The sequence below is a fragment of the Hyla sarda genome, chromosome 3 (assembly GCF_029499605.1).
Source record: "Hyla sarda isolate aHylSar1 chromosome 3, aHylSar1.hap1, whole genome shotgun sequence".
In the NCBI taxonomy this organism is placed as follows: Eukaryota; Metazoa; Chordata; class Amphibia; order Anura; family Hylidae; genus Hyla; species Hyla sarda.
The window spans coordinates 348871677-349099890 of record NC_079191.1 but is presented as its reverse complement, the minus strand read 5'-3'; the positions used below and the strand labels follow the sequence as shown (position 1 = coordinate 349099890).

The 228214-nt window shown below is 44.0% G+C and overlaps 2 protein-coding genes across 3 annotated transcripts; one reads left to right on the top strand and one right to left on the bottom strand.

Moving 5' to 3' along the window:
- Positions 1-2137: 2137 nt before the first annotated feature.
- Positions 2138-106321, bottom strand: HEATR1 (HEAT repeat containing 1). Of its 2 annotated transcripts, none has more exons than XM_056567531.1 (45): positions 106258-106321; positions 101594-101754; positions 100364-100580; positions 97026-97167; positions 94356-94457; positions 94122-94262; positions 91885-92096; positions 91193-91326; positions 90853-90955; positions 85065-85175; positions 82909-83026; positions 81671-81778; positions 80645-80740; positions 72631-72719; positions 71998-72209; positions 70878-70999; positions 69043-69228; positions 68052-68235; positions 64618-64766; positions 58550-58742; positions 57351-57523; positions 57092-57241; positions 50668-50910; positions 48045-48173; positions 47757-47863; positions 45336-45473; positions 44195-44313; positions 42326-42447; positions 41646-41774; positions 41057-41287; positions 40399-40528; positions 37992-38158; positions 37846-37892; positions 28611-28734; positions 23572-23712; positions 23053-23345; positions 16596-16746; positions 15771-15929; positions 8626-8763; positions 8415-8519; positions 8036-8204; positions 7168-7322; positions 6893-7051; positions 3013-3121; positions 2138-2585 (listed from the first exon to the last, which is right to left on the bottom strand). In XM_056567531.1, the coding sequence occupies exons 2-45, from the start codon at positions 101733-101735 to the stop codon at positions 2497-2499; spliced, it is 6438 nt and encodes a 2145-aa protein (XP_056423506.1). In that variant the 5' UTR covers positions 101736-101754; positions 106258-106321; the 3' UTR covers positions 2138-2496. The 2 variants fall into 2 exon arrangements, with proteins under 2 accessions (XP_056423506.1, XP_056423507.1); XM_056567532.1 differs by lacking the exon at positions 106258-106321 and adding an exon at positions 106172-106243 and having other exon boundaries at positions 101594-101752.
- Positions 106322-106438: 117 nt separating this feature from the next.
- On the top strand, positions 106439-215029 carry ACTN2 (actinin alpha 2). The gene is made up of 22 exons (XM_056567533.1): positions 106439-106630; positions 122869-123420; positions 150576-150690; positions 152547-152666; positions 154856-154942; positions 156149-156236; positions 161932-162010; positions 170375-170456; positions 172595-172680; positions 174676-174768; positions 175998-176228; positions 176744-176891; positions 179188-179338; positions 182385-182493; positions 188122-188262; positions 188415-188597; positions 190302-190436; positions 191807-191986; positions 195884-196030; positions 206934-206999; positions 210799-210957; positions 212972-215029. Exons 2-22 carry the CDS (start codon positions 123295-123297, stop codon positions 213128-213130), a joined length of 2685 nt encoding a protein of 894 aa, XP_056423508.1. The 5' UTR covers positions 106439-106630; positions 122869-123294; the 3' UTR covers positions 213131-215029.
- The last annotated feature ends 13185 nt before the right edge of the window (positions 215030-228214 follow it).

Below are 228214 nucleotides of genomic sequence, written 5' to 3'. Positions count from 1 at the left end.
TCTACGTATACCGCGCACAGCAGTGGGGTACAAAATTCCGGCCGCAAAAAAACAGTCATGCGGCATATATGCAGACAACTGTCTGGATAATCAGTATGGATCCATAGTGGACCGCGAGACACTCCGTCGGGCACCACACACAGTGGTGAGGTACCGGAACTCCAGCAGCAGACACAATAGCCGTGAGATGTGTGACAGGCAGTGTAGTAAACCATGCAGACCGCTGTCTGGCCTACTGGTATGGAACCAGAATGGAGTCATTCCGTCGAGCACCTCACACAGTAGCGAGGTACCAAAAGTCCAGAGGCAGATAAACCAGCCATGTGATGTATGGTAGGTGGTGTAGGAAACCATGCAGACCACTATATGGTGTACTGGTATGAGTCCATAGATGACAACGAGTCAGTTGGTTGGCACCTCGCACAGAAGTGAGGTACCTAAAGTTCAGCCACAGATACATCAGCCGTTTGTCGTATGACAGGCGGTATAGGAAACCACTGTCTGGCTTAATGGTATGAGTCTATAGTAGACAACGAGTCATTCCATCAGTCACCTCACCCAGTAGAGAGGTACCAGAACTCGAGGAGCAGATACATCAGCCGTGTGATGTGTGACAGGCAGTGTAGTAAACCCTGCAGACCACTGTCTGGCTTACTGGTATGGGTCCATAGTAGACAAAATGCCATACCATCAGACACCTCGCACAGTAGTGAGGTACCGGAACTCCAGCCACAGATACATCAGCCGGGAGAAATGTGACCGGAAGTGTAGGAAACCATGCAGACAACAGTCTGGCTGACTGGTATGGATCCATAGTGGATAGTGAGTTATTCCGTCAGACACCTCGCACAGTAGCGGGGTACTGGAACTCCAGCTGCAGATACCTCAGCCGTTTGAGGTATTACAGGCAGAGTAGGCAACCATGCAAACCACTGTAGCTTACTGGCATGGGTCCATAGTAGACAACAGGTCACTCCGTTAGATATCTCACTCAGTAGTGTGGTACTGGAACTCCAGCCGCAGAGACAGCAGCCGTTTGCTGTATGGCAGGTGGTGTAGGCAACCATGCACACCACTTGTACCGGAGCGTCAGCCGCGGATACGGTATCTGAGAAATGGCGCGTCTACTGTCTGGCATAATGTCAGGTCCAAGCCATACCCCCACAGGAAAGTCCCGCAGAGACTTAGCGCTGGAGATATATACTCGCCTCAGACTCCACATACTCACCCAAGATGTCTTCAGCCAGCTGTTTTGTCACCTGCATCACGTCATGCTTCAACAGACAGGCCAAGCAGAGAAATAGGGGGACCCGGACCCTAGGTGCAACCCTAGGCACTGACCGTTGGCGGGAAGGGGTTAATGGTGCATACTGTCATGACCCGTGCCCCTTTGCCGAATATGGGGGAACAGGTAGCGCCATGCCCCTGAACCCCCACCTGAAGAAAAAAAAAAAAAAGGAAACAAAAGGGAGTAAAGAACCTAACTAAACAGCCCTTACTAGAAAATAATAACATAGACCAGGTCTGGGAAGCTCCCAGACCTGTGTCTTGCCTACTGCTGACACTAGCTAAAACTGATTACTTCACTGCAGATGGGCGGGTATATCCTGCCAGGGAGGAGTAGATATTTTTTCCTAGTGTCAGCGCTAGAGATGAGTGAACTTACAGTAAATTCGATTCATCACGAACTTCTCAGCTCGGCAGTTGATGTATTCCTGCATAAATTAGTTCAGCTTTGCGGTGCTCCGTGGGCTGGAAAAGGTGAATACAGTCCTAGGAGACTCTTTCCTAGGACTGTATCCACCTTTTCCAGCCCACCGGAGCACCGGAAAGCTGAACTAATTTATGCAGGAAAAGTCAGCAACCGCCGAGCTGAGAAGTTCGTGACGAATCAAATTTACTGTAAGTTTGCTCATCTCTAGTCAGCGCCTCCTAGTGGCAAGAGCATATACCCATCAGTTAGGTGTCCCTAAATGAAGAGCGAGCAAGAAATATATATTTTTTTTATAACATTGCTCAAGATAAATTGGAGGTGAACAACATAAAACATAAGGGGTTAAATGTAATGTTTATACCAGGAATACACAACAGTGGTGGCAAGAGATAGGGTAGGGAGATGAAATAGACAAAGATACAATTTTTAGAGGAATGTAAAATATATATTTATTTTCAAATGTTTAGGCAGATTTCTTTACAAAATGTCTGTATACAAAATGCATGCTACAAATGTAACTTCAGTAAAGAGCTGTGGCAGCTACAGCTATAATATCAGGTAGATGCAAGCCTTAAAATCAGCACAATGGCTGATCATATAAAATGACTGGATCAGTGGACCACACTACTGTTTTAAATAAGATGATCTAATTGTGGTTTCTCATATGGGTTTTGAACAAGGTTAGCGCACGTTGAAATAGGAGGTCGCCATTTTAATAAAAGTTCAGTCAGTCTCTTATGTAGTCTTGTGAGGTCTTGCTCAGTCCGGGGCAAAACAGCTTCTTAGAAATAGCTCTGCAGAGATTCACCCAGGAAATTTTCTAGCTGTTTGATTGTCTTCTGACACTGCTGCTCCACCTCTTCACATTCATCTAGATGCAAGAAGAAGCAACTTGTCAACAAGAAGGTATTGCCAACTAATTCTTAGCCAATATAAGAATAATAATGATAAAATATGTATGTGACAACAAAGTATCGAGGACTGGGCTTTAGTATAGGTGAACACTTTTGGGAATACTATGGCTGGTAAAGCAAACCAACAAGTGGATTCCTAACCAAAATTGAACCCTTTGTGAAGTTGATATAATCATGGCACAGGTATTACTGATGGTATAAAGTAGCCCATCATAAATGAATAAATAAATAATTATTACTCTTCTCAAAATCCCGAAAATAGGTAAGTATATCTATTACTACAACATTTCTGGTTACAGGGCGCTCTATATAGACAGATAAATAGATAGAATAGACACAATAGAACAGAATACAAAGATATTTCCACAATAGTGGAGAACATACCTTCCATAAGTTCTGCCAAAAATGGGATGGCCTCTGGCAGCAGGACCATGTAGTTTTCCCTCAGTTTTTCCACCAAATCAACCAGGACAAGCAACGCAGCAAAGCGGACCTAGAAACAGATGATGCACATGTCAGTAATTGACTAAGAAAGACAATAAACAGACTTCCTAGTGTGTCTCAGTGTTATGTTACCACTGAATCAAAAGTGGATTATATTTTCTATCTGTGAAGCAAACCTTGTGTGCTGGAGATACTCGGGAAACACTTTACTCAGAGATCTACCTTAAAAGGAATGGAAGAACAGCACATTTTTTCCAAAAACATCCCCACACCTGTCCTCAAGTAATACACTGCTCAAAAAAATAAAGGGAACACTAAGACAACACATCCTAGATCTCAAAGAATGAACTAATCATATTAAATTCTTTACATAGTTGAATGTGCTGACAACAAAATCACACAAAAATTATCAATGGAAATGAAATTTATCAACCCGTGGAGGTCTGGATATGGAGTCACACTCAAAATCAAAGTGGAAAACCACACTACAGGCTGATCCAACGTTGATGTAATGTCCTTAAAACAAGTCAAAATGAGGCTCAGTAGTGTGTGTTGCCTTCACGTGCCTGTATGACCTCCCTACAATGCCTGGGCATGCTCCTGATGAGGTGGGGGATGGTCTCCTGAGGAATGTCCTCCCAGACCTGGACTAAAGCATCTGCCAACTCCTGGACAGTCTGTGGTGCAGCGTGGCGTTGGTGGATGGAGCGAGATGTCATGATGTCCCAGATGTGCTCAATCGGATTCCGGTCTGGGGAACGGGCGGGCCAGTCTATAGCATCAATGCCTTCCTCTTGCAGGAACTGTTGACACACTCCAACCACATGAGGTCTAGTATGTCTTGTATTAGGAGGAACCCAGGGCCAACCGCACCAGCATATGGTCTCACAAGGGGTCTGAGGATCTCCTCTCGGTATCGAATGGCAGTCAGGCTATTTCTGGCAAGTACATGGAGGGCCACCCCACACGATTACTAACCCACCGCCATATCGGTCATGCTGGAGGATGTTTCAGGCAGCAGAACGTTCTCCACGGCGTCTCCAGACACTGTCACATGTGCTCAGTGTAAACCTGCTTTCATCTGTGAGGAGCACAGGGCGCCAGTGTCAAATTTGCCAATCTTTGGTTTCTCTGGCAAATGCCAAACGTTATTCACGGTATTGGGCTGTAAGCACAACCCCCACCTGTAGATGTCAGACCCTCATACCACCCTAATGGAGTCTGTTTCTGACCGTTTTAGTGGACACATGCACATTTGTGGCCTGCTGGAGGTCATTTTGCAGGGTTCTGGCAGTGCTCCTCCTTGCACAAATAGCAGTCCTGCTGCTGGGTTGTTGCCCTCCTACAACTTCCTCTACATTTCTTGATGTACTGGTCTGTCTCCTGGTAGCACCGCCATGCTCTGGACACTACACTGACAGACACTGCAAACCTTCTTGCCACAGCTCGCATTGATGTGCCATCCTGGATGAGCTGCACTACCTGAGCCTCTTGTGTCGGTTGTACACTCCGTCTCATGCTACAATGCAAACCACAGGCTCAGCACGCAAGCGCCCCATAGACTATAATGAAGAACATCAGTCGGACTGAGTATCAAGCCTGTGAGGGAGATGGACTTCACTTGGCTATAGCTAACAATTGGAAGGGATCTCAGCGCTAAGACCCTTACTGATGTCTGTGTTACATGTCAAAAGTAAATTTTACTGTCAGTAAGGCTATGTTCACATCACCATTAAGAGCTCTGTTTACTTATTCAGCTAAAATGACAGGACTTTAGTGGAAAGAAAATTGACTTAAAATAATTTTTTTCTCTACTAAAGTCCTGCAAAATAACAGGCTTGAACAAAAATCTGACAGACCCCATTTAAAGTTAATGGAACTTGTCAGGATACACTGGTGTCTGTTGCGTCACACTATATCCAACCCCCTTAATCAGCCTCAGTAATGGAGCCTGATAATGGTAATGTGAACGCGGCCTAACACCATACCCTTTAGACACCGTCCACATTGGATCAAGGTTTTACAAGAAAATCTCCCAGTGTATAATTCAAAGGTCCAGACCTGACAAATGCCACAGTATGCCCCACCGATCAGCTATTGGTGGCCCATCCTTCTGAGAATAGGCAATATATGGATTTTTTAAGATGGGCATACCCCTATAAAGGAATTAAAGGAGTACTCCGGTGGAAAACATTTTTTTTAATCAACTGGTGCCGGAAAGTTAAACAGATTTGTAAATTACTTCTATTAAAAAATCTTTATCCTTCCAGTACTTATTAATGGCTGTATATTACAGAGAAAGTTCTCTTGTTTTTGGATTTCTTTTTTTTCTTTTCTTTCCACAGTGCTCTCTGCTGACACCTGTCTGTATCAGGAACTGTCCAGAGCAGGAGCAAATCCCCATAGCAAACCTATGTACCTGGTACAGACAGGGGTGTCAGCAGAGAGCACTGTGGACATAAAAAAAAAAAGAAATCCAAAAACAAAAAGAACTTTCTCTGTAATATACAGCCGCTAATAAGTACTGGAAGAATAAAGATTTTTTTTATAGAAATAATTTACAAATCTGTTTAACTTTCTGGCACCAGTTTCCCACTGGAGTACCCCTTTAAACCAGAAGAGAATGCTGCTAAAAACACAGGGATTTACTTTAGAACCTTTATTTTCTCCATCTGCTACACTATCTATTGTAAACTGCAGACATGGCAGATGTTGTATGTAGTATTCTACAGGGAGATTTCTAGCAAACTGTTAAGAAAAAGTCTTCCCCTTCATTACTTTATATCCTATCTCAGGGAACAGGAACATTTATATACAGATTAGGCTCTGTTAACATTGCATTTGAGCCTTGTGTCAGATGTATCTATTGGCAGTATTCCCAGATGTATATGTCCCATGGAAGGTTCACTGTAGAGCCATGCAATCGCCTACATTACCTATAGAGCACCATTTCCCAACCAGGGTGACTCCAGTTGTTGCAAAACTACAACTCCCAGCATGCCCGGACAGCCAAAGGCTGCAACAGCTGGAGGCACCCTGGTTGGGAAACCATGTTATAGAGGCACTTTTTTTTTTTATGAATAGGTTCAGTGTATGCATCAGGAGTTTTTTGGATTAAATTATTGGATGAAAAACATTTTGCCCGCGGTTTTGCTGGTGTTAAATTTGGGGTAACATAGATCTACTTTTTATGATCCTATAGTAATGAGGCCGCTCTGGGTAAAGTCTACGGGCATCCAAACAACCTGAATTCTTTCAACTTTGATCGCTGCGTCTAAAGAGTTAATGCTGGACATCTGCCGGAACGGTGATGTCCGGCATTAGCCACGGGTCCTGGCTGCTGATAGCAGCCAGGACTGTGCGGGTATGATGCGTGCTCAGCTCCTGAGCTCGCTTCATAACCCTCCCGTGCCGCAGCTGCGGGTATACCCGCCGTTCTGTGGCAAGGGGTTAATTCATACAAACTTTGAACCCCCATTCACCCCTTCAGGGGTGGAATTTTAGAAAACATTAAAACATGTGTTTCTTTGTTTTTAGGCTAACAATTAGAGATAAAGCTTCATGCTTCTAGCTTCAAAAATGACGGACTTCCATAAATACTTCCAACCCCTATTTCACCCCCTTAAGGGTCGAGTTTCGAAAAATCCTTTATTATTCCTTGTCTACGTCTTAAAAACAAAATTCAAAAAATTCAGCTTTCTAGGTCCAAAGGTTTAGGCTGGGCGTTGATGAGTCAGTGAGTCAGGCCTTCTCTTTATATATATTATAGATGATATCACCATAACCTTAAAATACTTTGTATCTTCCCTTTTTCTCTCACCTTAGGAGATGAGTGGCGCATCTTTAGAAGTATCTGGTAGTTGAGCGGTTTCCACAGGGAGTCATCTGCCACAGCAACAGAGAACTGAGCAATGCAAGGACTTAGGCTCTGGCTCACTCTCATGTGATACTTTTCATCTCCTCCAAGTAAATTTTCAATCTAATAAAAGAGAATTATTGAATTGATCAAACAGAAACCATATAACTTGGCACTTCAATGTGTTTTCTGCCAGTGTAAAGAGGAAAACTAGCGGGTGACTATAGATTAGGCTCTACCTGATCCACCAAAGGCATCATCAACGCCTCGGCTCTCTCCTTGCTGACAAAGTGCTGAGTGTCATACAGGAAGATTTTGTGTAGACAGTTGAGTACATACTCCAAGAGGAGGCAGCTCTTTTCGTTGTTGTCGTCCAAGTCAAAAAATGCTTCATCTGTGGGAAATCACAATAGGTGATGTGGGCCACGCACACTGCCAGCAAATAAAAGGCGAGACATAGGCCCCTTTCACACTACAGGCATCATCCTGTAAAAACCTTCGTTATTACTCCCGGCAAAAAGTCCGGAAAACGGCCGGCAAAAAATCCCATTCATGTCAATAGGATTTTTTGAACATCCTTTTGCATCAGGCATGTCCATTTTTACTAATGTCCATTATTTTTGCCGACACAAAAGACAATGCATGCACTCCTTTTTGGTCCGGCAAAAAAAATGGTGAAAAACCGGATGTTAAAATTTTACATTGAAGTCCATGGGAATCGGATGTTCAAAAAAAAGTTATCAGTTATTGCCAGTTTTTTTTAACATCCGTTTTTTTAACTGAGCATGCTCAGTACAGCTTTACAAAAAATGGGTTAAAAACCTGATAAAAAACGCAGATGTAACTGGTAATAACGGATGAACAAAATCAGGTTTTTTAAAAGAAAAAACCCATTGGATAATGGTCATCAGTTATGATTCGTTATTACCAGTTCTTGCATCAGTTTTTTTTTCATCAGTTATTGTAAAATAAGAGCAGTAAAAAAGCAGGATGAAACCTATAGTGTGAAAGGGGCCATAAATTTATAATACTATCTGATCAGTGATTCGCTAACTCTTCCAAGTGACAGAATACAAGCCATGACAAAGTCAAAACAATATAATATACCTGTTTTCATGGCATTGGTCTGATTCAATATCTCAGCAAAAGGCTTAACAAGGTGGCCGGCAAACAGAGTGAAAAGCCCTTTCAGCTTGTCAGCAATACAATCAGACAGGCGGCAGAAGGTGAGGAGTCGGTCCTTGGAGGATCCTTCTGTTTTGGACCAGTCGAAAAGCTGTAAAAATTCAAAAAATACTATTTTTTTTAAAAATCTATTTCTGGTTTCTTTTTTAAAAACCATCACATTCGGAGGCGCTGTAAAGAGATTGTCATAAACCACATCAGTAACTTGCCCCAATGGGACGCATAACTCTACACAACTATTTACACTTATAGGGATGTTTTTTGGAGTTTCAAATACATTTTATATCTTACTTTGACTTACCTTAAAGAAAAGTGGTCTAAAAGTAGCTTCGGAAAGTTTCATGATCATGATGAGGAAACAGTCAATGATATGGCCTTCTGTGCTGCCCACTTCTTTCAGATCACTCTATAAAACAGAAAAAACAATAGTAAGAATACAGCGTACAGACCATCTAGATGTGAGATAGAGAGATTTCTACGTTTCATTCAGGCTCGCTTCATATTATCCTCACCTCAGTATGTTCGGCTCTGTAGTCCAGGGCTTTAAGGAAGAATGTGGTTAGTTCAGACTGATGAGATGACAGCTGCTGTTTCTCCATTGTAGCAATGTGTTCCCTAAGTATGTCCATTAGAGATCCAAGGCACACTTGCTAAAAATAGAACATACTGTATGTTAAATTACAGTTTTTAGATAAACTGCATCCACACAATAGTGCTCTGGAATGACAGGACAGTAAAAGGCAATACCTTAGGTCATATTCTAAAGAAACTGGTTAAATTAATGGGATATTGGTGAACTTTGGCCAAACTATTTATTTTAAATTTTTTTTGCTATTAAACACTCCTTAAGGGCTCATTCACACAGGCGGATCCACAGCATATTTTATGCTGCGAATCTGTCGACGATGGACCCCTACAGTATGACTCAGATGTGCCTGCTCGTAGTGGCGGATTGCTACTCCGAGCAGGCACATGTAAGTCACACTGTAGGGGTCCATCGTCGGCGGATCCGAAGCGTAGATTACACTGTGGATGTGCCCTTGTGAACGAGCCCTAAGGGTAGGGTCACACGTGCTGTATTTCACTGCTGCATATTTTCCAGCACAATGAAGTCAACGGGTAGCAAAATCAGCTAGTGGAAACATGCAGCAAAATACGGCACATAACCCTACCCGAAAGTGGTATCCCATTAACACCAAGTTAATATCTATCCAATTATAAGAGATAACTGTTAGACTGGGGGTAGTCCAACTGCTGGGAACCCACCTATCATTAGAATGGGGAGCCCTTGTCCTCCATTTGAATGGAAGAATGGTCAAGCATGCCCATTTTATTATAGGAATATCCCTTTAAAGGAGAACTATCATGCAGAAAAACTTATCCCCTACCAGCAATCTCTGGCTCTCCCAGAGATACATGGAGGGGGCAAGTTAGCTGCCACTTCGTGTCGTGGTCGACAAACACTGTTCCCAGGGAGAGACTTTTTTTTTTCTACGGGATACTTTAAAAAGAACCTGTCACCTAATACAACTTTTATTATAGTTTTCCCTATGAAATTAGCATGCACTTTCCCATTCACTTACTTTTAAAATGATCAACATGTATGTTGATCATTTTAAAAGTAAGTGAATGGGAAAGTGCATGCTAATTTCATAGGGAAAACTATAATAAAAGTTGTATTAGGTGACAGGTTCTTTTTAAAAATGTAATAGAAAAAATGGCCACTAGATGGCTCGGTCCTGGCCTGGCAGGAGACCAAACTCAGGAAGTGTTTATCTACAATGAGCCTCACTGACAGCTGCACAGAGCCTCACTGACAGCTGCACAGAGCCTCACTGACAGCTGCACAGAGCCTCACTGACAGCTGCACAGAGCCTCACTGACAGCTGCACAGAGCCTCACTGACAGCTGCACAGAGCCTCACTGACAGCTGCACAGAGCCTCACTGACAGCTGCACAGAGCCTCACTGACAGCTGCACAGAGCCTCACTGACAGCTGCACAGAGCCTCACTGACAGCTGCACAGAGCCTCACTGACAGCTGCACAGAGCCTAAGGTCTTCTATCCATCACAGCGCTGCAAAGATGTGAGAGCTGAAGTGGTCCCCCAGCAGGCTTCAGTGATGTCATGTCTGCTGGGAAACGCCAACTTTCTCCTGCTGGGAGAGTGCACAATGTGAGCAAGAAGAACAGTAAGACAGCTTTTTAAAGCTCGGAAATTTTTTAAACCCTTAAGGACTCAGCCCATTTTGGCCTTAAGGACTCAGACAATTAAATTTTTAAATTTTCATTTTTTCCTCCTCGCCTTCTAAAAATCATAACTCTTTTATATTTTCATCCACAGACTAGTATGAGGGCTTGTTTTTTGCGCGACCAGTTGTCCTTTGTAATGACATAACTCATTATATCATAAAATGTATGGCGCAACCAAAAAACACTATTTTTGTGGGGAAATTAAAAAGAAAAACGCAACTTTGCTAATTTTGGAAGGTTTCGTTTTCACGCCGTACAATTTATGGTAAAAATGACGTGTGTTCTTTATTCTGAGGGTCAATACAATTAAAATGATACCCATTATTACATACTTTTCTATTATGGTTGTGCTTAAAAAAAATGAACTTTTTTATTTTTCAGTATAAGCGGCGGTATGGGGGCTCATTTTTTGCGCCATGATCTGTACTTTTTTTTTATACCACATTTGCATATAAAAAACTTTTAATACATTTTTTTATAATTTTTTTTTTAATAAAATGTATTAAAAAAGTAGCAATTTTGGACTTTTTTTTCGTTCACACCGTTCACCGTACGGGATCATTAAAATTTTATTTTAATAGTTCGGACATTTATGCACGCGGTGATACCAAATATGTCTATAAAATTTATTTTTACGCTTTTTGGGGGTAAAATAGGAAAAAACGGGCGTTTTACTTTTTTATTGGGGGAGGGGATTTTTCACTTTTTTTTAACTTTTACTTTTACATTTTTTTTTACACTTGAATAGTCCCCATAGGGGACTATTCATAGCAATACCATGATTGCTAATACTGATCTGTTCTATGTATAGGACATAGAACAGATCAGTGTTATCGGCGATCTTCTTCTCTGGTCTGCTCGATCTCAGACCAGAGCAGAAGACGGAGTCGGAAGAAGGAAGGTGAGGGGACCTCCATGCGGCGTTCTGAATGATCGGATCCCCGCAGCAGCGCTGCGGGCGATCCGATCATTCAAATCGCGCACTGCCGCAGATGCCGGGATCTGTATTTATCCCGGCACCTGAGGGGTTAATAGCGAACGCCCGCGAGATCGCGGGCGTCGGCCATTGCCGGCGGGTCCCTGGCTGCGATCAGCAGCCGGGATCAGCCGCGCATGACACGCTCATCGCTCCGATGCCCTCGGTTATGCACAGGACGTAAATGTACGTCCTGGTGCGTTAAGTACCACCGCACCAGGACATACATTTACGCCCTGCGTCCTTAAGGGGTTAAGGGTGGGAGGAATGTTAGGAGTAGTTAGGGAACACAGCCTGAAGTTGTTGAGATATTTATTTAGTGACAGGTACTTTTTAACCCCTTAAGGACTTAGCCCTTTTTCACCTTAAAGGAGTACTCCGCCCCTGGCATCTTATCCCCTATCTAAAGGATAGGGGATAAGATGTTAGATCGCTGCGGTCCCGCTGCTGGGGACCCCGGGGATCGCCGCTGCGGCACCCCGCCATAATTACTGCACAGAGCGAGTTCGCTCTGTGCGTAATGACGGGCGATACAGGGTCCGGAGCAGCGTGACATCATGGCTCCGCCCCTCATGACATCACGGCCCGTCCCCTTAATGCAAGTCTATGGCAGGGGGCGTGACGACCGCCACGCCCCCTTCCATAGACTTGTATTGACGGGGGCGGGCTGTGACGTCAGGAGGGGCGGAGCCGTGACGTAACGATGCTCCGGCCCCTGTATTGCCAGTCATTACGTGCAGAGCGATCACGCTCTGCGCAGTAATGATAGCGGGGTGCTGCAGCAGCGGGACCCCGTCGATCTGACATCTTATCCCCTATCCTTTGGATAGGGGATAAGATGTCTAGGGGCGGAGTACCCCTTTAAGGACTGAGCCCTTTTTTTCAATTCTGACCACTGTCACTTTAAGCATTAATAACTCTTTCGAGAATGTTTTTTCGTGACATATTCTACATTAACATAGTGGTAAATGTTTGTCGCTACTTGCATCCTATCTTGGTGTAAAATCACAAAATTTCATGAAAATTTAGAACATTTTGCATTTCTTTTTTACTTTGAAACTCTCTGCTTATAAGGAAAATGGATATTCCAAATACATTTTAGAGGGCTTCAAAGCTCAGCAGAAATTTTCATAATTTTCATGAAAATTTCAAAAAATGTAATTTTTCATTTTCACGGATCACTGTTCCAAAAACCTGTCAAACACCTGTGGGGGTAAAAGTTTACTGCACCCCTTATTACATTATGTGAGGGGTGTAGTTTCCAAAATGGGGTCACATGTGGGGGGGGGGTCCATTGTTCTGGCACCATAGGGGCTTTGTAAACACACGTAGCCGTCAATTCCAGACACATCCTCTCTCCAAAATCCCAATGGCGCTCCTCCTCTTCAGAACATTGTAGTTTGCCAGCAGAGCACTTTACATCCATTTATATACTCAGAAAAAATGAGGTTACAAATTTTGGGGTGCTTTTTTCCTATTACCCCTTGCGAAAATGAAAAATTTGGGATAAATAACACCAGAATTTTAGTGACGAAAATAAAAGTTTTCATTTTCACGTCCAACTTTAACGAAAATTTGTCAAACACCTGTGGGGTGTTAAGGCTCACCATAGCCCTACACAACACAAAACTACAAGTCCCAGCATGCTGGGATTGTCCAGGCATGCTGGGAGTTGTAGTAATGCAATATCTGAAGGGACAGATGTTAAAGAACTACAACTCCCAACATGCCTGGGCAGTCTGGGCATACTGAGAGTTGTAGTTTTGCCACATCTGTAGGGCTACAGTTTGGGCACCACTGTATAGTGGTCTCCAAACTGTGGCCCTACAGATGTTGCAAAACTACAACTCCCAGCATGCCCAGACAACCTTTGGCTGTCTGGGCATGCTGGGAGTTGCAGTTTGGCAACCCCTAGAATGCAGCAGTAAAGATCGCTTTACTGCTACCTTCATTGCTGCTCCACGCCGATGCCCCAGATGATCAGCGTGGACCGTCGCAAGTCCCCAGGTACCGGCCGCCATCTTCTCCCCCCCCACCCGCCGGACATCCAGGGGCTGGCAGAGCGGGGGGTTTCCATGGTAACCCCCTGCCTTCAACTGCCATTGGTCAGTAGTCATTACTGACTAATGGCAGGGGAAAGGAGGGGGTGGCATCACTGCCACCTCGCTCCTGTCCCTTAGGACGATCGGGGCTGTCACTGACCGCCTCGTTCATCCCTATTTTCCGGGCGATCGGGTCATCAGAGACCCGATCAGCCCGGAATTGTCGCAAATGGCCGATCAGAATTGATCGGCCATTTGCAGCAATCGCTGACATGGGGGGGGGGGGGGGGGGGGTGTCTCAGGACTCCCCAGGCATTTGCACGGGATGCCTGCTGAATGATTTCAGCAGGCATTCCGGTCCGGTACCAGACCTGCTAGCGGCGGGGACCAAAATTCCCATGGGCGTATCCATACGCCCTCAGTCCTTAAGGTCTTTTAAATGGGGGCATATGGATACGCCCGCCGTCCTTAAGAGGTTAAAGCAAGGAATTGTAGAGTTCTGTTTCCATTAAGAAATATCCATGTAGGCTGCAATTATACTGAGTATATATATAACACTAACTATTCCATATAATTAAGTTATTAACACACAATAGAATGTAATAATAGCCCAGAGCCACACTCTTATGCAGGAGAACCTAACTGTACCACTGAGTTATAGAAGCCCAGTTAACCTGTGTGTTGGAGTTGTATTCACAATTCTGCTAGTTTTCAAGAAAAACTGTTTGTTCTCAGGTTTAAGATTGTAACAAGATGATTCACTCGTTTCTAGTTAAAACACATTTCACTCCTAATAAAAAAAAAATTTCTGATTCATCCAAATCCAATTTTGGATTTTAATAGGCTTTGGGTAAACCTGCTGACAGGAGCAGGGACACCTGTTAAAGACAGACATTCCTGAACCCAGACAATGAGCAGTGTGGTACATTGTTAACATTGGCTAAGCTGGGTGCAGCGAAGATACCCAGAGGTAGGCAGGAGTGCCATATGTATCGTTGCTTACACTTACTACATGTTTGAGGCATTCTTATATGCCTCTCTGCTCAGTGTACAGGAACAGGGACTACAGGCTTTGGATAGAAGTCATTGCTCCTTTATGAATCCATATCGAGCCCAAAATTAATTTGATGACTAATTTAAGGGAAACCTCCTGAAACTAATTTTGTGACATTTGATCATCTCTATAACATGATTATTACTAGTTCAATAATGCTATGTATTTCTAAAGTCACTAAACTTGATAAGAATTTTTTTTTAAAACAGGTAAGATATCTTGTACTGAATAGATAGACCTGGCTGAATGGAGTTGAAAAGTAATCAAAATTCACACAGTTCACATCTGATCTTGTTTGCAAGTCTTACAGTAAGTGCCTCCCAATGACACAGTGTATTTTAGGCTAAACAACACTTGCGGTAACAATAAAACTATAAATCATGTCGTTTTTGGTTAGTATTCATGGATTCCGACAAAAGCCTGCAGCACCCTCATACACAGCGGGCAGTAAAACGGTTCCTTTCTTAATTGCAAATCCCTTTATATAGGGCAGGCTAAGCCTTTTCAATAAAAGATCAGTAAAAGCGCTAAACAGAGAAGAATATACTATGATGAATACAGAATGTTCTGAACCTTAGGGCAGTGGGAGCAGAGAATACATCCCAATAATGTCTCTATTGCAGCAGCCATCCTTCGATAAGTTATCTTCTGCCACTTAGACATGTAGCCGGGTTAAAGGGGTACTCCGCCCCTAGACATCTTATCCCCTATCCAAAGTATAGGGGATAAAATGTCTGATTGCGGGTGTTCTGCCCATGGGGGATCTTCCTGCTGCACCCAGCATTTGTTTAGAGTGTTGGGTGCAGTGCCGGAAGCTGGTGACGTCACGGCCAAGCCTGTTTGTGACGTAATGGCCACGCCCCTCAATGCAAGTCTATTTGGGGTGGCGAGTGACAATGTCACGCCCCCTTCCATAGACTTGGATTGAGGGGGCGTGGCCGTGATGTAACGAGCGGGCGTGATGCCACCAGCCTCCGCCAGTCATCTGAAGTTCTGGATGTCTGGGACTTTTCATCCCAGTATCCTTGATTTTCACTATTGGTTCCATTTTTGTGTTACCCCATATATATGTGTCTTTTAAATGTTTTCTGTATATCAATAAAGATTCATTAATATTTCGACACTATTTATTTTTGTGCCTGTGCACAAATTGCAGGCACTGTGGATGTCTGGGGTGCCGCAGCTTAGATCGCAGTGGTCCCCTTCGGCGGGGCCCCTGCGATCAGACATCTTATCCCCTATCCTTTGGACAGGGGATAAGACGTCTAGGGGTGGAGTACCCCTTTAAGTAAGGATAATCATTTGGCGAAAGAAAAGAGAAAGTCACATTTACCTGCTGGGTCTCCAGAAGATGACAATAGCATTGGGTGACAGCTGGGAGAAGAACTCTGGCTGCGAGTTTTGTTGCCAGAGTTGTTTTTAGTGCTGACACCTTTACAGAGAGTGTTGACGTGGGTCCGACTTTGACAGCAATCTTATCCAGACGTGTAACCTAGGTAACCACAAAAATCACCCATCAGGAGCGGCAGACTGCATGTAGCATTTGTATATTTCCTTAACCCTTTTGCTTCAAGAATTATGTTTGCACTTTTCACAAATAAACCCTGAGCTATATAAAATAAAAATAATATTATACCCCTATACATAAATATTTTATGGAAATATATACCTGGCATATATTGAAAATGCTACCAAGTACTTACTCATGGGCACCTTCATACAATTTTGCACCATATGTGACATTCATAAGGGCGTTTTCATGCATCTTGAATTAAGGCTAATTAAGAGTAACACTTCCACAACAAGTTCAATCTGTCAAAGGTTTCCTATACTGCACTTATGTGTGGGTCTACACGCACCTATTAACATGCAGAAAACAATGTTATGGTGCTATGATAATGGTAATATAATGGTTATCATTAGCACTTATACAATACAAGTCTATAAGGAAAAGGGCAAATAACTATACCAATAAAAAGAGAAAAAAAAAAATACAACAAGCTGCAGTCTGAAGATTCTATCTGAACAGCCTCAGCAAAAAATACATGTAAAAACAGAAGTGAAGCCCTAAAACATTGATCAGAAGGAAAAAAAAAAAACGAAAAGCTAAAGGTTGGTTTTATTGTTTTACTTTTAAATGGAAAACACATGCACTAACCTGGAGCAATGAATCTTGTAGGTAGGGACTTAGGAAGTGCGGGAGAGTCTCCACAACTTTCTGAAGGGCAGTAACTGTGCTTAGAAGGTGAATCTCACTAGTAAGCAGCTCCTTCCGATGTTTTAGGGTAGTGAGGAGAGCTGGCATCAGTCTGGAAATAAGGGTATGCAAAAAAAATAAACAGTCAATAAAAAAAACACAAAACAAATCTCAAATAAATAAAGTACGAAAGAACAAATAAACAGTCGAATGATGCACACACTAGTCACCCGAATGAGAGGAGACAATGGGGGAGATTTATCAAAAGCTTTGCGAAGGAAAAGTTGCCCAGTTGCCCATAGCAACCGATCAGATTGCTTCTTTAATTTTGCACAGGCCCTTTTAAAAATGAAAGCAGCGATCTGATTGGTTGAAATGGGTAGTTGGGCAAGTTTTCCTCTGCACAGGTTTTGATAAATCTCCTCCAGAGATAGAAGGCCTTAGAGGGGTATTCCGGGCAAAAGGAGATTTTTTTAGACTTACCGTAAAATCTCTTTCTCGAAGGATCCATTGGGGGACACAGACTCTGGGTATATGCTGCTGTCTCTAGAAGGCTTGACACTATGGTAACCAAAAAGTCGGCTCCTCCCAGCAGGATATACTCGCCTCCAGGCCACTGAGCAATTTAGTTTCGTCTCAGAGCAATAGGAGGAGACCGACAGGTCAAAAGAAAAAAAAACATGAACTGTCTGAGAACCAGAAGAAAAAATAACTGAACACTCCCTCGGACAGATAACCGAAAAGGAACCCCAGAAAAGGGCGGGAGCTGTGTCCCCCCAATGGATCCTTCGAGATAGATATTTTACGGTAAGTATAAAAAAATCTCCTTTTCTCTATCGGCTCCATTGGGGGACACAGACTCTGGGACGTACCAAAGCCATCCCTTGGGTGGGCAGAGAAAAACAGGTCAGGAATTCGGCTGTACCACCACCACCTGCAACACTTTACGGCCCAGACTAGCATCAGCCGATGCGAAAGTATGAACCTGGTAGAATCTCGAAAAAGTGTGCCGCATTACAGATCTGCAAGGCCGAGGCCTTGTTTCGGAGAGCCCAGGATGCTCTCACAGAGTGGGTGGAATGAGCCAAAACCCTGAAGGGTGGGATCTTCCCCTTGCAGCGGTAAGCTTCCGAAATAGCACATCGGATCCACCTAGAAATGGTGGCCTTGGAAGCAGGCTGTCCCTTCCGACAACCTTCCGTAAGGACGAAAAAAGAATCGCACTGATGAAAGGAAGAGGTGACAGAAAGATCCGAAGTCCGAACAGCCGGTACCACATCCAATTTGAAAACAACCTTGTCCTGATGAATTATCAGGAAAGGAGGACGCCAGGATAGAGCTGCCAGTTCAGATATAGCTATAAGAAAAGCCACTTTCCAGGATAGTAGGCGAAGGGAACCTCCCTAAGGGGCTCAAAGGGTGCGTCCTGAAGAGCGCCTAGAACTAAGTTCAAGTCCCAAGGGGGAGAAGGGGACCGGTAAGGGGGGGCAGCATGTGCCTCGCCCTGAAGGAAGGTCCGGACATGCGAATTGGAAGCCAGAGGACGCTGAAAGAGAATGGAAAGGGCCAAAACCTGACCCTTAATGGAGCTGAGAGCCAGCCCTTGTTCCAACCCCGACTGCCAAAAGGAGAGGAGACAGGGAACGGAAAGGTAACTGGAGAAAAGGTCTGAGCTTCGCACCAACGAAAGTAAGCCCGCCAGGTACGGTGATAAATTTTTGCAGAGGAGGGCTTGCGAGCCCTGAGCATGGTGCGAATTACCCGGAAAGAGAAGCCGCGGGCCCTTAGAACCGCGGTCTCAACTGCCACGCCGTCAAATGCAGCGACTGTAAATTGGGGTGGCAAAGGGGACCCTGTGACAGTAGGTCTGGACGAAGTGGAAGGCGGAAGGGAACATCGTCCAGAAGCAAGACCACGTCGGCGTACCATGCCCTTCGAGGCCAGTCTGGAGCCACCAGAATGGCATGGACTCCTTCCGCCTTGAGCTTCCTCAGAACCCTGGGAAGGAGGGGGAGAGGAGGGAATAGGTGGGGCAGTACAAAGCCCGGCCACGGAATTACTAGGGCATCCACGGCTAGAGCCAGGGGGTCCCTGGACTTTGACACAAATGTCGGAATTTTCCAGTTGTGTCGAGACGCGAAGAGGTCCACGTCTGGGGACCCCCAGAGGTCGCAGATCTGCGCAAACACCTCCGGAAGAAGAGACCACTCTTCGGGGTCGGCTGAGGACCGACTGAGGAAATCCGCTTCCCAGTTGAGCACTTCCCAGTTGAGCACGGAATGTGAATCGCCGAAATGGCTGGAACTACTTGTTCCGCCCAGAGGAGGATCTTTGTCACCTCGGACATGGCCGCTGAGCTGCGAGTGCCGCCCTGCCGATTGATGTACGCCACAGCCGTGGCGTTGTCCGACTGGATACGGTGTCCCTAAAGCAGGGACTCCCAATGCTTCAGACAAAGATAAATTGCTCTCAGTTCCAGGATGTTTATGGAAAGAAGGGCTTCTTCGGGAGGCCAGAGGCCTTGAACAGTCTGATCCCTGAAAACACCACCCCCAGCCCGACAGGCTGGCATCCGTCGTGACCACCTGCCAGTGAAGGGGGAGGAACGAACGTCCCTGAAGAAGAAGGGGGGAGCGGAGCCACCAGCGCAGAGACCAACGGGTCCGGAGAGGGAGAGCAATCTTGCGATCGAGAGAGAGAGAGAGAGAGGACCTGTCCCATCGTGCAAGAATCGCCAGCTGAAGAGGACGGTAATGAAACTGGGCAAAGGGTACGGCCTCCATGGCTGCCACCATCCGACCCAGGACTTCCATGCAAGTACGGATGGTGACCGGGGATGGTATCCGGAGGGAGCAGACTCCCGAGAAGAGGGCCAGACGTTTGTCCGGCGGGAGGCGAATCCGAGCCGAGGCAGAGTCGAACTGAAGCCCCAAGAAGACCAGAGACTGGGTGGGGGAGAGAACTGACTTGTCTCGGTTGACCAACCACCCGAAGCGACATAAGGTCTGAAGAGTGAGGCTCACATTCTCCAGAGCCTGAGGGCTCTGGTGGAGGCCTTAATGAGGAGGTCGTCCAAGTAGGGTATCACTGAGACCCCTCTTGACCGTAACAGAGCTACCACAGGTAAATACTCGTGGCGCTGTGGCCAGACCGAAGGTGAGAGCCACAAATTGATAATGACCTTCCTCAACCGCAAAGCGGAGGTACCGATGGTGTCCGGGAAAAATTGGAACGTGGAGGTAGGCATCCTTGATGTCCATCGAGGAAAGAAACACCCCTTGATCTATAGATGCCACCACCGAACGGAGAGATTCCTTTCGGAAATGGCGGATAAGAAGATGTTGGTTGAGACATTTGAGATCCAGGATTGGCCGCACAGAACCGTTTTTCTTGGGAACCACGAAAAGATTGGAATAAAAACCCCTAAAGCGTTCCCTTGAAGGAACTGGGACAATGACACCCTGGACGAGAAGGGACTGAAGAGCCTCCCGAAATTCCCTCGCAAGCGAGGGAGATCGGGGAGCACATGACTGGAAAAAACTCTCTCGAAAAAAGCAAGAGGCGACCTTCCACCCGAGAAAAAACTGCGGGTGGAGGCGTCCCTTCATGCAGAAGTGGGTTTGCGGTTGCCCAATTGGGCTGCACGACGGCTTGGGACGGTTGGTGTCCAACTTCCACGAGGGACGCGCCTTGAAAAAGGGAACCTTCTTGTCCAGTGGAGGCGCCCGGCTGGACCCTTTAGAGGGGCCAGACGTCCGAAAGGAAGAAGACTTCCTGCGGAAAGAAGTGCTAGACTTGTTTTGAGGTAATAAAGAGCTCTTGCCCCCTGTCGCCTCAGAGATAATCTCATCCAGGCGCTTGCCAAAAAGTCGGGAACCAGTAAAAGGAATCTCGGTGAGAGACTTCTTAGATGCAGCATCCGCGTTCCAAGTTTTAAGCCAAATGGAATGACGGAGGGCCACTAGTAACCGGTGGAAAAGGCAGCGCAGCGAGCTGAGTGCAAGGAAGCAGAACACCGGAAATCTCCAGCTTTGGAACATTGGAGGGCCAGAGCAGACAGTTCTTCCAGGGAATTACCTGAAAGAATGCCCTAACGGAGTTGGGAATGCCAAACCGAGAGGGCCTTAGACACCCAGGTGGAGGCGAAGGCAGGAAGCAGGGAAGAACCCGCTGCTTCAAAGGCATACTTCGCTAACGACTCAACCTTTTTGTCTGCAGGATCCTTGAAGGCAGCTGCATCCGCCAGCGGCAAAGTAGTAGCTTTAGAGAGGCGGGAAACCGGAGGATCCACTGACTGAGAGGAAGTCACTTTGGAGACAAGGTCCTTGGCGAAAGGATATCGCGCTTGGACTTTCTTCAGTCCCTGAGACTTCTTCTCAGGGTGCTTCCAGGCAGATTCTAGAATGGCCTCAAATTCAGCGTGAGAGCTGAACACTTTGGGTGCCGGTCGGGCACGATGAAAAGATACTTCTGGAGCTGCGTCCGAAGTTCCTGGGTCCTCTAGGTTAAAGGTGTCTCTTATGGCCATAACCAATGAGTTCACCGTGTCCACTGAGTCCGAGCGGTCCTCCGAATCGGAACCCTCGACCGCTATCTCTCCAGGAGAGTGCGAACGAGTGGAAGCGGCCCTGGAAGAGGGAGACTCCGACCTGGTACGTGGCTCAGGAGAGCCAGAGCGGTGACCACGGGAACGTCCTCTGGAAGAGTGACGCGTGGGCCTGAAGAAGTGGTCGGGCGAGACCTGCCAGAGGAATGCCCATGTCTACCAGGAGACACCCCTATTAAGCTTATGCGACGCGTAGGGAGAAGGGGAATGGGACCTTCTAGAGGGCCGGTGAAGGGTAGACCTCTCCAAGGCAGTCACCACAGAACGGGAGACCTGTGCAAAGTCGGATATAGACTGGGAAAGGGAGGAAACCCAGGCTGGAGGGGCGGCTGAACTCACCGGGTCAGAAGGGGCACCTGGGTTAGAAATAGCAGGGGGGTCTGGGGGAGCAGTGGAGCAGGCAGAACAAGTGGGTTCAGCAGAACCTGGCATTTTTGCAGAGCAGTTTTTACAAGCGTAATGGGTAACTAATATTCGGCAGCCGAAAGTGAAAGTAAAAAGCGCACCCGCCCGCAGGGAGAAGCCTGCGGCGCGTGCACTATAAAACACAATGCTTCAAATAAAGTGCCCCTTTACTGTGCCCCCTTACTGTTTACTGTGTAGCCACTGCTCCCCCAATAATAAAAAACAATCCTCCAGCAGGGAATAATAAGATATCTCAAGGCCAGCCCCAGCTTCTGCAGGATAGGGCCAAAAACAGGGGTCTCCAGCTGTTGCAAGACCTAGGGAGAGAAAGATACTCACCTCATGCTGAAGAACTTACCTAAAGAAGTCTTCAGACTGTAGTCTTCAGTCAACATTTTCACCTCCGGCAAGCCAAGCTCATAGCGAGGCGAACAGGGAGGTAGGGGGACCCGGACACATGAGGTACAACCCCAAGCGCTGACCGTTGGCGAGAGGGGGTTTAACAGTACATCCAAGATGCCTGCCACCTCTCGCAATGGGGAAACAGTGAACCGTAGTTCCTGAGTCCCCACCTGAAAACAAAAATAAAAGGGAATAAAGAACACATTCCCTAAACCTAAGAAAATAAAAAATATGAGACCTGGTCTGGAGAACACCAGACCAGTGTCCACCTCCTTAAGACCTCCTTAAGACACTAAGCTAAAACTGAATTGCTCAGTGGCCTGGAGGCGGGTATATCCTGCTGGGAGGAGCCAACTTTTTGGTTACCATAGTGTCAAGCCTCCTAGAGACAGCAGCATATACCCAGAGTCTGTGTCCCCAATGGAGCCGATCGAGAAAAACATTTTATCCCCTATCCAAAGGATAGGGGATAAGATGTCTGATCGCAGGGGGCCCGCCGTTGGGACCCCCCGCAATCTCTCTGCAGCGCCCACATTCGGAAACCTCCGGGTTTCTGGGACTGGGGATGTGACATCGCATACGCCCCCTCCATTCATGTCTATGGGAGGGGGCGTGACACCATCACGCCCCCTACCGTAGACATGAATGGAGGGGGAGTGGCGTGACGTCACAGTCCCAGAAACCCGGAGGTGTCCGAAACTGGAGACGCAGCTCCCGCATAGAATGCGGGTGCTGCAGAGAGATTGAGGGGGGTCCCAGCAACGGGCCCCCCGCGATCAGACATCTTATCCCCTATTCTTTGGATAGGGGATAAAGTGTTGTTTCCCGGAATATCCCTTTGACCAGCATAACTTGTCTCAATAAATATATGGAGTGAGTATCAAGAAACTGTTTAAATGTAGGCAGCGTAGTGTGAGGTCTACACAAATACATTTAGAATGATCACTCAGGAAAGTTAATGTTTTCTAGCTTGTCATAATTACATTTTTTGCAATGACAGCCTACCTGGGAAGCTGTGGAATGGCAAGGGCCTTGACGGTGCCGGTAATTTCAGCAATGCACAGTAAAGCACTGCCTACAACATTCTTTTCTTCCGGCTGTTCTGAAGATATAAGATTGACTGCTGCACTCAGAACAGGAAGAAATACTTGCTGCCTATTGGAACCAAAACATTTGCAGAGGAGTTTTAAGCTGTAGAGAGCAGTCTGTCTGTTAATGGCTTGTTCATCGCCTTCTAAGCTTCCTTTCTTTTGCGCGACAGAAAGAAGATCCTTAACAAGTCCCAAAAGCAACTCAATCTAGAGAAGAAAAAAAAAACAGGGAAAAAAAAAACAGGGAAAAAAAAGATGATAAAAGTTTCTACGGAACCAATCATAAAAAGTAAAATTACTTAACAAAAGGAAAAAAATGAAAGCAGAAATACAGTTATAATGATATAACAATATAGTTTATGAATCTCCATTATACTAGAGAGAGGCATGGCTGAGTTAACCAGTTTACACTGAATATTGCTTTGTGTTATACCTGTTGTTCATTCCACTGTGTTCGATGATGTAACTTGTTGTTAAGGAGATCCATTGCTTTCCGTCGCACAGATGGCAAATGATTGGACATGAGGCCACGAATCACAGGGATAAAGGTCTCAGTAGGCAACAGAGAATTAACCTTTAATACAGAAAAGTACATTACACTTAATAGGAAGACCAGCTATTTTACCAAAATGCATTCAGATCCAACCTGCACAAAGAAACTTTTCAGCCCCAGTGTATATAAAATAAGATTTTTTGTACTCAACGTAAAATCTCTTTCTCGTAGCCTTCATTGGAGGACAACAATACTGATGGGTATATGCTCTTGTCAATAGGAGGTGCTGACACTAGGAAAAGAAGTCGGCTCCTCCCTGGCAGGATATACCCACCCACTGGAAGTGAGGTCATCAGTTTTGTCACAAAGCAGTAGGAGAAGCCAACAAAGAAATATGTCAGAAGGACTTAGAAAAGAATCCGGGATAAAAATATTTTTTTAAAATAACCGGAAGAGAATATCTGGACAAAATGAAGAAATGGGTGGGTGCGGTGTCCCCCAATGAAGGCTACAAGAAAGAAATTTTACCGTGAGTACAAAAAAATCTCCTTTTCTCGGTCGCTCTTCACTGGGGGACACAGATACTGATGGGACGTACCAAAGCAGTCCCCTAGGGTGGGAATAACAACCACTAGGAAGCCTGAGGGGCCGGAACATTCCCGGAAGGAGTTAGGAAATCAACTCTAAGGAATACAGAACCAGAAAGAGGGCTAGCCCAGCTGGGAAACAAAAATGGAAAATGGCACAACAAAAGAAAGACGGAAACCGGCTCTAGAGAGGCCTGGAGTGGAAGATCGAAGATCTGAACATCTGCAGACCCAAAACCCCTATCCAGGAGCCCGACATGAGCACCTGGGAGGTGACATAGCTCAACTGGTGTAATCCGGACAACCGGAACACCCTCCATTTCGAGAGAACGTGGACCCCAAAGGAGAAGATGGAAGGGAATAATGGCCTAGAAGAAGCGGAATGTCCAGAAAAGGGGCATCCCGGAACACCAGAGTGACAGACATGGGAAATGGAGGTTCCTGAGTCACCTGAAAGATGGACACAGAAGAATAAACGGCCAAGAAAGGAGCGGAAGACCCTGAAAAGGAGTATCCAGAACACCGGAGTGGCCCACATGGGAATTTGGAGCTTCCCGAGTCTCCCAGAAGACTTCCACCTAAAGGGTAAAGAAACCCAATGTCCACCAAACGCTCCAGGTGACAAAGATCTGTGCCGAGACAGAATAAGTGCGGTATAGAAAGACCGCCTCATAAATGAGATTGCAGAGAAATTTGGGCAGGACCGCTACACATGTGCGAGACCTTAACCATCACTAAGGTCCAAAGAACCAGGAGGGCCGACCTAGAGAAGAAGGCACGCCTCAGCGTCCCAGGATAGAGGCCAAGACAAGGAGACCAATCGGTCCTGGGCCCCAATGGCACGAGCAGACAAGAGCACTCCAAAGCAACAACCCGTCAGGACGGGAACGGAGGGGGAACAAAAGGGAACCCGGAAGGGACTCCCAGGCTCTGGGCACAGAAAGGTAATTCTAGAAAACTGTGGAGTCAGTGTAGCGCTACTGACACAGTCAAGGGAAGGAGGAACACAACCTACCAGGGAGATTGTGCAGAGGGGGAGGAGAGCAATGGCAGGACCCAAACGACAGACAGAGGCTAAACCAGCTGTCACCGAGCCACACATGATAGCAGAAAGCCCTCCGACAGAGGGGAGTGCCAAGGCTGCCTGAGCAGCAGTAGATAACCAAGAAACAAGAAGAGAGCCAGGCTGCAATAGTGGGCAGTAAGCACACAGGCAGAGACAGCGAAAAGCTCTATTGAATGTTCTCAGCGAAAAACAAGGGCCCAGCCAGATATCCCACCTATAAAGTGGGAAGAGAGAGAAGACTCCATCTCGGTAGTAGAAAGCAACCAGTGAAATAGTCCCCCTAGTAGAGGAAAAAACAAGGGGTGGTGGAGATGAAACACAGGCACTGACCATGCCAAGCCCCCTGATTCCTGTACCCCCGTGGAATGAGGATTGTCAAAGTGCACCAGGACTGTAGGAGCACGGACAAGCCTCCCTGTGGCAACGGACAAAGTACTGGGTGTACGAAGCCTCCAGGAACTCTACAAGAACATATTGAGGAACCAATTTGTGTCCCCAGAGGGATAGGAATCCTGGACACTGGAGCTGGGCAAAGATGTGACTACAAATGCAAGGAAGAAGCACACACACACACACACACACACAGCAACCAACAACGTTGAGATACCACTACGGTTTCCCAGCACCCTCCCGGGAATAAAGACCACAAAGCGGACACTTGATGTCTAAAGACACAAGAGAACGAAACGCCTGGGAAAGGCCCTCAGCTAAGGTCAAGGATGCAGAAGCATCTGCAGGGGCATCTCATTGGTGTCTCGCCCTGGGGAAGGGGCTGGAATGCGGCTGTGGGCACGGCAGACATGTTAAGGCAGAAATGCCACGCACAGGGCAGGAAGCAGTGCACTGCCCAGGGACCCAGAGGCCAGAACCCTCCAGAGCCCCAGGAGAGAAAGGCAGAGAACTGCCGACGGAGCGCCCCCGACCCCTGCAGTGTGCCCAGTCACTGCCAAGCAGGGAGCAGCGGATATCACACGCTGCGGGGAGATGCCGAAGCCAAATGGCGGGCCCCCTCGTCCAAGCGCTTGGCCTCCCATTGCCCTGGGAACGAGGTGAGGGAGAGGGGCGGAGCATGAGAGGTGCATAATGGCGCCAATGAAAGGAAAGTGAAAGTGCGGGAAGCGAAAAAAGGCGGCCGGCAGAGGAGCAGAGCTGGTTGTCTATATATATGTACAATGCGAGAGAGTGAGCTGCCGCACAGCCCACCGAGCCCCCACATCCGAGAGCCCCAATCCCCCGATAACGACCCCCAATAATCCTTAGGATGAACCCGTCCGGGTAAAAGCGGGGGACAGGCGGGCGTTGGGGGGGGGCTTGAGGATTGCTGCAGATGGGGCTGCCGGTAGCGTGATCAGGAGGCCGCAAGGTTAGCCCAGCACAGCCACGTGTAATGGCGGCTGAGGAGTTGGTGCTGGGGAAAAGGGACCTCAAGATGGAGTAACCCTAGCGGAGTACAGAAGGGGAGGGGAGAAAGGGGGGGGAGGGATGTCAGACATACTCACCAATAGACTCCATCTTCTCATACTCACCAAGGCATCTTCAACCAGCTTATGGTCACGCGGCATCATACCAGGCCAAGATAGCGAGGCGAGCAGGGGAAATAGGGGACCCGGACCCAGGGTACAACCTCCAGGCGCTGGCCGTTGGCGAGAAGGGGTTGACATTACATGCTGTATGTCTGTGCCCCTTTGTAGCAAATGGGGGAACAGGTAGCGCCAGGCTCCTGAACCCCCACCTGGAAAAGGGAAACAAAGGGAGGAAAAAAGCTAACTAAACAGCCCAAACTAGAAAATAATTTTAATAATTCTTGCCTCCTACTGACACTAGCTAAAACCGATTACCTCACTTCCAGTGGGCGGGTATATCCTGCCAGGGAGGAGCTGACTTCTTTTCCTATTGTCAGCACCTCCTAGTGGCAAGAGCATATACCCATCATTATAGGTGTCCCCCAATGAAGAGCGACAGAGAAAAAAGGGTTTAACCCCTTAAAGACTCTGCCCATTTTGTCCTTAAGGACGTTTTTTCCTCCTCACCTTCAAAAAATCACAACTCTTTTATATTTTGATCCACAGACTAGTATGAGGGCTTGTTTTTTGCGGGACCATTTGTACGTTGTAATGCCATCACTCACTTTACCATAAAATGCATGGCGCAAACAAAAAAATACTATTTGTGTGGGGAAATTAAAAAGAAAACCGCAATTTTGCAAACTTTGGTAGGTTTCGTTTTCACGCCGTACAATTTACGGTAAAAATGACATTTGTTCATTACTCTTTGGGTCAATACAATTAAAATTATACCCATGATTTAAAAAAATCGCAAACTTTTTAACCGAATTAGTACTTTTAAATTCCCTCTATTGTGAAAACCTATAACTTCTTCATTTTTCCGTATAAGCGGCGGTATGAGGGCTCATTTTTTGCGCCGTGATCTGTACTTTTTATTGATACCATATTTGCATATATAAAACTTTTAATACATTTATCAATTTTTTTTAGAATAAAATGGATTTTTTTTTTGGATGTTCACACCGTTCACAGTACGGTATCATTAACATTATATTTTAATAGTTTAGATATGTACGTACGCGGCGATAACAAATATGTTCATAACATTTTTATTTATTTATTTTTTACACTTTTTGGGGATAAAATGGAGAAAATTAGACAATTTACCTTTTTATTGGGGGAGGGGATTTTTCCAATTTATTCATTTATTATTATTATTATTTTTTTTACACTTTAATAGTCCCCATAGGGGACTATTTATAGCAATCATTCAATTGCTCATACTGTTCAGTGCTATGCATAGGGCATAGCACTGATCAGTGTTCTCGGTCATCTTCTCGATCTCAGACCAGAGCAGAAGACCTGTGGAAGGCAACAGAGGCAGGTGAGGAGACCTCCGTCTGCCGTTCTGCATGATCGGATCTCTGCGGCAGCGCTGCTCATCCATTTTAGTGACCGCACTGCTGCAGATGCAGTGATCTGTATTGATCACGGCATATGAAGGGTAATGGCGTGATCGCGGATGTCGACCATTGCCGGCGGGTCCCTGGCTGCTATCAGCAGCCGGGACCTGCCGAGCATGACTCGAGCATCGCTCTGATGCTTGCGGTCACATATAGGACGTAAATGTATGTCCTTGTGTGTTAAGTACCATCCCACCAGGACATACAGTTACATCCTGCGTCATTAAGCGGTTAAACTTCCCTCTATTTTTCCACTGATCCAAAAGGGTTTTTCTGGTTAGCAAACATGCTCTTTGTGAATAATGAAGCATTTCCTATCACGATTAAGTATGCACCAGAAGGTATAAATAGAACTTACTTTGTCCAGCAGTTCATAGGACTTGTTAAGAAGAGCACGCCAAAACTTTGCTGTCGGTTTGTCAGCATTTGCTTCCACAGAGCCAGCTACTAACTTTATATAGCAGAGAACTTCTTCTAATATCCTGCAATCACATAGATTAAGAGATGTAATAAGATATGCATGAAACAGATATTTTATAAATGCATCTGTTTGTTTTATTTAGGTTCAAGATGATTTATAAGAAAATCTACAGTGCTATGAACTTTAGCAGTAAGCTGAACCCCAACTGCTCCATGTATGTAAAACAAATAATATAAAAACATGACACTGTCAAATCTCCCCAACAGAGGCAATAGCTGACATTTATGGATGGAATAAATTATCCTGAATACATTAAAGGAAATCTGTCACCACTGTCACCTGCATTAACCTGTAGGTACCGAACGATAGTGCAGGTGACACTGATGCCAACGGTACTTACCTTGTCCTGTTCCGTGGCGGGGATCCCGGTTACCTTCTCCGTTAAGATTCAGCTCCAGCCCGGCTTGGGGCACGGGCGGAGCTTAGTGACGTCCCCGCTGCTGCAAGACCCAGCAGAGAGCAGCAGCGGCTTGGGGCGGAGCTTAGTGATGACACCGCTGAAGCTTAACGGAGAAGATTAACGGAGATCCCCGCCATGGAACGGGACAAGGTAAGTACCGTTGTCATCAGTGTTACCTGCACAAGTTAGTGCAGGTGACATTGGTGAAAGATTTCATTTAAAGGGTCTCTGTAATTAGAAAAAACTCTACATGTCACAGATAGTCAGACCACCACAGATTAAAAGAACAAACCGGGAGAAATCACAGCTAAGGGTTTCACTCCTCGGCATACAGTATGAGACCTATAGGCTTATAACGGAACTGGTCTCGTGGGAAAAGACATTTGAGAAAGAGGTTTGAGCTAGAGACTGAAACACTTAGCTTATTTTTACAATCCCAACTGATCAAAACTTTAAAAAATGTCTCTGTAACATGTCAAATATATATATATTTTTTTATGACACGGACCCTTTAAGGGTTACCCTCACCCATATACCCTGTTAGGGCATATAGATGTATTAGACAGGGGTCCCATTCTTTGATATAATGGTGAGCAGATATGTAAGCATGAACCTGACATTTCAAAGTATTACATAGTCAGCTGAATAGCTGAATTAGCGGCATGTAATGCTACGTCTTCTCGGCAGTGAAAAGGAGTGCTCAATTTACTGTCTATGGGACTTTAGAACAAAGCAGAGTACAGCGCTTGGCAACATATGTAAGTTCCATGGGGTGTAAATGAGCCAGTAGGGGTTATCCAGGAAAAAACTTTTTTTTATATATCAACTGGTTCCAGAAAGTTAAAAAGATTTGTAAATTACTTGTATAAAAAAAATCTTAGGGGGGCGTGGCTAGCCATGGAGCTGTGAGGACTCACGCACTTGGAGCTCCGAGCCCAGAGCCCTGTATTGCCCTGATCCACCAGCCTTTTCAATGAGGAACAAGCACAAAAAGAGTCTGCAGGGGTCCGGGACCTGTCCCCTGTCCCCCCAGCCGAACATCGCGGGGTATTTCACCCGCTCGCAGCCGCGGAGAAGTTCCTCCCTGCCTCCCTCCAAGATGGCGGCGGCTCATACCTCCTCACCTTCACTACACGCTTGGGAGCCACGACCTGCAGGCGGGTCGCCTCCTACTGCTGCCGGGCTGGTCCCGTCCTGTGGAGCCGCTCCCTCGTCCTCCCGAGAGCCACGGATGACGTCTGTCTCTGCTGCCCTGTCACCACCGGGGATTCCGCCTCCTCCGATGCAGCGGTGGGAAGATGCGGCTGCCCGCGCTGCGCCTGCTGAGAAGGCCCCCACCTCGTTTCCTGTGAAGGCCCCTGCCGCGGACCCAGATGCTAGGCTGGCGGGGGACCGCGGCGCTGCTCCGGTTGCTTCTCCATATCCTGACCGTGAGGTGAGCGTGTCGCGGCCTCTGCCGGCTCTGGGCCTTGTTGAAGAGGGGATGAGGGGCCGGCTAATCTCTTCCTCTGATGGCGGAGGAGCCTCGGGGCGAGTGGTGGTGGACTCCTCTCCCCCCACAAACTCAGGGGAGGGGGCCACTACCTGTACCTCCTGGGGAGCAAGTGTCATTGTGGGGGCCCGCCATCCCCCCAGTGGAGGAGGGGGGGCCATGTGCTCGTTACCCGGTCCGGGGTTCCGTCCCAGCGGGCCCTGTGCTCACCCCTATGGACTGGCCGCCTCTGCCAGTTTCTGGCCCCCCTCCTATGATGGCCTTCTACACCTTGCCCCCCACACCTCAGGGGCCACAGCATGCGGGTGCCCCTCCTTCTCCGCAGTGGCCCTCGGGTTCCTCCTGGGGACCCACAGTGTTGCACACTATTACTGCGCCCAGCCCTGGCGTGAGGCCCTCCTCTCCTGCTCCTCACACGCTGGCTGTTACTCTGGGCAACGGCTCCCCACATTCCCTTCGGGGGGATCCCCCTCCGAGTCTCCAGGGGACTCCACCTGCCTTCCGGACCCCAGTCCTGGACTGTCACTCTCACCTCTCATCTGAGGGTTCCGATCAGGGATCTCCCCGGGGGGCACAGTCTCCTGCAGAGGACGCTGGTAGACCGATAACTCTTGCGGATCTTCGCTCCCTGCTCTCCTCGCTGCCTACTAAGGAGGACTTTTCCACTATGGCTAAACAATTGGTGGCTGAATGTAAGCAGGAGTTTGTACAGCTTCACTCTGAGGTGTCTGTCCTATCATCTAAAGTATTGGAGATTGAGACTGTTCAGGACTCTACCGCCACTGCTGTTAAAACTCTCCAAGATACGGTTCAGAGACATAGTGAGCAGTTGTTTGTGCTTCAACAACATCTGGATGACGTCGAAAATCGTAATAGGCGCAACAATATTAGAATTCGTTGTTTGCCTGAAAAGGTGGGCCCTGATGAACTGTACCTGGCTCTTTTGGCGATATTCAATGATTTACTGGATAGGCCACCGGATGCTCATATTGAATTGGATAGGGCCCACAGAGCCCTACGTCCACCAAACCCTGACGATAACCGCCCCAGGGATGTCATCTGTAGAGTGCACTTCTACGCCATCAAGGAGGACATTCTTCGCTTTGCCAGATCACGGCGACGCATCTTGTACAAAGACGTTGAGATCCAATTGTTTCCTGACCTCTCTCGCCATACCTTGGCCCAACGTGCAGCCCTGAGGCCCCTTCTTGACATCCTCAGAAGTAAAGACCTCCCCTACCGTTGGGGGTTTCCCTTCGCCCTTTTGGTTCGTAAGGAGGGCAGGATGCACACTCTACGTTCGCCAGAAGACCTACCCGGATTCCTGAAAGATTTGGACATTCCCCCCTCTTTCTCTCCCGGACTGGCCCACTCTGACAACCTCGGCACCCAAGAGACAGTTGCCACGGTCCCCTCAACAGTCCCCCAAACAGGCCCGTTCGGGTGCCCCTTCCCGGGGCCGCCGCCGTCAGAGATGGGTCACCCGAGGGGACTCAGTTCCCGCATCTCCTGGAGTTGACCGGGCCCCTGATGGCTGATTAGCTTGATTATTGCTATGTATTTGTTTTGATTGCCTTGACTGTCTTTTCCCTCTCTTGTATTTGCAGATCGATATGGGAATGGACTGTCGCCTTTTCAATCTTGTTTAGCATCTCACTCCCTCACTCTTAGGTCCTGGTTTGTCCCTTCATTTTCTCCGTGCTTCCTTGTTTCCTCTATAACCTGCTCTCTTCATGTATGCTGGTGTCGCCTTTGTACTTCCCTTCTCTGTTGAGCTTTCCTCTGGGGGTGCTAGGCTCGGGCTCTCCCTCTTGCTTCTTCGCTACCCACTTTTCCCCACGTAGGTTGGGGATCTCTCCGGGGGTTCCTCTCGGATTGTGATCCTCCTTGGTTACTTACCACTTCTTCTTTAGTTGGTGCTGCAGCAGTTTCTCTGTTGCTATCCCTTTCTCTTCTCTGGTGAGTGTTGTCTTTGTCTGTCCTGACTTGTTGGTGTTTTCTCCTCTACTTGTCTTCTTTCCTTCCTCGGAGACCGCTGCCTGATCTGTTTACGGTGTCTGTGGCTCACGGAGTGTGATACCCTTCCCCTCATGGCGACTCTTAATGTAGCATCGTTCAACGTGAAGGGGCTCAACACGCCTGCGAAGAGGACCCAGATTCTTCACCATCTCCATAATCGTAAGATACAAATTGCTTGCTTTCAGGAAACTCACTTTAAGACAGGCCATGCGCCGGCGCTTACCAATAATAGACATTACCCACTCTGGTTCTGTGCCAACAACCCAGAGGCGCGTGCTAAGGGGGTTGCCGTAGCTATACATAGGTCCCTGGCCCATCAGGTCCTGGATGTTACACTTGACGCGCATGCAAGGTATGTTATCTTGTCTTTATCGCTTAACGGTAGACCCTTTACTATCATCAATGCATACGCTCCAAACCAGGGCCAAGTGGAATTTTTGATTAACTTGATAGATGTTGCGTTGCCCTTGATTCGGGGGACGGTGGTTCTGTGCGGGGACTTGAACTTGACCCTACTCTGGATAATTCCACGGGTCGATCTAGCTTGTCCTATACGGCTATCAAACGCGTGAAACGGGCCTTGGCTCTACTGCAGTTAGGCGACATATGGCGATTGCAGCATCCCGCGGACAAAGATTATAGTTTCTTCTCTTCCCCGCACGGAACTTACTGTCGATTGGATTATGTGCTAGTCCAACATGCTGCCCTTCCCTGGGTGGTCTCTTCCTCAATTTGCAACATTTTATGGTCCGACCATGCTCCTGTCTATTGCTCTCTCCATCTTCCATTCCTGACTCGGTCGGCCTGGTCGTGGAGATTGAATGAATCCTTATTGCTAGACCCGCCTTGCTTGGCCGATATTTCGGCAACAGTTGCCGGTTTTGTGGCAGATCACGAGGGAGACACTACCAATCCATTTATTCAGTGGGAGGCTCTTAAGTGTGTCCTCCGAGGGTTCCTCATCAAACATGGGTCTCGCCTCAAGCGGAGCAAGGCTCAGGTGCTACGTACCGCATTGGCCACAGTTTCTTCCCTTGAAGTTCTGCACAAGCGCTCACTTTCCCAGACAGTGCTCCGGGACCTGCAGCTCGCTAGGCTTGAGGTGAAACGGCTTTTGGAAGAGTCATGGGGACGTTGGCTTCAGATGGGTCGCAGTAAGTTTTATGAATATGGGAACAAAAGTGGCCGCATGTTGGCTAGGGCATTGCGCTCCAAAATAGCCCAATCACATATCCCTTGCATTCGTACCTCTTCTGGCCGTGTAACTCACGTCACTGACGACATTGCCTCCACCTTTAGGTCCTTTTTTACTGATCTCTATAATCTTCCCTCTCCAACCACCTCTCCGCCCACTCCTGCCCCTCCATTTCCCTCCCTGCCCTTGGAAGTTGTAGAGGGGCTTGAGGCTCCTTTCTCTCCGGAGGAACTGGACCGTGTTGTTCGGGACCTCCCGGGCGGGAAGAGCCCTGGCCCGGACGGCTTCACGTCTAAATTTTATAAGACCCTTTTTGCTAGCTTGTCTCCTCTCATGCTCCGGGCCTTTAACTCAGTCTCCCCTTCATTGCCCATACCGGACTCTTCCACTCTCGCCCACATTGTGGTACTCCCGAAGCCCGGGAAGGACCCTCAGGTCTGCGGTAGCTACCGGCCCATCTCCCTCTTGAATGTAGACCTCAAGATTTACACTAAATTGTTGGCCATTCGCTTAAATTCTATTCTTCCCAGATTAATCCACTTGGACCAGGTGGGGTTTGTGCCGGGGAGGGAAGCCAGGGACAATACCATCAAGACTCTGGATATTATTCACTATGCCAAGTCTTCCAAACTACCTTTAATGATTCTTTCTCTAGACGCCGAAAAGGCATTTGATCGAATCTCCTGGTCCTCCCTGGCGTTTTCACGTCAAAAATTATGGCCCTCTACCGCTCCCCCGCGGCCCGAATTAAAATTAATGGCGTAATGTCCTCTCCCTTCCAGATTAAAAACGGCACTCGACAGGGGTGCCCCCTATCCCCGCTCCTCTATGTTCTGGTGATGGAGCATCTCTTGGCCTCCGTCCGGTCAGACCCCAACATCCATGGTGTCATGGTAGGTGGTCACGAGTACAAGTGCTCTGCGTTTGCCGATGACCTCCTGGTCTACTTGACGGACCCCATAGTGTCCCTGCCTAACCTTATGCACAAGCTCACTGAGTTTGGCTTATGGTCAAACTTTAAAATAAATTTCTCTAAATCGGAGGCTCTGAATGTTTCATTACCAGGGCATGTGGAGGCCTCCCTTCGTTCTGCATTTCCTTTCACTTGGCCGTCTAGTGGGATTTTGTACCTGGGAACTAGGGTTTCTTCCGACCTTTCTCAACTGTTCTCCCTTAACTTTTCCCCACTGCTGGCCCGTTTCCATTCAGACTTGTCAACATGGAATAGGAGGGAGTTTTCTTGGTTTGGTCGAATGAACAGCTTAAAAATGGTACTTATGCCTCGTCTGTTGTATCTCCTACAGACCCTACCTATCCATATCCCTTCTTCTTTTTGGCGTTCGGTACATAAATGTTTTGGCTTGTTCGTCTGGTCCTCGACACGCCCACGTCTGAATTGCAACCTTCTCTCCAGACCTAAGCTGTCAGGAGGGACTGGACTGCCTGACTGCCGCCTATACTACTTGGCGTGTGTGCATGCTCGTGTCCTCGACTGGTCGCACAACCTGGAAACTAAATTGTGGGTTCGCCTGGCCCAGGATCTCTCTCCGAGAACCTTGGCTACATTGCCGTGGACATGGTCCCCCTCCCGACAAGACACGTTCCCCTCCTCCTTTACCACTCGCCACACTCTAGCTTCCCTGTATGCGACGGGTGGCGAGGAGAGTCTAATAGACAGATTGGGCCCTTTCCTCCCGATATCAAGTAACCCATCCTTCCCACCCGGTGACCCCTCGGGAGGTGACTTCTTTGGGGCCACGTTGACACATCCTCTTAGGTTCTTGCACATAGTGAAAGATGGGAGACTTAAAATCCTGGAGGAATTGCTCACTGATAGGCCCCCATCTAGGCGTGCCCCGTTCGCTTATCTTCAATTGCGACATTTCTTTTCTTCGCTCCCATGTCAGGCTAGGGTACACCGCCCACTGTCGCCCTTTGAGCGACTCTGTCTTGCCTCCTCTTACCCTCGGCATGCCATCTCTTTAATGTATGATCTACTGATATCACCCAGATCTCGTTCCCTTCCGGCCTATTGTCGTGCTTGGGAATCTGAATTAGGCAAATCGTTTTCTGAGGAAGAATGGGCGAAATGCTTTTATCTAACTCACAAGGCGGTCATTGCCTCTAAATCCCAAGAAACCTGCTACAAAGTCTTATCCAGATGGTACCGAGTGCCGTCGATGTTACATCGCTGATACCCGTCTGTGCCCAGTGCATGTTGGAGATGTGGTACTGCTGAGGGTACGATGACTCACATTTGGTGGGCGTGTCCACGGCTGCAAGGGTTTTGGGACACTGTACTCCGGGTCATTGGGGAGGTTACGGGCATAAAGGTACCTTGTACCCCGGAAGCCGTGCTTCTCTTCATGTTTCCCATGGCGCAAGCGAAGTTCAAACGTTCCTTAGCGAGACATCTCCTGCAGGCTGCCAAATCAGTCATCCCTCGAAAGTGGAAATCCCCTGACCCTCCTGCCATAGATGAATGGATGGCGGAGGTGGCACAGACGCGTCGTATGGAGGAGTTGTTGGCTGTCCTCCCAACAGACGTTTCAAGAGTGGGTGCCATCTGGCTTCCATGGGGCGAATTCTGCTCCTCTGGCCGATATAGTTCAATGTTGTAGAGTGGGCCTGATTCCTCCCTCGCTCCTCTGTGTCTTTACCTATATGCCATCCACCTCTGCCGTGAGCCCTTGTTCAGTACTCCGTGAGCTCACACTCTCCCCTGGGTGGTTTGGTTTGCGGTCTCTGCCTAGAGGAAATCTTGTCCTTTTTCTTTTCTGTGGTCTATTTCCGTATATTTTCTACGTCCCTCTTCCCCAACCTCTCTCCCCCTGTGTATCTGTGTGTCTGTGAGTGTGCTGTCTTATCTCCCCTTCCTCTCCTTTTTTCGCTTCATTGCACTTCTGCTATTTACATCTTGTGTATCTAGCGAGTCATTCTCGTCTATACTCTCTCTCTCTTTTTTATAGTACTGCAAGCTGAATCTAACTGCACCTTATACAGTATATGCTTCATATGTTCTGTTTCTTGTTTGATGCACTTATATTTTACTGTTAGCGTGTACCAGTTGAACTCTACGCCCTTTGTACTTTTGGTCTCCTTAGACCAATGGGCTCCAAAGTAGTTGCTATGATTTCATGTACACCTGTTATTTCTTTGTTAATAAAATTTCTTTTGAATGTGAAAAAAAAAAAAATCTTAATCCTTTCAGTACTTATGAGCTGCTGAAGTTGAGCTGTTCTTTTCTGTCTAAGTGCTCTCTGAGGACACGTGTCTCAGGAACTGTCCAAGTAGAAACAAATCCCAATAACAAACCTCTTCTACTCTGTGCAGTTCCTGAGACAAGAAGATGTCAGCAGAGAACACTGTTGCCAGACAGAAAAGAACAACTCAAATTCAGCAGTTTATAATCCTTCCAATAATTAAGATTTTTTTTAATAGAAGTAATTTACAAATCTATTTAACTTTCTGGAGCCAGTTGACATAAAAACATTTCCTGGAATACCCCTTTAAGTGTGCTCACTTCTGCTCCATTCACTCAGGTGACAACTGACCTCTGTTCTCATGACTGGTGGGTGTCCCAGTGGTCAGACCCCATAAGTCAACTAGTTATCCCCAACTAGATAACTTCTTAACGGGTACTCCATTGGCCAGCGTTCGGAAATAAATGTCCCGAAAGCCGCTTTCGCGCTGGGGGGGTTGGACACGCCCTCATGATGTCACAGCCACGCCCCCTCAATGTAAGTATATGGGAGAGGGGAGTGACGGTCACCACGCCCCTCCCATACATGTGCATTGAGGGGGCGTGGTCATGACATCACCAGGGGCGTGGCCACGCAGCGCGAAGACATCGTTCGGAACATTTACTTCCAAACACTGGCCAGTGGAGTACCCCTTTAAAGCTTTTCAACCAACGGTAACTAAAAGGAAGTTAAACTAAAATAATCTGTAATAAAAAATGACAATAGCAAACATAACTTATAATAGTACCCATTACATAGCATACCTTTGTTCCAGTTCTTGTAATTCCTCAGCAGCTTCGCACTCTACCACCTGAAAAATACAAAGTTTTTCAAAAATGTTCTATGATACTGACAAAACATGAAAAGGTCCCTATGTAAAAGAAAACAAGATATCAGTATTATTAAATACCTTGCCGACAAAAGTGTGAGAAGCCAAGAGGTTTGCCATGAAAGACACAGCTAAAAATTTAAAGTGACGGAGTTGTTTAGCAGAATGGGTTTCTACATTGAAGAGTTCTGTGTTTTCCTTCTGAACTTTCTGCTTCCGCACTTTGCTTTTCTTCTGTTCAGGATCATCTACAAAGAGAATAAAATAGATTGTATTACGATTACCAAAAAGAGTAATGAGAACCTCACACACCAGACTCTACAGATATCAGGCTCATACATCCTCACACACCAGACCATACAAACATCAGGCTCATACATCCCCACACACCAGACTCTACAGACATGAGGCTCATACATCCCCACACACCAGACTCTACAGACATCACGCTCATACATCCTCACACACCAGACTCTACAGATATCAGGCTCATACATCCCCACACACCAAACTATACAGACATCAGGCTCATACATCCCCACACACCAAACTATACAGACATCAGGCTCATACATCCTCACACACCAGACTCTACAGACATCAGGCTCATACATCCCCACACACCAAACTATACAGACATCAGGCTCATACATCCTCACACACCAGACTCTACAGACATCAGGCTCATACATCCCCACACACCAGACTCTACAGACATCACGCTCATACATCCTCACACACCAGACTCTACAGACATCAGGCTCATACATCCTCACACACCAGACCATACAGACATCACGCTCATACATCCTCACACACCAGACTCTACAGACATCAGGCTCATACATCCTCACACACCAGACCATACAGACATCAGGCTCATACATCCTCACACAACAGACTATACAGACATCAGGCTCATACATCCTCACACAACAGACTATACAGACATCAGGCTCATACATCCTCACACACCAGACTCTACAGACATCAGGCTCATACATTCTCACACACCAGACTCTACAGACATCAGGCTCTTACATTCTCACACACCAGACTCTACAGACATCAGGCTCATACATCCCCACACACCAAACTATACAGACATCAGGCACATACATCCTCACACACCAGACCATACAGACATCAGGCACATACATCCCCACACACCAAACTATACAGACATCAGGCTCATACATTCTCACACTCCAGACCATACAGACATCAGGCTCATACATTCTCACACACCAGACTCTACAGACATCAGGCTCATACATCCCCACACACCAAACTATACAGACATCAGGCACATACATCCTCACACACCAGACCATACAGACATCAGGCACATACATCCCCACACACCAAACTATACAGACATCAGGCTCATACATTCTCACACACCAGACCATACAGACATCAGGCACATACATCCTCGCACACCAGACCATACAGACATCAGGCACATACATCCCCACACACCAAACTGTACAGACATCAGGCTCATACATTCTCACACACCAGACCATACAGACATCAGGCTCATACATTCTCACACACCAGACTATACAGACATCAGGCTCATACATCCCGACACATCAAACTATACAGACATCAGGCTCATACATCCCCACACACCAGACTATACAGACATCAGGCTCATACATCCTCACACACCAGACTCTACAGACATCAGGCTCATACATCCCCACACACCAGACTCTACAGACATCAGGCTCATACATCCTCACACACCAGACCATACAGACATCAGGCTCATACATCCTCACACACCAGACTCTACAGACATCAGGCTCATACATCCTCACACACCAAACTATACAGACATCAGGCTCATACATCCCCACACACCAAACTATACAGACATCAGGCTCATACATCCTCACACACCAGACTCTACAGACATAAGGCTCATACATCCCCACACACCAAACTCTACAGACATCAGGCTCATACATTCTCACACACCAAACTATACAGACATCAGGCTCATACATCCTCACACACCAAACTATACAGACATCAGGCTCATACATCTTCACACACCAAACTATACAGACATCAGGCTCATACATCCTCACACACCAAACTATACAGACATCAGGCTCATACATCTTCACACACCAGACTATACAGACATCAGGCTCATACATCCCCACACACCAAACTATACAGACATCAGGCTCATACATCCTCACACACCAGACTCTACAGACATCAGGCTCATACATTCTCACACACCAAACTATACAGACATCAGGCTCATACATCCTCACACACCAGACTCTACAGACATCTGGCTCATACATTCTCACACACCAAACTATACAGACATCAGGCTCATACATCCTCACACACCAGACTCTATAGATATCAGGCTCATACATCCTCACACACCAGACCATACAGACATCAGGCTCATACAACCTCACACACCAGATTCTGCGAACATCATGCTCCCACTTACCATCCTCTTTATTTTCTGGAAGTTTTGTGAGGAATTTCAGAACACTTATTAAACTTTCCAATTGAATCTGTACACTGAATTCACAGCAGACTGATACCCAAAATTCTGTGTCCCTCTCCAGCACTGCATCCTGGGCAAAAAGGGGAAGAATAAGCATAACTTGATACTACTATGATAACACAAAGGATATTTTTTTTTTTTATAAAAGTTATTTCTGCCACTCTGATTAATACGTTTGTTACAGCAAATGGCCTTAAAAAAAGTGCTGATGTAGCCGATCGGCGCTCATTGATGACGGTGCCGCTCTGGCTGCACAAATGATCACTGGATTGTTCCTGTGGCCCTTCACTCCTATCATTGTCAATCGCACATCCACTGTTTACATGGAGATATGTGTGGCTGGCTGACAATGATTTTAGGGCTGCACAATAACAGCGATCAGTCTTGAACTGATTGCTCAATGCTTGGCTGATCTCTGGGGCAATAACTACCCTATGTAAAAGAAACATTAAAGATTATCAGCAGAAAAAGACCTCCTGTCCATCTTCACATTAGGGCCCTTAGCAATGGCAAATACTACCTTTGACATGCTAGGCAGAGTGTTACAGTTAAACTCTTTATCTCCTGTACAATGTCCCAGAGGAGCGCCTGGTCTCACCTTTTCTCCATTTGTAGCCATAGTGACAGTTTTGGTCACATGTTGTTGGAAAAGAAGAACTAAGAGAACCCAGAGGAATCGTTCTGCTACCACAGTGTCCAGGAGCTGGCATAAGATGGGCAGTCGTCTGTGTTCTGGGACATGAGGCAGAGCATCCACAAACACATGAATGATCTTTTCAACCACCTGCTCAACATTCTCTTTAGTCTCCTTAGACGTTTGCTCTCCTTTCTGCAAGCAAGATAAAAACAGAAAATGATAAGATTTTAAGAAAAGGAAAACATACAAAAGATAATCTAATTCCTGTTGTAATACAAAATATCTTACAGAAAAAATAAACAGCTTATTTGGCTGGACTCCGTTTTTTCCGTATGTAGATTTATTTTTTTTGTTTGTGCTTTTGACTTTAATAAAGGTCTTTCATTCAGATGTATAATGTAGTGTTATTTCCGTTGCTATGCACTCCCTCAATTACATTTTTGATAATTAGAGTGCCCATATATTTCCTTTTAGTCCAGTAATCAAGTGATTAAAAAGTATTGCATATGCACTTTCACCATTTCTATCCATTTGCTGTATTATAATGTACCTCGATCAGTGCAGGGATCACAGTCTGTACAGTCTTACTGATGACTTGGAAGCTATAGCTGTCATCCAGTCGCATAACACTGGCTCCCATAAAGGTAAAGATGGGCATGATGTTGTGAAGTACTTTATCCTGGAAACAGATTCATCAATAAAACCAAAACGTTTAGTTTGAGAAGACAAGGTTTGAAGACAATAAGGATAATATTCGTAAAAGAGAGGAAGCCCCTTAAAGGACAACTGCAGCGCAATATACACTTATCCCCTATCTACAAGATAGGGGATAAGTGTTTGATGACGGGGCGCCGCCATTAGCGATCATGGTGACGTAGCGTCGACCTAGAGGTCGACGGTGACGCCCCGTCTCCTCCCCGTCCCTCCCCGCCTCTCCCATAGAGATGTATGGAGGAGGCGTGTCGGCTGCAACGTCGTGCTGCGGCTGGCACGCCCCCTGCATGGGACAGCCGCGGCCCCGTACAGGAGATCACAGGGGGTCCCAGCGGTCGGACATCCGACGATCAAACACTTATCCCCTATCCTGTGGATAAAGGATAAGTGTTAATCACGCTGCAGATGTCCTTTAAAATATCATTCTCACAATCCTTGCCGATCCCCCAAACCCACAGAAAGGCAAAGGTCATAGTTTTACAGATAATTAACAACGGTACAGCTGTAAGTCCTTACCGGGAAGATTCCAGCAGCAGTTCCCAGGAGAAGAAGAGCATGATGATGAGTCTGTGGCATCTCAGATGTCCGGACACACTGTACAATAAGCTCCACATTGAACTTTTCTTCATCCAGAATTTCTAGAAAATAGTAGTTTATTATGTAGTTGTACATTCAGATTTAATGGCTTGCTCTCATCTGTATAAGAATGTTAAGACACCGGACACTATAGAAACACCTTAGGTTTTACCAAATCAACAAGAAAGATCCTAAAATGGACCATATACATTTGTTTCCATTAATAATTAAAAGTGGAGGTGACTAGCCCAACTATGGAAATAAATATGTATGTTTGTCCAAACTGAGTATGCAAGCGTTCTCCTAACATGTTATATCCTCTGGATAAGGGATCAATATTAGATTGGCTGAGGTTTGACTTCATGCACGCTCATTGATCAGTTGTCTGAAGGGGCCACCATTCAAGTGTCCATGACAACACTGCAGTACCCTGCACCACCCCTACTAATAGTCCAGCAATGGCAAGTTGGAGCACTTGTAAACATAGAAGAGGTTGCGAGAATTCGGACCCCCAATGATCTAATATTGATGCCCTATTCTAAGGACAGGCTGTCAATTTGTAAAATCCAAATAGCACCTTTGAAGGGTACCAGCCACAAAAATAAATAAATATATATTTTATATATATATATATATATATATATATATATATATATATATATATAAAAAAAACTTTTGGCATGTCCTAGAAACATGTCAAAAGTTTTGATCGGTGGAGATCTAAGTGTTCAGATCTCTCCCGCTCTGGAGAATGAGCCAGGAAGAGACAGCCATGTGCGCTCCTTTCCCTACTCTGTGAAGACACGCTCCATAGCCTTACATTGAGAGTGCATCTAGATCATGCGACACGGAGTTGGGAAATAATGTGCTATGCAAAGACTTTAATGTGGATAAGTGCAAGATAATGCACCTGGGGCGTAAAAACCCTCGGGCAGATAATAGACTATTTAAAACAGTCCTGACTTCAGTATCTGAGGAGAGGGATTTAGGAGTAATTATTTCAGAAGACTTAAAGGTAGGAAGACAATGTAATAGAGCAGCAGGAAATGCTAGCAGAATGCTTGGATGTATAGGTAGAGGTATAAGCAGTAGAAAGAGAGAAGTGCTCATGCCGCTGTACAGAACACTGGTGAGACCTCACTTGGAGTATTGTGCGCAGTACTGGGGGCCGTATCTCCAGAAGGATATAGATACTCTAGAGAGAGTTCAGAGAAGATACTAAACTAGTACATGGATTGCAGGATAAAACTTACCAGGAAAGGTTAAAGGACCTTAACATGTATAGCTTGGAAGAAAGAAGAGACAGAGGGGATATGATAGAGACTTTTAAATACATGAAGGGAATCAATACGGTAAAGGAGGAGAGCATATTTAAAAGAAGAAAAACTACCACAAGAGGACATAGTTTTAAATTAGAGGGGCAAAGGTTTATGCAGTAATATCAGGAAGCATTACTTTACTGAGAGAGTAGTCAATGCATGGAATAGCCTTCCTGCAGAAGTGGTCGCTGCAAATACAGTGAAGGAGTTTAAACATGCATGGGATAAGCATAAGGCTATCCTTCATATAAGATAGGGCCAGGGACTATTCATAGTATTCAGATTATTGGGCAGACTAGATGGGCCAAATGGTTCTTATCTGCCGACACATTCTATGTTTCTATGTTTAAGACTTCTCCTGGCTCATTCTCTTGATTGGTGAAGGTCTGATCCTTGCTGATCAAAACTTTTAACATGTTTCTAGGACATGTGCAATGTTTTTTTCAAGTTACAGTGCCCATTTAAATAGATCCCCTATCTGTTCTCTTACCTTTAGCATCCTTCTCATTTTCAAGTAAAACCTTCTGACAGATGTTGAGAAGACAACTGAGGATGAGCTGTTTGGTGTATTCCATGTTTCCCTGCTCTGGATCTGAAGGCTCAAGACACCTATATATTGAAATATAAAAATCAGTAAGAATAAACATTTGTGTTAACCTAAACCGACCCTCATCTTCAGTAAGCCTACATCCGAGTAGGCAATCCCATATGTCAATGGCATTTTTTTTTTTACATGGTCTTAATTGTATCTTTTTTTCAGACAGTAAGATGACCAATATCGGGGTACTTAATGTTCTTAAATGAGTTCCCAAAGTACCAATGAAAAAGGTGTCCTTCCTATATATTGGCTCAAAGAGAGATAGTAATATAGATTTAAAAAAATGGGGGTTCACAAAGAACCAAAACTAACAATAAAACCTAATGGTGTGGAGACCACACCGACATGCAAGACCCCCACAGATCAAGACCACTACAAAAAATGCAGAAGAAATAATTTTATTGTATAAAAATACATATATATGTTGATAAAAACCGAATAGTTATATAGATATGTTTATTAATTAAAATAGATGGGGTACTGGGGTGGAAAGTCCTGTATAGGTCAATATTAGAATACAGTATAAGGGCCACAAACTGCTGCAAGAGAAAGTGCAAGTGCAAAACCAGTGCTATCAAAGAAGCATAATCAAGGTGCAAATAAAGTGCTGAAACAAGTCACTATTAATAAAGTGCACACGTGACGACATCAAGATACAAGTTCATAAATAGTGCAAAGAACAAGTGAAACAAAGGTGTAGCAGCAGGTAGTATAGATAAAAATGGCCCGTATCAAGAAACCAGGACTCACCCCATCCCCACACCACAACTCCGATGCGATTCGCCAGGAGCGGCTTTATCCAGGAGTCCCTGATAAAGCCGTTCATGGCGAAACGTGTCGGAGTTGTAGTGTGATAGCACTGGTTTTGCACTTGCACTGAGTTCCCAAAGTAGCAAATCTGTCTGGTTATACAGACATCCAACCTCAACAATACAGCAAACCATACTGTCTACTACCTTGTAAATACATCTATTCCCATAAACAATTTCTATTCAGCCAGATCCCTAGTCTTTCCGGAAATCCCCCTTCATACCTGGACAACAGATAGAACAGAGTAGGCACCAAGTGTTGTGGTTCCTTCAGCTTCTTCTTGTGTTGAAGCAGCTCTAGGATAATAGTTGTTCGGGACCAGTTCACACTGCCTTCTTCTACTGCATCCGTCTGCTGTTTTCTGAGAAAGCATGTAAAACAAAGACTTATAAAACACATACACAGACCTCATCCAAGTAAATTAGGGCAAATAAAAACGTAACAAAACTTATGAGCTTTACACAACCAAATGTGTCGCATTCTCATTACCATCAATTTAACTTTCCCTGGTAAGAATAGTGTTAGAAAAAATGCTTCAAAGTAGATGTAATAACAGTACAAGCCTCTCTAAGGAGATAAAGAAAAACTCACATGTATAGCTCTTTAAAGGGGTATTCCAGGTTTATACATCTTATCTCCTATCCAAAGGATAGGGGATAAGATGTATGATTGCAGGGTTTCCGCCGCTGGGGACCCCCGTGATCTTGGTGCAGCCCTCGGCATTCTGGGACAGGTGCTGCTTCCGAGACGGGGACGTGAAGTCATGCCACGCCCCCTCCATTCATGTCTATGGGAGGCGGCATGACGGCAGTTACGTCCCCTCCCATACACATGAATGGAGGGGGCATGGCATGACGTTACTAGTGGGCATGACCGTGACTTCACGTCCCAGTCTCGGAAGCAGCACCTGTCCCAGAATGCCGGGAGCTGCACCAAGATCGCGGGGGTCCCCAGCGGCGGAACCCCTGCAATCATACATCTTATCCCCTATCCTTTGGATAGGGGATAAGGTGTATAAACCAAGAATACCCCTTTAACAAAGCAGAAAGAACACAAATATTAATTATTACTAAAAGGCTTTAGTAATAGCTGCAAAACCACACACAAAAGGACAAGAGTGGAGCAGTTTCTGGCAGAAAGCTGGTAATTTTTTTAAATGTTTTTTCTAATTTAGGATAACTCCTTTAACCCTTTAAGGACCAAGCATTTTTCTGTTTTTGTACTTTCATTTTTTCCTCCTTACCTTTTAAAAATCATAACCCTTTAAATTTTGCACCTAAATATCCATATACTGGCTTATTTTTTGCGCCACCAATTCTACTTTGTAATGACATCAGTCATTTTAGCCAAAAAATCTATGGCGAAACAAAAAAAATAATCATTGTGCGTTAAAATTTAAGAAAAAAACGGCATTTTGTAAATATTGGGGGCTTCCGTTTCTACGCAGTACTTTTTCGGTAAAATTGACACCTTATCTTTATTCTGTAGGTCCATACGATTAAAATGCTACCCAACTTATATACGGTAGGTTTGATTTTGTCGTACTTCTGGAAAAAATCGTAACTACATGCAGGACAATTAACATGTTTAAAATTCTTATTTTCTGACCCCTATAAAGTTTTTGTTTTTCCGTGTACGGGGCGGTATGAGGGCTCATTTTTTGCGCCGTTATCTGAAGATTTTATTGGTACCATTTTTGTATTGATCGGACTTTTTGATCGCTTTTTATTCATTTTTTCATGATATGAAAAAAGTGACCAAAAATACGCTATTTTGGACTTTTAGTTATTTTTGCGCGTACACCATTGACCGTGTGTGGTTTAATTAACAATATATTTTCATAGTTCGGACATTTACATACGTGGCGATACCACATATGTTTATTTTTATTTACAGTTTTTTTTTATGGGAAAAGGGGGGTGATTCAAACTTTTATTAGGGAAGGGGTAAAATTATCTTAATTTCCTTTTTTTTTCCCACTTACTTTTTGCAATGTTATAGCTCCCATAGGGGACTATAACATACAGTACATTGATTGCAGACACTGATCAATGCCATTGCATTGCAATGCATTGATCAGTGTTAATTAAGCATGGATTTCAGGCTTGGAGCAATCAATCGCCGATCGGACTCGCAGGAGGCAGGTAAGACACCCTCCTGCAGCGTCCTAGCTGATCGGGACATCGTGGTTTCAGCTAGGACACGATCGTCTCGATCAGCCCGACTGAGCTGCTGGGAAGCTTTCACTTTTAATGGTGCGATCAACTTTGATCGCCACATCTAAAAAGTTAATGACGGACATCAGCCCGATCAGAGATGTCCGACATTAGCAGTGGGTCCCGGTTGCTTATAGCCACCGGGTATGATGCGTGCTCACCTGCTGAGCACGCGTCTTACCTCAGCATCCACAGATGGATGTTAATGAACGTCCATTTGCGGCAAGGGGTTAAGGTATATTAAAAGCAAAGTCTCCATCTAAAGCTGGAAAGATTATCTGCCGCTTTGGCAAACTTGGCACCACTATGTATAACATGGCTACCTATTCATCTAGGGGGTATAAAAGCTGGGAAAACATCATGAGGGTCAGTCCTCTAGGACATATCAATAAAGAAGTTTTGGTAAATTTGTCACATATTTATGGTACCTTTGGGTCTGCATTTTATTCCTTCTGGTTTGTCGCACAGAGGTAACAGCTTTGTCTCTTCCAGAAGGTCCAAGCTCCGCACTGACATGAACGGCATTTACAGAGATCTGTAATAAAGGACAAGTAAGTCCGCGTTGTAGGTTACTATACATAACAGGCTACCAAACTGCTTTAATGGTGGTAGTCCTCTGAAAGATGACAGCTGGTATACATGGTATTTGATGGGGCTTTGGGGAATACAGATGTACACACATTGCAAAATGACGACCGCTAAAACCGCTGACTTACCGATTTAAAGGCGCTACTGACAGCCTGAATACATGCAGAGCTCTTGCTATCTACTAGCAAGTCAAATAGGGCACCAAGCAGCTTCTGCTGGACGGGCCCATCAAGAGAGGAAAAGAAAGTCTTAGTAATCTAAGGGGAAAAAAAAAAAGGAAAAATACCATAAGTAACAATACGAGACTCCATTCACGGGCAATGTGGTTTAATAACTAGAGATGTGATTTAACTTTTTTTTTTTTTTCTTGAATGAGGCCCAAAATGCTATTTGAGTATCTCTCTCCTAAAGCTGGTTTTACACTAGTGTAATTCTAATGCATTTCTCATCCATGTTAGGCTGGGTTCCATGTTAAGCACCAGTTCTAGCTTTCTATTCTGTGGAACATTGTCAGGTCGCAACATTTGCAACATTGTATCCAACAATAACTATTGCAGTGAATAATAACCACTCAAGAACTATCAATGCGCATCTAGGTGGCTGTAATATTAACAAATCGATCCATTTTTTATCTACTATTCTTCAAATTTTTCTATTGAATATGTTCAATACTAGTCCATAGCACGGGCCTAGCTTCTGGCTCCGGTGTGGCGTCTCCTGCGTTGTTGCTATGCGCTGCGAGGCGCAGTGACGAGTGACGTCTTCAATGCGACGTCACTCGTCATTGCGCAGGTCAGCGCATAGCAACAACGCAGGAGATGCCACACCGGAGCCAGAAGCAGCGCGGTCCCGACCCCGGCAACAGGTAATTATAAAACCGGGGATGGGGGGGGGGGGGGGGGCGCCGATAGCCAGGGTGAGAGAAGCGGAGGCAGCAGGGCTCTAGACCCCAGGAAAGTCAGGGGGAGAGAAGTGGGCAGTGACGGCCTCTCTCCCCCTGCCTTTTCTGGGGGCTTCTGCGTGGTCAGAAACAGTGTATCGGGGTGTACACATGCACTCACGCACCCTCATTTTACCAAGGATATTTGGGTAAAAAACTTTTTTTACCCAAAAATCCTTGGTAAAATGAGGGTGCGTGTTATAGGCTGGCGCGTGGTATACCCCAATAAATACGGTATATATAATTGTAAAAATGAAATCAATATTAATATGGATAAAATGTATATAAAAATGGCTGAAATATATATATGAAATATATATAATTATAAAACCGGGGAAGGGGGAGGCAATGGGGCAGCGGCGCCGGCAATGGGGCAGCGGCGCTGACAGCCAGGGGGAGAGAAGCAGCGGCAGCAGGGCTCTAGACCCCAGGATATGCAGGGGTAGAGAATCGGGCAGCGACGGCAGGTCTCTGGACCTGCAAAAGCCGCTGCAGTTCATTGATTTAAAGCGCCCGCTTTAAATCATTGAACTGCAGCGGCTTATCGGCGTATAACACGCAGATAGACTTTAGGCAAAAAAATTTTGCCAAAAAAATGCGTGTTCTACGCCGATAAAAACGGTAAGTATATATATATATATATATATAGATAGATAGATAGATAGATAGATAGAGAGAGATATAGATAGAGAGATATATCTTTATCCCATTTTACTATTTATTGGGTTCCCACCACGTTTTTGCAATACAATTCCCGTATACATTTTCAATGTGAAAACCGTACGGAACCTTATTGAAAACCGTATGCATTGACTCTCCATTGAAAACCGCATGCCAAAAGATGCATTCAGTTGCGTCCGTTTTGCATCCTGTACGGTTTTGTCAGTTTTTTTCCCGTACCCAAAACCGTAGCCTACTACGGTTTTTGGTCCGGGTGCAAAAACCGTATAAAACCGTATACGTTTTCTTTAAACATGGGAGTCAATAGGAACCGTACAGAACCAAATGTGCATACGGTTCCATCCAGTTTTCACCATGCGGTTTTTGACTTTGCCCAGTTTTTTACATGGAATTTCAATCAAACAAGGGGAACTTTATTCATAATGGAGTGAAAAGTTAAAAACGTATCCGTTTTTTTTCTTCTTAAAAAACGGATGCAACCGGACATCATTTTTCAAACCTTATACGGTTTTCAACCGTATACGGATTAAGATTTGTACACACGTTTTGATACAGTTTAGTCAGGTTTTGAGGAATCAGTTTTTATAACAAAAACCTGATACAGGAACTGTATTGCAAAAACGTGGTGTGAACCCAGCCTTACAGTCTCACCCTGACTGTAGGTCTGATGACCGAATAAAAAGCTGTCTAGTAAGGTCATCAGACCCGCAGTTGGAAGAAATGTGTAGTGTAATACAGAAGCCATAAAAAAAAAAAAAAGAAAACATGGCAACAAGCTCTAGTATATTTTTTCCCTGGGCCAGGCAAGGTGCATGGCAAATCTTCAAGTGTTAAATGCAGATATAATACATAATGGTCATCCTGCAGACTATAATCCACAGCATATACCAGTGTTTCCCAACCAGGGTGCCTCCAGCTGTTGCAAAACTACAACTCCCAGCATGCCCGGAAAGCCGATGGCTGTCCGGGCTTTCTGGGAATTGTAGTTTTGCAACAGCTGGAGGCACCCTGGTTGGGAAACACTTGCATATACAAACTCCTCCTACTATAAGCCAAAATATACAGAGGCTGACATGTAATGAAAAAGTCATTACATGCATTCAAAAAGACAAAATAAATAGAAAACATACTTGTCCAATAGCAGTAATCTGGAAGGAGGGCATCCCATCCAACAGGACCTGGGGAGTCCTAAGAGCTTTCATAAAGATGTCTAGGTATTGAGGGTTTTTAGACAAGAGGCCAGCAGAATGCTCATTGAACTTGCCCAGAATGAGGTGAAGCAGGAAGGCCTCATCTGGTAGAACATCAGATGTAGATTGTGTCACCTTCTCCAGTAGACTTATCAAGACTGGGAACAACTGAGTAAGAAGATCCTGCAAGACAGCAGAATGAAAGTCAATGGATAATTCTCAAAAATGCAGTTATACAGTTTATAACAGAAAGATTAGAAATAGTATATTTAAGTGAATATGTTCTTATTGTACTTTTCATTACATTATTACAGGGGCAGCCATCCTTGCCTGAACTGCAACAGCAGCTGCGGAGATCTGTTTTCCAAAGAACCTACTTACTGACTATTCTAGGCATACCCAATGTTATAACTGCTGGGAATTATGAGCATGCTCAATGTTATAACCACTGGGAATTATGAGCATGCTCAGTGTTATAACCACTGGGAATTATGAGCATGCTCAGTGTTATAACCACTGGGAATTATGAGCATGCTCAATGTTATAACCACTGGGAATTATGAGCATGCTCAGTGTTATAACCACTGGGAATTATGAGCATGCTCAGTGTTATAACCACTGGGAATTATGAGCATGCTCAATGTTATAACCATTGGGAATTATGAGCATGCTCAATGTTATAATCGCTGGGAATTATGAGCATGCTCAATGTTATAACCATTGGGAATTATGAGCATGCTCAAGGTTATAACCACTGGGAATTATGAGCATGCTCAATGTTATAACCATTGGGAATTATGGGCATGCCCAATGTTATAACCGCTGGGAATTATGAGCATGCTCAATGTTATAACCACTGGGAATTATGAGCATGCTCAATGTTATAACCGCTGGGAATTATGAGCATGCTCAATGTTATAACCGCTGGGAATTATGAGCATGCTCAATGTTATAACCGCTGGGAATTATGAGCATGCTCAATGTTATAACCACTAGGAATTATGAGCATGCTCAATGTTATAACCACTGGGAATTATGAGCATGCTCAATGTTATAACCGCTGGGAATTATGAGCATGCTCAATGTTATAACCACTGGGAATTATGAGCATGCTCAATGTTATAACCGATGGGAATTATGAGCATGCCCTATGTTATAACCGCAGGGAATTAGGAGCATGCTCAATGTTATAACCACTGGGAATTATGAGCATGCCCAATGTTATAACCGCTGGAAATTAGGAGCATGCTCAATGTTAAAACCACTGGGAATTATGAGCATGCTCAATGTTATAACCACTGGTAATTATGAGCATGTTCAATATTATAACCGTTGAGAATTATGAGCATGCTAAATGTTATAACCGCTGGGAATTATGAGCATGCTCAATGTTATAACCGCTGGGAATTATGAGCATGCTCAATGTTATAACCACTGGGAATTATGAGCATGCTCAATGTTATAACCATTGGGAATTATGAGCATGCTCAATGTTATAACCGCTGAGAATTATGAACATGCTCAATGTTATAACCACTGGTAATTATGAGCATGTTCAATATTATAACCGTTGAGAATTATGAGCATGCTCAATGTTATAACCGCTGGGAATTATGAGCATGCTCAATGTTATAACCGCTGGGAATTATGAGCGTGCTCAATGTTATAACCACTGGGAATTATGAGCATGCTCAATGTTATAACCATTGGGAATTATGAGCATGCTCAATGTTATGACCGCTGGGAATTATGAGCATGCTCATGTTATAACCGCTGGGAATTATGAGCATGCTCAATGTTATAACCATTGGGAATTATGAGCATGCTCAATGTTATAACCGCTGGGAATTATGAGCATGCTCAATGTTATGACCGCTGGGAATTATGAGAATGCTCAATGTTATAACCACTGGGAATTATGAGCATGCCCAATGTTATAACCGCTGGAAATTAGGAGCATGCTCAATGTTATAACCACTGGGAATTAAAAGCATGCTCAATGTTATAACTGCTGAGAAATATGAGCATGCTCAATGTTAAAACCACTGGGAATTATGAGCATGCTCAATGTTATAACCGCTGAGAATTATGAACATGCTCAATGTTATAACCACTGGTAATTATGAGCATGCTCAATGTTATGACTGCTGGGAATTATAAGCATGCTCAATGTTATAACCACTGGGAATTATGAGCATGCTCAATGTTATGACCGCTGGGAATTATGAGCATGCTCAATGTTATGACTGCTGGGAATTATGAGCATGCTCAATGTTATGACCGCTGGGAATTATGAGCATGCTCAATGTTATAACCGCTGGGAATTATGAGCATGCTCAATGTTATAACCGCTGGGAATTATGAGCATGCTCAATGTTATGACCGCTGGGAATTATGAGCATGCTCAATGTTATAACCACTGGGAATTAGGAGCATGCTCAATGTTATAACCACTGGGAATTATGAGCATGCCCAATGTTATAACCGCTGGAAATTAGGAGCATGCTCAATGTTATAACCACTGGGAATTAAAAGCATGCTCAATGTTATAACCGCTGGGAATTATGAGCATGCTCAATGTTATAACCATTGGGAATTATGAGCATGCTCAATGTTATAACCATTGGGAATTATGAGCATGCTCAATGTTATAACCGCTGGGAATTATGAGTATGCTCAATGTTATGACTGCTGGCAATTATGAGCATGCTCAATGTTATAACCACTGGGAATTATGAGCATGCTCAATGTTATGACCATTGGGAATTATGAGCATGCTAAATGTTATAACCACTGGGAATTATGAGCATTCTCAATGTTATGACCATTGGGAATTATGAGCATGCTCAAAGTTATAACCGCTGGGTGTTGTGAGCATGCTCAATGTTATAAACACTGGGTGTTGTGAGCATGCTCAATAACCACAATGCAAATAGTAAATATAAGGACCAGCAGCTGCAAGACTAGGGAACTGCGTGCAGGTAGGAGGGGACCTCTCAACAGGTGCAATCCGAGTACATAAACACTTCAGGCGGTGCTAAGTATGAACAGTCATGGAAACAGCCCCTGAATATTCGTGGCAGATATGATGATCGGAGCTGGCACAGTGTGGCGTCTGGCCTTGGATGCGGTGATTCAACGGTCCCGGCAAGGTGCAGGTGGGCACGGATAGGCATCCCACCTGCACCTTGCAGTCCGCTGAATCACCACATCCAAGGCCGGACGCCACACTGTGCCAGCTCCGATCATCATATCTGCCACGAATATTCAAAAAAGCCGGCTACTGTATCGTGAGTAATCTAACATTGCGGACTGCAGGTATCTCTATCACTCCAGCATCTCTATACTACACCCCCGCTGTGAATGCTCTGGCAACATTGTTTCTTATATTACCAATAAGATACAAAGGGACACATTCTTATAGCATTGGAAATCTATTGCTGCACGAACATCACTTTATCGGAACCATGGACTTTTTCCACCAATAGACTTTATTATTCATCTGCTGATTTTACTATTTTCCATTTTTATCCTACCATTTTATTTTAAATACATATAACATCTTGTGCAAGGGCCCTGCACAGATGTATATTACACTATTGTACTCATCCAATAAATGTCATTATTTTTAGGTATCCTGTATCTATCCTAATTCGGATATTCTAGCATGCATATTTATCTTTTCTCACAACTTACTTTCTTGTTCTTTATTCTCATTTCCAACTCTCTAATTTCTACTTTTTTTTCTCCGTTTTTTTTTTTTTCCTATTCTTTTCTTCCTTATTTCTACTGCCTCTTGAGGACTGGTTTTTATATATATATGTTTTAATATATATAACTTTTTCTTCTCCGTAGTCATGGAAACAGGCAAATGTAGAGAAGGAAAATAGACTGCACTCACCATGCGTATGAAGGATTTTTCTCGGTCGCACTTCATTGGGGACATACTGATGGGTATATGCTCTTGCCACTAGGAGGCGCTGACACTAGGAAAAGAAGTCAGCTCCTCCCTGGCAGGATATACTCGCCCACTCGAAGTGAGGTAATCAGTTTTAGCTAGTGTCAGTAGGAGGCAAGACGTATCTGGGAGCTCCCCAGACCTGGTCTTTTTTTATTTTTTTATTATTATTTTCTAGTAAGGGTTGTTTAGTTAGTTTTTTTTCTCCTTTTTTCTTCCCTTTTTCAGGTGGGAGTTCAGGAGCATGGCGCTACCTGTTCCCCCATATGCGATGAAGGGGCACAGAGTTAACCCTACACCTGACATAGGGTTAACTATTTTAACCCCTTCTCGCCAATGCCCAGTGCCTGGAGGTTGTACCCTGGGTCCGGGTTCCCCACTTGCCCTGCTACCTTAGCCTGGTATGAAGCAGTGTGGCCATAAACTTGTTGAAAACTGAAGATATCAGGGTGAGTATGTCCAGGTTGAGGTAAATATATGGCCTCAACCCCCATCCCCACACCGCTCCTTTTTTCCCCAGCATTCAGGGGTCCCACCGGCATGACTTGCACCCAAGGATTAACCCAACTTTTCCATGGGCTATGGGCTATGTTAATGAAGGGAGTGATCCCACCCTCTGCAGGACTTGAATCACTCAAGTGTGGGGCAAGGGCACTTATTTTATTGTCGGAAGGGTGCCTTCTATAGACACTCCGTATCACTTTCATTCTCATCCGCAGGGTCAGATGAGCTGAGAGTGCGCTCACTGACTTGCGGACAGACTGTAAGGGAGCCGCTCTCAGCTCCATAGTGCAGCAGCCTTGCCTTACCTTCAGCCACCTCACTATTCATTACACCAACAGCGATTTTCATTTGGGCTGCCTCGTGTTTCTCCAGCACCATTAAGCTCTCAGCGGAGTGGTTAGCTCCGCCCACCTTCTCCCTCGCCCCATGCAAAGCGGGGTTAGCTTTCTGCCTCCCCTAATCTTGCAGTGTATGCTGCGGCTTACAGGTGCTCCTATAGCGCGTTGGTCTGAGCCGTTGCCGCTCCAGTGTCTACATTGTCCATATCTATGTTAGTGTCCCTGCAGTAGGGAAATGTGACTCTACTACGGCGGGCACTCAGGGGCTTGTGTGGCGCAGATACATCATATCCCTGTGCCTCCCTTTTCTTGCCATGTTTATTACAAACAAAAGTGCATGTATGATCATCCAACTCTGGTCTCTCAGGCCTCTTGGCAGTGTTAAGCTCCCTCTGTGGCCTCTCTTTCATCCCCTGACTTTCAATTCCTTCTAGTGTGCTCCCTCTAGTGGCCACCAACAGATAACACAACATTTGGTCTGTTTTTTCTGTTTTATTCTGCTTTAGGTCTGCTAAGTTCCCTGTCTCGGGACAATATATTAAATGTATTTTCGTTCTAGGGCCGCTTTGGTTTAAGTGTCCCCTACATGCCTAGCATGACAAACATAGTTTATGCCTCTTGAGGCATGCCTACAGGTTTTTCACCCGATGAGAGAAAATATGTTAATCGTGGTGGCGGGTCGTTGACAGTGCTTTCTCAATCCTTTGGGAAATCCTAGGGATACATTCAGTGACTGATTTTCCCCTACCCTGGGTGTCATGCCATGTCTGCAGCTCCCGCGACAGAATTCCGGTCCCTCCCTCCGGATCATGACGCCAGCGGGGTGCCCCTGCTGGTGCATATGCATTTCTGGCAGAAGCTGGGGGTCCTTCCAGGGTGTCCCTTTTTTCATGCCTAAGCCTTCTTCGGCTGCCCCATGCCTGAACATTCCGCCATGCGGCCCCTTTATTCCCGGGAGGGTACTAGGAAACCTGTAGTGGTCTTTGCCGCCAGTCACCCATCAAGGAGTTATCTTGTAGTGTGCATGCAATCAGCATGACTAGTGGCTGCAAGGTTTCCTCCACCACTGGGCACCAATCACATGCCTGCCGAATCCCTGGCTCCGCCCAGCAATGCAAGCCTACGGGAGGGGGCGTGATAGCTATCACGCCCCCTCCCGTAGGCTTGCATTGCGGGGCGGAGCGTGACGTCACACGCCGGCGCAGGCGTGACATCACACGCCGCCCGCCCTGTAGTCGCCCGTAATAAGACCCGGAGCGAACACGCTCCGGGGACTGATTACTAAAGGGGTGCCGCGTGCATGATCCCGGGGGTCCCCACCGGCGGGACTCCCGCGATCAGGCATCTTATCCCCTATCCTTTGGATAGGGGATAAGATGTTTAAGCACCGGAGAACCCCTTTAACTTAACCAAAAAAACGAAATAAATTTGGAAGATAAATTTACCTCCTGGACATAAAGCAGAATGTTACAATATAAGGCACTTCAAGAAATTCCTGGTTAACAGACGCCTGGGAGACCCAGTGCATCACTTGTGAACAGTGACTGACATTAAGCATACATACCTCGCCATTTACACAATGGAGAACCCTCAGCACAACTTTTCCAACATATGACGGACAGCTGGGGTTCTGCAGGAGACTCAGAAGTTCCTTCAATGGGTTGATCTTTTTAGAGCCTGATGTTTGCATATGGTCAAACACGCTGCCTAAAGTCTGCAGTCAGAAAAGCACAGTAACTGTTATGGTCATATAGACATAGCGGTCTTTAGATATGCCCAAGTCAAAGGCAAAAATTGTGTTTTTAATAACCATGTGGCCATACCTGGGTCACGAAGTTACAATCGGCAACTATCTCTTCGCTGCTTTCTATCACTCCTTCTATGACTGGGTAAAGATTGGATTCCTTCATCGCTTTGAGGGTACTTAAGCAGGCAATGGCTCCTCTACGCACCTCTCTTATAGGATTGCCAAGGTTGATGAGCAAAGACACAACCACTGCAAGACAGAACCATGAAAGTCATAAGGTGAACAGTTACAACTTGCAGAAAAACATCATATCTAATTCTATTGATAAAATAAAGGGGCGTTCTTGGTTATAAAATGTAATCTTACAAAATTCTGAGTTTAAGGGAATCTGTCAGCTCTATATCATGCTCAGCACTGCAAACATGGGCAAACAGCGAATAAGGAGGAAAAACAAATGATACTCTTCTAGTTTTATATGCACAACACAGGGGTGCACACAGGTATTTGGCGACTTCCCCCCATGCACCCTAAGGGGTAAAGACACTAACAACAATGTTTTCATGGGAAGCCATGCCATTTATTATGTTACATGTTTAGTACCTTTAGACTAATTGAAGTTTTGTCATAAACGATCCTAATTTATATAAAATGCAACATTTTACACCACATGCATTATTAATAACATTGCCTTATATGGTCGAATCTATACTAATTTGCTCAATGTTACAATATTCATTGTTGTATTGTTCATATTACTAATTCCCTGAAAAAAAAAACTATAAAAAATTATGTTAAACGGAAGCCATGCTCCTTAACCCCGTCCAATTCCCAACCAAGCGCACCCAGCCTTTACCTTAATGCATACCTGAAATTTTCGGAATAATTACTGTGCACGTTCATTTTTCAAATTGACATGTATTTCAAATTTAATACTTAAACGCTGGACTGAGGCACTGTTCTCCTGACCAGATAACAGTATTCATACTATAGGTACAGAGCGGCATTCTCCGGCTCATATGAATAGCGATATATGGTGGAGAGAACTTTGTTTTAGCGTTTAAGCACCACATGTTTATTACATGGGGACTTGGAGTGGGGGATGAGGGGGTTGGTTAGCAGTCAATGGCACCCGGGGTAAAATGCAAAACCCTCACCTCCCCTCCTCCACAAATGTTATTGTTCCTGTAGTGTTGCTGCCTAAATGCTCTAGAGATAAGTGCAACACCCTATAACCAACTTGTCAAGGTACAAACAAAAGATGAATATTAAATATACCTGGAGATGAAATCAATTCGTACTTTTTCTTGGACGGATCACACTTTGACACTAGTATGGCTTGACCAATATACAAGGCTTGTGTTTGCAATACTGCATTCACTGTGCAGCCCAAAGGACTTGAAAGGTTGTAGGTATATGTCCAAAGAAGACAGAGGAAATTGAACAATTTGATCGGACCTTTAAAACAGTTCTAGAGGGGGGAAAAAAATACAAGTGAGTTTATAACTTGTGTAAAATCTGGGCTTTCTCTGTTAAACCAGAAAATAATGAGCATGATATAACATTGGGGGGGGGGGGATTCTAAGCATAGAGAAAGGCTAATGAGAGATTATAATCTCTACATGGTACATTATAGATATTACTTTTAAATTCATAGCATCCTTATGACTTCAAAAAACTTTTGGCAAGTCCTAGATTGGGGTTGGGGTCCAGTGTTGACCCATCAAGCATTGGCAGTCTGAATGAGTAAATCTACATGAATTCACTCATCTTAGAGTGTACTTGACTTGTGTTCAATTGGGAGACAGTCTTATATTGTTAAACATAACCTTTAGGACTCAGAAACACAATAATACCCATTAAAATGGGGATTTACAGGAATAGGAAAACAGAGCTAATTTCTCCCCAAAACAGCACCACACGTGTCCTCAGGTTGTGTGTGGTATTACAACTTGGCTTCATTCACTTCAATAGAACTGAGCTGCAATACAAGTGCAATACAAGGACAAGTGTGGTGCAGTTTTTGGAAAAATGAAGCTATGTTTTCCCTTATCGTGGATAACCTGCGCAGAGGATTTACTGAAGTCAGAAAGATATTTAGAGCAGACTGTCTCAAGAAGGAAAGCAGCCATACTGGAGTGCTAGAAGGAAAGTAGATTTTTTATGCTTACCATAAAATCCCTCTCTGAGGATCCATTGGGGGGACACAGAGACCGTAGGTTTATGCTGCTGACACTTGGCAACAAAAAGAAAGTCAGCCCCTCCTGGCAGGATATACCCCGCCTACTGACCCTAAGCTAATCAGTTTAGTCCCAAAGCAGTAGGAAGGGCCCGACAGGGAAAGAAAAAACAGCAACTGTCCGAGGGAACAAGAGACAAAAAATAATCAAACCAACCCCCGGATAGACAAATGAACCAAAGACACCAGAACAAATAGGTGGGTGCTGAGTCCCCCAATGGATCCTCCGAGAAAGAGATTTTACGGTAAGCATAAAAAATCTACTTTTCTCGGTCAACTCCTTTGGGGGACACGGAGACCGTAGGACATACCATAGCAGTTCCCGGTGGGAGAGAACCCAAGGAACTCAGGAGACTCAGCAGACGCAAAAGTGTGCACCTAGTAACATTTTGTAAAAGTGTGCAAAGACGACCAAGTGGCCGCCTTACAGACTTGCAATGCCAAAGCCCTATTGCGGAGAGCCCAGGAGGCCCCGACGGATCGAATGGAATGAGCTGAGACACAGAAAGGTGGAGTCTTCCCTTTGCAGTGTTAAGCTTCCGAGATAGCGGAATGGATCCACCACAAGATGGTCGCCTTCGAAGCAGGAAGTCCCTTATGACGACCCTCCAGAAGCACAAAGAAAGAGTCACAATGACGGAAAGTGGAAGTGACCGAAAGGTAGATCCGAACAGCCCAAACTACACCCAGACAATGAAGCAAGCATTCCCTGGGATGGGACGGAGCTGGGCAGAAGGACGATATTCTCATTCAGGTGAAAAGAGGAGACCACCTTAGGTAAAGGTGGGGATCGGTCGGAAAACGACTTTGTCCTGGTGCAGGACCAGGTAGGGGGAACGGCAGGAGAGAGCCGCCAACTCTGAAACCCTCCGGATGGAAGTGACCGCAATGAGGAAGGCCACCTTCCAGGAAAGGACGCGAAGAGAAACATCCCGGAGAGGTTCAAAGGGAGCACCTTGAAATGCACCGAGAACCAGATTCAGATCCCACGGAGGAGTGGGGGATCTGTATGGCAGAGCCGCATGAGCTACGCCCTGAAGAAAAGTGCGGATGTGAGGATCGGACGCCAGGGGGTGCTGAAAGAGAATGGAGAAAGGGATACTGAAAGAGACACCAGACCCTTAAGAGAACTGCGGGTCAAGCATTGCTCCAATCCAGACTGTAAAAAGGAAAGAAGGCGCGGAAAGGGAGAAGACATTTGGAGAAAAAGTCTGAGACTCACAACATCGAAAGTAAGACCGCCAAGTACGGTGATAAATCTTCACAGAGGAAGGCTTACGAGCCCTGATCATTGTGCGGATTCACCTGGGGAGAGAGCCCCCTGGCTGTTAGAACCACGGTTTCAACCGCCACACCGTCAAATGCAGTGACAGTAAATTGGGTTGGCAAAGGGGACCCTGAGAGAGCAGGTCGGGACGAACTGGGAGACGCAGTGGTACATCAGCCACTAGGCAAACGACGTTGGCGTACCACCCATGTCTGGGCCAGTCCACAGCCACGAGAATGGTAGAGACACCCTCCGCTTTGACATTCCTCAGGACCCTGGGTAGGAGAGGAAGAGAAGGGAAGAGATAGGGGAGGGGGGAGGACGAAGTGTGACCAAGGAATCACCAATGCGTCCACGGTCAGAGCATCGCAGGACTTCCCGCAAACACCTCCGGATGAAGAGACCACTCGCCGGGGTTGGCAGAGGAGTGGCTGAGGAAGTCTGCCTCGAAATTGTCCACCCCCGGGATGTGAATCGCCAAGATGGAGGAAACTGAGTTCAGCCCAAAGCAAAATCCTGGAAACCTCGCTCATCGCCGCGGGGCTGCGAGTTCCGCCCTGGTGATTAAAATACGCCACAGCCGTGATGTTCTCCGACTGGACATGAACAGGACGGTCCAGGAGAAGTCGCTCCCAATGGAGGAGGCAAAGGTAAATTGCCCAGAGTTCCAGAATGTTGATGAGAAGAGCTTCCTGAGAGGACCAAAGGCCCTGGACCGTCCAATCCCAGCAGACTCCCCCCCCCCCCCCCCACAACCGCTGAGACGGGCATCCATCGTGATGACCGGCCAGTGAAGAGGCAGGAAAGACTGTCCTTGCTGAAGAAGGGGAGATGGGAGCCACCACAGGAGGGACTGGCGAATCTTGGGGGGGGAAAGAATCCTGCGATCGAGGGAAAGTGGAGACTTGTCCCACCGGGACAGAAGGGCTAGTTGAAGGTGGTAACAATGAAACTGGGTGAAGGGGATGGCTTCCATGGCCGCCACCATACGATTAAGGACTTCCATGCAGAACTGAATGGAAACTGGAACAGGATGACGGAGAAGACGAACGCCTGCTGAGAGAGAGTGGCGCTTGTCCGGCGGGAGCCGAACCAGGGCGGCTGCAGTCTAAAACTGGAGTCGCAAGAAGATTAGGGACTGGGAGGGAGTCAGATTGGACTTTTTCTAGTTGATCACCCAGACGAAATGGGACAAGGTCTATAGAGTGAGAAGGAGACTCTCCTGATTCTGGTCCCTGGTTGGAGCCTTGATCAGGAGGTCATCCAGGTAAGGGATCATGGACACACCCCAGGCTCGAAGGATGGCGATCACCGGCGCCAGGACCTTGGTGAAGACCCTTGGGGCCATGGCCAGGCTGAAGGGAAGGACCAAAAACGGAAAATGGCCCTCCGGAACCGCTGATGAGCCAGAAAAATTGGTATGTCAAGATACGCATCCCGGACATCCACTGAGGAAAGAAACTCTCCTTGATCCATGGAAGCCACCACAGAATGGAGATACTCCATATGGAAATGACGCAGGAGTAGGTGGTGGTTGAGGAGCTTCAGATCCAGGATAGGGCGGACGGAGACCCCTTTTTTGGGGATGAAGAAAGAACCCAGAAAAACACTCCTCGTGAGGAACCAGGACGATCACTCCCTGAGCAAGAAGGGTCTGAAGTTCGACCTGAAAGGCCGCTGGCCTGGCTGCCCAACCCAATCCAAAGGGCCGAATGGAGGTTGACTTCTGGTGGGAATGGGTACGGCGGGACTTGTTTCACGGTAGTAAGGAGGTCTTACCTCCATTAGCTTCAGAGATAATCTCGCCCAGGCGTTTTCCGAAGAGCCGGGCCTTGGAGAAGGGAAGTTCCATGAGAGACTTCTTAGAAGCGGCATCGCCGTCCCAAGTCTTCAGCCAAGGTTACCTGTAGCAAAAGCCGTACAACAGGCAGACTGCAAGGAAGCAGAGCACAAGTAATCCCCAGCACTGGAGAGTTGAAGTGCAAGATCTGCCAAATATTCTGAAGGGGCCTCAGACAAAATGCCTTGGTGGAGTTGGGTAGCCCAAACAGATAGGGCTTTGGACACCAAAGCAGAAACGAAAGTGGGAAGCAAGGATGAACCCACCGCTTCAAAGGCGAACTTGGCCAGATTCTCGATCCTCTTGTCTGCCGGATGAGAGTGAGAGTGTGAGAGTGAGAGAGAGAACAAGATCCAGCCTAATCAGGGAAAGAGGGACCAGTGGATGGAGGATCAATTCAACATACTATTTACAATTTGTCACTAGGGTGAACACTAGAATCCTATTTTTGAACGAGATAATAGAATCTCGGCATGCCGGTAAGGACAGCTGCGCATGTCTGCGCATTCCAGGCTACGCGAGTAGATAGAATATCGGCATTTGCCAATGAAGGCATCTGCAATCTGCAGTACTGCAATGCGAGGACTGTTAGTTTCTTAATGTATTTCTCCATATTACTTATACTGTCATTTGTAATCTGTATTTATTTTATCTGCTCTATGGAGGATTGTGTCAGCAGCTTAAGAACTCATAGATCGACATAGGATATATGGAGATAGATATTTTTGACAACATTTGTATATTCACATTGTATAATTTTTAGTATTCCATATTGGACTTTTCATTGTTACCTCCATTGTATTTCATAATGAAACATTACTGTCTCACACTGTATATCTGTATATTTAGTACAGGAGACTAGACTTCCTGTATGATAGTGACCAATTGTAAATAAGATCCAGCCTGGCCCTCATTGGAGGAAAATGATGGAGGCACCCAGACATGATCCCATGCAGCGTGTGTGCGCTGAACAGTAATAGGCCGGCGGGGAGAAGGGGGCCGGACCCCTGCCGAAATGCCTGGCCGGCGGGGGTGTGGGCGGAGCTAAAGGCGCTCCGGCCGCCTCAAAACGAAAGTAACTGCCAGCCATGCGCATACCGCGCGGCCGACAGGAGAAAAAAAAGGTGCATAAGAGGCTTAAGATAGTGGTGACAAGCACACCACTCGCTGAAAGGGGGAGAACTGCAGGGCTCTGGTAGAATGCACCCGATTTCAGAGTTCTGGCCCCAGAGACTGACAGAGCACCCTGGACCTTCAGGATGGCCGAGCAGGGGAACCTGGTCCCTGTGAACTAGAGGTTTAGAAGAGTGGGCCCAAAACAAAGGGGCTCCAGAGGTTGAGAACTCAGGATAAAAGGTAATCCCCGGGGAAAAGGGGGGGTAAAATACTCACTCTGTCCCTGAGAAACTTACCCGCCAAAGTCTTCAGCCAGCCATTAAACACCTGCATCATGATGGGCTGAGACAGCGACCCAAGGTACAACCCCAGGTGCTGGCCGGTGGTGAGAAGGGGTTGACAGTACATAACTCGATGCCTGTGCCCCTTCTTCGCATATGGGGAAACAGGTAGCGCTATGCTCCTGAACCCCCACCTAAAAAAGAAGGAAATAAAAGTGAGAAAAAAACCTAAATACACGTCCCTGAAGTTATAAAAAAATAAAAAAGTAAAAGACCAGGTCTGGAGAACTCCAGACCTGTGTCTGCCTCCTACGGACACTAAGCTAAAACTGATAGCTCAGAGTCTGTAGGTGGGGTATATCCTGCCAGGAGGGGCAGACTTTCTTTTTGTTGCCTAGTGTCAGCCTTCTAGTGGCAACAGCATATACCCATGGTCTCTGTGTTGCCCAATGGAGACGACCGGGAAAAATCAAGCTCTCGTGTTTAGAAGATCCTAGCATGTCTAGTATCCTATTTGATGCAACACGAGTAAAAATACGAATGTAGTCACAAGATGACCAGCTACTGAGCGAAACATAAAAAGGGGTAGAATAATAAACATACTGAAAATAAGAAGCCCATGAGAAATCGGAAGTTGGCAATGTGCATGCCGTCACTGGCACCCATGACAATCACACTGAACAGGCCAATAAGTAGCTGTAGGTAGTTCTTGCTTAGGGAGTCCATGGTTTCAGGATTCCACCAGGGTACATCTAAAAGGAAAAAGATAAATAAAAATCACACACATGTTGATACTTCTGCCAATTCAACTTTTAACTTCACATATTGTTTTGGGGTGTTTTCACATGCTTAGGTTATTAATAGCAATTACTGAATGCAAAGACAGGGTCAGATCATAAAAGGAAGACATGTAGGGGTACTCCAGTGGAAAAAAAATTTAAAATCAACTGGTGCCAGAAAGTTAAACAGATTTGTAAATTACTTCTATTAAAAATTTTGAATCCTTCCAGTACTTTTCTGTCTGACCACAGTGCTCTCTGCTGACACCTCTGCCCATGTCAGGAACTGTTTGGAGCAGGAGAAGTTTGCTATGGGGATTTGTTCCTGCTCTGGACAGTTCCTGACTTGGACAGAAGTGTCAGCAGAGAGCACTGTGGTCAGACAGAAAAGAACAAATCAACTTCCTCTGGAGCATACAGCAGATGATAAGTACTGGAAGGATTAAGATTTTTAATAGAAGAAATTTACAAATCTGTATAACTTTCTGGAGCCAGTTGATATGAAAAAAATAGTTTTACACTGGAGTGACCCTTTAAAAACATGAATACATAAACACACCCTAAAACATCATAGTGGCACACTGTAGATCCCTGCGTGGGACTGTTTTCTAAATCTGGCTCCCGCAACATCTCCGCAACAGCTGCTGCTTTCGCAAACATTCTGTCAAGAATACCAAGCGAATACCAAGCTAGCTGGGCACTGGGATGAAGTGATAGGATGTGATCACGACGATCACCGCCTCCAAGCGCTCTGTCATATGCGACACAGCTGGGAGGGAGCATCATGTCAGCCCAGGCTGCCCCTGCATAGAGGGGTCTGCTGCCATAGCCAGTGGGCACCTCTGAAAGCCAGTCCTGCTTAGAACTGCACAGAAGAGAAATCTGTCTGAACTTCATGCAGTAGCCTGGTCCTGGGAGCTTTTCACTGCTAAAGATGCAGTGAGCATTTGAGGATTAGCAGGACCCATGGTATATTGTGTGACCACCTGCAACAGACTGAATACCACCAGCATCTGCAAGTATTTATCCGGTTCCCGCAGAATCCCTATCCTGTTGCGGTCCTTCAGCAAAATGACTGCTGGATGACATTTGTGTCCACTGATGTTAACTTGTTACAGAACTAAATTTCCCCACTTTCGGACAGTAGTCTAAGAATAATGTGCAGTTTAATTTTAAAAGAGATTTCTATTAGGGGTCTGAACTATTCTCTGTTCTCCCCAAACTCCAATAGGGGTTTTCCAGGGAACAATAATTGAAATAATATCCACAGTATAGGCCATCAATACCTGATTAGCAGGGGGCAGATATCCGGCACCCTCACCGATCAGCTGTTCTGGACAGCCTCAGAACCTGGATGTAAACAAAGTATGGAACCGGAAAACTTGGCTACATACATAGGGGGGTATTTATCAAAGGATTTATGTGGTTTTTTTCACGTAACCTTGGCGCAGTGTCTTTTTCGCGCCTAAGTTTGGCGCATTTTCTCCACTGTCATTTTTACAACTTTCTCAAAATCACACGGTCCTGTGTGTGATTTTAACTTTAGTCAGTAATTCATCATTTGTGCCAATCGATCTTTGGCGCAATTTTGCACCTTTAGGGTTTTTTTGGGCGCAATTCACCACCAACACATTTTGCACATGGAAAACACACGCAAAGGCGTCAAAATACATTAAAACATTTTTTTGTGAAAGCAGCGACGCCTTCTGGGCTGCGCAATACTATGCTGTGACATAGTTGTCTCTGAGGGACCTTCACCCTCCGTTGAGCCAGCATTGGACATGGCCACACAGGTTCAGGAAAGGTAAGCACTAAAGTAACAAACAAAAAAAGTTTGGAATAAGTTGGAAATAAAATCCATTTCGCATGGTGGCAAAACGGAAAAAATACGGGCAACACTTACAAACAATTGAACAACTTGGTGCTCACTGTAGATGGACTTGGTCCCCGAAGTCCCAAACGAAACAGACAGCACAAAAATAGCAGCACACAGGTGGTTATGGTGAAAAAGATGTGGCTTTTATTCACCAAACAATGGCAACGTTTCAGCCTCCTCTCGCAGCCATTGTCGAGCCATTGCGAGAGGCAGCCGAAATGTCGCCATTGTTTGGTGAATAAAAGCCACAGCTTTTTAACCATAGCCACCTGTGTGCCGCTGTTTTTCTGCTGTCCATTTCACATGGTGGCTATAAACCCCACAAAAGAAAATAACTCATGTCGCTTGCTGATATACTGCAGGAGGGACTCCGAAATGGCTGCTCTACAGGGTAAAATAAGCGTCCTCTGTGGTGGTAACTTCTGTGTAAAAGGCGCTGTGAACAGCTGATTTCAACATTTGAGCCAAAATTACTAACAACTTGCACCAAATGATAAATTTGGTGCATGTTCACGAAAACCAAAGTGAAAAAAAAAAAGGGTAAAAAGAAACTTTCAACAGGCAAAATTGATAAATACCCCCCATAGTGTATTGTTGGTGTCAGGTTACTGCAGTGTAATGCCCATTCACTTCAACTCACTTTAACCCCTTAAGCCATTAATTAATGTTTTCCAGTAAAATACCTTTAAATGAGAAGACTTTGTATATCTGCAGCCACCACTAGGGGGAGCTTACCAAAAGATGGAATTATGCAGCTACTATTAAACCAAATACTATAGCTCTTATAAGATCTGCATCAAAGACTCTTAAGAGCCTCCACTGAACATTCTGTCACATTCAGCAAAGAAAATAGCACGACACCATGACAAAACAAGACGGATCCCATCGGCACTGTTAACATTTGTTGCACAATGGATCCAGCACTTTGAATGAGAAGGACAATGGCCCAGATTTATCAAACCATGTGAGAGAAAAAGTGGAGAGATTTCTCCACAGCAACCAATCACAGCTCAGCTAACGAGCTCTGGTAAAGTGAAAGCAGAGCTGTGATTGGTTGCTATGGGAAAATCACTTCAGTTTTTCTTTCACACAGTTTGATAAATCTGGGCCAATGTGAACATAGCCTAAGTCGTAAGCAGTGCAGCTATCCATAATTATACCATAAAACTCTATGGTTTGGTAAATTGAAGCAAAAAAAGGCAGTCACTGACTTATGTACTGTAATATAAATTCAACCAGTCGCTGGCTCAATGGTCTACCTTCTCACCGACAGTATAGTGGAAAATGGGTTCCCCAAAAAGAGTACCAGCTCCAATAAAGCAGTCTTCCCTGCAACAGATGGTACCATAATGAACACTAGAAATAAGGTTGGTCTTTCTTACCTTCAGGAAATGATTCTGGACAATTTAAGTTGTTCAGGAAGATCTTCAATTGAAGCAAAAGCAAAACAGCCTCCTCCATGTCCGCGCTCTTCCCAGAATTCAGCTTTGTTATATACTCGGCCAGCACAATTCTATAAAGCTGATCCCCACTTGATTTATCCAGCAGCCACCTATCTTCCTTTTCCTGTCAACACATAATTCGATAAAGATCATTTGTCAGTGTCAGAGGCCTGACAACTAGGAGCCCAGCTACTTACGCATTTTTGGCGTGTTCCAGCTCCCTTCCTTCTGAGACAAGCACAAGTGATAGCCCCTCAGCCAATCAATAACGGAGACGGGGGTCCTGTCACTTGCGCTAATTTCTGAGGGTGGGGTCCGGATCACACCAAGGATAGGCAAGTAGAACGGATGCGTACAGGAGTTTGCAGGTGTCACAACGGTCGGATCCCTCCCCCCCCAACACACACACCCCAGCGATCGGACACTCATCCCCTAAAAGGGTCTGATCACTGGGGCTTTTTCAGCAAAGTGAAAAAGTCCAATAATAATAATAATAATAATAATAATGAGACTCTAAAGAAGCTTTATCATCAGAATAACATATGCTTTGATAAACCACAAGTTATCAGGGATGTCCACAGTGGCTTCTCCCCACCCCACCAGCCTTGGTTGACAGATCTCTCCCTGTTAGCATATAGACCAGTGTTTCCCAACCAGGGAGCCTCCAGCTGTTGCAAAACGACAACTCCCAGCATGCCCAGACCGCCAACGGCTGTCTGGGCATGCTGGGAGTTGTAGATTTGCAACAGCTGAAGGCACCTTGGTTGGGAAACACTTGTATAGACAGAGATCTATCAATCAAGGCTGGCAGGGTAAGGAGAAGCCAATGGAGACTGCCCTTATGGCTTATAGTTTAGACAGCATGAAAGTAATGACAGGTTCTCTTTAATATGCCCAACAGGCATCAGCATTGAAAGAGCAGGTAACTTACTTGTACTAGTGTCAGCACATTTCTCAGTTTCTTGTCAAGCAGCTGAAAGATCCTCATAGAGACCTGCAGGTCAGGGTTCTGGCAGCTAGCACATCCTGCCACCAGGCCATGGCTGAGAACATGAAAAGTCACCTTCTGTCTCACCAAGATCGTGTCCTTGTCCGCAACCTGCAGCAATTCTTCAACCTAAAAAATAAAATAAAATTAAAAAAAGCAGGAATACTCATTGCTTTGGCATGTGAACTGTAAAAATAATGGATGAGGAACTGCAAGGTGAAAGATTTCCCAGAGTGCCCAGGCAAGAGGGCAGATGGTCCCAACGGCTGCCATTGACAGGGAAAACGGACTGGGAATGTGAGAGGGCCAACACAAGAGCTGGCTCAGTAGCACCCTGTTCAGGTCTTCCCACATACTGTGGATAGATGGTGAGAGAAGCAGAAAGCCCCCTTCCCAGAAAACCTGCAGAACCAGTATGAATGGGCGAGATGAGGGAGTAAACCTCCACCACAGTAACCATGGTCCCATAAAAGGGGGTCAGGGTGGGTCTAGAGCAGGGGGTCTCAAACTCCCGGCCCATGGAACTAAATTTTGCATCCCACATCAGGGATCTGGTGATCAGGTGATTTCTTCAGGAATTTAGCAGGGCTAAATGCCGGAAGACTTCGCACACTCCGGCAAACATTGCTACATGGGACCCGATGCACATATGACGGGGTAACCAATCTTGCCTAGTCACTAAACCTCTACTTACATCTTCCTGCTGGGGACTTCCTGGTGTGAGGTGTGCGCGGTGAGTGACGTCGTCACAAGCGCCGCGCAGGGATGCCGACGTCCTGCGCAGCGCGTGCGATGACATCACTTATAGCAAGCACCTCCGCCAGGAAGTCCCCGCAGGCAGATGTAAGTAGCGCAGTCCAGGTGGGGAATCTGTGCTACGGATACCTAATGTGGGGAATCCGTGCTACGGCTACCTAATGTGGGGAAACTATGCTAAGGCTACCTAATGTGGGGAATCTGTGCTACGGCTACCTAATGTGGGGAAACTATGCTAAGGCTACCTAATGTGGGGAATCTGTGCTAAGGCTACCTAATGTGGGGAATCTGTGCTAAGGCTACCTAATGTGGAGAATCTGTGCTAAGGCTACCTAATGTGGAGAATCTGTGCTAAGGCTACCTAATGTGGGGAATCTGTGCTACGGCTACCTAATGTGGGGAAACTATGCTAAGGCTACCTAATGTGGGAAACTATGCTAAGGCAACCTAATGTGGGGAATCTGTGCTAAGGCTACCTAATGTGGGGAATCTGTGCTACGGCTACCTAATGTGGGGAAACTATGCTAAGGCTACCTAATGTGGGAAACTATGCTAAGGCAACCTAATGTGGGGAATCTGTGCTAAGGCTACCTAATGTGGGGAAAAGATGTTACCTAATGTGGGGAAACCGTTCATCTGACAGCTCATGCTATTACCACGGGGGGGTTGTGTTGCTGGTGGATGATGGGGGTGCTACTGCTGGTGGGGGGGGGGGGGGTGTTGCTTGTGGCCCCCAGATAATTTGAGTTTGAGACCCCTGGTCCAGAGTATCCACGGTGCCCATCCTGGGAGCCTGTAGGGAGAAACCTGACTAGGTACTACAGAAATGGAGACTAATCTACAGCAACTAAGCCTGTGTCTGCCTCCTACTGACACTAAGCTAGAACCAATTAGTTTAGTGTGGCCCCCACACTATAACCCTGTGTATTGGGTTTAGTGTGGGTGATCAGGGTGACAGTTTTCCTTTAAGCTTCAAAAAGAATCCCCAACATATCAAGAGCAAAGGAGAACTTTCTACTCACCATCTGTAGCACTGTAGAGGAGTCCATGGCAGCCATGTTGGTAGACAAAAGCTGAGAAAAACTGCTGTTTACCATCACCGCAAATTTTTCAGACTGAGCATTCTCTAAGCTCTTACTAAGTGCTGTAAATAATAGAGATAAAAGATATATTAATTCAAGTTTAGGTTTTAACATTTGGGGAGCAACAATTTTAAGGAAACAAATCTTTTGACATAGTAGTTATTCTTAAAATTCAGAACATTTAAAAAAAAAAAATAATTAAATGGCTTATTATGTAATGGCTGCAGTGTTTTCAACTTGGGTGTTAACTGTGGCCCTGATTAACTAAGGGTGGGTTCACACTACGTTTTCTCCCATACGGGAGCGCATACGGCAGGGGGGAGCTAAAACCTTGCGCTCCCGTATGCCTTCGTATGCGCTCCCGTATGTCATTCATTTCAATGAGCCGGACGTAGTGAAACGTTCGGTCCGGTCGGCTCATTTTTGCGCCGTATGCGCTTTTACAACCGGACCTAAAACTGTGGTCAACCACGGTTTGAGGTCCGGTTGTAAAAGCGCATACGGCGCAAAAATGAGCCGACCGAACGTTTCACTCCGGCCGGCTCATTGAAATGAATGACATACGGGAGCGCATACGAAGGCATACGGGAGCGCAAGGTTTTAGCTCCCCCCTGCCGTATGCGCTCCCGTATGGGAGAAAACGTAGTGTGAACCCACCCTAAGAGTGGAATATAGTTTTAAGTGTGGGTTTCTTTCCCCCAAATAAGTATTTTCCTATGGTATTTACAAATGTTTCCCCACATGTTTTTTTTTTTTTTGAACAACTGTTCAAAACTGTGGGGTTTTCCAGAGCTCAAATGCTTCATATTTTATGTGGGAACATTAGTAAATATGTTGTGATTTTTCAAAACTGTCCGGGCATGCCCCTCTTCAGCAACCATGGAAAATGGAGTGATTGTAGGGTTTGAAGAGTTATTTGGTCGCAGCTCTTTGATGCACATTATGTGTGCCAAATTTCCGCTGCAAAACCTGAGAAGAAAACATCAGGAAACCGATAGTAAATAATTCCCAGTGTTTTAATGCATAGTTGTATGATACTGTCATACACCGCAGAGGATACCTTCGGGCCAGTCCTTTAGTAATGGGTGCAGGCGACAAACCCCACTTCTTCCCAGGAACACAGCCATGGAGCCCTCAGCCGAGTCGACCTGGTTGTTTGTGAAGACCATATGTGGTATAAAAGCCATTATTATCCTATTACAAAGCTCAGGGTGATCTTTGATGGTATGTTCTTGAATTATAAGTTCTGTAGCATCTTTAATAGCCTTGGACCTGTAAGAAAAAACAGGTAAAGAGTTATTCCACCTGGGTTATTTGACACCACCTAAATAGAAGTTGCAGAAACAGCACAGGGAGCCTATAGTCACATCATGGAGGGACCTAGGGTCAGGGGACCTCAGTTCTGGAGATATGACCCGCACTTATCAGACATTCATAGTATATTTATCTGGCCCCGTTCATGGTTTATAGGTCATGGCTGATTGCCGCTCAGACATTTAAGATAGGCTATCAATGATAAATGCTTAAACTACCCATTTTAAAGTGTAGTCTATGCCTTACACACTGCGTAAAAACTAAACTGAAGACTGGTTTTAGTAAATCTGGTCCATGGAGGTGCAAAACATATGGAAGACTAAAAACTAAAACATGGCAGTGTGCAAATGAGATTAGTGTAATGAATAGAACAGCTTACCAGCCATCAGCCTGTGATAGATCTGCTCGATCAAACAGGGTGAGTAGAACAGAGACCATTTCTTCTGTAGTAAAGTGGCTGAGGTAGATCTGAAAGTATCAGAAAATAAGAACCAAACTTTAAGACCGATAAGTGCAATTGTAAAACTTCACCCATTCATTGAAAGGGTACTCAGGGGAACAAAACCCATAGCCCATCCTTTCACTCACACCAACCTATTTATTTGTCTACATATCATTCATTAGCTATATAGAGCAGTTTTCCTCTTTAAGCTGTCACTTACATGCAGGGAGTGAGAGAAAGATGTCATATTCAGATCCTGCTTGTCTTGCAGGAGGGTGGGGCTAGGTCTCAGTGAGGGGTTTACACAAAGACAAACACCATGTGATTTCTGGCGTCACAGCCACACCTCCCCTCCCCTTCCCTCCCTGTGAGGAGCTTGCCAGTGTGAGAAGTTCAGTGAAAATTCTCAGTCACAACTCAGCCAATAACACTGCTCTTTTACTGCTGTAGATCTTATCACTGACTACTGCCATTCAGAGCATAGCATGATTTATTGCTCGGGGGGGGGGGGGGGGGGATAGTTTAAAAGAAAAAAAAGACATATAGTGTGGGCTGCTGACAACAGCACAGCATGCACAGATAGTGAAAGCAATTAGCTGGCAGCTATTACACAGAGCTGCACTGACTTCTGGGAGTTGTAGTCTGGGCTGCAAGCAAGGAAAAAGAATATTAAGGAGACAACAGGGACCAAAGGAGCTGCAAAAACCACATGGATAACTACAGGGGACACAGAACAGGTATTGTGGTGGCTTTCGGCATTTTTATTCACTTCACTGGAGTACCCCTTTAAATAGGCTGGTTAACGGGATGCTCCACTTCCCTGACTAACTCATCAGTACATCTCAGGGAAAGACAACAATGTTACTTTATCACAAGCGAAGATTTGCAGTGCATATGTACAATCTGACAGAAGGCATAAGCTAAGGCTCTGTTTACACAGGAGTTATTGTGTGGCAGATCACATGTGACTGCAAGAATTGTGCAATATGCAGTGATAAGCACAACATGGGGATCTGTTGTAAGGACCAGCCAGCACAGTCTTAATATCCATTACGAACCAAAACGTAAACACAGGTGTGAAAAGTGACAAAACTCTTAACATTAACAGAAATCTAGAAAACCATGTGTGTTAGACAATAAGGCAAAGAATAGAGGAAGCTGAACAAATAAAAAGAAAAGGAGGAGCACCACGGATTACCAAATATGGAGACTGGGGGCTCTGGTATACGGTGTATAAAACACAATACACACAGTTTATACAAAGCTAAGTGCATCATAACAGTCTCATGCAGCATAGTACGGTCATCCCTTAACCCCTTGGGGACGAAGCCCATTTTAACCTTAAAGGGGTACTCAGGTGAAAACCTTTTTTCTTTTAAATCAACTGGTGGCAGAAAGTTAAACACATTTGTAAATTACTTCTATTAAAAAATCTTAATCCTTCCTGTACTTATTAGCTGCTGAATACTACAGAGGAAATTCTATTCTTTTTGGAATGCTCTCTGATGACATCACGACCACAGTTCTCTCTGCTGATGTTATTATTATAATAATAACGCTTTATTTATTGTTGTCCTTAGTGGGATTTGAACCCAAGTCCCCAGCACTGCAAGGCAGCAGTGCTAACCACTGAGCCACCATGCTGCCCTTAGCATACATCTGCTATGCATCTGCTATGCATGGTTGCTAAAATGGACAGAGATGTCAGCAGAGAGCACTGTGCTCGTGATGTCATCAGTGTTCCAAAAAGAAGGAAATTTCCTCTGTAGCATTCAGCAGCTAATAAGTAGCTAAAAATGGCAGGATTAAGATTTTTTAATAGAAGTAATTTACAAATATGTTTAACTTTCTGTCACCAGTTGATTTAAAAGAAAAAAGGTTTTCACCGGAGTACCCCTTTAAGGACCAGGCAATTTTTTGCAAATCTGACCACTGTCATTTTAAGCATTAATAACTCTGGGATGCTTTAACTTTTGAATTTGATTCCGAGATAGTTTTTTCATGACATATTCTACTTTATGTTAGAGGTAAAATATTGTCGATACTTGCATAATTTCTTGTACATTTTTTTTTTTACTTTGAAGCCCTCTGCTTGTGAGGAAAATAGACAAATAAATTATATATATTGATTCACATATACAATATGTCTACTTTATGTTGGCAAAGTTGACACGTTTTTACTTTTTGAAAACATGAGAGGGCTTCAAAGTTTAGCAGCAATTTTCCAATTTTTCACAAAAATTTCAAAATCTGAATTTTTTAGGCACCAGTTCAGTTTTGAAGTTAATTTGAGGGTCTTTATGTTCGAAATACCCCCATAATGGACCCCATTATGAAAACTGCACCCCTCAAAGTATTCAAAATGACATTAAGAAACTGTTAACCCTTAAGGTGTTTCACAGGAATAGCAGCAAGGTGGAGGAGAAAATTTTAAATCTTTATTTTTTACACTAACATGTTCTTGTAGACCCTTTTTTTTTTTTTTTTCATTTTTACAAGGGGTAATAGGAGAAAAAGCCACCAAAATGTGTAACCTAATTTCTCGAGTAAAGAAATACCACATATGTGGATGTAAAGTGCTCCGTGGATGCACTAGAGAGCGCAACATTGTGCTTTTGGAAAGCGAATTTTACTTAAATGGTTTTGGGGGGGTATTACGCATTTAGGAAGCCCCCTTGATGGAGTGAGCCTTAGCACCCCACAGGTGATTGACAAATTTTCGCTAAGGTTGGACGTGAAAATGAAAAATTAGATTTTTCTCACTAAAATGCTGGTGTTACCCCAAATTTTTCATTTTCACAAGGGGTAATAGGAGAAAATGCCCCCAAAATTTGTAACCCCATTTCTTCTGAGTAAGTGCTCTACGGGCAATCTGCAAGGCTCAGAAGAGAAGGAGCCCCATTGGGCTTTTGGAGAGAGAATTTGGTTGGAATAGAAGTCAGGGGCCATGTGCATTCACAAAGCCCCCTGTGCTACCAGAATAGTGGATCCCCCACATGTGATCCTATGACACCCCTCACAGAATGTAACAAGAGGTGCAGTGAGCATTTACACCCCACTGGCGTTTGACAGATCTTTGGAACAGTGGGCTGTGCAAATGAAAAAAGTAGATTTTTTATGCTTCCCGTAAAATCTCTTTCTCTGAGGATCCATTGGGGACACACAAACCGTGGGTACAGTGGGGATCAAAACTTTGGGCACCCTGCAGAATTTATAGCATACACTGCCCCCTTTGCAAAGCTGAGACCTGCCAGTGTCATGGATTGTTCTCATTCATCATCTGGGAAGACCAGGTGATGTCAATCTCAAAGGTTTTAAATGCCCAGACTGTTCTGACCTTGCCCCCTCTTCTAAGCAGTTGTCTAGAAATCTGAAACTGAAAATAGTTGACGCTCACAAAGCTGGAGAAGGCTATAAGAAGATAGCAAAACGTTTTCAGATGTCAATGTCCTCTGTTCGGAATGTAATTAAGAAATGGCAGTCATCAGGAACAGTGGAAGTTAAAGCAAGATCTGGAAGACCAAGAAAAATATCACACAGAACAGCTCGCAGGATTGTGAGAAAAACTATTCAAAACCCTCGTCTGACTGCACAATCCCTCCAAAAAGATCTGGCAGACACTGGAGTTGTGGTACAGTATTCAACTATAAAGAGATACTTGTACAAATATGGTCTTCATGGAAGAGTCATCAGAAGAAAACCTCTTCTACATCCTCACCACAAAAACCAGCATTTGAACTTTGCAAATGAACATATAGACAAGCCGGATGCATTTTGGAAACAAGTTCTGTGGACCAATGAGGTCAAAACTGAACTTTTTGGCCGGAATGAGCAAAGGTACGTTTGGAGAAGAAGGGGAACAGAATTTAATGAAAAGAACCTCTGTCCAACTGTTAAGCATGGGGGTGGTTCGATCATGCTTTGGGTTGTATTGCAGCCAGTGGCACAGGGAACAGCTCACAAGTAGAAGGAAAAATGGATTCAATAAAATTTCAACAAATTTTGGATGCTAACTTGATGCCATCTGTGAAAAAGCTAAAGTTAAAGAGAGGATGGCTTCTACAAATGGATAATGATCCTAAACAAACCTCGAAATCCACGGGGGATTACATCAAGAGGCGTAAACTGAAGGTTTTGCCATGGCCTTTACAATCTCCTGACCTCAATATAATTGAAAATCTATGGATAGACCTTAAAAGAGCAGTGCGTGACCGACAGCCCAGAAATCTCAAAGAACTGGAAGACTTTTGTAAGGAAGAATGGGGAAAGATACCTCAAACAAGAATTGAAAGACTCTTGGCTGGCTACAAAAAGCGTTTACAAGCTGTGATACTTGCCAAAGGGGGCAGTACAAGATATTAACTCTGCAGGGTGCCCAAACTTTTGCAGATGCCATTTTTGTTTTCTGTTCTTTTGAAAGTGTAAATGATGGAAATAAATTCTAACTTTTGTTGACATATTATAAGAATGTCTAATCTGTAATTTGATGCCTTTTGGAGATTTTCCCATCTTTCCTTGGCTTCTTTATGCACATTAATACAAATTTTTACCTGTGGTGCCCAAACTTTTGATCCCCACTGTATATGCTCTTGCCGCTAGGAGGCACTGACACTAGGCAAACAAAAAAAGGTCGGCCCCTCCTGGCAGGATATACCCCGCCTACTGGCCCCGAGCTAATCAGTTTAGTCCCAAAGCAGTAGGAGGCAACCGACAAAAGAAACCAGAAGGAGTCCGAGGAAACCAGACAAAAAAGAAAACCGATCCACCCCTCGGACAAAACGAACGAAAACTGTACCCAATCCATGGGTGGGTGCTGTGCCCCTCAATGGATACTCCGAGAAAGATTTTATGGTAAGCATAAAAAAATTGACTTTTCTCGATCGGAATCCATTAGGGGACACAGAACCGTGGGATGTACCAAAGCAGTCCCCGGGTGGGAAGAAAAGTACTCAACTCAAATTCAGGCAGAGGACGAAGCCACTGCTGCCTGCAACACCTTGCGGCCCAAACTGGCGTCAGCCGACGCGAAAGTGTGCACCTGATTGAATTTTGTGAAAGTGTGTATGGAGGACCAGGTGGCCGCCTTACAGACTTGCAGGGCCGAAGCCCTGTTGCGGAGAGCCCAAGAAGCCCCAACGGAACGCGTGGAATGCGCTGTCACCCGAAAAGGTGCAACCTTGTCCTTGTGGCGGTACGATTCTGAAATGGTAGAGTGAATCCACCGAGAAATGGTCGCCTTGGAAGCCAGAAGACCCTTGCGACTACCCTCAGGGATCACAAAAAAAGAGTCACCCTGTCGAAAAGAGGAGGTGACCGAAAGATTGGTCAGGACAGCTCGAGCTCCAAGCACTAGGTTGAGGTCCCACGGAGGAGTGGGAGACCTGAAAAGAGGAGCCTTGTGGGCCACTCCCTGCAGGAAGGTGCGGACATGGGCATTAGAGGCCAACTGCCATTGGAACAGCATAGAAAGAGCCAAAACCTGACCCTTAAGGGAGCTAAGGGTGAAATGTTGGTCCAGCCCCGATTAGAGAAAAGCAAGAAGGCACGGAAAAGAAAACACCACCGGAGAAACCACCGAAAATAAGCTTTCCAGGTGCGGTGGTAAATCCTGGCAGATGAAGGCTTCTGTGTCTGAAGCATGGTACGAATTACCTCAGGGGAAAAGCTGCTCGGCCCTCAATACCACGGTTTCAACCGCCACGCCGTCAAATGCAGCGACAGTAAATTGGGGTGGCAAAGAGGACCCTGTGACAGAAGGTTAGGGCAGAGTGGAAGACGCAGCAGCATGTCGTCGACCAGCCGAATGACGTCAGCGTACCACGCACGTCTGGGCCAATCTGGAACCACCAGAATGGCAGAAACACCAGAATGGCAGAAACATGCTGTTGCAAAACTCCCAGCATGCCTGGACAGTCAAAGGCTGTCCGGCAATACTGGGAGTTATTTTGCAACAGCTGGAGGATCCGTTTTGGAAACCGTGCTGTACAAAACATTTTTCATTTTTATTGGGGGGAGATCAGTGTAAGGGGGTGTAGTGTTTTACTTTTTATTACGTGTTAGTGTAGTGTAGTGTTTTTAGAGTACATGCACACGGTCGGGTTCACAGCAAGTTTCCTGCAGCTCAAGCTTTTCCGCAGCTCAAACCTAAAGCGGCAAACTCACTGTAAATCCCTGCCCGTGTGAATGTACCCTGTAATTTTTTGGGGGAGCGGGGGGTCCCAGCATGCACTGACGGATCGTGCATGTTGGGAGTTTTAGTTTTGCCACAGAACGAGACACAATGGTCAGAAGGGCCAGATGTTACAGAACAACAACTCCCAACATGCCTTTGGCTGTCTGGGCATGCTGAGTGTAGTAGTTTTGCAGCATCTGGAGTACTACAGCTTGGAGATCACTGCACAGTGGTCTCCAAACTGTGGACCTCCAGATGTTGCAAAACTACAACTCCTAGCATGCCCAGACAGCCAAAGGCTTTCTGGGCATGCTGGGAGTTGTAGTTTTTATAACTTTTACAAGGCTGCAGTGAAGATCACTCACCAACGATCTTCACTGCCGGCTGCCGTCTCCGCCGCCGTGCCGAGCAGCAGTGTCACACACTGGGCCCAGGTGATTCCCAGGCACAACACGTCAGACTACTGTTCAAGAAGACAATCACTGCGGGGCCCGGAGCAAGACAATGGAGGCATCGCTGGAGCACAGAAGGGGAGTACAGGTTTGTATTATTATATACTACAGAGCAGGCATACTTTTAAATGCCCCCTTCCCCCAGCCGCTGGATAACCAGTTTAAGAGTGCCAATTCTAAGGCAGTGTTTCCCAATCAGTGTGCCTCCAGCTGCTGCAGAACTACAACTCTACCCAACGTACATCTATAATACTATTGCTGCACCAAGCAGAAGTGATGCTACTACACTGCCAGGCCCAGCACAGAGTTGTATTTCAACTTTGCAGGCGCACTGAGCACATACTCAGACCTTAGGATATCGACGTTGATAGAGCGCAAGTAAAGACAGAAGTCGGGTGTACCCAGGAGAAAGCCGAACCATACTACACTGTAAATACCATGTTAATATTAATACAGGAGTGATGAACTAGCCAGAGGACCCCTACCAAAACAAATATATCGCACTCAAATGTACAAATAAGGATAGCAAAACACATATACAGTGTGGGAATTTCAAAATCGGTCATCATATTACAGTGTGTGTAGTGTAAAACTTTATGGTACACAATCTCACACTTGCAATATAAAATTTATTTTAGATGATTATATTATGAATTTCCTTTTTATAACTAATGGTTTTAAGACAAGCAATATTTAGTAAAAATTTTTTACATACATTTAGATTAAGGTGAGAGGTATTTTTTTATGCTGCAGCAAATCCACCAGGCAGCGGAAAATATGCAGCATATTTTGCTATGAGCAAATACATAGGGCTTTCCTGCAGCAACCCCGTGTGTGCAGGGAGGTTTGGAGAGGGGGCACACACCAGTCATGCAGGCAAGCCCCGCCTGCCTCCAAACCTCACTGCGCACACTGGGCTTCCGCAGGGAAGTCCTATGTATTTGCTCATAGCAAAATATGATGCATATTTTGCTATGAACAAATACATAGGGCTTCCCTGTGGCAGGGAAGCACTGTGTGTCTGCTCATAGCAGAATATGCTTTGATTTCCTGCAGGGTATACGCTATGTGTGACCCTACCCTTGGGCTTTTTATGGTTTTCAGTGTGTATGTACTTTGTTCTATTGGGTGTTATTAAAAAAGATGACCATACTATACTGCACAAGACAGGTATGACGCAATGAGGAATTCTAGAGGCATTTTATTTATTTTTTAAAATCTAAAACAAGATGAAATCAAGCATTTTAGGATACCATATTAGTTTCTGCTATGGAAATCTCAGTTGTGATATACATATATAAGAAGAAGATATTAAAAAAGGACTGACCTTAAATGCCTGTAAGGAAGACAATACCACCTCAATGTTGTCATCCTTGAGACGGGCTAAAATAGCTTCTTTAATAAAGGACTCATCAAATCCAGCCTGGTAGATAAAAGTTATATTGTGTAATTAAGGGTCAGGTTGGTTAGTCCAACAGGGGTTTCGGATATTGCAAAGGGTCTAAGATTGAAAAGGTACTACACATGCTCTATTATCAGTATTTTCCAAACACCGTTTCTCCAGCTGTCACAAAACTACAACTCCCAGCATGCCCGGACAGCCAAAGGCTGTCCGGGCATGCTGGGAGTTGTAGTTTTGCAAAACACTGCTCTATATCCATTTGTGACATATTAGCTCTATTTTACTTGCATATCTACCGTTTATGGCTTTCATGATCTCTGTGCAATTCTGAAAACAATTAGGGCATAGTCATTCAACAGAATGGCAATTTTAGAAATCCCTTCACTTACTGTAGTAAGAAACCCTATTTGGATGAATTAAACAGATTTTCAGATTCGCAAGAAATTTCTGTAACAAAACTGCAAGAACATCCCCCAATAAGTCCTGCACCTCTGTGACTGGGATAGATTTTGGACGCAGATGAAAGATCCAATTTGAAAGATCCAATTCAATAAAAGCAAGCAGAGATCTGGAAATCCATATGAAGTTAATATACATATTAAAGCAATCAATAACTTTTTATCACGAGTTATAAGTTTCTTTGCTGAAACTGTAAAACTCCTTTAAAATTGTACATAGGGCAGCTGACCTTTTCTGCAGCAGTCCTTTCTGCACATAAAACTATCACAAAGAGAGCTGCTGCACTACAAGTGACTTGGAGTCAGCTGAGGAAGTTGTGTCTTTTAAGACAATGTCACAGACGCATGTTGTAAGGTTTATATACTTCTGCAAGGAACTTCTAGTTATTTACTGCAGATACGACTATTATAAAAGTATCATTTGGAAAAAAAAAATGTTTTTAAATGTGCACGTCTGCGGTCAGAAATTAAGCCCAAAAGGGCAACAACTCACCTTGGATGTCTCAATGATGTCCTTCAGATGCAGCAAAGCGAGTTGTCGCACGGCGGCTTGCGGGTGATTCAAGCTAAGCAGGAGCGATGTATCACAGTCTGCCAATAACTGCAAAAGTGTAGGGATTACTATGTGCCGCCACTATTGAATTCACATAAAAACTTTTTTAAAATCATAAGAACTAGGGATGTCCCAATACCATTTTTTTAAGACCGAGTACCGATACTTTAATTCTAGTACTCCCGATACCAAGTACGAGTACTTTTATTTTAAAGGGAATCTGACAACAGGGTGACCCGGTTTCTGGCGCTGCTTAACGTGCCAATATGTGGGTCCTTTTTGTGTGCAATGGAGGCGGCTGATGTAGTATGAGCCAAGATTTCTATTTTCTCCATTGGACAGAACAGGGAATTTGTATTGGCGGTGAGACCGATGACCACATGGTGAGCAGCGGTAGAAACCGGGTCACCTGCACTATCTACCTATAAATTCAAGTAAGTGCAGGTGACTCTGCTGTAAGATTGTCTTTAATAGTAGGTAGTATCCCCTGGCAGTCATTAGTAGCAGCCCCCCCTGTAGACAGCAGCCCCCCTATAGACATAAGTAGCAGCCCCCCTGTAGACCACAGCCCCCCTTTAGACAGTGGGCCCCCATTTAAACAGAAGCAGGGCCCCCCCCCCCTTTAGACAGCAGCAGGGCCCCCCTTTAGACCGCAGCAGCGCCCCCCCAGTTTAAACAGCAGCAGGGCCCCCCCACACAGTTTAGACAGCAGCAGGGCCCCCCGCTTAGACATAAGTAGCAGCCCCCTTCTTGCATTAAGCTCACCTCCTCGGGTCGGGTGCTGGTGCTGCCGCTCTGCTTCCCCGTTCTCCCGACCTCCGGTCCGCATCGTGTCGTCCTATGGAGGAGCATGTGACATACACGTCACTCTGCTTCCTGTGTAGCGTTACGCTGGGCGCAGGGGAGGAGATGTAGTGACGTGTGTGTCGCATGCTCCTCCATGGAACACTATGATGCGGACGGGAGGATAGAAGAACGGGGCAGCAGAATGGCACCAGGTATCGGGCATGGTATCAGGGACATTAAACGAGTCCCCGATACCATGCAAATGGCTAGTATCGGCCCCGATACCGATACCAGTATCGGGACATCCCTAATAAGAACTATACAAACATTAGGAACTGCAAAACACAGAAGATTATAATTACAGCGACATACTATCCATGAACATACTGTACCTCATGTTTTCCTCCACTGGTAGAGAGAGCAATGAACTGGTGAAACAAGTCTTGTTTCTCTTCATCTTTAACAGTCTTCAATTGCCTTTCCAACACCAAGTCCAGAGCTTCTGGATACCTGAAAATATAGAAAAGCGCTTGTATTATATGTGTAATTAATTAAGCCAAGTGTTTAACTGTTTAGAGCCCTCTGAGGAAGCTGTGAGGTGAAACACGTATTGTGGTCACTTCTTCATTAAAGAGTAGCTATCACTAAATTTCCCTATTCCCCCCTCCCCATCTGTCCCTGACACTAACTATGTCTATCCCTGTCTTTATTTTTCCCCAAATCTCCATAAAAATACCTTTTGTGGCACAGCTGCAGGAGCTCAGAGTGGAGCTCTCTGGTGAGGGCAGGAAATGGGTGGCCCCTGGGTGAAGCCTTGCCGGGGCTCACTTCCGCCCATCTCCTCTCTCTCCTGCAGCTCGCACGCTGCAATGAAGGAGGAGAGGGAGATGCAGGGGGGAAGGAATGTCGTGCAGTCGTGCGCGTGCGAAATTTAAATATCCCCGCCCGCCTGCATCTCCCTCCCCTCATTCATGTGAACACGCGTTCCAGACCACGCTGCCCGGCCAGCGTTGGTCCGAACGTGATGAACGTCAGGGGGGGAAAAGTAATCCTGAGCCATATAGGGTGACACCTAGTGGCCAGGTTTACAAACGTAAAAAAAACACATATTAGGCTGGGTTCACACTACGTTTTCTCCCATACTGGAGCGCATACGGCAGGGGGGAGCTAAAACCTCGCGCTCCCGTATTGCCTTCGTATGTGCTCCCGTGTGTCATTCATTTCAATGAGCCGGCCGGAGTGAAACGTTCGGTCCGGTCGGCTCGTTTTTGCGCCGTATGCGCTTTTACGACCGGACCTCAAACCGTGGTTGACCACAGTTTTAGGTCCGGGGGAAAAGCGCATACGGCGCAAAAATGAGCCGACCGGACCGAACGTTTCACTCCGGCCGGCTCATTGAAATGAATGACACACGGGAGCGCATACGAAGGCATACGGGAGCGCAAGGTTTTAGCTCCCCCCTGCCGTATGCGCTCCCGTATGGGAGAAAACGTAGTGTGAACCCAGCCTAACACAATTTTTTATTTTTTTTAATAAAATATATTATAATTTTTTTTTTTTTTTTTTTTTTTTACATAATCTATTTAGTAATTATTTTTTTTTTTTTTTTATGAGAGTATCCATTTAAGTCAGGTCTGGCTCTGGTAAAGTTTATGTATTTGTTATGCACTGTGTAATCTTTGAGGTAACCTAGTCTTTTTCAGTAGCCGCTTCTCGACAGTTATTGTGGACTTCTAAATTATATCTTTTACTGAATGTATACATTAATTATATCTGGTAATGTCTTATTAAGGTAGTGTATATCTACCTAGCATTTCAGAGCCAAACTTCACTTCTATTTAGTACAGAAAATGTAAGGAAAAGAAGATCCAGGAATTAATAGTGTATTCAGCTACAGGCATCACTTTGTGCTTATAAGAGACTGAGCAGTGAAAGCACACTGATAACTGATCATTATTGATTTTAGCATTGAATATGTGATATTGAACTATAGATGCAAGTTTTTTCTTTTTATTGAATCATTGATCTATTGATATTATACAATTTTTTACTATCCACGCTGTGTTCTTTGTCCCATGCAAGGGCCCTGCAGGGACACTAGATACCAGCGAACACTATCACCTTTTAATAAATATGTTGTATTTTAATTAATACCTGGATCTTCTTCTATTCTCTTTATTTCTCCAACTTTTCCTTACATATACCTTGAGGACTGGTACCTAGTTGATTTATCAACTAATTTATTTTCTGTACTGTATAGACCTTTGGGTGAAGGTAACACCAGTTCACCTCCGGTATATTTACCCACTGAGTGAGCTACACTTTCTTTTTCCTATTCACTTCTATTTAATTGACAGTAAATGTGGATGTTTATTACTATTTATCTACTGTGATGACCGACACAGGGAAAAAAATAAAACCATTACTGCAGAGTAAAGACAAACTGATGGAAAAGGGAGGAAGAACTTCCGGATGTGACCAGACATGATGTGTTATATTAACATAATATTATAACAATGTGCTGAGATCCACAGTCAGGCCTACATACTTGTTTTCCAACAGTCGGATGAGTGGGAGAAAACATTGACCCAGTTCTGACATTTTCTCATCATCAGCTTCATGTTCTTCTCCATATGCGAGGAATTCCTGCAAGAAAGTGCTGCAGAGAAACCAGAATGACATGAGTTAAACTTTTCTATTTGTTCCAAAGTAGAGTAATAAGGTACAGACGTATCTAGAGATAATACCTGGACAGGGATGGCCATTGAATTAACTGATGCATTGCTGGATATAAGATTTGAGGGGGAAAACAAACTAAAGAAGCTTCCAACTGCTAGACCATCGCTAACTTTATTTGTGAGGGACAACTTGTCCAAAGGGGAGGACCCCTTTAACCATTTCAGTGTCAAACACGTATAGAATATATCAGGAGTTTAAGCGCTTGCTGTAGTTAGAATATGCAGTATCTTAGCTTAGCAAAAAATACACAATATTTAGGGTGCACTACTCATCAAAGATTGGAAGCAGCAAGAGAAGCTCGGTATCTGTGAGTCTGTCTAAGAGCGCTGGGAAGTTGCATGTGACACCCGAAACAAAGATCATGGCCCAGTACTGTCATCGCTCCCCATACAGTGTCCAGTGACACCAGAGGGATAAAACCCTTCTATATTTATCGGAGATGTAGTCGGCACCACCCTACCACAGATTCAATGCAGTCCGCAGGATATTCTCCACAGGTGCAGATCGCACAGCAATATGTTCGGTGCCAATGTCCAAAGTTAGATGTAACCACAGGGCTACATAGACAAGGATGCACAATACCAACCTGGTTGTTATTGTGCATCGTCGTCTGTATACCCAGCTGTAGCAATAAAGCAGTAAGTTTTTCAAGAAGTGTTCTGGGTGCCATGTCATCTATCCTTCCCAAGGTACCTTCTTTTTTTTATGTTATCAGCCCCTATGATAACCACAGAAAATATGAACTCCTAATAAGGAAAAAAAAAAAAAAGAGCTTTTTTTGTATTCACCATAAAATCTCTTTCTCGTAGCCTTCATTGGGGGACACCTATATTGATTGGTATATGCTCTTGTCACTAGGAGGTGCTGACACTAGGAAAAAAGTCAGCTCCTCCCTGGCAGGATATACCCGCCCACTGGAAGTGAGGTAATCAGTTTTGTCACAAAGCAGTAGGAGAAGCCAAGAAATATGCCCGAAGGACCCTAGAAAAGAATCCCAAATAATAACCGGAAAAGAAAATCCGGACAAAGAATGAAGAAATGGGTGGGTGTGGTGTACACCAATGAAGGCTACGAGAAAGAGATTTTACGGTGAGAACAAAAAAAACAAATCTCCTTTTCTCGGTCGCTCTTCATTGGGGGTCTCCTATACTGATGGGATGTACCAAAGCAGTTCCCTCGGGAGGGAAAAACAATCAACAGCAAAAGGGAAATCAGTCCAGAGACCGAACCCACTCGACCGTAAGGCCTGTGGACGAGATCCGGGGCAGAAACAACCGAGGCCCACAAACTGAGCTCCCAGAAGAACCCCCATCAATGGATAAGGACTAGGACGCCAAGGAAGAGACCATTGTATGTAGAAACTCCAAATCCACAATCCATATAGAGAAAGACAAGACACAGAGACTAACCAGACATTAACCCCAGCGGTCTTAGCGGACCGAAGTAACATACTGTCAGGACAGGGAAAGGAGGGGGAAACAAGAGGGAAGGTTACTCCAGAATACTGTAGTGTCATTGTAGCGCAACTGACACAGACAAGGAAGGAGGAACAAACCCCTCCAGGGAGATGACACCGAGTGAGGAGGAAAGCAATGGCAGGACCCAAACAAGAGACTGTACTAGACCGGCTCTCGCCGAGCCATACATGAGTGCCTAAACTCCTTCAACAGAGGAGAGTCTGTATGAGAAGCAGTAGATAACCAAGAAACAGTAAGAGAGCCAGGCTGCAAAAGTGCGCAGCCCAGCCGATTGCTCTCAGGAGGGGAAAACAAGGGGTGGTCACTATGAAACCCAGACCATGCCAAGCTCTCTCTGATCCTCGTACCCCCTGTGGAAGGGAGATGATCAAAATGTGCCAGGAACTATAGGAGTAGTGAAATGCCGCCTGAAGGTAAGGGGCAAAGTACTGGGTGAATGTAGTCCCCAGGAACCCTGCAACAACATATCAAGGAATGGAGGAGCTATTTTGAGTCCTGACTATAAATAGAAGGAAGAAACACACACACCCCCAAAGCATTGAGAGGAACACCTCAACGTGGTGTAACCCTGGACCAGAAAGGAGTCGATGGAGCCATTCTGGTCATTTCCTAAGGCAACAGAGCCGGCATCTGAACCACCCTGCACAGGAACCCAGGACAGATACCTGGAGGTATGAGGGAGCTGAACAGACTGTGCCGCCCCATCATGCCCCATGCCAGAGCAGAGAGGAGTTCGACCACCTAAATCCGTGGAAACAAGATCAAAGGAAGGCCCGAGGCACACACCACAGAAAAAAGGGAAGGTGGACTCTACACGGGCAGAGTGGCCAAGCTTATTAAGGGACACAAACGTGGTTACCGCATGATAGTAGAAGGGTACCAAGACTGCAGACGTGAAAGAAACCACAGACATTCAAAAGTCCGGCAGCATGGTGTCACAACCATGCCCCTAGCAGACCAACGTTGCATCCTTAGAAAGGGGAACAGAGAGTGCTGCTCCTTCTGTGAAAGTCCATGGAACCTGCAGGAATCGTCCACCCCACAGCTCCAAATGGTGCCACACACCATGACTGCTGTCGCAGACGCAAGGGATGAAGCAGGAGCAGGAAACATGCAGACAGTGTCTGACCGACAAGTATAAAAGATCCAATGAAACCACTGAGACTCTCTTTGGAACTTCACCTGGAAAACTAGTCACCGGACTGTAAATACGCGGGAGCAGCAAGAATATGGAAGGTGACCTGGCAGAGTAGAAAACCATGCAGACAGTGTCTGGCTATCTGTCATAGGGACCATGGCCACACCGGGTGCTGTAGACAGAATCACACACAGAAAGTGTGTTACCACTCTTCAGCCTAGAGAGTGGCAGGCATGTAGGGAGTAACCTGGTAAAGGAGGGAACCCTGCAAACCAGTATGTGGTGTATTGTATAGGGCCCATGGAGCAACATGGGGAGACTCACTCGAAACTGCACCTTGGCAGTGGATAACCTGAACTACCATCCACGGTGTGGGAAATGTATGGTAGTGGACCCGACAAAGTAGACCATGCAGACAACCGTCGGGCTGACTAGTGTAGGATTCCTGAATGCTCAGAGATACTTCATCGAACCCTCCTACAGAAAGTGGGGTATTGGAGTACGACCGAACTAAAAAGCGACCTAGCGGTGTAAGAGACTCAGCAGATGAAAGTCTGGCTGACTCATCAGTCCAGAGTACCTGCAGGAACCCTCATTCAGAGACCTTATATCAGCAGAGAGGTATGGGAGACCTGACCAAGCCTGCGGCAGCCCAGAGATGTGAGATTGACAGCGATAGAGACCGTGCAAACAACAGCCTGGCTGAACAAGTACACTTCCAGTCGCTGGATAAAAGGGGACAGCCAGATAGGCGATCACTGTGCCCCACAGACGCATGTGGGAGGGAGGAGAGGCCTAGGAGCCATAGATAGTATCCCCTCCACCTTGGGAGATCGGGGGACGCTGAGGAGCCGCAGAATGCATCCCTGCACCCCGTCTAGGGTGCATAGGACATGCTGGGACATGTCTTTGTACACCTTGCACTGCAGTGGGGTACAGGAACTCCAGCCTCAGATACATCAGCTGAGTGATGAGTGACAGGTGGCTGAGGAGACCAAGCAGACCACTGTCTGGCTTACTTGTATGGGTCCATAGTATCCTTCAGACACCACGCACAGCAGTGGGGTACCGGAACTCCAGACGAAGATACATCAGCTGTGTGATGAGTGGCAGGTGGTGGAGGAGACCACGCAGACCACTGTCTGGCTTACTGGTATGGGTCCATAGTAGACAACGGGTCACTCTGTCGGACACCTTGCATCAGCAGCGGGGTACCGGAGTGCCAGCCGCGGATGCGGCAGCTGAGAGATAAATGACAGGCGAGACTACTGTCCGGGAGATAGACCTATCCATGCCAATGCAGGGACACTTGCACAGAGACCTCGCACTAGTCGGGAGGATCCAGAGCACTAGCCGCAGATGCGGCAGCCTGTAGAGGAGGGAATCATATTGTATGGCACACCAGAACACCTCCATGATGGGTGACCAGCAGACCTAACAGAGAGTCCTTGGCGTCCGCCAGGAATGCAAAAAAATAAAAAAATCTCTTGCAAGGGCACCTGACCAGTGTCTTGCCTCGGCAGGGAGGGCCTGGAATTCGGCTGTGGGCATGACGGGCATGGCACTCAGTGGTAGACACTGAATATATCCCCGACAGTTTGCAAGGGATACAGAAATCCCTGTCAGTAACCCGCCACGTCGGTGTGCATATGTTCCCTGACAGAGTGAGAACCCTACAGAAAATAGATACGCCAGAGGCATACCTTAACTGACAATGAAAATAGTCTAAAGCAGGCCACTGTACAGGGTGACTGAAGGAATAAAGTGGCCCCCGATTACGTCCCTAGAAAAGGGACCCTGCAGATATTAAACTGATAAAAACAGATGTGACCGGCCAAGGCTGTAATAGCGCTTGGTTGCCACAAGGGGGAGCTCAAGAAGTAATGGAAAATCCAGGGCACAATACAAGTGATGGCCACAAGAGGGCGCCAAACACCACCAAATGGTCTGAATGACCAGTGGTCACACAAAGAACGCGGCCAGGACACTGTGCCGGGCTGCAAGGATGGAGTGAGCCTGGGACCAGAGACCCGCTGTCTGCAACTGTAAGTCTCCGATCAGCCTGTAAGAGTGCGGCCAGGACATTGCGCCTGGCCGCAGCAGATAGGAGCAAGTGGACTGGTGTTCCCGCACTGAGAACGCGGTCAGCCGGGTGGGACCGGAGACCCGCTGCCTGCAGCTATAGGTCTCTGTTCAGCCTATAAAGAACGCGGCCAGGACACTGCGCCTGGCCACACAAGGTTGTAAGCAGGCAGATAACGCCCCCCACTGGGGAAGCGGACAGCCGCGCGGGACTGGAGACCTGCTGCCCTAGAGACTGAAACTGGGGCAGCATCATAGAGTCTCCATCTGGTAGGAAGATAACGTGGCCAGGGCACTGGGCCTGGCCGCAATACATGTGTAGAGATGCGTGGCCCGAAGAGGGGGAAGGGAAACAAAAGGGAGATAACAACCTAACTAAACAGCCCTTACTAGAAATAATAAAAAAAGACCAGGTCTGGGGAGCTCCCAGACCTAAGTCCTGCCTCCTACTGACACTAGCTAAAACTGATTACCTCACTTCAAGTTGGCGGGTATATCCTGCCAGGGAGGAGACTACTTTTTTTCCTAGTGTCAGCGCCTCCTAGTGGCAAGAGCATATACCCATCAGTATAGGTGTCCCCCAATGAAGAGCGACTGAGAAAAATAGCCCTACTTATATAGCCTTAGTCCCCCGTAGCTCATGTTTGTCTCAAACCGGTCCCCTGGTCTTCTCTCTTCTTCTTGCTTTCAAGACGAATGTTCAGGGCAAGACCCACCGACTCAGCCACTCCCTGTAGATCTTGTCCTAAGCGCTCGTCTTGGAAGCAGGAAGAAGGGAGAAGATTGGGGTATCGGACGGAAGTGAATGGGAGACTGTGGGGGACCAGGGCTAGGTAAGTATGACATTTTTTCCGATTCCCCCTTATCCAACAGCATATTGTTTGAAAAAGCTTTCTTACCGAGCTAATAGTTTATCCAAGTCTTTCTGCAGGGGTATGTTGAAAATAATTGCTTCTAGAGTAGTTTTACACATTTCAGGGTTTATATCATCTGCACTGTGTTCTGAAGAGAAAACAAGAATAGATTTTTTTTTGTAAATAAAGAACAAATGAAATGACAAGTATAGAATGAAGAAAAATACAAAAACACCTAAATGTAAACATTTAAAAGATTGAAAAAAGTAAAACAATCTCCCCTCTTAGCTCTCCCATAAATCACTTGTCAATACAATTCCAGGGAACCGGCTGTCTTAGTTATTCCAAGCTACCAATGTAGGGATTGATATACACACATACATACCTGTAGATGAGGGAACAATGGCACGAACTAGATTTGGGAGGAGGTATTCTAACAAGGAGCTTGTGTCATAGGTGCTTGAGATTTTCTGAAGAACATCAACTAATTCGGGGACCTTACAGAGATGTAGAAACGGTCTGGAGAAAGAGTAACATGGATGTGAATACAAGCAGAACAAGGCTTCACTTTCTCAACATAGATCCAGTGTGGTCATCCTGATATTTCTTAGACAGATAGGTAATGTATTTCTGTATGAAACCTATTTTTAAACATAATGGAATATTTTAGTCATATTTGACTATTCTGCGTAGTTTATGGGGCTCTTGCTTATCCAAATGGTAGCTGATTTAAAAGGGGTATTCTGGAGAATATGCTTTAACTATTAACTATGCTCAGGGTGCAGTTAAAAAGAAGAAAAATCCTAAACTCACCCTCCTCAGTCCCCACCACATCTACTACCTACTGTGTCGGTATCTAGTTTCTGTGTCGCACAAGGACCTTCCCTCTCAGCTAATCAATGGCTGAGGTGGAACACCACTGCAGCTACTGAGTGGGAACAAACATGGAAATAAAAAGGTGCAGCAGGGGAGAGAGGAGGGTAAGTCTAGATTTTTTTCTATTTAACTGTGCCCTAAGAAAATTCTCCAGAACACACATGTAATGCTGGCGGAACCTGTATATTTCGAGGTACTCACTTTCTCCCCACGTCTTTTGACTGTTGACGCTGTAGAAGGATTATTATAGATCCCACTCCTTCCCGCATCAGAGATGGTGTTTTCGGCAGGTTCCGGCTAAGCTGTGATGCCAGGGCTTTCACCAATGTTGCTTCCATGACGGTTTTCACAGCTAGCTGGCAGACTATCATGTATGTGGCAGCTTTGTAATCTTCCAGAGAAGACTTTAACCCCTATAGAAGTAATAGTTTACATAAGCATCACTTGATGTGGATCCCCCAGTGACCCGTCCCATAATGTGATGCTCCAAGCAGCCACACTGGGTGCCTGCAAGTCGCCAACTGCACTCAGAGATCGCAATGTAGCCGTGATGACAGAGTACACTGCGCTTGTGCAGTTTACACAGACATCGCCGCTGCTCTGGGATGTCTGAGGGCACTCAGCAACCCACAGGCCCCCAGTATGGCTGCTTGGACTGGCGGATTGTCGCTGCGAGCAGGCCAGGGGTGGGGGCGAGAGGTTTCGGCAACAGCAGGAGGCACAATATGAGTCGGGTTACCGGCAGATCCGCAGTGTACAATACCCTAACACTGAGTTTACTCAGGGACACTAAAGACTATAGGGGGAATTGATCAAGGCACATTAATGAGCAAGCCTTGTTCTGCTAAAAAAAAAAATTTAACTTTACTGTGTTTTACGCTCTTGGGCGGCTCAACCGTCAAAGGGTATGCCTTTAGTATAAAAGGGGCGTGGTTTAAGTGTCGTGAGTTTTAACATGGATTTTTGATGTGCAAGTCGACTCAATAGGTGGCTTACAAACTGGACTTCATAAAAGTGCATTGAAAAAAATGAGAAAATTTACGATACATAATGATAATTTCTGAAGCTCAACATCAAAACAAAAAGCGAAACAGACCCCATTTAAAGGAGAACTCCGGAATATAAAAATTGTCACACATAGTGCCTGCAGTAAAAAAAATTAAGATGTACATACCTTCCTCCGCTCCCCCGGGGCCTTCGGTAACCGGCTCCAGCCTCCTCCGTGATCCACTTCCTGGTTGCCGGTGGTTGGATGAGTCATACTGCGCTCAGCCAATCACCAGCCGCAGTGAAGTCCCGACTCGGAAGGCGATAGGCTGAGCGGCAGTGTGACGTTTTTAGCCCCGGCAGCAGGTGCCGGTGTAGTGAAGAATTTTGTGCCCTGAAGCGTTTTCACACTGCCGCTCAGCCTATCGACGGCCAAGTCGGACTTCGCTGCGGCCGGTGATTGGCTGAGTGCAGTATGACTCATCCCACCACCGGCAACAAGGAAGTAGATCGCGGCGGAGACCGGAGACGGTTACCAGAGGCCCCGGGGGAGCAGAGGAAGGTATGTACACCTTTATTTTTTAACTGCCGGCACTATGGGTGACAATTTTTATATTCCTGAGTTCTCCTCTAAGCCTATGACCCAAAGGTGACTTTGTTCAGGTCACTTTCCAAGTGCATTTATCTTCTCACTCGGACTGAAAATCACGGTCTGTCATGATTTTCACCCGGAGTCAAAAGCCAGATATGCTGGGAAAATGACCCAAGCGTAGTCACTAACCGACTACAATCAAGCCATAGGATTAAATAGGCTCTGGGCAGCTGATTATGAGCTTTAGAAATTATATCTGTGCCACAGACACAAATTCTGGGAATGCACCCTTAGCGGTCACATGGGTTTGTGACATGCCGACCACTGGTCATTGCTACCAATAAAGACGCAAAGAAACTGATCAGGTTGATAGGATTAAAAACAGACACAGGCCTACCATGTTATCCTATATAAAATTATGGTGTCGAAGAAAGTAAAAAAAATAATAATAAAAAAAAAATAATAATACATTTTTTTTTTTTTTTTTTTAAACTTCTATGGAAAAGTTCTCATATGCCTCCTATTACAGAAAAAAAAAATCTTTGCTTAATCTCCCACTTCCAGAAATCTGACAATAGATTACACATAATCTCCCTAGAGTGCAACAGTAGTAGTCCATAGGGTTATACTAAATAACGCAATGTCCCTGCAGTATTCTGTCACAGGACCATGAGAAGACATTCTGCACACAGCCCTCCCACCATGTTTCACCTGTGCACGTGTCAATTTTGGAGGAGTGAGAATACGAAAGAGGTCACTGACTGTAAGGAAGGGCAATTTGGGGAAGAATTTGCACCTCTGGAAGAGCCTTCAGATACAGTATTGTAGAAGACACATATCACAGTCAAACTGATCATACCTTCTGTACATAGGGAAGGAGTTTGGCAACAAATGTTTGAGAGACGGTATCAACAGCCTCCAAAGCAGCCACTATTGTGGAGCAGTAAAATGAGATCAGGACTCTCAGCTTGGCCTTGCTTTCTGAGTCTTCCGAAAAAACCTAGTGATAGAAATCCAATACAAAACAACATTATTATGAATAATATGAAATTATAATTACATATAAATCTGTGTGCTGTGTATAAAGACAAACCTTTATAGATTTAGTGACCAAATTGCAAATAAACTCCATAAACCCCATATCCTTGTAACAATGGGTGATTACAGTGCTTCTGGCAAGAGGTACGCCTGGTTTCTGGGTAAAAGAAAAAATATATATATATTAGGATATAACAAATACAAACAGTGTCGTACATTAACCATAGAAAGCAATATATATTACCAAAGCAAAAGTAGGGAAACATCTGTCCCAAACTAAGCAGCACCCATATAAAAGGATAGTCAATTTGGTGGCTGAAAAACAATCTCTTTTAAAGGGGTACTCCACTGGCCAGCGATCGGAAGTAAATGTTCCTAATGCTGTTTTCGCACAGCGCAATAACAGCGTTGGGCACATTCACTTCCGATCGCTGGCCAATGGAGTACCCCTTTAAAGCTCTTTATTTGGGAATTTTCTGGCCTTTTCAGTGAGTGCTGCAAAGGGGTTATCCGAGTTTTTAAATATTAGATTGTCTGGAGTCCGACTCCTAGCACCCCATCAATACAGATGTTCAATGATGCACTCATTCTTGCAAAAAAGTGTGTACTATTGCGAGCAGGGGTGCCCTTTTCACTTGAATGGATCAATGCAGCAGTTCCTTGCACCACCTTTACCTGTACAATGATTGCACTTGGCACTTGCAAGAGTTTACAAGAGGTTACAGATGCTTCATATGAAGAATAGACATCTTTACTTAAAGGGGTTAAAAAACTTTTTTTTATAACTGGCTCCAGAAAGTTAAACAGATATGTAAATTACTTCTATTAAAAAATCTTTTTCCTTTCAGTACTTATGAGCTGCTGAAGTTGAGATGTTCTTTTCTGTCTAAGTGCTCTCTGATGACACTTGTCTCGGGAACTGTCCAGAGTAGAAGCAAATCCCCATAGCAAACCTATTCTACTCTGTGCAGTTCCCGAGACAAGCAGAGATGTCAGCAGAGAGCAAATCTGTTTAACTTTGGAGCCAGTTGATATATAAAAAAAATAAAAATAAAAAAATAGTTTTTTCCTGGAATACCCCTTTAACCCCATAAGGACCAAGCCCATTTTCCCCTTAAAAGGGGTATTCCAGGCAAAAAATTTTTTATATATATCAACTGGCTCCAGAAAGTTAAACAGATTTGTAAATTACTTCTATTAAAAAATCTTAATCCTTTCAGTACTTATGAGCTTCTGAAGTTAAGGTTGCTTTTCTGTCTAAATCCTCTCTGATGACACCAGTCTCGGGAAATGCCCAGTTTAGAAGCAAATCCCCGTAGTTTAGAAGCAAACCTCTTCTAAACTGGGCTTTTCCTGAGACAGGCGTCATCAGAGAGCACTTAAGACAGAAAAGAACAACCTTAACTTCAGAAGCTCATAAATACTGAAAGGATAAAGATTTTTTTAATAGACGTAATTTACAAATCTGTTTAACTTTCTGGAGCCAGTTGATATATATATAAAAAAAAGTTTTTGCCTGGAATACCTCTTTATGGACCAGGCCAATTTTATTTTTGCGTTGTTTTTTCCTCCTCGCCTTCTAAAATCCATAACTCTTATGTTTCCATCTACAAACCCATATAAGGGCTTGTTTTTTGCGTGACCAATTGTACTTTCTAATGAAACCTCATTTTACCATAAAATGTACAGCGAACCCAAAAAATAATTTTTTTAGGGAGGAAATTTACCGTAAATGAAAACCACAATTTTGCACCTTTTGGAGGGTTTCATTTTCACACTGTACACTTTACGGTAAAAATGACATGTGTTCTTTATTCTGTGGGTGAATACGATTAAAATGATACCCCTGGCTAGATACTTTTCTATTTTTGTACCGCTTAAAAAAAAAAATCTAAAACTTTTTGTACAAAATCAGTAATCTAAAATAGTTTTTGTCGGATGATAACGGGTCCCAATAGACCCCGTTATAGTCAATGGGGTCTGTCGGGCGACGTTATTTTCAGAGAGAATAGCAGGAGAAATAGTGCAAGCAGTATTTTTTCTCCCGCTATTCGCGATCCGAAAATAACGAGCTTCACACTGCCGGAGGCAAACGGCAATGTGAACGTAGCCTTAGTTTGTCTCAGTCACTTGGCACAGAGCGAGCTTCACACTCCCGTCTTCCATCTTATTCTAGTAATCAGTCGGGGTCTGAACACTCAGACCCCAACAAATAAAACTTTTGACATGCCTCTACAACATGTTACAAGTTTTTTTAAAGTGACAATTAAAGGTTAGTCCACACATGTCCGCCACAGATTTCACCACAAAGCCACATGTGTTTGACACTACATTGAGCATGTACGCCACTCATTTTCCTGTGCTGAAAAAGTCTGCAGTACATCCATTTGTGTAGTACTGTAATCAGGAGCTTTTAGTATGGCACATTCTTTTTAACTGTTAAAGTGCATATATAATTATATAACTATAAAGCATTACACAAAATATCTGACACGTCACAAGGACATGTAAAAAAAATTTTTATCAATAATAAGTGCCGAGACTCCCACGATCTCTATAGATGGGTGAAGCATATGGCAGCAGCATGCTTTATCTCCGGCTCGGCACTCATTGGAGAAGACGGGCTTCACTGTAGTCATTGGAGTCCGTCACCTGCATTATGAGGGATGGAGTGCCAAGCTAGGGAGTTAAGCAGAACATTTCACAACTCCATTGTAATAATTACCTGAATTGGATGCAGCCAGTTCCACCTGTGAGTGGGGTCTTCAATTTTTAGGAGCTGAATAACCCGCACAAAAACTTTAGTCTCATGATATGGCAAAACGCAGCCTATAAGACTGTCTTGATTGTAGAGATGAATATGAAACCTGGATGACACAAACATAATATTACTATACATCAAACACTGAAATAGAGCAGTTTTCTAGTACATTTATAGAGAGATGTCCTTGTCATTAGAAAACACTATTCACATGTTACAGAGAGTCTCCAGACCCCCATGGATCTGTAAACAGAGTCACAAAACCCTCACACTTAGGCTAAGTTTCTACTTGGTTTTTTTGTGGCCCAGTGATGTGAATAGAAACGCCACAGCATTTTCCTGTGTTTGGCCTTTTTTTCACCTTTGAATGGAAATTGCATTTTTGGCCCCTTTGACCTTTTTTCTAAATTTGTTGGGTACCAAAAGAAAAGAAAAAAAAAGGATGCAGTAGTGATGTGAAAAAATTTATTTAACGACATTTATATTTTTATAACATTTTCATTAATTTTTAAACAGGGACCAATTTATGTTGGCGGGCAGGGCACTAAAAATGTAGCCGACAATAATAAAAATGTAGTGTGTGTGTGTTTCACTTTTTTCCTTTATTTTTAGGTAGTACAGTTCTACTACCGCCAGCATGATACACACTGTTCCATGATGGGAGTAGTAGTTCCTGTACTAATAGACAGATCGCCCCAGGTGTCACTCCTGACACCCGATGTGATCGTCCATAATATAGCAGAGATGTGGAGCGGCTCTATACAGCGTCCCTGTTCTGTACTCCGGCCGGCCAGTGATGTGAATATAAATTCACAGCCAATCACAGCTCTCAAAGGGAATTATGAATGAGTGGCCGGCCAGAGTACAGAGCAGAGATGTGAGTGCAGGAGAAAGCCGCTCCGCATCTCAGGGATGAAGGATGATCACAGCGGGTGTCAGGAGTAATACCCGATGTGATGTCCTTAACTGCAGGTACCACTGCTCCCAACATGGAGCACGCTCTGCTCCATGCTGAGAGCTGTAGTACCTGCATTAATAGACAGATCGCAGCAGGTGTCACTTCTGACACTCGCTGTGATCCTCCTGTATAATGTATAGATGCGGGCGCTCTTCTATGGTCCCCTGCACTGACATATATATACACCTATTCATATTTCCCAAAGAGAGTTGTGATTGGCCAGATGGTTCCAGCCAATCACAGCTCTCTGCGGGAAATATGAATATATGAATATTATATATATATATATATATATATATATATATCTATATCTATATCTATATATACACAAAAAGAGGATTGCAGCAGCACACATTGGTCAAAAAAATTGAGGCTCTTAGCGCACTTTTTGATCAAAACGTGCCCCCCATCCACCACGGGGAGGTGGCCTCATATATATATATATATATATATATATATATATATATATATATATACACACACATGGCAGTGCAAGGGACCAGAGAAGACACCCGCATCTATACATTATACAGGAGGATCGCAACGGGTGTCAGAAGTGACACCCAGGGCGATCTGTCAATTAGTACAGGTACTACTACTCCCATCATGGAACAGTGTGTTCCATGCTGGGAGTAGTACTACTACCTAAGAGATGTAAAAAAAAAATTGAAAAACACACACACACACACACACTACATTTTTATTATAGTCGGCTACATTTTTAGTTCCCTGCCCGCACACATAGACTGATCCCTTTTTTAAACATTAAAATTTCGTTATAAAAAAGATTTAGTTAAATACAATTTTTTCATCACTACTGTATCTTTTTTAATATATATTTTTTTTAATGGTACCCTACAAAATTGTATTAAAAAAAGGTATCTCCATAACTTTTTTGGATCGCTTTAGTCCAAAAAAAGAATAAAAAACGCCTGCAAAAACACCAAAGTTAAAACCCACGTTGTTTTTCTTGGCATTTTTTTTACTCCCAAAAACTTCTATGGGAGAAAAACGCCACGATTTCAGGAAAAAAAAAACACCATAGGCTCAACATGCTGCGACTTTGCAAAACCACCAAGGAGCAGGAAAAAAAAAAGGGGGGGAAAAAGTGAAAAAATGTCAAAAGGATTAAAAAAACGCCAAACTGAAAAAACGCAAGGTTGAAAAAACTATTTAGCAATTTCTCATTGATTTATAGCTAACATCTGGCCATGGGGCCATTTTGGTGTTTTTTTGGGGTAAAAACGCACACAAAAAACAAGTGGAAACTTAGCCTTATGCACTTCACTCCACAGAGAGCTACAATCTCTGTCTCACTGCATGAAACAAGCTCCATTAGAAGTCTATAGAAGTAATCTCCTGCACAAAAAAACGGAACAGGCAGCGACGAGGGGAGTGACACTCTTTGCTCATTCTAGAGACCCTGACCAATCAAAACTTTTGACAAATCAAAAAATGTTCTTATGACAGGAACACATTAATGCAATTACTCAATGGGTTGGCAAAACTAAAACAATGTAATCACATAGATCATCAATTTGCTATATGGTCCAGTAAAAGTGCTAAATATCTTGAGATCCACTGCTATGGAGATCCATAGGCTATGTTAACAGGGAGTTTGCCAGGACATATTTTTGCTCAGAATTTCCTTAAAGGGGTACTCCGGTGCTTAGACATCTTATCCCCTATCCAAAGGATAGGGGATAAGATGCCTAATCGCGGGAGACCCGCCACTGGGGACCCCTGGGACCTTGCACGCAGCACCCCGTTTGTAATCAGTCCCCAGAGTGTGTTCGCTCCGGGTCTGATTACCGGCGACCACAGGGCCGACGGCGTGTGACGTCACGCCCCTGTGTGATGTCACGCTCCGCCCCTCAATGCAAGCCTACGGGAGGAGGCAAGATAGCTGTCACGCCCCCTCCCGTAGGCTTGCATTGAGGGGCGGAGCGTGACGTCACACGGGGGCGCCGGTAATCAGACCCGGAGCCAACACGCTCCGGGGAATGATTACAAACGGGGTGCTGCATGCAAGATCCCGGGGGTCCCCAGCGGCGGGACTCCCGCGATCAGGCATCTTATCCCCTATCCTTTGGATAGGGGATAAGATGTCTAAGCACCGGAGAACCCCTTTAAAGGGGTACTCTGCTGCCCAGCGTTTGGAACAAATGAGGGGGCGGGGCTATACAAGCTCCCACGCCGTCTCCAGCGTTCGGAAGAGTTTGTTGCAAACGCTGAGCAGCGGAGTACCCCTTTAATGCAGTTTCCTCTCAGTGAAAAATACATAATATGAACATAGATTAAGATGTAAAGACTGTCTGTATTAGAAGGACAATGGTTACTGTACCTGTGTATAAGCCATTCCATGCACTTCTGAGCTGGTCTTAGCATAAAGTATGGGGATAGGTGTGTAAGGAACAAGGATATGTTCTCATCCAGCTGTTGGTTCACGGCTTTGGACTGTACACTGCGCTCCAAGCTTTTAGAAGTGTCACTGAACAGAGTCTCCTCAAAGATGGCAAAGGAGGCATCAATCCCCATAAGCTCTTCAAGTCCAGTGCATCCTTTAAAATGATAGCCACAATTAGAATTATTTCTATATACTCTGGACATGGGCCCCAATGACTACGTTCAGGTCATTTTTCCAACGTATTCAGAGTTTTGTCTGGGACCGAAACGTTTCTCCGACTGAGCCAAAACTTGTATATGCTCGGGCCATTAAAATAATGAAAAACATTAGGGAAACAGTCTAATTGGAATTCCTTTTAAGCTGGGTTCATACTTTACGGAATTCCGCATCTGAATTTTGGTCCAAAATTCTGCTGCCTGAGGGTAAAATGTGGGTGAAAGTAGTGCTGGGCGATATACCGGTTCATACTGAATACTGGTGTGTTTTTTATGTACGATATGAATTTTTCCCTATACTGCAATACCGGTCGGGCCCCTCCCCCCCCCTCGAATGAATGAACCATCAGCCGCAGTGCACTGGGGAACTAATCCTATATGACCCACGGGCGCTGCTCTGCTTACCACCCCCCACCCCCCCACCGAATGAACTATTAGCCACAGTGCTGTCCCCAAATCAGGGGACTAATCATGTTACCCACAGGCACTGCTCTCCTTTTCCTCCTGTGAACCGCGGCGCTGGAAATGAATGAGTTGTGAGCCGCGGACACAGGACGGAGAACGTAAGCTGTCACCTCCCCCAGTGGGCCGCGGGCGCGGCAGAGGAACCGCCATAAGTATGAAAAATACTGTGATACACATTTTTGGTCATACCACCCAGCACTAGGTGAAAGGGTTTTTTGTTAACCCATTCACACGGCAACATTTTGTGGGCAGAATTTCTGTCCGAAAATCCAGATTTTAAAATTCTGCAAGTTCTGAACTTGCTCAATGTTCTGGAGGAACCTGTCTATGGGGACGACAATGTCAGCACGGTCCTGGCACCTACTGATTTCAGGTGGTGCTGGCTGCACTCGGAATCTCAGGGCGGAATTTTTTCAGCCTAAGATTCTCAGTGTGAACCCAGCCTTACTACAGCCGAGGCCAGAGCTTTACTTCTCCTGTTACTCACCCAGAGCATAAAATGTTTCTCTGTCAATATTTGCAGCTTCAGCTGGATCGAAGAGGAGCGACGCAACTTGGTTCCGGGCAAGCAAGCTGGGGTCATTCTGTGGCAGTGCAAGACGCTTCAGCTGGTGAGCTAAAGAAGTCATTTCTGCTGCTTATCGTGCTGTGGGGTGAAATACAAAAAAGAAACAAGATTAACTACATGAACAGCAATTAATAACAAAACACAACTTTAAAGTATGACTGTAATATTGATGTGTCAGCCAGACATGTCAAAAGTTTAGATCGCTCCAGAACTCTGCTGTGATCATGTGTATTAGCCGGCTGAAGACATAGACTGTAATGTAGTGAACGAATCGGATCTGACGGTCAGCTTAGGAGTAAAGTGCTGCTGTGACCCAGTGTAAGCTGAATGACATGTCAAAAGTTTTTAATAACCCCTTTCCACAAATTGACGTATATTAACGTCCACGGGCTCCTGCTGTATGACACGCCCTCAGCAGCTGAGCCAGTGGGTTCCGGTTGCTATCATCAACCAAGATATTACTGATCAATGCTCTCCTATGGACGAGCATTGATCAGTGTACGCAATCTTAAGATTGCATGTTATATTCCCCTATGTGGACTAAAAAAAAAAAAAGTGTAAAAATAAAAAAGTAATAAATAAGCATTAACCCCTTCCCTAATAAACGTTTAAATCACCACCCCTTCTCCCATTTTTCATATAAAAAAAGTGAATTTTTTTTTTAACTAAACATGTGTTGGATTGCTGCATGCGTAAATATTCAATCTATTAAAATAATATTAATTGAACCACACGGTTTAACCACACGCGAAAGCGTAAAAAATTCCAAAGTCCAGAAATGCTTATTTTTGGTCACTGGTCACTTCCTATACAGTGACCCCCCCCGACCTACGATCTCCCCGACATGATAGTTTCAACATGCGATGGTCTCAGAGGCCATCGCATGTTGAAGGCAGCATCAACATACGATGCTTTTGTATGTCGGGGCCATCGCATAAACGGCTATCCGGCAGCGCAGACTGCTTCAGCTGCCACCAGATAGCCTGTTTACGGTGCCCCATAAGCTCCGGTGATGGTCACTCACCTGTCCGCAGCGCTCCAGGATGTCATCTTCGGGATCCCCTGCATTGCCGTCGCTCTCCATCGTCGCCATCATGTCGCCGCGCACACCATCCTGTCATCCAATAGGAGCGGCGTACATAGTGACATAATGGCGGCGATGAGGAACGACAATCCCAGGCAACAGAGATGTTCCGGTGCGGCGGGGACACCCCGGGGACGCGGTGGCAGCGATGGACGGCGACATCCAAGGCAGCGGTGACGGCGGGGACAGACGAGTACAACTTCCTATATTTAACATTGCACGGATGCCTAAACATACGATGGTTTCAACAAACGATTGTTCATTTGGAAAGGATTACCATCGTATGTTGAGGGACCACTGTACTAGAAAAAAAATAAAAATGGTGCCGATAAAAACTTCAGATCATGGTGTAAAAATACAGAAAAATAAAGAAGTTATGAGGGTCAGAAGTGGACAATTTTTTTTAAAGTAATAAAATAACATAAAACCTATATAAGTTAGGTATCCTTGTGTACAGAACCTACAGAATAAAGAGAAGGTGTCATTTGTGCTGAAAAGTACACTGCGTAGAATCGCAAGCCCCCAAATTTACTAAATTGCTTTATTTTTTTTCAATTTTGCCCCAAATATTTTTTTATGGTTTCCCCGTAAAGTCTGTGGTGAAATGATGAAAAGTATTACAAAGTACAATCGGTGGCGCAAAAAAACACCTATGGGTCTGTAGGTGGAAAATTTAAAGTGTTATGATTTTTAGAAGGGTGAAAAAACGAAAGGTGCAAAAATGAAAAAATAGCCCAGTCCTTAAAGGGTTAATGATACTAATGCTTTAAGAGGGGTACTCCGGTGGAAAACATTTTTTTTTTTTTTAAATCAACTGGTGCCAGAAAGTTAAACAGATTTGTAAATGACTTCTATTAAAAAATCTTTACCCTTCCAATACTTTTTAGCGGCTGTATTCTTTTCTTTTTGAATTTCTTTTTTGTTTTGTCCACAGTACTTTCTGCTGACACCTGATGCCCGTATCAGGAACTGTCCAGAGCAGGAGAAAATCCCCATAGCAAACCTATGCTGCTCTGGACAGTTCCTGACGCGGACAGAAATGTCAGCAGAGAGCACTGCGGACAAGAAAAAAAAAGAAAAGAATTTCCTCTGTAGCATACAGCTGCAAAAAGTACTGGAAGGGTAAAAATTTTTTGAATAGAAGAAATTTACAAATCTGTTTAACTTTCTGACATCAGTTGATTTAAAAAAAAAAAAAAAAAAAAAAAGAAAAGTTTTCCACAGGAGTACCCCTTTAAAGGAGAACTCCAGAACATAAAAATCGTCCCCCATAGTGCCGGCAGTAAAAAAAATAAAGATGTACATACCTTCCTCCGCTCCCCCGGGGCCTCCGGTAACCGGCTCCGGTCTCCGCCGAGACCCACTTCCTGGTTGCCGGTGGTCGGATGAGTCATACTGCACTCAGCCAATCACCAGCCGCAGTGAAGTCCTGCCGGCGATAGGCTGAGCGGCAGTGTGAGGTTTTCAGCCCCGGCCGCAGGTGCTAGTGTAGTGAAGAATTTTGTGTTCTCACACTGCCACTCAGCCTATCGCCAGCCGAGTCGGACTTCGCTGCGGCTGGTGATTGGCGGAGTGCAGTATGATTCATCCCACCATCCCAATTTTTATATTCCGGAGTTCCCCTTTAACCCCTTAAGCTGGTACTTAACGCACCAGGACGTACATCTACGTCCTATACATAACCCCGAGCATCGTAGCGATGCTCGGGTCATACGCAGCAGGTCTTGGCTGCTGATAGCCAGGGACCCGCCGGTAATGCGGATGTCTGCCATTAACCCTTCAGATGTCGTGATCAATACAGATCACGGCATCTGCAACATCGCGGTCACTAAAATGGATGATCGGATCGCCCGCAGTGCTGCCGCAGACGGAGGTCCCCTCACCTGCCTCCGCTGCTTTCCACGGGTCTTCTGCTCTGGTCTGCAGATGACCGATAATACTGATCAGTGCTATGTCCTATGTATTGCACTGAACAGTATTAGCAATCGAATGACTTTTAAAGTGCAAAAATAAAAAAATAAAAAGTTAAAAATAATTGAAAAACCCCCTCCCCCAATAAAAACGTAAATTGTCCCATTTTCCCTATTTCATCCCCAAAAAGTGTAAAAAAAATAAAAGTTTTTATATACATAATTGGTAACGCCGCGTGCGTAAATATCCGAACTATTATATATAAAAAAAAAAAAAAAAAAAAAAAAAAAAAAGTTAATGATGCCGTACGGTGAACGGCGAACGTAAAAAAAAAAAAAGGCCAAAATAGCTGCTTTTTTTATAACATTTTATACCCAAAAATATTCATTAAAAAAATGTATTAAGTTTTATATAAGCAAATATGTTATCAATAAAAAGTACAGATCACGGCGCAAAAATTAGCCCTCATACCAGCGCTTATACGGAAAAATTTAAGTTATAGGTCTTCAAAATAGGGGGATTTTAAACGTACTAATTTGGTTAAAAGATTTGCGCTTTTTTTTTTTTTTTTTTAAGCACAACAGTAATAGAAAAGTGTATAATCATGGGTATCATTTTAATCGTATTGACCCAAAGAATAAAGAACACATCAATTTTAATGTAAATCGTACGGCGTGAAAACAAAACCTTCCAATATTTGCCTTTTTAATTTCCCCACACAAATAGTATTTTTTGGGTTGCGCCATACATTTTATGGTAAAGTGAGTGATGGCATTACAACGGACAACTGGTCGCGCAAAAAACAAGCCCTCATACTAGTCTGTGGATGAAAATATAAAAGAGTTACGATTTTTTTTGAAGGCGAGGAGGAAAAAACAAAAACGTAAAAATAAAATTGTCTGAGTCCTTAAGGGGTTAAGCACTGGGACCACATTGGGTTTGGGTTCCCTGGAGATAGGAGTAAAAAGTAAATCCATGACATTGCAGAGTTCTGGGGACCACATGTGACTTCTGAGCCACCAGCTGGGGACATATCTATACATCAAGACACAGAACCCCCTAAATGACAATTATTGGGCCTTGATGACCACGAAAAGTGTCAATAGGTGGATGTCCAGGTTATTCTACTTATGAGCCTGATCCGCCATCAATGGATCCAGATCCCGAAAAAAATCATAGATCATTATGGATCTAAATCAGTAATTCCCAACCAGGGTGCCTCCAGCTGTTACAAAACTACAACTTTAGACGGGCATGCTGGGAGTTGTAGTTTTGCAACAGCTGGAGGCACCCTAAACCCTGATCTAAAGTGACTAAAGTAGTATTCCAAACAGCATGCCTCCAGCTGTTGAAAAAACTACAACTCCTTCGGCTGTCCGGGCATGCTGGGAGTTGTAGTTTTGCAACAGCTGGAGGCACACTAATTGAAAAACACTGGACCAAATCTTCCCGTTCAGCTTTTCCTCACAAGTCTCCTGCAGATAATACAATGTCTTCATTACCACACTGTTTTCAGCCTTGAGCAGAAAGAGTTAATTCCTATCCCCCGTACACCGTGTACAGCCCGATAACGTATACAGTCATGTACCTCTATACGATCAGTGTATGCTCCGGGTGTCTCACAGCAGCACTCCACATGGGCGACCCCTGACCCGGAAACACTGTGAACCACTACCGCCCATTTCCGCTTTACTCTATAGCTCTGTTGACGGCAGCGCTCAGACTGTAGTTCTGCTAAACAGACACAACTCGCCGGGGGCAGCCGGGTTATTATAACAATGAGAGTATTACAAGCAGAACCCTTAACCTATGTCCTGTATGTGCGGGACACCAGCTGAGCTCTGCATACGGCAGGGGGCGCTGTCCTATTGAGATATATAGTAGAGCTGAACTCGCGTTTGCTATGTTCCAGTCAGCGGTACCCGGCCTGTAAATTTAGTTAGGCCCCTTTCACACAACAGGTATCATCCTGCCTTTTTACTGCCGTTATTTTACAATAAGGGTATGTTCATACTGAAGGTTTGGAGAGGAATTTCCCTGAGTAATTCTGCTCGCTTAGGCTGGGTTCACACCACGTTTTGTACTTACGGTTCCCGTGTACGGCTGGGAGGTTTTCCGCCGTATGCGGTTTCCCGACCATAGGCAAACGCACGTTTTTGCCTGCGGTCGGGAAACCGCATACAGCCGAAAACGAAGCCGACCGGAGGCTGCGGTTCACTCCGGTCGGCTCATAGACATACATTAAATACGGTTCCCGAATACGGCTGAGTGCGGGCGCCACGATTAAGCCCCGCCCCCTCCTCCCAACCGTATACGGGAACCGTATTTAACGAAACGTGGTGTGAACCCAGCCTTATTCCTCTCCAATTCATTCAGCAGTGAAAAACCCCATAGTATGTAATTACATTTCTGCTCCTCAGTTCACACTGAATGAACATGTTCTTCATGCGGAATCTGCGTCCTAACCCCATAGTACTCGATGTAAAAATGTTTTCAGTCCACCACACTTTCGTGCAGATTTTGCACGGTCATTTTTGAGCTGATTTTTTTTCAGCGAGAATTCCGCGCAAATATTAATCAGTGTGAACATACCCTAAGGGTGCGTTCACATTACGGAATTCCATGAGCGGGACTCCGCTAGTGTGAACTTAACATTAGTGTGAATGGGTCTCCGCAAGACCCGTTCACACTGCGGAATTTCCGCAGCAGACTGTTCTGCCGCTGAAATTGTTCTGCGCAAAGAAAGTACATGTTCATTCTTTGCGCGGATTCCTCGAGCACTGCATAGCCGTCAATGGTGACGGCTCAGTGCCCCGCGGCCCTAGTGCTGAAGTACTCTCGGCAGCCGCCGCTAGGCGGAAACTCCGCTCGCAGAGTTCAGCGAGGGGAGATTCCGCAGTGTGAATGCACCCTAAGGGTATGTTCAAACTATGTAATTCCCGCGGGATTCCGCCAACAGAATTACGTGCTGTGAACATAAACATCAGTGTGAATGGGTTTCCACGAAAAACAATTCCGCCGCTGAAATTGTTCAGCACAAAGAAAGAACATGTTCATTCTTTGCGCGGAAGTTCGCGAGCACTGCATAGCCGTCAATGGTGACAGCGCAGTGTCGCCGGAATTCTGTGAGAAGAGATTCTGTTCATAATCCGTAGTGTGAACATACCCTAATGGATGAAAAACACCGGATGCAATAACTGGTAACGGATGATAACCGATGACCATCATCCGTAATTTTTAACTGTTGTTCATCCATTATTACCAGTCACGTTTTGTTAACTACGGTTCCCGTATACAGCTGGGAGAGGGGGGCGGGGCTTAATTGCGGCGCCCGCACTCAGCCATATTCGGGAACCGTATTTAATGCATGTCTATGAGCCGACCGGTGGCTGCGGTTCACTCCGGTCGGCTCATAGACTTGCATTAAATACGGTTCCCGAATACGGCTGAGTGCGGGCGCCGCAATTAAGCCCCGCCCCCTCCTCCCAGCCGTATACGGGAACCGTAGTTAACAAAACGTGGTGTGAACCCAGCCTTACATCCGTTTTTTCTTTTTATCAGGTTTTTAACCCTTTTTTTTTTTTTTTTTGCAAAGCTGTACTGAGCATGCTCAGGACAAAAAACGGATGTTAAAAAAAGGGACAATAACGGATGTTTTTTTTTTTTAACATCCGTTTCCCATAGACTTCAGTGTTAAATGTTAACGGCCGTATTTTTCACCATTATTTTTGCCGGACCGAAAATTAGAGCATGCACCGTCTTTTGTGCCGGCCAAAATAAAGGAGATTAGTTAAATATGGACTTACCTGATTACCTGATGCAAAAGGATGGTCAAAAAATCCCATTGACATGAATGGGATTTTTCGACAGCCGTTTTCAGGACTTTTTGCCGGGAGTAATAATGGAGGTTTTTACAAGATGATACCTATAGTGTGAAAGAGGACTTACCTGGATGACAAGGGCCAACACTGGTCATGTGGTCACAGTTTACACTGTTGTACTGATATATGGCAGGGAATGGTGTCCCGACTACGAAGTAGCCATTACCAGACAGTCACCGGAAATACAAGATAGGTACAGACCAGGTTTACAAAAAAAAAAAGGATGCAGCGCCACTGCAGGTCAGATGCCAATGGTGCCCAATGGACCCCATTGACTTTAAAGGGCTCTGCCTGCTGCATATTCTGTTTAGTTTTTTTGGGAATCCCTGGGCTACACCGCAGTTTTCATAGTGAAAGGGTTTATTGGACCAAAAAACGCTTTGTGGCCCTGTGCCAGTTAAATTTTTTTATGCCAACGTCACGCAGCCGATCGTGCCCCTGCCACATTGCACTGTGCTATTGTGTTAGATTGCAGAGCACTTTATCACCTCTAATGTTAACCTATGGGGTGAAGGGGACATGAGATCATGCGTATGGGTGTGCTTCGGGTCACTACATGAATGACTGCATACTTTTACAATCAGTACGGAGCCTAGGATATAAACATGGGGGGAATTGATCAACCTTTGTGCAAATCAAGTTCTTATTATCCCCCTTTGCCTGGGCGTACGTAGTGTTACTTCCACTACATGTATCAAGGAGGTGCTGTTCTTTATAAATAGTAAATTAGATACTTTTCTTAGTGTGGTCTAGCTGGCAGGATATTTTCCAAAAATGTGAGCCACCAAAAATTAAAACCAGTGGAAGGCTAGAATTCCACTGAGGGTTTTATCTTGTGGTTTTAAATGCCAGGAAAACTGCTACTGATTTTCCCTGCATTGTGGCGTTTTTTTCTGGCGTTCTTGCCTTTGAGTGGAAATTGCATTTTTGGCCCCTTTGGCATTTTTTTTTTTTTTTCAAAATTTGTTGGGTACCAAAAAAAAAAAAAAAAAAAAAGATGCAGTAGGGGTGGAATTTAACAAAATTTTTATTTTTTATAACAAAATTTTTAAACATTTTTAAACAGGGACCAATTTATGTTGGCGGTTAGGGAACTAAAAAGGTAGCCGACAATAATAAAAATGTAGAAAGGGGCCATTTAAATGTAGAAATATTATATTTTTTTTATAATTTTTTTTGTTAATTTTATTAGTAATGTATTTTAATAATGTGTTTAATAAAGTGTGTATGTGTGTGTGTTTCCCTTTTTTTTATTTTTTTCCTTTTTTTTAGGTAGTACTACTACTCCCGGCATGGAACAGACTCCTGACACCCGATGCAATCGTCCTATCTATTGCAGAGATGCAGAGTGGCTCTATATAGCGCTTGCATCTCTGCACTATACTCACATCACTCAATCATATTTTCTGCCCAGACAGGTGATTGGCCAGATGGTGGCAGCCAATCCCCGCTCTCAGAGGGAAATATGAATGAGTGATGTGAATTTATATTCACATCACTGGCCGCAGTATAGTGCAGAGATGCAGAGGGCAGGAGAAAGCCGCTCCGCATCTCAGGGATGAAGGATGATCGCACCGGGTGTCAGAAGTTAAGATAATTTTTCAATCCCCTTCTGGGAGGAGATCCTCCCTTCCAGGGAGCAATACCCTGTCTGTAACCCAATTAAAATATAACTTTTATTCTTGTTACTTAAAAAGTCTAACTGTGATTGTGAAACTTATATATATTTAAAATTGTCAGGAGAGACAGGGAGTCTTCTTGTATATGCCCACTTAGTGGTGCTATAGTACTGGTGTAGGAGTTATCTTGTTTCTCGCTGTGTGTAGTGAGTGTATCACTCTGCTGACACACAGTAACTCCGCACCCTTAATACGCACTGTCTTCCTGTCTAAAATCTTAATGCATTGCTCTAACGTTTCGTTAGAAAACTAACTTCTTCAGAGAGCTGCCTGAAGAAGTGCAGGGGACCAGAGAAGAGCGGCCCGGCCGCATCTATACATTATACAGGAGGATCACAACGGGTGTCAGAAGTGACACCCAGGGCGATCTGTCAATTAGCACATGTACTACTCCCATCATGGAACAGTGTGTTCCATGCTGGGAGTAGTAGTACTACCTAAAAAATTTCACAAATAAAAAAAAAAGTTAAAAACACACACATTATTCAACACATTATTAAAATACATTATTAATGAAAAGTTTAACAAAATTTATTATAACAAATATATTATTTTTACATTTAAATGGCCCCTTTCTAAATTTTTATTATTGTTGGCTACATTTTTAGTTCCCTGCCCGCCCACATAAATTGATCCCTGTTTAAAAATTAATAAAAATGTAATTATAAAAAATAAATGTCGTTAAATACAATTTTTTCCATCACTACACTATCTTTTTTATATATTTTTTTAATGGTACCCTACGAAATTTTATTAAAGACGGTACCTCGTCTTATCGATCAGCGTTGAGAATTGATCTTTTCCTGGGAAATGAAAAGACGGCAAGATTAGTGAAGAGAATCAGTTGTTACCCAAGGGCCCTATCAGATCATACTCCCCAAGTGCTACAGATAGATGTTAGCAATAAACTTAAAAAGGAGCGGGGGCCAGTTAGGTTTAATTCACATTGGCTCTCTATAAGGGAAAGATCAGTATTTTGGGAAATCAATATGGGTTCTACAGACTTAATTATAGTTTGGGACACATTGAAGGCGTATGTGAGAGGGATACTGTTTAAAGGAATTGTTAGGAAAAAGAGGCAGTTTAGGGAGAGGGAACGTTCCCTAATCAAGGAAGTAGAAAAAGCTCAAATTGATTATTATAAGAAGTCAGGAGGGGAGGAATTTGATGGGGTAAAGCAAGCACCGGAAGAGTTAAATACATTTTATCAGGAAAGAGCGCAGAATTAGTTATTTTTTGCAGGACACAGGCAGTTTGTGGAGTAAGGAAAACCTAATAAATTTTTGGCTGAAAAAATCAGGAAGTGCAGGAAGGGAGGAAATAAATTAAAAAGATTGAGGATGAGGACGGGTTGATTTTATAAGATCAGGACGGACTGGAGGAACTTTTTCGCTCATTTGTTTTCTAATTTATATACAGCAGAAGTTAAGTCTGAAAGGGAAGTGATGGAGAAATATTTTGAAGACATTCACATCCGCAAATTGTCAGAAGTAGATATGAACATGTTAAATGCTCCCATTACTCTAGAAGAGATTAAGAAAGTTATTAAAGGGGCACCACTGGGTTCGGCTCCCGGACCTGATGGGATTCCATTTGGAGTGTGTAAAAGTTTTTGGGATGTTTTGGCTCCTATGCTGTATCAAACTTTTAATGAATCCTGTAGGGTAGGAAGGCTGCCTCCATCCATGTCACATGCTTTTATTGCATTGATCTTAAAAAAGAATAAATGTGAGAAGTTGGCGGAATCATGTCGCCCAATTTCCCTCATTAATTGCGATGTTAAAATTTTCTCCAAAATTCTTACAAGTAGATTGTCAAAGGTGATAGCTAACTGGTCCATATAGACCAAACAGAATTCATTCCAGGTAAAAAAATGTTCTCCAATATTGAGAGAACCTTTATAAATATACAGAAAGGCGATGGGGATCGCTGCTCCATCCTGTCATTGGACACAACTAAGGCCTTTGACAGGGCGGAGTGGGAATTCTTGTGGAAGACCTTGGAGGCCTTTGGACTGGGATAGAATTTCATTGCTTGCATTAGGTTAATGTATCAGTCTCCAACAGCTAGTGTGTTGGTTAATGGTTACCCCTCGAGCCCCTTTTCTTTAGGATGGGGAACACGACAGGGGTGCCCCATATCACCCATGCTTTTTGCTTTATATGTTGAGGTATTGGCAGTGTGACTGAGGGGCATGGAAAATATAAAAGTTTTTTTTTTGTAGGTGGTAAAGAAGAGAGACTGGCACTATACGCTGATGATTTATTGCTTTTTTTTACAACATCCAGTAAAAGCACTCCCAGAGGTTATAGAAGTTGTTTAAAAATCATCTATATTGCCACTGTCTCACTCACTGGTTGAAAGGGATGTTCCTTTAAGAATAGTGGGGGATTATCATACTTTAGAATATTAAGGAATTAAAATCACAGCAGAGGTTGGGAAATACAAGATGGTCAACCTGGACCCGATGGTTGCTAGGTTGGGGAAGAAAATGGACCTGTGGTTAAGGCTTCCGCTATTAATGTCGGATAGGATGTCAATCATAAAAATGGTCGCCTTCCCACAGGTCCTATTCTTTTTGAACGCCTCACCCATATGGATCCAGTGTGTATGGTTTGACAGCTTTCAAAGATAAATTTATATGGGGTAGGAAAAGAATTAGGTTGAAGTGCTCTTCCCAGGATGAGGGGGGGTTAGCAATGCCGAATTTTGCACTCTACTTCTTAGCTAGGATTCTTAATATAGTTAAATATGAACAGATTGCCCAAACTAATACTAGGTTGCTGGTACTTGGGAGTGGCAATTACCCTTTGATGGAAGGCTTGGAGGCAAATTTGATAGACACTAAACTCTCCTATGGAAGTATGGTTAAAAAAAAAAAAAAAGGGGGAAGTTTTTTTTTGTTTTGTTTTTTTTTTAAAAATATGGGCAAGAGAAGTATTGTAGTCACTCCTCTCTGGAATAACCAGGGACTTGTAGAATTTATGCCAAATCCGGATGTGAATTTCTGGATTGATCATGAAATTCTATATATCCCACAAATAGTAGTTGGGGATAGTATTGTTTCTTTTGAAAGGCTTTCAGCACAGTATGGCATGAGAAAGCATCACTATTTCAGATATATGCAGCTGTCACGCATTTTTTTAAACGGAGGATAAAACACTCTTTAAAATTGTGCACAATTCTTTCCTCGGATATATATTAGATAATAAACAGGTTAAAAAGTCTATGGTATTTACTTATAAATCACTTTGTAAGGAGATGTCCATTCCTATGAATAACAAAATTCGAACTCGATTGGAGAAAGAGTTGGGACAATTGTCACCAAGCCTATGAAAACAGATCACATATAATATTAATAGGGTTTCAATTAATAGTAATTATAGATTGATTCAGACTAAAATTCTACATAGGTTATTTATAACCCCAAGAATTATTAAAAAATTTGGAAATAATGATCACCTACCCTGTCCTAAATGCTCCTCTGAGGATGAAGATTTTTTTCATTTTATTTGGGACTGTCCCCCAATCTCTATTTATTAGAACAAGATTATTGCTTATCTGAATCAGATCTTTCAACAAGATCTACAGATTAATTTTACAAATGCCATTTTGGGAGGTTACATGGAGAATTGTAAAAATTAGATATCACTGTTAAAATTATAATTTTGCGCCAAACTACTGATATTGAGAATATGGTGGTCAGATCAGACTCCAATGGTGGAAGAATGAGGGAATTTGGTAAATGGTATAAAGAAATATGAAGTATTATTGGCCAATAGGTGTTACGAGTCGGCAGGCTGGATGTGGATCCTCTGTGTCAGCGAGGGATTGGCGTGGACCTTGTCGGTGGACCGGTTCTAGGTTGCTACTGGTATTCACCAGAGCCCGCCGCAAAGCGGGATGGTCTTGCTGCGGCGGTAGCAACCAGGTCGTATCCACCGGCTACGGCTCAACCTCGCTGACTGCTGAGAAGGCATGGGACAGAAGGACTAGGCAGAGGCAAGGTCAGACATAGCAGAAGTTCGGGGCAGGCGGCAAGGTTCGTAGTCAATGGAGATAGCAAGCGGTCAGGAACACAGTTATGGCAAACACAATAAACGCTTTCTCAAGGCACAATGGCAACAAGATCCGGCAAGGAAGTGAGGTAATATAGGGAAGTGCACAGGTAAAAGCTAATCAGACTGATTGGGCCAGGCACCAATCATTGGTGCACTGGCCCTTTAAATCTTAAAGAGCTGGCACGCGCGCGCCCTAAGGAGCGGAGCCGCGCGCGCCAGGACGTGACAGCCGGGGACCGGGACAGGTGAGTGACTTGGGATGCGATTCGCGAGCGGGCGCGTCCCGCTATGCGAATCGCATCCCTGCCGGCAGTGTCAGTGCAGCGCTCCCGGTCAGCGGGTCTTACCGGGGCGCTGCAGAGAGAGGAACGCCGCGAGCGCTCCGGGGAGGAGCAGGGACCCGGAGCGCTCGGCGTAACAATAGGAATGGGAGAAAGGAGACTAGGGTTAGAAGGTTATGGGAGATATGGGAGGAAGGCCTGTTGTTAAAGGGGTACTCCGGCCCCAAGACATCTTCCTTTGGATAGGGGATAAGATGTCTGATCGTAGGCCATCACGCCCTCTCCCATAGACTTGCATTGAGGGGGCGGACGTGACGTCACACGGGGTCGGAGTCGTGGCATCATGATACTCCCCGTGGGCGGGAGGCTTAACACTGAGAGCCTCCAGCGCTTCCTGCAGTGCTTACAGGTGGGTGCTGCATGCTAGATTGGCATGCAGCAGCGGGACCCCCGCGATCAGACATCTTATCCCCTATCCTTTTGATAGGGGATAGGATGTCTTGGGGCCGGAGTACCCCTTTAAAATCAACATAGAGAATGAATTAAAAAAGGGTTACTTTTATTTATTAATTTTTTCTCTCTCTTCCCTCGGGTTGGGGGGGGGGGGGGGGTGTATGTTCTTTGTTGGTATGTGTAATTTTGTACATTCGACTATGAGATGATGGGTATGATATCCATACAATTGATTCTTTTTCTTTGAATGTGTATTACTTAAAAAGAAAATAAATAAAGAAAGAAAAAAACGGTATCTCCATCACTTTTTTTGGATCGCTAAAGTCCAAAAAAAGAATACAAAATGCCTGCAAAAAGCCAAAGTTAAAACCCACATAGTGTTTTCCTTGGCGTTTTTTTTTTTTTTTTTTTACTCCCATAGACATCTCTTGGAAATAAAGATTTTCCTGAAAAAAATTTCTAAGTCTCAACAAGAGGTCGTTTTTGGAAAAACTGCCAAGGAGCCAAAAAGAGCTTAAAAACGCGCAAAGGATAAAAAAAAAAAAACGCCAAACTTAAAAACGCCAAGTGGATATGGCATTTTGCAGTTCACTATCGACGTGCAGCAAACATCTGGCTGCAGCTTTTTTTTTTGTCACAGAAAAAACGCTGTGCGGCAAAATGAGCATCCTTATTGGCATTTTTGCATGAAAAACCTCAGTGGAATTCTAGCCTAATGCTAGATTTTCACTATGTTAGTGCTCCCATTAGTGAGATCAGTCAGCCTCTCATCAAAAACAGGATGGCAACTTATAAGGTTTATGGGAGCAGACTCCTGCACTACAGAGTCTGATTAAATGAACACATGTCTAAAACGGAGTAATTAGGTGACATTTAAATCAATGTGGTCCGCTGCTCCCATTAACAGTATAGGTTGGCATCCTGTTTTTGGTGGAATGCCGACAGATATAACAAAAAAAAACTATGGTAAATTCCCCCCCCCCCCCCCCCATTAAAGGGGTACTTTGGTGGAAAACAAATATTTTCAAATCAACTGGAGCTAGAAAGTTAAACAAATTTGTAAATTACTTCTATTTAAAAATACCATTCAAGGCTGATCAGCTGCTGTATGTTAAAGATGAAGTTGTGTATTTCCAGTCTGACCACACTGCTCTCTGCTGACACCTCTGTCCATGTCAGGAACTGTTCAGAATAGGAGCAAATCCCCATATAAAACCTATCCTGCTCTGAACAGTTCCTGAAATGGACAGAGGTGCCAGCAGAGAGAACTGTGGTCATACTGTAAAAAAACTACACAACTTTCTCTGGAGCATATAGCAGCTGATAAGTACTGGAAGGATGAAGATTTTAAAATAGAAATAATTTACAAATATGTTCAACTTTCTGGCACCAGGTAATTTGAAAAAAAAAATAATAATAATAATAATTCTGCCGGGGTACCCCTTTAAGTCCCACAATGTTAGGAATTCTGTGCAATCAGGAAATCATGGGACATAAAGGTAGTTTACACTTTTTTTTTTTTAACGGGAACTAAGGGTGCACTTGCACCACGATTAGTTTTATTGCTGACCACGGTTTCCAGGCAGCAACAAAACCGGATACAATGCAAAAATGAGCCAACTGACTTTGGCCAGCTTATTTCATTGAAAGGGATGGGGCGCGGGATATGGCAGCCGTATCACACAATTGTAGTGTAAATGTAGCCTAAGTTGTACTCTATATAAAACAACTTTTGTAAATGTCCCAAGTAGTAGGTAAATTTGGTCCAAGTAGTCTTTTTGGCACAAGGCTTGCCTAAGTAATGATTACAGCCCAGATGATCCGTGACAAGTTCAGCAAGCCTCACATCAAAATGACTACATGGGCCTAATTTTCTTACTGCGCTGGACATTTATAAAAGTTGTTTTCTCTGTATTTACAGACGGGTCAGAAGACATCCAGGTATGGTAGGACATGATGTTGCCCTTTATTAGGCTGGGTTCACACCACGCTTGGGGCATACAGCAGCCGAATCCGACAGGAGTTTTAAAACCACCTCCTGCCAGACCTGCTCCATACCTTATTCATTTAAAGGGGTTATCCAGGAATAGAAAAACAGAGCTAATTTCTTTCAAAAAAAAGCTCCACATGTGTTTCCAGGTTGTGTGTGGTATTACAACTTGGCTCCATGCACTTCAATGGAACTGAGCTGCAGAACCAAACCCAACCTGGAGACAGACGGGGGGCGATTTCTGAAAGAAAGTAGCTCTGTTTTTCTGTTCCTGGGTAGCCCCTTTAAATAAGGTGACTGGAGTGACTCTAGTCAAACCAGTCCACCCATTCTCTGACATCAACAAGGCATTTTTATCCACACAAATGCCGCTCCCTGGATATTTTCTTTTTTTTCTAACCATTCTCTAGAGATGTTTGTGCATTAAAATCCAAGTAGATCAGCAGTTTCTAAAATAGACCTGCACGCCTGGCACCAACAACCATGCCATAATCAAAGGGGTTATCTGGAAACAGCATCACACCTGTTCTCAAGATGTATGTGGTATTGCAGCTCAGTTCCACCTAAGTTAAAGGGGTATTCCAGGATTTTTTTTTTATTTGACTATGCTACAGGGGCTGTAAAGTTAGCGTAGTTCGTAATATAGTGTCTGTACCTGTGTGTGACGGTTTTCTCACAATTCTTATGTTATTTTCACCCCAATATTTATTTTTAACAGCATACAAAATGTGTGTGTGTTGTCTCAGATTTTTCCCAGGTTGCAATGCGGTCGAGACCTGACTCACTAGTCAGCTGATGACAGGGACCCTGTCTGCTTCAATGGGTGGAGCGATTGCTTGGTGGGAGAGAGATCAATCTGCAACTAATGCAACAGCTGGAGGCACCCTGATTGAAAACCACAGGTCTTTTGTAAAGATGCAGCTCATTTATGTTTCAAAGGGTGGGGTGGCTGATGCGTGGGAGGGAGGAAAATGGAATTATGGGATTTGTAGGGATTCGTCGGCTGCGTTTTCGGCCGTATGCGGTTTCCCGACCGCAGGCAAAAACGTGGTCGACCACGTTTTTGCCTGCGGTCGGGAAACTGCATATGGCCGAAAACGCAGCCGACCGGAGGCTGCGGATCACTCCGGTCGGCTCACAGACATACATCAACTATGGTTCCCGAATATGGCTGAGTGCGGGCGCCGCGATTAAGCCCCGCCCACCCCTCCTCCCAGCCGTATACAGGAACCGTAATTACAAACCGTAGTGTGAACCCAGCCTAACTGGAGTGGTTCATGTCTGAAGAAAATTATGACATAGTGGGTATAACAGGGACTTGGTTGGACGATAGCTGTGACTGGGCGGTCAATATACAGGGTTATAGTCTATTCAGGAAGGATCGGACAAAATGGAAAGGGGGAGGAGTTTGTCTTTACAGTATGTGAAATCGAGTCTGTAGGCCGAACTGCAGGAGGATATATATGGGAGGGAAACAATAATGTGGAGTCATTATGGGTAGAAATATATGGAGATAAAAAAAAAATTTCTGATATGGGTTTGCTATAAGCCACCAAATATAATGGAAGAGCCAGAAGATCAATTACATGGGGGACTTTAACTATCCTGATATAAACTGGGAGACTGAGTCCTGTGAATCTCATAAAGGAAACAGGTTTCTGACTATAGCTAAAGACAATTATCTGTCCCAAATGATGCAGGACCCGACCAGAGGAGGCGCCCTACTAGACTTAATATTAACCAACAGACCTGACAGAGTAACTAATGTGCAAGTAGAAGGACATCTAGGAAATAGATCATAATATAATACATTATAACTTGTCCTTCAATAAGGGAATCTCTTGACGGGCCACAAAAACAATGAACTTTAGGAAGGCAAAGTTTGATCAACTCAGAGAAGCCCATAACAATATAAATTGGTATAATATCCTCAAAAACAAGAATACTGACACTAAATGGGAGACTCCTGAACAAAGCCCCCCAGGGTGAAACGCGTCGGAGATATGGTGGATGACTGGGGAACGGGGGGGGTCTCTGTATATATGTTTATTAGCTGGTCTTGGACCGCTTTTTCTGGCTCCCAGCTGTTTGCTGTCTCTCACTATTCTCACATATTCATCTGTGTGGGACTACTGTATTATTGTTTTTGTTTTGTATAGCTGCCCATTACTTCTTATTAGGGCTACATAGCCATTTTCATATTTGATTCTGTACCCCTCCTTTTCCTAGTCTCCACCTTTTTCTGTGTCCATGCCTCTTGCTTTTAACCTATTTTTTTTGTATAATTTTCATAATAAAGATTACCTATTTTTATATATGGTCCATTTTTGAGTGGTCTTTAAGGTTGATAGGTTATTTAAATGGGAGACTTAAAAATATTTTAAAATTCTCATTTTAAGAGGTATATATACCTTATGGAAATCAAATGGTCAGAAATAAAAGAAAACCAATATGGATGAAGAAAAATGTTAAGGGGGCAATAAATGACAAAAATAAAGCATTTAATCTTCTAAAACAGGACGGCAGTGAAGAAGCATTAAAAAGCTATAGACAAAAATGTAAAATATGTAATTAAAAAAACAAAAAAAGCCGCAAAAATAGAAACAAAAAGAGAGAGTAAAGAGAGTAAAATATCCCCAAAATCTTCTTTAACTATATAAATAGCAAAAAGGTTCAAAATGAAAGTGTTGGCCCTTTAAAAAACGATGAAGAAGAAATTATAAACGGGGGTCAGGAAAAAGCAAATATATTCAACAAATTCTTCTCCTCTGTATTCACCGAGGAAAATGAAATGGCAGGTGAAATACAGCGATATAAGGTAAACTCCCCAGTACAGGTCACCTGTCTAACCCAGGAAGAAGTACAGGTCACCTGTCTAACCTAGGAAGAAGTACAGTGATACCTACAAAAAAAACTAAATAGACAAATCACCAGGTCAAGATGGCATTCACCCCCATGTTCTAATTGAATTAAGAAATATAATAGACAGACCCCAATTTTTAATATTCAGTGACTCTATAGTAACAGGGACTGTTCCCCAGGACTAGTGCATGGCAAATGTGGTGCCAATATTAAATAAAGGTTCAAAAAGGTAACCCCTGGAATTATAGGCCTGTTAGATTAACCTCGGTTGTATGTAAATCGTTTGAGGTTTCTTTTAAGGGATGCTATTTTGGAGTATCTTTATAAAAATAAATGTATGACTCCATATCAGCATGGCTTTATGAGGGATCGGACCTGTCAAACTAACCTGATCAGCTTTTATGAGGAGGTGAGCTCCAGACTGGACCAGGGGCAATCGCTGGATGTCGTATATCTGGATTTTTTCCAAAGCATTTGATACGGTGCCACATAAAAGGTTGGTGCATAAAATGAGAATGCTTGGACTGGGGGCAAATGTGTTTAAGTGGGTAAGTAACTGGCTCAGTGATAGGAAACAAAGGGTGGTTATTAACCCCTTAAGGCCCGGGGGGTTTTCCGTTTTTGCATTTTCGTTTTTTGCTCCTTGCCTTTAAAAAATCATAACTCTTTCAATTTTGCACCTAAAAATCCATATGATGGCTTATTTTTTGCGCCACCAATTCTACTTTGTAATGACGTCAGTCATTTTGCCCAAAAATCTACGGTGAAACGGGAAAAAAAATCATTGTGCGACAAAATTGGAAAAAAAAAACGCTGTTTTGTAACTTTTGGGGGCTTCCGTTTCTACGTAGTACATTTTTCGGTAAAAATGACACCTGATATTTATTCTGTAGGTCCATACGATTAAAATGATACCCTACTTATATAGGTTTGATTTTGTCGGACTTCTGGAAAAAATCATAACTACATGCAGGAAAATTAATACGTTTAAAATTGTCATTTTCTGACCCCTATAACTTTTTTATTTTTCCGTGTATGGGGCGGTATGAGGGCTCATTTTTTGCGCCGTGATCTGAAGTTTTTAACGGTATCATTTTTGCATTGGTAGGACTTATTGATCATCATTTTTAAATTATATAAAAAGTGACCAAAAATGCACTATTTTGTACTTTGGAATTTTTTTGCGCGCACGCCATTGACCGAGCGGTTTAATTAATGATATATTTTTATAATTCGGACATTTCTGCACGCGGTGTTCCATATATGTTTATTTTTATTTACACTGTGTTTTTTTTTTATTGGAAAAGGGGGTGATTCAAACTTTTAATAGGGGAGGAGTTAAATGATCTTTATTCACTTTTTTTTTCTCACTTTTTTTTTGCAGTGTTATAGGTCCCATAGGGACCTATAACACTGCACACACTGATCTTCATCATTGATCACTGGTTTCTCATTAGAAACCAGTCATCAACGATTCTGCCGCATGACTGCTCATGTCTGGATCTCAGGCACTGAGCAGTCATTCGGCGATCGGACAGCGAGGAGGCAGGAAGGGGCCCTCCCGCTGTCCTGTCAGCTGTTCGCGATGCCGCGATTAGCCGCGGCTATCCCGAACAGCGATCGGCGCTGCGCGCTATTAGAGGCAGGTCCCGGCTTCACTATGACGCCAGGCCCGCCGTGATATGACGCGGGGTTTCTGTGTAACCCCGCGTTATATCAGAAGAGCAGGACCAAGGACGTACCGGTACGTCCTTGGTCCTTAAGGGGTTAATGGTGCTTATTCTGATTGGGTGACTGTTACTAGCGGGGTACCACAGGGGGTCAGTCTTGGGTCCTGTTCTATTTAATATTTTTATTAATGACCTTGTAGAGGGGTTGAATAGTAAAGCAGCAATCTTTGCAAATGATACTAAACTCTGTAAAGCGGTAAACACTATAGAGGACAGTGCACTGTTACAAATGGATCTGGATAGGTTGGATAGGTCTGAAGTGGCAGATGAGGTTCAACACTGATAAATGTAAGGTAATGCACATGGGGAAGAAAAATCCGGGCTGGGATTATGTATTAAATGGGAGAACACTTGGGACGACTGACGTGGAAAAGGACTTGGGAGTCTTAGTTAACAGTAAATTTAGCTGTAGTGACCAGTGTCGGGCAGCTGCTGCCAAGGCAAAACCATGGGGTGCATCAATAGGGCATAGATGCCCACGACAAGGAAATAATTCTACCCCTGTACAAATCACTAGTCAGACCACACATAGAATACTGTGTACAGTACTGGGCACCAGTGTACAAGAAAGTTATAGTGGAGCTGGAGAGGGTTCAAAGACGGGCAACCAGAGTAATACGGGGAATGGGAGGACTGCAGTACCCAGAAAGATTATCAGAATTAGGGTTATTTAGTTTAGAAAAAAGACTTAGGGGAGACCTAATAACTATGTATAAATATATCAGGGGACAGTACAGAGATCTCTCCCATGATCTATTTATACCCAGGACTGTATCTATAACAAGGGGGCCTCCTCTACGTCTAAAGGTGATGTCATGCCTGCTGGGAAATGCCCACTTTCTTCTGCTGGTAGATTGCACAGTGTGAGCAAGAATAAAGGTATGATATGGAGCTTTTTAAAGCTCAGAATTTTTTTTTAAGGGTTGGAGGGATGTCAGGAGTAGTTAGGGAACATAGCCTGAGTTGGTCACAGGTACTTTTTAACCTTTTTATTCATCCTTCTGCTGCTTTGTTCATACCTTAGCTAAGGACCTCCGTTATTTTTTTTAACCTCCTGGCTTGTTTTATTTAGTCATGATTGCTCACTGATGAGATTTCGTTTTGATTGCAGTAGCGCCACCCACTTTCTCTGCCTAGTGTTATTTATTAGATGAAAGGATTTCATGTTGCATTGAAAATGTCCTACTACAAATGAAATAAATAAATAATGCCATTTCTAGGAAAGCCTCTAAGCCTAGTGTTTCTATAAATTCTCCTGGCAGGATGAAGTAATAAGGATTAAGGTGATCTGACAGTGTACTGTACGGCAGGGTTAAGTTATTACAGTTGGCACACATGAGCCTCGGAGTGATTATCGTGACTCTGGAACGCGTCCGTTGTGCGAGCAGTGAATTGTTTTCAGATATTACAGTGATAAATGCAGGTTCTAAAATAGCCTGCAGTAGGAGTGCTCTCATATCTGGTATTATTAAGAGGCCTGTCACGTGATCCTGGGGGATAATAGACAGCTGCCTAGCCAGAGCTTCACTGGGATAGCAGGCACACAAGTATCCAGGACAGAGGCTGAGCTCAGCCTGAAGGTCAACAAAGGTCATCATACTAACTCAGGCAACATCATAGCTTCATCTATCACCGAAGCAGAAGAAGATTTCCTCAGATTCTCATTATCAGACTAATTTACCGGGAGCATGACCCAAACAATGACCAACGACATGTACAACTACACCTATGAAGAGTACCAGTACATGAACCAAGAAGATGAATGGGACCGAGATATGCTCTTAGACCCAGCATGGGAAAAGCAGCAACGAAAGGTCAGCCTGTAGAGTGCTAATCTGTTCCAAACTAAAACCTATTTATTGATGTTTGTGAAACTTAGTCTAAAGCAAGTGATACATGTAACATTGACAATATTATCTACATAATATTATATGACATTATCTTAACTCTATAACCTGTAGTTGTCCATAGTTGTCTATATAGGGAAAACAAGAATGGAAAATACAGTCAGAGAATCCGTGCTGCCCTAGATAAAGACAAACTACTCCTAGAACAGAATCGTGCACATACTCTAAACATACATTTTCCAGTGTCTTTGAGACTTGTATAGTAAAGTTGTGACATAAGTTACATATATTCATTACCTTTCCCAAAATACACAATGTATTTTGGGGATAAACTAAATACTGGGTAATTTAAAATCTCACATCTGTTGCATAGGATCACATCTTTGTATGTTATTCTTATAGTTCCATGGTTGTACCTTTCCCAAATAACCAGTCTGTTTTTTTTTGGTTTTTTTACTGTATGGTGATTGACAATGCTAGATCTCCAACGTGGATCCAGCAGTGTCATCCACCCACCCCTATATTTTAATGGCGTCCGAAAGTTGGTAAAAATGTTATCAAATGGTTTGGGGAAAAAATCCCTTTAGGGTGTATGCACATGTACATTATTCTGCACATATTTGATGCTGTTTAGTCAATTAGTTTTCACTGAAGTCTACTGTACATGTGAACTTATATACATACATATGTATATACATAGGTATATAAGTTAAAGGATATTGGTGTTTGCTGTGTGAGAAGAAAGGAGATTAGAAATCTGATGGATTCAGTAGATGAATTACTCCTTCCTCATACTGTCTGTAATTCTGATTTCTTCCTATAAAACTAATGGAGAGAAACAGTCTATTACAGGTAGGGGGTGGTATATTACTGTAGATAAATAAAACCTTGTTAATCTGATGGATGTTTTTTCTTAAAAAATGTGCCCAGGCTTTCTGCTAAAAAAAAAAAAAAAAAGCCTGTATTTACCTCTTGCACTTACAAAGCAACTGTTCTCGCTGTTCCCTGTCCCTGCCGCACTGCACTTCCTAGTTCTGTGGTCAATATGTCACAATGTCACTCAGCCAATCCCTGGCCACAGTGGTGTCCTGCCTTAGCCAGTGATTGTCTGAGCAGCAATGTGATGTATTGACCCCAGCACAGGTACAGCTTAGCAGTAACGGCAGTAGCAGGCAGTCTGGGCATATTTATGAAAAAAAAAATTGCCAGACAATCCCTTCAAGGCTCACTCACATTAGCATTTTAATAAATATGGATCAAATACTCATGTCCAACAAATGGTATCTAGACAGATCCATTGTAAAATACTGAGTAAAAATTAAAGGGGTACTCCGGTGAAAACCTTTTTTCTTTTAAATCAACTGGTGCCAGACAGTTAAACATATTTGTAAATTACTTCTATTAAAAAATCTTAATCCTTCCAGTACTTATTAGCTGCTGAATGCTACAGAGGAAATTCCTTTCTTTTTGGAACACTGATGACATCACGAGCACAGTGTTCTCTGCTGACATCTCTGTCCATTTTAGCAACCATGCATAGCAGATGTATGCTAAGTGCAGCGTGGTGGCTTAGTGGTCAGCACTACTGCCTTGCAGTCCTGGGGCCTTGGGTTCAAATCCCACTAAGGACAACAATAAGTAAAGACTTATTATTTTTATTATAATAATGTCAGCAAAGAGCACCGTGCTCAGGATGTCATCAGAGAGCATTCAAAAAAAAAAAAAGAATTTCCTCTGTAGTATTCAGCAGCTAATGTTGATTTAAAATAAAAGAGGTTTTCACTGGTGTACCCCTTTAAAACAAAAACCTTTTGTGCAAAAAAAAATTTTTTTATTGTAATTAAAACTATTGGTAATTTTTAATGAATACTCTAGCATAAACTAATACTATGGGGGGAGGGTTTCCTTCACCCAAAACCCTCATCCCTAGAAAAAAAAGCTTATTTCTCAGGAAGACCTAAATGTATTACATGGGCGGCCCGCTGAGGCCAGTGTGCACGTTTAAAGGGGTACTCCGGTGAAAAACTTTTTTTTTTAAATCAACTGGTGCCAGAAAGTTAAACAGATTTGTAAATTACTTATATTAAAAAATATTAATCCTTCCTGTACTTATTAGCTGCTGAATACTACAGTGGAAATTATTTTCCGTTTGAAACACACAGCTGTCTGCTGACATCATGAGCACAGTGCTCTCTGCTGACATCTCTGTCCATTTTTAGGAACTGTCCAGGGTAAAAGGAAATCCCCATAGCAAACATATGATGTTCTGGACAGTTCATAAAATGGACAGAGATGTCAGCAGATAGCACTGTGCTTGTGAGGTCAGCGGACTGTTCTGTGTTTCAAAAAGAAAATAATTTCCGCTGTAGTATTCAGGAGCTAATAAGTACAGGAAGGGTTAAGATTTTTTAATAGAAGTAATTTACAAATCTGTTTAACTTTCTGGCACCAGTTGATTAAAAAAAAATAATAATACGTTTTTCACCGGAGTACCCCTTTAAAAAAGAAATTGAACATGTTTACATTGTGAATTCCCAACATTTTATTCTGATCTTCAAAAACAGACATATAGTGTACTACAACACATCACAAGCTTTGAAGCGATACACAATAAGCACTTTTGCAAGGATTAAAATGCGAACGCCCATCTTTAATGTTGATAATATACTGTACAATTGTTATACAGTGCACTCCGGCCGGACACACCGAAGCTCTGAATTTGAAAGGGCCAGTGCGCCCGTAATTAGCCTCCACACCTGTACCTCTGTTATAAGTTCAAGAACCTCCCTCATACCCCTGCCGGATCTTTGCTTGCCTCAGTGCCTTAGAGAAAGTGTTATTCTGTGTTCCTTGCCGTGTACCAGACCTTGCATTCTGTGACCAGACCGTGTTCCTTGCCGCCTGCCTATTGACCTTCTGCTACCTTCCTGACTACGTTCCTGTGCCGCCTGCTCTGACCTCCTGCCATCCAGACTACATCCTGTCTCATCCCTTCTGTGCCTTGCTTCACCTCAGCCGCCTGTGTGGTCGAGTCGTGCCAGGGGTAGCGACCTGGGTACCGCCTGCCGCAGCAAGTCCATCCCGCTTTGTGGCGGGCTCTGGTGAAAATCAGCGGCACCTTAAAACCCGCTCCCTGGCACGGCACGCATCATCTACCACACAGGTCCAGCGGATCTACTACCTCTCCAGCTCTAGACTACTGTGGTCCAGCGGATCTACTACCTCTTGAGTTCCCGTCGACTGCGGTGAGTCTAACAGTAAGATCCGGCCATGGATCAAGCTGAGGTACCTCTGCCAGAGGTTTCAAATCTTCCCTCCATTGTGGTGCGTCAGTCACAGCAGTTAGCCTGTCAGGCGCAGCAACTAAGTCAACTGTCCGCCATGATGCAGCAACTACTGACCATGCAGCAGCAGCAACCACAACCTGCTTCAGCCTCTCCACCTGTTTCTACAGCTCCTTCCAGATCAAAGCTTCGTCTTCCCCTTCCCACGAAGTTTGACGGAGATCCTAAGTTGTGTAGAGGTTTTGTGACTCAGTGCTCCATGCACCTGTAGCTCATGGGGGATCAGTTCCCGACAGAATGAGCAAAGGTGGCGTTTGTGGTCAACCTCTTGTCCGGAAAGGCCCTGGCCTGGACTACTCCTCTCAGGGATCACAGTGATCTGATTTCCTCTAATCTCATGGCCTTCTTAGCTTAATTCCGTAGCGCTTTTGAAGAACCCGCACGTGCCTCCTCTGCCGAGATGGCTCTACTGAACCTGAACCAAGGGACTTCCTCTGTAACAGACTATGTTGTCCAGTTTCATACCCTTGCTTTGGAATGGTCGTGGAACAATGAAGCCTTGTGTGCTACATTTAAAAAAGGGCTGTCCAGCAGAATAAAAGATGCTCTTGCTGCATAAGATCCTCCGACTAACTTGTGGCAACGAATCCATTTAGCCACACGTATTGATGTGCGTTTTGCCGAGAGGCAGGAAGAACTTCTTACTGAAAGAGAACCTGCCCGAATACTGCATTATCCTAGCTTGGCACCCGTGTTCCAACATCCACCTCTACAGTCTTCTTTGTCTCTTGCCGAAGAGGCTATGCAAGTGGATCTTACTCGCCTAACGCAGCTAGAAAGATCTCGACGACACAATGATAATTTGTGCCAATACTGTGCAACTCCGGAGCACGTTCTCAAATACTGTTCTACACGTCCTCAGCGTCCAGGAAACGCTCGCACCTAGGACACTTGGGAGAGGCGTCCCTGGGTGTGATTACTACCTCTCCTCGTTTGAATATGTCTGTTTAAGTCCACGCTTCTGCTCAGACTTCATTCTTCGCTTCTGCATTCTTGGACTCTGGTTCCGCTGGCAACTTCATTGATGCCTCTCATGTGCATGAATATTATCTTCCTGTTAATCAGCTTGTCAAGCCTTTGTTCATCTCTTCTATCAATGGACAAAATCTGAACTATAATGAGATATTCCATACAGAGCTCCTTATCTTGCAAGTAGGAGTCTTGCATAAGGAAAAGATTGAGCTCTATATGCTTCCTCACTGTACTTCTCAGATACTTCTCGGTCTTCCTTGGCTCCAACGTCATTCTCCGCAACTTGACTGGAAATCTGGAGAGATCACTCGCTGGGGACAGAGCTGTCAAAATTGTCTTGTGCCCGTCCAGTTTAAATTTGTTTCTTCCTTTTCTCCTATGCCAGGTCTGCCTGCCCCTTATCAAAATTATACAGATGTCTTCTGCGAAAAGATTGCCGAAACTTTACCTCCACATTGTCCTTACGATTGCCCCATTGATTTACAGCCTGGGACTATGCCTCCACATGGTAGAATCTATCCTTTGTCAGTCCCTGAGACTCAAGCCATGCAAAAATACATCCAGGAGAACCTCCAGAAAGGATTTATCTGAAAGTCCTTCTCACCTACCGGAGCAGGGTTCTTCTTTGTGGGCAAGAAGGATGGCTCTCTCCGTCCATGTATTGATTACAGGGGTCTCAGCAAAATCAAGGTCAAAAATCGTTATCCACTTCCTCTGATGTCTGAACTTTTTGATAGTCTCTGGGGGGCCAAGTTCTTCTCTAAATTGGATTTACGGGGAGCTTATCACCTGATTCGAATCCGAGAGGGAGACGAATGGAAAATAGCCTTTAATACCTGTGATGGACATTTTGAGTATCTCGTGATGCCTTTCAGCCTTCGCAATGCTCCAGCTGTTTTTCAGGAATTCGTCAATGATATCTTCCGAGATCTTCTCTATACCTGTGTTGTCGTGTATCTTGATGGCATCTTGAACTTCTCTACCAACTTAGAGGAGCATCGTACTTATGTTCATCTGGTTCTTCAGCGCCTCTGGAGGAATCATCTCTATGCCAAACTAGAGAAATGCCTATTCAAGAAATCCAGTCTCCCGTTTCTTGGTTACATTGTCTCACATCATTTTGGATTGGCCTTGCCCTACTGGCCTTCGGGCTATTCAACGTTTTCTGGGATTTGCCAACTATTATCGTCAGTTCATCCCACATTTCTCCTCTGTGGTCGCTCCAATTGTAGCTCTCACCAGAAAAAAACTCTAACCCTAAGTCATCGCGTCCTGAGGCCGAAGAGGCTTTCTCTCGCCTAAAGTCTACTTTTGCTTCAGCTCCCGTGCTTTCAACACCTGATCCAGAAAGACCTTTTGCTTTTGGAGGTTGACGCCTCATCGGTAGGAGCTGGTACCATTCTTACCCAGAAAAACTCCAAGGGTAAGACTGTAACCTGTGGCTTCTTTTCAAAAACCTTTGTGCCAGCAGAAAGGAACTACTCGAGAACTTCTTGCTATAAAACTCGCCTTAGAGGAGTGGCGACATTTGTTGGAAGGGTCTCCTCATCCGATTAGTATCTACTCTGACCACAAGAATCTCCTATATCTTCAGTCTGCTCAGTGTTTGAACCCTCGCCAGGCAAGGTGGTCATTGTTCTTTTCCAGATTTACATTTTTTCATTCATTTCCGTCCAGCTAACAAGAATATCAGAGCTGATGCCCTTTCCAGATCCTCTGACGTTGTGGGTTTGGACTCTACACCTAGACATATTATCCCTCCAGACTGTCTGATCTCTGTAGCTCCTTCCGATATTCTGCAAATACCTCCTGGTAAATCCTTTGTACCAATCAGATTGAGATGCAAAGTCCTGAAATGGGGTCATTCTTCTTTATTGGCAGGTCATCCTGGGAGTATGTAAGACTTTACTGTTAATCTCCCGGCACTATTGGTGGTCGCATCTGGAACACGATGTCTCTGACTTGGTTCGTTTCTGTGTCACCTGTGCTCATGACAAGACCCCTCGACAGAGACCTGCAGGACTCTTACAGCCATTGCCCATTCCTGAGACTCCATGGACTCACATTGCTATGGATTTTATTACCGACCTTCCGCCATCTCATAATAAACATGGTCATCTGGGTTGTGGTTGATCGGCTTTCCAAAATGGCTTATTTTATCCCACTCCCTGGTCTCCCATCTGCTCCACAGCTGGCGAAGCACTTTTTACTACATATCTTCCATCTACATGGTCTTCCAGAACATATCGTCTCGTGCCGCGGAGTTCAGTTCGTGTCCAAATTCTGGCGAGCTCTCTGTTCCTGTCTTGACATCAGCTTGGACTTCTCCTCTGCCTATCACCCCCAGTCCAATGGCCAGGGGGAGAGGGTAAACCAAATCCTGGAGACTTATTTACGTCATTTTGTCTCTGCTGTCCAGACGACTGGGTTGATCTTCTTCCCTGGGCGGAATTTTCCTATAATCATAAGGATTCTGTGTCCACGAGGACCTCTCCGTTTTTTATTGTTTTTGGTCATCATCTCCGGTCTCATCTTCCTGTTCCAGTTCCTTCCGGTGTCCAAGCTGTAGATGAACTTGTCCGTGACTTCTCTTCCATTTGGCGATAGACTCCCCCAGTCTTTATCACTGCCCTCTTCCTGCATGAAAACCCAGGCTGATAAGAAAAGAAGACCTCCTCTATCCTTCTCTCCAGGTGATAAAGTTTAATTATCCTCGAAGTACATTTGTTTCAAGATCCCTAGTTACAAGTTAGGTCCTCGATTCCTAGGTCCGTTCAAGGTCTTAAAAAGAATCAATCAAGTTTCATACAAACTCCGTTTACCTCCTTCTCTACGCATACCTAACTCCTTTTATGTATCTCTCCTCAAACCTCTGATTATCAACCGTTACTCTCAAAAAAAACACTGCTCCTACTCCTGTCTCTGGTTCCTCTGATGTTTTTCAGGTCAAAGAGATCCTGGCCTCTAAAACAGTACTTGGAAGAAATTTTTTTTTGGATTGATTGGAGGGGTTTTGGTCCTGAGGAGAAATCCTGGGAGCCCGAGGAGAAAATCTTGGACCGTAACCTCTTCAAGAAATTGTTTTCCCACAAGAAGAGGGGGAGACCAAAGGTGTGGGGGGTACTGTTATCCAGTGAGCGCATCTCCCCGTTCATCTAACCAGCCGATGGGGCTGGGATTCACATCGCGTGACGAGCCCGCATGCGAGTCCCAGCCCGTCACTCACCTCCGTCCTCTGCCTCTGTTCCTCAGCTCTGGTGCTTGTGCCCCCGCCTCCTAGGGCGCACGCGCGCCGGAGCTCTGAAATTTAAAGGGCCAGTGCGCCCGTAATTAGCCTCAAGCACATCCCCCATACCCCTGCCAGATCTTTGTTTGCCTCAGTGCCTTAGAGAAAGTGTTATTCTGTGTTATTTGCCGTGTACCAGACCTTGCATTTCGTGACCCCACCGTGTTCCTAGCCACCTGCCTATTGACCTTCTGCTACCATCCTGACTTCACTCCTGTGCCGCCTGCCCTGACCTCCTGCCATCCAGACTACGTCCTGTCTCATTCCTTCGCTTCACCTGCCGCAGCAAGTCCATTCCGCTTTATGGTGGGCTCTGGTGAAAACCAGCAGCACCTTAGACCCCGCTCCCTGGCACGGCCCGCGGTGCGTCTAACAACAATGCATAGTTATCAGACTGTTTCATATCTTCACACAATCCAATAATTCTAAAGTGAAGGATCAAAGGTGCACAGAGGTAGTAGCTACATCCAGGCTCTGGTACCTGAGGGGGACAAAATTTTCATCTGTCACACTAACAGTATAAAAAAAATGGTACATTAAGTGGGTGCCCAATTACAGATTTTACATTTATGGCTTAGGTTACTTATCTAGAGAACATTTTTGCAGTTGCAGTGGCTTATTGTTAAGGTGCTCAGATGCTTCTCTATTTGGTATAAATCAGGTATCAATATTTTGTTATGTACTTCTATCATTGGACAAAACATGTTACATGTTTCTTTATGGGGAATGAAAGTATGTAAAGAACAATAGTAACTTTCCTTCATTAAACATTAGAAATGCTCATATCCCTCCATGCTTGTGATCCTGCATAGCACTGGGAAATAGTAGGTACACAGTAACACAAAGGAACCAGATAGATGTGGTCAGGTGGCCTTTTTTCTTATAATGCATTGTAGATGGAAATAGAGCAAGGGAGTATGGAAGCACAACAACAATGCTGATTTCATGGTTCCATCCCAGATAAAGTACTTGGCTTAAACCACAATAAGCTTACAATGCTGTCATGCCCCACAGGTGTGGACCCACTGTGCCACAAGTGGCAGCTGGCCTAACTTGCAGAGTGGGGCAGGCAGATGCAATAGAAGGCGTCAGATGCAGCAGAGCTGAATTAGGTGACTAAGCAGGCAGGTGCTGTAACAACAGCAGAGCAGGAAAGCTCAGGTGGCTCAAACTGGAACACAGCAGACAGGGACCTACACTGTAGTAAACTACAATGTTGCTCAGGCACCACAGGAAGGGAGGAGTGCTCTTTTATAGGTGTGCCTGGCAGGAATTGGCTGGAAATCTAATAGGGAGTGCACACTGGCCCTATAAGTCTCAGCCAGTGCTCGTGTGCAGCCCCTAGAGGACAGAGGAGAAACAGCAGCCATGGCAGAAGCAGGACATGGTACAGAGCAGGCCGCCTGATGTAAGTAACAAATAGGACACACAGTACGCTGGTGGTTTTCAACGAGCGTCATTACAGATGCTCATCCACAGGAAACGTTTCTATTACATTCGGTTTTCCCCATCTGCGGATTTAATCTTCGACTGTTCGTCTTGTCTGAGTTTATTTTTCCATGTTATTTAAAGCATCCATTACCAGCTTTAACTACATCGCCTCTGAAACAATCTGTAAACAATCTCCTTGACGACTATCAGAGCTCCAATATGCCAAAAACAGAAGAGCAGGCAAGGAAAAGGAAGAAGAATAGTAGAAGAATAGTCATAAAAGAAGACACTGCTTAAAAACCGGCAAAGCATAACCTTTTTAATATACTTCATAAAAAAAGTTTTGTTTTGTTTTGTTTGTTTTTTTAAAAGAAATGGTGGCTTATAGAAAAAGACCACTAGAGGTCCCTATACCATCCAAAACATAATCCTGTCCATCTGCAGCATCATCTTTGTCCCAGATGAAGCATGGGCTGGGACAAAGTCCCGTAAGTAAGGGTGGGTGTAATGCTGGTAGTTGACAGCTGCCAGTGCGCAGCACATCTTGCTGCATATCTCAGTCAATTTACACGCACGGGTCCTCTTCTTTGCTGTAGGATCCAGACTTATTCTCCTGCACTGTCACAAGAGGCAACAGGTTCAGGCGCATCTCTTAGGGGCTGCACGTGTGCTGTCTCTTTAAGGGTCTGTGTGCATCCCTGATTCAACTCCCCTACAATCACTGCCTGGGTCCACCTATATAAGGACATTCCTCCCTTCCTGTGGTGCCTGAACAAAAGTGTAGCTTGTCTACTCAAGGTATCTGCTGCTGTTTTATCTGCTGTGTTCCAGACCTAAGCCTGTTTCCTCACTCTAGCCTCAAGCCTAATCCCCTGGTACTTGACTGCTTCTTAACCCCTTAAGGACCAAGGACGTTCTGGAACGTCCCCGCACCCTGGGCTTTAAGGACCAAGGACGTTCCAGAACATCCTGGTGTTTCTCCGGTCTCTGCCGCGCGCCGGGCAGAGATCGGAACAGCATGTCTGCTGTAATCGTTCAGCAGGCATGCCGTGCAAATGCCTAGGAGGGTCCCGGGACCCCCACATGTCGGCAAAACCACGCAAGCGGTCTTCAGCGATTCGGGTCATTCGGGTCACAATTCACCGCCAATCACCTGCTGTTGCTGGGGAGCGGTGACAATACTGTCACCGCCCCAGCAACGCTGCTATTGGCAGGCGATCGTCCAGCCAATAGCAGTACGGCAGAGGAGGGGTTAACGGTCCCTTCCCGCTGCTGCACCCGCTCTCTGTGTTCAGTCAGCGGGTGCAGCAGTGAGGAGAAGACCGTGGATCCCCCCTCAGAGCTCCGGAGCCCCCTCAGGAGCCTTAGAATAGGGACAGCAGAATGCAGGGACAGGTAGGATTTAATAAAGTAAAAAAAAAAAAAAAGCCCCCCCCCGACCCCCTAATAGGTCCCTAAGGGTCCTATTAGGTTCTGATCCCTGACCCCCGGTCCTATTAGGGGTTCAGGGAGCTGCGTGCGCCATCCATTTTTTTTTTTTTTGGCTCTACAGCTTTTTTTCTTTTAATAAAAAAAATCCCCCCCTGACCCCCTAATAGGTCCCCCAGGGTCCTATTAGGGTCTGATCCCTTACCCCGGGTCCTATTAGGGGTTCAGGGAGCTGCGTTTGCCACCCCTTTTTTTTTTTTTGGCCGCAGCTTTTTTTTTTTTCTATTACTGTTATTACACTTTTTACACCAAGCACCACACACTACATACTTCCCCGTCGTGGTATGGCGTGAAACTCTACAAACTTTGCGAGAGTACCTCCGGGTACACTTGCAAGTTTAGAGTATATGAGGGATGAGATTCCCGTATTGAACCCTCAGAATGTCCCCCCACTTTGGGTGTTAGCGGGAAACTCGTTTGGGACCTTGTGCACCCATTGCTGGATAAGGGTTTCCACGTGTATGTGGATAACTTTTATACCAGCATCCCTCTGTTCAAATCCCTTTCCGCCAGATCCACGTCCGCTTGTGGGACCGTGCGGATGAACCAGAGAGGCCTCCCTCTAAATTTTGCTAAGACGCCTATCCCCAAGGGTGAGTCCCGTGCCCTCACCCATGAAAACCTGTTGTTGGTGAAGTATAAGGATAAGAGGGATGTCCTTATGCTCACCACTATTCATGGGAACGGCAGCACCCCTGTCCCTGTGCGAGGTACCGTGGGACTGGTCCTCAAGCCTGATTGTATTATGGACTACAATCGGTATATGGGGGGAGTTGATCTCTCAGATCAAGTCCTCAAGCCATACAACGCCATGCGGAAAACATGGGCATGGTACAAAAAAGTTGCGGTCTACTTGGTACAGGTTGCCATGTACAACGCTTTTGTACTATCTCAGTACGCTTGCAACACAGGGACATTCCTCCAGTACCAAGAAGAAGTCCTAAGGTTCCTGATCTTTGCTGACCGGGAAAGATCAGGCCGGACTTCCCAAGGGTCTCGAGTTATAGGCCCCAGGATCGTCCCAGGCCATCACTTTCCAGGTGAGGTCCCCCCCCCCAGTGGAAAGAAGGGACGATCCCAGAAAAAATGCAGAGTGTGTTACAGGAAGGGGAGACGGAGGGACACCACCATTCAGTGTGACACTTGCCCAGATAATCCGGGCCTCGGCATAGGCTGCTTCAGGGAGTATCACACTTCCATGGAGCCCTAAAATTTCCCTTTTTATTAGAATTTTCCATAATTTGACCAATGTACCAAGTCCAGAGTACATTCCAAAATATAACCCCGATAAATCACTAAATTGCCCAAAAAACCTTAAAAAAAAAAAAAAACCTGATAAGACCCCTGGGGGTGTTTTGTCAAAAATGGGTCATAGGTCACTGAGTCACTATCATCGGGGACTTTTTTTATGTTGCCTCAAATGTGCAGCACTCTCTCTCCACCTGAGCGGGTGCGCATTTGAGGCAACAGGTTAGGGACGGCCAGACACATCACATTCCCAGAATAATGATTCAGAGCATAGGGTTTGGGGCGGGCATATTCATATTTTTTTAGTTTTAGCTATACTCTGGGTCATCATTCTGGGAACATATCCTGTTTTATTATGTTTTATAATTTTCTGGCCCACTGTACCCCATATTACGGGCCTCTGTACCCCACCTGTCTACCCGAGTTACGGCCCGTTGTCCCCCATATTGTTCCCCTATTTTAGGGCTCAGTGCTCCCCCCATTGGGCTTCAAATTTTGGGGGGTATTTTCTGATTTAACCCTTTGTAAAAATGTAAAATTTTTTCGGAAACCAAGCATTTTAGGTAAAAAATTTTTTTTAACATATGCAAAAGTCGTGAAACCCCTGTGGTGTATTAAGGTTCACTTTACCCCTTGTTACGTTCCCCAAGGGGTCTAGTTTCCAAAATATAGTGCCATGTGTTTTTTTTTGCTGTCAAGGCACCATAGGGGCTTCCTAAATGTGGCATGCCCCCAGAGCAAAATTTGCTTCCAAAAAGCCAAATGTGACTACTCCTCTTCTGAGACCTGTAGTGCGCCAGCAGAGCACTTTTCACCCCCCTATGGGGTGTTTTCTGAATCTGGAGAAATTGGACTTCAAATTTTGGGGGGTATTTTCTGCTCTAACCCTTTGTAAAAATGAAACATTTTTGGGAAACCAAGCATTTTCGGTAAATGTTTTTTTTTTTTTACATATGCAAAAGTCGTGAAACCCCTGTGGGGTATTAAGGTTCACTTTACCCCCTTGTTACGTTCCCCAAGGGGTCTAGTTTCCAAAATATAATGCCATGTGTTTTTTTTTTGCTGTCCTAGCACCATAGGGGCTTCCTAAATGCGGCATGCCCCCAGAGCAAAATTTGCTTCCAAAATGCCAAATGTGACTATTCCTCTTCTGAGACCTGTAGTGCGCCAGCAGAGCACTTTTTCACCATCACATGGGGTGTTTTCTGAATCTGGAGAAATTGGGCTTCAAATTTTGGGGGGTATTTTCTGCTTTAACCCTTTGTAAAAATGTAAAATTTTTGGGAAACCAAGCATTTTAGGTAAAAAAAATGTTTTAACATATGCAAAAGTCGTGAAACCCCTGTGGTGTATTAAGGTTCACTTTACCCCTTGTTACGTTCCCCAAGGGGTCTAGTTTCCAAAATATAGCGCCATGTGTTTTTTTTTTTGCTGTCCAGGCACCATAGGGGCTTCCTAAATGCGGCATGCCCCCAGAGCAAAATTTGCTTCCAAAAAGCCAAATGTGACTACTCCTCTTCTGAGACCTGTAGTGCGCCAGTAGAGCACTTTTCACCATCATATGGGGTGTTTTCTGAATCAGGAGAAATTGGGCTTCAAATTTTGGGGGGTATTTTCTGCTATTACCATTTTTAAAAATGTAAAATTTTGGGGAAAACAAGCATTTTATGTAAAAATTTTTTTTTTTTTTTTTACATTTGCAAAAGTTATGAAACACCTGTGGGGTATTAAGGCTCACTTAATTCCTTGTTACATTTCCCGAGGGGGTCTAGTTTCCAAAATGGTATGCCATGTGTTTTTTTTTTTTGCTGTTTTGGCACCCTAGGGGCTTCCTAAAGGTGACATGCCCCCCAAAAACCATTTCAGAAAAATGTTCTCTCCAAAATCCCCTTGTCACTCCTTCCCTTCTGAGCCCTCTACTGCGCCCGCCGAACAATTTACATAGACATATGAGGTATGTGCTTACTCGAGATAAATTGGGCTACAAATACCAGTAAAAATTTTCTCCTTTTACCCCTTGCAAAAATTCAAAAATTGGGTCTACAAGAACATGCGATTGTAAAAAATGAAGATTTTGAATTTTCTCCTTCACTTTGCTGCTATTCCTGTGAAACACCTAAAGGGTTAAAACACTTACTGAATGTCATTTTGAATACTTTGGGGGTGTAGTTTTTATAATGGGGTCATTTATGGGGTATTTCTAATATGAAGACCCTTCAAATCCACTTCAAAACTGAACTGGTCACTGAAAAATAGTCAGTTTGAAAATTTTGTGAAAAATTTGAAAATTGCTGCTGAACTTTGAAGCTCTCTATTGTCTTTCAAAAGTAAAAACTCATCAATTTTATGATTCAAACATAGAGTAGGCATATTGTATATCTGATCCAAAAAAAATTATTTTGAATATCCATTTCCCTTAAAAGCAGAGAGCTTCAAAGTTAGAAAAATGCAAAATTTTCATTTTGTTCATAAAATTGTAGTCATGCGCCCGCCCATCTAACACACTCCCACGTGCCGCACAACTACAATTCCCAGCATGTCCTTACAGTAAGGACATGCTGGGAGTTGTAGTAGTGTTGTGTGGGTGGGAGATGTGCGGGCAGGTGACAAGCTTGTTACCCTCCTGTACATCTCCTACCCGCTTGTCCCACCGTGCCTGTGAAAATGAAAGTAAAAAAAGTTGCACAAAAAGTCTCACCTGCGACTTTGTGTGCAACTTTTTGCACAGCTTCGCTCACATCTACCACCCACCTGCTAGCTATTGCAGGACTACAACTCCCAGCATGCCCTTACAGTGAGGACATGCTGGGAGTTTTAGTCCCAACACCTTGCAGGCAGGTGGTAGATGTGAGTGGGTGCCGGGGAGCGGAGCTGTGCAAAAAGTCGCACAAAAAGTCTCACCTGCGACTTTGTGAGCGACTTTTTGAAAATGTCTGTCATGGGCAAGTTTGTAAGCCAGGTCTGACCTTGCTTACACTTGCGACTTTGTGAAAGGGGTTTGCAACTTTTATTTGCTTACATGTGACTTTTGCAATGATAAATCCTGGACCACTGCAAAGCAAAAACTGAAAATTGCTTAGGTAGGGCAGATTGGCATTTTTTGCTTACCCACAAAAGTGCGACTTTTTGTGCGACTTTTGTAAGTAAAGAAAGCTGCTTAAATCCCTTCATAAATCTCCCTCATAGTGCATAAGGGAAGTCTTCAGACCTCTTCACTTTGCTGTGACACCTGATATTTAGTGCTGGGACCTCCAATTTCACTTAGTCATCTTTGAGATAGTTTTGGAGTCACCTGTGATAAACTGAGTTGATTGGATATGATTTGGAAAGACACAGTCCTGTCAGTGTAGGGTCTTACAGCTGACAATGCATATCAGAGAAAAAATACAAGCCATGAGGGGGAAAGAACTGCCTTTTGAGCTCAGAGACAGGATCTTTTGGAGCCACCGATCTGGAGAAGAGTACAAAAACTTTTGCTGTTCTGAAAGTTCCCAAAAGCACAGTGGCCTCCATAATTATTGAAAGGTATAAATAATCAGGGCAGAGAGATCACCAAAAACCCAATGGTTACACTGGCTTAGCTTCAAACTTCCTTTGTAAAATGGGAGAAACTTCCAGGAGGTCAACTGTGAACAAGAAGACTGGAGGCTGTAATCGCTGCCAAAGGTGCTTCAACAAAGACATGAGTATGAATGTATCCTAAGGTAAGGACCCCCCAGCAATCTTCCACCAGCTCTCCCATAGACATGCATTGAGGGGGACATGTCACCCACAGCTTTGTTTTCACGCCCCATTTGGGAGGAGAGCTGAGGCGCTGTACAGGAGAGCGTGGGAGACTGCTGGGACCCCCTGTGTTCTGACACTTATCTCCTATCCTTAGGATTGGGGATACTTTTTTTTTAATCCCGGAGATCTCCTTTACCAAAATGTGAAAAAATTAAAGGGTCTGAAGACTTTCCAAATGCATTGTATATGTTTTACTTTGAACGGCTCTGCTTTTTCAGAGTAATTATAGATGTAACTTCATATGGAAACAGGGGATCCCTCAATCCGAACCAGCAGACCAGGGCCCCGGCCGAAGTAACAATTCTGATTTCTCTGAAACAGCACAGACATTCAGAGTGAATCATATATCAGAATTTGTCATTGTGATAAGGGAGTCTGTCAGTGTTTTTTGTCAGGTGACTTTGGGCAAGTCATGTGATCAAAGGGAGCATGGCTGTGCTGCAGTGGGTGATGCAGCCGATGTGTGGAAGGAAAGTAAGGCTGCGTTCACATCACATTTTTGCCATACTGTTTTCAATCAATTTTTCTAAAGAAAACCATATGGCAAAAAAATGGATGGAACCGTATGGAAAAAAGTAAACCGTATGCGTTTTTAAACCGTATACTATTTTTAAAAGTTCATACGGTTCCATACGTTTTTATAAAAGAAAAAAAAAAAACATACGTTTTAGAAAATTTTGTCCATTTTTAATGGGAGGGGTGTTGGGTGGGGACATTAGGATGCAAATGCCCATGTGCAAAGTGAAAACTGTATACGGTTTCCCGTATGGAACCGTATACATGTGCGTCCATGTAAAAAAAAGTATGCGGTTGGAATACGGTTTCTAACCATATTGCAAGCAAACCGTACGCAACTGGATGCATCAGGGTGCCTACGGTTTTCAATTGTTTGTCTATGTATACGGTTTTCAATATGGTTCCATACGTTTTCTATAATGAAAATGTATACGGGAACTGTACTTGAAAAACGTGGTGTGAACCCACCCTTAGTCACCTCCCACCTTGAAACAAAGGATTCTGGACATTGTAGTCTGAGGGAGGCCAAAGAAACAGGAAGTAGCCGCTTCCCTAAAACAAGCCAGCAGCTTGATGGGGACCCACGTGCCTTATTTTGCTGTGTATTTGCTGCTGAATATTTTCCTACCCATTGAAGTCAATGGGTAGCAAAATCAGATGTGTAGGACTGATGTGTAGATGAGTTGTTGCAACCGAATGGTACGATTAATATACAATTTGTTAGAACTGTTTCATATTGTGTTATTGAGGATTTGGGGCAGTATTTCCCAACCAAAGTGCCTTCAGCTGTTGCAAAACTACAACTTCCAGCATGCCCAAACAGCCAAAGGCTGTCTGAGCATGCTGGAAGTTGTAGCTTTGCAACAGCTGGAGACACCCTGGTTGGGAAACATTGATTTAGGGGCACACTTTAGTGATATTAGCTGTGTCTGGGCATTTATATTCACTTGAGGCTACACAGTCTCTTCAGTATGCTGGTTGTTGTACAAATAATGTCGGATTGACAATATGGATGAGCACATTACATATATATATAGAAATAGTTGTGGTATGGGGTGTGAGATGCAGGGCAGATAGAATTACCCTAGGGGCAGATGGCATTAACCCCTTGTATTCGTGATGCCAGGGCGTGATTTATTCTCAATACCAGCTGAACGTATACCGCTGGATCCTGGGCTAGGCACGGGGGCAATAATGGCTCCGACACCAAGTTACGGACAACGGTAGCTTTACTTAGTGACAGATGGAACAGTCTATACAGTTCAGCCAGGCCCACGGAGGTGACCAGTGACTTCAGAGACCTTAAGGGCTTTCTGGGACTTGCAGTAGTTTTGGACAATTTAGTGCAGGCCACATTGACTTGACAATAGACTGACTTGACTTGACTGGAGACAGACTAAGCTGTGACTTTAGCTTACTTGTTGACTTGTAACTTGTGACTGCAGACTTGACTTGAGGCTCCTATGACTCCAGACTCTTATGCTCGACTGCACCTCAGCAAAAACTCATGAACTAAGGAAGAGAAGAGACTCCTCCCAGGGCTTTTATAGGGGAGACTCTGGTGGGGTCCCATTGGTCACCCTTAAGTCACCTGGTCACTGGTACCTCCTGGGTAACAATCACATGACAACTCACATGACAACTGAGGATCACATGTTAACCTTTCTTAAAGATACAACATTTTTATATACATAGCATAGGGGATAATTTACAATTACAGTAGAACAGATGCAGGGGGGGCCCAGGGGACACTGCAGGGAGGCTGTCTGAAAGGGCAGCAAGGTTACGGGGTAACAACTCCCATACTGGGCCACCACATAGATAGATTTCAAAAGCAACGTGTATATGTGTAAAGTGGATTTTGCTGGCAGTCCCCATTTATCACATTGAACTGCTGCACTGGTCAGCCTTTCCTGGCAGGCTGTAGACATGTATGTCCTATGAGACAATCTCTTGGAAGTGGAGAGACGTAAGGCTGCCTTTGCAGCTATTGTGGGCAGCAGACTCTAGACTGTTGCAATTCAGCTGAAATGTCTGGTATGAAATCTGTCAACAGATGCCGCTAGCAAATGATGAAGTCTGAGGGATTACAATGGATGAGATTACTAATAATAACTACAGTGTGTAAGGTCTGCAGTAATCCTGACCTCTTTCGATCAGATTCTTTGCTTTAGGAATATCAGGTGTTATCTATCTCTGCTAGTAACTTGACCTCATAATGTTTTTTTTTTTTTGTAAAAGAACATTTCTACCAGTACATCCAAATGACTATACTGTAGATATGTTCTACGATGTGTGAGAAGACCGCAGATCTATCAGAAACCATAAAAATAAATTTTCACTTAAAAAGTACCTGTCACCAAATAAACTATTCTAAACTAACTGAGGCTATGTCCCCTGACTACTCCTAACACCCCTCCAGCCCTTAAAAAAATTCAGAGCTATAAAAAGTTATGTATCTTACCTTTCTTCTTGCTCACATAGTGCAATTTTTCCAGCAGGAGAAAGTGGGCCTTTCCCAGCAGGCATGACATCACTGAAGCCTGCTGGGGGACCACTTCCGCCCTCACATGGTTGCAGTGCTGTGATGAATGGAAGACCTCAGGCTCTGTGCATCTTTCAGTCTGTGTTGTATCAGTGAGGCTCTCCTGCAGAGAGTCTGTGTGGCTTTCTTTGAGAATGTGTGTTGCTTTCATTTTCTGTGCAGCTGTCAATCAAGCTCAGTACAGAAAAACACTTCATGAGTTTGGTCTCCTGCCAGGCCGGGAGGAGACCAAACTCACTGTATTAATAGTTTTCACTGGACAGACCCTTTAAATGGATGTTTATGATATATTGTTTGCATTTAGCCCTCAAACTAAGAATAGATAAACTTTTTTACTTATGTTAAAAAAAAAATGCCCTCACTCTTTGAGTGCCACTACTAAATTGGGATGGTCAACTGTTCCAACGTAGCCAGTTTCTGATGCTTAAAGGGTAGCTCCCACCATCCTATTTTTTTTTTTTGCTAGCCCATTTACCCCCCCCCCCCCCCCACTACGGCACTAGCCCGTTCCCTCCTCTCCCCCCCCACTCCCCGCCCCGCATACCCCGTTCCCTCATTACACTTGCAGTTACTGCAGAGTCTAGCAGCGGGCGTGCAGGGACAGCGGCAGGGACAGCGGCGGCAACGATGTGCGGGAGGAGTGGCCTCCCAGCCAGTGGTCGGGGAGCCAATGCGCTCGCTCCCACCTGTCTGATTGACAGGCAGGGAGCGAGTGCAGCCTAACTGAAAAAGGACTGATTGCCACCCCAAAATCAGTCCTTTTTCAGTGGCCGGTTTTTAAATGTAAATTAAACTTTTTTAATGAAAAAAAAATAATAAAAGTATATTAGAGATATGTTGTAGTACATAAGTACTACAACATATCAAAAAATAAAGTTGGTGACAGAGCCCATTTAACGCTTTCTAGTCTTGTCTCAACACACAGGAAATGCCTGCTCAGCCAACAACAGTGGTTGCCTGAGTGGACATTTTCTGTGTGTCCAGAAGAGACTAGGACCACAGGGACTGGGAGCACTGGAACAGCACCAGGGTGGGATCTGCAGTAGGTGAGTATAGATTTTTTTTCTTTATCATTCCACCCTGTGCTCATGTAAAATGAGTAGATGTCCAAGGAGTAGCTTGGATTTCTGAACAGAAATTAAGTAGTCTCATTTTTAGACTTTACATTATTTCCCTGTATAAATGGAAAATAGTACTATAAATACTATATAATTATTGACCAATTGTCCTCCTGTTTGTGTCCACATGAACGACTTGATGTTAAATCGGCTGTAGTGTGTAAAAGAAGTATGTTCATACATAATTTGACAATGTAAGATTGTGCACAGACACACCTCAACATCCAATTGTCAGTTTAGTCATACATTTATTTCTGCTGGATCCACTAAAAAATGCATTTTTAAAATCCTCTTAAAACAATGACATTGTATTTTAAATTAACATTTAAAAGGGTACTCCACTGGCCATCGTTCAGAACTAAATGCTCCAAATGCTGTTTTCGCACTGCAGGGGTATGCCACGCCCCTTCTTGATGTCACGAACACGCCCCCTCAATGCAAGTCTATGGGAGGGGGCGTGACTGTCGTCATGCCCCCTCCCATAGACTTGGTTTGAGGGGGCATGACCGTGATGTCACGAGGGGCGTGGCTGACCCCCCGCAGTATGAAAACAGCGTTCAGAAAACAAAAATTGCTTTGACAGTAGCTTTGTAGCTCCACTAAGCTGTCAATAGCGATGTATAATTTAATAGACACTTCTTATTAATGTTATGTTATTGCATTTACACATCTTGTTCTGCCAGAGGGATAGGCTTGTCAAGTGAAATCATAATATGATCCTAGAATGAATATCAGGATATTGAATGATTCTTGTACGTAAAATGTTTCAAATATATGGATGTTTATCACCTATTTTATTGCACTTTACTATCAGCAGTAGTTTAGGTATTACAAAATGTATAGCTTTTTGTTTTTTCAAGTAGTGTTGTTTAATTCTGTCCCAAAGGTTCAGCCAGTGCCTTCTCTTGCATTTAAATGCCACTTGCTTCTCTACATGGTGTTTCCCTAAGAAGCATCCATCCCTGGTACGCTTTGCTGGACGAGATTCTGTAACTAAGTACACAGTACAGTAAATCCTGCTGGAAGCACTGTGTGCAATCTTGTAGTTTTAACATTGTGAGTAATACCCTCTGCCTGGACTTTGATATCTATTTATAAGACTTTATGGGTATTTTCAGTTAACAGAAGACATACAGTTCAAATTTTTTATGTAAAACTAAATACAGATATTACGTGGATATATATACTGTATATTCCTATTAGACAGGTAAAAATATTGTAAATATTAAGAATACTGGAGAAGATTTATTATTACTTATATATAAACTTTGCTTAAAGAGTACCGGTCATGATCTTGTTAAATGTTTTAATCCCCCAGTTCACTGCCCCATCATGATAAACCACCCTGCCTTTATTTTTATTATTTGTTAGTTTTCTACCTTGATGTTGCTCTGTACTTTCTGCTCCGTCTCAATCAGATTCACAGACTGGGAAGGGGCATTACCAAGCAGGTGTGACATCATCTGAAGCCATACAGGGGAGAATTTCTTCCCTCACTCTGCTACACACAGCCCAGAGCAGTTCGGTTGTTGGGATAAGCTATGATTGGCTAAGGCTGCACCCCCCCCCCCCCCAGCACTCCAGACTGCATTTCCTGATTTTGGACTTCTGCCAGAACAGCAGGAGTCCAAAGTCTGTGCAAGAGATGGGGGAAATGTGCTCTGGACAATTAGGGAGACACCTAGTGGCAACTTTTTTAAACAAAAATAAAGCATAGAAAACGTAATTTTTTTTTTTTTTAAACAAAGTGCATTAGAAATATTTTTTATTTACCATAAGGAGTGCACTAGAAAACATTTTTTGATGATTGTGCCCATTTAAACCTACATAGATTTGGAGCATCTTTCTAGACACTGTCTTATGCCATCTTTCTAAAGTAGGTTGACCTACTTTACAACAATATTTTGTGTCAAAATTTTGGAGCAGTTTTATACCCTTCTGTTATGCCCTTTTTTCTTGACACAAAACTGTCTAATGAGGCGCAAAAAAGTAACTAAAATACATAAAAATCTGGTGGAAATTATGAACACCAGTTTTGTTTCACAAATTTAGCACATTTAGCCTAAACTTTCCTAGTGTCTTCTTTCATTTTTTTTTACTGTAAATTATTTGTTGTTTAGTTATAAAAGAATAAAATATCATGAAAGAAAATGATAAAATATAAGTAGCTCATGCAAATCCATGTTTTCCCAAAGCATCAAAAACTTTCCCATGTAAACAAGGTCTTATGGGGGCTCTGTACAGTATACATTCACTTGGTATCTGGCATACTGAAATCTTAGGGTTTTTTTTAACCTTATTTTTAAGAGAGAGAGTAGCAATACTTTTACTTTGTTTGTCCATGACTGCCGTACATAAGAAAATGCTTTTGACCATCCGTGTTAAAAGTCAAAGAGGCATGGCACTGAAGTGCCACGGGCTGGGTCCCCTCTTCCTGCTTCCTTTTACCACCCCCTCCTTCTTTTAGTAACAATGTAGAGCCCTCCGAGCACTTCTGAAGTCCTGTGTAGGTGCTATTCATACAGATTGCAGGGGTGAGTCAGTGAAGCCACTGCTAGAGCCGGTGTAGTAAAATTTACTGCGAGATGGCAGTAAACTGCGTGCGCATTGGAGTAGCTGTCATTACTTTCTACAGGATTCTAAGCAGTTTAAAGGGGTACTCCGGTAGAAAACATTTGTGCCGGAAAGTTAAATAAATTTGTAAATTACTTCTATATAAAATTCTTCCCCCTTTCAGTACTTATCAGCTGCTGTATGTTACAGAGGAAGTTCGTTTCTTTTTGGCACCACAGTGCTCTCTGCTGACACCTCTGTCCATGTCAGAAACTGCCAAGAGCAGGATAGGTTTACTATGGGGATTTGCTCCTACTCTGGACAGTTCCTGACATGGACAAAGGTGTCAGCAGAGAGCACTGTGGTCAGGCAGAAAAGAAATTAAAAAAGAAAAGAACTTCCTGTGAAACATACAGCAGCTGATAAACTGGAAGGATTAATATTTTTTAATAGAAGTAATTTACAAATCTGTTTAACTTTCTGGCACCAGTTGATAAAAATAAATAAATAAATAAATAAATATATATATATAGTTTTCCACCCAAGTACCCCTTTAATGCTATATCCTAGGCAGTTTGTAGTTCTCATGTTTATCTGCACGTGGAGTGCACATGCTGTGACTTGTAGTTCCCTTGAGTCACCGCTGGTAGTACAATATATCCTGTATTTTAATATAGATGTATGCAGTCTTCTTTTATGTACCGTGATACAATGTCACACCTTTATAGGATATAGGTGTCACGATCCCGGCTGGTAGGAGGTGGATCCTCTGTGCCAGAGAGGGATTGGCGAGGACCGTGCTAGTGGACCGGTTCTAAGTCACTACTGGTGTTCACCAGAGCCCGCCGCAAAGCGGGATGGTCTTGCTGCGGCGGTAGTGACCAGGTCGTATCCACTAGCAACGGCTCAACCTCTCTGACTGCTGAAGATAGGTGCGGTACAAGGGAGTAGACAAAGCAAGGTCGGACGTAGCAGAAGGTCGGGGCAGGCAGCAAGAATCGTAGTCAATAAGGCAAGCAGGAGGTCAAGTACACGGTATGGATAAACACAGTAACGCTTTCACTAGGCTCTAAGGCAACAAGATCCGGCAGGGAAGTGCAGGGACAGAGAACAGATATAGTCTGGGAGCAGGTGGAAGTCAATCAAGCTAATTGGGCCAGGCACCAATCACTGGTGCACTGGCCCTTTAAGTCTCAGGGAGCTGGCGCGCGCGCGCCCTAGAGAGCGGAGCCGCGCGCGCCAGCACATGACAGCAGGGGACCGGGACGGGTAAGTGACCTGGGATGCGATTCGCGAGCGGGCGCGTCCCGCTGTGCGAATCGCATCCCCGACGGCCATGACAGTGCAGCGCTCCCGGTCAGCGGGACCGACCGGGGCGCTGCGGAGAGAGAGACGCCGTAAGCGCTCCGGGGAGGAGCGGGGACCCGGAGCGCTAGGCGTAACAGTACCCCCCCCCTTAGGTCTCCCCTTCTCTTTGTCCGGTAACTGCCTCCCCTGGGATGAGGAGACCGGGAAAGAATGGAGGGTTTCCTCAACGGCAGGCAGTACCGCAGGAGTGGGAATGGGGAGGGAGGGCAGAGGGCGAGGCCTGGCACGGGGCAGTGTGACACCAGGACGGGGGCCATGGGGAGGCACCGAGGCTTGCCTGACTGGACTGGGAGGGGGGGAGAGGCACTTCTTATGGCAGGACGGCAGACCGGTTACAGGGGGAACCACAGGGTCACGGCAGGGAGTACTGGGAACCGGTTTAAGGCAGTCCTTGAAACAAGAGGAACCCCAGCTCTTGATCTCCCCTGTGGACCAATCCAGGGTTGGGGAATGGTGTTGAAGCCAGGGTAGTCCAAGGAGAATTTCGGAAGTGCAATTGGAGAGGACCAAAAACTCAATTTTTTCGTGATGAGGTCTGATGCACATTAGGAGGGGCTCCGTGCGGTAACGCACGGTGCAATCCAACCTGACTCCGTTGACCGCGGAAATGTAGAGTGGCTTGACGAGACGGGTCACCGGGATGCGGAATTTATTCACCAAGGACTCACGAATAAAATTCCCAGAGGCACCAGAGTCCAGGCAGGCCACGGCTGAGAGGGAGGAGTTGGCTGAAGGGGAAATCCGCACGGGCACCGTGAGACGTGGAGAAGCCGACTTAGAATCAAGAGACGCCACACCCACGAGAGCTGGGTGCGAGCGTGCGTTTCCCAGACGTGGAGGACGGATAGGGCAATCCACCAAGAAATGTTCGGTACTGGCACAGTACAGACAAAGATTTCCTTCCCTACGGCGATTCCTCTCCTCCTGGGTCAGGCGAGACCGATCCACTTGCATGGCCTCCTCGGCGGGAGGCCTAGGCATAGATTGCAACGGAGACTGTGGGAGAGGTGCCCAGAGATCTAAGTCTTTTTCCTGGCGGAGCTCTTGATGTCTCTCAGAAAAATGCATGTCAATGCGAGTGGCTAGATGAATGAGTTCATGCAGGTTAGCAGGAATTTCTCGTGCGGCCAGAATATCTTTAATGTTGCTGGATAGGCCTTTTTTAAAGGTCACGCAGAGGGCCTCATTATTCCAGGATAGTTCAGAAGCAAGAGTACGGAATTGTATGGCGTACTCGCCAACGGAAGAATTACCCTGGACCAGGTTCAGCAGGGCAGTCTCAGCAGAAGAGGCTCGGGCAGGTTCCTCAAAGACACTTCGAATTTCCGAGAAGAAGGAGTGTACAGAGGCAGTGACGGGGTCATCGCGGTCCCAGAGCGGTGTGGCCCATGACAGGGCTTTTCCGGACAGAAGGCTGACTACGAAAGCCACCTTAGACCTTTCAGTAGGAAACTGGTCCGACATCATCTCCAAGTGCAGGGAACATTGCGAAAGAAAGCCACGGCAAAACTTAGAGTCCCCATCAAATTTGTCCGGCAGGGACAAGCGGAGGCTAGGAGTGGCCACTCGCTGCGGAAGGGGTGCAGGAGCTGGCGGAGGAGATGGTTGCTGCTGTAGCAGAGGCAGAAGTTGCGACTGAAGTTGTTGCACCATGGTGGACACCTCCGAGAGCTGGTGGGTTAGATGGGCGATCTGTCGGGATTGCTGGGCGACCACCGTGGTGAGATCAGAGATAGCTGGCAGGGGAACCTCAGCGGGATCCATGGCCGGATCTACTGTCACGATCCCGGCTGGTAGGAGGTGGATCCTCTGTGCCAGAGAGGGATTGGCGAGGACCGTGCTAGTGGACCGGTTCTAAGTCACTACTGGTGTTCACCAGAGCCCGCCGCAAAGCGGGATGGTCTTGCGGCGGCGGTAGTGACCAGGTCGTATCCACTAGCAACGGCTCAACCTCTCTGACTGCTGAAGATAGGCGCGGTACAAGGGAGTAGACAAAGCAAGGTCGGACGTAGCAGAAGGTCGGGGCAGGCAGCAAGAATCGTAGTCAATAAGGCAAGCAGGAGGTCAAGTACACGGTATGGATAAACACAGTAACGCTTTCACTAGGCTCTAAGGCAACAAGATCCGGCAGGGAAGTGCAGGGACAGAGAACAGATATAGTCTGGGAGCAGGTGGAAGTCAATCAAGCTAATTGGGCCAGGCACCGATCACTGGTGCACTGGCCCTTTAAGTCTCAGGGAGCTGGCACGCGTGCGCCCTAGAGAGCGGAGCCGCGCGCGCCAGCACATGACAGCAGGGGACCGGGACGGGTAAGTGACCTGGGATGCGATTCGCGAGCGGGCGCGTCCCGCTGTGCGAATCGCATCCCCGACGGCCATGACAGTGCAGCGCTCCCGGTCAGCGGGACCGACCGGGGCGCTGCGGAGAGAGAGACGCCGTAAGCGCTCCGGGGAGGAGCGGGGACCCGGAGCGCTAGGCGTAACAATAGGATATGATTTCCCAAAGCATCAAAAACTACACTGTGTGAACAAGGTCTTATGGGGTTATCTGAAAATTTGAAGAAAAAGTGTCCTTTACTGTATTTCTCATTTTTATACATTCTTCTCCATATATATACCCTCTACCTGTCCTCTACCCCTTGCTTAAATGTGCTGCAAACTGTAATGTGGTGGTCTTCTGCACTTGTTTCTGAATAAAAACTGGAATATTATCAGTGCTAGGAATGCTGGGAAAGCATCACATGATCATATCACTAAATGTCACCAGTCTGGGGAAAAACGAAGTCTGTGCTGTAGCATGACCAACTAACACAACATATAGAAATACATAAAACATAGAATCTTTATGACATCCTTTGGTTCCAAATACTAAAACAGATGACACTCATCTCAGTCCATAGTCCATAATAGGGACCACAGACCCTCATTTTAGTATTTGTTGGGGGTCCAATTGTGTTTTTGCAGTTGGTGGCAGTCTGGTCCCATTTATGAAACATATTGTTTGTTTATGTGCAGTTTTGGAGTATTTATTGTTTGTTTTTAAGCCAGATCATGAATTGGATCGACAAAACAAGATCAATCATCCATACATGAACAGTACAATTGCTCAGCTCCATATCTAGGACACAACTTTGGTCAGGGGGCAGTCACACTGGACCACACAGACTGGATAATTTGTACACAGATCTACAGTGGGGCATACATATACTTACTCAGGATCTGGTGTAGCCCAGATATTTAGGGCCAAGTATACCCCCATTTACACAGCTGGGGACAGAAGGATGCTCATTCATCCAGACATCCAGGCTCAGATGGATGCTTGCTCATCCATAGGTCTTGGGCCAGTCACTTGGTCATATATCGTAAGAACATTTTGTTTGTCTACACAATTATGGTCAGACATACATTCTTTTCTAGTTTATGAACCTAATCTAAACTACAATATAATTTTTTTCTATATTTTTGCAGACTTTTACAGCTTGGTGTAATTCACATTTACGAAAAGCAGGCACAGAGATTGAGAACATTGAGGAGGATTTCAGAAATGGCCTAAAATTAATGCTCCTACTTGAAGTCATCTCAGGTTTGCTTCTTTTCATTTCAATACTTCTGCCATCTGCCAACAATTGTCCAAGATATAACAATTCATCTCTGATCTAGCACGTAATTCCGGCTATTTATTTGTCTATTTGTAGCTTTGTTCTGGTTTAATCGAAATGGTCGTACAACAAATTCCACCAAGGATATGACACATGAGATAATTTAGATGAAGTGTTCGGTGTCATTTCAGGTCACCTGTTGCCAGCTGTAATCTGATGACTGAATGCAAAATAGAACTGTGAGAAATATAGTCATCAATTATTTTGTCCAGTTTTACTTAAAGGAGTATTCCGCCCCAGGACATCAATAGATCGGCAATAAGATGTTTGATTGCAGGGGTCCCGCCACTGTGACGCCCACATTCTCCTTGCAGCACCCCTCATTATTTGCCAGATGCTACTCCAGTTTCAGAAATGCTGGGTTTCTGAGATGGAGATATGACATCACACCATGCCCCCTTCCATTCATGTTAGGTGGCGAGGGGCGTGGTGTGACATCACATCTTCTCGGAAACCCAGCTTGCTGCATGGAGATTGTGTTGGGTCCCAGCGGCAAGACCCTCACATTCAAATATCTTATCCCCTAGTACCATTTTTTTTTCAAGCAAAAATCAAAGAGAAAGATTTATGAATCTTTTTTAACTATTGGTCTTTTTTTGCAAAAAAAAAAAAATGTTTGCGTATTTTTTGTGTATTTTTTTTTTACTTACAATATAAGTGATTTCGGAAGACTTGTCTTTGTAGGCTACTTTACTTGTAGTGGTCATTAATTTATCATTTGCAATAAAAATATGCAAAATTACAACGCAATTGTTAAAAAGAAAAAACCTGCAAACATAGACCACCCTTAGGCTAAGTTTCCACTTTTTTGTTTTTTTTTCTGACAGTTTTTGGAATACTGCCACTGCAGCCAAAGTCAGAAGTAGATCCATAAGGGAGGAGAAGTGTAAGTCCTTCCTTTATACGTCCTATACCTTTTGAATACACTTCTGGCTTTGGCTCAAAAACTTCAGTGGCAGATATCCCAAAAACTGCCAGAAAAAGAACTGGTAACTTGCTGCTCTTGAAATCTGCTTTACAAAGTGAGAAATGGTGTTGTGAAGTAATTTTGTTAGTTTTGGTGGACTTGTACATTATTTATCAGACATCGTGAAACTATATGATAAACAATGTGCATGTCCGCCAAAAAAAGCAACAAAAGTGACTTGAAAAATGGCATACAAAACAACTCAGTGATAAGTCTCACCCAAAGTGTTTTTTCTGGACAAGGAATAACATTTTTCCTATTTACTATATAGATTGGCCGCATGGTATAAGATATAATGGTGTTTAAAGGGGTACTCTGGCCCCAAGACATCTTATCCCCTATCCAAAGGATAAGGGATAAGATGCCTGATCGCGGGGGTCCCGCTGCTGGGGACCCCCGCAATCTAGCATGCAGCACCCATCTGTAAGTACTGCCGGAAGCGTTGGAGGCTCTCAGTCTTATGCCTCTTACCACGGGGAGGGAGTATTGTGACGTCACAACTCCGCCCCCGTGTGACGTCACGCCCCCGCTCCCTCCCATAGACTTGCATTGAGGGGGTGGGGGCGTGACGTCACACGGGGGCAGAGTCGTGACGTCACGATACTCCGTCCCCGTGGTCGGGAGGCATAAGACTGAGAGCCTCCAAAGCTTCCTGCAGTGCTCACAGGTGAGTGCTGCATGCCAGATTGCGGGGGTCCCCAGCGGCAGGACCCCCGCGATTAGACATCTTATCCCCTATCCTTTGGATAGGGGATAAGATGTCTTGGGGCCGGAGTACCCCTTTAATGGCACTGCTTTACTTACTTTCCACAGGTGAGAGACTGCCAAAACCAGACCGTGGAAAAATGCGTTTCCATAAGATTGCTAATGTCAACAAAGCTTTGGACTACATTGCCAGTAAAGGAGTGAAGTTGGTGTCAATTGGAGCAGAAGGTAATTTCCTCTTTTATCTGCAGCTTTTTTAGGAGGAGAAATGCAAATTGTCTTTCAGGAAAGAATATTCTCGGAGTGTTGCCAGAATATTGCAAAAAAGATAGTTGCCTTTTGCCTTTGCCCGGTGACATTGATCATGTTGTATTGGCCATTGGAAATGATTTTATTGGCCAGTATGGACTAACATGTAAAATAGTAGATATTGCCTTTCTGGACGAGTAAATGTAGTGCGTCTTGTGTGGAAAGGTAGAAGACAGCATGTATATTGTCGGCACACTCAAAGATATATACCGTACCCTGAGGTCCCATTCACCAATGGAATTTCCATGCATCTGCCCAGAATCTGTTCTACCAAGCTGGTAGCAGAACTGTCTTTAATGGGACTCTGCCATGGAATTCCGCAATTACATTTTTATTTTCAGATTTCTGGCAGAACCTGGAATGCTTAATTCCCACTATGGAAAATCTGCTTTGCACCACAATATTAACTTCATGTAGCAGAATTTCCGAGCTGAATTTTTCCACCGGATTCTGCTTGGAAATTTCAGTATGAATGGGGCCTAAGACTAGTTTATGAAAAGACTTTATTGGTTCTGGACTATAAAAAAGGGTTGGTTAGGAAGATAAGATACAAGTAATAAAAAGGAGCGTATAATGGAGTCACCCAATTCAATGAACCCAGCAGGTATAAATAGCAACATGGATAACTCACGGACAATCCATGTATGATGGGAAGCACATGATAGATTCTGACATTTGAAAACTCAGTTAGGCTCACATCTAACTAGCTTATGTTTGGGGAATTTGTATATTTGTTGGGAGAGCAGTACGGTAACATACTGTATACCAATGTATCCGTGCCATGCCTATGAAAGGGAGCCGGTGCCCGGAGCTTGTGATGTCATAGCCCCGCCCCCTTATGACATCACGCCCCACAACCTCAATGCAAGTCTATGGGAGGGGGCGTTTGTTCCAAACGTTGAGCAGCAGAGTACCCCTTTAAGTTCAATAAACCAAAGGTAGTCTACTTGTGACAACTTTCAGTCCATTTCTAACCTTTTTTCTTTGGAAATGGGCTGAAAGTAGTCACTATTAGACTACTTTCAGTCTATTGAACCCAATGGACATGGGAGAGATATACCCTGGTATATATCTGTATACTGCTCGGCCAATAAACCTATGTATGCCCCAAACATAGAGTAGTTAGTAGTTTTAAATAGCCTAAGGACACAGCTTCACAACGGCTCAAAAAAAGCACATTTTATGCAGCAGAAAATCTGCATAATTTTCTCAACACCAGAGTGGATCCAGCAGGAGGAAGAAGTATAAGATCTTCCTTTAGGGTCTGTCCACAAGGTTGGATTTATTTTGCAAGATAGTAATGTGTTTCCCACTGCAAGTTTGAATCCCGGCTGGCTCTCCACGGCAGATTTTCTGCAGTGGAGTTTCGGCTGCAGAAATTCTGCAGCAGACCCCATTGAAGTTAATCTAGGGTTCACACCACATTTTGTCTGTAGGTTAGGCTTTTATTCCAGGAACTTCACCCAGCATACATGTTCAATGTGTTTATAGGCTATTAGTAACCGAACAAGGGACCTTTTGGCATACACTTGGGTAATAACACGTTTGCCTCAACAGTATTGAAAAGTATAGTTGGCTATGTTGTTAAATGGAGTCAGTGGCATATATATATATATATATATATATATATATATATATATATGAAGAAAAGCACTCTCAGGAGGAAAAAAAATCTGTGGGTGCAAGCAGTCTCAGGAACCCTGCTCCTAGGTCCAAAAATTTGCAGAGGAAAAGAAGCGGCTGCAGCATGAAACTCTGGTGTGCTGCAGCCGCTTCTTTTCCTCTCTATATATATCCCAAATGTCCAAATCCTTAATGAGATATAGTAAGGAGATATAATAGGGGATATATGGGGATATATTTGCTTTCAGCTTATTTGCTCATTTACCAGTCAGTCAGTAAGAGTGTTACCCATGCTTAGGTCTGGTAAGCCAGGCTTGTTTACATTCAGCTTTTTTCCGTTTCATTGTGTTTCCCTATTTAGTACCCACTGTGGCTACAGTCCTAGGTTTGGGGACCATATTAGTGTATGTACATCTTCATATATTGGTTATTAAAGCTCCTTGATCATTTAAAGTAATGATGCTCTAATTTTGTTTATTCTCTAGAAATTGTTGATGGAAATGTAAAAATGACACTTGGTATGATCTGGACAATCATCCTTCGTTTTGCTATCCAGGATATATCAGTAGAAGGTTCGTGGGTTTCTATGTTTTGTTTAGCTTCCTTTCTTTTGTTGTTCCAAAAGACTTTTAGATATTTTTCTTTTTTATTTATACTATCTAATTCAATGGCTTATGATAAAGTGGGCAACCACAAAATGCATCAAGCTGCTATGTTTTCCTGCTTAAAGGGGTACTCCACCCCTAGATATCTTATCCTCTATTCAGAGGATAAGGGATAAGATGTCTGATAGCGGGGGTCCCGCTGCTGACACCCCAAGCGCACAATCTCCTTCAGCACTCAGCGTACTAAACAAACGCCTGGTTCCTGCGGCAGTGGTCGTGACAACATGGCCACTCCCCCTCCTCCATTAATTTCTATTGGAGGGGCGTGTCAGTCAACATGCCCCTCCCACAGACATGAATTGAGGGGAGTGGCCTCCAGCTCCAAGCGTTTTGAACAAAATGTTCAGTACGCTGGAGCATCGGAGTACCCCTCTAACACTGTATGTACTTTTGCCCTTTTAATGGATCAAATAAAAAGCAAGACGTTTTAACCAATTTTGGAACACTGGACTACATTTTTCTGTCTAATCAGATGCATCCATTTTGAATTATTTGTCAGAGAGAAACTTATACAATTAGCTGAATAGATAAAAATGTCACATATTCTAGGATATCAAATTAATAGTTCTAGAACTGCTGTGACAAAGTTAAATTGTAGTGTTTTCACATTTTGTTATCTCCATATTCAATAGCAAGCTCTATCAGGTTGCGCTATCGCACTTTACCTTGATATTAGTTGTTTTGCCTGTCCTGTGACTTATCCGGATGGGGTATTTTTACTCCTGCTCTTTTTAGGAGTTGTTGCCCTTGTAATCTGTGCTTAAGACACGACTCTTTACTGCATTTTTACTTATATTTATCCTTTGTAGCATAACTTGAATACAGATATACAGCTGTGTACAATACCAGGACTTTTCCATCCCAGTATCCATGTATTTTTTTTCTTTCATGTTTGATTCCATATGTATGTTTTTAAATGTTGTTTTTTCATATACCAATAAAGAATTGTCATTACAATAAAATGTACTCTTGTTTGGAGGTATTTTTTGTGCGCTTTATGCACCTGTAGGTGTTCATATTTATATACAAACCTCCATCTTTTTTACTGATATCTTGAACATACAACAGGGGTAGGGACTTTATAGGTTAACTAGCCATGTATTTTGTTTTTAGAAACCTCTGCAAAAGAAGGATTACTTTTATGGTGCCAACGGAAGACTGCCCCCTACCGCAATGTGAACATTCAGAATTTTCATACCAGGTACGAAATGGAGTATTCCACCATTTCGATTTTTATTAGACTACATAATACTTCCATTTTCATAAGGTCCATAAGATTTACATTTTCAGGCCAAACTACTGTACAAGCAACGTAATTGCAGCCTTGCAGAGCTATACCATGCTTCAACTGTGAACATTTTAGGTCAGGTAGGAATCAAATCTAGAAAATATCAGCTACATGGGTAAATTCATAGACATTTCATTACATAACTTGTTGAACGCCTTAGGGCCTCGTTCACACGGCCTAATTTTCACCGGATTGCGCACGGAAATTCCATTGCAGCAGAGTCCAGTTGCATTCAATTGGATTCTGCTGCTGTGCACACGGTGGAAACATCTGCCCCAGAAATTCCGATGTCAATTCTCTCAGCGGAATCCACAAAATTTTAGATCGGTCAGGAGACACTTCACTCCATGGCTCAGTGCTCAGTCTGTCTCTATAAACTACTAGCTTTTGCCCGCGGCTTCACTCGCTTTAAATTTGGGGTAACATAGATCTACTTTTTACGATTCTATAGTAATGAGGCCACTCTGGGTAAAGTCTACGGGCATCCAAACAACCCGAATTCTAACAAACATTACATCTGCTGTTGTGGGGCACCGTAGTCCTATCTATTTTCAACAATTGTACATTCATTGGGATAGATACCAAACTAAAGGAAAATTATAGTCAGAATAAAGAAAAAGGGGGAACCCGCCTTCTCGCGCGGCTTATACTCTGTCCAGGTGCAGCACGTGCATGTCGCATTTATAATGAGGTGGCCCGCCCTCTCACGCTGCTTATACACTGTCCGGGTGCAGCGTGTGCAAGTTTTGAATTTTTCGGAGGATTATTATTACGTAAATACAGATATAGACAGACGTTTTTATTTTATTTTAAGAGTAATGGTGCAAATTTTTTAATTAAAAAATAAACCTAATCTTAATTCATACAAACTTTAAACCTCCGTTTCACCCCTTCAGGGGAGGAATTTTAGAAAATGTTAAAACACGTGTTTCATTATCTCTAATTGTTAGCCTTAAAAAAAAGTTTCATGCTTCTAGCTTCAAATATGACGGACTTCCATACAAACTTTCAACCCCTTTTTCACCCCCTTAAGGGTTGAATTAAAAAAAGCTTTCTAGGTCTAAGGGTTTAGGCTGGCCGTTGATGAGTGAGTGAGTCAGGCCTTCTCTTTATATATATAGACATTGGAGTCCTTATTCTGCGGTCAGACATACTGAGCATGAAGCGTGGAAATAAGGCGTGCTCCCGTTCACGTCACCCGGCCATATTGAACAATCGAAGGGGGTCTCAGCACTGCCCTGGTTGCTCCCCTTAGACTGCTGGCATCAGAAAAGAACTTGTTTCCACTGAAAACATGGTTTTAATTATATTGTAAAATATGTGAAAAGTATCAGCAAACGCACAGGTATAGGTAGAATTGTATTATTTTGCTAATTTCCTGTTTGAAATATTTTTTATATCATATCTAAATGAAATGCATCTGACGAAAATAAGTATTATGCCCACATTTTATTCGTGAACTCTGGCTTTGGGAAATCTGACTACTGACAAATAGCAAATGGCGCTGAAATCTGATTATTGTTTTGACTGCTTGTCTCTAAGTGGCTTTTAGACCTGGTGCTATTTCCTGGCCAAACAAATGCAATGTTGGAAGAAATGTAATAGTACCCCTATACCAGCAACATGATATTATTATTACACCAAAATGCTATTGCGATAGAGCAGAGGTCCCAAAACTTTCCTAGCTTAAAAGCTACATTTTAATAAAACTGGCGTTATCAATCCATAGTATCAAATGTATAAATAACTTACCGCTTATTACCATTGAGAGTAAAGAAGCAACCAAATGGAAAACTGGTAGACAGATGGCAAGGGGGCAGTGATATGGTGTGGATTTAAAGTTCTGTTATATGAGCCTGACCCAATGGGTTCCATATATGACAGCCTTTTAGAGTCCATGTTGAAGTTAGATAACCATAAAGAATAATGTCAATCTAAGTAAAGTCCAAATTAATCACACAGAATCTGGGTGTTGCAGCTGAAATATAAAACCCTAAAATCTGAGCATTTTATGGATTTGTGAAACTTCACTTTTTTTTGTCAGTCACTAGGTTCTAAGCCTGGTGCCCAGTATATCTATTTCTCCGCATGCTTAGTTTGCATGTGCAGGATGGGGAGCCCTGTGTAGAATATAACCCTTATGAGGAAAAGGGATGGAGCCAACCTCAGATAAGGCTTCCTCCTAATAAGTTTAAGGGGTACTCCACTGGAAAACATTTTCTTTTAAATCAACTGGTGTCAGAAAGTTAAACAGATTTGTAAATTACTTCTATTAAAAAATCACAATACTTCCAGTACTTTATAGATGATGTATACTACAGAGGAAGTTCTTTTCTTTTTTAATTTCCTTTCTGTCTGACAACATGCTCTCTGCAGACAGCTCTGTCCGTGTTAGGAACTGTCCAGAGCAAGATAGGTTTGCTATGGGGATTTGCTCCTACTCTGGACAAGTCAAAATGGACAGAGGTGTCAGCAGAGAGCATGTTGTCAGACAGAAAGGAAATTCAAAAAGAAAAGAACTTCCTCTGTAGTATACAGCAGCTGATAAATACGGAAAGGATTGGGATTATTTTTTTTTTTTTAAATAATTTACAAATCTGTTTAACTTTTTGGCGCCAATTGATTTAAAAGAATATGTTTTCCAGTGGAGTACCCCTTTAATGAAAACAACATAGATTAGTAATTGTTCCTCAAACACCTATCATAACCAATGGCCTCTTCTCCAGTATTACGGTGTATGTTAGGTGTAAAGATGTTTAGTTTTTTTTGTTTTTTTTTACCTTATCTTTGCCCGATAAGAGGGAGAACATTGTAATAATTATGTAATTTTATTTATGTATTGTTAAATTTGATCAAATTTGTAATTAAATAGAAAAAATAATAACATTAAAAGAATTAAAAAAAGAAGTTAGGTAATAAGTTAGATAATAACTGTAACTGTAATAAGTTAGATAATAACTGTATTTCCAGCCTATTCTGAAAATGCTCTTGATACTGTGTGTTTTTTTGCCTTGACACAGATCTAGAGTATAAAAATAAAAAATATGTAAATACATTTAAATTCTGAGAGGCTGAGTTTCTACTTGTTTTTTTGTTCTGCGTTTTTTGGGTTGAAAAAAAAATGCATGAATAAACGCCAGTGCAATTTCCTGCATCTTGTGTTTTTTCTGCAATTTTTTCATTTGTGTGGAAATTGCACCTTGGCAGTTTTTTTTGGTACCCCAAATTTGTTGGGTACCAAAAATAAAAATAAATAAATAAATAAAGGATGCAGTAGTGATGATGGATTTTATTTAACCAAATGTATATATTTTATAACAAAATTGTGTGTGTTTCACTTTTTTTTCCTCAATTTTTAAAATTTTTTAGGTAGTACTACTACTCCCAGCATGGAACAGTGGCCGGCCGGAGTATAGTGCAGAGATGCAAGCGCAGAAGAAAGCCGCTCCGCATCTCTGCAATAGACAGGATGATCGCAGCGGGTGTCAGTAGTGATACCCGCTGTGATCTGTTCTTACCTGCAGGTACTACTACTCCCAACATGGAGCACTCTCTGCTCCATGATGGGAGCTGTAGTACCTGCATTAATAGACAGATCGCAGTGAGTGTAACTTCTGACACCCACTGCGATCTGTCTATTAAGGCAGGTACTTCAGCTCCCAGCATGGAGCAGAGTTTGCTCCATGTTGTGAGTAGTAGTACCTGCAGTTAAGGAAAGATCACAGTGGATGTCACTCCTGACACCCGCTGTGATTCTCCTTTATGATGTGTAGATGCGGCCGGCCGCTCTTCTATGGTCCCCTGCACTGACGTTTATATACACCTATTCATATTCTCCACAGAGAGCTGTGATTGGCTGGAACCATCTGGCCAATCACAGCTCTCTGTGGGAAATAGGAATATGTGTATATATAAGTCAGTGCAGGGGACCATAGAAGAGCGGCTGGCCGCATCTATACATTATACAGGAGGATCGCAACAGGCGATCTGTCTATTAGTACAGGTACTACTACTCCCATCATGAAACAGTAGTTTCCATGCTGGGAGTAGTAGTAGTACTACCTAAAAAATTTAAAAAATAAAGAAAAAAAGTGGAAAGCACACACACACTACATTTTTCTTATTGTCGGCTACATTTTTAGGTCCCCACCCGCCAACACATAAATTGATCCCTGTTTTAAAAATTAATAAAAATTTTGCTATAAAAAGATACATTTCGTTAGATACAATTTTTTCCTTCACTACTGTATCTTTTTTATTTTTTAATGGTACCCTACGAAATTTTATTAAAAAAGGTATCTCCATCACTTTTTTGGATTGCTAAAGTCCAAAAAAGAATAAAAACCGCCTGCAATAATGCCAAAGTTAAAACCCACATAACGTTTTTCTTGCCATTTTTTACTCCCATAGACTTCCACGATTTTGACTAAAAAAAATAAATGAATAAATAAAAATCGCCAGTGGCTCAACATGCTGCGATTATTCAAGGAGCTGAAAGGAGCTGAAAAGCTCCAAAAAAGAGTGAAAAAAATGCCAAAAGGATTAAAAAAACACCAAAGTGGAATAAGAATTTTGTGATTTCTTATTGAATTACATCTAACATCTGGCCACAGCATTTTTTGGCCCAAAAAAACACCATGCGGCAGATTTGGCGTTTTTCTTGGCATTTCCCCAAAAAAAAAAAAAACAAGTGGAAACTTAGCCTAAGTCCAAAATCCGCAAATTTAAAATATATGAGAATCAATCGCTTGCTTCAGTAAAGATTGGCAAAGTAATGTGATTATATTTAAAAGCAGTAGAAGACTGAGCAGAATTATAATGTGTCAGTCTCATTTAAAAAAAAAAAAACTTGTCATAGAGACAAAAGTTTTGACTGTCGGGGTCTGTGTGCTCAGACCCTCACTGATTACTGAAATGAGTAGGGGAAAGGACTCAGCTAAGTCCCTCTGTCCCCATCTCTCTTCTCCTAGAAGGACACGGACTCCTAAGGGTACGTTCACAGTACGGAATTGACGCGGAATTTCCGGGCGGAGTTCCGCGGGCGCAATTCCATGGTGTGAACTTTAACATTAATGTGAACGGGTCTCCGCGAGACCCATTCACACTGCTGAAAGTGTTCCGCGCAAAGAAAGAACATGTTCATTCTTTGTGCGGAATCCGCGAGCGGACCATAGCCGTCAATGGTGACGGCTCAGGGCGCCGCGGCCCTAGCGGCGAAGTATTCGGCCAGGCGAAATCTCCGCTCGCTGAATTCAGCGAGCGGAGATTCCGCAGTGTGAACGAGCCCTAAGACTTTCTATAGACCTCATCTCCTGCAGTGAGGAGAGACATGGGTAGGGAAAACTCAGTTGAGGTATTCTCCCAGCTCATTCTAGCTGTCAGTGGGGGTCTGAGCACCTAGACCTCAACCAATCAAAACTTTTGACAGGTCTCTATGACATGTCAAAAGTTTTTTAAATTTTTCTTTATAAATGACAGTAGCAGAAATGTGCCTTTGTAACTTTGCTTTTAATAAGAGACATTTTATAGTGTCTTTCAGTGTCTACTTACAGGTAAGTTTTATAAAATATGTAACTGTTCTCTTTTTCTTGCTTTATATATGATAAAGCTGGAAAGATGGCCTTGGCCTATGTGCCCTCATCCACAGACATCGGCCAGATCTCATTGACTACTCCAAGCTAAATAAGGTCAACATCATACTGAGATGGGATCTCATTGGAATACTTACACTGACTAACACTGCACGCAACACCTGATTTTATTTGTATCCACAACAAAATGTTTTTTTAATCCCCCATAATAGCAGCTTAAATGGTTACTAACTTTTCTACAAACTTTGCATACATCAATAGTAGAAGCAAATAAAAAACTATGTAATATTTTTTAACTATTCCCTGCCTGGCTAATCACTCACTGAGGCAGGATACAACTGTGACCATTTATTATTTTTACTACACCACCAGCAAAAGAAGATTTGTTTCCCTAGACAACCCCTTAACTGCCGCTTAAAGATATTGTGTTATTGAAAATTTAGTTTTTGTATTAGAATCTTTGGTGATGTTTCTTCTAATTTTCCATTTGACTATCTATATTTTATTTAAAAACAATCCTAAATCTTGCAGTTTTCATTCTGATAACTAGGCCTAATTATAAGCTGACACTACCTGTTCTGTAGAGAACAGGTTGGTACAGTGGGGGACACTAATAAAAATATTACTTACCTATCCCCGATCTGTGGTCCCGTTTGCCCGTTATTCTCCTTATTTGTGTGGCGGGCTTGATACACAGACGGCGCTCCAAGAACACGCTGCCATCACCACTGCTGCTACTTTAAAGGGGTACTCTGCCCCTAGACATCTTATCCCCTATCCAAGGATAGGGGATAAGATGTCTGATCGCAAGGGTCCCACTGCTGGGGACCCCCGCGATCTCTCTTGCAGCCCCCTGAGTTATCAGCTCTCTGGAGCTAGGTTTGCTCCGTGGCTAATGACTCACGATACAGGGACCAGAGGTTCATGACGTCATGGCTCTGCCCCCTAATTACGTCACGCACCACCCCCTTAATGCAAGTCTATGGGAGGGGCGTGACTGTTGCCCCTCCCATAGACTTGCATTAAGGGGCGGGACGTGAAGTCCCAAGGGGGCAGAGCCATGACATCATGAACCGCCAGCCCCTGTCATCAGCCACGGATCAAACTTAGCTCGGAGAGCTGATGACTCAGGGGGCTGCAGGAGAGATCGCAGTGGTCCCCAGCAGTGGGACCTCTGTGATCAGACATCTTATCCCCTATCCTTGGATAGGGGATAAGATGTCTAGGGGCGGAGTACCCCTTTAAGCCTGCTGGCAGCTGGGCTAAGTGAGGAAACTGCATCAGTGACATCCCCATGCTCCTGGAGTGCCACCAGAGCACCAAGCCTGCTGCCCAAATGAGGAAGATTACGAGTGAGTTGGGCCACGAACTAGGGGTAGGTAAGTATCATTATCAATGATGATAGATTCCCTTGAAGCATTCTTCTCTTTATTATCGCAGGCAGGAATAAAATAAAAGTGACCCAGTATATAGACGGGTCATTCACAATAGGTGATGGTTACAACTCGCCTCCACTTTAGAATACATTACAAGTTTAACTGAATCTTTCCCCACAGAACTATGTATCAATCTGCCCAGCTTCTCCTGCTCTATAACATGATGCCTGCACAAAGGACTGCAAATTCAAAGGGACAGGTTCCCTTAAAGCTTCAAGAGCTTCTCTGTCTTAAAAAATATGAAGTTTACTTTCTTTGGAATCTTGTCAGAGAACAGTGATAATCCATTGTACATAAAACACAATTGTAATCTAAAGAATTGCTTGGTAGATATTGTACAAGTAAGAACTGGAAGACATCGAGAATGTGGGTTTACCAATACTATATACAGTCAATATAGTAATACAGTAAATGCTAGATATATATATTACCGACTAATCCATACAGGAAGGCAGAAGCTAGTTAGTTATTACATTTGGGGGATGATGTCTCTATATTTTGATCTTAGTATACTGTTAGGCTAGGTTCACCCTATGAAATCAATTGGCACTAGGACTGCATAGACATTGTTGTCCCCATAGACAGCAATGTATTCTCCTGAAATAATGACCGAGATAATTTTTTCGGCGACAGAATTTCAGCGATGGAAACTCTACCACTGAAGTTGCAGAGTGTGGACTGTGCAGCGGAATCCCACTGACAGCCATGGAATTCTGCTGTATCATATTTCCAAGTGGAATTTCTATGCAGAATAACACTCGAAAATTTCATAGTGTGAACCTAGCCTTAGAGTAACATTATCCTGGATTAAACTGGCAACAAAATTGGTCCCTCTCTGTTTATTACAGTATTAGATGATCTACAATGGGGCAAAAAAGTATTTAGTCATCCACCAATTCTGCAAGTCCTCCTACTTAAAAGATGAGAGGCCTGTAATTTTCATCATAAGTATACCTCAACTATGAGAGACATCATGAGAAAAAAAATCCATAAAATCACATTGTCTGATTTTTTTAAAGAATTTATTTGCAAATTATGGTGGAAAATAAGTATTTGGTCTATAACAAAAGTTCATCTCAGTACTTTGTTATATACCCTTTGTTGGCAATGACAGAGGTGAAACGTTTTCTTTAAAGGGGTACTCCGCCCCTAGACATCTCCGCCCCTGGTCATTTTCCAACCTCTATAACTTTTCTATTTTTCTTCGTATGGGGCTCTATGAGGGCTTATTTTTTGTGCCATGGTCTGTAGTTTTTATCAGTCATTTTTGTTTTGATGGCACTCTTTGATCGCTTTTTATGAATATTTTTATGGTATATGAAGTGACCAAAAATTCACAATTTTTTTTTTTATATGTACGCCATCGACCGTGCGGTTTAGCTAACCTTATATTTTAAAAGTTCGGACATTTACGCACGCGGCAGTACCACATATGATTTTTTTATTACATCATTTTATTTAAAAATAGGAAAAGGGGGCTAATTCAAACTTTTATTGGGGGGGGGGGGGCTTATTAACATTTATTCTCTTATTTTTTTTACCACTTTTTCCTTTTTTTTTTAGCCCCCTTAGGAGGCTATACCATGCAATCTTTTGATTGCATACACTGATCAATGCCATAGTATAGCATTGATCAATGTTACCGGCGCTCTGCTGCTCTAGCCTGCTGCGAGGGCATTGCGCAGTTGAATGCCGATTGGTTGACAAGGAGGCAGGTGAGGACCCTCCCATCGTCCAGTAAGCTGATCGGGAAATTGCGATTCTGTCGCGATAGTCCAAATCAGCTCTGCTGAGCTGCTGGGATAGTTTTACTTTCAGTTTAGACGCCACGATCAACTTTGATCGTGGCATCTAAAGGGTTAATGCCGGGCATCGGCGGTGCCCGGCACTAGCTGTGGGTACTGGCTGCTCGTAGCAACAGGGACCCACAGGGTTTAACCTGTTCTCCATTCATGAGAATGGTTTAAACCCTGTTAGCGGGATCAGGGCATACATGTACACCCTGAGTCCTTAAGGACTCGGGAACGGGGGCGTACCTGCACTCCCTGAGTCCTTAAGGGGTTAAAAAATCAATTAAAAAATGTTATTTTATGGATTTTTTTTTCTCATTATGTCTCTCATAGTTGAGGTATACCTATGATGAAAATTACAGGCCTCTCTCATCTTTTTAAGTGGGAGAACTTGCACAATTGGTGGCTGACTAAATACTTTTTTGCCCCACTGTATATACTGGATTAAACAGAAAGAATTTCCAATTAAAACCAGAGTCATACATTTACTACTGACTTTCACTGCCCCCTTTAGAAGACAATGGTCCTGATTTACTAAGACTGGAGTGTAGTTTTCTTTATGGATTTTAATTCCCTACAATTTTTTTTGCTACGGTATTTCCTAAGGTTTCCCAAAATTTTTCATTTTTCCCTACATTTTGCTTTTTTTTTACACATCCTCCAAATTTTTTGTGGAAACCTAGGGCCAATGAGATGTTCGATGGGCAATGCAGCTTTAGCCAACAGGATTGTCAAAATGCTTTATTGATAGCTCATGAGGGGATACATGGTTGTGTTGTAACAACATTACATCCTATCTAAAGGTTAATGCGTAGGTCTAAACTTCTGAATAGCCCTCATGTAGGAGTAGACAGACGGTAATAGTGACAACTTTCTTTCTTGTGCTGTTACCTACTGTATGCAAAGTACTCTAGTGTATATTAAATCACCTCTACACTTCATAAACTAGAGGTTCTGTCTCAGCCTTGTGATTGGCCGAGGGGGCCGTCACTCTGGCTCCTCTTCAAGGATGGGGGCCGGAGCACTCCAAGGATGGGTAACTAGCCAGGTCCTGTACAGGAGATCAGAGGGGGTCCCAGCGGACCAACCCCTCACGGTTTAGTTCCCTGGACTACCACGGTAACTCGGGTAAAGGTGCAGAAAAAAGTTAGTGGGGGCTGACAGAAGAGTGCGGGGGAGAGAAGACATCTGCGCAAGGGCAGGGACAGGGCATGGCAGCACTGCTGCAGTAAGGACGAGCAGCCTTTCAATGATACGGCTTCAGGACACTGGAAAAACTAGGTGGCACCTGGGTATAACAATAAAACAACCCTCTTTATGGATAGGTGAAAATCTGTGTTAGGCTAGGTTTCTACACAGGTTTTTTGTGGCGTTTTTTGAAAAACCTCCACTGCAGTTTTTGAGCCAAAAGTGGATCCAGTAGAAAAGAGAAAGAGAAGTCCTTCCTTTATATTTCCATTCTTTTTAAATACACTTCTGACTTTGGCTCAAAAACTGCAGTGGCAGTTTTTCAAAAATCCCCACAAAAATCTTTGTAGAAACCTAGCCTAAGGCTAGGTTTCCACTTGTTTTTTTTTCTGGCAGTTTTTGGAATACTGCCACTGCAGTTTTTGAGCCAAAGTCAGGAGTGGATCCGTGAGGGAGGAGAAGTCTAAGTCCTTCCTTTATATGTCCTATTCCTTTTGAATACACTTCTGGCTTTGGCTCAAAAACTGCAGTGGCAGTTTTCCAAAAACTGCCAGAAAAAAAACCAAGTGGAAACCTAGCCTAACAGTATAAGCTATAGACAGATGACTCTTTTAGCAGAATTATTCTGGTTTTGGCTGCTTTTTTTTATATTTTACTGAAAACAGCAACTCCAAGATGAAATCAACAAATTATATAGAGTAGAAATACCCACAGCCCCTTACTGCCTGAACATATATTACTTCATTGTATCGTGACCTGCCAGGCTTCCCTCCACATCATTGCCCTATTTTAAGATCTAAATCGTTTTGGCAGGACTGATATCATAGCCTGTCTATACAGCATGATCCCAGTGAAGGCTTCTTAATCTTCCCCTCTCTCTGGTACAAGAGGCTCAGATAATGCTAAAAGAGGACTCATAAAGTATTTGTCTAAGCCAGACCCAGAATTAAACTACATCCCACAGGAAAGCCATGTAGGAGCACACATTTTATATTTAAAGGGGTAATACAATCTCCAAATAGATGCCATATCCACAGGATAAGCCCAATATTTCTGATCGATGTGGTTCCCACTTCTAGGACCCACACCTATCTCAAGATTAGGGCCATGTTCACACCTAGGAATTTCCGTACAGAATGTTTGCACGTAAATTCCGCTGCAGCAGAGTCCAGTTAAATTCAAAGGGATTCTGCTGCGCTGCGCACTCAACGGAATTTCCGTGCCAGATGCTTCTGGCATGGAAATTCGAAATTCCATGTCTGCAGAAAGAATGAACATGTTCATTCTTTCAGTGGACTCCGCACGGAATGCATAGCCATCTATGAGACTGCACATTCCTGTGTGGTCCTAGAACAGGCACCCACAGTTTGCGAAATGTGTCCGTGCGGACATTCCGTGGTGCGAACATAGCCTAAGGGTCTCCTGGCCACCTCTGGCCTGCATGTGGCAGCTGAAGGTAGTTGGAAAGCCAAAACAGACAAGCAGGTTTTAGCTTCCTGCCAGGGGGAATAGTGGATACAGTTACACCAGGGCCAAGGAGAATGAGGAGGTCCTTAATGTATATCTTTCCTATATGAGGAAATATGTCATAAATGAGATTTTGCCCCTGTAACCATTAGCTACAGGCTCTAAATCATTAAATAGAAAGTTCTACTATGCCTCTATGTCAAGTAATTATGCCAGCAAGCTTCATAAAAGAAGTCTTAAAAATATCCTGTGCTATATGGAAATTTCCAGTAGAAAGTTTCCTGTGTGGTGTAGCGAAGTAGTCACTGCGCCCAAGGTTGTAGTCACGCCTCTCCTGCCCTTTTTACGCCGAAAGGCCTGATTGACAGCCATGCTCTCCCACATCTATCCCAAGATTAAGTGTCTCTTGGCCACCTCTGGCCTGCTTATAGGAAAATTACCACCACATTGCACTGCTTCCTCTGGCCACCAGCCTCTAAGAGAGCACTGTGGTCACTGGAAAGAACTACTCAACTTCCACTGGAGCATACAGCAGCTGATAAGTACTGGAAGGATTAAGATTTTTATAAATCAGAGAATTTACAAATCTTGAACTTTCTGGAAACAGTTGACTTGAAAAGAAAACAAATTCCCTTTAAAAAACGCATTTAACCCCTTAAGGACCAGGCCCATTTTGGCCTTAAGGACCAGACCAATTTTATTTTAGCATTTTCGTTTTTTCCTCCTCGCCTTCTAAAAATCATAACTCTTTTATATTTCCCTCCACAGACCCATATGAGGGCTTGTTTTTTTTGCATCATTAATTGTACTTTGTAATTACATCACTTATTTTACCATAAAATGTACGGTGGAACCAAACAAATATTATTTATGTGGGAAAATTGAAAAGAAAACAGCAATTTAGCAAATTTTGGAAGGTTTTGTTTTCACGCTGTACACATTCCGGTAAAAATGACATGTTTTATTTATTCTGTGGGTCAATATGATTAAAATGATACCCATGTTATATGCTTTTCTATAATTGTACCGCTTAAAAAAAAATCTCAAACCATTTTAACAAAATTAGTATGTTTGAAATTGCCCTATTTTGACCAACTATAACTTTCAAATTTTTCCATATATGGGGCGGTATGAGGGCTCATTTTTTGCACCATGATCTGTTGTTTTTATCAGTACCACTTTTGCTTAGGTTTTACTTTTTTATAATTTTTTTATTATTTTTTTTTGTAATAAAATGTGACAAAAAAGCAACAATTTTGGACAATTTTAAAAATGTTTTCAACGTTTATGCCGTTTACCGTACAGGATTAGTAACAATATATTTTAATAGTTCAGACTTTTACGCATGCGGCAATACCAAATATGTGTATGAATTATTTTTTTTAAGCTTTTTTGGGGGTAAAATGGGAAAAACTGACGTTTTACCTTTTTATTGGGGGAGGGGATTTTTCAAATTTTTTTCCTTTTTTATTTTTTTACTTTTTTTTTACACTTTAATAGTCCCCATAGTGGACTATTTATAGCAATCATTTGATTGCTAATACTGTTTAGTGCTATGCATAGAGCATAGCACTGATCAGTGTTATCGGCAATCTTCTGCTCTGGTCTGCACGATCTCAGACCAGAGCAGAAGACCCCGGAAGACAGCGGGAGCCAGGTGAGGGGACCTCCGGCTACCATGCTGGATGATGGGATCCCCGTGGCAGTGCCACGGGCGATCCGATCATCCATTTAAGGTACCGCACTGCCGCAGATGCCGTGACCTGGATTGATCACAGAATCTGAGGGGTTAATGGCGGACATCCGCGTGATCGCGGATGTCCACCATTACCGGCGGGTCCCTGGCTGCTGATAGCAACCGGGACCTGCCGCACATGACGCGAGCACTGTTCCGGTGCTTGTGGTCATGGCGAAGCGTAAATGTATGTCATGATGCGTTAAGTACCATGGCACCATGACGTTAAGGGGTTAAAGGGGCAGCATTTTCGTTAAGGGGTTAAAGGGGCAGCATATGTTTGCTATGGGGATTTTCTCCTACTCTGGACAGTTCTTAAAATGGACAGAGATGTCAGCAGAGAGCACTGTGCTCGTGATGTCAGCAGAGAGCTCTGTGTTCCAAAAAGAAAAGAATTTCCTCTGTAGTATTCAGCAGCTAATAAGTACTGGAAGGATTAGAAGTAATTTACAAATCTGTCCAAAACTTTCTGGCACCAGTTGATTTAAAAAAAAAAAAATAGTTTTCCACCAGAGTACCCCTTTAAGAGTAGAATGTGAAAAGCCAGTCTTGGTAAAGTCCCCCCATAATGTACCATTTTATTTCCCCCACATAAATGCTGCCTAATATTCTATGTACAACCCTATTGAAGAAATCGATGGTGCAACAATTTCCAATAACAGTAACCAACTAAATGTCACATTACTTCCAGAGTGGTTTGCAAGAAATTAACCAAAATGCATTAACATCACATGAATCTGGCTAATCCTGGTAATTCTGAAGGTAAATATAACAATAACACTATTCAATAAAGGCACATGCACAATATTTCAGTTTTTGATGTATTATATATTTTATTAAATAGGATGATCCTGTTGGAAACATTAACCTAGCAATGGAGGTTGCAGAAAAATACCTTGATATACCAAAGATGTTAGATGCTGAAGGTAGGAATCCATCTCTTGCCTTAAGACAGTGTTTCCTATTGAGGATGTCCTTAAAGGGGTATCCCAGGAAAAAACTTTTTTATATATATCAACTGGCTCCAGAAAGTTAAACAGATTTGTAAATTATTTCTATTAAAAAAATCTTAATCCTTTCAGTACTTATGAGCTTCTGAAGTTAAGTTTGTTCTTTTCTGTCTAAGTGCTCTCTGATGACACCTGTCTCGGGAAATGCCCAGTTTAGAAGAGGTTTGCTATGGGGATTTGCTTCTAAACTGGGCGTTTCATCAGAGAGGACTTAGACAGAAAAGAATAACCTTAACTTCAGAAGCTCATAAGTACTGAAAGGATTAAGATTTTTTAATAGAAGTAATTTACAAATCTGTTTGACTTTCTGGAGCCAGTTAATATATAAAAAAAAAGTTTTTTCCTGGATAACCCCTTTAATATTGTACAAAAGATGTGAAAAATTTTATTATGTCAATACTAGAGATCAGTAGCTCAAGAAAAGAGAGACAAATGCTTCTTAGGGCAGACTGTGTACCAAGGAGTTAAAAAAAAAAAAAGCATCAAGATGTTCCAAAAAAAGAAACCCCTTTGTGGCTATGCTCACCAGGAGTTGCATTAAGAGCACAACACGTCTAAACACCCTGAAAGAGGTATAGACTCCCTGGATATCCTCTTGCGAGCTGTACTATCTTTGCTAAATCAATATTAGCTCTCTATAGGAGTTAGGTTTCCTTAAAGGGGTACTCCACCCCTAGGCATCTTATCCCCTTTTCAAAGGATAGGGGATAAGATGTCTGATCGCGAGGGTCCCCTGCGGGACCCCCGCAATCAGACATCTTATCCCCTATCCATTGGATAGGTGATAGGATGTCTAGAGGCGGAGTACCCCTTTAAGGATGGGTTACGTAGTGATGAAGATGAGACAATGAGATAAAACTAGTTTTTTTATATATGTAATTCCAAGTTGGGGTAAATATGTAATAATAAGGTTCTTTTCACCCCATGCCAGTGGTGTCCATTTGTTGTATGTGTCAATGCATACAGCAAATGTACCTATAGACCCTAATCACCCAACAGGGACCAGTAAAATGTCATTTGGGCCTTTGTTTAGGGTGGTTATTTAGAAGGGTTTGTGTTTTGTGCTGGTTGGTGACCACAAATGTCCCCAAAAAGAAATCCTGGATCTGATCAACTATAGAACACAATTACCCCAGAGCACATAGCCTGGGGTACAGATATCCCTATACGGGGGGATTCCCTAAAACATAACTTTTATTGATATATATTGATATATATTAAACAAAAGGTGCTCAAAGTGAATTTAAAACTGCAAGTACTATATGCCCATAAACTTCATATCATCAGGTGGAACACCACTCTCAATATATCCTGATGGTGGGAGCTCTATGTGTGATCCCACATGATTAGCATATGTAACATGCGCTTAAAACCATTAGATGCCACCAATGCCACGTTGCACCACAGACTGTCCAGGAGTTGGCGGATGCTTTAGTCCAGGTCTGGGAGGACATCCCTCAGGAGACCATCCGCACCTCATCAGGAGCATGCCCAGGCGTTGTATGGTGTTCATACGGACACGTGGAGGCCACACACACACTACTGAGCCTCATTTTGACTTGTTTTAAGGACATTACATCAGAGTTGGATCAGCATGTATTGTGGTTTTCCACTTTGATTTTGAGTGTGACTCCATATCCAGACCTCCATGGGTTGATAAATTTGATTTCCATTGATAATTTTTGTGTGATTTTGTTGTCAACACATTCAACTATGTAAAGATGAAAGTATCTCTTACAATTAGTTCATTCAGATCTAGGATGTGTTATCTTAGTGTTCCCTTTATTTTTTGAGCAGTATATATAGGAGAATACCCCTTTAAGGATATAAATAGTATACAAAATTATATAGTTAGATAGAAGAGGGAAATTTTGATGGCTGCACTTCTCCACATAGAATGGATTGACTTTATGTTCTTTGCTCTAAGCACACAGTTGATGGTTTTAAGCTGGTAAATAGTCATCCATTAGACAAGTGTCTTTGGCTGTCTGATGGGGACTTAACCTAGGCGGCTGTGGAGATTCACAAGTTGTTTTTCTCTTATTTCCTTCCAGATATTGTAAACACACCAAAACCTGATGAGAGAGCTCTCATGACTTATGTATCATGTTTTTACCATGCTTTTGCTGGAGCCGAACAGGTAGGTTGAATTTATTCTTGCAAACAAATTTAGATTTAATGCTACAAAAATCCAACAAAAATCCAATGGATGAACATGTGCTCTTTTGTCGGTGGATCTCTTGGACTTTTACAGGCAACAATGATCGGCCCATTTGTCTGAAAATCACTCCATGTAAAAGGTCCCTTAAGTTTATACAATTTAATTTAAAGGGGTATTCCAGGCCAAAACTTTTTTTTTGTTTATTAACTGGCTCCGGAAAGTTAAACAGATTTGTAAATTACTTCTATTAAAAAATCTTAATCCTTCCAATAGTTATTAGCTTCTGAAGTTGAGTTGTTGTTTTCTGTCTAACTGCTCTCTGAGGACTCACGTCCCGGGAGCTGTGCAGTTCCTATGGGGATATTCTCCCATCTTGCACAGCTCCCGGGACGTGACATCATCATTGAGCAGTTAGACAGAAAACTTCAGAAGCTAATAACTATTGGAAGGATTAAGATTTTTTAATAGAAGTAATTTACAAATCTGTTAAACTTTCCTGAGCCAGTTGATATATATATATAAAAGGTTTTGCCTGGAATACCACTTTAAGTAAATCTGCCCAACTATGTATAGATATGTGGATTTGAGGGCATGATGCTAATGTTAAATCCCCCAGCATGCCATACTTTGCCCTAGGAGTTGCTGAAGGAGAAAAGGGTGTTCTGCAGCGGCGCTGCCTTTCAGAGATCGATTTTGGGTCGAGTCCGATATGGTAATAGTATTCACATTTATTTGTGCATACATATAAGAACAGACAAGCAAGATGCATTTCAGTGTTAAGTTACCCCTTTCTCAATTGCAGGTTAAAAAAGCTTTTTTTTAACCTGCAATTGAGAAAGGGGTAACTTAAAGGGGTACTCCCGTGGAAACCTTTTTTTTTTTAAATCAACTGTTGCCAGAAAGTTAAACAGATTTGCAAATCACTTCTATAAAAAAATCATAATCCTTCCAGTACTTTTTAGGGGCTGTATACTAAAGAGAAATCCAAAAAAGAAATGCATTTCCTCTGATGTCATGACCACAGTGCTCTCTGCTGACCTCTGCTGTCCATTTTAGGATCTGTCCAGAGCTGGAGAAAATCCCCATAGAAAACATATGCTGCTCTGGACAGTTCCTAAAATGGACAGCAGAGGTCAGCAGAGAGCACTGTGGTCATGACATCAGAGGAAATGCATTTCTTTTTTTGGATTTCTCTTTAGTATACAGCCCCTAAAAAGTACTGGAAGGTTTACGATTTGTTAATAGAAGTGATTTACAAATCTGCTTAACTTTCTGGCACCAGTTGATTAAAAAAAAAAAAAAAGTTTTCCACGGGAATACTCCTTTAACCCCCGAACACTCAGACCCCGACTAATATATATAAGTTTTTTCCAATTTTTTTCAAAATACTGCCAAAAATACTGTTGGGTTGAAGTAGCTTAAATGTGATTTTTTTTATTCATAAAATAGCCTTAATTGATGCTTCTGATGCTCAGAAGGTGACTTGGGGCAGTAAAATATCAGTGAATGCAAAATGTCACCATAAAAGTAAATTATTGGTTCACATTAAAATCCCATTGGAAGGTTAACATTTCAAAAGCTAGGACCATTATCTCATTCACGATTAAATAGACCTAGTCCTGTTTGACCATTGTAAACCTTCCAGAAGGATTTAATTATGGACAGTGGCCCATATTTATCAATCACCCTGAAATCCTAATTGTCTGTTTTTTCCCATAACAAAACCCATCACAGCTCAACTTTGACTTTACAAGAGCTCGTTCAGATATAGAAGCTGAGCTGTGATTGGTTACTGTGGGAAAAACCAGACAATTATGGTTTCAGGCTGATTGATAAATCTCCCTCAGTGAGTTATTTACTTGCATGGAAATTTTGCTTTAGTTGTTTGGTAAATGAAATATCAGTGATGTTAGTACATGGCCTATGATTTCCCTTCTACAACCTCTTATGCCTAATATTAATGGTTCTTTACAGGCGGAGACAGCAGCTAATCGCATCAGCAAAGTGCTTGCTGTGAATCAGGAAAATGAGAAAATGATGGAAGAATATGAGAGACTGGCAAGTGAGGTAAAGTCACTATATTTCATCTGCTTTTAGAGACATAAATCTATTATTGCATATCTGGGGGGCTGACCACTTTCTTTGACTACAATTGTCTAGCAGATTGTAGTTACTAGCCCCATTGGGCTGCTACACACAGTGCATGACTGGAGTTCCTGGGGCCCACCAAAGAAAATGCCACCCTCCGTGTCAGCAGAACACGTGCATGTAAAACTACATATAAGGGAATAAAAGAAAAGCAAGGCTCTAGTTGTTAGAAGACTTTAGGCTTAGAGTAGGGGTATATGTGCTATTTGTTAATGCATATATTAAAACTTATGCCTTTTGTGGCGTCCCAGCACCAAAGGCTGTCCTGTGGGCTGCAGATCTCCTCAGGCATGCCTGCTGCTCTTGTGTTGGCCCCACTGTTATAATGTTTACTATGGTTATGCTCTTTATTATGTTCACTGTATTCACTGTATTCTTTGTATTATGTATGCACTGTACCTTTAAGAGGGAGATGCAGAGTAACAAGGTGACCCTGTCTGCCCAATGGTAACCCCCAAATTGTCCTGTATATAGTGCAGAGGGGAGAAGTTGCTCATTCACTTCAGTGTCAGAGTTCAGTGCAGTTCTAGTCTGAGCTAGAGTGTGGAAAATAGTTAGAAGTGTGAGGTAGATCCAGAGGGAAGCCTAAAGAAAATATCTTCTCAAGTCAGCCCCACCATTCTGCAAGTGTTCTCCTGTACAAGAGTCAGTGAGTCACACCCTGGCGGTAATAGTAATTGGACCTTGTCAGAACCCTGTTCAGTGTGGGATATCTCCAAGTCTCAAATCTCAAGTCTATAGAATTCAAGTGGGTGAAAAGCATACTGTGTGTTACCATCTACACCTGCCTCAGTAAAAGACAGTAATCCATAACCCAAAATCGATGTGTTTCTTACCTCCCGTGCCTGGCCCAGGAGAAGCTGACTCCACCTCGGACCGTGTATAGGCTAACTGTGCCCTGGCGTCACAAACTGACAAGTGTATCTTGCCCCCCCCCCCCCCTTATGTCACCACACTTACACTTACATATAGTATTTTATGGATATTATAGACATTGTATTAAATGATTGGTTTCCCCGTTTGCCTCATTAAAACAACTAAATACATACGTCCTTTTTCAGAAGTAGATATCTGGCCTCAGTTGAATTGTGTATATATTATTTATATATTTTGGCTTCCATTAACTTTATTTCCTTCACATAAATCAGCTTTTGGAATGGATCAGACGCACAATACCATGGCTGGAAAACCGCACCCCTGAGAAGAGTTTGCAAGCCATGATGAAAAAACTGGATGATTTCCGAGACTACCGACGCAAGCACAAACCTCCCCGAGTGCAGGACAAATGTCAACTGGAGATAAACTTTAATACTTTACAGACGAAGTTGAGAATAAGCAATAGACCTGCTTTCATGCCATCTGAAGGCAAACTGGTTTCAGTAAGTAGAGCTGGATATGGTCTAAGATACTGTATTTTGGCAGAACATAGTAAGTTATTTTTTAGGCTACTGTTTTTAATGCCTTACTTTCACTTAATATAATTTCCTTTTTGGCAATATAGTAACAATAGAAAAGGACAGAATCCTGCACTCACCACAGAAGTGAAGGTCCCACAGCTCCTCCATGGAACCTCCGATGGACGGGAAGGCAGGTCTGGCGTAGGGCGCTCCAGGAGCGCCCCACGCCAGACCTGCCTTCCCGTCCATCGGAGGTTCCATGGATCAGCTGTGAGACCTTCACTTCTGCGATGAGTGCAGGATGTTGTCATTTTCTATTGTCACTATATTGCCTAAGCTGTTCTACTGGGATTTCCCCTAGCACCGCCGCTGGTCTCGTTAGCCTGGTAACCCACAGTGTTGTACCCGATTCCCATCTGCCGTGTATTGCTGTAGTGGAGATTGTAGTGCCGCTTCAATTCTGATGTTGGTTTTGTAATTTCCTTTTTGTCCTGCAGGATATCTCAAATGCTTGGCAGAGGTTGGAGCAGGGTGAGAAGGGGTATGAAGAATGGCTACTGAATGAGTTGAGGAGGCTTCAAAGACTTGACCACCTGGCTGAGAAGTTCAGGCAGAAGGCAACCATACATGAGACTTGGTCATCTGGTATGGATGAATGATATGGAAATATGTTAATACAAGTTTGGTGATTTACATACCCATGTCAATTTACATATTTTATTCAAGTCATTTGTTCTCATAAAGCATGGCACCTGCTATATTTGTTCCCCGCCTCTCCTAACCACAAAGCAAACAAGGCAAAAAAAAAAAATAGAGAAAAATACATTTTTCACACTCCACTCCAATATATGTATTGTCAATCATATAAAACCGGTCAAAACTAACCACAAACAGGCTCTGGGATAGCTGATGCAGATCTACACTCACTGGCCACTTTATTCAGTTCACCTTGCAAGTGCCAGGTTGGACCCCTTTTTCTCTTCATCTTGCATGGCATACTTTCTGAAAAGGTGCTGAAAACATTCCTAGAAGATTTTGGTCCATATAGACATGATGGCATCGCACACTTGCAGCTGATTTGTTGGCTAAGCATCCATGATCAGAATCCCCCATTCCATCACATTCCGAAAGTGATATCTGGTAACTGTGGAGGCCATTGGAGTTCAGTGAACTCATTGTTATGTATGAGCTGATGTGAGATTTGTGACATGGTGAAGGAAGGATGTATCCATGCTTTCATGTTTACGCAAAATTCTGACCCTGTCATCTGATTATTACAGCTAAAATTGAGATTCATCCGACCAGGCAACGTTTTTCCAGTCTTTCATTGACTAATTATTTTGAGCCAGTGCAAATCATAGCCTCAGTTTCCCATTCTTAGCTGACAGGAGTGGCACCTGGTGTATTCTTTTTCTGCTGTAGCCCATCAGCTTCAATGTTTGATGTGTTGTGCATTCAGATATGGTAGTTTGCAAACCTTGGTTGTAAGTGAGGGGCTATTTAAGTAACTGTTGCCTTTCTGTCATTTCGAAACAGTCTGCCCATTCTCCTCTGACCTCTGACATCAACAAGGCATTTTCGTCCACACAATTGCCTCTCACTGGATATTTTCTCCTTTTCAAACTATTCTCTGTAAACCCCTAGAGATGATTGTGTGTGGTGTGAAAATCCCAGTAGGTCAGCAGTTTATGAAATACTCAGACCAACCTGTCTGGCACCAACAACCATGCCACATTCAAAATCATTTAAAGGGGTTATCCAGCATAAGGTGATTTTAGTACGTACCTGGCAGACAGTAATGGACATGCTTAGGAAGGATCTGCGCTTGTCTTGGGGCTAAATGACTATGCTGTAAGATTACCAGAACACTGTGGCTAGCTTTCTCTGAACTTGTATTTCCTGTTTTCAGTTTTCTTGTTTGCCTACAAATCCTATGATACCATTTTCCTCCTTCGCACACATCAGCTACCCCACCCATTGAGCTTCAGACCTGTGGTTTTCAATCAGAGTGCCTCCAGCTGTTGCATTACACCCATTGAAGCAGACAGGCTCTCTATCATCAGCTGACTAGTGAGTCAGGTCTCGACCGCATTGCAAGCTGGGAAAGTTCCAAGACAGCAGTCATTTTGTATGCTGTGAAAAATAAATATTGGGATGAAAATCACATAAGAATTGTGAGAAAACTGTCACACACAGGTAAAGACACTATATTATGAACTTCACTAACTTTACAGCCCCTGTAGCATAGTCAAATAAAAAAAAAAATTCCCGGAATACCCCTTTAAATCTCCTTTTTTCCGCATTCTGATCCTCTTAGCAAGTTGTCTTGACCACATCTACATGCCTAAGTACATTGAGTCGCTGCCATGTGATTGGCTGATTAGCTACTTGCATTAACAAACAATTAAACAGGTGTATCTAATAAAGTGGTCAGTAATTGTATAGTGTTCAGCCAAATGGAACTATCCATATCTCCGCTGCCTCACGCATGACTATGGGGGCACGCCCTGGAAACGCCATCGCATCCAAGGTGCAGGACGGACATCTCAGCTCACATTCGTCTGTTTTCACCATCAAGCTCCACTTTGTTTGAAGATTGTATGTAAAGTTTCTACAATAAAAAGAAAATTAGAAAGCAAGAAACAAATGCGAATCGTGAGTTACTACCTGGCTGGGTCTAATATTTAAATGGAGTGTGAACACATTGAAGTCTATACTGTGAGAGATGGAACTCCATAGTGGGAATATAGACAATTAAATTGTGAACTATAGCAGGAGTATAGAATTACTATGTGTGTAAGTCTCTTCCATTAAATTCCATATGAATATGTCTTTTTCCAAAGAGCACACAACAGAGCCATACTAGTGAGACATACACTGGCCACGCACAGCTCTGTGCACACATTTCACTTACTGTTTCCTTTGTAATTCCTCTTTCCAGGAAAGGAGCAAATGCTAACTCAAAAAGACTATGAGGGCTCATCTTTGACAGAATTGCGCGCACTACTGAGGAAACATGAGGCCTTTGAGAGCGAACTGGCTTCCCGCCAAGACCGAGTGGAGCAGATTGCTGCCATCGCCCAGGAGCTGAAGTATGTTCCACAGACTCACAGCTGCTGACATTTAGCTGATAAAACTATTTCCGTGGCATTCAGTAGTGTCATAGGTACTGTGTAAAAGAATTCCTAGCATAGTTTGGTGAGAATATTATCTTGGGCTTTTCAAAACCCTCTTCTTTTAATGGCTAAATTTAGTCTTTACTAAGAATCATTCAGTTTATTCAAATGACTCACTGGCCATTTGGTTTTACTACTCTATTCCAGTAGCTGTCACATAGGTTTTCAACCATTTTAGACATCTTCTGGTTTTCTTAATAATATTAAAAGCCTAGATAGTTCTTTGAAAAGCCATTCTGATCTGAGATGTAATTTAGAAGGGTTATGCAGAAATAGAAAAATAGCTTATTTCTTCCAAAAAAAAAAACACATGACCACACCTGTGCTCAAGTTGTGTGTGGTATTAAACACGGCTCCATTCACTTCAATGGGACTGAGCTGTAATTCCACATGCAACCTGGGGACGTGTGGTGCTGTTTTTTGAAAAAATTGGCTCTGTTTTTCTCATTCTGGATAAACCTTAAATGCTTCTGGGCTACCTCAGACACCAGGGCTTGGGTGTGACCCTTGCCTTTGTATCTCCTCTTGTTGTGCCTCTGTATTTAAAGTGCTACTGTCACCAGAATGAACCCCCTAAAACTATGCCAATCATGTAAAGGCAGCCTAGTAGTATAATGCAGCCATACCTTTGGCTGCTTTAGCTGTGCCTTTATCATCTTAAAAAAACGCTTTTGTCTGTCGTCAGCAACAGTCGGATAAGAGTGGTGAGGGGTCCGCAATGCTATCCTTTATGTCAGCACTGGCGCCACTGTGTGACTGACACACAAGTTTTCAGTGCAACGACCTCTTCTACGGTGTGCAACAAGATGTCTTAGTGAGCGCTCGCTCCTTCTGTGACTGCATACTCACTCACTGCCTCTAGCTGAGCTGGGAGGCATCAGGAGTGAGCATTTGCTGAGAGATCTTGTGTGTCGTAGATGAGGTTGAAGGCACAGGCGCTGAGGACCTGTGTGTCACTCGCACAGCAGTCCCAGTGCTGAAATAATGGATAGAGCAGACCCGTTGCTAAAGGAAAGGGAAACCAAGCAATTGCTTGGGGCCCCGAGCTGGCCCGAGGCCCCAAGTAGAGTCGGTGCTTGTTGTGCTTCCTATAAGGCTGCAGCCGCCTGAGCACTATAGAAAGCCTTAGGCAGCTGCACTCCTAGACTCCTCCCGAGTTCCTCCCCTTCCCTGTAGCGTGGCCGAGCTCCTCTTCCTCCTGACTGTCAATCCGGCCGGGTACCGCAAGGTACAGGAACAGGAGATTCAGTTTCCTGTTCCCGGCTGGACTGACAGGAAGTGTACACTTAGTGCTCACTTCCTTTCAGTCTGTCCGGGAACAGGAAACTGAATCTCCTGTACCACGTGGTACCAGCCAGGTAGTAGTGGAGCTCGGCCACGCTACAGGGTCTAGGGAAGGAGCCGGAGGAGGTAACTGAGAATATAGGTAGGGTAGGGAGGGGGAAAAAACATAGAGGGGGGAGTAAAAAAAAACATTGGGAGGGGGAGGGGGGTGAGTAAGAAGGACACAGGGAGGGGGAGGGGGGAGTAAGAAGGATGGGTGGGGGAGTAAGAAGGACACGGGGAGGGGAATAAGAAGGACACAGGGAGGGGGATGGGGGAGTAAGAAGGACATGGGGAGGGTAATAAAAAGGATACAGGGAGGGGGAGGGGGTGTAAGAAGGACAGCGGGAGGGGAAGTAAGAAGGACATTGGGGAGGGGAATAAGAAGGACACAGGGAGGAGGAGTAGTAAGAAGAACATGGAGGAGGGGGGAGTAGTAAGAAGAACATAGGGAGGGGGGGAGTAGTAAGAAGAAGGACACAGGAAGGGTGGGGAGGAGTAAGAAAAAAATAGGGAGGGGGAGTAGTAAGAAGAACATAGGGAGGGGGGAGGAGTAAGAAGAACATGGGGGCAGTAAGAAGAACACAGGGAGGGGGGAGGAGTAAGAAGAACACAGGGAGAGGGGGGGTGAGGACATGAGGAGAACACAGGGAAAGGGGGGTAAGGAGAACACAGGGAGGGTGCCGGGCAGAGCTCTAAGGGATGAGGGAGAGAGCTCTATAGGACAGGGGGCAGGACAGGGAGCTCTTTCACACTACACCGCCGCGCACACACACACATAATTCATCAGTACATTTTTTAATGTATATTGGATTGTATGGTACAGTGGGGTTTTTTTTTGCAAATTTTCAATAGTTGAAAATGTTCAAATTTCATGCACATTAAATGCATCAGCAGTATTTGCACTGTAAACCTCTTTTTTATTTATATAATGTGTGGGTGAACTTAAACTGTATGGCTATGCTGTGGTTCCTGTAGGCTTTGCGTGCGTAAGGTGGGAAGGGGGTGGAGGGGGGCCTCCATGTCTATTTTGCTTGGGGACCCCAAATTCCTTCAAACGGCCCTGGGATAGAGGCGTCGCTGAAAGGGGTAAATTCTGGTTACAGTTGCGCTTTAACATTACAAATATTCCGACATTCTTAATTTTATATTAAGCTTTGAATTCATTCTCTGTACAGATCACTTTTAAGCAGTGTCCTCCTAATCAACACGGACAGGGTTACAGTGAAAGGTAACACCAGTAGATAGAAAACACAATAGTTGAAGCACAGAGCTCAGCCTCCCCCTCCCTGTTGAATGACTTCTGCACAGGTCACAGAGTATGGTCAGAAACCTCTTTCATTTATGTGAAATAAGGTCTAGGCCAGACTATTGTGTCTTTGTCTGTGGGTCATGCTGTAAAGCTTATCTCTAAATCTGTTAAAACCAGCTGAGGCAAGATGGCAGTCCCCATAATAATAACTAAAAATCAAATAAGAAGCTTGACAATCAGAAACCAGTTAGAAAAAAAAAGAACATGTTTCAGTATCTGGCTCTAATCTGTACAACAAAAAGTCTACGCTATACGTTCCTGTTACACTTGTAAATGTTTGGTCTAGTTTTGGAGCACAATGATATTCTTGTCTTCTTGTCCACCCAGTGAGCTGGACTATCATGATGCAGCCAGAGTTAATGAACGATGCCAAAATATTTGTGATCAATGGGACAAACTTGGAACATTAACCCAGAAAAGGAGGGAAGCTCTTGAGGTGGGTCTTTTAAAATAGATCTTTTCTTTGTGTACAATTTAGAAAATACAATATATATGGTATACACGGAAAGGATTCTGATACAGGAAACATTGACCAAAATTTCCCATATGCAGTGGTGCTTGAAAGTTTGTGAGCCATTTAGAATTTTTCTGTATTTCTTTACACAAGTCATTGTACTTAAGAATAGTTTAAGTTATTTAATTTCCAAGTCAAAGTCCTGATCTTAATTCATAAGAGCTGAAGCTGTTTTGTACAGAAGAATGGGCTAAACTTCCTCCAAGCCATTGTGCATGAATAGTCTGATGTAGTTGTAAGCACCACTGTATACGTGTATGTCATTCTTCAGGACCATTTAATGCATTTCATCACCTAAAGTTAAAAGAAATCAATCTAACAGCTTCATAGAAATTGTATACACATAGGATTGCAGGATTTATGGAAACTGATAAATCGCAAATCAAAATAAGTGTCAACAAAGCAGAACACAGTTTTACTAGCTGTCAAGCCTTTTATGGCTAGAATAGGAAATGATATGCAAATGTTCTTCCTTAACTTTAATGAATGCAGCTCATAAATTCTCGGAATTTGGCTCAGGAACAGAGGCTGAAGTGCATTGCCCCCAGTGAATAGAAGCCCTGCTTTCATATCATTCCTACCATTAGTTTTTTAAATTAGATTTGGTAACAAGACTGGTATCACTAAAGAAAAAAATATGCAATAAATCTAGAGTAATTGTTCAAATCTAATTGTCTCCAACTCATTGGAGATCTTTTTTAGGGGGGTGGGTGTATATTAATATACAAATATATTTTCCTTCAAATTTTGCTTGGGGACCCCAAATTCCTTCAAACGGCCCTGGGATAGAGGCGTCGCTGAAAGGGGTAAATTCTGGTTACAGTTGCGCTTTAACATTACAAATATTCCGACATTCTTAATTTTATATTAAGCTTTGAATTCATTCTCTGTACAGATCACTTTTAAGCAGTGTCCTCCTAATCAACACGGACAGGGTTACAGTGAAAGGTAACACCAGTAAACAAAGCAGAACACAGTTTTACTAGCTGTCAAGCCTTTTATGGCTAGAATAGGAAATGATATGCAAATGTTCTTCCTTAACTTTAATGAATGCAGCTCATAAATTCTCGGAATTTGGCTCAGGAACAGAGGCTGAAGTGCATTGCCCCCAGTGAATAGAAGCCCTGCTTTCATATCATTCCTACCATTAGTTTTTTAAATTAGATTTGGTAACAAGACTGGTATCACTAAAGAAAAAAATATGCAATAAATCTAGAGTAATTGTTCAAATCTAATTGTCTCCAACTCATTGGAGATCTTTTTTAGGGGGGTGGGTGTATATTAATATACAAATATATTTTCTACTAACATTTGTGTATTAAGGACAACAAACTTGTTGACTAGTATATAGGACCTACAACCCACTACCTGCACAATCATAAATGAAATACAAGACCAAATAATAGTTCAATAGTTAATTCAGTTAACCAAAGTGAATTGACACATATACCATAGACAATGACAAACCCACTCTTACCATAAAAAATGAGAGTATCTAGATATAAGTATTCAGCAATATTTTAACCCCCAGTTTCATTTTATAGTAACAAGTCAGTTTGGGAAGTGAAATACTGCACTAAATTAAATCCAATATAAGGGCCACATATTATTGCACATTACCCAATAGTAATATAAAAATGCCATACAGTAACCATAAAGTAAAAAACAATGGTCTTCCCTTTATCGGTAGCTTATTTGTTGCAGAAGTGTATCCCTTAATCATAGAATCTACATTGCTCCAGAGGAGTTGTTTTTCCTTCTCTGTGTGGTCATAATACTTTTGGTGTAAAATTTAAAGGGAATCTGTCAGCTCTATATCGTGCTCAGAGCTGCAGAAATGGTCCGATAGCAAATAAAACATATAATACCTGTCTCTTACTGTAGCTGTTTTTAAAGTTATAAAACATGTTTTCCTTCCAAGCTCAAGAGTCACAAAGGCTGAGTTAAGTTGCAGCATGCACAGCTCATCTCTCCCACCCCTTTCTGCTGTTTGATTGATGTACAGGGTTTGGCTTCCAGCACTTGCCCTTGTACATACATCATGTAGTGTGGGGAAGAAAAAGGCATGCACGATGCAGCTCAGAACCATCTCTGTCACTCCTGAGCATAGAAATAAAACATAATTTTATAACTTTGCAAATAGCCATTAAAAGGGTACTCCGGTGCTTTGACATCTTATCCCCTATCCAAAGGATAGGGGATAAGATGCCTGACCGCGGGAGTCCCAGCTATCACGCCCCCTCCCGTAGGCTTGCATTGAGGGGCAGAGCGTGACATCACACAGGGGCGCAGGCGTGACGTCACACGCCGCCCGCCCTGTGATCGCCCGTAATCAGACCCGGAGCGAACACGCTCCGGGGACTGATTACAAACTGGGTGCCGCGTGCAAGATCACGGGCGTCCCCATCGGCGGGACTCCCGCGGTCAGGCATCTTATCCCCTATCCAAAGGATGTTTAAGCACCGGAGTACCCCTTTAATTAAGAGACCGTTATCATGTGTTTTGTCTCCCTATCAGACATCTGCCCATGTTTGCAGATTTGACCATGATATAGAGCTAACATATTTCCTTTAGGGTATGATCACATGTAATGGATCCAAAGCGTATTTTACGCTGCGGATCACCCGGTGACCTGGCTCATTTTGTGCCTCCAGCTGTTGATGCCCCCCCTGTTCCCCCGCCTCACTCCGCCCCTGGCCTGCTCACAGCCGCAATCCGCCACTATGAGCAGCCACACAGGGGGCCTGCGAGGGGGCGAGTGCACTCTGACAGCACTGAGCAGCCACAATGTCTGAGTGCACTGCAAATGTGCAGTGTACTAAGACATCGCGCCTGCTCCGCGATGTCTGAGTGTACTTGGCGACTCTCAGGTCCCCTGTGTGACTGCTCATTGCGACGGATTGCTGCTGCGAGCAGGCCAGGGGTGGAGCGAAGCGGGAGAAGAGGGGGTGGCAACAGCTGGAGGCACAAAATGGGTCAGGTCACTGGCAGATCAACTGCGTAAAATGCACTGCAGATCTGTTACATGTGTCCCTACCATTAAAGGGACCCTAACATTTAAGTCACCTTTGTCTATATCTACTGCGCAGTTGTTTATTATCTGTTGTTGTCTGAAAGAAGCCATTGGCTAAACTTGACTATAGGGTGACTACAGTAATCCATACATTTCAGATAGCTGTCAGTCAAACTGTTTGGTTGACAGCTTACTCTCTTAGGGTAGGGTCACAAGCAATGGATCCGTAGCGTATTTTACGCTCCAGATCCGGTGATGACTGACCATACAGTGTGCCTCCAGCTGTGCCTGTTCCCTGAGCTAGGCCGAGAGTGGCCGCAATGTCTGCAAATACACTGCGGCAACTCAGCGATTGCTGTGTGTCTGCTTGTAGTGGCAGATTGCTGCTACGAGCAGGCACAGATGGAAGCACACTGTAGGGACCTTCATTAGCTGATCCACAGTGTAAAATACACTGCGGATCCGTTTCGTGTGACCCTACCCTTAGGGGGAAATTATTCAAAATTTGTGCAGAGGAAAAGGCAGCCAGTTGCCCATAGCAACCAATCAGATGGCTTCTTTCTTTTTTTCACAAGGCCCCTAAAAAATAAAAGAAGCAATATCATTGGTTGCTATGGGCAACTGGTCAACTTTTCCTCAGCACAGGTCTCGATGATTCTCCCCCTTAATCTCCATATACACATGCACTCATGACTTGGCATGTACTTTAAATGGAGGCAGGGGAGAAGGTTACTTCCAGTCACCATTGATGGTGGTCTATCTCCAAGTTTACAAAAGAATTAGGCCTTTTGGGGGAGAGTAATCAAAAATTGTGCAGAGGAAAAGTAGACCAGTTGCCCATAGCAACCAATCAGATTGCTTTGTTCATTTTTGAAAATGCCTCTGAAAAATAAAAGAAGCAATCTGATTGGTAGCTATGGGCAACTGGTCAGCTTTTCCTCAGTGTAGTTCTTGATGAATCTCCCCCATTGAAATCCAAAAAGCCTGACCCTTTTCTATTCTGACATCTGCCGTTGGAAGAGAGTTGCCTTGGAGACTTCAGTCGGGCCCTGAACAAAATCTGAGACAGGGGTCTTGAATGGACCCTTCAATGAAGATGCAGTGGGATTACTGATAGGAAATGCAAACATATCCATGTCCCCATGATCTGTACTCTATTTCAAGTATATCTAGTTCTGGTCACCTACACAAACAGTCATATACATGTGTGTGATTGCAGAGGGTCTAACTGCTGAGACCACCCACAGTCTTGCCATCTGTGACCTAAGTCTCTCAGTGGATTGGAGCAGTGGTCACTTATGCACACTACCAATTGATTTATTGTCTTTGGGAGCTTCCAGCAATAGCCAAGTATAAAGCTTGGCTCTCTTCAGCTGCTCTTATAGACAAGGAATGGAGCAGCAGTGAGCAAACCTGGCTGCCACTTTGGTGAAGTAAGATAAATGGACAAAAGACGCTTCCTTGTGTAAGATCAACTATGTTGCATGGAGAACTGTAGAGGAAGAAAACATGCTCACCTGGTGAGGTTGTGCTGATCCAGGCACAACACTTACAAAGGCATGCAGGAGTAGATAAAGCTGCTGTTGCTTCCCAAGCCGAAAACATTGGCGTAGAATCAGGATAAGGAAAGTAGAGGGTGAAGCCGGGAAGGGGTGTCCGCGCTGCTAAAAGTCTGGTGGAGTCAGTATGAACTCTGGAGTCAACGGTAATTGTAGATCAAACTTTATTTCGTTCACACCATGAAAGAAATAAAGTTTGATCTACAATTACCGTTGACTCCAGAATTCATACCGACTCCACCGGACTTTTAGCAGCACGGACACCACTTCCCGGCTTCACCCTCTCCTATCCTTACTTTGGTCCAGTGGAAGACTCAGATCCCTGTTATTTAGATCATGAAGGGTCTCAGACTCATACCCCACCCCAGATCGCTTCATGGACTGGATAGCTGGTGGTATCTATTTGATTGGGAGAAAATAAGGAAGATTCACATATTGCCACAATACTGTACAACCTACAATGTTGCTTAATACTAAATTATATGGTAACATGAAGTAGTTTGCCGTCACTTACTTAAGCTGCCCATACACATAAGATTTTGATTACCCACAATAAGTCTAATAAATTAGCCATGGGATTGTTGGTATAAATGATCCACCAGCAACATAAACTGACCAATCAAGACAATGCACACAAAGTGGACTTCCACAAATTGGCAAATGCTTGGACAAATTTGGCTGATCATGCCAAATACTTTTAGCCAGCTATAGCCGAAAAAATCCAACCTGACAGATTTTAGGCAAATAGGCTACTGTTGGCACGTTGCAGACAGTCGTATTGCACATAGCTCTCAGATTCAGCCATCATTTATCTTATCGGGAGCTAATTTAACTTTTTATCTCAATACTGCACTGAAAGATCTCTGAACACCTTCTGGAAGCATGACCTTACCTTAATGTGGCAAGAACTTGCTTTACACAGATAGCATGTTTAACCTGAGTGGTTATTTTACACGCTTCTTGTTTTTCTCTATACAGCGAACTGAGAAGCTCTTAGAAACAGTTGATCACCTTCACTTGGAATTTATCAAGAGGGCCGCACCTTTCAACATCTGGATGGAGGGAGCTATGGAGGATCTCCAGGACATGTTTATTGTACACAGTGTGGAGGAAATTCAGGTCAGTCAAGATTGACTATGTTTAGACTACATGCTAAATAATATGCGATAGAAAAATATATAATATCAAATATAGAATCTATTAATGTAATTACTAGTTGCAGAATATGTAAAAGCAGTATAATATGATTTGCATTTACTTATTTCTTACAGAAATTAATCACAGCTCATGAACAATTTAAAGCCACACTGCCGGAAGCAGACAGTGAGAGACAAGCCATTATAGGCATTCAGACCGAGGTGGAAAAAGTGATTCAGAGCTATAACATAAGAGTATCCTCAGTGAACCCATATAGCACTATTACCCTGGATGAACTGCGCACCAAGTGGGAGAAGGTAATCAAAAGCACAAGAAATCATCACTACAGTAATATGCTGCTTATCTGGGGGAGGCTCTCACAGACACGTGTGTTTCAAGCACATATTGCCATTTGTATTACAGACAGGAAATACGCTTGTCTATGAGGAACCTTAGTAGTATAAATGGATACTGGTTATTCCTACTATATACTGTATATCTATATTTGAACACCATTTCATAATCTATTCTTTATAGATTTCAAGATCTTAGCTTGCTATCGTTCAGTAAGAACCTTTAGGCTAGGTTTCCACACACGTTTTTTTATGGTGTTTTTTGGAATACTGACACTGCAGTATTCGAACTAAAGCCAGAAGTGTATTCAAAAGGAATGGGAAATGTAAAAGAAGAACGTATACTTTTCCTTCCTGCTGGATCTACTTTTGACTTTCGCTCAAAAACTGCAGTGGCAGTTTTCCCCCCAAAAATGCCAGAAAAAAACTTGTGCGCAAACATAGTGTTACTGTCCTTCATATGGATACTAATCTGTCCCAGAGAAACAGGTACTTGGCAGTCACAGCTCTGGTATCAATTTTGTACTCTTCCATGCCATGAACCTGAAACAAAAGACAGACATAGTGTGATGCTGTTATTGCACACAGTTAGCTTGAGCAGAGATAGCGCTTACCACAACCATTTACACTAATCTAAGTGCAACAATGGAAAAGGCAATGATAGCAAGGCATCTGCAGCTGCTCCATGTCTAAATCAATGTAACAAAAGAATAGGACCTCCAACGTGTCGACAGGATTCAAAGCGCAGGACCAGGTCCTGCGCTTTGAATCCCGTCGACACGTTGGAGGTCCTATTCTTTATGCCATGAACCTGTATGACCAGGACAGATTGTTATCCATTGAAGATAACAAAAAATAACAAAGAGAACAAAAAAGATAACAAAGATAACAAGATAACAAAAAGGGAAACTATGAGGAATTGATTGACAATGCCTCATGCCTTAGTTCTAGAAATTAATGTGTTGGATGCAGGGAAAATGTTAGAGTCTGTGGGCTTATGAATGCCCATTTTGATCTGTTTTTGCAACAGACCCCGAGAAAATCCATTGAGTTACTATGGGACCATTGGATTCACCTAAATCTGAACCTAAAACCAGTGTAAAGAGAACTTTATGCTGCATTTACATTTTATTGCTCACTTGTTGCTAGATTGTTCAACACCAATAAAGTCAAGTCCCTATTACATTTTTAAAGCCAGGAATGGATTTGAAAAGAGGATACATTCTAGTCTTTCCTTTATACATGGCCACTGTTTAAGAACAGTTCCTGGCTTCAGTTTCAAAAACCGTAACATCAGAACTCACCATTCTGACTTCACTTTCCCTGAATGTCTTTCTAGCTGGCCTAGAGATTGCAATACACTCAACAACTTTCTTAAATTGGAAATTGTTTGTAGGGTTAATGCTGTGTCTACAAAGCAAATAAAAAGTGCAAAGTGCCTTCTTTACAGGTATCCTTCCTGCATAAAGTGGTCATGTCTGAGATTGGCTTAGCACCTCTCCAAGTTATTTTAGGTATCTTACTCAGATAAGGTCATCTAGTTTATTTTAGGCCATCTAGTTCTTTCCTGATACAGGACATTAAAACATACACATTAGATCCATTTGACTGATTTTGAAAAAATAACTATAATGGGTTCTGATAATAAATCAAATTTTTCCTATAAAGGTGAAAAGGCTTGTACCTGCTAGGGACCAGTCTTTGCAAGAAGAACTTGCTCGTCAACAAGCTAATGAACGCTTGCGCCGCCAGTTTGCTGCTCAGGCAAATGTCATAGGACCCTGGATTCAGAACAAGATGCAGGTAAAAAAAAATGTTTATACATTTGAAAGCAAGTGAACAGTTAGTTCTAGAAATTGATGTGTTAGAAGAAGAAGGTAAAGTCTTATATCAAACCTTTACAATCAAACCCTTTACTAAGCTAAAACTCATTTACACCTTTGAGGAGCATTTTTAATTCTTGCTTTGTACTTATGGTACCAAAAATTACTTCTTCAAAGGTCTTTATTAAAATTTAGTGTAACGGCAGTGGGGAAGTGAACCTGTGTGGATGATGGCGTGGGCCGTACCAGGGAGCAGAGTCTAAGGTGCCACTGGTTTTCACCAGAGCCTGCTGCAAAGCGGGATGGACTTGCAGTGGCAGGCGGCTCCCAGGTTGCTACCCCTGATACGACTCATCCACACAGGCTGCTGAGGTGTAACGTGGTACAGGAAGGATGAGGCAAACTCGTAGTCGGGGACAGGCGGAGACACGGGGACGACAGGAAAGGTAATGGGCATTGGGCTGGGGATGATCACATTGCGGGATGCGAATCGCAGCGCAGACCGCGCCGGGCAGCAGGGAAGGAGTGAGTCCGCGGCCAGCATGTCTGACCGCGGCTGGACTCCTAACATTTAGTTTATGTCCTACAGTGTCTGTTATCAGTAAAGTTCATCAGAGGAGCTATACTCTAATAGAGTTCATATCAGTCTTTCTGTTTTTTCCTGAGCCAACTTCTAAATTCGTTTATGACCAGATCAAAGGTCAACTTTGATTTGGCCATAAATCAGTTTAGAGCTTTCTTCAAAAGTGAAAAGAAAGGCTGATAGAAAGCCCAACAAAGAATTTCTTCTTTGGCAGACTTTTCTGATAACAAAAGCTGTAGAACACAAACGAAACATTAAAGGGGTACTCCGGTTGGAGAAAAAAAAAATCAAATCAACTGGTGCCGGAAAGTTATACAGATTAGTATATTACTTCTATTAAAAAATCATCAGCCTTCCAGTACTTATCAACTGCTGTATGCTCCAGAGGAAGTTGTGTAGATCTTTTCTGTCTGACCACAGTGCTCTCTGCTGACAACTCTGTCCGTGTCAGGAACTTTCCAGAGTAGAAGTAAATGCCCATAGCAAACCTCTCCTGCTCTAGACAGTTCCTGATACGGCCAGAGGTGGCAACAGAGAGCAATGTGGTCAGACGGAAAAGAACTACACAACTTTCACTGCAGTATACAGCTGCTGATAAGTACTGGAAGGATTACAATTTTAAAATAGAAGTAATTTACAAATTTGTTTAACTTTCTGGCACCAGTTGATTTGAAAACATTTAAAATGTTAGAAGAATATTATATAGTGCTTATATACTTTTGGTGAATAGTATGGAAAATTATTGTGATAATATCTGTGTTTTACAGGAAATTGCTCGCAGCTCTGTTGATCTCAGTGCAACTCTTGAAGATCAGATGAACAATCTCAAGCAGCAAGAACACAACATTATCAATTACAAGCATAACATTGACAAATTAGAAGGCGATCACCAGATAATTCAGGAGTCGCTTATCTTTGATAACAAACACACCAGTTACACTATGGAGGTATGCAAAACTGTGATCCTTACTTTGTAATGATTTATGTAAGGAGAAAGAGTTGTAAATACCTGTTGTTAATTTTTTTTAACTTAGATTTTATCAGTAATATGAATAAAATGTTAGATAGATAGATATGTAAAATGTGTACATGGCTGACAATTAATAGTCACTACATTTTCAACAAGTAAATATAAAGTAACTTTTAAATGTATCTCAGTAGAGAAAATTTTACAAAGTTACTTAGTTTATAAGGTTGAAAAAAGGTAAGAGTCCAACAAGTTCAACCTAAAGCCCTACTGTGTTAATCCAGAGGAAGGCAAAAAAATCCCAAGAGGCTGATGCTAATTGCCATATGTGAGGAAAAAATTCCTTCCCAACCCCAATATGGCAATCAGAATAAATCCCTGGATCAACGTTCTATCCCCATAAATCTATTATCCATAACCTGTAATATAATAGTTTTCTAGAAAAACATCCAGGCCCCCTTGAACTTATTTATTGAGTCAGACATCACAACATGTGGCAGAGAATTCCATAGTCTCACTGCTCTTACAGTAAAGATTCTCTGTCTGTGATGATGGAGAAACCTTCTTTCCTCTAGACATAGAGGATGCCCCCTTGTCATGGTTATCGGCCTAGGTATAAAAAGATCACTAGAAAGATCTCTGTACTGTCCGTTCAAATACACTGCTCAAAAAAATAAATGGAACATTTAAACAACACAATGTAATTCCAAGTCAATCACACTTCTGTGATATCACACTGTCCACTCAGGAAGCAACACTGATTGACAATCAGTTTCACATGCTGTTGTGCAAATTGAACAGACAACAGGTGGAAATTATAGGCAATTATTAAGACACCCCAATAAAGGAGTGGTTCTGCAGGTGGTGATCACAGACCACTTCTCAGTTCCTTTGCTTCCTGGCTGATGTTTTGGTCACTTTTGAATGCTGGCGGTGCTTTCACTCTAGTGGTAACATGAGACATGAGTCTACAACCCCATACAAGTGGCTCAGGTAGGGCAGCTCATCCAGGATGGCACATCAATGCAAGCTGTGGCAAGAAGGTTTGCTGTGTCTGTCAGTGTAGTGTCCAGAGCATGGAGGTGCTACCAGGAGACAGGCCAGTACATCAGGAGATGTGGATGAGACCAATGGTAGGGCAACAACCCAGCAGCAGGACCGCTACCTCTGCCTTTGTGTAAGGAGGAGCACTGCCAGAGCCCTTCAAAATTATGTCCAACAGGCCACAAATGTGCATGTGTCCACTCAAACTCCACGAGGGTGGTATGAGGGCCCGACATCCACAGGTGGGGGTTGTGCTTACAGCCAAACACCATGAAGGGCATTTGGCATTTGTCAGAGAACACTAAGATTGGCAAATTCGCCACTGGCGCCCTGTGCTCTTCACAGATGAAAGCAGGTTCACACTGAGCACACAGACGTGACAGAGTCTGGAGACGCTGTGGAGAACATTTTGCTGCCTGCAACATCCTCCAGCATGATCGGGTTGGCAGTGGGTCAGTAATGGTGTGGGGTGGCATTTCTTTGGAGGGGCACACAGCCCTCTATGTGCTTGCCAGAGGTAGCCTGACTGCCATTAGGTACCGAGATGAGGTCTTCTGACCCCTTGTGAGACCATATTCTGGTGTGGTTGGCCCTGGGTTCCTCCTAATGCAAGACAATACTAGACCTCATGTGGCTGGAGTGTCTCAGCAGTTCCTGCAAGAGAAAGGCATTGATACTATGGACTGGCCCGCCGGTTCCCCAGATCTGAATCTGATTGAGAACATCTGGGACATAATTTCTTGCTCCATCCACCAATGCCACGTTGCACCAGTGTCCAGCAGTTGGCGGATGCTTTAGTCCAGGTCTGGGAGGACATCCCTCAGGAGACCACCTCATCAGGAGCATGCCCAGGCTTTGTAGAGAGGTCATACGGGCATGTGGAGGCCACACACACTACTGAGCCTCATTTTGACTTGTTTTAAGGACATTACATCAACGTTGGATCAGCCTGTAGTGTGGTTTTCCACTTTGATTTTGAATGTGACTCCATATCCAGACCTCTATGGCTTGATAAATTTGATTTCCATTAATAATTTTTGTGTGATTTTGTTGTCAGCACATTGGGGAACTATGTAAAGGCGAAAGTATTTCATACGATTAGTTCATTCATTCAGATCTAGGATGTGTTATCTTAGCGTTCCCTTTATTTTTTTGAGCAGTGTATTTGTACTTTGTGATCAAATCGTCCCTAAAATGTCTTTCCTCTAAACTAAATTACTCCAAGCTTGATAATTTGTCTTGGTCCTGTAATCCTCCCATGCCACCAATTATTTTTGTCGCCCTCCTGTGCACCCTCTCCAGTTCAGCTATGTCCCTCCTATACATATACAGGCACCCAAAACTGAACACAATACTCCATGTGCGGTCTGACTGATTATTTTCTTGATGCATCCCATGAATTTGTTAGCCTTGGCAGCCGCTGTCTGGAACTGGTCACTAAAGTTTAGCTAACTGTCAACCAATACCCCCAAGTCCTTTTCGGTAAAAGTTTTACCAAATGTTTTATTATTTAGCACATAATTGTACATGTTGTTTTTACGGCCCAAGTGCATCATTTATATTTATCCACATTAAACTTTATTTGCCATGTCTGTGCCCAAGCCTCCAGCTTCCCCAGATCCCTCTGTAATATTCTGTTATCAACCTCTGTGGTGATCACCTTACCTAGTTTAGTGTCTGCAAATATCCAAATTCTACTCTGTATTCCCTCTACAAGGTCATTAATAAACATATTAAAAAGAAGTGGACCCAGTACTGACCCCTGCAGTTCCCCACTTGTAACTGTCACCCAACCAGAGTAAGTTCCATTGATCCCCACTCTCTGCTTCCTGCCACAGAGCCAGTTGCTAAACCATTTGCATATGTCCTCCCCCAGTAACATCTCTTCTCATTTTATGTACTAACCTTTTGCGTGGCACAGTATGAAATGCCTTAGAAAAGTCCAAATATATAACATTTACATCTTTACCCCGGTCCAGTCTACAACTGGCCTTCTCATAGAAGCTGATCAGAATAGTCTGACAGGACCGATCCTGTATAAGACCATGTTGTTGCTTTGTTATGAGGTTATTTTCATTGAGATATCCCAGAATAGCATCTCTCAGAAAACCCTCAAAAATCTTACCCACAACAGATGATAAACTTACAGGCCTTTAGTTTCCAGGATCCTTTTTGAATATTGGTACCGCATTTGCTAAGTGCCAGTCCTGTGGGACAATCCCTGTCATAATAGAATATTGAAATATAAGGAAAAAGGTTCTGTCTAACACGATACTTAATTCCTGCAAAACTCTGGGTTGGATTCCATCTGGGCTTGGTAATTTGTGTGTTTTAATGTTGTTGAGGCAGCGCTGCACTTCTTATTGGGTTAAACAGGTGAGATTATTAGTAGAATATACATTATTCCTACTCATGCCATCCATCATTGCATTTTCCTGTGTGGATACAGTAGAGAAGAAGGCATTTAGTAAATTGTCCTTTTCCTCATCCACCATTACACTCCCTCCACCATTACACCCAGATTATTTCTCAGGGTGCCAACATCTTTTTCTTCTGTGTATGTAAAGTATATGGGAGACATCATAGCATAGCAAAAATGGAGAAATTGAGCCTGTGAAGAATAAAATTGGTTAAAAAAATGCCATTTTATAATGGCCAGCAGGACTGCTATTGTTCAAGTACACTCGTGATAGCTTATTTGGCAGCTCAGATAAACCTCTAAGAGCACTGGCAAGTTAAAAATGTAGAAGGTGCACTTACAAAATGATTTTCATCATGACTAAAGACTGGACTAGTCATATAAGAAATTGACCAGACTTCTCTTCTTGTGCAGCACATACGTGTGGGTTGGGAGCTCCTGCTAACTACAATAGCAAGAACAATCAATGAAATTGAAACCCAGATGCTTACGCGGGATGCAAAAGGAATAACACAGGAGCAGATTAATGAATTCCGCTCTTCATTTAATCATTTTGACAAGGTAATAATCATAATAGTTCTTTAATAATTATTAAAAAACAGTAAAATTGTGTACTTAGGTATTTTATGCTGTTTTATCGCTTATTTACAAACATTTACATTCAATTATATAGTGCTTATTGATTAGTCTTGTCTAGTCAAGTATTGCAGACTGCCCGTACAGGACTCTCATAAGACATTTCTTTTAAAATTCCCTGGTAATCTCAGACAAGAACGGAATATGTTACTTCCATCTGTTGTGCCGCCTTATCAGTATGACTTCAGAAGAAATCCCTTCATGGCTAGCTATCTTAAGCATGATACATGATAAGCATGTGTTAAGTGTTATTTTTATTCTGACAATCCCTGAGGAGATACTACAGTATTATGCCAAGATTATTTTTTTAAATCAAGCTTCATTGCATATAATAGAGAAAACAGCTATAAGAATGCTATATCCCAGTCCATATTAACGCAAAAAACTCTATCAATACTACTGGAGTGATGGAGGTCTGAGCAATTAAATCCACAGGATTGGTTAGTCACAAAATTGAAGATTTTCCCAATTTTAATGATGGAAAATATAGATGCGACGATCCGAGGAAGTAGAAATATGTGGAATTTTATATCTATAGTCTATTCGTATTCAAGTTGGGGAAATAAACCATCCGAACAATAGAAGAGATGTAGGTTCAGGTGAAGGTCTTAATCTGAAGATTGGAAGTAGACTTGGTATTTGAAAGAAGAAATATCACCAGAGTCAACCAACTGGGGTGTAGACAATAACATCTAATAGGCTGAAAAACATAAGAGGAAACATAATAAGAGAGAGATAAAAATATAGGGAGCGATATTGCTCGCCTCCTGTCGTTAATAAAATCTATCTTGTCTGTCATTAAAATTAGGATAATCTTAAATTTTATATCTGACAGGAGGCTCACAATATGTGTAAGTTTAAAGCTTATACAATATACAAAAAATGTATAATATATAAATCACAAAATAGACATAGAAACATGAGAGTTCGGCCTGAAACAAAAAGTTTTGAAAGTGGACTCAGACGACCAATCGGCCGCTTTAAGAAGATCAGTGAGTGAGCCCCTTGCTTGAATAGTTTTAGTGGACATCACTCCTCGAGTGTAGTGAGCACCAAATTTGGAAACATCAGTTCCAGCCATAGTCATGGCTTGTCTGACACATCTCGCTAAAGTAGCAGATGTAACAGGGAGATGGGGTTTACAGTATGAAATAGGAAGTTGGGAAGATAAATGGTTACAGAGAGAGATTGTTTTAAGTCCATAAGACTTCAGACATATAACCACACATAATTTGGGATAGTGTGTAAAAGATGGATAGAAAACGGAATGAATGTTGGTTTTGGTACGACGAGAAATTGTAAAATGAACTCCATGTGGAGAAAAAGACCTATGTGAGATATCTAAGGCTTTCACATCTGAAACTCTCTTGATCGAGACAAGACAGAAAAGGACTGTAAGTTTAATAGATAAGAGTTTTAAGGGAAGAAAATCATTGTCTTCCCAAGAGGAAAACAGATTGAAAATAAGAGAAACATCCTAAGTGGATTCGTATTTCGGATGAGGAGGTCTTCTGAAACAAATTCCTTTAAGTAAACGGCATACAAAAGGAGGTTTACCGATCGGAAGGGAATAGAGAGCAATAGAGATTTATTGTTCTATAAGCTTTCCCAGAATCAAAAGATTCTGAAAGAAAATTCAATATGTGAGAGATAGGTGCTCGAACAGGATCCAAAGATCATTGAGAGCACCAAAGAACCCAAAATCTCCAGGCCGATCTGTAAGCTTTACAGGTGCCTGGAGCCCAGGCTTCAGAGAGAATTTCTCTAGTTGATTGTGAAAATTCACAATCAATTGAGGATGACCTGTGATCAGCCAAGCCACAAATGACAGAGAGTTTGACTGAATTAGAGGATGTGGGTTCCCTGATGGATCCTGAGGGAGCAGAGGAAAGACAGATAAGATCCTCGGGATGTCCATTGATAGGCTGAGGACTTGGGGAACCAAATCTGGGAAGGCCACCATGGAGTTATCAGTACCATAGTTGATTGTTGTGTCATCAACTGAGAAAGAACCCTTGGAATCATTGCAAAGGGGGGAAAAGTGTACAATGTTTCTTGAGGCCAGATCTGTAGAAAGGAATCTACTCACAGGGCATCTGAATCTGGATGCAAACTGAAGAACAGAGGAAGCTGACTGTTTAAACGGGAGGTGAATAAATTCATATAAAGGGGACCCCAGAGGGAGTTGAGAGACGTGAAAACGGAAGAATCTAGTTTCCATTCGCTGGAATCTGTAAGGAATCGAGAATTCCAGTCTGGGATTTAATTGGCCAAACCAGGGAGGTATTCTGCTTTAATAATGATATTCTTTTCCAGACAGAAATTCCAAAATTCTTTCGCGATTTCTGATAAAGCTTTGGATGTTGTACCTCCCAAGCGGTTGATGTACTGAACCGCTGAGATATTGTCCATACGAAGAAAAATGCAGCAACGTGGTCTGTATTTTGCAAAGCTCTTCAGAGCGAAGGAACCTGCTTATAGTTCCAGACAATTGATATGCAGACCGGCCTCTTTCTCTGATCACTTCCCTCCTGTGGTAAGCAGACCACAACGGGCTCCCCAACCTAAAGGGCTGGCATCGGATTCTATGATGAGATCCAGTGTACAGTGGAAAATGGTCTTGCCATTCCAAGTTTGGATATGATGCAGCCACCATAGAAGCTCCTCCTTGGCTATGGGAGATAGAGCTATCATATCTGAATAATCTAGACCTTGTCTCAAATTTTGGCTCTTGAGACGTTGTAGAGCTCAATAATGTAAAGGAGCCAGAAAGATGGCTTGAATTGATGCTGATAATAGGCCTATTATACGAGCAATGATCCGTATGGATATCATTTGTTTGTTCAAAATAGTTTGCATTTCTTTCCGAATAGTTCGTAGTTTCTTGAGAGTTAGACTCAAAATAGTCTTTTGGGTATCTATCATGTATCCAAAAAATTCTACTTCCCTTGAAGGGGTCAAAACTGATTTCTTGTAATTGATGGAAAAACCTAAGGAAATGAGTAGAGACAGTGTCCATTGAAGGTGACGAAGAATTAGTGTATGGGATTGCGCCATGATGAGTATGCCGTCTAAATATATGATTACACACACACCTCTGCATCTTAGAATAGATACTATGAGTTTCATGGGCTTTGTGAAACACCAGGGGGCTGATGACAATCCGAAAGGAAGTGTAAGGATATGGTAGGCTGGTGGTGGATCCTCTGTGTCAGTGAGGGATTGGCGTGGACCGTACCAGTGGACTGGTTCTAAGTTGCTACTGGTATTCGCCAGAGCCCGCCGCAAAGCGGGATGGTCTTGCTGCGGCGGTAGCAACCAGGTCGTGTCCACCGGTAGTGGCTCAACCTCACTGACTGCTGAGAATGGCGTGGTACAGAAGGACAAGGCAAGAGCAAGGTCGGACAAAGCAGAAGGTCAGGGCAGGCAGCAAGGGTCGTAGTCAGGGGCAACAACAGAAGGTCTGGAACATAGGCTAGGAACATACACAAAATGCTTTCACTGGCACAAGGCAACAAGATCCGGCCAGGACAGGAAGGGGAAGAGGGTTTTTATAGGCATGGAGCAGGGAAGCTAATACACTGATTGGACCAGGCACCAATTAGTGGTGCACTGGCCCTTTAAATCTTAGAGAGCTGGCGCGCGCGCGCCCTAGAGAGCGGAGCTGCGCATGCCAGGACGTGACAGCCGGGGAACGGGACAGGTGAGTAGATTGGGATGCGACCCGCAAGTGGGCGTGTCCTGCTATGCGGATTGCATCCCCGCCGGCAGTGTCAGTGCAGCGCTCCCGGGGCAGAGAGGAGAACGCCGCGAACGCTCCGGGGAGGAGCAGGGACCCGGAGCGCTCGGCGTAACAGTACCCCCCCCCCCTTAGGTCTCCCCCTCTTTTTATCTGCTTGTCCCTTGATTCGAGACGAGGCCATTGGGAGCGACTCTTGAGTCTCCTTCCAGATGACTGAGAAGTCCTGGGTTACTTCATCTAGGGCAGGAACTCCAGAAGAAGTGGGAATGGGGAGGGGGGGGAAGAGGGTTAAGCTTGCCACAGGGCAGAGTGTTACCAGGAAGGGGGCTATGAGGAGGCAAGATCTCTGCTTGCTTTTTGCCGAAAAAATCAGAAAAATCCTGGTAAGCCTTGGGAGGGACCGGTAAGGGTGGAACCTCAGGAGTTAGACAAATGGGAGCAGATGTGAGGCATCGTTTGTGACAAGAAGGACCCCAATTTTTGATCTCCCCGGTGGTCCAGCCAAGGGTGGGAGAATGACGTTGGAGCCATGGCAGACCGAGGAGGACTTCAGAGGTGCAGTTGGGCAGAACAAAAAATTCAATTTTTTCGTGATGCAGTCCAATGCTCATAAGCAGGGGTTCTGTGCGGTAACGCACAGTGCAGTCCAATTTTTCTCTCTTGACAGAAGAAATGTAGAGCGGCTTGAAGAGATGGGTTACTGGGATGCTGAGCCTATTAACAAAAGAGGCCAAAATAAAATTTCCTGCAGGACCAGAGTCCAAGAAGGCCACAGCTGAGAAGGAGGAGTTGGCAGAAGGAGAAATCCGCACAGGCACAGTGAGACGTGGAGAAGCAGAATTCACACCAAGGGACGCCACCCCCACGTGAACAGGGTGCGTGCGTTTCCGAGACGCGGAGGACAAATAGGGCAGTCCACTAGGAAATGTTCGGTACTAGCGCAGTACAGGCATAAATTTTTATCTCTGCGACGAGATCTCTCTTCATGGGTCAGGCGAGACCGATCCACTTGCATAGCCTCCTCGGTGGGAGGCACAGGGGTAGATTGCAAAAGATACTGGGAGAGAGGTGCCCAGAGATCAAGGTCCTTTTCCTGTCGGAGCTCCTGGTGTCTTTCAGAAAAACGCATGTCGTTGCGGGTGGCCAAATGGATAAGTTCAGACAGGTTAGCAGGAATTTCTCGTGCGGCCAGTACATCTTTGATGTTGCTGGATAAGCCTTTCTTGAAGGTCGCGCAGAGGGCCTCATTGTTCCAGGCTAGCTCTGAGGCGAGGGTACGAAACTGGATGGCGTATTCGCCTACGGAAGAACTTCCTTGGACTAGGTTCAGCAAAGCAGTCTCGGCAGAGGAGGCCCGGGCTGGCTCCTCGAAGACACTACGGACTTCAGCGAAGAAGGACTGGACAGTGGCTGTGGCAGGATCATTGCGGTCCCAGAGCGGTGGGGCCCATGACAAGGCCTTTCCAGACAGAAGACTAACTACGAAAGCCACCTTAGACCATTCTGTAGGAAATTGGTCCGACAACATCTCCAAGTGTAGAGAACATTGAGACAGGAAACCACAGCAGAGTTTAGAGTCCCCATCAAATTTGTCCGGCAGGGACAAGTGGAGGCTAGGAGCGGCCACTCGCTGCGAAGGAGGTGCAGGAGCTGGCGGAGGAGATGGTTGCTGTAGCTGAGGCAGAAGTTGCTGTAGCATGGCGGTCAACTGCGACAGCTGCTGTCCTTGTTGGGCGATCTGTTGGGATTGCTGGGCCGTGGATAGGTCAGCGAGACTTGGCAGCGGCACCTCAGCGGGATCCATGGCCGGATCTACTGTAAGGATACGGCAGGCTGGTGGTGGATCCTGTGTGTCAGTGAGGGATTGGCGTGGACCGTACCGGTGGACCAGTTCTAAGTTGCTACTGGTATTCGCCAGAGCCCGCCGCAAAGCGGGATGGTCTTGCTGTGGCGGTAGCAACCAGGTTGCATCCACCGGTAGCGGCTCAACCTCACTGACTGCTGAGACTGGCGTGGTACAGAAGGGCAAGGCAAGAGCAAGGTCGGACGTAGCAGAAGGTCAGGGCAGGCAGCAAGGGTCGTAGTCAGGGGCAACAGCAGAAGGTCTGGAACACAGGCTAAGAACATACACAAAACGCTTTCACTGGCACAAGGCAACAAGATCCGGCCAGGACAGGAAGGGGAAGAGGGTTTTTATAGGCATGGAGCAGGGAAGCTAATACACTGATTTGGCCGGGCACTTTTGGTGCACTGGCCCTTTAAATCTCAGAGAGCTGGCGCGCGCGCCCTAGAGAGCGGAGCCGCGTGCGCCAGGACGTGACAGCCGGGGAACGGGACAGGTGAGTAGATTGGGATGCGACCCGCGAGCGGGCGCGTCCCGCTATGCGGATCGCATCCCCGCCGGCAGTGTCAGTGCAGCGCTCCCGGTCAGCGGGTCTGACCGGGGCGCTGCAGATAGGAGAACGCCGCGAGCGCTCCGGGGAGGAGCAGGGACCCGGAGTGCTCGGCGTAACAGGAAGGCACATAAACTGCCATTTCTGATCCTTCCATAGAAATTGCAGGTACTGTATTGTTGATGAGAAGGATGTATGGGTGCTGTGAGGTAGACATCTTTTAGATCCACCTTCACTAGCCAATCTCCTTGAATTAACATGTCTCTTAGGAGGTGGATCCCTTCCATATTGAAATGTTGGTATTGGATAAATTTGTTTAGGAGACGCAAATTGATAACCGGTCTGTGACCTCCGTCCTTTTTCTTTACTAGAAAAAGATCGCTGAGGAAACCTGGGGAATGATTCGGAATCGGAGCGATGGCTCCTTTCGAAAAAAGATCCTTGATCTCCAAGTCTGAGATTTTGATCTTTGTGTGAAAATTTAATTGGATGAGGGAAAGAATACTGTACCGGAGGGGATATGAAGTTAATCAGAAAACCTGACACTGTATTCAGCACCCAATGGTCTGATGTTATGGAAACCCAAGCATTGATAAAATGTTGGAGTCTTCCTCCCAAAAGAAGAAGAGGAGAAGATAGGGGAATTGGACTTACCTTAGGAAGCTCTGTCCTGGGATAACCACGATTGCCTCTGGCTCTCCATGGGCATCCTCTACTAGGGAAGAAGGGTGTCGGAGTGAAGGATGAGGACTGGAAATTACTTCTGTCCAGGGAGGGGCCTCTAGGATATTGCCTGAATGAAGAGGTTCTGCTGAGAAATCGGCCCCTGCCTTTCCCAGCTTTCCCAAAAATGTTTCCATAAGAAGGATTGGGCTTTATCTAGTGAGGCAAAAATACCAAAATAACGAAAAAGAGAGATGGTCTCAACTGGCAGGTAGGAGATACTCAACCCCACATGCGGTTGTGCATATATACTGGGGGAGCAGATCCTACCCTTGCAGTCTGTTGCTAAGGGTGATCCCCAGCATAAAAATACATATGGTGGGGAATGCCTGTAAACAGACTACAAGTGCCACATTAACATCCTACACCAGATAAACGGTGCGCATGTGTAACAATTAGAATAATAACATACAGGGATAGGTGCACTACTGTGGTAGATGTAACAGTGACATTAGCTAACCCTCAACACTGATGTTAAAATTGACACATTAGCCAGTATATCCTTATATGAAGGACATACCTGAGCCCGCACACCAACACCAAGGTTTCTCAAGTGGCACGGGACCTAGCACTAACCTACCTGTGCCTGATAAGCAAAACCAGGGGCCAGTGTACAATCACGGCAGCATTAGGTCCGACTCACAGCTTGCTCCCAGTTACCTCCAGTGTGAACAGGGCACACATACAATGGGAGGAGGGAGGCAAGCTATAAGCCCCACCCAAGTGGCTGAGTATGTATGCCGGCCTCACAGGTGAACCTGAATGCAGCCTAGAGTGGAAATAAAGGTGCATAAAATGTGGAGTTTATACATCTCCAAGTATAAGACTAAAATAACGAAAAAGAGAGATGGTCTCAACTGGCAGGTAGGAGATGCTCAACCCCACATACTTGGGGAGCAGATCCTACCCTTGCAGTCTGTTGCTAAGGTTGATCCCCAGCATAAAAATGCATACGGTGGGGGATGCCTGCAAACAGACTACAAGTGCCACATTAACATCCTACACCAGATAAATGGTGCGGATGTGTAACAATTAGAATAATAACATACAGGGATAGGTGCACTAATGTTGTAGATGTAACAGTGACATTAGCTAACCCTCAACACTGATGTTAAAATTGAGACATTAGCCAGTATATCCTTATATGAAGGACATACCTGTGCCCGCACCTGTGAGGCCGGCATACATACTCTTGGGTGGGGCTTATAGCTTGCCTCCCTCCTCCCATTGAATGTGTGTAAAAATACCAACAAGTTTTCCAGTCTCCTTAATAAAAGCATCTCCGAATAGGAGACCTTCTGAGGAATGTTCCAATTCAGTTTTGGCTAGGTTAGCCAATTGAGGGTCTAGCCTCATCAAAATGGTCTGGCCTCTTTCTGCTGATAAGGCTGCATTGGCATTGCCTAGCAGACAAAGGTCTCTTTGGGCCCTGCTGCATAAAACAGTGTTATCAGTAGGTTGTCCAGAATTTATAGATGTTTCAGACAGCTCTAACATTTTTGTCAAAGGGCCTAAGACATCTGACCAATATTGGGTCAAGTACGGGGGTACATTCTGCTTTGGCAGGCAAGGTAGGCCTTGGGCACTCTGATCATAGTTTATTACCTGTGGATCTGTTGAGTGCTTTCCTAACCCTGGTAGATAAATATTTGGCCGGGTGAGGATTGGGTAGCCATTCTGATAACCTTGGATGTCTAATAAGATCAGGATCAAAATAAGGAGTGCCTTGGTTGTCTAGTATGGCATATTCTGAGGTTTCTTTTTTCTCCTCATCATCATAATTGTCTGAGACTTCACCCTCCTCATAATCAATCTCTGAGTCAGAGTGGTCAGGTATATCAGAGTATGAGTCTGAAGAGTCAGAAGAGGGAGGGACTACATATGAGTCAGTCTGTAAATTCCAGACCTTCCCCAAATACGGGAAGAACATTTAGTATGGGTTTTTTGGTCGTCATTAGCACAAAAAAAATTCTGTGTGCATTTTCCCTGACATTTATGTCCCTTGGCCAAATTGGTCGTAGATTCTACTGCTGACCAAAAATTATAGGATGGAGTTGAAGGGTGTATAGTGGTTGGCTTTGAATGGGATATAGACATTGCCACAGATTCTGAAATAGAGTCATGGATAGAAGGCTGACTTAAAAGCCAGGTGTACTGATTTGGACACAGATTGGTCCACCATACTTTTAATCATGTTTTGTTCAAGTATATCATTATTTTTCATCCCTTGTCATTTTATTGTATGTATTCTCAGAGAACATAATGGATAAGAGACTAAAGTCTTTTGTAAGATAATGATGATGAATCCACTGAAGGATTTTATGAGGTAAAAAGGATAGGACAAAAGTAAAATAGTATATAAGGCAAACATATGGGGAGTACATTCAATATTGAAATATAAAACTTCACGAGAAGATATAGAATGTTGAGTCCTGTCAAAGAAATGGAGCGGTGGCACACAGACTTTTAGTGAGCGCAGCAGGCGGGAGGCTGTCAGCGCTGCACTGAGGAGAGACTGAGTGCTTCAGTCGTGAGGTAGCTTGTATTGGGAATGAAGTCTCGCGATATCCGAGACAACTGCTGTGCTGAGGGAGATAAACAGCCGCAATGTATATAGCGGGGAGTTGGAAGAGAAATTCCTGAGGAAAGTAACACTATGCTGGTATTAAAGAGGTAAATGGTAGTGGTGTGTGAGGGGAAGGGGGGAAAAGGGGGTATGAATAATGGATAGAGGGAAAAGAAAATATTTTATATATACGCAGGCTGATATGAGGAATATATGAAGTAAATAAGAATGAAGGGGCAATAAATAAATAAAAAAGCCAAAATGAAATAAATATATAGACAATGCAATTAATTATATATGCTATTATGAGAAAAAAACAATGGATCTCTGTGAGTGCAGCAAAGAGGGAGGAGCTACGCATAACAGACTATTTATCCCCTCTCCTCAGATACGATTGGCTACTGCTGTTACCTGTAATGTTTGGTTTCACCTTAAAGTTTTCTGGTTTGTAATCTTTCATTAACTACTTTGCTGCTGTGAGTCAGTAAAGAAAGAATATTGCACATATTGTGAGTCTCCTGTCGGACGTAAAATCATTTTCCAACATGGTGCAAATACCTTTATTGTACATTCACAAGTACAGGATCTGCTGCAGGTTTGATGCTTCAGATTTGAAGCTACAAACTTGATGCTGCAGATATGAATGTAAATAAATGATTGAACACAACATCAGCAGCCGGTCCTGGACGTTTGTATGTACCTTTAGGGTAGGGTCCTATGTGCCGTATTTTGCTGCCTATTTTATGCAGCTGATTTTACTACCCATTGACTTGAATAGGGAGGAAAATATGCAGCAGCAAATGCACAGCCAAATAGACAGCAAAATACGGCACATGTGACCCTACCCATAGACTTTCTTTCACCGCTTCTCCCCACTCATTCTAGCTACCGGTGGGGGCCTCAGCACCAATAAATACACAAATGATAAAAAGTATAATGATAATTTCCTAACATCTGAAAATTGTCTGTCTTAGACAACCCCTCCAAGTCTCTACACAGTCTAAGCAAAAGCATAATCCTTGCTGTTTCCCTTTACTAAAATGTAATATTTGCTAATTAAAATGAGAACCTTCTTTTTATCATTGCAACTCCTCAGTCTATAGTTTTCTTTACCACACATGATATGTTCTTTTTCTATGAAACTGCATATTAAACCAGTGTTTCTAAAGCGCGGTCCTCAAGAACCCCCCCACCATGTCATGTTTTCTGGACTTCCTTAGTCTTTCACAAGTGATATAATTATGGTCAGTGAATCAGGCATCACCACAGTTATATCACCTGTGAAAGACCAAGGAATTCCAGAAAACATGACCTGTTGGGGGTGTTTGAGGATATCGATTGAGAAACACTATTAAACAATGTGCAACTACTGACTTTAATGTTTTCAATATGATCAACCAACAGAGGAAAAAGGGAATGATGGATCATGAAGACTTCAGAGCTTGCCTAATTTCAATGGGTTATGATCTGGTAGGTAATGTGTATTTATGACTTTTTTTTTTATAGATAAATGGTAAAATAGCAGTTTACAGACACGCTGGAGTTTGAAGGTACGTTCACATTGCTGAATTCCCACGGTATTTCGCAAGTGGAATTCCGCGCAGTGAATATTACCATCAGTGTGAATGGGTCTTCCGTGAGACCCGTTCACACTGAGGAATTTCAGCAGTGGACAATTCCACCGCTAAAATTGTTCCGCACAGAGAATGAACATGTTCATTCTTTGTGCGGAATTCCATGAGCACTGCATAGTCGTCAATGGTGACGGCGCAGCGCCGCGCAGTCCTACTAGCCGAAGTATTTTCGGTGGGGACCACCAGACGGAATCTCCGCCTGCTGAATTCTTCAAGCGGAGATTCCGCAGTGTGAAAATTTCTCAATGTAAATATTTTACAAAATTTTTGTTTCACATCATTACAACATAGTTGTTTTTGTTAGAGTTGAGCCCTTAGGCTGTACCCCATAAGTTTTATAGGCATTGAATAGATTGTGAATGCCATTCCATTTAAACTCCTCCTCACTGGGAATCGTGTTCTAGTAATCAGTGGAGGCCCTCGAATAGGTGATGAAAGTGATTTTGGGTTCCTCTCTAGTATACCTATGTACACTAATTTATGAAGTGGTCAGGGAGACACTATGAAATAACAGATATACTACATGCTCAAAGGTTTGCGAACACCACTATTAATCTATGGATTCAATTTTAAACACCAAGAAACTGGAGTTCAAACAACACCATCATCTAAAATTTATAGTTTATTATTTACTTTAAAAAAAAAAATTACAGAGGTGATCCTACAGGGAAAAAAGCTCCATCTTGCTGGCCGCTCAAGTACAGTACACAGAATGGGACCATAAGGGGGGGGGGGGGGCGGGGTATGGACAACTAGAATTCAAAGGGCCCCACAGCAAAGCCATTATATAGTATAGAAAATATGACATATTGCCTATCTCTGAGTCAGATGCTGAATTATAGACAAAGAAATATTCATTTTGAGTCTAAAATTATGATTATGAGTATTAAAGAAGCCCTTCGGATTTTATTTTTGTCCATATAATGCACACTTACTATCACTAGGCTTACGGCGCCATTTGTTTTATTCCAGCACAGCTACATCTATGTGTTTCGTTACAGTAACTTGGTCATGTGATCACCAGTCTGACTCTCCAAACCTTTCAGTACCTAATGTGTCAGGATGTTAGTTCTGGGTTCTCACTTCCTGTGGACTACAAGATGACATCATCATCTACCAGATCCCTCCTCCTAGTTCCCAGACCCCTCCCATCTCCATCTGCTATCTCTATGGGATCAGGCAATATAGAAATTATACACCTCTCCTGAGGCTGTGTTCATGCATTGCGTTTCTTGTTGTGGTTTTTCAGTTTTTTGCCAGGATTTTCCTAAAAGGTACTACTTTACAGCGATTATGAAAAGTCACCGTAGAAACAGCCAAAATAAAGTAAAAACATGTAAAAAAAAATGCTGTAAAAAGTCAATGTGTGAGCACAGCCTAAAGGCCCCAAATATTCATAAACACCTCCATTGGGATTATTGGTCAAATCACTTTTGCCTGATGGCATTTGTTCTCTAAAAGATCACTCCTGACACCAACCCACTTTTGAATCTAATAAATTCACCTGGCTGACCCCAGCACTAGCAGTCTGATTAGATGAACAGGTGCAATGATCAAACACCTCACCCAATCTCTGTGCACAGTCAGGGGATTCATAAGAAATGTAAACAGCATTATCAAGTCATTTCAGTGATGGATTTGCAATCAGAAATAACAGAAAAACTATGTCACATCAGCTAAAACAGGTTATCAAAAGGCATATACGAGAACTCCTACATTATTCTCTAATAATATAATTATAGCCTACGCTGCACTATATAAGTGGAAAAAAACTATTTCCCAGAGTGCTTCTTTAACAAATCCCTGTCTTGAGATATGAAGAGATATATGCACACTGTGTTTCCAGCATCTGAAGGTATTTCTGATTCGGAACGCAAGAACAGCATGTTGGCGGCAAAGTGCAGATGACACTGACAATGCAGATGACAAAAATCTATCTCAGTTTCTTTTCAATGCCTTGTCAGTTTATTGTCAAAGCAGATTTGGAGCAGAACTTCAAAGTACAAGTGCATGATTCCAAACAGAATTCTCAAGAATCAACAAGTCAATTCTTGAAGCGGAATTTAAATCCACATAAGATTTTCCATTGAAATCAATGGGGCTGGGTTTTCAAGCAGATTTTGAGGCATAATCCATCAGGAAATCCATGCTGCAAATGGCTTAATGTGAACAAACCCTAATAGTCCAATTATTTGCAGGAACAAGGCACAACATACTATTATGGTGTAGCACAGGAAGTGGTTATCGTATATACTCGAGTATAAGCCAAGTTTTTCAGCACGATTTTTCGTGCTGAAAACGCCCCCCTCGGCTTATACTCGAGTGAACTCTCCGCTTGTCAATCCCTTCTCAGTGGTCTTCAACCTGCGGACCTCCAGATGTTGCAAAACTACAACTCCCAGCATGCTGGGAGTTGTAGTTTTGAAACATCTCGAGGTCCACAGGTTGAAGACCACTGCGGCCTTTGTCATCATCCAGACCCCCCTTTAGTTTTCTACTCACCTCCCCTCAGTGGGAAGGAAGGGTGAGCTGGTCTGGGCCATCTATGCTGCAGGGACCATCCGGTGGGGAGGGTTAGTCGTTCCGGGCTGTCCATCTTCACCGGGAGGCCCTCTTCTCCGCTTCGGGCCAGCCCCGGACTAGTGACGTTGCCTTGAGGATGACGCACAGGAAAGTTCCTGCGCATGAACGTCCCTGTGCGTCGTCATCAAAGCAACGTCACTAGTCCGGGGCCGGTCCGGAACGGAGAAGATGGCCTCCCGGTAAAGATGGACAGCTCGGAACGACTAAACCTCCCCACCGGACGGTCCCTGCAGCATAGATGCCCCGGAACAGCTCACCCTTCCTTCCCACCGAGGGGAGGTGAGTAGAAAACTAAAGGGGGGTCTGGATGATGACAAAGGCCGCAGTGGTCTTCAACCTGCGGATCTCCAGGTGTTTCAAAACTACAACTCCCAGCCTGCCCGGACAGCCGGTGGCTGTCCGGGCAGGCTGGGAGTTGTAGTTTTGCAACATCTGGAGGTCCGCAGGTTGAAGACCACTGATGAAGGGATTGACAGGTGGTGATGATGATGGGGGGGGATGATGACAGGGTGATGATGACAGGCGGTGATGATGACAGGTGGTGATGATGACAGGCGGTGATGATGAAGGGGGGGATGATGACAGAGTGATGATGAAGGGGGGGATGATGACAGGGTGATGATGACAAGCGGTGATGATGAAGGGGGGGATGATGACAGGGGTGTTAATGACGGGGGTCTGGATGATGACAGGGGGGATGATGATGAGGGGGATGATGACAAGGGTGATAATGACAGGGTGATGATGATGGGGTGATAATGACAGGGTGATTATGATGGGGTGATAATGATGGGGGTGTTAAAGATGGGGGTCTGGATGATGACAGGGGGGATGACGACATGGGGGGATGATGTATTTCCCCCCCTAGGCTTATAATCGAGTCAATAACTTTTTTTTTCCTGGGTTTTTGGGGTGAAATTAGGGGCCACGGCTTATATTCGGGTCAGCTTATACTCGAGTATATATGGTAAGTTAATGTAGAACACTAAAGTGCTGTCCTACCTAGTGTCTTTGTCTACAGGTAATATTTTGTCATATATGATTGCTTGTAGGGAGAAGCAGAGTTTGCTCGGATTATGGTTCTGGTTGATCCCAATAATACAGGATCAGTGTCGTTCCAGTCATTTATTGATTTCATGACAAGGGAGACGGCTGAAACAGACTCAGCAGAGCAAGTCATCGCTGCCTTCAGAATTCTAGCTGGGGATAAGGTTGGTCAAACATTGTTTTTACTTCTTTGTCTAATAAATGTGAGAAACACACTGCTACCTAATATCTTAAAAAATACTACTATATACTACAAAGAAAAATTCTGATTTGTTGTGGTCACAAGCCTTAGGTGCAACCAGTGTCACCCCTTCCATATCCAGCCTTGGGCCCAAACACTATGGGGGAGATTTATCAAAACCTTTTCAGAGGAAAAGTTGCCCATTTGCCCATAGAAACCAATCAGATCGCTTATTTCATTTTTTTAACAAGGCCTCTGCGAAATGAAAGAAGCGATGTGATTGGTTGCCATGGGCAACTGGGCAACTTTTACTTTGCGCAGGTTTTGATAGATCTCCCCCATAATGTTTGGGCCCAAGGCTGGATATGGAAGGGGTGCCACTGGTTGCACTAAGGCTTGTGACCACCACAAATCAGAATTTTAGTTGTATAGTAGTATTTTTTTAAATATTAAGTAGCAGTGTTATTAGAGTATTTAATGTACTTGGTCCTTTTATACTTAAACACTTTATGGTGACATTATGTGGGGTGCTTATGATTAGGTACCGTACAGTAGGTGCTGCAGAGGACACCATGCAACATAAGACAGGACATTTTTATTTACAGTGTATTTGAAAAATCTTTCCATCATTTCACTTTTTTCACATTTTATGTTGTGGCCTGATACAAAAATAAAAATAAAAATTGGTTTTCCCTCATCTGCCCCCAATACCCTATAATGACAAAGTAAAACAGAATATTAGAAATCTTTATTTATTGAAAAGGAAAAATTTTTAATATTGACATAATGATTCAGACCCTTTAGTTGAAGCACATTTGGCAGCTATTACAGCCTCCAGTCCTCTTGTGGAGGATGCCACAAGGGTTACACACCTAGATTTGGGGATATTTTGCTATTCTTCTCTGTAGATCCTCTTATGTTCCGTCAGGTTGGATGGAGACAATTGGTGAAAGCCATTTTGGGGTCTCTCCAGAGATGTTTAACTGGGTTCAAGTCAGGGCTCTGACTGAACCACTCACCAGACGAAAGATTCTTGTTTTTTACAGTCTGAGAGTCCTTTAGGTGCTTATTGGCAAACTCTAGGCTGTGTTTTTACTGGAAGGCTTCTTTCTTGCCACTCTGCAGTAATGGTTGACCTTCTGGAAGTTTCTCTTGTCTGCACACAGGCACTTTGGAGCTCAACCAGAGTTTTTTAGTCCTGGTTGTTACAAACTTCTTCCATTTAAAGGGGTACTCCGCTGCTCAGCGTGTGGAGCAAAATGTTCCGAATGCTTTGAGCTGTCGCCGGGAACTCGTGATGTAATAGCCCCGCCCCCTCAGGGGCGGGGCTATAACGTCACGAGCTCCCAGCGCCGGCTCTAAGCGTTTGGAGCATTTTGTTCCAAACACTGAGCAGCGGAGTACCCCTTTAAGGATTATGGAGGCCACTGTGCTCATGGGAACAGTACAGCAGAAATCCTCCCTAGCCTTCTCCAGATCTGTGCCTCCCCTCTTTTGTCCTCATCTGATATGCATTATCAGCTGTGAGACCTTATATATACCGGGGCGGTGTCTTTTCAAATGATGTCCAATCCACTGAATTTATGTCCAATCCACTGTCCAGCATTTCTACCTTTGGTGACGTGACATCAAATGCACACTTGTCCAATCAGTGGCTATAGTGTTGTCCTGCCTCAGCCACTGATTGGCTAAGCTGGAGTGTGACATCATGTCTCCAAACCCGGGACAGCAGGCTACAACCTCCTTGGCCAGGTTTTGTGGCCCGACAAACCCTTTAAGCTTCTAAAGGCTCTTTAAAAGAGCACCAATCAACAAGGTTAGCACTTGTATTGTGGCAGCAGTCCCCCCGTCTAAAAGGGCCCTAAATCTAAATTGCTTTGTCAATGGGCACATGTCTTGCTACCCTTCAGGCCAGATAACAACTTACCATTTATAGACAGCCTATAAATGTACTTCTGGTTGTAATACATGATTATTTTCTATGTTTGTCCCTGCAGCCTTATATTTTAGCTGATGAACTTCGTAGAGAGCTTCCTCCAGATCAAGCCCAGTACTGTTTATCCAAGATGTCACAGTACACTGGCCGTGGTGCTGTCTCTGGTGCTCTGGATTATTCTTGCTTCTCAGCAGCTTTGTATGGAGAAAGTGACCTGTAACTGATTTCCTGTAGGATGCTCGCCTTCAAACCTAAAACATAGATGGTGTGCTTGCAGACTTTCAATGAGCTTAAAGGGAAACATGCATTAAAATATATGTGCTTAAAGAGGACCTGTGGTCAACTCCAAAAAATTGAGATGTTACTGTCATTAAATAGCGTATGGTGCCCCAATCATACAAGTTTTACAGTTTCTTTTTATACCCTTCCCTATCTGAGATATGAGGGTTTAAAGTTTGTCTGACAATTCAGGGAATCGATCAGAGGGGCATGGACTTCATTTTAAAAAGGGCAGTGAATGTCAGGTAATGGGTGGGGTTGTACAGTGGGTAGGTGTGGATGTTGTACATTGAGAGGCATGTATGCCTAATACAGTACCGCTAGGCTGTACAATCCCACCCATCACCGGGTGGTGGCTCCCATTACTAAAATACTCAGGTATCACCCATCTGACTGATTCCCTGAATTGTAGGATAAAGTTTAAGCCCACATATCTTGGGAATTGAAGGGTGTATAAAGAAACTGTAAAAAGATGTGTGATCAGTGCCCCTGAGCGATTTCATGATAATACAGTCTCATTTCTTGGGGGGTTGGTCAGATGTCCTCTTTAGAGAGCCACATCACATTACACTAAGGCTGGGAATTAATAATTTGTTGACTAGAGAAGTATGAAAATCTGTGAATATGTTTTTCCTTTCTGCAGGAAAGTGTTTTAGGTATAATCTTACATACAGCATTGTTTTGTCACTTGAATTAGGCTGGTTAGACATTTTATATTACCATAATATGACCTGACTTAAATATAGCTGCAATATTCAGACCTTGGGTTCTTACGATTACAGTTTAAGTTTAATGTAATAGAACTTCAGGGGTCCGGACATTGCAGCTGCCACAGATTTTAAGATGGAGCCATATTACAGCTGTATGAATCCAGTCTAAATGAGGTAGAACTAAATAACATATTTTAACATCAATTTATAATATACTTCTTCATAGAGATTCATTTTCATGGTGGGGGGATTTGGTGCAGCACATGTGAAGCCAAAAAATACATAGTGTCCACAGCACTAAAAAAACGGCAATGAAGTTGGACGTGATCTGATTAAAATGTTTGTGCTAAATTCACCTATAATTCTCTTTTGTCAATATATAGCGAGTTCTACCTTATTAACATATCGGCCCAGATTTATCAAACTGAGAGAAAAAAATTGAGTGATTTTTCCCACAGCAACCAATCACAGCTCCGGTTTCACTTTATCAGAGCTCGTTAGCTGAGCTGTGATTGGTTGTTGGGGGAAATTAACTCAATTACTTCTCTCACACAGTTTGATATATCTGGGCCATCATCTTTACCTGATAGATACATACCAATGTTCATCTAACAAGACTTAGGTTGTACTTACAGTCTTTGGCAAATAAAACATTTTAAGGATTCATTTTTAGACCTGCTAATGTTTATATTTAAGCCTTATCCTGCTTTCAACATTTCACAATTTGAATTACTGCTTTAATATTTGTACCAAATTTGAGTTACTCGGCTTCTTCTTTAGTGTGGAAACAGACTACAATTTTTCTCCATTTCTCTGTCAGGCAAGTGGCCTAAAAGTACAAGGCTCCATGCACATAGCTGCACATAGAACAAACCAGGAGAAATGAGAAACACAAATCGAGAAGAAAACCTCACATAACCTAAAGGTCGTACATTATAGTTAAAGCAAAGAGTTTACAAAGTTACTAACTTTTTTATGTAGATTTAAACTGTGAAATGTTAAAAATGTCATTAAAAGAAAAGCAATACGAGAGAAAATATTTACATTTTTCTGAACCAGTTCACTGCTTTACTATCATAAATATACATGTCATGTAAAAACGAATCCAGATAGAGCTACATAATAAAGACCTGCAATCCTATAATAAAGACTTTGTGTTTTTATATATTCAAAAAGAATGAAAATAAGAATCATATACATCAGATATTAGGGAACATTGATAGCAATTGCGTTTCAAACCTGGCTCCTGACTGCCACATAACATGATACATACATGAGGTCCTTGTCACAGATTGTATATTGGACCTGCAGCTTTAACACATTTAGCTTGTATGGAGAGGGCTTAGGAACCCACTCCATGCCCGGTGCCTGTCAGCAGCAGACAGACACCACTCATATTCAGCATGGAAAAATCTCCTAGAGCAGCAGTCAAAAAGTGTTCAGCACATGTCATTAGTGGTTCAGGGGTTGGATCGAAGCAATGGTGGGGTGCCAATCCATTGTCATGGCAGCCAGAGGCCTGTGACTAAGCTACTGTTACAGTCTGTCATAGGCAGGCTGAACCAGTAGATCACTGATAGACTGGATCAGTATAATACTATTGTGATGTCCGTTTATTTGTTTTAGTATTTTTCTGTTTAGGTGTGTATTCACACACTAAGATCAGAGCAGTTTTCTATTCTCCCTGGATTGGGAATAGTTAATGCTCTGAAGGAATATGAACTCGGATGTATATTTTAAGCCAGACTTCTCCGGCATTCAGGGCTGGTTATTGTGTTATACACTTCCAAGTCTGCTTGAGAATTTACCTTGTATTTATCTTATGATATTTTATCTGAGGTTTTTAGCCATGGTTAATTAGTCTTGTTTAGTAGATTTTAGTCTGTGTTACATTAGTTGGGTTTTTAGGATTGTATTTTCGTTCTGTTATGTCACTGTTCACACTGATTTTTCTTGTATCCATTTCTGAGTTTTTGTAACAAGACATCCCTGTTAACTTTTAATGGGACTCTGGGGAATTGAGTTCTAGTATCAAGACATTCCTGTGTTTTCAGGAGGTTTTCTGGCGGATTGAGTTTTATTCCTGTTTGCTCCTGGAGTCTATGCTGACTCATCCGTTTCCCAGTCTTGTGTTCTGGACCTAATCTGTTTGGTAGTTATCTGTGTTCAGTGTGAACAGTGTTCTATAGTTATATCCTGTTTGGTTGATCTGATCTTTGTCCTTTGTACTTGTATCTGTTTGTGAACAATGTCCGTTTTTAGTATTTGTATCCTGTTTGGTATATCTTGTTGTCTAGTAGTTTTCCATTTCTGTTCTGGCCCGTGACTGACTATGTGTATATATATTTTTTTACAGTACTGCACTTTAGCGCAGGCATTAACTGGCTCCAGGTTGTCGATCCATCGCTTAGGATGGATGGGCAAGTAGGCAGGGAAAGTGTTTTTAGGGTCAGTTCAGGGCTCTCTCTCCCTGTCCTCCAGTTGGTCAAGACAACTATAATATTACATTGATTTCTATGAGCAATCAAATGATTGCTCATACAAGGAGGCTAAAAATGTATTTAAAAAAAAAGTGAAACAAATGTTTGTTTGTTTTTTATCCAAAAAGCTACAAAAAGTCAAATTGGTACCAATAGAAAAATTACAGATTACGGTGCAAAAAAAACAAAAACCCTATACAGATTGTAATTATACTGACCTGAAGAATTAAGATAACATGTCAGTTTGGCCGCATGGTAAACAGCTTCTTAAAAAAGAACAACCAATAAACCAGGTGGCTATCTCCACAATCCCACATTTGTGTCTATATCATTACTATAATTAACTGACTGGTCCTGTGTCAAAAGGGCCAGTTGACCAGTGATCGACCTATATAGAGCTGCATATTGTGATGAGATATCCACCTTAAAGGGGTACTCCGCACCCCTAGACATCTTATTCCCTATCCAAAGGATAGGGGATAAGATGTCAGATCACCGGGGTCCTGCTGCTGTGGGCTCCCGTGATCTCGGCTTCTGCACCCACCTGTTCGGCTTCCACCTCACACCGGCAACGCTGGAGGATTCGGAGCCTGACCACAATGGCGGACGAGCATGACGTCACGACTCTGCCCCCTGTGACGTCACGCCCCGCCCCCTCAATGCAAGTCTATGGGAGGTCCGTCACGCCCTCTCCCATATACTTGCATTGAGGGGGCGGGGCGTGATGTCACACGGAGCGGAGTCGTGACGTCACGCTCGTCCACCATTGTGGTCGGGCTCCGTAGCCTCCAGTGTTGCCGGTGTGAGGTGGAAGCCGAACAGGTGGGTGCAGAAGCCAAGATCCCGGGAGCCCACAGCAGCGGGACCCCGGCGATCTGACATCTTATCCCCTATCCTTTGGATAGGGGATAAGATGTCTAGGGGTGCGGAATACCCTTTTAAGAGAGTGTTTCAATGAAACAATATTATTGTTGTATTTTATTTTCTCAGCCTACATATTTAACATTCAAGATTAGGTCAAATATTTCCATCATTCAGTGGTTCTTTCGAATGCCCCTTTACTTGGGCCGTTTGTCAGCTGAAGGGGCATTAGTAGGAATGCTGGTTCCCAATAATTGGTCAACAACGAATGAGAGCACTGATCTGATCTCATGTGCTGACCTAAAAATCATTGTTAGTTGCTGTACATCACCCTGTATAAACAAGGGATGTTCAGCCACCAATGAAGGAATTAAAGGGCCACAGGAACGATCCAGTGAATGTTTGTGCGGTCTTGCTTGCACGATCATCAAGCCATGTAAAGGCTGGATTGGCGCTTATTAACATGCAGTTGCTGGCTCATCTAAAAGGGCCCTGAGTCACATTACATAAATTGAAGTTGTTGGCACATTAGTTTATCCTTATGGTGGCAGAATAGTCAAGTGCTGAATATGTGCAAGATACAGACATATGGGGGATGAACTGAAACACTGCATATACATATTCATATCACATGTCTAGTTTATGAATAATAAAATCAAAAATATTGATACAGTGATCAATACCCACAGAAAATTGGAACATAGTGAATCAAATAGTAGATTCTGACAGTTCTTAAATGGGCTCTGTCAGATGCGAAAACTTTTTATATGTTGTACATCGTGGCAAAACATTAACCTTTCTAATATACTTCATAAGAACATTTTATTTCCTTTTTATAGAAATCATGGCTTATAAAATCATTGCTTTGTCCACGATGAAGCACAGGCATGGACAAAGTCCAGTAAGTGAGGGAGGACTAGCACTCCTCTGTGCTCTCTCCTGTCTGATAGTACTCCTCTGTGCTCTCTCCTGTCTGATAGCACTCCTCTGTGCTCTCTCCTGTCTGATAGCACTCCTCTGTGCTCTCTCCTGTCTGATAGTACTCCTCTGTGCTCTCTCCTGTCTGATAGGACTCCTCTGTGCTCTCTCCTGTCTGATTTTACTCCTCTGTGCTCTTTCCTATCTGATAGTACTCCTCTGTGTTCTCTCTTGTCTGATAGTACTCCTCTGTGTCTGATAGGACAAAAGAGAGCACAGAAGAGTACTATCAGACAGGAGAGAGCACAGAGGAGTACTATTAGACAGGAGAGAGCACAGAGGAGTACTATCAGAAAGGAGAGAGCACAGAGGAGTGCTATCAGACAGGAGAGAGCACAGGGGAGTCCTATCAGACCGGAGAGAGCACAGAGGAGAGCTATCAGACCTTAGAGACCACAGAGGAGTCCTGTCAGACAGGATAGAACACAGAGGAGTACTATCAGACAGTATAGAGCACAGAGGAGTCCTATCAGATAGGAGAGATCACAGAGGAGTGCTATCAGACAGGAGAGAGCACAGAGGAGTACTATCAGACAGGAAAGAGCACAGAGGAGTACTATCAGACAGTATAGAGCACAGAGGAGTGCTAGCCCACCCTCACTTACTGGTCTTTGTCCATGCCTGTGCTTCAGCTTGGACAAAGCCATAATTTTATAAGCCGTGATGTCGATGAAAAGGAAGTAAAATTTGCTTATGAAGTATATTAGAAAGGTTAAAGGGGTACTCCAGTAAAAAAGATTTTGGGTCTCCCAGCAGGACAATAACCCCTAACCCCAAACATACGTCAATAATCACCCAGAAATGGATGGCAACAAAGTGCTGGAGAGTTCTGAAGTGGCCAGCAATGAGTCCAGATCTAAATCCCATTGAACACCTGTGGAGAGATCTTAAAATTGCTGTTGGGAAAAGGCGCCCTTCCAATAAGAGAGACCTGGAGCAGTTTGCAAAGGAAGAGTAGTCCAACATTCCGGCTGAGGGGTGTAAGAAGCTTATTGATGGTTATAGGAAGGGACTCATTTTAGTTATTTTTTCCAAAGGGTGTGCAACAAAATATTAAGTTAAGGGTGCCAATAATTTTGTCCAGCCAATTTTTGGAGTTTGGTGACATTATGTCCAATTTGCTTCTTTTCCTCCCTTTTTTGGTTTAGTTCCAATACACACAAAGGGAATAAATGTGTATAGCAAAACATGAAGCAACACTGTGTGGACAGCTCTCTCCCTTGTGATGCCAGCACCAGCGCACGGGCTAGCCGGCAGCATCCCCGGACCGGATCAACGGTATAACAAAGGAATGTCCAGCGCCAAGTGCGGTAAAACGACAGGTACTTTATTGTAGGATCAGCAGATACAAACTTGCATCAGGCAGGAGCCGACGCATTTCGGACCGTTACAGGTCCTTAGTCATGGCATAACACACAGGATAAAATCCAAACTATGAATACTTTCTTACATGCATTACTTTACTTTTTTGTGTGGGTTTTTTATGCCTGAATTCAAGTGTTCATACACATCCATTGTTCCATTTCCATGTTTTCCACATGTTTTTATTAAATGTGATGTCATGATACATGTGATGTTCCTAAGAAAGTATTTAAAGTTTGGATTTTATCCTGTGTGTTATGCCATGACTAAGGACCTGTACCGGTCCAAAACTCGTCGGCTCCTGCCTGATGCAAGTTTGTATCCACTGATCCTACAATAAAGTACCTGTCGTTTTACCGCACTTGGCGCTGGACATTCCTTTGTTATACTATAGCAAAACATGTGTTACTATAATTCTTTTCTGTGAGAAATACTTCATTTTCTTGAAAAATTTCAGGGGTGCCAACATTTACAGCCTTGACTGTATACCATGTGAACCACCACTGTCGCAGTGTAGGCTGAGTGTCAACCTGTGAGTAGCTAGCCCTGGGGAGTCTGTTAGGGCTGTGGGGACAAATGTAGCCTGATATATGTTTGCTTTAGGGGAGAGCGGTGCTGTGTTTATACCTGGGGAAGGCTGTAGTTGGGTCCTGTTTGGGGCCTAAATGGCCGGGTGAGCTGGTAGATTACAGTGGGAATTGGTTATCCTGCAGGGTGGCCTGAGTAGATAGTTACCCCTGAGGAAGTTGCCAATTTCAGGCAACGGAACGCATGGGGTTCCTGTGACCCCGTCCTCCATCACCTATTTGGTCCGGGATGCTAGCTTGTGTCATTACTTTCAGGACATGCAAGTATAGGTGTTGCCCTGGCTTGGTTTCTCCATATTGACTATTTTCATCATGTCTTTTCATATCTGTGTGGTCATGTGTGTTTAATATATCAATCATGTGCATCATATGTTTAGTATTGGTCACCTTGCCCATACAGTGATATTGATTTATTATATGCTAGGTTCTGACTTGCTATTTATTTGACCATAGAGGACGGGTGTCTATATAGGTGAGGGGGTTCATGGCCCCTCCCCTTAGTTGTGCACTGGCTTTTAGCCAGGTTTTTATGGTTCTTAATGTGTGTGTTCAATATTTGTTTAACCCTGTATGTGCAATCTGTCTTTTGTACTGAAGTGTACTAATAAATTAATCTCAACTGGTATTACCGGGTGTTCTGCTATTTTTCAGTGATGTCTTTTTCTTACTATTGATATTGTGCTTCCTTCATCACTGAGTAGCACCCCACTTGATTATTTGATCAGGTTGAGCCCCCCCCCCCCCCCCCCCCACACACACACTTTCCTTCCTTTCTTTGAGTAGATAGTGTGACCTAGATTGAGGAGCCTGGATTTTAAGCCCAATTAAGTCAGTCCTAGGAGCAGCGGACTTGGCATAGTAGCCAATGGAATGGGTAGTCAAGTGGAGTACTGAGAGTGGGGTCTGTAGGAGCCAGTCTAACCCCTTGATAGTCATAAGAAGAGATATTGCTACTAAGCAATTGTCACGATGCCGGCTGGCAGGTAGTGGATCCTCTGTGTCGGAGAGGGATTGGCGAGGACCGCGCTAGTGGACCGGTTCTAAGTCACTACTGGTTTTCACCAGAGCCCGCCGCAAAGCGGGATGGTCTTGCTGCGGCGGTAGTGACCAGGTCGTATCCACTAGCAACGGCTCACCTCTCTGACTGCTGATGACAGGCGCGGTACAAGGGAGTAGGCAGAAGCAAGGTCGGACGTAGCAGAAGGTCGGGGGCAGGCGGCAAGGATCGTAGTCAGGGGCAACGGCAGGAGGTCAGGAACACGGACTAGGAACAGACAAGGGAACGCTTTCACTAGGCACAAGTGCAACAAGATCCGGCAAGGGAGTGCAGGGGAAGTGAGGTGATATAGGGAAGTGCACAGGTGGGAGCCAATTAAGCTAATTGGGAAGATTGGGCCAGGCACCATCATTGGTGCACTGGCCCTTTAAATCGCAGAGACCCGGCGCGCGCGCGCCCTAGGGAGCGGGGCCGCGCGCGCCGGGACAGGACCGAGGGAGAGCGAGTCAGGTACGGGGGCCGGGGTGCGCATCGCGAGCGGGCGCTATCCGCATCGCGAATCGCATCCCGGCTGAAGGCGGGACCGCAGCGCACCCGGTCAGTGGATCTGACCGGGGCGCTGCAACAACGAAGATGAGGCGAGCGCTCCGGGGAGGAACGGGGACCCGGAGCGCTCGGCGTAACAGTACCCCCCCCCTTGGGTCTCCCCCTCTTCTTGGGGCCAAAGAACCTGAGGAAAAAAAACTCAATTTTTCCGTGATGAGGTCCGATGCAAATTAGGAGGGGTTCTGTGTGGAAACGTACGAGACAGTCCAATCTTTTATTGTAAAAACAATAGATGTAGAGGGGTCTGGCGAGACTGGTCACAGGAACGTAGAACCTGTTGATGAGAGAGGCCAAAAAAAATTTTCCTGCAGATCCGGAATCCAAGAAGAGCATAGTAGAGAAGGAGAAGGTAGAGGCAGATATCCGCACAGGCACAGTAAGGCGTGGAGAAGCAGAGTTGACATCAAGAACTGTGTCACCTTTGTGCGGAGTCAGCGTACGTCTTTCCAGGCGGGGAGGACGGATAGGACAATCCTTCAGGAAGTGTTCGGTACCGGCATAGTACAGGCAAAGATTCTCCATGCGGCGTCGTGTCCTCTCTTGAGGTGTCAAGCAAGACCGGTCAACTTGCATAGCCTCCGCGGCGGGAAGCACAGGAACAGATTGCAGAGGACCAGAGGAGAGAGGAGCCGGAGAGAAAAAACGCTTCGTGCGAACAAAGTCCATATCCAGGCGGAGCTCCAGACGCCATCCGGAAGAACGCATGTCAATGCGAGTGGCTAGATGAATGAGTTCATGTAGGTCAGCAGGAGTCTCTCGTGCGGCCAGAACATCTTTAATGTTGCTGGATAGGCCTTTTTTAAAGGTCGCGCAGAGAACCTCACTATTCCAGGACAACTCGTAAGCAAGAGCACGGAACTGAATGGCGTACTCGCCAACGGAAGAAACACCCTGGGCCAGGTTCAGCAGGGCAATCTCGGCTGAAGAAGCTCGGGCAGGTTCCTCAAAGACACTTCGAATTTCCGAGAAGAAGGAGTGTACAGAGGCAGTGACGGGGTCATTGCGGTCCCAGAGCGGTGCGGCCCATGACAGGGCTTTTCCAGACAGAAGGCAGAACACGAAAGCCACCTTAGACCTTTCAGTAGGAAACTGGTCCGACATCATCTCCAAGTGCTGGGAACATTGCGAAAGAAAGCCACGGCAATACTTAGAGTCCCCATTAAATTTGTCCGGCAAGGACAGGCGGAGGCTAGGAGTGGCCACTCGCTGCGGAGGAGGTGCAGGAGCTGGCGGAGGAGAAGATTGCTGGAGAAGTTGCGACTGAAGTTGGTGCGAAATGGTGGACATTTCCGACAGCTGACGGGTTAGAAGGGCGATCTGTCGGGCTTGCTGGGCGGCCACCGTGGTGAGGTCAGCGACAACTGGCAGAGGAACTTCAGCGGGATCCATGGCCGGATCTACTGTCACGATGCCGGCTGGCAGGTAGTGGATCCTCTGTGTCGGAGAGGGATTGGCGAGGACCGCGCTAGTGGACCGGTTCTAAGTCACTACTGGTTTTCACCAGAGCCCGCCGCAAAGCGGGATGGTCTTGCTGCGGCGGTAGTGACCAGGTCGTATCCACTAGCAACGGCTCACCTCTCTGACTGCTGATGACAGGCGCGGTACAAGGGAGTAGGCAGAAGCAAGGTCGGACGTAGCAGAAGGTCGGGGGCAGGCGGCAAGGATCGTAGTCAGGGGCAACGGCAGGAGGTCAGGAACACGGACTAGGAACAGACAAGGGAACGCTTTCACTAGGCACAAGTGCAACAAGATCCGGCAAGGGAGTGCAGGGGAAGTGAGGTGATATAGGGAAGTGCACAGGTGGGAGCCAATTAAGCTAATTGGGAAGATTGGGCCAGGCACCATCATTGGTGCACTGGCCCTTTAAATCGCAGAGACCCGGCGCGCGCGCGCCCTAGGGAGCGGGGCCGCGCGCGCCGGGACAGGACCGAGGGAGAGCGAGTCAGGTACGGGGGCCGGGGTGCGCATCGCGAGCGGGCGCTATCCGCATCGCGAATCGCATCCCGGCTGAAGGCGGGACCGCAGCGCACCCGGTCAGTGGATCTGACCGGGGCGCTGCAACAACGAAGATGAGGCGAGCGCTCCGGGGAGGAACGGGGACCCGGAGCGCTCGGCGTAACAGCAATATTTTGACAGGAAATGAATGGTGAGGTCAAAGCCCTTTAAAATCAGAGTAAAGTACAAGGAAAAAGTATTTTGAGTTAAGGGGAAAAGTGAGAGACAGTTGTGGTTCTGAGTAAAGTAAAACAAGCCTGGAAGAGGCTCCTGTGAAGAGAACAGGACACCAAAACAGATAACTGTTTAATATTAATATACACTTGTTAATATTGTATTTCTAGAAGCTTAGTAATGGCCCCACCTAATGTTAACATAGCCACTAAGCTGTTGTATGTTAAAAAAAAAAAAAAGTTTATACTACATTGGTCTGTGGTTGTCTTCTTTTAAAAGGGAACTATGAACCTGTACTGATTTTATCTCCAGCCCATAAGAGATATGCTTTTTTTTGTACTAATACATAGGAATGTGTCTTTCCACTCTCCATGCAGAGTTTGGCTTCCTATCTACTCTATATACTTTGATATATAGAGTTGATAATAAGGCCGCCACGGGAAGTTTGTGGTATGTGACTCGAGGTGGTTAGATGTATCACATCATGACGCCAGGTCCATTATCCTACGCTGTCTGAGGATATGACAGCTTCTCCTGGGCCAGGCGCAGGATAGTAAATACACTGATGCCAAGTTACAGATAAATAACTTTCCTGGAGGTAGCAGATCTCAAACAATACAGACTTTGGTGCAGAGAGATTGGCAGAGTGGTACCTGGGGAGTCTGTCGCTTTGCTAGGAGTTGTAGTGGCTGTTGAATGCAGCTTTAAGATTATTAGCAGCAGAGGCTGACTAGAAAGACTTAACTTGACTGACTGGAGTAGAGGTTTACCCTAAGAGCTTTACTTACCGTCAGGCTTTGACAATTCACCTGAGCGCAAGGGTACAGAACATAAATTAACATATAACATGACACGGATATAGTTCAGTTTGTTGGTCAGTTTGTGATGTACTCTTCTTGAATGCATTTCCCCTTCTCTACACACTCTCCCTCCCTGCTGCTTAGAAACATGTCCTAGAAACATGTTAAAAGTTTTGATCGGTCTGGGTCTGAGTTCAGACCCCGACCAATTGTTAGAACAAGCAGGGAAAAAGCGTGGCTGACGAGACAATCCCATAGAATTGTAAGTTCATCTCCCAGCTAGTTCTTATTATCAATCATGGTCAGAACACTCTCAAGAGCAGCACTACAGCCAGCTATGTAAAGGCATCACACAAGATCTACAGCATTAAATAGTTGGAATTCTTTAATGAAGATGAATTAAAAAGTGATTCATTTTGCATTTAGGAGTAAAATGAAAAACAAATAACTCTTTAAAGGGGTTATTTAATGGCAGGACATAAATTGTACCAGAAGGTCTTATTATTGTTTACCAGTGTATGCACAAGCTTTCCTCCCATCACTTCCATGGCTCAATTTCCCGGGTACCTTAATACAATTTGCTACTGAACCGGCAGCAATGCAGTACTGCAAAATACTTCAAGTCACAGCATTCCTAGTTTCCCCTAACACTGAAAAATAGAGCCCTACCAGCCTACCGACTTACCTCCCACAAAAATTTACTCCCACAGCAGCATGGCCATCAGGTACAGTCTGACAGCACTGAAACTATGCTGGTGATGTCACTCAAGGTGATTGGCTTAAGTAATGAGATGACTACAAGCCCTGCCCCTTGTCCCTAATCTGACAGCAGGGTGACCCAGTTTCTGGCGCTGTTTACCGTATGATATGTGGGTCCTTGTTGTGTACAATGGAGGCGGCTGCTGTAGTATGAGCCAAGATTTCTCTCTTCTCCATTGGACAGAACAGGGAATTTGTATTGACGGCGAGAACGATGACTGATGATCACATGGTGAGCAGCGGTAGAAACCGGGTCACCTGCACTATCTACCTATAAATTTAAGTTAGTGCCGGTGACTCTGCTGTAAGATTGTCTTTAATAGTAGGTAGTATCCCCTTAAAAGTAGTATAGATAGTTGAAGACATTAGACAGCAGCCCACCTGCAGCCAGCAGGACCCCCCTTTTAGCCAGCAGGGCCCCCCTTTTAGCCAGCAGGACCTCCCCCCCTTTTAGCCAGCAGGACCCGACTTTTAGTGAGCGGGACCTCCCTTTTAGCCAGCAGGACCCCCCTTTTAGCCAGCAGGACCCGACTTTTAGTGAGCAGGACCCCCCTTTTAGCCAGCAGGACCCCCCTTTTAGCCAGCAGGACCCGACTTTTAGTGAGCAGGACCTCCCTTTTAGCCAGCAGGACCCCCCTTTTAGCCAGCAGGACCCGACTTTTAGCCAGGAGGACCCCACTTGTAGTTGCTCACTTGCCTGTCGCCGCTCCGCTGTCCCATTCTGCCGCTCCCTTTACTGCTGCTGTTCCGTTCTGCCATCTGCATCATGTGGTCTTATGGAGGAGTATGTGACACACACTTCACTCTGCTTCCTCCAAAGCGTTACTCTGGGCGCAGAGGAGGACGTGGAGTGACGTGGGTGTTACATGCTCTTCCATAAGACCACATGATGCAGACGGCAGAACGGAGCAGCAGCAGTAATCGGAACGGCAGAACAGGGCTGCGGCATGATGTGGATCAGAGAAGCAGCGGAGCACTCCACCAGGTATCGGCTTTGGTATCGGGGACATTATACGAGTCCCCGATACCATGCAAATACCGGGTATTGGCCCCAATACCGATACTAGTATCGGTATCGGGACATCCCTAATAATAACCATTAGAAGGAAGTTATATCATTTCGACCACTTTATCATTTCGACAATTTTTACAGTATGTAGAACAGTATTTTGTATCAGTATATGTAAGCCAATACTGGGAGTGGGTCCAGAAAACAGTTACACACATTTACATTAGGGACCGACCGATTATCGGATTGGCCGTTACTATCGGCCGATATTCACGATTTTGTAAGTTGACGGTATCGGCATCTAACCTGCCGATAATGCCGATAATGCGGGCGCTTTAAATCAATGAACTGCAGCGGCTTTTGCGGGGCCAGAGACCACCGCCGCCACCCACTTCTTTCCCCCTGCCTGTCCTGGGGTCCTGAGTCCAACCACCAACGCTGCCCGATTCCCTCCCCTTGTGATGTTACGGCCTGCCCCCTCAGTGAGAATCTATGGGAAGGGGGTGCAAAGACTTGCATTGAGGGGGCGGAACGTGATGTCACATGACAGGGCGTGACGCCACGAGGGGGCGGGTGTGAACAAGGAAGCCCGCACACAGCGTTCGGAACTCAATGTTCCGGATGCTGGGTAGCGGAGTAACCCTTTAAAAAAAATTGTTTAAAAAAAAAAATATCATGCCTTTGAAAAAAATACCTATACATGAAAAGATAACATATACAGTACATACTTCAATTATAAAGAATCTACAACTCTTCCTGAAAAGAAGACTTCAAATATCTACGGCAGAAGTAATAGCAGAATTCAGGGAGGCAAAATACTAAAGAATTCATTCAGTCTTTAAAGGCGGGTATCCTAAATATCACATTTATCACCTATCCAGTGTCATACACTGCGCTCCAGCCGCTAGTACCGGCCGTGAGCGCATGGTCCCTGAATCCCCTGCCGGCGGGGCTGGGATTCGCTTCGCGGGACACGCCCGCATGCGAGTCCCTGCCTGTCACTCACCATGCTCCGCTGCTGTCTCTTCCTCTGTGTCTCAGCTCTGGTGCGCGCTTCCCCATCTCCTAGGGTGCGCGCGCGCCGGAGTTCTGAGATTTAAAGTGCCAGTACGCCCTTAATTAGTTGTTGCACCTGACGTCACATTATAAGTCCCTGCACATCCCACACATCCCTGCCGGATCTTCAGTGCCATTTGCCTGAGATTAAGCATTCCATACAGTCTGTTTGCCTTGCCCTTGTTCTGACCCTTCCGATACGTTGCTTGACTGGCACCTTTGCCGCCTGCCTTGACCTTCTGCTAAGTCCGACTACGCCTCGGCCTCATCCTACTGTACTTCGCCTCACCCAGCTGCCTGTGTGGTCGTATTGGGGGTAGCAACCTGGGTGTCGCCTGCTGCAGCAAATCCATCCTGCCTTGCGGCGGGTTCTGGTGAAGACCAGCGGCACCTTAGACTCCGCTCCCTGATACGGCCCGTGTCATCAGCCACACAGGTCAGTGGATCCACATCCAGCATCATTACATCCAGTTGCAGTTTACCATGGTGTTTATGCAGTACATATGTATAAAGCCTTGGGATAGAGCTGGACAGCATCTTGTAAGAGTGGGGGACATACTCTCCATGGCTTGTTAGAAGAATATAGGTGAGACAATGCTGGACAATTACACAGCGATGCATAGTATTGTGACTGTGTACATGTTTCAGTAC

What these genes read in the sequence shown, in the direction of transcription:
- HEATR1 (XM_056567531.1), bottom strand. Translation starts at nt 101,735, where the DNA reads ATGACTTCTTTAGCTCACCAGCTGAAGCGTCTTGCACTGCCACAGAAT. An exon ending in TGGTCACTAAATCTATAAAG is followed by an intron (nt 94,263 to 94,355) that starts GTTTGTCTTTAT and finishes TTCTATCACTAG; the next exon opens with GTTTTTTCGGAAGACTCAGA. An exon ending in TACAAGATTCATTGCTCCAG is followed by an intron (nt 15,930 to 16,595) that starts GTTAGTGCATGT and finishes GTGGTTACCTAG; the next exon opens with GTTACACGTCTGGATAAGAT.
- ACTN2 (XM_056567533.1), top strand. Translation starts at nt 123,295, where the DNA reads ATGACCCAAACAATGACCAACGACATGTACAACTACACCTATGAAGAG. An exon ending in ACATGAGACTTGGTCATCTG is followed by an intron (nt 176,892 to 179,187) that starts GTATGGATGAAT and finishes TCCTCTTTCCAG; the next exon opens with GAAAGGAGCAAATGCTAACT. An exon ending in ACAGTGTGGAGGAAATTCAG is followed by an intron (nt 188,263 to 188,414) that starts GTCAGTCAAGAT and finishes TATTTCTTACAG; the next exon opens with AAATTAATCACAGCTCATGA.